The sequence below is a fragment of the Pleurodeles waltl genome, chromosome 7, assembly GCF_031143425.1.
Source record: "Pleurodeles waltl isolate 20211129_DDA chromosome 7, aPleWal1.hap1.20221129, whole genome shotgun sequence".
Taxonomy (NCBI): domain Eukaryota; kingdom Metazoa; phylum Chordata; class Amphibia; order Caudata; family Salamandridae; genus Pleurodeles; species Pleurodeles waltl.
The window spans coordinates 68008466-68296823 of record NC_090446.1 but is presented as its reverse complement, the minus strand read 5'-3'; the positions used below and the strand labels follow the sequence as shown (position 1 = coordinate 68296823).

At 44.9% G+C, this 288358-nt stretch overlaps 1 protein-coding gene across 1 annotated transcript; it reads left to right on the top strand.

Annotated features, from left to right (window-relative positions):
• The first annotated feature begins 66927 nt into the window (after positions 1-66927).
• On the top strand, positions 66928-286051 carry LOC138303650 (alpha-2-macroglobulin-like). Its single transcript, XM_069242953.1, is given in 37 exon segments — positions 66928-67070; positions 88990-89173; positions 93584-93746; positions 94507-94559; positions 95085-95105; positions 105775-105931; positions 108809-108893; positions 125072-125198; positions 127053-127167; positions 127500-127609; positions 129274-129429; positions 132013-132243; positions 133005-133068; positions 133255-133403; positions 133406-133453; positions 137388-137537; positions 140057-140209; positions 149482-149641; positions 161149-161269; positions 187316-187541; positions 188169-188295; positions 212121-212242; positions 214213-214264; positions 216975-217061; positions 218043-218219; positions 232710-232791; positions 236158-236314; positions 261091-261165; positions 262179-262341; positions 269308-269525; positions 270508-270723; positions 272503-272627; positions 278872-278962; positions 282606-282674; positions 283028-283130; positions 284272-284313; positions 285847-286051. Coding segments are annotated over 37 exon segments (4482 nt in total). The 5' UTR covers positions 66928-66996; the 3' UTR covers positions 285876-286051.
• Positions 286052-288358: the final 2307 nt, after the last annotated feature.

Sequence of the window (288358 nt, the reverse complement as noted above, 5' to 3'; positions counted from 1 at the left end):
GAGAGGCAATTGGTTGAGAAGGTAGGCGAAGAGTGTTCTTAGAATTAAAGTTACTCCCTGATTCGATTCTAAACAAAATAAAAGACACAAAAATGACGTTTTTCAAGGCTTTAAAGAGTGCTTTGAGGGGAGATGTGTACATTACAGCGAGTGTGGGGGAGCCTACACCCCCAGAGGATACTCCGGCTTATGCCGTAATGGAGGAGAAGGGAGTCGCGCCATGTCTTTGGCTAAAGCAATGGTGTAAATTAACAGAGAAGGATGGGTGTTTGGCGTTTCCAGAGAATGGATCATTTATCATATGGGGTTCTGGAAAATTTGCGGAAAGCGTTAAATGAGAAAAAGCCGCCTCCGAGACCAGCTCAGTTTGAGGCGTTAGCAATTTGGGAATTAACAGCCATACGACAGAGGCAACGGAAATTCGAGAAGAAAATGAGGAAAGCAGAAAAGACTGTAGTGGAGGCTAGATGGGACAGTGAGACCAGTATGTGGAGAAGGGAAATAATAGACAGTTAGGATGTTTCCGGCAATAACTCAAGAGGCCGGAACACAGGGACGAAAAGCCACTTGTAAAACAGACAAGGGCTCTAGTAAGCAAAAGGAGACTCAGAAGTCTTGGGTAGATGCAGATGATTCAGATGATGATGAGTTTCTCAATCAGTTTTTACATGATCGACCACCACCATATGCTATAGATAACAATAGACCGAGTACTAGTGCAGGTCCTGTAAATTCGACACAGAATCAGGGGACCACGAATACAGCACAGGCAAATAATGCTACCACATCAGCTCTAATACAGAATGGTGCCAGTGTATCCACTGTGCCAGAGACTCAGATACAGTTGTAACCCCACAAGTTCAGAGGCTCTACCCTGATGTCCCAGTATTAGAGACGACTACGAATTTGATGGTGCTGCCTGATCCAGCATACACAAGATCAAAGTTAGTGCAGATTGAGCCAACTCCACATTTGCTGCCCCAGCCGCAGCAACAGGTGGTTCCGAATTACACTTCGGTCACAGGACCGCAATCAGTCACAGCACCTGTAATGAATCAAGCTATGGGAGTTAATGCTCCACAGGGATTGGGAAACGGATAGGCACCAGCTGCTATATCTTTGCCAATTACTGCTGGTCCACCAGTGCCACTGTATGCACAGACAACGCCCAATGTATGTGACCAAGGAGTTATGACTCAAGAGGTGATAAGAGGAGGGTTCGCAGGAAGCTCTCAAGGGATAACACCAGGAGAACAGACAGCAGATAGGTCTAGATCCTTGTTAGACTTCAGTCCGATTGGGGTTCCTTTAGAGACAATGAGACAAGCAGGTTTGGGTCTACTGACTCCACAGGTACTGAGTGCAAATACGTCACAAACACCGGTGGTGCAGGCTGGAAATATGTTGTTGCAAGGTTTGACTGTGCAACAATTGAATGAATGGTTAGACAAGCTTAACACTCCACAGACTACTCCTGCGACAGCAGAGCGGTCAGAGAGAGAGGAATACCTGAATTTTGTGAGGTTGGGTGTGGAAGCAGCCGAGTTAGTTGAAGGAAGCATGGGAGTGAACAGGTTAGAATGATACACTGAGGCAGAATTGAGGTATCTGTGTCCGAAAATAACCAAAGAAGTGAGTAAGGTGCACCAAAGGTTAGCGAACTTGGCAGACAAATATGGGATAGACTTAGACAATACTAAGCAACTGAAGAGGAGTTACAGGTTAGACTTCGAGCCTAAAGATTTTGATCACATGAGGTCTACTGGAATGAAGACACATCTTAAAGAAATACAGAGTGCTCAGGTTTGGGGAGCATTAGAACAGTGGGAAGGCAGATGGGCGAAGAAGAGAGATAAGAGGAAAAGTGACTGCTTGGAACAGCCTAGACAGCAAATTCAGTTGCTTCTAGCTCCAATGGGACAGGAACAGGTGATGCTTCCTCAACAGGTCACAGGCCAAACAATGAGTCAAAATAATGCAGTACAACAGTTCCCATTGCGTGGTGAGAATGTAATAAACGATGAATGGTCGGATGACTGCTCAGATAGTGAGGAGTGCAGGCTTGCAGCATCCCTAGAAGTAGATATGAGGGGACCTTATGTGCAGGGGAAGGTGATGGGTCACAAGGTTTCATTCCTGGTTGATACAGGAGCTACCCGCTCTACAGTCAGAAGTGCAGAGGTTCCGAAATTGACTCTTTCAGGGCGTACGATAAAGGTAGTAGGAGTAGCAAATCAGCTCCTGACTCATCCGATTACAGATCCGGTCCAAGTTGAGATGGTACCTTTCAGGGATTGCACAGGTTTGTAGTCTGTGATTTAAGTCCTGTGTCCCTACTGGGAAGAGACTTAGGGGGGTCATTTCAACATTGGCGGTAAAAGGCGCTTACCGCCGTGCAGAAGACCGCCAATACTACGCCGCAGAGGCGGAATTCCGCCACAGCTATTATGACACACATCTCGGAAACTGCCGAAATTTTGACACCCACACAAGTCCGCCACACCAAAGATCAGTGATAAACTGGCAAAAACAAAACCTCCACCTCCACGTCAACAGAAACACGGGCATGCTATTACGACCCACGAATCCACGCGGCGGTCTTTCAACCGCGGTATTCCATTGGCGGTACACACCGCCGCACTCAAAATACACACACATCTCCAAAACACCGCCACATTGGACAATTCAAAATACACACACCTGACACACATACAAACAACACTCCCACACACCCAACGCAATATAAAACACACACCCACATCACCCACAAACCCCTACGACCAAAAATTTATCACGAAGGCCAGAGACACAGCACAGATCAGACAATCCCACCACGCAGAGGCACACAACACCATCACCAACACAACATCCACGCACAAAACACCACACACCACGACACATCACCACACACATCAACAATCACACCGCCCCACACATCACACACACACCACCCCATGGCACGCCAAAGACACCTCCGCTTTTCCGAGGAGGAGCTCAGGGTCATGGTGGAGGAAATTGTCCAGGTAGAGCCACAGCTATTTGGCTCACAGGTACAGCACACATCAATAGCCAGGAAGATGGAGCTATGGCAAAGAATAGTGGACAGGGTCAACGCTGTGGGACAGCACCCAAGAAATAGGGAGGACATCAGGAAGAGGTGGAACAACCTACGAGGGAAGGTGCATTCAACGGTCTCCAGGCACAACATCACGGTTCAGCGGACTGGCGGCGGACCCCACCTCCTCCCCCACAATTAACAACATGGGAGGAGCAAGTCTTGACCATCATGCATCCAGAGGGCCTCTGAGGAGTCGGTGGAGGATGGGACACTGGTAAGTCAAATCTTAACTAACATATCCCCCACCCTACCTGCATGCTATCACACACCCCCCCTCACACCATCCCCTATCACCCCAAATCCTCACTAATGTACTAATAACACAAACTACACATCCCAACACCAAGCCCTGCATGACACAACAAAGCATGGACACCTATCACCTAAGCATGCCCACTGCACATACCCAGAACAACCCCCTAACCATCATCACATAAGCCCCCACACAGGAATGCTAGCACTCGGGTACACGGTCACCCACCCATTGCTCACCATGACACACACACATGCAATAATCATGCTCCTATGCCCCTGCAGGAACACGAAGGACCGTCACCACACCAGAGCGTCCAGACAACACCACTCCACCCCCACAAGAGGCCCACAGTGACGATAGCAGCTCTGCCCTACTGGAGCCTGATGACCAGCCCGGACCATCGTGGGCCTCAGTACAGTCGGTTCCCCTCGCACAGGCACAGCCCAACACTGACCTTCCACCCTCTGGTAACACCAGCACAGCACCCACCCAGCGGGCCCAAACCTCCCTACCCAGGACAGGTCAATAAGTGGTGTGTCCACCACTCAGGGAACCCAGGCTAACACACCACCCCAACAACAACAGGGACCTGGGGGCAGTGGTAGTGGGCACACGGTCCAGGGGACGAGGCACAGAAACACAGGGGAACTGGGAGGGCTGCTGTGCGACAGGGGGCGGACAGGCCAAGGGAACCCACTCTCCACGAGGCCCTCACCTCCATCATGGGAGCATACCACCACTCCCAGGAGACGATGGCCACAGTCCTGGTCAAGTTTCAGGAGACCCAGCGCCTGCAGGAGGACCAGTATTTGGGGTTCAGGGAGGAGCTCAGGACCATCAGCTCCGCCCTGGGCACCATCGTAGGGGTGATGAAGGACATACAGCAGACCCTGAGGGACACATGGCACTCCAAGGGGCCCCTGACACTAGCCAGGACGATGAACTGCCCACCACCTCCGCCGGCGCTAGTGGACAGGACGCCCCGCCACAGGACCATCACACCAGCACCCCACCCCCTGCAGAGGGAGAACAACCCCGCAAGCGGTCCCTGAGATCCAGGAACAGGACAGAGCAAGATGGCAAGACCCCCACCAAGAAATTAGACCACCCTGATTGTCCCCCCACTGCCCCACTTTGTTACCCTGTCCATACTTGAACTGCCCCAGCTCCTCTTCCTATGCCCAGATGAGCAGTGCACCTGTGAGACTAATAGACTGGACTCTGCCATGGACATTCCTCCGCCATCACCCATCACCATGTAACAAACCCCTCCCAATTCTGAGCACTGCAATAAACACCCTTGAAACACAAAACAATCTGGAGTCAGTCTATGATTTGTTAAAATGTAATATCAATGACAGTGTGAAAATGCGTTGTGAGATGTAAAAGCAACATACCAATGTCACACATCAAAAGTCCTTGAAGGATGCAAGTAGATGACACACGTTGGTAACCACACCTGTGAAACCGTAATGGAAAGAAACAACTCAATTACCAAATAATCCCAAGTAATTACACACAGGATAGAGGAAGACGTGTGACAGTGAATGTAATGTAAAATCTGAAAATGTTCTCACCTGTGTGTCACTGGAAATATTGCTGTATGACTGACTCCCTGTTGTCGTTGTCTTCTTCCTCAGCTTCCTCCTCAACTCTGTCCCCAGGCTCCACAGCTGCCGCAACAACATCATCTGGACCATCCTCCTGCAGAAAAGGCACCTGGCGTCGTAAAGCCAAATTATGAAGCATTGAGCAGGCGATGATGATCTGGCACAACTTCTTTGGTGAGTAGAATAGGGATCCACCTGTCATATGGAGGCACCTGAACCTGGCCTTAAGGAGGCCGAAGGTGCGTTCGATCACCCTCCTAGTCCGCCCATGGGCCTCACTGAAGCGTTCCTCTGCCCCGGTCCTGGGATTCCTCACTGGGGTCAGAAGCCAGGAAAGGTTGGGGTAACCAGAGTCCCCTAATAGCCATACATGGTGCCTCTGGAGTTGACCCATCATATCAGGGATGCTGCTATTCCGCAGGATGTAGGCGTCATGCACAGAGCCAGGGAACATAGCATTAACCTGCCAAACATTGGTCTGCCAAACATACCATCTGTACATTCATAGAATGATAACTCTTTCTGTTTCTGTACACCAATTCACTCCTGTGGGAGGGGACCAGAGCTAGATGGGTCCCATCAATAGCACCTATGACGTTGGGGATATGTCCAAGGGCATAGAAGTCACCTGTAACTGTAGGCAAATCCTCCACCTCAGGGAAAATGATGTATCTCCTTACGTGTTTCAGCAGGGCAGAAAACACTCTGGACAAGACGTTGGAAAACATAGGCTGGGACATCCCTGATGCCATGGCCACAGTTGTCTGAAAAGAACCACTTGCAAGAAAATGGAGCACTGACAGCACCTGCACGTCAGGGTTAATTCCAGTGGGATGGCGGATTGGTGACATCAGGTCTGACTCCAACTGGGTACATAGTTCCTGGATTGTGGCACGGTCAAACCTGTAGGTGACGATGACATGTCGCTCTTCCATTGTCAACAGGTCCACCAGCGGTCGGTACACCAGAGGATTCCGCCATCTTCTCACATGTCCCAGTTGATGGCGCCTACGAAGGACAAGAGCAAAGATAAAGCCAATTTTCATCCAGGTATGTACCCACAGTTACACAGAACACGACACCACACACAAAACCCTTCCTGTATGTGTGTTGAGTGTAGGCCTAGCTATGTGTGAGGCAGAATCATATGAAGCCATGTGGGCCCCTGAAATGGCGGCTGCCTGACCTCTACACTGGGACAATGGGATTGTGGGGTAACTGCGCTGGCATTGCACATCGTCGCGGTAGGCGGTCGTAGACCGCGGCGCAATGCTGCATTGGTTCACATAGGACCCTATGGGTCCCAGGAGCCAATGAACAGGTGCGCCGGCGGTGATGACACGCACTGCTGCGGACGTCACCGCCGCGGACGTCACCGCCATTTTCTATCTGTTCAATCACTAGATACCTGACCTTCGACAGGAGAGGACCTACACTGCAAGTGCTGCTGTGACCTCGGTTTGGAAGCGACGATGGCTGCTGCGTCTGGGGAAAGGGCCCGTGCCTTCACTGCTCAGGAGTTGGAGAAACTGGTAGACGGGGTCCTCCCCAGTACACGCTACTCTACGGTCCTCCAGACCAACAGGTTAGTACTCAGGGAGCACGTTGTATGGGCTAGGCCTGGGTGGAGAGGGCTGGGTGGAAGAGGGAAGGGGGCAGAGTTCAGGGAACATTAATGCATGTCAATGAATGGGCCACATGGCTAGAGTAGGGGTGGGGGCCACTCACATCGACGGTGCAGTTGGTAATGACTTCTCTTCTTCCCTTGTGCATGTCATGTAGGTCAGGGCCCACCAAAAGAGGGACATTTGGCGTGCCATCGGCAAGGACGTCCGGACCCTGGGGGCCCACCAGAGATGGGGCACCCACTGCCGTAAAAGATGGGAAGACATTCGACGCTGCAGCAAGAAAACGGCGGAGGCTCAGCTGGGGATGGCCTCCCAACGTGGGAGGGGTGCCTGTCGCACTATGACCCCCCTGACACAAGGGGGTGAGTACAACCTCATTCTGCGGACTTTGCGCGCAGTAGAGGGGTCTGGGTGGGGGGAGGAAGGCTTGTGGGTGTACCTAGGCCAGCCAGAAATGGGTAGACTAGGCCCCTCTGTAATGCAGCCCATGTGGCACACTACCCCACCTCAGTACAGTGCCAAGTACAGGTATAGTTGCCCCTGAGGCATCCATGTGTGCAGATGTCCACCATAGCGATGTAGGCCATATCCCAGGAATTGCATATGCAGAGGCCAGGAGCGCGGCGTAATGCAGGGGGCTGCTGTGTCTGTCTTGTTCGCCAACAGTAGCAATATGCCATGCACTCAACCTGTTCTTCTTCTGTCTTTCCACCCCCTTTTTGTGCTCTCCCTGTTCTTTTGTGCATCAGCATCATCAGGCGGAGGTACAGTGGCACCGGAACACGAGGGAGCTGCATCCCACATGGCCATGGAGGGCCACAGCACAGACTCAGAATGCACCAGTGGGACGGAGGGCGAGGGGAGCTTCACTTCGGCCACCGGATCACCAAGCAGCGACACAGACTTGTCTGCCGATGGGGGCTCCCTTGTGGTAGTGCGCCCCACTTCTACAGGTACAGCCCCCACCTCCCCTACCAGCACCGCTCTCTCAGCAGCCCCTCAGCGTTCGCCCCGTGCCCGCTCACCCAGGAGGGTGGGCATCACCTTCGCCCCAGGCACCTCAGGCCCTGCCCCAGTCACCCCTGCTGCCCTCAGTGAGGAGGCCATTGACCTCCTCAGGTCACTCACTGTTGGGAAGTCTACCATTGTGAATGCCATCCAGGGTGTAGAACGAGAGTTGCAACACGGTAATGCATTCCTGGAGGGCATTCATTCTGGTCAGGCTGTCCTTCAGCGAACCCTGCCATCTCTGGCCTCAGCACTGATAACAGCCATTGTCCCTATGTCTAGCCTTCCCCCTCCAACCTCCTCCACCCAGACCCAATCCCCTGTACCCCAGCCCATTCCAAGCACACCTACAGACCAGAATGCACACAAGTCAGCACACACAAGTAGCTCAAGCAAACATAGGCACCACACAACCCACAGGCACTCACGCAAGCCTCACCCACATACAGACACAGCAACATCCACTGCCTCCACTGTGTCCCCCTCCTCCTCTTCTCCCTCCTCCCTCCCAGTCTCGTCTACACACACACCTGCATGCACCACATCTACAGGCACCAGGAATAGCACCAGGACACCCAGCACCACAAGCCGCTCAACTGCACTCACCACCTCCATTGCCATTTACACGTCCCCTGTGTTCTTTCCCAGTGTGTCTGTGGCGCCCCCTCCCAAAGTACACAAACGCCGGCAACCACACACCCAACATCCATCCACCTCACGACAGCCTCCAGTACCTGCACCTGCACCTGCACCCAAAACACCTAAAGTGACACCTCCTACAACCACCTCCTCTTCCTCCACTCCCAGACCCCCTCCAACTACCCATCCCAGTGTTCGTCAGAAACTGTCCCTGTGTAAAGTTGACCTTTTTGCCCCCACCCCCCACTCCAATTCATCAGTCCCGTCGTAGCGCCTCAGCCAAAAAGCCTCCAATACCAGTGGTGCCTGTTCAAGGTATGTGGATTGCACCGGCCACCAGGGCAGGCAGTATGACCCGAAGCCAATGCACTGGCAGCCCACCCCCTGTAAAGGCTCTGAAATTGGAAAGTGGACGACGGGACCGTGTGAAGACTTCTGGTGGGAAAACAACTCACAGGGGTCCCAAGGGGATTGGAGAGTCAGCTGTGACTCCACCAAAGGTGGGGAAGGGCCAGAGGAAGTCTGCCCACCCTCTTGTGAGTCTCACGGCGGAGAAGGGCGGCATCATTCCCGGCGGTCGAGACGCCACCGCCAGCACCGTCGTCACTGGTCAGGAGACCACTGCCGGAGTCAGTGCCCAGGAGGGCCCAAGTATTGTCACTGGTCAGGAGACCACCGCCCAAGTCATTGCCCAGGAGGGCCCAAGTATCGTCACTGGTTAGGATACCACCGCCACCGCCGAAGTCAGTGCCCAGGAGGGCCCAAGTATCGTCACTGGTCAGGAGACCACCGCCCAAGTCATTGCCCAGGAGGGCCCAAGTATCGTCACTGGTCAGGAGACCACCGCCGGAGTCAATGCCCAGGAGGGCCCAAGTATCGTCACTGGTCAGGAGACCACCGCCCAAGTCATTGCCCAGGAGGGCCCAAGTATCGTCACTGGTCAGGAGACCACCGCCGGAGTCAGTGCCCAGGAGGGCCCAAGTATCGTCACTGGTCAGGAGACCACCGCCGGAGTCAGTGCCCAGGAGGGCCCAAGTATCGTCACTGGTCAGGAGACCACCGCCGGAGTCAGTGCCCAGGAGGGCCCAAGTATCGTCACTGGTCAGGAGACCACCGCCGGAGTCAGTGCCCAGGAGGGCCCAAGTATCGTCACTGGTCAGGAGACCACCGCCGGAGTCAGTGCCCAGGAGGGCCCAAGTATCGTCACTGGTCAGGAGACCACCGCCGGAGTCAGTGCCCAGGAGGGCCCAAGTATCGTCACTTGTCAGGAGACCACCGCCGGAGTCAGTGCCCAGGAGGGCCCAAGTATTGTCACTAGTCAGGAGACCACCGCCGGAGTCAATGTCCAGGAGGGCCCAAGTATCGTCACTGGTCAGGAGACCACTGCCCAAGTCATTGCCCAGGAGGGCCCAAGTATCGTCACTGGTCAGGAGACCACCGCCGGAGTCAGTGCCCACGAGGGCTCAAGTATCGTCACTGGTCAGGAGACCACCGCCACCGCCGGAGTCAGTGCCCAGGAGGGTCCAAGTATCGTCACTGGTCAGGAGACCACCGCCCAAGTCATTGCCCAGGAGGGCCCAAGTATCGTCACTGGTCAGGAGACCACCGCCGGAGTCAGTGCCCAGGAGGGCCCAAGTATCGTCACTGGTCAGGAGACCACCGCCGGAGTCAGTGCCCAGGAGGGACCCGGCTGCCACAGCCCCGGTGCGCTATGAGGGAACGTCATGCCACACACCAATGCCCAGTCTGGGTATCGTCATGCCACACACCAATGCCCAGTCCATGGAACGTCATGCTACACACCAATGCCCAGTCTAGGGATCGTCATGCCACACACCAATGCCCGTTCCAGAGACCGCCATGGCAAAGCACCGATGAACAGTCCAGAGACCGCCATGGCACAGCACCGCTGAACAGTCCTGAACCGCCATGGCAAAGCACCGCTGAACAGTCCAGAACCGCCATGGCAAAGCACCGCTGAACAGTCCTGAACCGCAATGGCAAAGCACCGCTGAACAGTCCTGAACCGTCATGGCAAAGCACCGCTGAACAGTCCAGAACCGCCATGGCAAAGCACCGCTGAACAGTCCAGAACCGCCATGGCAAAGCACCGCTGAACAGTCCTGAACCGCCATGGCAAAGCACCGCTGAACAGTCCAGAACCACCATGGCAAAGCACCGCTGAACAGTCCAGAGACCGCCATGGGAAGGCACTGCTGAACAGTCCAGAGACCGCCATGGCAAAGCACCGCTGAACAGTCCAGAGACCCCCATGGCAAAGCACCGCTGAACAGTCCAGAGACCGCCATGGCAAAGCACCGCTGAACTGTCCAGAGACCGCCATGGCAAAGCACCGCTGAACAGGGCAAGCACCGCCATGGCACAGCACCGCTGAACAGGGCAAGCACTGCCATGGCAAAGCACCACTGAACAGGGCATGCACCGCCATGACAAAGCACCGCTGAACAGGGCATTCACCGGGTAAGAATGTAAAGACCGGCACATCACGCATCCTTATCCCATGTGCATCTGGGACAGTGACGGGACAGGAACTTTCACTGGGAGACTGATCCAGTCTGGCCACCAGTCCCCCTCCAGAGCCACTGGCGGATGTTATCTACTTGAGAGACTGTGGCTGTGCACTCCCCAGGATATGGCAGTGAGCAACCCACACACTGTAGAGACTTGAGAGACTGTGGCTTTGCACTCCCCAGGATATGGCAGTGGGCAACCCACCCACTGTAGAGACTTGAGAGACTGTGCCTTTGCACTCCCCAGGATGGTACAGTGGGAAACCCACCCAGTGTAGAGACTTGAGAGACTGTGGCTTTGCACTCCCCAGGATACATCAATGGGCATGGAGCCCCGTCGTGGATCTGGCTTTGCAGTCATCCGGCTGAGGTGCCCCCCCTTCCCTTCCCCCTGAGGTGCCTCTAGTATTTCTATCTGATGCCCCGGCAGTGTTCTCTCCGATTGAGGACAGGTATCTTTTGTGGGCCTTGCCCATGCTTTTTTGGACTAGTGATGCACGGACATTGCTATGTGCATATCTGCACTACTTCTCGTAATGTATATATTTCTGGCTGATTTTCTTATATATCTGTATATTTTTGACAGACATGTATATTGATACATTACAATGTTTCAACAGATTTTGCTTTGTCTTTGTATTCTTCCGGTGGGATTGTGGGTTGTTACTGTGATTTTTTTGGATGCATTGGTGTGTATGTTGTAATATGTGAGGGTGGGAGTGTTTTGTGTGTGTCCCCCTAACTTATGCCACCCTCCCCCATGTCGTAGGTGCTGTACTCACCGTTGTCTTCGGCCGCGCCGCTGTTGGTCTTCGTAGATGAGTAGGAATACAAGGGCCGGAAGAATGTGTAATTCGGGCTCCATGGAGTCCTCGTGGGATGTGTTGAGGTGAGCGTTTTCCCATTGCAGTGACTGTTTCTGCCGTGTTTTTATCCACGGTGAATCCTCCCCGGAAAAGGTGGCGGATTGGCGGGTTGTGATACTATGGGCGATACATTGTCTTCCGCCTGTCTGTTGGCGGTGACCGCCGCGCTGCTTGTCTGTACCGCCGTGGCGGGAGGTGTGTTAAAGTGGCTGTCTTTGTTGGCGGTTTCCGCCAGGGTCATAATTCCCTTTTTTGGTCCGCCGACCTGTTTGCGTTATTGCCGCACCTTTAACACCGTCCGCCAGGGTTGTAATGACCCCCTTAGACTCTCATTATGACTTTGGCGGTCAGTGGTAAAGCGGCGGTAAGACCGCAAACAGGGCGGCGAAAAAAAAAAATGTAATTATGACAGCGGCGGTAACCGCTACGGTTATCCGCCACTTCACCATTCCGACCGCCATGGCAAGAACCGCTGGGCTGAAGATTGCGGTCTCCAGCCCGGCGGTCGTCACTAGACCGCAGGCGGTATCAGGACCCTGCAAACCACCATGGATCTCGGGTGGTTGGGAACCGCCATGTGAATCATGGCGGTAGGCACTATCAGTGCCAGGGAACTCCTTTCCTGGTACTGATAGGGGTCTCACCCACCCGCTACCCCCCAGGAATCCTCCCCCAACACCCCCACCCCCCTGCCCCCCCACAAAGGTGGCACAACCCCCTTCCCCACCCCGACCCTGAACATGCACATAAACACACCCCTACACGCACACACCCCCAACATGCACATATTGAAGAACCAGAACCTTATGGGCCTGGCGGCGCAGGGTACGCCTGAAATCTCCTTGGATTCACCTGCCTCAACTAACAGAGACACGGGACACTCTGTCAGGCATAAAAGATCAGATTTTATTTGCTGCAGCTAGTACAGTTGTCCAAGAAGTACACAAGGTATGTTCTCAGGAGACTGCCACTTTACTTTGTGGCGCACAATCTTATATACCGTATAAAAACCATTTATTAACTACATACACTCCCAGAACACATAGAAAGGAGCCAGTAAGAATAATGTAAAGATAGAACAGAGCCAATAGAAATGTCGGAAAACAAGACAGCACCAATAGAAGGAATTGGAAAACAAAGTATCAAGTGACTTAAGGTTGCCTCCCCTCCAGCTGTGTTTGTCACCCCTCCCTTGAACTAATTCATTAACCGATCCACAACGAAGTTGCATGTGGTGCGATAAGTTTGTGTGCGTTTGGAGGACAGTTGTGAAATGAGAGATTACTAGCAAAGGACAGCGAAGGCCAGACGATAAGATAAGATCGGCGGAGAATAGTGTGAGCCTACAGATAGTTGAAACAAGGATTAGAAAACCAGACAGGGATTAGTGTACTCGGTCAGACCTTAATACCAGCCTTGTAAAGATAGAGGCAGAAGGCTGTTTTGAACACCATGTTGCAGAATAAGCAGAAAAGGCAGAATGGACTTCGTTCGCTGTGCTGCCTGAGTGAAGGCAACATAAAATGGCGGCGGGCCACAAAATGGCGGGTCGATACGATCGTATTAAAAATCGAATTTCCTCAGACCCTCCTTTTGCCAGAACTCAGGCAAGATACACAAACTCATGTTAATCTGAGTCGATGTTTATGGCCATGAGGTCATCAAGCTGTTGCTGTACCATCATTTTGATATTCTCTGCTCTTTGTGACTTGGGTTTGGGAATACATGCAGTAGCACATAGGTTGCAGATGGCAGGACCGCAGTGCATACAAAGACAACAAGAGAACATAAAAGCTAAAATTACTCCAAAGAATGTCAATACCTTCCAACCCCATTTGGACAGTAATCCCCAAAACCACTCTGAAAAGGACCAATCTCCTTCGTCCTGATGAATCGACTCGGAGATTATGTGTAACTTAGAGATAGCTTGGTATACTGTTGGAGCGTCATTAGGTATGAAAATACAGCAACTTGATCCGATCAATTTGCATACTCCACCACGGTCCGCAAGAACAAAGTCTAAGGCAACACGGTTCTGCAAGGTCATAAGACGATCAGCCTGTAGTTCAGCTGTAATGTTACTTAAAGCTCCTACAGTGATGTCTATGGTGGTTTCTACGACACGAACCAATTGCCTTATATTTCTGCTGTTGGCCATTGGACCCCAGAAGGGAAGAAATCCTTTGAGGAAATCTCCTCCCTCTTGTCCTGCTGTGTCTTTCGAATTCACAATCCCTCTGCCATATCTATTTTTATGATGGTTCGCAGGAGCGGTGTATGTAGGGGGAAGAAGAAAGGCTATATAACAAGTACCAGAGAAATCAGCTGGCAACCATGTATAAGCCCTATCGTGGCAAACGAAGTATGTACCTTGAGATGGTACTAACGGCAGTGAATTCAGGGCTGAATAAACATATGTATGGGAACATAAACTTTCTCTTTGTCCGGTGTTTGGAGTTCTACCATTTATTTGCAGACAGAAATTTCCTTGTTGGGGTATGACCCGTATCGGAGGAGATTTTCCTTGCTCAACCTTATCATTGAGGCTGGAAATGTAATTAGTTATGTTCCAATTGGTATATGCTTTTCTTTCATCTATGGAAGCTTCACTTTTTTCCATGATTTTAGCCATAGCTACCATTCCCTTTATCAATAAACTATGACTGAAATCTGAACCAACACTATGTGAACTGACAGGTTGTTTAATTTTACTTTGATATGCATTATTGAAAATGACAAAATAAGCCCAAGCGGAACCTTCATAGGAGAATGGAAGAACTAAATATGGCATTCCTTTTTCTACCGTATGTGGTATGAGTCCACACACCCAACAGTCAGTTGTATTGATCACTAACTGATGTTGATGTAACAACTGGACGAAGGAATTGTTAAAGTATTCAGTTCTTCTGATGAGTTCATGCTGGGGAAGAGTGTGAAATAGGTGCGGAGAGATAGTAGAAGAAGATGTAGAGGTAGGAGAAGAGACAACTTTTTGCTGCAGAGTAATAATGATCCAGTTTACAGATGCCAAAAGAATACACGACAATATAATGACGCATAGAGCAATACTACAACGACTACATATTTCTTTACAATTATTCTTTACATTTTTACTTTCTCTTTTATCTAATGTAGCCTCCATCTTTCTAAGTGGATGCTCACGGCAATCTTCCTCAATCACTGTAGTCACGATTATCTACCGTCCTATGACACTGTGAGGTCCTGCAGGCCTATTGCCACTTACTCAGGTCGTAACTAAGACTCCTACCGTGACCCTGCAACCGGGATAGAGTACTACATAGGAGAGAAATTTACAAGTTCTTTGGTCTTGGTCTCAAATTATAGCGTTCCTGTCCAGAGGCAGTCTGGTTTTGAAACAATGTTCCTGGATTTGTCGTGTTCAAGCGACGATGCGATGGTATTGCTTCTTGAAGGATGTCGTCGTCCTCTTTCTCAGAAAGTGTTCCAATTAGACGCGCATCACTGAATGGTACAAATTGCGGAACTTTCTCACTTTCAGAGTCACTGATGCCTCTACGGACCCACTGATCGAAAGGCAAGGGCAAAGGCACTTTCTTGCAGTGCACGGCATGCACCCAGTTTTTCTTTCCTTCGACTTTAACTGCTGTTCTTGTGGTCAAAAGAACCAGGTGTGGCTCTCTCCATCTGGGCTCCAAATTTCTCTGTCGTTGGAAATTTTTCGTGCAGACCCAGTCACCTGGTCGGATGGAATGACCTGGGTCTGTGGAAGCCTCTGGTAGAGCACTCTGAACCTGTTGATGAAGAACACGCAATTTAGTTGTAAGGTCATGCAAGTAGTCAATCAACATCGGGTATGGCAAGTCTGAGTATTTCTTAGGGCGAGGAACTCCCCATACATTAGCTGGGCGACCAAATATCACTTCGTAAGGGCTAAGCCCCAAACGAGAGTGTACTGCTGTTCTGGTGGACAGAAGAGCCAATGGTAAAGCATCAGGCCAATTAAGTCCTGTGCTAGCTTGCACCTTAGCAATTTTAAGCTTCAAGGTTCCATTGTAGCATTCTACTAAACCAGCCGACTGTGGGTGATTCGCCGCGTGGAACTTCTGTTTTATGCCAAGACCTGCACAAACTTTTTGCATGACTTGACCCACAAATTCGCTCCCATTGTCACTCCAGACAATGCGCGGCAAACCAAACCTAGGGAAGAATTCTTTCAAAAGTATTTTGGCAGTTGATAAAGCAGTATTGTCCTTCAGAGGGTAGGCTTCTACCCATCTAGAAAAAGCACATACTACCACCAGAACATATTTGAGGTTGTTGCATCGTTCCATGTGAATATAATCGATCTGCAACACCTCAAATGGATATGTTGGAGGAGCAAAATGACCTGCTGGAGTTGGGGTTCCCTTTCCCGGATTGTACATCAAGCAAACAATACAATGTTTTACTACATTATTTGCACACTTTGGGATCCCCTCATTTTGCCACACTGGAGCCAGAAGTTTACATATTCCTTTTGCACTTAGGTGAGCTGGACCATGTGCCATAGTAACTACAGGTAGTACATAAGCATCTGGTAACAGCCAACGTTGATGTTCTGATAATTCAACCCAACATCCCATCTCATCTAACATTCCTGTACTTTCCTTCCACTTTCTCAACTCATTCTCCGTAGCCTCTCCTTGAATTGATTTCACACTCTCTACTGTATCTTCACACATTCCCTTTTCTCTTACGCAGTTTGCGGGACCTGCAACATACATTCGACTTGTGTTGTCTCTGGCTGTCTTTTTCGCTACCTCATCTGCAAATGCATTTCCTCGACCAACATCGTCCACAATCTTTTTGTGTGCACTACACTTCACGATCGCTATCTGAGTAGGCATTGTAAGTGACTCAAGAAGTTCAGTCACTAATTGACCATGTTGTATCTTAGTACCATGGGAAGTAAAGAATCCTCTTTCCTTCCATAAGCGCCCAAAGTTAAACGCTACACCAAAAGCGTATTGGCTATCAGTGTACACGTTTACTCTTTTTCCTTTGGATAACACACACGCTCTAGTTAAGGCTATCAATTCAGCTGCCTGAGCTGAATTATGTCTAATGCGTGCTGTCTCCACAATCGTATGCAAAGTAGTAATAGCGTAGGCTGAAACTGTATCTCCATTCGGGAGCTTGAAACAAGAACCATCTACCCATAGTGTTCCATCTGGATTCACTAATGGCGTGTCTTTTAGGTCAATTCTACCCTTAGTCTCTTCTTCAGTACGGAGAAAACAATCATGCTGTTCAGAGACATCTCTCTCTTCTGGAAGAGGCAACAAAGTAGCTGGATTCAGGGTATTACATCGTTTGATGTGTATGTGACTAGCCAAAAGCGTCAGCTCATATCCGGACAACCGAGCACTCGTAAGATGCTGCGTTTTTGTCCTATTTAGTAAAGTATCCACTGCATGTGGCACCATAACAATGAGAGTATTATCTAGCACTACTCCAGCAGACTGTCGAATAGAAATTGCTGCTGCCGCTGTCGCCTTAAGACAACTAGGCAATGCTTTAGCTACTGGATCTAACGTAGCTGAGAAATATGCGCATGGTCGCTGTTGATCTCCAAAACGCTGCGTTAAGACTGACAATGCACAACCCTCTCTTTCGTGGACATAGAGCGTAAAGGGCTTACTGTAATCAGGAGTACCCAATACAGGAGCAGAACACAAAGCAATACGCAAATCAGTAAAACTCTTCTGACATTCGTCAGTCCACGGAAGAGGCTGAGGCGTATCTTTTAAAGTTAGCGCCAACAGCGGTTTAGCCAATAAAGAGAAACTCGGAATCCACTGTCTACAATAAGAAGTATTGCCCAAAAAGGCACGTACCTCTCTTTGTGTGGATGGCACTGACATTTGTGCAATTGCCTGAATTCGTTCGGGGGTCAATCGTCGTCCCTCCTTTGACAAGAGATGACCCAAATAAGTCACCTCGCGACAGACATATTGTAATTTAGAAGGAGAAACCTTGTGATTCAGATCAAACAAATGACGCAACAGTGCAACGGTCACGTTTTTGCAAATCTCCTCTGAATCAGCGGCAACTAATAAGTCATCCATGTACTGAATGAGAGCGGCACCGGACGGTAAGGAAAAGGCATCAAGATGACATTTTAGAGCTTGACTGTAAATAGAGGGACTTTCACAATAACCTTGAGGTGCGCGTTTAAACCGGAAGCTTCGGCCTCCGAGGGAAAAACCAAAAATATCTCTACTCTCTTCGGCGATGGGAATACTAAAGAAAGCATTCTTTAGATCAATAACTGAAAACCAAGTCGCTGTAGAAGGTATCATCGTCAACAGAGCAGTGATATCTGGGACTACAGGAAACTGCGGTACGACAATCTTGTTTACCTCCCGAAGATCAATTACAAAACGATAAACAGGAGGCTGAGAAGGATCAGTGCGTTTAAAAACCGGAAGAACAGGACTGTTACATGTATTTCCTCTCGTTTCCTCAACCACACCCTTCTGAATCAAATCATGGACAATTTCCAGAAGTGCTTTCTCACCTTCAGTAGAGATTCTGTATTGCGGAATACGTGGCATTTCAGCATTGGGCTTAAGAGTAACAACATAAGGTGGGATCTCAAGACAACCAACGTCATTCGGACCCGTAGCCCAAAGCGTTTCGGGAAGAGAAAGCAATTCAGGTGGGAATTGATCTTTTGATAAGTACATTGGACTAGTCATTTTCTGTCCTAGAGTGAGGTATACACCAGAAGGTGAACAATATATAGTAGCATGCATTCTTTTTAATAGATCTAAACCCAACAGATTTTCACCACAACCATTCGTCAGAAGAAGCGGAGCTTCTAAATCATAAGGGCCTATTGAAACAGGCAAAGGGCAAGAAACTGGATTGCGAACAGGGGCGCCAGAAAATCCTACAGATACATTCGTTAAGCCAGACAAAGGTGCGCCAGGGAGTTTAGAATGAATGATAGAGCTTCTCATAGCACCAGTATCTAAAAGAAATGGCTCTGAAACACCCATTGTAGTGACATTAACATAAGGTCCATTCTGATCCACTGGAATTGACGTAACCCCCTTACTTTGTCCATGGCTGTCCTATTCAAAATGAAGACTTTCATTCCCTCCTTCAATATACTGATCCTCACTGTAATACTGTGTAGACCTAACATTTTGCTGGTCAAAGTAATTTCCGGAATTTGGAGGAACAAAAGAACGCTGCTCTTGGGTTAACACACCTCGACCTCTACCTCTATTTGCTGACTGAGGACCACCACGACCTCGTGAAGCAGATGTTGCTCCATTACGCTGCAACAATGCCGGACAACTGTTCTTAAAATGACCTTCCTCCCTCCAATAAGCACATTGATTGGGACCTAGCAAAGGTCTTGGAATGAATGGTTCAGGCTTTTGATACAACCTCTGAAACTGCGGAGGCTGTTGAAACTGAGGCTGAACATAACGAGGAGGATAAGCCTGTTGCAAGAGAACTTTAGTTTTTAATTCTTTCGTCTTTTTCTCTTGTTTTTCCCTTTCTTCTTTGTCTCTATTTTCATAATATTGTGCAGTAGCCAATATCTGGGCGGAAGAAGAAACTGCCCATGAACTCTCGGAGTCTTTTAGCTTGTGTGATAGTTCAGGAAGCAAGTTATATACGAACTTATCCACAAATAATCGCTGTCCCCCTTCTGTAGCCATATCTTGACCGCTGTGATCAATGAATGTCTCCTCGAATCGGGTAAAGAAATCGGAAACACTTTCATCTTTCTTTTGTTTACATGCTGCTAGCTTATCCCAATTAACTCTCAAAGCAGGCATCATTGTTTTCATTAATGTAATAATCCTACCAGGGAGTTCTGAGATCAAAGCGTCGGGCTTTGCACCACCTACTTGACCTCTATCTGCGGCAATAATAGCGTTCCAATCGCCGCCTAATTCTTGAGCGTGATCCTCTCTACGAATTTTAGCCCATATTGTCTGTGGAACTACATTTCCCATCAACATGTCAATATCTGCTAGATTCATAGTACATGCATCAACTGTTTGCGACAACTCTTTATAGTAACCAGCAGGATTTTTGCGTGGATCTGGTAGTGACTGTTTAAGTGCTAAAACTTCAGACCTTTTCCAGGGGACATGTACCCATATGCGCTGAAAATGCGCAGGAATAGCTGGATTAGCACCTGCTGCTGCAACTTCTTCCTTCCATATTGGAGAAACCTCTCTCATGGGATAGTTTTTCAGTGCTGTCCTAACTGAAGGATCAGAATCAGGAAAAGTCTGTGAGAACAATAGGGATCTGAAAGAAATAAGTGTTCTGACAGCGTTTTCAACCTTAGGACCCACAATAAGTCCTTTGTCAAAGTCAGCCTGAACATCTAACAGATCCTGTGGGACCGAACCCAAATTCATATCCTCCCATTCTTTAGCGAGAGTATCGCACATAACTTTAAAAACATATCTCTGCGTAGGTGCATTCCATTGCAGAAAGGTGGACATAATATCAGACGTACTATATTGAGGACCCTTCTTGATCCATCTACAAGCAAGTGAGTCCAATTTTTCTCGCTCTTCGGAGTCTGGGAATTGACTACGAGACTGTCTTCGAGAAAAAGCTGGAGACACATTTAAAGCTTCAAAGAAAGGTGATAAGAGACCAGAGACAGTATCTGCAAATTGCTTACGCATAGATGGAGAATTTGACATAAGGATAGGGGACAAGGTATTAGGTGAATTAACTAAAGGAGCATTAGGAATTGCCAAAGGAGCAGAAGGCAAAGGAGTTAAAGGCAAAGCTGGCATAGGCAATACTTGAGGAGGCAAATGTGGAAAAGCTGGAGCAGGCGGAAGCACAACTGGCGGCTGAACAGGCTGTAACATCGGGGGTGCATTAGCACCTTGTACATAGGGCGGAGGCAATTTCAATAAGTGGGACATTAAGGGATCTTCCTCAAAATCTTTTCTCTTATCAAGGGAAGAGATAGGCAACGTCGGATAGCATTTATCTATTGCCATTCGATGCTGTCTGTCTGAAATTTCCATTGCATTATCTATTTCATCATCTTTGAATTGCTGAGCAGCCTGTATAATCGTCATTCCCTGTGTTTTCCTATCTCGTTTCGCTTGTTTAATTTCTCTCTGTTTGGCTTCCTTACGCCAAAGGCGAAAAGAGTCAAACATTGCCGGCCGGGCTTTTCTTTTAAATAACGTTGTTTCTAAATTATCTAGCACATCAGTTTCGAAACTACCATTTTCTGGCCATTTTAAAACACCATCTTTCTTTGTATATCGGGTCCATGTCTTATTAAAGGCAATAGGACCAACACCATGTTTAGAATAGAGCTCATATGTGGGAGTTCCAACCGAAGGAATCGGACAGGAGTCCTCAAGCTGGGAGTCCCTATTACAACCAAAGCAACAAAGTTTTCCAAACTTAGTCAGACCAGACATCTCACGATTTTTACTGGCTGTTCACAAACATCAAGGGGGTAAAACTTTCAGTTTACACAGCACAAATGCACTTACCCCTCGGCTTTGGCCACTGCAATGGCCAAATCTAAGGACCTAAGGACAAAACAAAGACCAAAATTTGTGGGCGCGACCCACCAAATACTTAACTAAGGATGTCTTCTTACACCAACAGAGGCCCGTCTATCGTCTCGCTTTACCATACATCATCAAAGAAAGGGCCAAGGCAGGGCGGCAGTCAGGGCAGCAGTCGTCAGTAGCCGTCAGGAAGGAGTAACCGCGCTGAAAAAGACCTTCGGACCACTTCGACATACAGGGGTCGCTTGACGTGGCTCGCGATTCCTCCAGAATTTTCTTGCGGGGTTCCTCACGACCTTCAGGCAGAACCGGTACCGCTGAAGCCGCCCCACGTTGGGCGCCAGTTGAAGAACCAGAACCTTATGGGCCTGGCGGCGCAGGGTACGCCTGAAATCTCCTTGGATTCACCTGCCTCAACTAACAGAGACACGGGACACTCTGTCAGGCGTAAAAGATCAGATTTTATTTGCTGCAGCTAGTACAGTTGTCCAAGAAGTACACAAGGTATGTTCTCAGGAGACTGCCACTTTACTTTGTGGCGCACAATCTTATATACCGTATAAAAACCATTTATTAACTACATACACTCCCAGAACACATAGAAAGGAGCCAGTAAGAATAATGTAAAGATAGAACAGAGCCAATAGAAATGTCGGAAAACAAGACAGCACCAATAGAAGGAATTGGAAAACAAAGTATCAAGTGACTTAAGGTTGCCTCCCCTCCAGCTGTGTTTGTCACCCCTCCCTTGAACTAATTCATTAACCGATCCACAACGAAGTTGCATGTGGTGCGATAAGTTTGTGTGCGTTTGGAGGACAGTTGTGAAATGAGAGATTACTAGCAAAGGACAGCGAAGGCCAGACGATAAGATAAGATCGGCGGAGAATAGTGTGAGCCTACAGATAGTTGAAACAAGGATTAGAAAACCAGACAGGGATTAGTGTACTCGGTCAGACCTTAATACCAGCCTTGTAAAGATAGAGGCAGAAGGCTGTTTTGAACACCATGTTGCAGAATAAGCAGAAAAGGCAGAATGGACTTCGTTCGCTGTGCTGCCTGAGTGAAGGCAACATAAAATGGCGGCGGGCCACAAAATGGCGGGTCAATACGATCGTATTAAAAATCGAATTTCCTCAATATACACACCCCTACACGCACACACCCCCAACATGCACATATACACACCCCTACATGCACACATACACCCCGACAACACATACCCGCACACATACAGACATGCACACCATCCGACCCGCATACATTTCCCATACACACAGCACCCCCCTGCACGCATACACTCACTCACTCACCCCCTCTACACTCTCACACGCACACCCCCATGCACGCACACAACACACAACACCCCCCTACCCCCTTCCCTAACGGACGATCAACTTACCTTGCCCGTTGATCCTCCGGGAGGGGACGGGATCCATGGGGGCAGCTCCGCCACCAGAACACTGTCATCAGAACACCGCCACACCGAATCATAGGACGTGATTCAGTGGGCGGTGTTCTGTTGACGTGGCGGTGGAGGTTGAGCGACCTCCACTTTCCCGCCGTCCGCCAGTATGGCTGCTGGACGGCGGCCTGCCAGCGGTCATAATACGCGGCTCGGAAGACCGCCACCACTGGCGGTCTTCAGCACGGAGGTACCTCGGCGGTCTTGCAAAAAGACCGCTGAGGTCGTAATGACCCCCTTACTGTGCAAGACGAGGTGTTTGATCATCTGTTCCAATGAAGGAATTGAGGTGCAGACAAACAGTGATGATGAAGGAGATGATGGTCAGATCTCAGAGCCAGAGACGGAGACCACAGATGAGAAGTACCCTTTGATAACCTTCTTTCCGATGTTCACAGTGACCGATTTGCCAGAAGAATTACAGGGAACAGTCAAAGAGAAGGTGTGGGACTTGACAGGAAAGGAAGTAGGACTGATAAAAGGGGTAGAACCAGTCAAAGTAGAGGTAAAACCAAATGCCGTGTTTCCCCAGGTACCGCAGTACCACATGGCACAAGAGGTCCTTATACAGGTGACATAGATAATTGCAGACTTTGTGAAGCACGCGGTCCTGAAGGAAGTGATGAGCAGTCCATGTAATTCACCCATAATGGGACTGAGAAAGCCCTGTGGGAAAGTTCGAATTGTCCAAGATCTGAGGAAAATTAATGAGATAGTGGTAAAATGTTGCCCCATAGTGCCAAAACCAGCCATGATCATGTTCCAGGTTCCATGTGATGCAGAGTGGTTCACAGTCGTGGATTTGTCTCAAGCGTTCTTTTCTGTGCCTCTTCATGAGGACAGCCAATTTCTCTTCAGTTTCAAATTCTTGGACAAAGTTTACAGTTGGTGTCGAATTCCGCAAGGGTTTTCGGAATCGCCTTCCATCTTCAATCAGATTTTGAAGAAGGATTTGGAATCATTGGAACTGCCTTTTAATTCGACTCTAGTGCAGTACATTGATGATTTGTTGATTGCATCCAAAACAAAAGATGAATTCAGGTATGATACTATTGCCTTACTGAATCACTTGGGAAAGAATGGACATAAAGGGGGTCATTCTGACCCTGTCGGGTGGCGGTCGCCACCCGCCTGGAGGGAACCACCATTTGGCCGCCCCGCGGTCAAAAGACCGCTGGGGCCATTTCAACTTTCCCGCTGGGCCGGCGGGCGCTACCTAAGGTAGCGCCCGCCGGCCCAGCGGGAAAGGGGCCTGCAACACAGAAGCCGGCTCCGAATGGAGCCGGCGGTGTTGCAGGTGTGCGACGGGTGCAGTTGCACCCGTCACGCTTTTCACTGTCTGCTAGGCAGACAGTGAAAAGCAGGCTGGGGCCCTGTTAGGGGGCCCCTGCACTGCTTATGCCAGTGGCATGGGCAGTGCAGGGGCCCCCAGGGGCCCCAGGACACCCGTTCCCGCCAGCCTGTTCCTGGCGGTGAAAACCGCCAGAAACAGGCTGGCGGGAAGGGGGTCAGAATCCCAAGCAGCGCCGCCATGGAGGATTCGCCAAGCCGGGGGAAATCCAGCGGGAAGGGGTGCTTCAGTCATTCGGTCAGAATGACCCCCAAAGTGTCCCCAAAGAAGCTGCAGTACTGTCAGAAAGAAGTAAAGTACTTAGGCCATCTGATTGAGAAACGGTCGAGGAGAATCTCTAAAGAAAGAGTGACAGCCATATTGCAGATGAATCCCCCAACATCCAAGAGAGACGTTAGGATGTTTTTGGGAATGGTGGGCTACTGTCGCCAGTGGATTCAAAACTTCTCAATTATCTCTAAGCCATTGGTGAGGTTGACCGTTAAGGAGGTTAAGGATGGCCCGGATACCCTAACTATGTCCGAGAAAGAGATGAGGGCATTCATTGAACTGAGAGAGTGTATGTGCAGGGCTCCAGCTTTAGGTATGCCTGATTACACGAAGCCTTTTGTCCTGCTTTGTCATGAACGTGATGCATGTTCTTTGTCTGTCCTGACACAGGTCCATGGAGGTGCAAACCGCCCAGTCACATATTTTTCAGCTACTTTGGACCCTGTTGCAGCAGCCTTACCGAGTTGTCTGCGTGCAGTTGCAGCAGTTGGTCAAAGCTTCACTCAATGTGAAGGCATAGTGATGGGACATCCCTTAACAGTAATGGTCCCACACTCAGTCGAGATACTACTCATCCGAAAAAAGACACAGCATGTGACAAATGCCCGTCTGACCAAATATGAGACGATTATATTGGGGTCACCTAATGTGTCATTAAAACGCTGTACTGTGTTAAACCCAGCAACTTTGCTTCCTAATGAGAATACAGATGTTGATGATGTTGAGGAAGTAGAACATGATTGTCTAGAGGTAACAGAACTGTGCCCCAAACCGAGACCTGACATTAAAGATACCCAAATGGAAGAAAATGATTACATTATCTTTGTTGATGGTTCATTCCTGAGAGACTCAGTAGGGGTGCTAAGAGCCGGATATGCTGTGGGTACAATCACTGGAATCCTGGAAGCATCTTGGCTCGAGAGAGTGTACTCTGCTCAAGTGGCTGAATTGGTTGCTCGTACTAGGGCATGCCATGCCGCTGACAAGTTGAAAGTCACTAGCTATATTGACAGCAGATACAGGTTTGAAATTGTCCATGATTTTGGCCAGCTATGGTCACAGAGGGGTTTCATGACCTCTTCTGGTTCTCAAGTGAAAAACGGTGAAAGAATTAAGGAATTGTTGCACGCGATTCAGTTACCTCTTGAAATTGCCGTGGTGAAATGCAGTGCTCATGTGAAATCACAAGATTATGTGTCAATGGGAAACGGGTATGCAGATCAAGTCGCAAGGTTTTGTGCATTGAACTGTATATCATTCAAGGATCAGAGGGAATTGTTACCTGAAACAGAAAATGAGACATGCACAGGTTACGCATTGAGGGTGGTTGACACAATGGAAGAATTACAATTGTTACAGGGACGTGCCAGCAGAGAAGAGAAACGCTCTTGGCTTAAAATGCAGTGTGTGCAAAGACCTGATGATTTGTGGTTTTCAGATGAGGGGAAAATGGTTTTGCCAAACAGTCTTTTGTCACAGTTTGCAAGGTTTTACCATGGTTAAGCACATATTGAGAGAGACGCCATGATCAGGTTGTTCAAAATTGATTGGTTTAACCCGAAATTCAGACAAGCTGCAGAAGTGATTTGTCACAGGTGCATCATCTGTCAGCAGATGAATGCGGGGAAAGGGACCGTGGTGAATTTGAGCCACATTGGGAGAGCAGGAGGTCCATTTAGCAGAATGCAATAGGATTTTATTGAGATGTCTGTGTGTGGAGGTCTGAGATACATGTTGGTGATTGTGTGTATCTTTAGTCACTGGACTGAAGCTTACCCTACATGTAGGAATGACAGTCTCACAGTAGCGAAGTTGCTGCTTAGGGAATTGATACCACGTTTCGGGTTCCTGATCTCTTTAGAATCAGATAGAGGAGGTCACTTCAACAATGAGGTGGTTAAGCTCTTGTGTGCAGCATTGAACATTGAACAGAAGTTGCATTGTAGCTACCATCCTGAAGCATCAGGACTAGTGGAGTAGATGAATGGTACCCTGAAGTCAAGAATGGCGAAAATGTGCACAGCTACAAATTTGAAATGGCCAGATGCATTGCCCTTAGTGCTAATGTCACCCAACAAGAAAACAGGACTGTCTCCTCATGAAATTCTCATAGGCCGAGCTATGAGATTGCCCGCAGTGCCTGCAAATGCTCTTGTGAATATCACGGATGATATGGTGTTGGACTACTGCAAGGGTCTGGCTGATGTGGTCCACTCTTTCTCTCACCAAGTGGAAGCAACCACACTGCTACCGATTATTGATCCAGGTCACAATCTGAAAGCGGGTGACTGGGTTGTTATCAAGAAACACATGAGGAATTCGTGTTTGGAGCCACGTTGGAAGGGGCCCTATCAAGGAATACTGACAACTACTACTGCCGTGAAATGTGCGGGAATTCCAAACTCGATCCATGTCAGTCACACAAAGAAGGTGACGTGTCAAACTGATGAGGAAATTGAGTTGTCGAAAATAACAGCTACAGAAAAGGAAGTCTCAGGGCCGGAGAGTAATCAAAGGGGAACTGAGACTGGAGGAGAGCTCGTAGAGGACGGCTTGGTCACTCAAACAGCAAACGAGATCCAGAAGAGTGACGGTGAGCCTATCTCAACTGAGGCACCAGGAGGGCCGACTCAAGGAGCTGTTCTCCCAGAAGCAGACGGATACGGGTTTGAGGTTGAGCCCCTGACGGACCCAGAAGGCGAAGGAGTTGAGGCAGAAGAAAGTCAAAGTGTTCAGACTCCTCCTGAGCCGCTACAGGTCCAGCAAGAGAAAACTCCATAGCACAAGAGGAGGGCATTGAACAGCAACCTGAAAAGCGGAACGGTAAAAGGACACTGAGGGGAGATAAGTGGCCAGAGTCACAAGCTGCAAAAGGGAAGGTGGTCATTAATGAAACAATAGAGGAAGAGGTCGATACCACAAGGAAAGAAGATCTGAGTGGAGGAGAGCTGCAGGGTGACCGCAAGTTGAAAATAAAGAGAATAGCAAACAGAAGATAAGCTGGTCCTGAATGGGCTTATACAAAGTCAGCTGAGCGGCAACAAGAATTCTTGGCATTTTGTTTTGATCGTGAGGTTCCAGGCCAATATTATGGTACTTGAAATTGGCTACAGATAAAAGAGACTGTGTTAAGCTGAAATTGAATAAAGGGAAATCTGAGAAAAGAGACTGATAAATTACCCGATGTGACGCTGTTAACCTGAAATTGACTTTTGAAAATCGATTGTGACAAGCTGCTAACTGGACTGACAAAGGACCCTGGGAGTGAATGAGATTGCTGTAAATACTTGCTGAAGAAAGACTTTGCTTAGCTTTGCTGAGAAAAAAGTAGAGTTTCTAACCATTCTCATATTAGTGTTTACACTTATAGTAATTTACTTTCTGATTCTTTACAGATCATGCCTAGGTCAGGAGATGACATTGAGGGGAATAAGCGCTGTAAATATTTGGGTGTTGCTTTGGGTGTTGTGTGTGTGATATTCATTATAGCCTTGTTTGTGGAGATGTGTTTGGTGGATGAGAGTGAAGCTACCAATGGTGCAGTTTCTGAGACTGCTACAATAACACCATGGGAAAGGTTTGAGCAGGATACAAAGTATTTGCATGACGAAACTAATAAGAAAGGGGAGCTGTCTACTAATGTTTTCTATCGCTTGCTGAGTGAGTATGTAGACACTATGGATGCGAAGGCTTGTTATGTGTGTACACAAATTCTTCTTTCAGTCCAAGAGGGAGTTACATATCACAGTTTGCCACTAACCTACAGGATAAGTTCTAGCTTGCTACTAACACGTTTCTATAATTAAGAAGTGCAATATTTTTACTCAAATTACGATCTTGTGTTCTCTTATGTGCCTATCATAGAAGATTTGAATAGTGTAGCTAAGTATTATGCTATAAAGCTGATTAAGGGATTCTTTGATCCTAGAATGACAATTAGTACTTCATATGCACAACGCAATAATTTGACATGCTTGCTTACACCCGTAGAAAAGAGCTTTCTAGATCACACTGAAGATAGAAGGAGGGTTTTAAAAGGGAAATTAGAAAAGGCCTTGCAGCAACGATCATTTCTTAGTAATAGCAATAATGGAATTAGGGAACAAGGGAAGCTAGCTTTAGATGTGAAACATGTAGGTAGGCTTTGCATAACACGGCCAAAGTCATATTATGACAATGTTTTTGTGGGAAGGAGTGAGTGTAAGCATGTGTTTTTGTTTCAGAATAAATGGACTTTCATGCTAAATGGAATGGACAAGCGATCCCAGGGGTCTATTATGTTTGTGGACTTAGTGCTTATTACCGTCTTCCAAAGAGATGGTATGGGACATGTTATTTGGGAATAGTTTTCCCAAAGATCTATCAGCTAGATGATTTAAAGAAGTTTCTGAAAGTGACAGAATTACTTTGTGCTAGACAAAAGAGAGAAACTGCTGCTGGTGTAGTAGGAAACATATTTGGAGCTATAATTCCTTCAGTGGGAGTTGTCTTAAACTCCATAAAGATTCGAAAATTGTCTACTATTGTGGATAACATTCTGACAAACTTCACAGGGGCTATACTCCTGATGGATACTGAACTTGCTGCGGAGAGGGCTATGACTGTTCAAAGCAGGCTTGCTTTAGACATTCTTTTAGCGAAAAATGGAGGAGTCTGTAAGATGAGCGACACTGTTGTGCCTATATACCTGACAATAGTAATGAGATTAGAAGTATGCTTACTAACCTAACAAGAGATAGTGCAAATTTAAAGGAACTGAAAGAACCAGGAGTCTAGGAAAAGGTTGGACTGGGATTTGCACGTGTGGGAAGTTGGTTTAGTGGTCTTTGGCATAGGTTTTTGGGAAAATTAATACTGGGAATAGTGATTGTTTTGGCTTGCTTATTTGGACTGTGGTTATTGAGCAAAATTAGCAAAAGGGTTAAGGCAAAATTGGCAAAACATAAAGCGAAGAGGGAAGAAAAGAAAAGGGAGAGAATGTTCAGAGCAAAATATGAAAAGGCGAAACAAAAAGAAGAAATTGAGATGAGGTAGATGAAAAAGTGAAAGGGTTGTTAAAGAATGGATTTGTGTGATGACAAGTGTCATCAGAGGAGGGATTGTTGGAGTGTACTTTTATGGTAAAAAATTAACATGAAATGTTTGCGAATTAATGTATAATGATGCTGCATAGAAATGTATTAATGTGCTTTTAACATACGCGTGTGAAATGTGCCCACGGGGAGTAGCCACCAATGTATACGATGACAAATGAAATTGACTAATAATGGATTATTGATGTACTAATGTGTGCTTCTGTACTAGTATTAAGAGTTATGTGTTAAGATTTTGCTAAAATTAATTACTAGGCCTTAGTTAGCATGAATTGGGCCCCAGCTGCCGGTCTCATATATTAAATGTGTTTTTCTAACGTGCAATGTGCTGACTTGCTGAAGGACATGAAGCTGTACTTTTCCAGAAGCTAGAAGATGTGTGTGTAACTGTAATAAATTATTTCTCAAGGGACTCAACTTGCTCAAGGAGACAGTCTTGCTGAATGCAACAGTGTAAACTTGCAACAGGTACAAGGTCGCCTGAACTGGTAAAGACAATGGGACTAATGACTGAGCCCGCAAGAATAAAGTTTGTACCTGACACTCTACCCGTCGGAGACGTCAATTACAGGAGCCAATAAACTACGTGAGAACTGTTCTAAAGCGAAAATCCTAGTGAGGTGACAAGTCAATTATTGGTTGGAGATAATGATGACCCCAAATTTACCCAATTGGAAATTAAGAGACTGTACAGCAAGAGTAATATAACCCCGTGTCACAAGGAGAAATCAGCCATTCTCTGCCATTTTCTAGCCATTACGTGCCATTCTTTGCTGTTACCTAGCCACTTTGTCACTCTGGGGGTTATTCCAACTTTGGAGGAGGTGTTAATCCGTTCCAAAAGTGACGGTAAAGTGACGGATATACCACCAGCGGTATTACGAGTCCATTATATCCTATGGAACTCGTAATACGGCTGGTGGTATATCCGTCACTTTACCGTCACTTTTGGGACGGATTAACACCTCCTCCAAAGTTGTAATAACCCCCTCTGTCTTAAAGACTTTGCTGTTTGACTCTTCAAACCATCTTCATCCTTGTCTTGCCCGATTCATACTTTTCCTCCTTATGAGGGAAGTGTCTGTTATTACCTGTCTTGCTGAACTTTGCTGCGTTTCCTGGCTGATAGCAAATCAACTGATGTCCTGAGAACGAAGACTGACTCTGTATGCTAAACCATTACGGAGGGTAACTATATGATAATTAAATTGTAATAGTCTGTTTGCCTTTTCTTTCTAGGTACCAACTGCTCTCTTTTGATAGAGGCCGTAGGTAGATGTTTTTTAAATTTGTGTTGCTAAATTGTTTTGCATGAAGCCCGACATGCCAATGCTAATTCGAGGTTAGTCAAGGGGTTCAGTAAACGGACGCAAATAGACAAATGACTGAATCTATGCTTTGTTGAATAATGCGCTAATGATACTCTGCTAAAGTTAATCCATGTTGACATCGTGCTTTGTTCTAATGTTCATTATCTTTGCTTTGATGAAATCTTATTCGAGTTGCCATATTGTGACATTGTTGATGTGTTTCCTGGTATTGAGACTAATAAACATGCTGGTAGAGTGTAACAAATAGGGAATAAATATCACAAATCTTACTAAATTCCGTGTGGTTATTCATGGCTGAAAGGTCATGGTGTGTCCTGATTCTTATTAATGCCGTTAACTAATTTGATTGATTTGCTATTGTAATTATTGATGAGGTTATTGATCGCTTGATTGACATGTTGATTATCTATCTTGTCTTAAGGTATCTCCAATCAGGGTCAAAAGATTCATTGGCCTAAAACGAGTCCCAGACTAAGTAAATTACCTAAAGCGTACGCGTTAGCAAGGGCAGTGGAGCAAGTCACCTTGTTGCTCTGTGCAGCAGGAAAAGGGCAGGCATGTGCCACATTTATCCTCTATGTTGCATTCCTGTCCTTTCCCCTGCACTGGCACCATTTTGCTTGCCTAGCGCCAACACAGGCACCCTTGCACCATGGTTCAAGGATGCCTGCATCGTTAGCAAGATAGAAGGGACACCTTACTGCACAAAAACAATCTTAAAGGGTATTCTTCTTTCTGTGTGATGCAGAATGCAGCACACAAAGAAAGAGGGAAAAAATGGGGAGAAATAAAGATATTTCTCCTCATTACATCTCAAGTAAGAAGGAATATCTTTTTGGCACAATGCCAACTGTGCCAGCTGTACAAGGTTTGGTAAATCTGGAAATGTGTCAAAAACCATGGAAGTTGCGTGGGAACACCTGTGCAATGCCCATGGAATGCCTCCCTTGCTCAGAGTAATTGAACACAGGGGTTGCCCTGTCTTGCCTTTCTTCATATGCATAAGGCAATTCAAAACCACACAAAGTGGCTCTACGTGGCTTCTGAAACATGACATAGTGGTTTGCGCCATGAATGTATCACATAGCTTGGTGCAAACATTGCACAAACTGCTCAAAAAGTGTGGGATCCTGACATTGTGATTCAAGGAGCTGACAGGGTGTAACCCTCTGACATAGAGGAAATAAGAGGCTGCCACAGGGAGCGGAGCAGCCTGTCCCAGAGTGCAGGATGCTGACAAAGCAGGTGTGAGGTATTAGATGCACTTTCCCATTCAAGAAACCTTTGAAGAAAGTTGTGTCAAATAGGACATGTCGCAGTCGTTGGGACAAACTTCAAGTCATCCTGCAAAGAACAATTGAAATGTGTGCTCTGGTTTTCACTAAAGTCAAACAATGTAGGTAGAGGATAGCTGCATGCCACCATCTGAGGGGACGAGGGGGTCTCAGGATGGAAGTCTAGTTATAGCTAGTGTTATGCAAAACCTTGTGAATGTGCGTCTATATACATATAAGAAGGCTATGGAAAAAACAGGAAAGGAAGGACTAAGGTCTTTAGTATTACATCTATGTCTGGCCTGTCCTGGTTTTTGCTTCTCAAATCTGGTCACTCTACCATAATCTATCTCTAGCAGGCCTACCAACTTTCAGATAAATCTCACAGTGTGAATGGACGGGGCTTAAAAAGGGGGTGGTCTCAGGAGTGGGCTGGGCTTTGAGGCCATTTCTGTCACGAGGTTCGAGGTGCAGTGCTCTAGAGGAAGGGGTGAGGCATTGTGCTGAGCATCCCTTCCCCCAAAATACAAAACAAAAACAAAAGGTTCTGAAGCAGCAGCTGATGTCCTACAAAGGTTGTCAAAGCAAACACGGGCATCCATTGCGCCCAGCGCTTAGAAACACGCTTGAAACCCACTATGCGCAGGTGTTTCTAGCTTACGGTATTTCTTACCTTGTGATATCGGCTCCCCGCTGGGAGCAGGACTGATATCACATGACCGCATGGCAGTATATATGTTTGCAGATCTGTTCTAACTAAAGTATAAATCCAAAAGGCAAAAAATAGAACCCATTGAGTCCCATCAGAGAAAACAGTCAATATAAGTTAAAGTACAGTTTACTGTGAGTGGGAAAATCTCTAGACAGAGACAAAATATGATTGACACTCAGGCCCAAATTTCAGAAAAGTGGTGCTGCATTATATTCAGCGCCACTTTTCTTCCACCGATCAGCACCCCCCTAAAGCCACCCTGTGTGCGCCATTAAACATACGGCGCACCATGGCGTACGTTAGGGACAATAGCATCAAAATTTTTACGCTGTTGTAGTAGATTGCAGGATTAGCGCCAAACATTTTGGCACTAATCCTGCAATGCACATTGGGGCCCATTATAAATAATGGTGTGCCCCCTTTCAGCGTCTGCCCTGTACAGCCGTTACAATCAGCGGCTAAAAATGGGGCAGTGGAATCTTATAGTTTCCACTGCACCATTTTTGTGGTCCCCTTAACGGGGCAACGCCCCCCACTTGCATACATTATGCCTGGTGCAGGCAGAATGTGGCGCAATGGGTTACCAAGTGGCGCAATGCATGCATTGCACCACTTTGTAAGTCTGGCATGGTGAATTTGGCATTGTTGAGCCATATTAGCGACATATAAAAATGACGCTAATGTTGCGCAAGGAGGCGCTATGCCCTCTTAAAATTGGGCCTCAGTCTGGTAACTAACAGAGGATGGTGGCCTTCACAAGTAAATCAAGGCTCAGGAGGACTCACCCAAGCCCCTCTATGTGCACTAGTGTAGGTTGCATACATGAGGTACGGCTGGCAGCTAAAGGTGTGTATACTTAGACATAAAAAAGAAACATGCCAGTCCCTAAATGGAAGCTGTGAAACTGCAGTAGCTATTGCTTTCTCTCACAATTCTGCTAGATACTTTGAAGCTATTTGTTTCACTTTTGCTCTCTTTAAACCGGGAAGTACCTAAACTGCAATCTGCATCCCAGCTTCTTTATTTGCTCTACCCTATGATTTGTGGGGAAAATGTTTCAACCTAGTTTTACACTTCGAACTTTGAGTGCAAACAATGGCTACTTTACTTGTGGACAATGTGCAGTAGTAGCAGGGTAACTTTCAGTACAAACCACGGCGTACTAAGGCTTCTAGTGCAGCCTGGTGACCCCTTTATGTCTGTGCTCTCACAATTGCTCAGAGCAGGCTCTAAAAGGAGGCACACAATTGGTTACAATGGGCCCCTATGTACTGTTCAGGGTTAGTGCCAACATTTTGTGTATTGAATATTTTGTAAGTATTGACAGGGTTTTTAGTCTAGTAACTAGCATTTAAAAAGGTTTATTTTTGTTATTTACCTTGTAGGAGAGTCCATTAGATCTCTTGTGCCTCCGTTATTTGAAGTTGCACAAGCATTTTAACATTGTGTGAGAGCTGCGGGAGGTAGCTGCTTTTGGCTGCACACACGGAAGTCTGTTGGAGACATTGGATTAGCAGTGTTGTGATCTATTTGTTGTAGATTTTAAGTAATTATCAGGCTTTCCCCTGCTTAAAGGGCCATGCAGGCGTTTTGGTGCATGGGAATTCTTTGCACTAATGTTTACAATGTTGTGTTTTCAGAGGAATTGGCGTCACTGTCATTGAGAATGAGGACGGGCTAAGCAGTGTCGCCTGCCTACTGTGCACGTACTGCATTAGGAAGGCGGCCATTTTAGGAAATTGGGAACAGTACATTTGATTTGTATGGTTTGGAATTTTAACAGATTGGGGAAAAATAATGTTGTTATAACAGTTTAATCTGTTGTGGTGTTCTTTCTAGGCAGTTTAGGATAGCGGTACATCTGAAGTTAGGGTTTGACACACAGGTTTTACCTGTTTACTTGTATTTGGCTGTGTAAAAGTATAATTAGGTTAGTAGACTTTTTAGTGGTATTTAGAGTAAGTTGCTTTGTTTTACACAATCATAAGGATAAATTGTGAGGCACGTTTGGTCAATTGATCAGATTAGATTGTGGAGAGTAGGTATCTTTGGGCACTTTGAGTAACTGATCAGATTAGTTTCTTAATGGTAGGTCTCTTAATATGCCTGAGACTAATGCTGCAAGGAATATGGAGATTTCTCTGGAGGAGAAAATAACTATTATATTGAGTAGGTTTTCATCAGAATTAGATGATAAAATGGAAAGGAAGCTTGACGATTTGGTACAAGCAATAGGTTTAACAAATCAAGATGAGAAGTTTTGGTCAGCAGGAGGAGGGATGGTAAAAAAAAAAAATGTGGTAAAGCAAGTAAGAAGTAAAAACATCTGGAGACAGATAAGGTCAAAGCAAAGAAAAGTAAATTTGCAGTGTCAGATATTTTATTTTGTGGTTGCACAAAAAAAGGTAGTGTCGAGGACACACATGGGGACCAGAATAAGGGTACAGAGAAGGCATTTAAGAAACCAAAGAAAGTTTGCCAACATTCTACTGTCCTATGTGATGACTCTTCTAGAAGTGCTGAGATTGAGTTGAGTTGTTCTTCAGGTTTTGACTCTGATCAGGGAGACGTGGGGACTGTACAGTAGTCAGAACCCTTAGAGGGTCTTCAAAGTGGGGATGCTGAGTCTCTGATGGATCTAATAAGAGATTTTTTGATCAATCCAATGTTTTTGAAACACCCTCTTTCCCCGAAGTGGTATCCTATACCTCATGTCGCTGAGTACATTGAGATCTGACTGCATAAGCAGATACCTGAAGATGTCAGACTGAGGTCCAAATGCCCTAAACTGAATTTGGTGACTAAGGTCTCCATAACGCCAGAGACTGATGAGACAGAGATATTTTAGCTTTCCTTGGTAAAGGTGGTGTGGGGAACCACAAAAAAGGTTTAGACAAAGAAGTCTAAGAATGTGCCAGGGCAGGTTTTTGGACCTCACGGGTCCACTAACAAAATGTTTTTGATATGGCTGAAGATGCGTACATCGCTAGAAAGACTCTTGATATGGGGTACTTGAGAGAATGGATTCAGAGGGTAGTGTGTTTGGTCAGAAATGCTAGCACAGCAATATCTGTGGAGAGAAGAAAGAGCATCTTATTAAAGAGTGAGGCAAAACTAGTGTATTTGGCCAATAATGAGGCTGGTTTGGATGCTCATGAATTTTTTTGTGGTGATGCTTCCATTAAGGAAATGTCCAAATATGTGGAGGCATTTAGTTCATTGCAAAAGTCACAGCGTAAGCTTTGACTGTCGTGATTTTGGTGGGGCCAGGCAAACGAGGGGTTGGTTCCCTGGCTGTGGACAGGGTATTACTAGGGCTTCATTTTCAAGAGGCTTTAGACCCTTTAAGTACTAGACCCTTTATCAAGCAGGGAACTTTCATCCCCAAAGACAGAGATCAAGATCTACTGGAGGTCGCAGAGACACTTAATCTCAGGGACCAGGTAAGACTAGATCCTTCTGTTATCCCATTAAAATTGGGTAGCATTCTTGCTAAATTTTTTCACAATTGGGAACGTATAACAAGGTATCCTTGGGTTCTGGAGACAGTGTGAGGTTATCACATAGATTTCAGATAAAAGCCTGTGCAGGACCATCTTCCAGAGGTAATAAAGGCCAGTTCAGATTTTTCAGAATTGCTGTGCAAGGATGTTCAAGAGCTGAAAAGAAAAGGTGCGATTGTGGAAGTAAGGAATCATCTAGAGGGGTTTGTAAGCAATATTTTTCTGGTAGAGAAAATAGACAAAGGAATGAAACCTGTAATAGACCTATGACATCTCAATGACTGGGTAGAATTCCATCATTTTGAGATGGAAGGATTGCATATGCTAAGGGATGAGCTACAGAGAGGAGATTTAATGATACGGTTGGATTTAAAAGATGCTTACCTTGTTGTAGTTTAGCAGCGATTAGATTAAGCATTAGCAGAAGACATTTTGTATTCATGGCAGCCATTTTCTCTGCTACAGGCTGCCATGTGCTCAGCATGTGCTCTGTCCTACCTTTCTGTTAACTACTCTTGAAAATCTGCCTAGTGATAAGTTATATTTAGCAACTCCCACTTTCGCACATGCCCAGTAAGGTCTGCAGCTGTTAGTCCTTGAAAACTGTTAGCCCCTCCTACCTGTCGACTGTGCATTTCCACGTGACCTTATATGTATAGAAGTCTTGCTTCTATAATTGTACCAACTCCTTTTCGCACCTGCGTGGGTATAAAAGTACCATGCTCCCTCAGTTCAGTGTGCTACTTCAAACATTACCGAAGGGTGCTGTTTCAACTGTAGTACCACCTCATGAGGTTTAATAAACTTTGGTGGTCATTATGACCCTGGGGGTATTATAACCGCAGGGCCAAAACGACGGGAGCACCGCCAACAGGCTGGCGGCGCCTTCCGGCGTATTTTGACTGCGGCGGTAGCGCCGCGGTCGCACCGGCGGGGCCGGCGGTATACCGCCACAATGGCCCCGGCGAATGTAATCCCGGCGAATGCATAGCAGACAGTGAAAAGCGCGACGGGTGCAACTGCACCCGTCGCACGGCTGCAACACCGCCGGTTCCATTAGGAGCCGGCTCCTATGTTGCGGCCTCATTCCCGCTGGGCCGGCGGGAATGCCTTAATGGGGGCCGCGGGAGTGCGGCCGCATTGGCGGCCGCACAGTGGTTACCGCTTCGCCCGCCAATGTTGTAATGACCCCCTTAGTCTTTTATTTCAGTTTCTGTGCCAACTTCTTCCTATATGGTCTGAGGACTTTGTGCAGAGAAGGGTGAACCCCTTGCACTAGTAGGCCTTGCTGAGGCTTACTTCAACAAATTGGTGCCCGAACAGGGACTCATCGGCGACTCGGACGCCCAACGGATTGGTCGCGGCGAAGGATTGGGATCTCGCTGCGGACGATCAATGCCTGAGGAGACCCGAGTCTTGGCAACCACAGCGTTTTTCCCTTCCTTCTGACTTGACCATCCAGGTGGCGCCGGTCCTCGACTGAGATCCTTTTTGTTCATTCGTCATGCAGTGACCATTTGGTCGATTTTAGAACTTGGCAGTTGGAACCTGGACACCCTGTGATTGGTAAGAGCTGTTTTACGGCACTTGCTGTGGGTTTTGATGCCTTTGTTTGGTAATGAAGTTTAGCACTACTTACTGTGGCTCTCGTGTTTTGGGTGACTAGTCAATTTGTTTCCTTTGAATTGATATATAAATTGCAATTTATATAGGCAGGTAATGAGGAGAATTTTCTCCAATTTAATTTTGATTTGAACGGCACCTTAAGTGCTACTTTGATTATAATACTGCATATTCTGCAATATTTTTGGCATGTCTGTTTTAAGCGCACTCCGTAGAATGTGTTGCTTTTGTAATGGTACCAATTTGAGACTGGAAGAATCGCAACCGACACCCCCAGAGGGGACGCCCACTAGAGATATGTATGTTAAATATGGTCTTTCTTCTATAACGTACAGCACATTATGGAATAAATACACTTGTGCAGATCCTGAGTTACGTTGGCCTATGCATGGGTAATTTGATTAGCGAAAGATTGAGTATGTGGAACAATGTATGTGTAAGCGAAAGACGAGGCAAGATATGTTTGACTGTGTACGAATGTGGGAGAAAGAAGTGCATGGACGAGTGAAGCATGAGCAAGCCTTGCTTGAGAAAGAGCAGCGGAAGAATGTATATGTGAAAGCATTGAAAATGAGAAAGAAAGAAATAAATGACTTAAAGGAGCTAGAAGAGAAAGAACGTAAATTACAGGTAACTGGCCAATACACCATTAGGCAACCTCTCTATCCTATCCTTAATAAACCACACAATGATTTTTTGTTACTAGATCGCCCTCCACCTCCGTATGTCGTTCCTTCTGCCCCTCATGAGTTAGCTAAGGCCTCCGGTTCGGAGCAACAGAAGACGCGAGACAGTCGCTCTATGTTGCCTGCTGACCGTGCGTCTGAGCTTAGACCTATTGCTCATAAAACAATTTGTAGCGTTGTCTCTGCATCTGAACTTTTAGACAACATTAAAGGGTGGACGGAAAAGGAGCAGCTATATTTTACAGAGGCATTTGGCACAGAAGTTATTGAACTATATCGGAAATATTCTGATGAGTTAGAGCCCGATGATGTAGCAGCTGATCATAAGCAAATGCGTGATGGACTTTTTGTTTTCTCCCAGGTGGCTGATGCAATCAGGCGTTTGGTGAAATTATGTGTTGTGGCAGTCCGTTTGCAAGAGGAGAAAAGGGCTGTGGACGTAGTTGCACTGACATCTCAGACCAGCAGGGTACAAGCTTCCATCTTTGGAACAGATAAGACTATGATAGTTCACGCAAAACCAATGCGGGAGGCCACGCCTTTGTATGTTCCTCCTAAAGGATTGGGTACAAGTGATGATAAAACTTCTGTTAATGCTAAGGGTTAGTTTATTTATAATTGGGTGTATACTCCTTGGAATAGGGCAGATGTAATGGCACTTAAAATAGCATTACCTGACTCGCAGAAAAATACAGCCACCTTTTATCAGAAAGTTGAGGGAGCAATTAGTTCTTGTACTATGACTTTGGACAACTTGTTTCTTTTGTTTTGCCTGAAGGTGTGGCTCTCAATCAATCAATCAATCAATCACTGCATTTGTAAAGCGCACTACATACCCGCAAGGGTCTCAAGGCGCTGGGGAGAGGGGGTACTACTGGTCGAAGAACCAGGTCTTGAGGAGTCTTCTGAAGGCCAGCAGGTCCTGGGTCTGTCGTAGGATGGTGGGGAGAGTGTTCCAGGTCTTGGCGGCGAGGTAGGAGAAGGATCTGCCGCCGCCGGTGGTTTTTCGGATGCGGGGGACTGTGGCGAGGGCGAGGTTGGCTGAGCGGAGGCTTCGGGTGGGGGTGTGGAAGCTGAGTCGGTTGTTGAGGTAGGTGGGTCCGGTGTTGTGCAGTGCTTTGTGTGCGTGGATCAGTCGCTTGAAGGTGATCCTTTTGTTGACGGGGAGCCAGTGCAGGCCTCTCAGGTGGAGTGTGATGTGGCTGCGGCAGGGGACATCGAGGATGAGTCGGGCCGAGGCGTTCTGGATGTGTTGGAGTCGTCTCAGGAGCTTGTTTGTAGTTCCTGAGTAGAGGGCGTTCCCGTAGTCGAGTCTGTTGGTGATGAGGGCCTGGGTAACGTTTTTTCTCGTGTCGAGGGGGATCCATTTGAAGATCCTGTGGAGCATACGGAGGGTGTTGAAGCAGGACGCGGAGACGGCGTTGACTTGCCTGGTCATGGAGAGAGTGGAGTCGAGGATGACCCCCAGGTTGCGTGCGTGGTCCGTGGGTTCCGGGGCTGTGCCTAGTGACGTGGGCCACCAAGAGTCGTCCCAGGCTGATGGGGTGGGTCCGAGAATAAGGACCTCCGTCTTGTCTGAGTTCAGCTTCAGTCTGCTGTCCTTCATCCAGTCGGCTATGGCCTTCATTCCTCGGTGGAGGTTAGCTTTGGCGGTGTGGGGATCTTCGGTGAGGGATATAATCAGCTGGGTGTCGTCGGCGCAGGAGATGATGTTGAGGTTGTGTTGTCGTGCGACGTGGGCGAGGGGGGCCATGTAGATATTGAACAGTGTCGGGCTGAGGGAGGATCCCTGTGGGACGCCGCAGATGATCTCAGTGGTTTTGGAGCGGAAGGGTGGGAGGCGGACGCTCTGGGTTCTGCCGGAGACGAAGGATGTGGTCCAGGCCAGGGCCTTCTCTTGGATAACGGCGTCATGGAGGCGTGCTGATAGGGTGCGGTGGCAAACCGTGTCAAAGGCTGCTGATAGGTCCAGGAGGATGAGGACGGCTGTTTCTCCTTTGTCCATCAGGGTCCGGATGTCGTCAGTGGCGGCGATGAGGGCGGTCTCGGTGCTGTGGTTACTGCGAAAACCAGATTGGGACGGGTCCAGGATGTTGTTGACTTCGAGGTAGCGGGTCAGCTGTTTGTTGACAATCTTCTCGGTCACTTTTGCCAGGAAAGGGAGCAGGGAGATAGGACGGAAGTTCTTGAGGTCCTTGGGGTCCGCCTTGGGCTTCTTCAGAAGGGCGTTGATCTCGGCGTGCTTCCAGCTTACTGGGAAGGTTGCTGTCTCGAAGGAACAGTTGATTGTTTTCCGGAGGTGGGGCGCTATGGCTGTGCTGGCTTTGTTAAAGACGTGGTGAGGGCAGGCGTCCGATGGGGATCCGGAGTGGATGGAGTTCATGGTTTTGATGGTGTCTTCGTCGCTGACGCTGGACCAGACGGTCAGGCGACTGGTGCGAGTGGTAGTCGCAGGGGTGGTGGACTCGGTGGTGGGTGCGGGGGTCGGGGTTGAAGCTGTCGTGGATGTCGGTGATCTTGCGGTGGAAGAAGGTGGCCAGGGAGTCGCACAGGTCTTGAGATGGCGGGATGTCGTTGGTGATTGAGCTGGGGTTGGAGAGTTCTTTCACGATGCTGAAGAGCTCTTTGGTGTTGTGTGCGTTGTTGTCTAGGCGGTCCTTGAAGGCGGTCTTCTTGGCGGTCCTGATGAGTTGGTGATGTCTGCGGGTGGCGCTCTTGAGGGCTGTGTGGTTGTCTGGTGTTCGGTCGTGGAGCCATTTCTTCTCCAGCTTCCGACAGGTGTGCTTGGAGATCCGGAGGTCCTCGGTGAACCAGGCGGCTTTCTTGTTGGTGTGGTTGGTTGTAAAGGTCTTGAGAGGGGCGAGGGTGTTGGCGCAGTCGTTGATCCACTGTGTGAGGTTGGTCGCGGCAGTGTCTGGGTCGGTGGGGTCGGTGGGTGGTCTCAGGGCGAGGGCGGTAGTCAGTTGGTCCCCGGTGACCTTGCCCCAGCAGTGGCGTGGTAGCTGTTGGGTGTGTTGGTGTGTGGTGGGTTTTCTGAAGGTGAAGTGGACGCATCTGTGGTCGGTCCAGTGTGGTTCAGTGGTGTGGTTGAAGGAGACGTGGGGGCTTGCGGAGAAGATGGGGTCGAGCGTGTGTCCAGCGGCGTGAGTGGGTGTCGTTACTAGCTGTTTGAGTCCGAGGTTGGCGAGGTTGGCGATCAGGGCGGTGGAGTTGGCGTCATTGTTGTTCTCGAGGTGGAAGTTCAGGTCCCCCAGGAGGATCTAGTCCGTGAAAGCGAGGGCGTGGGTGCTGATGAGGTCAGCGATGGTGTCACTGAACTGTGGGCGGGGTCCGGGAGGTCTGTAGACGAGAGTTCCTCTGAGGGTGGTGTTGGGGTCGGTGTGGATCAGGAAGTGCATGTGCTCGGCGGTGGTGAGGGTGTCATCGGTGTTCGTTGAGATTTTGATGGAGTCTTTGTGGATGATGGTGATTCCTCCTCCCACTCCGTTGGTGCGGTCTCTGCAGGAGATCTTGTAGCCCTGTGGGATGGCTATGGCAATGTCTGGTGCTGAGGTGGCGTTCAGCCAGGCCTCCGTCAGGAAGGCGACGTCAGGGGCAGTGGAGTCTAGGAGGTCCCAAAGTTCGATGGCGTGCTTGCGAGCGGAGCGGGTGTTGAGGAGGATGCAGCGGAGGTGGTTGGGTTCTCTGGCTGGTGGTGTGGAGGGTTGGATGCTGGTGAATCTGCAGTTCCGGCAGGTGAAAGGCCCCTGGGTGCGTTTTGGGGTGGCCCGGTAGCAGGGGTGGTCTCGTCTGGTGTTGAGTGCGTGGAGGGTGCTTGCATCGTAGTGCAGTCTGATGTTGCAGGGGGTGCAGGGTCCAGGGGTTCTGGTGCTGGGTGCAGTCCAGGCGCGGACGGGCGCAGACGGGCTTGCCTTAGGCACGCCCACTTCGCAGCCTCCATATGAGGGCAGAGGGAGGGAGGAGCAGCTGGGAGGTAGGAGCGGGGCGGCCAATGGGAGTGAAGGGGGCGGGGCAGCAGGGGCTCAGCAGCAAGGGAAAAACCCGGGGAAAAACCCAGGGGAAAACCTGGGGAAAAAACAGCGGGAAAAGACGGCGGGAGAGGGACAACATAGCACAGGGATACAGAAAGCAAAACACAGGGGCACAGAATGGAAAAAACAAGTGGCACAGAAGCACAAGCTCAGGGGAATAGAAAAAAGGGAGCGAGTAGTCAGGCGGCAAAAGTGGCAACGGAGGTTCAACCCACAGGGGGCTGCGTGGCAGATGGGGGGAGCGACCTGCCTGGTGATACAATATGTCGATGATATTTTGTTGGCAGCTGATACCCCTGAGCAATGTGAAAAGTGCACTTTGTCCTTACTTTCTTTTCTTGCTTCACACCATCATAAAGTGTCATGAAAGAAATTGCAATATTGTAGACCAAAGGTAACCTATTTAGGTCACCTTTTGTCTAAGGAGGGTCGTGCACTTACATCAGATCATATTCAAGCAATTTTAGACACACCAGTACCCTCGACTCAGAAAGATGTTTGTGCATTCCTTGGTCTTACTTCTTTTTGTAGGCAATGGATATTGGGGTTTTCACACATTGTCAAACCTTTGCTAGCACTTTTGACTAAAGATACTCCAATGCCTCTCCCAAGGACAGATGAATGTGAGACTGCTTTCCGGCAGCTACGACAAGCCCTTTTTTTCAGCACCAGTGTTAGGTATTCCAGATTACATGAAGCCTTTTGCACTTTACGTACATGAGAAAGATGGATGTGCATTGTCAGTTTTAGTACAGACACATGGCGATAAGCAGCGTCCCTGTGCATATTTTTCAGCAGTACTTGACCATGTCGCTCGAGCGTTGCCTGGGTGTTTTCGTTCAGTTGTCCCAATAGCTGTGTCAATACGTCAGAGTGAAGGGAAGGTTTTGCCACATAAGCTGTTGGTGTTAGTACCCCATGAAGGTTGATGCTCTTTTAAATCAAACAAAGACACAACATTTAACTAGCACTCGCATGACAGGATATGAATTGACATTGCTGGCTCCTCACATTACACTGAAGAGATGTGCAACACTAAATCCAGCCACTTTGTTGCCATATCCGGTGACTCAGCCTCAGTCACAAGAAACACATGATTGTCTGTTCTTCGGTAAGGAATATACAAAGGGTCGTATTGATTTACAAGATACGCCCCTTCCAGATGTAGATGGGGAATTGTGGGTTGATGGGTCTTGTTTGAAGTTGCCAGACGGTACAACCTCAGCTGCATATGCAATCACACGGTAGTGGAGACAGCTTGTATACCACAGAAGTCAGCTCAAGCAGCTGAACTAAAAGCTTTGACATGAGCATGTGAGCTTAGTACTGACTTATGTGTGAACATTTATACAGACAGCCGCTATGCTTTTGGAGTGGCTCATGATTTTGGTTTGCTGTGGAAGGAGAGAGGCTTTCTCACATCCCACCGGATGCAGATAATGCACGGAGAATTAGTGCATAACCTCTTGACTGCATTGACATATCCAAAGAAACTAGCTATTGTGAAATGTAGTGCACATAAGAAAGTGACCGATAAAATAGGGCAAGGTAATGCTCTGGCGGACCTCGTAGCATGTGAGACTGCAATGCAGCGAAGTAGTACTTCTATGTATATAGTGAAGTCACAAGCTGAACGTTGGCATAATGCTAGACAAGACGTATTAGATATACAGAAATCTGCTTCTGTGAAAGAACGTGAGCAATGGTCTGAAGAAGGAGAATTGGATGATGAGGGCTGTTGGCGGAATAAGCAGATGGATAAATGGAAATTGCCTATAGCTTTTGTACAACCTATGGTTCAGATGGCACATGGGCTGGCACATGTTGGAGCTTCAACAATAACGAAGTTGCTTACGCAAGTTTGGGAGCATCCAGAAATTTCCAGTACAGCTAAGAGAGTAGTACAGTCTTGTTTGATCTGTTTACAATACAATCGTGGAAAAGGGACAAGTACTCCTGGGGGAGGGTGTGCCGCACCAACTGCACCTTTTGAAGTTCTACAAATGGATTATATTCAGCTTGAACGCTGCAACAATTTAAAGTATGTCTTGGTGGTGGTATGTGCCTTCAGTAAATGGATAGAGGCATACCCCACAAAGGATAATACTGCCATTACCACAGCGAAGATGCTTTTGAAATAATTTTTCCCTAGGTTTGGTGTTTGCAGACTTTTATGGAATGATAACGGACCCCATTTTGTTGGGGAAGTTATTAAGTATGTTCTGAAAGGATTAGGGATCAAACAGAAGTTCCATGCGGTTTTCCACCCACGATCAGCAGGGTTGGTGGAAAGGTATAATGCTACTTTGAAGCTGAAGTTAGCGAACATACAGGCTTCCACATCCTTAACTTGGCCGGATGCATTACCATTGGCATTATTGTCTATTAGGTCAGTGCCACACTCTCGAATTGGCCTTACTCCCTAAGAAGTGGTGTTTGGAAGACCAATGGACATTTGGGGAGTTCCTAAGCCAAATTCTGTATATGATGTACCTTGTGTCCTGATGAAAAATTATTTGGCACAGTTAACCGACAATTTGGTTTCTATTCATAAACAGGTTCGAGAAGCACTTCCTGACAGATCTACAGGTGAAGGCCATGAACTCCGACCTGGTGACCAGGTGATGATTAGGTCCTTTGAAAGATCAAGCAGCTTGGAACCAAGGTGGCGAGGCCCAGAACAGGTGCCTCTTGCGACAAGGACAGCAGTTCGAGTGACGAACCGAAAGAATTTGGTCCATAGTACTCACTGCAAGAGAGTGCTACCTACCTTGGTGGAACCTGCTGTGCTGACCGATCATCGAGAGATTTGACTACGGAGAAAGGCCGTGCTATATCACCTGACAAATCTGAGGAGTTCTTCCCGGGCCATACGACTTCTGGAGTGTTGCGATATAATTTGAGACCGAGGAAAGAATCTGATTTTTTTTTTTTTTTAAACTGGTTGAGCTACCGCCCTGGGTTAGTGAAACGGACAGCCAATGTGGCAATGGGGATGGATCAGCCATGCATTAGAGTAGTGACACTCGTCTTGGTCTGTGGTGAAGAAATCAGCGGCTGCCCAGGGATAAGAGCTCCAACTATTGTTTTTAATTAATTTCTGAAAGGGTCGATTATCGCTGTTGCTAAAATGAATAACAAACTGATCATTAGTACTATGGGGTTTGTTGTTGTTTTGGTGGTTATAGCAATAATCACCTGGTTTGTTGAAAAGAAGGCTCCTGCTCGTGAGTTTTTTGTTGCCACTACTCCAGTACCAGAGGATCACTATTACTTTACGCTTCCCTATCATGAGCAGAAGCACCGTCAAACGCACTTCAATAATACTTTTATTCAGATGTTGCATCATACTCATAATGCTACAAATACTACTAACTGTTGGGTATGTGGAATGATACCTGCGCATCAAAAGAAAGGAGGAACACCGTTCATTCCTCTTCCTTTTTCACACAATGGTTCTTGTCAAGCTTGGTACACACTTTTGTTTGCATCTGGAAAACGTACAGAGGGCGGACTTTTTTTTCTTTTCTTCGCCTTAATAAAGTATGCTACCAAGACAAAGATGGGTATCCCCAAGCCAAAGGAACTAAATGGGAATGGGAAGAGTATCAACCGGACAATGTTTCAATACCATATGTCTTCACAAATATAAGAGACTCTGACAAGAAAGAACAATTTGTGATTTGTTACAAAAACTAAAGCAGATTTATGTATACGTAGCATTGGGCGAATTCTAGTGGGATAAGCGATTGTACCTTGATTTTAACTATTGAGGATGTAAATAATAGAAGTTTTACAGCTTCACATAATACATATTTTGTTTGTGGTAACTATGGATATTACCAACTACCTGTTGGGTGGTCAGGTGTGTGTAAAGATTTCAATATTTTTCACATGCTATATCTGTATTCAGTGTGGTCCAATGTTCTGCTCCATGTGTATTACTGCTTGTATGCCTACTAAAAGAAAAATTACTGAAATGAAAGCACAAGACATGTTAGATAAGGAAATAGCTGAAATGATGAGCATAAATATACAAGATGAATATTTAGATTATCCCAGAAAGAAGAATGTCTTCAGCTAATGCTGAAAGGGTCGTCTGTTGTAGTATAGCAGCGATTAGATTAAGCATTAGCAGAAGACATCTTGTATTTAGCAACTATTGTGAACATTTCGCGGAATCCATTTTGTATTCATGGCAGCCATTTTCTCTGCCACATGCTGCCATGTGCTCACCATGTGCTGTGTCCTACCTTTCTGTTAACTACTCTTGAAAATCTGCCCAGTGACAAGTTATATTTAGCAACTCCCACTTTCCCACATGCCCAGTAAGGTCTGCAGCTGTTAGTCCTTGAAAACTGTTAGCCCCTCCTACCTGTCAACTGTGCATTTCCACGTGACCTTATATGTATAGAAGTCTTGCTTCTATAATTGTACCACCTCCTTTTAGCCCCTGCGTGGGTATAAAAGGACCATGTTCCCTCAGTTCAGTGTGCTACTTCAAACATTACCGAAGGGTGCTGTTTGAACTGTAGTACCACCTCATGAGGTTTAATAAACTTTGTCTTTTATTTCAGTTTCTGTGCCAACTTCTTCCTATATGGTCTGAGGACTTTGTGCAGAGAAGGGTGAACCCCTTGCACTAGTAGGCCTTGCTGAGGCTTACTTCAACAACCTGACAATTTCAATTTGGGAACAGCATCAGAGGTTGCTTCAGTTCAGATGGGCGGAAAAGATGTGGAAGTTTGTGTGTCTATCCTTCAGTCTTCCTGCTGCCCCTTGGTGTTTTACAAAGGTGCTTCATCCTATAGTGGTGTTAAGGGAACAGGGGGTGCATCTAATAATTTATTTGGATAACATTTTGATCTTGGATCAAGACAGGATGAAGGTAGAAGATCACGCAAGGATGGCTGTGTTATTGTTGGAGAACCTAGGTTTTGGGGTGAACAAATAAAAGTTCTGTTTAATACCCAATTAGGAAACTCAGTTTTGGGGATTCATGGTGAACACAGTGCAAAGTCAATTGAAGTTGCTGTAACAGAAGTTTAAGAGAATAACAAAAGAAGGTGTTGATTAAGAAAAAGATATAATTGAGAATGGTAGCGAGAGTGATAGGTATTCTACCTTCTACGATTCAGGCTATTTTTCCCAGACCCTGAAATTATGGGGAGCTTCAGAAGGTTGAAGGTCAGACATTTGAGAAATGATATGAAGTAATCAGAATAGATTGTGCTTACCTAGGAAGCAAAAGGAGAATTTGTGTGTGTCAAGGAATATTGAGGCTTGGAATGGGAAAGCTATCTTTGGAGAAAATTCCGAATTGATTATAGAGTCAGATGCTAGTTTGGTAGGCTGGGGAGCACATTGTGGTCCAATTTTGACAGGAGCTGTATGGTCAGAGGAGGAAAGCAGGCTTCATATAAATTGCCTAGAATGTTTGGCAGGGTTATTTTCAATAAGGAGTTTTTAAAAAGGACAACAACCAGTGTTCAGTGTTGCTGAGAATGGGCAATGTGTGAGATATGTGAACAAGCTGGGGTATCCAAAATCAAAGGAACTAGCAGATCCAGTGAAGGATTTCTGGGATTATTGTTTGAAGCACAATATTCTAGTGCAAGCTGAGCACATTCCAGGTTTGAGGAATGTGGAGGCTGGTTGGTAATCAAGGAATTACACGTACTCCAGTGATTGGACACTGAGCAGATCAGTCTTTCAGAGGTGTTGGAGATTTGCGGACCGTGTCAGTTGAATCTGTTTGCAAACAGGTTGACTGCCCAATTACACACTTTCTTTAGCTGGCATCAGGATCTAGAGTCAGCCGGAATAGATGCATTGTGACAGAATTGGAGGGGTCTCAAGCCTTATGCTTTTCCTTCATTTTCAATGATGACTCTGGTTACTTTTGTGGTGCCCAAATATAAGAAGACAATGGTGTTAGTAACACCTCTTTGGAAGTCTCAGATTTGGTATCCAATTCTCCTAGAGATTTCTGTAGACAGATTCTTTTGCCAGTATTTCAGGAAATCCTGTTAGGTCCATTAGGACAAATGCACAAGTTGGTTATGTCAGGTCAATTGAGACTGGTCGCTTGGAAAATTTCAGGCGTGTCTGGGAAATGCCAGGACTTCCAAGAGAGGCTTCACATCTTGTTGAATCCTGGGCACCAGGCAGCGGGAAAATGTATAGATTGCCATGGGAAAAATGAGTTTGTTGATGTATGGAGAGGGATTGGAATCCCGTTTTAGTTGATGTAGTGGAAGTGGTTAACTATTTGTCGCGTTTGTTTGAGTTAGGTCTGTCATAAAGGACAATCAATGTGCAAAGATCAGCTATTGCTGCAGGACACATATTACTGGATGGTGTTTCTGTAAGTCAGGATAGTGTGGTGAGATGTTTGATGAAGAGAATAAGAATTTGTAAACCTCCAATTTCACAATGTAATTTGTTTTGGGATGTTTCCAGAGCTCTTGATTATTTGGAAGGATTAGGAAACAATGGTGAACTGAACTTGAAGGTTCTGACTCAATAAAATTCTGATTTTCTGACCATCAAAGCTAGTGAAAGTCTATATTTTCCTTCACCCATAATACCAAGCTAGCTAATCATGTTCTCCCTGTCATCTTTACTGTAGAATCTAATAAGGGAATGGGATGGTAGTGATAGAGCGTTCCGTACTAATAATTTACCTGTATTTGGACGCTCTTTTAGGCCGATGAATCTTTTGGCTAAGTGGGACCCACGACACCCTTAATCAGTCAATTTCATTAAATCAATAATCAATAACGAACATAAGCAATACCTTGATCAACATAACACTTAACAATTAATCCAGAATACATTTCGACAAACCCTGACCTTTCAGTCAGGAATAACCACACCAGTTTATTCAAAGTTAGTGAATTTTATTTCCCTATATTAACAAAGCTAGCACAATATAAACGTGTCTCAACACCAAATGATAAACATAAATGAACATTAATAGCTGTCCATAGCGGCGAAACAAATGCAATCTATGCAGCAATTGAATAACAAGGCATTCGATAATAGCAATGCAAATCACTAATACTATAATCTGTAACGAACTAATTGCATACATTTAGTCAGCATAACAAGGTCTCAAATTGCATCGTGCAACAGAAGGAATCCTCATCTAACCTCAAATTAGCATCGGCATGTGGGACTTCATGCAAAAACAATTTAGCAACATTAATTTGGAAAAACTCCTAACTAGGGATCTTGTCAAAAATCAGCAGTTGGTTACCTAAAAGAAACACAATGCAATTGTACAATTTCCTTTCATATTTACCAATTACGATCAGCCTTCAAGGAAGTCTTCGTCTCACAGGTACCGTTTCTCGATCAGCATGGGACGGGGCAAAGGGGCAGGGGTGGATGGGGCAATTGCCTCACGGCGGCAAGGGAAAACTACTACTTCATGCAAAGGGATCAAAGTTAAATCTCTAGGGCAAGAATCATTTAAAGTCTCTTTCTCTCGATTAGAGAAAGCATCAAAGTCGCTTCCAAAATGGCGTCGCAGCATGATGGGCCATAACAGCTACGAAATGGCGCAATGTCGGGCAATAGCTGGTAATGGCTGGTAACGTCTGCAAAAAGGCTGCAATGGCTGGTAATGGCTACTTTCTTCTCGTGCACCTGGTTTTTATAGACAACAGTTCAAGTCCAGTAGGGTCTTCCATTGGAGGGTTCATAGGTTAGCTTCAAATTGTCCAATCAAAAACGACAGTTCTCAAGCTTTTACTTAAGCATACATTATCCTTGGAGATGGGTACGCGAGTTGCAACATTTTATACCAATTAACTCACTTTCAGAGCTTCCATTGTCCGCACCTGCAGATCGACCTTGGAGCAAAGAGAAAAATGCCAAGCTGGCAAGAAACTTTAAGATAAGCATGTGAACGATCTCAGTGGAAAAGTACAGCTTCAAGCAAAAATACACGTTTATTAGCACATTGGAAAAATACGAGCATCTAAACCGTGAGACCAGGCAACTAGGCCGAAGCCTCCACTAAAGTAATGCTAAGCTAAAGCATTTCAAGCAAGCAAATCATAGCACACGTTTACGATTATGTCGGATTAGTGCAATTCTAATACATCACGTTATATAAAGCACGCTTATAAATGTTGGCAAACTACTCTAAGGGCACATTTTGTCCCCGTACAATCTTTATTAGTTCGGTTAAAGTCACACATGATTATTTCAACACTACGTTTAAGCGCTAATAAATGTAAAACCTTCATTTCTGCTTCATCAATCCCTCCTCTGATGACTACTTGTCATCACACAAACTATTCCCACAAATTTTATTCCATTAAAATTCTGTCAGTTCTCTTTTCCTTTTAATTCCCCTAGTTTTCGCTTTGTATTCTTCTGCCATTCTTTTCATCACTTTCTCTTCCTTCCTTCTTTTAATTCTTTCCATAATCATTATTATTCCCCTTTTTATTCCCCAAATTCCAAATATGCAAATCAGTACAATTAATATTCCCTGTATTATTTTTAGTGATATTCCATTCCAAATGCCACCAAGCCAATTTCCCACTGAAGCAAGTCCTTTTCCAACCTTCTCCCACACTCCTGGTTCTTTCAATTCCTTCAAATCTGCAGTCTCTTTTGTTAGATTAGCAAGCATAGTTTTAATTTTCACACTATTGTCTGGAATATACGTACAACAGTGTCGTGCACCAAGCATTTTGCAAACGCCGCCATCCTTTGCTAAAAGAATGTCTAAAGCAAGCCTATTTTGAAGAGTCATAGCTCTTTCCGCTGCAAGTTCAGCATCTATCAGGATTATAGCACCTGAAAACTTTGTCAACATGTTATCCACTATAGTAGACAACTTTCTTATTTTGATGGAATTCAACACAACTCCCAATGAAGGAATCATGGCTCCAAATATATCTCCTACCACAGCAGCTGCGGTCTCTCTTTTCTGGATACGATGGGATCCAGATGTCTTTTGAATCATCGATAGGTCATCCAGTTGATAAACCTTTGGGAACACTATACCCAAATAACATCTCCCCCACCATCCCTTTGGAAGACGATAATAGGCATTATATCCACAAATGTAATATACACCTGGAATGACAGGGTCAAGTCCGTTCATCATGAATGTCCATTTGGCCTTAAAGATAAACGTATGTTTACACTCACTCGCTCCTACGAAAATGTTGTCATAATAAGATTCACCTCGATATATACAAAATTTCCCTACATGCCAAGCATCTAAAGCTATTCTCCCTTGTGTTTTTATTGCAGCAAAATCATAATTATCTACTGAAGCCCTCTTATGTAGCTCTTTTTCTAATTTCGCATTCATTTGTGCCCTTCTATCATCTGTGCGATCTAAAAAGCTTATTTCTACTGCAGAGAGCGAGCAGGTAAGATTTTCCCTATGAGCGTGAGCCGTTTCAAAAGGTAGCATTGGCTCAAAAAATTCCCTCATTATTTTAGCATCCCAATCTTTAGCAATCTGGCTTAGCTGCGCTATTATAGGAACATATGCAAAGGTAACATCATAATTCGAGTAAAAATACTGTATGTTAGTTTGACCATAAAATCTAGACATTACTATACTACATGTAATCCCGTAGGTAAGAGGCATGTGGTGATATGTCACCCCTTCCTTTACTGATGTCGGTATCTGTGTACACACATAACAATCTTTCGCATCCATAGTCTCAACATATTCTGTTAGCAAGCGATAGAAAACATTATATGAAAGCTCCTTCTTATCATGCAAGTGTCTCTCATCTAATTCTAATCTTTTCAATGCGGTTAGTTCAGTGACAGTAACAGGAGCAAAAGTAGAAGCATCAATTTTCTCATTCTCACCCTTTCCATGCATTGCAAGCACTATTGCCATTATTATTAGTACACATGCAATTATCAAGCCTATACACACATATTTACAATATTTCTTTCTACTGTTTTGCGTCATGATCTGTATAGAATCAGAGAGCTAGAAGCACCTATAAATGAAACTATTTAGCAATTCAGTTACAAAGCTGAACGAGCGCAATGTTCACACAGTTTTCTTCAAGAGGCCAGTCACTTATCGGTTAGCAGCATTTGTCTCAATTCGGCAATAACTCAGTCTTTATCAGTTCAGCAAGTCTCTCATCCGGTTTAGCAATGTCTCAGCTGGTTGTTTGTTTCACGTTATATTGTAGCAAGCAATATCATTTGTCACCCTTTCAATCAACAGAGTCCATAAAACTTTTATTTTCTATTGGTATCTCTTCTTCTTCGTTCTCGAGGCTTAGAGATACAAATTCATCAGTCCAATCGTCATTGACTACATATGCCCATTCTGGACCGGAGTATCTCCTGTTTGGTATCCTTTTCCTTTTCAATTTTGCTTCTCTTTTCGATTCTGCCTCACTGGTACTTTCCTCTTTGGCCAAGTCTTTCCCTTCACTTGAGGATGGTACCACGACAGACACTTCCTTTCTTTTCTCTTTCACTTTTGGCCTTCCTCCGTCGTTCAAACTTTCTTCAGTCCTTTGTTTTACTGGTGATATACTTAATCTCCTCTTTGCACCGTGTCCATTTGATGGACCTGCGATCTTTTCTGTGGAAGCTTGAACTTTTTCGTTCTGTTCTGCCTTGTCCCCTCCTTCTGGGGAATCAATCACGTTCTCTTTTTCTTTTTCTGTAACGTCTGCTTCTGGGAAAGCCCTCCTCTGATCAGGCTCTCCTGCTTTTTCACCCCTTTCGAGCCCTTCGCCACCGTTACTTTCGTCAGGCTCTTTATCACTTTCAGCTGCTTCAGGTTCTTTGTCACCTTCAGCTGCTTCAGGCTCTTTGCTACCCTCAGCTGCTTCAGGCTCTTTGTCACCTTCAGCTGCTTCGTCGCTGTCTGAACTTTCTCCTTGGTCTTCCCCAAGTGAGTTAGTCTCTTCGTTCTCAGAGAATATCTCTCTCTCTCCTGTTTCTGCCTGTTCGCTTTCAGTTCGGTTTTGTTCTGTCTCAGCACTCAGCACTGTTTTATCAGGCACTGGCAGTTTCAGCGCTTCAACTTCCTCATCTGTGGGACACAACACCTTCTTTGTGTGACTGGCGTGAATCCAGTTGGGAACTCCCGCACACTTCACAGCGGTAGTTGTCGTCAGGATCACTTGGAAAGGGCCTTTCCAACGGGGTTCCAGACACGACTTCCTCACGTGCTTCTTTACCACGACCCAGTCACCTGCTTTCAGTGCGTGTCCTGGACCTTGTATCGGTGGCAAGGTGGTTGCTTCCACCTGGTGAGAGAAAGAGCGAACCACATCAGCCAGACCTTTGCAGTAGTCTAACACCATATCATCTGTAATATTCAAAAGCGCGTTTGCGGGAACTGCAGGAAGTCTCATGGCCCTGCCCATGAGGATTTCGTGCGGGGACAATCCAGTTTTTCTATCAGGGGTGTTTCTCATTGACATTAGCGCCAAGGGCAATGCGTCAGGCCATTTCAAATTTGTCGATGCACATATTTTCGCCATTCTTGATTTCAGTGTACCATTCATCTGCTCCACCAGTCCTGATGCTTCAGGGCGATAGCTACAATGCAGTTTTTGCTCAATGTTCAGCGCTTCGCAAAGTAACTTTATCACCTCGTTATTGAAGTGACTTCCCCTATCTGATTCTAAAGAGATCGGGAATCCGAAACGTGGTATCAACTCTCTCAACAATAGCTTTGCAACTGTAAGGCTGTCATTTCTACGTGTGGGGTATGCCTCAATCCAGTGACTAAAAATGCACACAATCACCAACACATACTTCAAACCTCCATGCACAGGCATCTCAATGAAGTCCATCTGCATTCGACTAAATGGGCCACTTGCTCTACCAATGTGGCTCGCGTTCACAACCGTTCCCTTTCCTGGGTTCATCTGCTGGCAAGTGACACATCGATGGCAAACTGCTTCTGCAGCTTGACGAAATCTGGGGTTAAACCAATCAGTTTTGAACAATCTTATCATGGCATCTCTCCCTAGGTGAGCTTGCCCATGATAGAACCGCGCAAGCTGTGATAAGAGACTGTTTGGCAAAACAAATTTTCCCTCATTTGAAACCCATAACTCGTCTGGTCTCTTTATACACTGTGATTTAATCCAGGAATCTCTTTCGTCCTCCCTGACGTTATTCTGTAATGCTTTTAATTCATCTATTGTATCTACGACCTTTAAGGCAAATGCTTCAGCTGGTTCGAGTTCTGGTTCATTTATTGAATTCCATTCATCTTTGAGTAATATACAATTCAAGGCACAAAATCTTGCGACTTGATCCGCATATGCATTTCCCAGAGAAACATAGTCCTGTCCTTTTGTATGAGCACTACACTTTACCACTGCAACTTCGGCTGGCATTTGAATGGTGTGTAACAATTCCCTTATTCTCTCCCCGTTTTTCACTGGGGATCCTGAAGAAGTCAGGAAACCTCTCTGTGACCATAGTTGTCCAAAGTCGTGCACAATCCCAAACCCGTACTGACTATCAGTGTAAATGGTGACTTTCATCAATGCAGACAGTTGACATGCTCTTGTAAGGGCTACAAGTTCTGCTACTTGTGCAGAATAGACTCCTTGAAGCCAGCCCGCTTCCAAAACACCTGTTACAGTACATACAGCATATCCTGCTTTCAAAATTCCCATCCCATCTCTTAGACATGAACCATCAACAAAAACAATTTGGTCATTTTCATCGAGCTTAGTATCCTTAATGTCAGGTCGAGGTTTTGTGCAAAATTCAGTCGCCTGAAGGCAGTCATGCTCGACGTCTTCAGCGTTCTCAATTTCAGCATTTTCACCAGGAAGCAAGGTTGCTGGATTCAATGTAGTGCACCTTTTCAGCTGCACGTTCGGTGAGCCCAGAATTACCGTTTCATACCTTGTGAGTCTTGCTCCGGTCATGTGTTGCGTTCGGGAGCGGGTCAAAAGTATCTCAACTGAGTGAGGGACCATGACTGTTACTGGGTGTCCCATCACTCTGAGTGAGGCTGATACCAACTCCTGCTACGGCGCGCAAACACCCTGGGAGTGCTGCTGCGACCGGATCCAAAGTAGCTGAAAAATACGCTACTGGTCTGTTTATGCCACCATGGGCTTGAGTCAAGACAGACAAAGAACATGCATCACGTTCATGACAAAACAATGTGAAAGGCTTTGTGTAATCAGGCATACCTAAAGCTGGAGCCCTGCACATGCATTCTTTCAATTCAATAAAAGCATCCATCTCATCTCCTTTCAGCTCAATTTGATCCAATGCATCCTTCTGGGTCAGTTTCAGTAAAGGCTTCGCTAGAGTCGAGAAGTTGGGAATCCACTGGCGACAGTAGCCCACCATTCCCAAAAACTTCCTCACCTCCCTCCTTGTCTTGGGTGGACTCATTTGAAGTACACTTGTTATTCTTTCCTTCATTATTCTCCGTGACCCTTTCTCTATTTGGTGACCCAAGTATTTCACTTTCTTCTGACAGAACTGCAATTTGGAAGGAGACACCTTGTGTCCATTCCTTCCTAAATGGTTCAACAGAGCAATGGTATCGGCTGTGCAGCCACTTTCTGTCTTTGATGCAACCAGTAAGTCATCAATGTACTATACTAGGGTTGACTCGAACGGAAATTCTAATGCTTCCAAATCTTTCTTTAAAATCTGATTGAAGATGGACGGTGACTCAGAGAACCCTTGAGGAATTCGACACCAACTGTACACTCTGTCTAAGAATTTGAAACAAAAGAGAAATTGGCTGTCCTCATGAAGAGGCACAGAAAAAAATGCTTGTGACAAGTCGATGACTGAGAACCATTCGGCATCGCAAGGGACTTGAAACATTATCACAGCTGGATTTGGTACGACAGGGCAACACTTGACTATGATGTCATTTATTTTCCTCAAGTCCTGCACAATTCGGACCTTTCCACTTGGCTTTATTAGTCCCATGATTGGTGAATTACATGGACTGCTTAACACTTCTTTCAGTACTCCCTGTTTTACAAATTCGTCAATGAGTTGGGCAACTTTCATGAGGGTGTCTTGTGCCATGTGGTATTGTGGGGTCTGGGGAAAGGTTGCATTGGGCTTTACAGTCACTTTCACTGGTTCCACTCCTTTCATCAATCCCACCTCTTTCCCTGTCATATCCCACACTTCCTTTCCGACTGTTTCCCGTAATTCAGCTGGAATATCTTCTTCAGTTATCATCGGGAAAAGACAAATCAGAGGATACTCTTCATCGACAGTTTCCATCTCCTCCCTCTCTACACTGTCCTCTTCTTCCCCATCACTGCTCGTCTGAATTTTTATTCCCTCGTTCGAACACATAATCGAACAACCCAATTTGCACAATAGGTCTCTCCCTAACAGTGCTATCGGGCTTGAGTCACATACCACAAACTGATGTACCCCTTGATAGTTACCGATGCTGACTGGTACCGGATCTGTTATTGGGTTCGTCAGGTGCCTGTTTGCTACTCCCACCACTTGAACTGTCCTCCCTGAGAGTGGCAAATTTGGTACTTCACTGCTCTTAACAGTTGAACGTGTGTCTCCTGTGTCAACCAAGAATGAAACTCGATGACCCATTACTCTTCCCTCTACGTACGGACCCTTTTGATCAACTTCCAAGGATGCTGCAAGCACACAATCTCCTTCTTCTTCTGAACTTTCACTCTCCCATACATTGTTTATTCCACTCTCACTGTGTAGTGGGAACTGTTGTACTGTGCCATTTGTACTCATTACCTGACCCGAGACCTGTGGAGGAACCATCACTTGCGGCTGACTCATTGGTGCCAAAGGTATTTGCATTTGCTGATTAGGTACCATGGGTAACTGCTGTTGCATTGGCTGCATCTGCGTCACCTGCATACGGGGCATCTGCATCTGCTGCGGCTGCATAGGTTGTAATCCCTGCAACTGATTTACAGTTTGAAAATTTGGGTTTGGACCTCTCATTTTCGGTCCCCTCATTGTCTGGAATGCATTGACATCATTGTTTTGCTGACCAACACCTGTACCTTCGTGCACCACCATCGGGCACTCGCGTTTCCAATGACCGACAATTCCGCACACGTGACACGGCATCACCTTCTTCATTGCCTGCACACCATTCACAACAGTGTTCAAATCCAGACCATTATTCACAAAACCTCCTCTGCCTCTGCCTCTCGCCTGTGGCTGAAACATCATATTTCCCTGCAACTGCGGCTGCGGTTGCGGTACCTGCTGTTGGAACCCTTGCATCCCTTGCAACCCTTGCAGACCTGTCTGGGCTGCTTTAAGTTGCATCATCATCACCTTCTCTTTCAACCTTTTCTGTTTCACTTCAATTTCGTTGCTACAGTATTTCGCATAATTCAACACCTCATCAATAGGTTTCGACTGCCAACAAATCAAATGCGACTTTATCATCTGACTTATCTCTGGTCTCAGCCCTTCCACAAATCTAAACACGAAATGAAGCATGTCCTTCGCCTCTATTGTCTCTGTGCCACTGTAGTTCTTAAACGCCTTCAACAACCTCTCATAGTAACTGTGAATCGACTCTTTAGCCTCTTGGGCAGTTCGATCTATCTTCTGCCAATCCACAGTTTTCGCGGCAACCTTCGTCTTCAAATGCTCAATCACCTTGTAGTACAAGCTCATCACCATAGGTTATGGTGCACCCGTATCCCTGTCTCTCTCTGGTTCACTTGTCGGCCAACCTACAGCTCTTTTGCAATCCTCCCACAAATCTGCTGGAACCACAATCTCAAAGAGGGTGTTCAGGTCTTCCCAGAGACATTTTGCAAGCTTCACAAACCTATCAGTCTGTTGATACCATTCAATCGGCTTCTCTCTCAGTTTGGGAAAATCATCCGTAAATGACTGAATGTCGCTTCTGTGCCATGGTACATGTATTAATTTTCCCCCTGCTGTCTCCCTCATTGGTAACATGGTTACTGCCTCGCTACTCTGTGGTCTTTTCTCGTTGAGCTCTGTAGCACTGTCCCTCCTCTTTTCCTTTCTCTTTACCCATCTGCTTTCCCATTTGTCTAAGCACCTCCACACTTGTGCACTCTGCAGCAATTCTCTAAGGTGCGCCTTCATACCTGCTGACCTCATGTGTTCAAAATCTGTGGTCCCGAAATCCAACCTATAGCTCCTGCTCAAGTGTTTTGTCTTGTCTATATCAACCCCGTTTTTGTCAGCTATTTCCTGCAAGCTTTTATGTACCTTATTCACTTCCTTCGTAATCCTGGGACATAGATACCTCAGCTCTTCTTCCGAGTAGGACTCTAACCTATTCACACCCACAGTCCCTTCCACCAATTCTTGTGCTTCCATGTTCAACCTGACCCTATTCAGATAGTCTTCTCCCTTCCCACTGGCTGAGCTTTGTGTGGAATTCAGACTGTTGAACCACTGTGTCAGCTGTTGCGCATTCAACCCCATAAGTGTAGCATTCACATCGACTGCCATTGATGGTTGCGGCAACTTTTCAGTATTCGATGACAGCGGTATCATCAGTGGGGGACTCGACCTCACCAGTGTTGACTGAGCACATATGGGACTAAACTCCATCAAAGACCCAGACCCAGTTGGCTGAGCCGCTATCGGAGTTATCCCTGGAGTGTTTTCTATGCACCTCCTTTCTGTCCCATTCTGCAGCATTGATCCCTGACCGCTCATACCTAAGTTGGGCTGACTGTACAGAGGTACTGGTGGACCTACAGTAATGGGTAGCGATATCGCATCTGGGTTTTGTCCATTTCCCATGTTCTGAGGCATGTTCATTCCCACACTATGGGTCATCATTGCCGGCATGCCCATTTGACTCCCCGTCATCTGAGCATGTGCGTTTCCCCCCTGCATCTGCTTTTGAGGCATCAGAAACTGAGTTGATTCGGCTTGTACCAATGTCGGGTTGTGACCATTCTGTACTCCCCTTACGGTTGGATCTAGAATCATTCCTGCACTGTTGTCATTGCTATAGTATCCTGGGATCTGCGGCTGATAATTTTCTGCTGGTTTCAACATAGGCACATCTGGATATATTCTCCTAACCTGCGGTATCTGCGGGGTGAACAGTAGACTCGGGTCCTTAGATCCCGATGATGCTCCTGAACTCTGACTTTCACCGTTCTGTACCGATGCCGGAGGGGCAGAACTGGTACTTGGACCTTGTCCACTCTCTGCATAAGGTGGTGGACGGTCGTTCAGCAATTGCATGATTAACTCCTCATCCTCTAACTCCTCTTCCCTTCTCAACTTTTCCTCGTCCTCTCTATCCTTGGAACACCTCCTGTTTGTCTTACAGGTAGCTTTCTTACCTGTCTCCTCTTCTTCCTTAGTAATTGCGGAAAACAATTTTATCCCCTGCAGTACATCTGACCTCCACACCTTCTGTGCATTATCCCACCTAGCGTCCGTTAGTGTCTTTTCTACCTTTCTTATCCTGCTCTCGAACTTATTTTGCTGCTGCTGTCTAGCCATCAGTTCCCAAATTGCTAGAGCCTCAAACTGTGCTGGCCTTGGAGGTACTTTCATGTCGTACATCGTAAATCTCAAATTCTCTAGTATCCTTATATTGAATGTCCCATGGATCGGGAACGCTACGCTCCCATGCTTCTCTGTCAGCTTGTGCCATTGCTTTAGCCAAAGGCACGGAGCTACCCCTTTTTCCTCCATTACAATGTAAGCTGGTGTACCTTCGGGTGGCGTCTCTTCTCCTACGCTCGCTTTAATGTAAGACTCCCCCTTCATCGCACTCCTTAATGCTTTAAAAAATTTCATTTTTCTCGTCTTTTATTTCACAAAATTTGTAATCAATAGGTGACTTTAATTCCCGGAATACTCTTCGCTTGCCTTTCCCCTTCCAATCGAGCCCCACGGACTGCGTCCAATCCGTGCGCGACCCTTCTTTGCAACCAACCTATCCCAGCGCGGCTCCTAGTGACGTCACACTCACACACACTGCGGCTGACAAAGCCTCGCGGCTAGTCCTCCTTCACTCAGCTCCTCTCGAAACAACTTCTTGCATGTATCGCGAGCTACCAAAAAATAAAACAGATCTGTCGGTTTACTACAGGAAGGGTAACACAATCGCTTCAGGACCTTAGGGATTTTTCACTAGCCTCGGCAGTTATTCCATCTTTCTCGGTCCCCACGTTCGCAAGCAAATCTGACCCGCAGACCTACTCTCAACTTGTCAATGATCTATTCTAGTGCACTTAGAATTTTGTCAAAGCCCGAAGTCGAAGTTCCTTTCACTCCCTTAACACACGTACCGACTCGTTGACCACGCCCGATCAACCTACTAAACCGCCCAGACCACAACATAAATCAACATACTCCGGAGTCTCTTGACCTCGCAGGGCCTGTCTCAACAACAACAAACACGTGGACCTTTTTATGCACAAAGCGCCACACGCACATGAAGTTCGACGACTTCCCTACTCTCACACTCGGAGTCGCACTTCCGCTATTTCTATGAAGTTCGACGACTTCCCTACTTCTACACTGGGAGTCGCACCTCCGCTATCCTCTAAAAAAAAAAAAAAAAAAAAAATCCTTGCAACCTTTTCACCCAATCTGCGGCAATAAGCTGTGCAAGCGCAAAACCCTAATTTCACTCATACCATCACTAGTACCGCCAACGCTGATTCCACACCTCCATTCTCTTCATTCGCAAGCTCCGAGATCCCGGGAAAGTCGCGGTGGACCTAGCCCATCATCATTCTGTCAATCAGTTTTATCCAAGAAAAATCTAATTCAACTTCTCGAGTGGTATCTCAAAAGTCGAAACCGTTAATTCAACACCATGTACTTTAAGAATACGGGGTCCCAAAAGGCGTAACCGTCCTCTGCTACCATCTACTGATAGAGCGTTCCGTACTAATAATTTACCTGTATTTGGACGCTCTTTTAGGCCGATGAATCTTTTGGCTAAGTGGGACCCACGACACCCTTAATCAGTCAATTTCATTAAATCAATAATCAATAACGAACATAAGCAATACCTTGATCAACATAACACTTAACAATTAATCCAGAATACATTTCGACGAACCCTGACCTTTCAGTCAGGAATAACCACACCAGTTTATTCAAAGTTAGTGAATTTTATTTCCCTATATTAACAAAGCTAGCACAATATAAACGTGTCTCAACACCAAATGATAAACATAAATGAACATTAATAGCTGTCCATAGCGGCGAAACAAATGCAATCTATGCAGCATTTGAATAACAAGGCATTCGATAATAGCAATGCAAATCACTAGTACTATAATCTGTAACGAACTAATTGCATACATTTAGTCAGCATAACAAGGTCTCAAATTGCATCGTGCAACAGAAGGAATCCTCATCTAACCTCAAATTAGCATCGGCATGTGGGACTTCATGCAAAAACAATTTAGCAACATTAATTTGGAAAAACTCCTAACTAGGGATCTTGTCAAAAATCAGCAGTTGGTTACCTAAAAGAAACACAATGCAATTGTACAATTTCCTTTCATATTTACCAATTACGATCAGCATTCAAGGAAGTCTTCGTCTCACAGGTACCGTTTCTCGATCAGCATGGGACGGGGCAAAGGGGCAGGGGTGGACGGGGCAATTGCCTCACGGCGGCAAGGAAAAACTACTACTTCATGCAAAGGGATCAAAGTTAAAGTCTCTAGGGCAAGAATCATTTAAAGTCTCTTTCTCTCGATTAGAGAAAGCATCAAAGTCGCTTCCAAAATGGCGTCGCAGCATGATGGGCCATAACAGCTACGAAATGGCGCAATGTCGGGCAATAGCTGGTAATGGCTGGTAATGTCTGCAAAAAGGCTGCAATGGCTGGTAATGGCTACTTTCTTCTCGTGCACCTGGTTTTTATAGACAACAGTTCAAGTCCAGTAGGGTCTTCCATTGGAGGGTTCATAGGTTAGCTTCAAATTGTCCAATCAAAAACGACAGTTCTCAAGCTTTTACTTACGCATACATTATCCTTGGAGATGGGTACGCGAGTTGCAACATTTTATACCAATTAACTCACTTTCAGAGCTTCCATTGTCCGCACCTGCAGATCGACCTTGGAGCAAAGAGAAAAATGCCAAGCTGGCACGAAACTTTAAGATAAGCATGTGAACGATCTCAGTGGAAAAGTACAGCTTCAAGCAAAAATACACGTTTATTAGCACATTGGAAAAATACGAGCATCTAAACCGTGAGACCAGGCAACTAGGCCGAAGCCTCCACTAAAGTAATGCTAAGCTAAAGCATTTCAAGCAAGCAAATCATAGCACACGTTTACGATTATGTCGGATTAGTGCAATTCTAATACATCACGTTATATAAAGCACGCTTATAAATGTTGGCAAACTACTCTAAGGGCACATTTTGTCCCCGTACAATCTTTATTAGTTCGGTTAAAGTCACACATGATTATTTCAACACTACGTTTAAGCGCTAATAAATGTAAAACCTTCATTTCTGCTTCATCAGTAGCTGTTTGTATAAGTTCTATTCACTTTTAAAAAAAATATGACTACTATAGGTTGCATCTAGGAGGATGGAAAAACATCACCCACTATCACCTTTAAAACATTGGTTAGGACGGAGCTGAAGGTCAATATTCACCTTATAAATATCCTACGGGAGTTGTCTGGGCCCTGGGGCTTTACCAGAATGGCTCCTATTTCTAGCAGTGCACACATTAGCCTGCTCAAAAGAGATAGAATGAGCATTAATATCTAGAATGGGACCAACATCTGGTGTTACAAAGCTAGGCCCCTGGGACTAAACATAGATGCTACTCAAGTTATTCACATAAAACCAAGGCAGAGAACAAGGCATCAACAGTTGGCGCTATAGATTCCCTTAAAGATGCAGAATTAAGAGTTTCCAAAATGTAGTCTTATCTTTAATCTCACTGGTTGGTCTTACACTCCCCCAGACTTCTTCCCTAAAATTGGCTTCCTAGCTTGGAGTCCTATTTTATACTTGAATCTACATTTTTGTACTGCTTGAGTGTAACGGAGCCTTTACATTTTCATCTTCTTATGCATAGGCCCAATAAAGTCAACCATGATGTTTACTCTTATTTTCAGTCATAGTACTCACCAGCAAAGCCTTAGTTGCACCGAGAATGCCATCCAAGGAGAACCTAACACCGGTATATCTTGCATTCTCCTATAAACACGTGATAAAAGCTTTATAATTTCCTCCTAATAAAAGCAGACAAGAACTCTGAAAGTATTAATCCCACTCCATTTGATCCTCACTTCATTATTTCGAACAGCCTCCGTGTCATCTACTGTATCAAATACTTTTGGTGTACGTGAACCAACAAACATCCCCATTACAATAGGATTAAGGTCACTTGCACAATTAGAAATAAGTCTTGAAAGGATCAATCTGAATAGAATGTCCTTGCTTCTAAAATGCTGCTAGGGCTGCAACAGAGCCAATGCAAACTCAGGAGCGCAGGCAGATAAATTTGAAAGGCCAATAGAGCTGGTCCGGAGTCAGCCTAAAGTCAGGAGAACAGGTTGGCTCTATTTTAAGGCTTGTAGGTTTCGGGAGAAGCGTGAAATGGGCAAGCAGGGCTTTATTGTCTGATACATTGATAAAGTGGTAGTTAGTCTGTCAAACGTCTGTGCTTCAGTGTGTAGAACTAAGTGATACCAGCCTCTGCTTGCAGAGTCAATTCTCATGTTGAATTAAATGCGCACTAGGGTTATTCGATAACTTTTTTATATGAACAGTAGGTAGGAACAAATTGCTTATCCTTTTTCAGAAGCATCCCAGACCTACCACTGATTGTTTTAATTTCCTCTATCTTGAGCATATAGGACCTGATTACAACTTTGGAGGAAGGTGTTAATCGGTCCCAAATGTGACGGATATACCACCAGCCGTATTACGAGTCCATTATATCCTATGGAACTCGTAATACGGCTGGTGGTATATCCGTCACATTTGGGACAGATTAATACCTCCTCCAAAGTTGTAATCAGGCCCATAATCTAGTCACACAGAATGGTGAGTGGACTTTCACAGAATTCTGAGCAAGAGGTCGCAAATGGCAGGGGGCATCAAGTGAAGGGGATGCTGACATGCAGTGTTTAATTTGTAAATAAAAAAGTGCCGGTGCTCAAAGCCATCCTCAAACACGTGGCTGCTGCAATTAAATGTGTGAACAAGGAATACTCAGGAAAAGTAATGCTGAGGCCATCTCGGGCCTCTTCAATCCATAAAAACCCACTCCCTGCCCCTTCAGCTCACTCTTGCAGCTTTCTGCTTTCTCCCTTTGTGACGCTTTTTCATTTTTCCCTTCATCCGTCTTTCCCATGTGTGTCTTTTGCTTGCAGCAAATGCTTGAGGCACAAGAATAAGCCTCGGTCCTCAAAAATAAGTGCTGGTGCTCAGCACTGGAAACAACAAGCACAAATTAAGCACTGCTGACATGGCTTGGGTTTGCACCTTCAAGCAATTTTAGTACCCCACTACAAAATATGATGGGCTTTTATGACATCTTAGCAAGCAAGGTGAACAGAATCCCAGTTATCCTTTGACAATACAGCTCAAAAGCACTTGGTGCAACCCAGGAGCTGAAAGTATTGTTTGTAAACACAAAGCATATGCCCAGGCGAGGTCCAAGGCTTACTGACCAATAGAATTTAAGCTACACCTTACTAATACAGCGCCCAACAAGGCTGAAACCCATCTGGAGTTGCTTTTCCTTCCATTTATAACTGAGGTGACAAAGCTGTTTGGATTGACCAAGACGGGTCTGTCATGTGATGCTGATTCAGTATGATTGGTCTCTATCTGCATTGGCCCACAAAACAAAAAGGGACAGACCAGTGACTTGTTGTTGCTTTTGTCATTGAGATACCTGGAGTGCAACAAAAGGCCCCCGACTTGATTTTGCTTTCCATGTGCCATGGGACTCAAGCTGCACCTCTCTGAAGAGGACCTACAAGGCTGAACCGAGGCTGCTTGTGTTTTAATTCAGAAGGGACCTTGCCTGGCAGCTGCACTGCTCTTCCTTCATTGGAGCAGGACTGATGCTCACTAGCATATGGTTGCTCCCTGTCTAGAGAGGCACGGCGGGCAAAAACATAATGAATGAATGCATTCTACAGTAATTACTGACATCTAAGATTAATTCATGCATTCCACCAATCTCCTTTTTACATTTCTCTGGGCCAACCAAATGGCAGAACTTTAATGAAGAGAGAGCTTACATCGGTTATGTGGCCACTGATGCAATGTCGTATGATGGTGAATATGAACCTAGATACTCTCCTCAAAAGGAAACCAACGGGTTGAGAAACATGAAGTTCCTTTTCTTTACCTTAAGGCAGAATCTTGTGCAGATTTTTAATTCTTTGCTGCAGTCAGACTCAGTTTGAACGCTGGTGAGAATTCCCCATGGCATCATTCATTGGAAACTGGTGGTTGACGATTTACAGGTCCATGCAGAATGTTCCACTGTGGCTCCTCCCATGCCCTCTCCCATCCACTCTACCCTCTGTTAGTTGGTGAAAATGTAGTACTACAGAGGTAAGTGCTTTACTTCACGCAGAAGAAAAGACTAGCTTTGGGTAATTGAGCACGGTGTATTCACAAACTTGAGTATGGGTGAAAACCAGCTTGTAGGTCACAGTGCAATCTACACAGTCATGGTGGATTACCACAACTCCCTCTGTTTCCTCCTTTCATCTTATGTGAAGGATGCTAAGGCTTTGTGATAGAATATTGTTAAAAAAATATGGCTGACGTCCACAGTGAGAATGCATGAAACCCTGTAATCCTGCCCTAGGCCAGGGCAGGGTCCATCACAAAGGCAACGAGAACTCACTACCGGGAAACATCTTCATTGGAAAACTCTGCCTTACGTGAAGTAAGTGGCATTAAAAGGCCTCGTGTTTTGCACTGCATTAATGTGTTATGATGTTCTAATAAAATATTCAGAATAAACATGTATGACTACGGATTAGATGGGGCCTGTACACTTGGGTGAAGGCCTCTGGTGGCTGTAGGTTTGTATTCTCACGTTTTGACAGACAATGCGTAGTTTACGAACAGCTACAACACACCCTAAGGTACACCTTTACCATGCTGTTGATAACATTATTACTGCACGCCTGCACAGCATCTATTTCAACAGAGTTGCAAAGCTAGCCAAAGGCATCTACCAGGGACCCGCTTTCTGGCCCTCACCTGGTGACCCTTCCCATGAAAGGGTCATCAGACGACAGACTCTTGTTGACTCTGTTGAAATCGCCCTGCAAAGTCCTTGGGAATGGCCAATCAGGGGCTTGGTCAATATTTACCAGCTCTTCCCCTCTTCCTGCCGCCTTCACCTCCTGCCTGGCCTGGTGTTTGCCCCTGTGGGCGAGTGTGGGAGTCTGGGCAGTATATCAGGGCCGGCTCCGGCCAGGGCTCAGTCTGGCTGCCTCTTCTGCCACCATGAAGGCCTGGGTACCGGGCATCCTTCCCTGCCTGCTGCTGCTAAACCTGCTCACCGGATCCGGAGCAACACCGTGAGTTTCCACTTTATAGCTCATCCTCTCATAAGCTTCCTCTTACATCTTCGTTTTTTTGGGCTCTGGTGTTTTATCCTCCAGTTTTCGGTTTGAAAACTTTGAACTTTCTCCTTTGGCACTGCTGAGTTTTCTCTACTGCCATTTTTCACATTTCTTACTTTGTCGTTTTGGGACTCTCCTGTGTCTCTGTCTCTTAGGATCTCTTGTCTGGATTCTTCTTTGCCTTTAGCCTGTGAATTCTGTTTTCTGTGGCACTTCCTTCTGGAAGCCTGGCTGACGTCCAGGAGACAAGGGAATGACTGAACAATGACAGTGATGACTCCAAAGGTGTGGCTTGGGCTGGGTGCTCTGGTGATGGAGTGGATAGAAAGTGTGTAGTGTACCGGCAGCTGTAGATTGTACGCAGGGGTGGATTTCGGTGATTTTGTGTTGAGTGTGGCAATTCATAGCCCTCTGGTTGTCCTTGTTCTTCACTGGGTATCGCTGTCCACAAATCAGAATAAGACACTGATTTCTGGTGAGCTAACAACGTGCTGGCCACAGTGGCGTTCGGGGACTGAGCAGAAACCTAACAGCAGCAGCAAAGGTACAATGGAAGAATGAGCCGTGATGGGGTTAGGGAGACAGAGAGGTTTACACAGCTATTGTGGATTTAGGTGTAGGACAATGTTGTCCATGTGGTCCCTGGTGGTGGATGCACCTGGTGCTATTGTATGACTGGTATTGTGATGCAGGGATTTTACTGAGGGTGACTGTGTGATGCTGGTGTTTATCTACCTTTTGGCTGGAGTATGTTGGTATATTGCAGAGCCTCTAAGCTGGTGGCTTCATGTGGTAGAATGAACACCCAGATTGTGGTATACTAGCGTGTTAAGAGCAGTATGTTGGCAGTGGCTGTGAAGCATGTGTGTTGGACCATGGGCGAGCACTGATATGTGCACCTGCAAGGATGACACATTGGGGAAGAGGTGCTGCAGGAGGCAGATGACGCGCAGGCACTGGATGGGGAGTAGGTTAATGTGCCGAGTGTGAAAGTATTGAAAGAAACACAAAGGAGAGATGGGTTGTTGGATGGAGATGATCTGTTGCTCATGGGAAGAAGGTGCCAATATTGTTAGGGGTGTGTCTTGTTGTGTTGATGTAGTAAGATGGCGTATTTTACATGCATTTGATATGGTGCACATATGGGAGTTCTCTTATTGTTTCTTGGTGTTTGGCTGTGGTGGTGAGACGAGTGCCTGCTTGCCATGCTTTGTAACTACAAACACAAGATTGAAGACCTATTTTCTTGTGTTTTGGGGTGTGGGGTGGGGTGTCAGCAGGTGGTGGTGTGGGTTAAAACAAGGTCTAACTGGGGAAGAAAATAGGCCCGAAACCAAAACAAAGGTGCCCCCCCATTAGTGAATTGGATAGCTTAAAAGTGGCCCATGTTTGCAAACTGTGGCAGTTTTGAACTTAAAAGCCATGCTGTATAAGTGTTATGCAAGGTATGAAAGACTGCATGGGGTTGAACTTGCTGCAGGCAATGTCACTTTTAATAGCAAAGGAAAATAACAGTCAACGCTTACCCAGCAGGCCATTAAACAGGGCCAAACATGGCTCACACACGGACCTATAACACCAGCCCATTGGATGCTGCCTGATTGCCCTATGGCCAGCTCGGACCTGGGTTATATTGTTTTTTGATGGTTGTGCAGATGGGGCTGCTGATGTGGTTCCTTTGGGGAGTGATAGATGTCAGGTCCCATTGTTGTGACTGTAGGGGGTTGATATAGTGCCTGGGTTCATGGTCATGGCATCTGAGCCTTTGTCTGTTTCATAGACAACTGGACATGTGTATGAGGGTTAGTAGCTTGGTAGGTAGGGAGCAGCTGTTGCAACACTTTATAGAAAGGTAGAACACATCTGATGAGTTGACGTGTGATGAGCAGTGTGAGTGTATGGCTAGGACCCGAAGAGATGAAGGAATGTGGCAAGCATAGGATGTGTAGAGCTTGTGAGGTGTGATAGATGGCTTCCCGTGTAGCTGGGACACGTGTGTTAGCACGTATGAGCATTTGCTAGACTGATTGTGATAAGGCAGTGGTTGAGGGTGTGCTGCGCTGACTTATGTATGAAGGCAGTTTTGAGCATGTACTCTGTTGATAATGTGTGGTAGGTTGTGTGATCATATTCTGGTCTAAATAGGGTATCACCAGGTACTTGTGTGTATGGCCGGCTGAATTAGGTATGATAGGGTGGAAAGGGTGTTTTTGGCATAATGGGGCATTATTAGGTGGATGAGTGTCTGCTGAGAAGAAAATGGTGTGATTGGTTGTATCAGAGTATGGTGGGCATATTGTGGTTTTCTACAAGCATGCAACACAACATTTTCTGGGGTTTGGTGGACAGTTGTGCAGTCACTATAGTCTCTATAGTCCTTGCCATACATTGCAGTCTTCAAGCGCTGTAGGAAAGTACCATCTTGCCTGGCATGTTACCCCCATATTTCACTGTATACATGTTGTTTTAGTCTATGTGTCACTGGGACCCTGCCAGGCAGGGCCCCAGTGCTCATAAGTATGTGCCCTGTATGTGTTCCCTGTGTGATGACTAATTGTCTCACTGAGGCTCTGCTAACCAGAACGTCAGTGGTTATGCTCACTCTGCTTTCCAAATTTGTCACTAACAGGCTAGTGACTAAATTTACCAATTCACATTGGCATACTGGTACACCCATATAATTCCCTTGTATATGTTAATGAGGTACCAGGGTATTTCTTTTGCCACCCATAGGGAGCTCTGACAATTCTTAAACAGGCCTGCAACTGCAGCCTGCGTGAAATAATGTTCACGTTATTTCACAGTCATTTACCACTGCACATAAGTAACTTATAAGTCACCTATATGTCTAAGGTTCACCTGGTGAAGGTTGGGTGCAAAGTTACTTAGGGCCAGATGTAGCAAACACTTTGCGACTCGCAAACGGCGAAAATCGCCGTTTGCGAGTCGCAAATGCGTGTTTGCTATGTAGAAATGCATTTTGCGAGTCGGAACCGACTCGCAAAATGCATTTCCGAGTCGCAAATAGGAAGGGGTGTTCCCTTCCTATTTGCGAGTCGCAGTGGTATGCAATTCCAGTTGCGACCGCGTACGTGGTCGCAAATGGAGTCCCAGTTACCATCCACTTGAAGTGGATGGTAACCCACTCGCAAACGGGAAGGGGTCCCCATGGGACCCCTTCCCCTTTGTGACTGGACCCAAAATAATTTTTTTACAGCAGGCAGTGGTCCAAGGGACCACTACCTGCCCTGAAAAAATCCGAAACAAAAGGTTTCATTTTTTTTTTCTAAGTGCAGCTCGTTTTCCTTTAAGGAAAACGGGCTACACTTGGAAAAAAAAAACTGCTTTATTGAAAAGCAGTCCCCGACATGGAGGTCTGCTGTTCCCAGCAGGCCTCCATCCCCGGGAGTGCCCTGAGTCGCTATGGGGTCGCAAATTGCGACCCACTTCATTAATATTAATGAGGTGGGTCTTTGCGACCCCATAGCGACTCGCAGAAGGTGTCTGAGACACCTTTCTGCATAGCAAATTGCGACTTGCAATTTGCGAGTCGCACGGACTCGCAAATTGCAAGTCTCAATTTGCTTCTTTCCTACATCTGGCCCTTAGTGTGTGGGCACCCTGGCACTAGCCCAGGTGCCCCCACATCGTTCAGGGCAAATTCCCCGGACTTTGTGAGTGCGGGGACACCATTACACGCGTGCACTATACATAGGTCACTACCTATGCATAGCGTCACAATGGTAACTCCGAACATGGCCATGTAACATGTCTAAGATCATGGAATTGTCACCCCAATACCATTCTGGTATTGGGGTGACAATTCCATGATCCCCCGGGTCTCTAGCACAGAACCCGGGTACTGCCAAACTGCCTTTCCGGGGTCTCCACTGCAGCTGCTGCCAACCCCTCAGACAGGTTTCTGCCCTCCTGGGGTCCAGGCAGCCCTGGCCCAGGAAGGCAGAACAAAGGATTTCCTCTGAGAGAGGTTGTTACACCCTCTCCCTTTGGAAATAGTTGTGAAGGGCTGGAGCCGTAGCCTCCCCCAGCCTCTGGAAATGCTTTGATGGCCACAGATGGTGCCCATTTTTGCATAAGCCAGTCTACACCGGTTCAGGGATCCCCCAGCCCTGCTCTGGCACGAAACTGGACAAAGGAAAGGGGAGTGACCACTCCCCTGACCAGCACCTCCCAGGGGAGATGCCCAGAGCTCCTCCAGTATGTCCCGGACCTCTGCCATCTTGGAAACAGAGGTGTTGGGGGCACACTGGACTGCTCTGAGTGGCAAGTGCCAGCAGGTGACGTCAGAGGCTCCTTCTGATAGGCTCATACCTCTCTTGGTAGCCAATCCTCCTTCCTAGGTAGCCAAACTTCCTTTTCTGGCTATTTAGGGTCTCTGCTTTGAGGAATTCTTCAGATAACAAATGCAAGAGCTCACCAGAGTTCCTCTGCATCTCCCTCTTCACCTTCTACCAAAGGATCGACCGCTGACCGCTCAGGACGCCTGCAAAACCGCAACAAAGTAGCCAGACGACTACCAGCAACATTGTAGCGCCTCATCCTGCCGTCTTTCTCGACTGTTTCCAGGTGGTGCATGCTCTGGGGGTAGCCTGCCTTCACCCTGCACCAGAAGCTCTGAAGAAATCTCCTGTGGGTCAACGGAATCTTCCCCCTGCTAACGCAGGCACCAAAAGACTGCATCACTGATCCTCTGGGTCCCCTCTCATCCTTACGAGCGTGGTCCCTGGAACTCAGCAACTCTGTCCAAGTGACTCCCACAGTCCAGTGACTCTTCAGTCCAAGTTTTGTGAAGGTAAGTCCTTGCCTCCCCCGCTAGACTGCATTGCTGGGTACCGCGTGATTTGCAGCTGCTCCGGCTCCTGTGCACTCTTCCAGGATTTCCTTCATGCACAGCCAAGCCTGTGTCCCCGACACTCTATCCTGCAGTGCACAAACTTCTGAGTTGTCCTCCGGCGTCGTGGGACTCCCTTTTGTGACTTCGCATGGACTCCAGTTCACTTTTCTTCTAAGTGCCTGTTCAGGTACTTTTGCGTGTGCTGCCTGCTTCTGTGAGGGCTCCCTGAGTTGCTTGACAACCCCTCTGTCTCCTCCTCTAAGTGGTGATATCTTGGTCCCTCCTGGGCCACAGCAGCACCCAAAAACCTCTAACACAACCCTTGCAGCTAGCAAGGCTTGTTGGCAGTCTTTATGCGTGGGAATACCTCTGCAAGCTTCATTGTGACGTGAGATTTCCATATTCCAAAGGAGAAGTCCCTAGCTCTCTTCTTTCTTGCAGAACTCTAAGCTTCTTCCATCCAGTGGCAGCTTCCTTGCACTCTCAGCTGGTATTTCCTGGGCTCCTGCCCACTCTCGACACTGTTGCGACTATTGGACTTGGTCCCCTTGACTTACAGGTACTCAGGTCCGGAAATCCACTGTTGTTGCATTGCTGGTGTTTGTTCTTCCTGCAGAAACCCGCTATCACGACTTCTGTGCTCTCTGGGGGTAGTAGGTGCATTTTACACCTACCTTTCAGGGTCTTGGGGTGGGACATTTTTCTAACCCTCACTGTTTTCTTACAGTCCCAGCGACCCTCTACAAGTTCACATAGGTTTGGGGTCCATTCGTGGTTCGCATTCCACTTTTGGAGTATGTGGTTTGTGTTGCCCCTATACCTATGTGCTCCTACAGTATTGCAATCTTTTGTAATTCTACACTGTTTGCATTACTTTTCTTGCTATTACTTACCTAATTTTGGTTTGTGTACATATATCTTGTGTATATAACTTATCCTCATACTGAGGGTACTCACTGAGATACTTTTGGCATATTGTCATAAAAATAAAGTACCTTTATTTTTAGTAACTCTGTTTATTGTGTTTTATGATATTGTGCCTATGACACCAGTGGTAAAGTAGGAGCTTTACATGTCTCCTAGTTCAGCCCAAGCTACTTTGCCATAGCTACCTTCTATCAGCCTAAGCTGCTAGAAACACCTCTTCTACACTAATAAGGGATAACTGGACCTGGCACAAGGTGTATGTACCTCTGGTACCCACTACAAGCCAGGCCAGCCTCCTACGCAGTGCAGTATATTTAAAAAGTTGGACATGTGCTTTTAACTTTTATATGTCCCGGTAGGGAAAAACACTTAAATTAATTCTTCACAACTGCAAGGCTTGCCTCTCCCATGGGAAAATATTGGTTTAACATATTACATTTAATAAGTGATAACTTCAGTTGGGAGCAGGTAGGAGTTTCAAGTGTGGTGTCTAAATAATTGTAGTTTAAATCCCTTTTTAATGGTAAAGTTGGATTTTAAATCATAATTCTGAAAATGCTACTTTTAGAAAGTTGGCATTTTCTTTTCCGAAACATTTGAGCAGTAGCAGCACCCGACCCCTCAGCGCCTTGAGACCCTCACGGGTGGGTAGTGCGCTCCACAAATGTATTGATTGATTGATTGGTTGCATGTGTCGAGGTAGAAATAAAATACTTAGGGCTTAATTTCGACTGTAGCGTCCGAGGATCGCCGCACTCGGGTTGCCGGTCTGACCGCTGCATTCTGGGCAGTCTGACCGCTCAATTGTAACTCTGACGGGTGAATCTGCCTGAGGACCACAGCCCCGCAGAGAACATTGTTCCCAATGGACTGACAGTGGTCTTGGTTGTAGTCAGCCACTGCGGCGCTAAACTTAGTGCCACTGTGCTGATTACAGCCTTGTTCTCTGCCAGGCTTATCATGGCGGTTTCCCCACCATGAAAAGGCTGGTGGAGAACACGTCCAGGGGCCACATGGGGGCCTCCTACCCAGCACCCTTGAAAAGAGCACTGCTTTCCGCATTTCAAGGGTGCTGGTGCACCCTGCATGCGGCAGCATTGCCGCCAGCCCTATTGTTACCCGGGAACAATGCCCCTGCACCTTTCCCACTGGGCTGACTGATGGGAACCTTGGTTCTAACCCATCAGTCCAGTGGGAAAGACGTATTTGGCTCAGAGAGAAAACCTCCGGGTCTGCGGTGGTCTTCTCTCCCGAAGGCTGGTAGACCACCGAGTGGCCCGCCAGCCTCGTAATGGGGCCCTTTTTCTTTCTTTTACTTGTACGAAAGCAAGTATTTGACTGGACATTGATTTGTTGTTCATTTTGTGTGATCTTTGATTTATCAGTCATGTTCACTGACCTCTGTCTGTACTTCCCCGAGGGAGCCTTGACTGCTCATCCACAGCTACCACTGAAAGCCAAGTGCAGAAGGGGTACTCGGCCCAGTTGCTCATGATCTATAGTAAGTCAAGCCGCAAGATATCAGAAGTCAAAGCCCTCAACCATCACGGTTGGGCCCTCTGAAAGGAATTTGGACAATGAGCTTTAGCTTAGGTCGTTGTTGTGCATTTGTTTGTGTCCTTTACCGTGTAATGTTTGAAAATTTACTGTTGTCTTACTTGAAAAAGTTTTAGTTTTGTTTTTTTGCAGTTTGCCAAATTCTTTATTAGAGGTTTTTCCCTTGATTCTGTGGAATGTTCTCTTGTGTATTCTTTGAGTTCCTGCAATTTCTTCTTTGAGTGTTAATTTGTGCCTTCATTCAAGTTTCCTCCTGTGCCTTCTTGTCCCAGTTTCTTTTGTCTTCTTTAGCTTTCTCTTATTTTTCCTTTTAGATAGTAGGTCTGTCTTTTTGAACCTTCCCCATCTCATTGACTTTTTTTCATGTGCTTTCTTTGATCATTTTCTTACGGCTTTTTTTTTTTACTTTCTCTTTTGTATTCGCTAAGATGTTGCATGTGTCTTATTTTAGTTTTCTCCTATGTCTTTTGCTTTTGCATATTGTTTTCTTTTAACTTCTGCTTTATGATTATTTTGCTGGGAGAAAACATTGATAGACTCAAAGTCACTGGAAAAGAGGAATGTTTTGATGTGTTTGTTTTGCATGTGTATGTGAATTATATTTATGTGCACTGATGTCGGGTGTCAGGTTTTATGTATTGTATATAATGTTTTTGAGTTGCCTTTATGTTTGTGTTCTGAAGTTTGCAAAATAATGTTTTGCCTCATATTTAAAGATATCACCATTTGTGAACATTCATTTTTATTTGTTACAAAGGGTCATTTTCAGAAAGATAATTTACAAATGTAGATTTACTCTCATGTAAATTTACTCTTGCGCCTAGGTTTAAATCTGCACTTTTTTGCTATTCTCCACTTCTAAGTGCATAAAAATATGTCTCTAGTATTTGAAAGTAAGGCTGAATAGATGTAAAATTACCACTAGTCATTTTTTACGCATATGGAGAGATCTCCACAACCATTGAAGATATGTCTCTATAGCAAAATATAGGAAACATGAATACAATGTATTGTTTTATTTAATACAAACACATATTTTAATGAAAAATAAAATTGTAAACTAATTAAATTAAATATTAATAAACTAGAACTAATAAAATAAAATATTATAGCACCATAACTCATCAACTGAATGATTCATAATTAATTAGACTATATTAATTTATTTTAAATATGATATTTCTAAACAAAATGTAAAAAAAAGTTAAAGCCAAATCACGGTGTTCAATTTAACATTATTCTTATGATGTTTTATTTTAAATCTCCACAGCCATTATTTACTAAGTGAGGGTGTTGCAGTACCTGTGCGTGACCATGTCCACTACTAGACTTACTCCAAGGCTAGGATAGAGTACATATGTGAATATTTTGTGGTCTTGTGGGATGAAGTAATTTTAGAATTGTAGTTGGTGAAAAGCAATGATTGTACTCTTTATGTACATGTCCCTCCCTTATCTCCCTCTTCTCTAAACCATTTATTACTCCTCTCTAAACCTTCCTTGGGTGTTGTAAGTACTCCCCATTTCCAGCCACTCCCCCTGGTCACTGCCACATCTACTACTGAAACACATACTTATTTGTGCAGAGATCTCCACTTGAGAACACTGGCTCCAATTACAAGTTAAACAGATTTAGGTGTGAAGATGCCAAGTAGCTGAAATTGAGGATTGTCTGAGCTATGTGCCCTTGCCTTGTTTTTAATGATGACACTTCTCCTCAGATGTAACTGGTACTACTACAGGAGACACGCCCAGCAGGTTATAATTACCAGTTTGCAGGTTCATAGGAAGCACTAGGGGACAGAGATGTATTCACGTAGATCTCTCCTGTTCCAGGTTTCAAAGAAATGACTATTCCTCAAAGGCAGTTATGTTATGGCTACGGGTCAGTGGTGTGTTGACCAGCTGACAGAACTGTGGTGGATGTGCCACACCCACCTCGCAGGTGGAATTTGTATACGTGATTGGTTGCATCGTGATTGAGGTGGCAGACTCAATCCTGATTAATCGAGGTGACTTTAACAGTGCCATAATTGAGGCTGAATTGACTGCTGTGGCTTCAACTACTTTTGGGTGGCTTTTGATCTAATTGGCAGAGAGTAACTCTGGAAAAAGTTGACTGCCTGAAATATGTCTACAGAATATATTTCAGTTCCTTGTGTTGATGTGGACCTACTTACTGACTCATTAAATGGATTTGAGTACACATTGGCTTAAAGCGGGCGTGTGCTAGCCCCTGCCCTATCTCCAGACAGACTTACCCATTCAATTCAAAGAAACTGCTTCCTTTTCTCCTAGAATAGGCAGAGCCCAAGTCTCATGTTTTCTTGATCAGTCTGCCAAGAAAGTAGGTGGACGTTCGTGAATAATGCATTAATAATCACCTCACATTACATATTGAGAAAACAAAGGGCCTGATGTAGATGTCAGCGTAGGTATTACTTCATCATAACTGTGACAGATATCCTGCTCACTGAAATCTAAATTCTATTATATCCTAAGGGATTTAGATTTCGGCGGACGGGATGTTTTGACAGAGTAACCCCTCTGCTGACATCTAAATCAGACCCAAAGAGTCTAGATTTTGGGAAAAATATAGTATATATTCATGGCAGTCTGAAGAGAGAGTACATTCATATAAATATCTTGGTTTAAAATGTTCTGCTTTCTTAATTTAGGCACCAAATTTAGGTCAGGTATTTGTCCACTCTGTGATAACCTTGGGCAGTTTAGAAAAGTCTAGTTGTGAATATCGGAACTATTTACTATGTCCCTTTTATTAGCTTTCAAAGGGAAAGTACCACTGGCCATTCAGTAAGGTCCAGAACTACTGGCCTTTGACCATAGAACCTCCGACAAGTCATCGGGAAAAGAAGTTTGAAACAGAAATTAAATCTTACACCCAACTCCGTGATTGAAGGGTCAAGCATGAGCCTGGGCTGATATCATGACATGATTTAGGAGGGGCATGCAAAGTTAAATTTACACTCTTTGGATTCTAGCCATCAAAATAAAATCTTCATCCTATGTTTGAGTGACATAATAAGGAGTGAGAGATCATGGGTCAAGTCAGTTTGAAGGCAGGTGAACTTGCACAAATACCTGCATAATGATTTTGGTTGTATACAGAAGTGGGGCGTTTTTCCTCCTATGCAAGCAATGAAATGTTCAGCCATGAAAATTTGTGGAAAAAGAGATTAGGATTACCTAGAAGAGAAACCCTCCCTCACCCTAACTTTAAATTCTTTGGGAGATGATGAGATTTTTCCTTACATGGATCAGAATCCAGCCTGACCGCTAAGGGTAGCAATCCTCAAGTTCAGGCTGGCTGTAATACCTTGTTTCCCATGCTCAGAGTAGCATCATTTATTGGGGCTAATGAATGGTAATGAGTGGTAAATATACATATATTTTGATAGACTGCATTATGTTTTTAGCTTAACATCTATAGTTTTCAAACCTTTGATTGATCAAATATGATGAAATGTCATATTCTTCAGCAGCTAATCTTTTAGCTGATGTGCTCTTCTTAGATGTGAAGTTAGGTCTTGGTCGTTTTAGAATTTCTTAGAAAATGTGTTTCTCTTATTCATGAATTGTATAGTTTATGTCTGCTTTCTATGCATGATGCCTGTAATTGTTTGAAAAAATTGTAGTGTGTTAATAATCTGATTGTTTGACTGATTAAATTATGTATTAAATAAATGTGGCAGGGTCAGATCAGGCCCCCTTGAAATAATCGGGCCCTGAAACCACTACCCAGGTGAAATTCACAAAAACTCTGGGATTAGGAGATGCTTGAAGACATATCCACATTTCATAAAAGGAATCTCAATTTTTATGTCTGGTTTGACAGTGCAGTCTGTTGTGATTAACAATAAAAGAGCTTTGAGAGTACTACTTGGAGGGAGGACTACACTACAACCACATTTTGGTTACCCTGAATATGGATATAATTGGGATAAAGGTGTATGCTTCCTCCAAAGAGTACTTGTATTGAACCTTTTGGCTGGGTGAAAGCCTACACACTGCAAAGCACTTTATTATAAAATGTTGTGGTAAAGACAATAGAACAGGTGGATTTATTGTGAAAATCATATGTGAACAGCAAACCATTTAAGTGTGGATTGTTATTACTTGATATGAAAGCCTGCAGAGAAGCATTTTGTTACATGGAATCTCACAGATTACCTAGTGGGCAAGCATTTTGTTATTGGTTAACTCCTCTGAAACAAAAACCCTCATGAAAGAAGATTTGCACTGTGAGAATCTATGTTAGGCCCTCTTGGAAGAGATAGTATTAGGCTTTGCCAACTGTAATTTTGTTTACATTTGCTATTTTATGACTGTACACCTGATGCATGTTTTGTGGGAAATCTTAAGCTCAGTACAGCAGGTCTGGTTTTGTTAAGGTGACAGCTAAATGCCTGACTGGCTCACAATAACAGGGCATTTCCAGTGCCATAGGGTTAATGTTGATTATGGAAATTTTAAATAAAGGCTGGAGGCCTGATTTATTTACCACTTTACACTTATGTTACAGCCAAAAGGCCTTTATGGGTGCAATTTATTTTGCACTATGCTAAAGCTTGCAATCAGATATTTTGCTTCATGAAATCTCACTGATAACCTTTGTTGGTAGGGATTTTGTTGTCGGTCACCCCCTTTGAGACATCCTAGGGATAGAATATTTGAACTGTAATAATTCTTGCTAGAATTGTTTTGAAGGCCTGGCAGGCAGGATCTTGAATTTCAAAATCATCAGATAATACTTATGTCCATTCATATAACTACATATCCATACAGATACGGAGAGGGCCTTTGGGTCATCTGTCTTCTGCCACTTGTTTGTCTGCTCAGTGCCCCAATGAATATTTTTGTGGTTTCTTTTGCATAGTGTTTGCCTTTCCCCAATTCCCCTTTCCCATCCATTCATCGAGCCCCTAACCCTCTTCCCCAGGGCTGTGGGATTTATTGAGGTGTGACATAATTTTACACCATAAGTGGATCACACACTTGCTGGGGAGAATGTAGTGATAGCGACACCAACTCACTGTATGACCTTCTTTTACCTGAGCAATATTCCACACCGGCCCCATCAAGTACCATTTATACTCTGTTTCCATCCATGACAGTGAACTGCTAGGGGTAATGGTTCAGTACACGTCAGTCATTGGCTCTTTTGCCCTCTGAATGATGGCATTTTCTGATCACACTTTCAAATCTGCCTGGAAATTAGTGTTCTTAATTAAGGGCCCGGTCTGGTTGGCCAGTCCTTTAGCTTTCAATTTTATCCTTTAATAGTTCCTTTTCCACCTATTTGCTTTTCCACTTCTCATTTAATTTTTCTTAAGAGGGTACCACAGCTCCGCAGACAGAGATAACAGTGCGCTTGATTGCTGCTCAGTTCATCTGCAGCGCACCCCATCCCACATGGCGACTTCCTCTAATGCAGTCACCATTTTGGAATGCTGTTGTCCATATTGTATCATCGTTTTAACATTCGAAGATGGCCACCATACTGACTGTAAATATGACAGCCATACTGGAAATGTAAAACAATGATATACTATGTACATTATCACTACAAGAGGAACACTAGATGCTATGTTTAGTTTCATTATTTTTAGCATATACCTGTCATGTTTAGATGGCAGCATTGTTTCTTCTTTCTACTTGTATTATTTTCACTTATCTTGCATATGCTGTTGGGTTTTTTTTGTTTTATTTTAGTTGTGTCAGAGGGTGATTGAAAGAATGAGTCAGTGGGTGAGTGAATAACTGCATGAGTGAAAATGTGAGTATCAGAGTGCACCTTTATTGACTTATTGGCAGGGTCATTGGAAATATGCGATAATGCGGCAGGTGTGAGTTTCGCATAATTGTAGATTTGGCACATAATCCCTCATCTGTTGCATAATCTGCATTTTTTAACAAAAAAATTGTTCCCACTCAAACAGTTTAAAAGGTAGTAAAAATGCAGCAATACGTGTTGCTACGCAGTAGAAAGCCTTTGGAAAGGTTGACTGGTCACTTTTCTGTACTTCATTGCTATATTTGGGTGTTAAATTGGTACTAATGAGGTGCAACTAATGTCCAGACAGTGTTACAAGTGTACAAATGACAAAATAATGAAGTATTACTATTACAAAATATGCTGCATAATTTGTCTTTTCTTGCCACATAATTTACTAAACCTTGCTGCATAATTTGACCCTCCCCTGCCACATAATTCCAGTGGTCCTGCTTACTGGATTCCTAAACCCGTCAAAGATACAAAAGACACTTTCATTTGCAAGCCAGATCTATTGGCATTGCCAATACTTGTTATCTATAGGAATCCCCAATCATTATCCCTGTGTTGATGACTATGGGGGACTCAGGATACACAGAAGGAGTTATGAGCAAGGGCTCAAGGGTGGTAAAGTGGTTACATGGTTGAAAACGCAAGACAAACGAGTAGATGGGTAGAAACTACTGAAAATTTAGAAGAGGTGTTTTGGAAGAAAGACACAGGAAAGCCTACAGCACTGTGAGACGATTATTGGGATTTTTACTCTTGCCGGGTATGGTGCAGCAATACATACGTAGTTTGTTTTGTAGCTGGTTTGCGCCTTCCACGCTTTTCAGAATGTTGTCTACCGACACAGCTGGAGAGCGTGAGAAGGGACGAGTTAGCCTCCTCAACTAGTCTCCTACAGGGGGTAAGGTCCTTAGTCCCAAATTAATACCAGTAGAATAAAAAAAAACATGCTGCACACTTACTATGCCCAGGGCTGCTGGGATTTTATAGGCTGCAAGGTCATAGTGAAACTTTCTGAAGAAATGAGGCAAGCGAGCTTAATGACTGAGTCATTAACCGGGTAAACCAGTGGTTCTTAACCTTTTGAATCCTGTGGACCCCTACTTAATAACTACTGGAACTCGGGACCCCCACTGAATCATTTTTGGAATCTGGTGACCTCCACGCAGTCATTGCTGGAAGCAGAGGAAACCAGTCTACGCATTTTCAATGATTTAAACTAGAAAACAATACACAAAAGTAAAGAAACAAGCATTCATCAAACATACACAAATATTTAATCTTTATTTAATTCACAAGAAATATAAAATAAATCAAAATGTTAATTTTTAGTGGGAAAGTTGGAGCTGAGGCCACTCTACCTTTTGTTTGATGTATTTGCACAGCTCCCACAAATCAATCTGAGGATAACAACTTAATGTATAGCCTTCAACTTCAAATTCCTTCACAAGGTCAGAACGTTTTAAAATGTTCTTCTTTACATTTTGCTTTTTCATTTATATGCACTTTATTATTCTGTTAATATTATTTCATTTTCTAAGCAGACCCATTGAGTAGGCTTTGCGGACCCCCAGGGGTCTCTGAACCATAGGTTAAGAACCACTAGGGTATACCATTTACAATTTATTGAGTGTCTGTGTAATGTTTTTTGTCAATGTTTAATGTTTCCTGTGTGTCTCTAGCGTGTTTTGCCCTTAAGCTGCTGTAATTTTGCTTGACTTGTGTATTGTGAATTTACATTGACACTTGTGAATCTGACTGTATGATGATGTTGCATCAGTACAGGTGGATGTGTGCATGAAAAGTTTTGAGGATTAGTGACAGGCCAGGCATCCAAACTTCTAGAAAGGAATTACCTATGTCAAAGAGGATGACTTGAAAAGCCATCCCAGGGTCCTGGAAGATCCTTCGACTACCTTAGAAGCCATTCTCACATCATCAGACATCACCAAACTCTGAAAGTCGTCAGCAGAGTTTAGAAAAGAGTGCCTGATGATTTGAGAATGAAATGAAATGATTACCTGATCACTTCTCAAGATGACATTGTTCCTGATTATTTGAGGATGAACTGAAAATGTTTATCCGATTACTCCATACTAACTATATGGAGAGTCTCCTCTTTTGCCTCGGAGTACATACAAACACAAAGGGCAGCTGAGAAGACAGCCTCAAGAAAATGCAATCAGGCCAAGGAACGGATAGCACAAACAGGGAGACATTGAAGGAGGAGGTCTACCATTTTTAAAAATGTTAGCTAGGATGTCATAACTGGCTGAATGTACAAGACAAATGGGGATCCCTGATCTGATGCAGCAGCTCACCAAGGAAATGCAAACTGAAATGACTATAGAAATTTAGAGCTACTCTCAAATATTAACAATAGGATATAGATAGAACCACATATATGAAATTTACAACTAATTCTGTATGTCTACTAGTATATATATATAGATATACATGTTTAATGACTATGGTGGTCATTCCGAGTTTGGCGGGCGGCGGTTGCTGCCCGCCAAGCGGGAACCGCTACTTGGCCGCTCCCCGGTCACAAGACCGCTGAGTCCATTCTGACTTTCCCGCTGGGCTGGCGGGCGCCCGCCAAGGGAGCGCCCGCCGGCCCAGCGGGAAAGAGGCCTGCAACACTGAAGCCGGCTCCGAATGGAGCCGGCGGTGTTGCAGGTGTGCGACGGGTGCAGTTGCACCCGTCGCGCTTTTCACTGTCTGCTAGGCAGACAGTGAAAAGCATACTGGGGCCCTGTTAGGGGGCCCCTGCACTGCCCATGGCAGTGGCATGGGCAGTGCAGGGGCCCCCAGGGGCCCCAGGACAACCGTTCCCGCTTCCTGTTTCTGGCGGTGAAAACCGCCAGAAACAGGCTGGCGGGAAGGGGGTCGGAATCCCCATGGCGGCACTGCTTGCAGCACCGCCATGGAGGATTCGCCCAGCCGGGGCTAATCCGGTGGGAAACCGCCGGACCCGGTTTTCCGACCGTGGCTTTACAGCCGCGGTCGAAATGGGCAATGAAGCACCGCCAGCCTGTTGGCGGTGCTTCAGTCATCCGTGGCCATGGCGGTCGAAGACCGCCAGGGTCAGAATGACCCCCTATATGTCCAGTCTGGGGCTACATTCAATTCCTAATTTTGGTTAATAAAAAAATATAACATTATCACTTTACAAAGTATTTTATTTCTCAAATATATGATTTATACAAAAACACTAAGCTGATGAATGGAAATCACAACACTAACTCAATCACACCACATTCATCCTAAAATAAGATATACTTATACGTAGAAAAAGAATAAATACTCTTAATTACAAAAGATTCCTAAAAGGCTCAAATACAATAGAAATTCCAATCCATATACATGTACATATTAATAAAATACAATATCTAACATTACAACAATCTAGAATAGTGATGTAGTATGAACCCGAAGCCTACGCGCGTTTCGGTGATCTTCTCTTAATGAGGCCACCTTCATCAGGGCAGTTCCCAACCATCTAATCAAATATTGCAGTAGGCCCAAGGACAGGACAATCTAACAACACTGTAGATTATGTTCTGGATTCACGTCACATTGATAGATGACATCTGCAAGGTAAAGGGTGTATAATCTCTCCCAGTTGGAAAACCATCTCTTATGGAAGGATGGAAAGCCTGACCTTCGTACGGTAAGAGATAAACGCCAATGGAAGTATGGTTATACTGTCTTAAATATGTAGAGGGACTTCTCTGCATGAACCACTCTTCAGAAAGATACCGATTGCCACATGCTGTAATAAGAGTATCAGCTGTAAAAGCTTAACACTGGATAATATGAATTTGCTTCATTCCTAGTTTGAGAGTAGCTCTAAATTTCTATAGTCATAACTGGCTGAATGTGTCACATGTGACAGGGGTGTGCCTCTCAACTATGCATTGAATGTTTAGATACCACTGCAAGGCATGCATTTCTTGGTTACTGTGATGCCCCAGGTACTGCAGCAGGGGCCCAGCTGGACAAGTCAGAGCACATCTGGGCCCCACAGTCTGCTCACAGGTCATCAACCACAGTGAAAGGCCAACGTGTCTGTGCATGCATGTCATTCGTGTCAGGGGCATAATGCAGACCCCTGCAGCACTGGGAGGAAGGGCCTCAGCCTTTAAAAGGGCCCCATTCAGCCCAAGATCAATAGTTATCTGTGAGATATGGGAGACTCAGGCCTCCCTCATTACATTCTTCAGAAGGGTCCCCGTCATTTTGCTTCATACCACTGTCACGTCGGAGAGGCAACTGTAATCTCAAACAGTACTTGTGTCTAGAATTACTATTTTTATTATTTTTTTCAGTTTTATATATCCCGAACTCGACCCAAAGGTATTGGGCCACTTTACATGAGCACCAGTTATGTTGCACAAGGACACATTCATTTTTGGTCGCCACAGGGAGATTAAGTGATTTGCCCAGAATCACAGGATGTTGAACCAACACTGAGACTCAAATCTGGTTCCCCAGCTCCAATGTCAGCAGCTCTGGCAGTTACACCGCATCCTCATCCTTTGTCTAACATTCAAAGGCCATTCAGGCATATTACAACTCTGTGGCTCTTTCAGTCGCTTAACAAAACTTGAGGGGGCCACCCTGCGAAGTCCCTGTGGGGGCCCTCTCCCCCCCGGACCCAGTCAATGTACTGGGCTGAGGGGGCCCCCTGAAGCTCGCCCCCCCCCCACAGTGCTGGGACTGCAGGGGCCTGTGTTACGCCACTGGGCTCTTTGCACCTCCGCAAATGTGTGTGAGTGAGTTGGGGGGAGTACTATTGTATGTGGTTAGATGTCATGTGCTGTCATCTCGCTCAGGATCCTCATCTGCAGCTGTTCACTTTGTCAATAAACAACCACAATTGGACCCCATCACCACTCTTAGGTGCAGTCTGAGCAGAGAGGCCAATAGTTAAATGGACAAGAACACTCCTTCACTCCATTTTCCTTTCAGAGATGCAGACATATATCCATGCACTGGACCTCCACCCTCTCAAGGACTGAGACCCACACACAGGGCTTTAAGTGTGCCAGGTCCCTACGGGTCTCAGACTTGATAGTAATTTAAAATGGACATTGAAACGGGTCCCTTTCGGGCTCTGTATTCGTGTCCTTAACATCTCATGCAAAAACACTGATCAAACGACGCGTGTAAAAAACATGAATGTAATCCATGCTTTTCCTACCTATATTTCATATCGTTTCCTTAACCTTTCATTTCTTTCGAGTATTTCATTTTTCCAGGATGTTGTGTTAAGCTTTTGTTTTCTTTTCAGCCAGCATGTTCCTCTTGCCTAGGGCATAATTTGAAGTGAGTCGCATCCAGGAGTTCTTAATGGAACACAGCTAAAGGCAGTGTGAGATTCTCTCAGTGCCTGTCATGGGCAAAATGTGTTCTGAATACCTGGTCATCCAATCCTTGGCCTCTGTGCAATACTCACAGAACAATCGTCAAGTATGTCACTTACTGTTGTGATTCTATGCAAACGTGTGGGTGAGTGGCACTCTAAGCATATGTTAGTGTATTATATTTAAGCCACACCCACTAACTATATAGGCCCTGCCCCTTTCAGGGACCCTACCCCCACTTTTAACAATCCACTTAAAACCCTTCATACACACAGCCAGTGTACCTCATTTCTCCTGATCTGCAGCACTCTGTGATTTTGGGATCTAATCCAGTGCTTAATTTGTAAATAAAAATGTGCTGCTGCCCAAAGCTCTCCTCTGAAACATGCGGCTGCTGCAATTAAATGTGTGAGCATGGAATACTGAGGCAGCCTAATCCTGCAGCCATTTTGGCCCTTTTTAATCCATTTACAGCCACTCCCTGCCCCTTCAGGTCACTCTTGTAGCTTTCTCCTTTTTCCCTTTGTGAGGCTTTTCTATCTTTCTTTGCTCCGTCTTTCCCATATGTCTTTTGCTCACAGTAAATGCTTGAGGCAGAAAAATAAGTGCTGGTGCCCCGCACCAGAAACCACCGGCTCAAATTAAGCACTTATCCAATCACAACTCTATTGCTCCACATTCGAGCCTTTATTGAGGCTGAACAGAGATATTTTAAGGCATGCTCAAAGTGGGCTCTGGCCCAGGGCCCCAACTTATCATGGGCCCCCTGATAGATCTGGCTCTATTCTCCATACAATTCTACCCTGATGAACTTGAATGTCTAGATTACTTACTGGTAATTTTCATTACTCTGATTCTTCCTCCCTCGTCCCAGTACTTATGACCCTCCTCCCTTCCACCCTTCCTGAGAGCCTTTATCAAGAATCTGATAGAGGGCTTTGTAAAACAGGAGTTTATAGGAGGACGACTGTCGTCATCCATTAAAATGGAAAAAAGCCTGGGAAGTGGTGACCGTTTGGGGATTGGAGGCTAAATCCTCAATGGGTATGGAATGGGACGAGGAAGGAAAAGAGGAGGTAATGATTTTTGAAACAGAGATTGTTTTAAATGCTATTTTCCTCTATTTTTATTAGAGGTAACGTGTAGGAGTCTAGTACTGACATTTTGCAGAGAAATGTTGTGTTTATGTTATAAAACACCATGCAACATTGATACAAAAGTTCCTTTTAAATTAATACAGGACCTCACATATGAGAAATATTGCAGTAGGTCTGTTGCTATATTGAAAAAAACAAATGATTACCCCTAAATATTAAATGGAAACACATTTAGATTTTAGACTAGTCTGCAGTGCCAGTGACCTGACCAAAAAGTGCATGAAAAAGCTGAAATTGGGTCATAAATCCAAAGTTGCTCCAAACAGGGTCCCCCCCAAAGTATGTCTGGCTCAGGGTCCCCAGAATCCTTAAGATGTCCCTGAGGCTGAAAAGTCCCTCTGCAGAACAGATGGTAAAGAGGATTTCAGGTAAAAACACCTCATCCTACCCACTGCCGCTTTGAATCTAAATCTGCCGCCCTGTGCGCCCGCCCCATACTGCACTCCCTGAAGCTCACTCTTTCATAGAACTGGGTGCTGGCAGGGAGCCCAAGCAACTGAGCACGGACAAAGGACAGTCAGTTCCTTCCCCGTTGGGCAAATCCCTGCTTCTGTCGGGCATCAGGGGCATCGGGGGCAGAAACCCAGACTGGGCAGGAGTTGCCAAGTTCGGAGGCAAGGACGGCCAACCATCCGGCCCTCCCACATGTTGGTGATTGCTCTCGGGTGTACTGAGGGGGTGGGATGCTTAATTCCCGGACACACATGACGGGCCTCCACTGCCACCCCCAAAAAGTCCCCCTTCTTGGCAACGCTTCCTTTAGCAGACCCACTCCGAGGACCTGGAAGAAGGAGTAAAACGGTGTTGTGTCACTGCCACCAAGCGTTCATTTGGAGAACTGCAGATACAAAATAAAAGTTCCCACCTGGTCAGTTTTTACGGCCTGGCCTTTGTCCAGGCTGATTAAAATGCTAGCCAAAAAGGTGAAATTTGACAGTTCTTCCCCTTTCAAATGCAAACCTAAAAACAGCAGTGACATAAAAACTCAGTAAAACATTGTGAAGCAGTCTAAATAGTTTCAGAATGATTATCAAAGTAATCAGAGGGCTGATTGCCTTGCGCCAAGAGCACCATGACAATTTTATGTGACTTTGTTCTACCTGGCTGTTCCAGGAAAGTAAAACATAAACAAATGGCCTTTTTTTTCGAATAATGGTGGCAGCCTTAATCAGAGCTTAGCTGCCTTGCATCACAAACACTACACCCTGTAAATATTGCGCAAACCTTTTGAGGTGGGACAGCACCTCGTCTTCTAGTCATACGATCTTGGGATGAGGGAAATTGTACAGCATCAACAAACACAGCCCAACAGCGCCCTTGCCCATTTTCAGTTAGTGTTTGCCCCACCTTCTCTCTCCCCAGGCCCTTTGCCCCTCCCCCTCAGATACAGACCTTTTAAACGCTGGAGGCAGATGCGGAGGCATACCCTCATTTCATTCCCTCTTTGGAAGTGACGAGTTCAGCTGGGGGAGCTCGCCGTCAACCCCGTTCCTCTGGGGCTTCAGCTGACCACCACCCCCTTCTTAAGACCCCTGACCCTGCGGGTCTCCCCGTCACCCCTCCTCTTCCTCACTGCTTCACCAGAATGTGGGTCCTGGGTCTCCTCACCTGCTCCCTACTGCGCACGGCTTCCACAGTGCCATCCGAACCGTAAGTGAACTAGCCTGTGAGGTAATGGGAGGGAGATCAATACGGGGGAACTTTTCCTCTGACGTCAGAGGCTCCACCTGTGGTAGAGCCTGGATCCTGTACAGAGTAGAACCAACATTCGACAAATGTATATGGTGTGAAAGATAGCTACTGTGGCCGAGCCTGTAAGGTTTAAAGCAAGGGATAGATATGCTGTTTGAACTTTGATCAGACCTTATATAGAACCTGTGGGATATGTCTTCTTTCCAAAGCCTGAGCCTGTAGACTTGTGTCACCCCCAAAAATTAACCTGCTTTCTAAAACTTGAGCTTCGAAGATCTATGACACCCAATTTTGAGGTTATCGCTGGCATACTTGTCTGAGTATCTCAGATTAAACCTTTGAAGAACTAAATCAATGCCATGTCTATGAGTGAGTGGAGTCCTGATGTTTGGGTGTTGGTGAAGAACAGACGAAGTTAGAGGGAGGGAGGCCCCTAAAGAGCAGATGTGAGGGTGATGGTACTAGTGGGAACAGGACCTGATGTAACCCTTGACCTCTAAATTCTTCCCTTACAGTTACTATGCAGTACTGATCCCAGCAGAGATCCACTTCTCGCACACAGAACGGGCCTGCGTCCATCTCACCAGCCTCAATGAGACTGCACACCTAATAGTCACTCTTCACCTGCAACAGGTCAACCTAACCCTGCTGGAAGAAAAAGTTCAACCCACCACATACTTCAAATGTGTCTCTTTTCAGGTACAGTATTCAGGATTTATGAGTGTTAGGGGACTGGAAGCACTGAAAATTGATGGTTGTCAGTGGCCAGGTCTGAGTGGTTAAAGGCCAACACAGAGATAGTACAGAATCCCACGCTAGCTGACTAGAATTGTACGTTCCAAGGTAAAGTTTAACGACTGAATGTAAATGAAAGTGAAACCTCACCTCAACCGCAATCAGTAGATCCTTCATTGTAGCCACCTAAATGCATCCCCATACAATGCTCTAGTAATGCATTTAAATACCTTTGTTTCTTTATCTCCAAATTAAGCATCTCACACCTCTTTTCCATCTTCAAATTACTTTTTTGATTGTGTTATTTTTCTGTTCTACTTCACCCCGAGTAAGTTTAAACATTACCTGCTCAGGGCTATGACTACATCTCCAGAATGATGCTGGCCGCCATGAGCTTGAGTGTTAGTTTGTTAGAGGCCTTACAAACCTTTAGTGGTCACAGAGCTTGCAGAAGCTAATGGGGCACCAGTCTGATCCAGTGGGATCCAGGAGATCCTCACATTATGCCACAAGTTCCGGAATCTCTTAGAAGATGACATATTTGGGCAATAATATGTTAAACTATACGTGTACTAACCTGTCTCACAACATTACATATACAATGCACAAGACAATGAAAATGAACAGCTGTATCAGTGCCTAATATGCTTCACTGGTAGCCAGAAGTCACTTATCCCCCTGAGCTGAGCTTATATACCCAAAGGTGCTTTCATTCCTTTGGAAAAGTATTTTATCCACCTAAAAAGCTCACTACTGGCAGACGTTTATATTGCAAGGCATATGGCTCTGTCAGCCTTTACTTTTTCTAGGCCCTACAGAGAAAAGACTTCCTCTGATGCTTGCCCTCTGTTTGTCCATAAATGGTACATTGTCCAAGTTTTTTAAAGTACGCACTGAGCAGTAGATACTCCTTTACTCACACTCACTCATTCCACAAAGAAATCAGTAGCATCTTCTCTCTCTGAATCTGCATGTGGGTCTAACTCATGAGGTCTTCACAGTTCATGAGCAGCATCCTACTTCTTGGGCCCAATTCAAAAGGAGACTCACATGTGGTAACGATATAAGTGCAGAATCTGTGTACCTGTGGTGGAATCTCCATACTCTTGGTGGAATCTCCGTACTCGTGGCGGAATCTCCGTACTCTTGGTGGAATCTCCATGCTGTTGGTGGAATCTCCGTACTCTTGGTGGAATCTCCATACTCTTGGTGGAATCTCTGTACTCTTGGTGGAATCTCCGTACTTGTGGCAGAATCTCCGTGCTCACTGTGGAATCTCCATACTTGTTGCAGAACCTCAGTACTCATGAAGGAATCTCTGTACTCGCGGCGGAATCTCCTCACGGCGCACTCTCTGCAGAGTGCCATGCGGAGATTTGATCACAAATGTGGAGACTCTGCACTTGTAACTTTACTACACACATCAGGCCTCTTGTGTGGATCGTGTCCTGAGTTGGCACCGGCGCACAGGTTCACTCTGTGGCTGCAACACAAAAGGATGATGGACAGAGTGCTGAACAATGCAAACACTCACCCTCAGTCACAGATCTGGGTTTAATCCATCGTTCTTTTTCTAACCATGCCACCCCAGTTTGGACCCAGCCATATGCAAATCAGTCTTGACCCTGTTCCTCATGGGAACAGTCCAGCCCGAACTGCCAAGCCAGGTCCTCACTGGACCGGAAACAAGCATCCTGGGACCGGTTTCAAGGTTTCACCCTTCATCAGCCAGGCTAGCTTGAATCCAGTGGCACAGTGAGCAAGGGACCCACGTCTGGGCATACCCTTCCCACTTAGGGCAACTTTAGCAACACAAAAGGATGATGGATGGAGTGCTGAACAATGTAAACACTCACCCTCAATCACAGATCTGTGTTTAATCCATCGTTCTTTTGCTCACCATGCCATGCCAGTTTGGACCCAGCCATATGCAAATCAGTCTTGACCCTGTTCTTCATGGGAACAGTCCAGCCCGAACTGCCAAGCCTGGTCCTCACTGGACTGGAAACAAGCATCGTGGGACCAGTTTCAGGGTTTCACCCTTCATCAGCCAGGCTAGCTTGAATCCAGTGGCACAGTGAGCAAGGGACCCACGTCTGATACATTTTATTCAGCCTCGCACTGTTATTTAACAATAACCAGTTTTACAGTCTTGTTTTAATTTTCCTCTATCACACTGTTTAGCTTAGTTCAGCACTGTGTTCTGAAATAATGCATTCTTGATCGCCCTGTGCTTCAGTGAAGGCTACAGTCTGGTACATTGCCGGTAAATATGAAGTTTACTCTCCAGTATTTGTAGAAGATACACATCCTTATGTAGGGACATTTTCTTAGAACATCTGTGTGTTAGTTATAAAAACACTTCCTAGTCTTAGTACAGGTCAGAGGGAGATTCCGGCCAGGATCCTAAACTAGATGCTGACTGCCCCGTTGCAGATGCTGATGCAGATTACAGGCCTTTGCTCAGGTATGAGGGTTGATGTCCTCCCGGGGGAACCTGAAAGGCAGGCTTAGAGCTTCACATGCTGTGCTCAGAATACACCTTTGAGAGAACATAATCTAGTGGCACTATGATAGGCTTATTCTTGTGCTTCACTCTCATCGTTACTATTTTAATCCTACTGTGTTGTGTAGTTCTGGTTATTGCAGATCAAGCTTTGCTATCTAAAATGCAGTTGTTTTATTAAACCAATCTTTAAAACTTAAACTGCCTTTGTCATTTCTATATGAGACCGTACTGTGTATGAGAGAACCGGTTGTGACCTGAGTGACCACGACTTCCCTGGGAAGTGCTAAGATATCATGCGTTCGGCTGCCTAATTGTCTCTTCCCTTTGGGAGAGTTGAGGCACTGCTAGTTAGCCGGAGCAAAACTCGGATTTAGAGTGACAAGGGTCCTCCATCATGGGTCAGACTTAGTCCCCCACACTGTGAACGATCTTGCCGCTCAAAATCCAGTAGTCTCATTAGGATAATGAGAGCCTACGCGACACTGCCTAGCAAGATTCCAGTGACACATAGGCAAAAACAAGCAGACACACTGTGAAAATGGGGGTAACATGCCAGGCAAGATGGTACTTTCCTACACTGAGCAATTGTGGCAACTTTTATTCAAAGCACTTTAAAGGGTAAAAAGGGCAGTTTGATTCACTACATAAAACCAAATCAGAACTTATTATTATATTGCTATGCAGTCTGTGGTATCAGTTTGTATTTGATGTGGTATTATCTCTTGGAATACCACATGACATTGGTTTGTTTCCAAATCTGGATTCTAAACTTTTGCTGTGACTACCACACTTTTAGGTTTTTCTGCAAATAACTTTCGTCACGTAGAATTCCTATAAAGGAAAACTCATAGGGCCTGATCCACAAACTGTACTTTTGAGTAAGTTTACATTGTTGTAGAAGTTTAGTACTTTTAGATGCATAATGTTCAACAAGTATACAGAACAATTTTAAAATGATACAGCTACTAATAGGAAGAACTAAGGGGGTCATTCCGACCCTGGCGGTCATGGACCGCCAGGGCCGGGGACCGCGGATGCACCGCCAACAGGCTGGCGGTGCATCCAGGCCAATTCTGACCGCGGCGGTAAAGCCGCGGTCAGAAAAGGGAAACCAGCGGTTTCCCGCCGGTTTTCCCCTGGCCTGAAGAATCCTCCATGGCGGCGCTGCAGGCAGCGCCGCCATGGGGATTCCGACCCCCTTCCCGCCAGCCTGGTTCTGGCGGTTTTGACCGCCAGAACCAGGCTGGCGGGAACAGGTGTCGTGGGGCCCCTGGGGCATGGGCACTGCAGGGGCCCCCTAACAGGGCCCCATTAGGATTTTCAGTGTCTGCTTGGCATACTGCACCCGTCGCACACCAGCAACTCCGCCGGCTCCATTCGGAGCCGGCTTCCTCATTGCTGGTGCTTTCCCGCTGGGCGGGTGGGCGGCCTTTTGGCGGTCGCCTGCCAGCCCAGCGGGAAAGTCAGAATGACCGCCGCGGTCTTTTGACCGCAGTACGGTCTTCTGGCGGTTCCCGCCAGGTCGGCGGCTTTCGCCGCCGGCGGGGGTCAGAATGACCCCCTTATTGTTTTAAGTGTGTTCATAATAAACTTCTTAAACTACAGATATATGAACTTCTTTAAAACATGTAATGAAAAATGTTTTTTTAAATAAAACAGCGATAGTATGAATAATTCTAGAAATGTTTCCAGTATTATTTTGGTTTAGCAGCAATTTTCTGCTGGACTAAAAGAAATATACTACATAAGAAAGTTGTTAATGATTTTGCCTGTCTCGTATTTGAGTTCTAGCCCCCAGCAATGATAACCTAATATGATGTACAGTGAAATCTTTCATGTGTGATATGGTTCTGTTTCTCGTACAGGTACCGCTCCCTGCAGGTGGCTCTGAGGAGGTTGGGCACGTGGGAATTTCTGTTGAGCGTGAGGGCCACAGACTGAAAAACAAGAAGAAGGTGCTTTTGAGAACTGTCAAAAGTGGGACATTTTTGCAGACCGACAAGGCTGTGTACAAGCCGGGACAGACAGGTACCCCTCAGATATATTCTCCCTTCTGTCTTCATGTCAGAAACTTGATTAGGAGTTTTGAGGAGTTCAAGCTCTCTAACCATTCGAAACTCACACCTTATAGCATTTAACTGAAGGAAAGACTGAATGAAATGATGCAATAGTGAGAAAAAGTGCAACAGAAAGAATAACTAAAAATTGAAAGCATTACTGAAACATTAGTAAAAAACAAGTGATAGAAATTGTGAATGAATAAACAAGCAAAAGAAATGGAAATTGAAGGGATTGTGATGTTCAAAGAGGAAATAGAGGTCCAGACAGTAATTGAAGGAATCATTGGAGGAAAAATGAAAGAAAAGATGAGGAAGATGGGATGTAACTTGTGAAGAAAAACATGTTGGAAACCGTGATGAAAGAAGGGGAAAGTTGAGATTGATACATTTGCATGATTATGGACTATCAGTGCAACTTAACACGATGTGACAGTGAAAAAGAGAAAGTGGATATTTTACTTGGGGTCCAGTTCACAGTATTTTTTTCAGTGATTAGGACAAATTTACTAATGGCCAAAAGCTAACTGACTTGGGCCTTAAGTACAGTGATATGGGGATACTCCAACTTCTGCTAAACCAGGTCCTGTTCCCCAACCACTTTAATAGCTGTAAGGTGAAACACACTTCTGTGATATGGAAGAGGGTGCACTTGAGCTGAACTGACCTCAAGGTGTGGGTGTTCGCATACCTAGAAGCAACTTACTAACAGTCACTTCTTGCCTTTGCAGTGAAATTTCGCATTGTGACTCTGAATGAGGACTTTATTGTAGAGAACAAGCCGGTAAGCAATCCTGAGCAGAGCAGTGGGGTGCTCCTCATGGGCAAAGAAAATCTATTACATTTGTGAGATGGTTGCCTACCTAGAAAAACCTTTCCAATAGCCAATGAGATGACTTTTGAATTAGAAGAAAAACCCAAGGGATCAGTGCAACTAATGTTATTGCCTTGGTTCATACTTCTGTGGAGTGTGAACAAACTGAAACATCTGTACAAAGCCTACTGTTAATGTCTAGTTGTATAGGTAGAGCAAATATACAGCCTAGGACACTGATCCTTAGAGGGCAATCCATTTCACTGATCTTCTGTAGTTAGCAAATTTCCTTAGTATACTGGCTTAGGAAGCATGTAATTCTGTCTCACTTTTTTCAGCTATCAAATCTATCACAGCTTATAGTTCAGATAAGCACCCTGTTGAGTGTTCAGTAGGTTGTGCACCAATTTTTCTTCATACGAGCATATCTTCTGAATTAGGAAAGTAACATGGATATTTGTCTTCTTTCTAACAATGTCCACTGTTCTCTTTTAGTACTCTCTGGTGCAAATCCAGGTAAGCACCTTTAAGATGTCTTCTTTGTCCATCATGCCTTTTTTGTTGTTCACCTCCTGTTGGATTTGATATGCGTAGTATGTCTTGATTTTTTCCCTACAATTTCCAGAGCATTTTTATTTTATTCGTTATGTTGCATTTGAAAAGCTATGCAGTGCCTAACAGCTAACTGTTTTGGCATAAAGCACTATTTACGACAGAGATTCAGCTGTGATGCTAGTTGAACTAATGAGTCCAGTGACTTTTTCTGACAAGTAGACGGTAAGGTATGGCCAGTGGCTGCAGAGCTGGATTATGGCTCGAAGGGTATGGGTCTTAGACCATGATGTTGCTCTCTTCTTTGAGAAGTCATTGTGCTTTAGGGTTGCTACGGAGGTTGGAGGTGGATAAAAGGTACCATTAAATAACCCAGATTTATAATACTTTTTTGGTGGCATTGCAAATATCATTCATCTCTATCCACCCTTTACAGTAAGCCCCTTATTATGAGCGGCGAAAGTTCACCCGATTGGAATTCCCAACATCCACTCCCAGTTGTCTGTGGACCCAAAATCATCACGTCTGCAAAATACAGGTCTGGCGTTTCCATTCCCAGAAAGACTGTAGAAGAAGCAACTGGGCACGGGGCGAAATGGGGATCATCAGTTAGTAACAGATGACTGGGGACAGGAGAAGGATAGTAAAAGGATCTTGGTGACTTGGGTGCTAGATAAACAAAAGGTGAACGTGGGAACAATGTGGATTGAGGAGAAAGGAGAAAGCAAAAAGTGAGAACTGGGAGGCAAGGATGTCAGAGTACAAGCGGAAGGAATGGAAGGAAAAGAGACCAAGGAAAGAGATGGACTCTCATGGAGTGCTGAAAAGAAAAGAAAAAATAATCCCTCCAGGCGAAAAGTTAAAGGAAAAAAACTCATGCAGTCGAAATACCATGGGCCCAACATACTTCTGAATGGGACAAATATAAAATAGGGAGGAAAGCTATCAAATCAAGTTCAGAGACCAGAAAAAGACAGCAAAGGCATCCAAGGCCGATTCTGAGTGTATGTAATGTATTGGAAACAATAGATCTGCGATGTAAAGCCAAATTTCTATAGCAAGACCGAAAAAAGTTGTTGAAAATAAAGATTAACCCAAAACCCATGCTCCCTGAAGATAAGGCTCTGTGAAGAAGGTTTGACATGTAAGGCTTTGTATTTTGTGTGAAAGTTTGAGAACTTAAGACCAATTATTTCAATTCCTATGCCTATTCCACAAAACGCATGCGCTATTTATGTTTGTACAATGAACATTACATTGATACAAGAAATACTTTTATTGTTGCCTTACTGAATACCATGGAGCTGATTTGCAAAGATATATAATGTGTAATTTGTGCCTAAAGTTTACATATGTATGCAGGAGATATTCTTGCACAATCTGCATTCTTGCCAATTTACATAACCGCTGGGTATTTTTAATAAATTATTTTTGCTAAAAGCTTTATGAATCGGGTCTTATGGATTCAGCCAACTATGAAGAACTGTCCTTTAGTCATAATTCATTGTTTTTCAGAGTAGCATGCCCCTTTTTGGGCCCATTTTATCAACAACCTGTTTAAAAAAAAAACATAAATGCCAGAGCATTTAAATCAAGTATGGGGCATACCTCTCACTAGAAGACCCACTTTTTTACTTTCTGTTGTATTTCATGAGAAAAAAGTTTTTCCACAGTAGCCCTCTATTTATGTATTCTATGTTTATTTAGTGATAGGATAGTGTGGACCTCACCGCATTGGTAGAGAAGTGATTTACTTCAGAGCGATGGTGGAGTGGTATATGAGGAAACCTCAATGACAGCAACAAGCAGGGTGTAGGAGGCTGGCCTGCCTTATAGTGGGTACTTTGTGGTACTTACAGCTTGTGCCAGGTCCAGTTATCCCTTATTAGTAGATTAGTAGTGTTCTAGCAGCTTAGGCTGATAGAGGTAGTTATAGCAGAGCAGCTTAGGCTGAACTAGGAGACATGCAAAGCTCCTACTATACCACTTATATCATATAGCACTATATCATAAGAATCACAATACTGAGAGTTACTAAAAATAAAGGAACTTTATTAGTGACAATGTGCCAAAAATATCACAAAGGATATACTCCCTCAGGAGGTAAGTAAAATACACAAAATATACACACAAACCAAAATCAGGTAAGTAAACAGTTAGAAAAATAGTGCAAACACTGTAGAATACCATAGCATGCAATAGCCCTAGGGGCAACACAAACCATATACTCTGAAAGTGGAATGCGAACAACAAAGGGACCCCAGGCCTAGTGTAGTGTGTAGCGGGTCGCTGGGAGTGTAAGAAAACACTAAGGGTGTCCAATATACCCCACCCCAAGACCCTGAAAAGTAGGAGTAAAGTTACCCTAATACCACAGAAAGACAGTAAAGTTGAGATAGGGGATTCTGCAAAGGCAACAACTGACTGCAAAACACTGAAGACAGATTCCTGGACCTGAAGACCTGCAAAGGAAGGGGACCAAGTCCAAGAGTCATGCAAGTGTTTAGGGGGGACAGGAGCCCACTAACCCCCGGATGAAGGTGCAAAAGGGCTGCCTCCGGGTGGAAGAAGCCAAAGATTCTGCAACAACAGAAGGTGCCAATCAATCAATCAATCAATCAAGAAATTTGTATAGCGCGCTACTCACCCGGAGGGTCTCAAGGCACTGGGGGAGGGGGGACCGCTACTGCTCGAACAGCCAGGTCTTGAGTTGCTTCCTGAAGGAGAGGTGGTCTTGGGTCAGACGGAGGTGGATGGGGAGGGAGTTCCAAGTCTTGGCTGCCAGGTAGGAGAAGGAACTTCCTCCCATGGTGGCTTTTCTAATGCGGGGCACGGCGGCGAGGGCGTGGCTGGTCGATCGTAGCTGGCGGGTGGGAGTGTAGAAGGTCAGGCGGTTGTTGAGGTACCCGGGGCCCAGGTCGTGGAGGGCCTTGTGTGCGTGGGATGTCAAGTATGAGGCGTGCGGAGGCGTTCTGGATGCGTTGGAGTCTTTTCTGTAGTTTGGCCGTGGTTCCGGTGTAGAGGGTGTTACCGTAGTCCAGTCGGCTGGTGACGAGTGCCTGGGTGACCGTCTTCCTGGTTTCGGTGGGGATCCATCGGAAGATCTTTCGGAGCATGCGTAGGATGTTGAAGCATGATGATGAGACGGCGTTGACTTGTCTGGTCATCGAGAGGGAGGAGTCCAGGATGAAGCCCAGGTTGCGTGCGTGGTCTGTTGGTTTGGGTGCGCTGCCCAGGGCAGGGGGCCACCAGGAGTCGTCCCAGGCAGAGGGTGATGATCCAAGGATGAGGACTTCCGTCTTGTCTGAGTTCAGTTTCAGGCGGCTGTTCATCATCCACTCGGCTACGTCTTTCATCCCTTCGTGCAGGTTGGTTCTGGCGGTGGCTGGGTCGTTGGTGAGGGAGAGGATCAGCTGGGTGTCGTCGGTGTAGGAGATGATGTTGAGGTTGTGTTGGCGTGCGATGGCTGCGAGGGGGCTCATGTAGACGTTGAAGAGGGTGGGGCTGAGTGATGATCCTTGTGGTACGCCGCAGATGACTTCGGTGGCCTTGGATCTGAACGGGGGGAGGCGGACTCTCTGGGTTCTTCCGGCGAGGAACGAGATGATCCACTCTAGTGCCTTCTCTTGGATTCCGATGTTGCTGAGGCGCTGCACTAGGGTGCGGTGGCAGACAGTGTTGAACGCTGCGGAGAGGTCCAGGAGGATGAGGGCCGCTGTTTCCCCGTTGTCGAGCAGGGCTAGGACGTTGTCAGTGGCTGCGATGAGGGTGGTCTCGATGCTGTGGTTGGCTCGGAAGCCGGACTGCGAGTGGTCGAGGGATCCATTAGTCTCGAGGAAGGCGGCTAGCTGTCTGTTGACGGTCTTCTCGATGACTTTGGCAGGAAACGGGAGGAGCGAGATGTGGCGGTAGTTCTTGAGGTCGGTGGGGTCGGCTGATGGTTTCTTCAGGAGGGCGCTGAGTTCGGCATGCTTCCAGCTCTCCGGGAAGGTGGCGGTGTTGAAGGAGCAGTTGATGATGTCCTGGAGATGGGGTGCGATGACGGAGTCGGCCTTGTTGAAGACGTGGTGGGGGCATGGGTCGGTTGGTGATCCGGAATGGATTGTGTTCATCGTATGGATGGTGTCTTCGGTGCTGACCGGGGTCCAGGCGTGGAGGGTGGTGTTGGGGGGCGTCGGTTTGGTGGTTGGGTGCGTGGTCTGTGCGCCGAAGCTGTTGTGTATGTCGGTATCTTGCGGTGAAAGAACGAGGCGAGTGAGTCGCAGAGGTCTTGTGAGGGAGTGATGTCGTTGTTTCCGGCGCTGGGGTTGGAGAGCTCTTTGATGATGCTGAAGAGTTCCTTGCTGTTGTGTGCGTTGTTGTCTAGTCGTTCTTTGAATGCTGTCTTCTTGGTGGTGTGGATCAGCTGGTGGTGTATGCGGGTGGCGTGCTTGAGGGCGGTCATGTTGTCTGTAGTCGTTTTTTTCGCCAGGCTTTCTCAAGGGTGCAGCAGTTCTTCTTGGAGTTCTTGAGGTCGTTGTTGAACCAGGAGGCTTTCTTGCTGTTGGGCCTGGTGGAATGGGTTTTCAGAGGTGCGAGGTTGTCAGCGCAGTTGGTGATCCACTGTGTGAGGTTGTTGGCTGCTTGGTTGGGGTCTGCTGAGCCAGGAATGTCTCCTTTGGTCAGAAGATGTCCCATGGTGAGCTGGAGGATGCAGAGTTGTTTCCACGCAGAAAGACCACAAACAAGCCTTGCTAGCTGCAAGAGTCATGGTTGAAGAGAAAGGGTGCTGCCCGGGCCCAGGAAGGATCAGGATAACGCCACTTGGATGAGGAGACAGAGAGGGCGCTCAGCAACACAGAGAGCCCATGCGGAAGCAGGCAGCACCCGCAGAAGCACTTGAGCAGGCGTTCAAGAAATCTGAGCATGGCAGTCATCTCAGCACTACAAAGGAGGGTCCCACGAAGCCAGAGGTCAACTCAGCAAGTTGAGCAATGCAGGACGGAGTGCTGGGGACCTGGGCTGTGCTGTGCACAAAGGAATCCTTGCAAGAGTGCACAGAAGCCCTAGCAGCTGCAGTTCACGCAGTACACAGGATTACTGTCTGGCGTGGGGAGGCAAGGACTTACCTCCACCAAATTTGAACAGAGGGACCACTGGACTGCCGGGGTCACTTGGATCCAGCTCCTGTGTTCCAGGGACCACGCTCGTCACAATGAGAGGGAACCGAGAGGACTGGTGAAGCAGAAGTTTGGTGCCTGCGGTAACAGGGGGAAGACTCCGTCAACCCACCGGAGATTTCTTCTTGGCTTCCAGTGCAGGGTGAAGGCAGATGGCCCTCAGAGCATGCACCACCAGGAAACAGTCGAGAAAGCCAGCAGGATTAGGCGCTACAATGTCGCTGGTAGTCTTCTTGCTACTTTGTTGCAGTTTTGCAGGCGTCCTGGAGCAGTCAGTGGTCGATCCTTGGCAGAAGTCAAAGAGGGAGATGCAGAGGAACTCTGGTGAGCTCTTGCATTCGTTATCTGAAGAGAGACCCTAAATAGCCCTCAGAGGAGGATTGGCTACCTAGAGAGGTAGGCACCTATCAGGAGGGGTCTCTGACGTCACCTGCTGGCACTGGCCACTCAGAGGTCTGGGCCACAATGGAGGAGCTGGGGTGGTGATGGACAGGCGAGTGGTCACTCCCCTTTCCTTTGTCCAGTTGCGCGCCAGAGCAGGGGCTGGGGGATCCCTGAACTGGTATAGACTGGCTTATGCAGGGAAGGCACCATCTGCGCCCTTCAAAGCATTTCCAGAGGCTGGTGGAGGCTACTCCTCCCCAACCCTTCACACCTATTTCCAAAGGGAGAGGGTGTAAAACCCTCTCTCAGAGGAAATTCTCTGTTCTGCCTTCCTGGGACTGGGCTGCCCAGACCCCAGGAGGGCAGAAGCCTGTCTGTGGGTTGGCAGCAGCGGTAGTTGCTGTGAAAACCCCAGAGAGCCGGTTTGGCAGTACCCAGGGTCCATACTGGAGCCCCGGGGATGCATGACATTGGCACCCCAATACCAGATTTGACATGGCGGGACAATTCCATGATCTTAGACATGTTACATGGCCATATTCGGAGTTACCATTGTGAAGCTACATATAGGTATTGACCTATATGTAGTGGACATGTGTAATGGTGTCCCCACACTCACAAAGTCCGGGAACATTGCCCTGAACTATGAGGGGGCACCTTGGCTAGTGCCAGGGTGCCCTCACACTTATTAACTTTGCACCTAACCTTCACTAAGTGAGGGTTAGACATATAGGTGACTTATAAGTTACTTAAGTGCAGTGTAAAATGGCTGTGAAATAACGTGGACGTTATTTCACTCGGGCTGCAGTGGCAGTCCTGTGTAAGAATTGTCTGAGCTCCCAATGGGTGGCAAAAGAAATACTGCAGACCATAGGAATCTCCAAGAACCCCAATACCCTGGGTACCTAGGTAGCATATACTAGGGAATTATAAGGGCGTTCCAGTGTGCCAATTAGAATTAGTAAAAATGGTCACTAGCCTGCAGTGGCAATTTTAAAAGCAGAGAGAGCATAAGCACTGAGATTCTGGTTAGCAGAGTCTCAGTGACACAGTTAGGCACCACACAGGGAACACATTTAGGCCACAAACTATGAGCACTGGGGTCCTGGCTAGCAGGATCCCAGTGAGACAGGCAAAAACAAACTGACACACAAGTAAAAATGGGGGCAACATGCCAGGCAAGATGGTACTTTCCTATACAGGGAAATCTACTAGACCTGAATTCCAGAGGGATAATTTTTTCAAAATGAAGATTTTTGACAAGGCTTTGTCAATGGCCTTTAGTTTGTGATAAATATTGTTTTTTTTTTTCTGTCAAACGGTTCCAAGACATGATTACATATCGTGGAATCAGTGTTTCAGAAGGAGAAATGTTTCCTTTAGGAATTGTGAAAATGGGATATGGTTTACGTTTTCGCCAAATGTTTCATTCTTCTGGTAGTGACCTATTCTGTATGGGGTATGTAGATTTTTTTATACTCAAGACTTTATTACAAAGCCCTGTACTTTGAGTGAAAGATAATTATGTTTTATTAAAGATATTATATAGTCAGACTGTTTTCATCACAGTGTTATAAACTGCTGAGAGTAAAATGAAATTGAAAGGGAAAGAATAGAGTTTGGTAGACCACCAGTGTGTCTCCTCCTGAATCAGTGTGGTGTTGATTAAAGCTTGTGCTCCATCATCCTACGCTCGGCTCCTTCATCTAAGAAGGAACATTTAATATTGCACTTATTGAAGAAAGTGAATCTGAATGTTCACATTGTAAGCAATTACCAACCTAATATTAACTCAACAGTGCTCATCAAACTGGTAGAGTACGTTCAGAGGGCCAACACCAAAACCTTCTTGACCCATACCACTGCTGTTCCCACTTCAATCAAGCCTCTGGAATTCTACCTTGGGATACGCTGTTGAAGGTCATGCTGCCATAGTTGTCAGGTGCGACCTCTCTCTGGCCTTTGACAATGTAGAACAAAACATCATCCTTTCTAGATTGTCCACTGTGGCTTTTGGCCTCTTTTCTTTCCAGGAGATTGCAAGTTAGGTCCTTTCTCTTTTAACATTACCTCTATTACCTGTGGGACACCGGAAGGGTCTCCTTTGCCTTCTGTACTGTTCACTATGTATGCAGCTCCTTTTTACAAAATTAGTAACCCCTTCTCTTTCTGTATGAAGATGACTCCCATCTTACAAAAGGGTATGTGGGCCAGAAGAAACTTGCTTTAAACTTGTAAATTCAAATACTGATCAAAATGAATGAATTTATTGTTTTTATCTGCTTGTACTTGGGCATGTGTGTTCAGATCTTTAGAAAGGTGGGACATAGGCTTTCGATAGGACCTAAGCTAAAATTGCCCCATTTCTGCACCCACCCTGGGGATTATGTGTATGCAAGTACTGGAAGATAACTAATGTAGAGATTGAATATGAAATTCCAACAAGTTTGAAGTGGCAAGTTTAGGAGCAAGCAGGCTGCCATTTCTAAAAAAAAAAAGGAGCGTGGCCTCAGGGGGTTGTTTAGGGTGTTACACCCCCCAATAAATGTAGTTTTTGATAAATTGTTGGTACAGATGCTTTCAGATGGGTACGGTGAAGTGTCTGTTGGCTTTCAACAGGATTTTATACATACAAACAGACAAAAACTCACACACACTCTCACTCTCTGCATTGAAAGTCCTCCAAAATTGTTATTATTTTACAGAATATTGTCTTTTCTCTCTTAGTACTCCTACCAAATCGCATTCTTCTCCCTTTCCACTACCCCTTGGCCTCCTCTTGTGCGTCAGCTTGACGTATAATGTATTTGAACATTATATGCCAGCCTGATAGTCGGAGAATCTGAAGCTCATACCCCCAATCTTCCTGACCAAGCTACTTCCCTGATACATGTAGTCTAGATCAGATAGTTTGCAAGCAGAAAAAGGTAAAATGACTGTAGCCAAGGCAAGAGTTAATCACATTTAATGAATTATCCTTGCTCCATCCTTCGCATGAGAGGGGAGATTTGTCTTTTAACTCCTAAGAGCAAAGTGGATGTTTGCATATCCATAGTTTCTTCTGAAACCTCCAGTGAACAGACTGGGGCCAAGAACAGACAGCCCCAGTTAGAGGAACAGAATTAGGGATTATTACCTTAAGATAGAATCTTGGTTTCGTCTAAGAGCCTTATTTACAGTGTGACAGGATACTCCATCAAAATGTGGAGGACATGCCTCTGCGGTATTACAAGTGCCATAGGCTATAGAACACTTGTAATACACAAGGCAGGACATCTGCCATATTTGTGATGGAGTATTTCTTCCACCGAACTCGAAGGTTCTATGGTCAATTGTAGCTTGTCCATGGGTTCAGTGTGGTGAGGCAGTTGCACAAGTCAGGAGATGCAGAGTTAGGAGCTGTGAACTGGCTAAGCAGCTGCGGGTTGTGAATGAAAAAAAGAGAAGTCAAAGTGTCTTACCCAGATGACATCATTGGTGAGGGGCAGTATTCACACTGGACAGCACGGGACATAGAGTTGGTTCTCAAGGGACATCACAGTTCAATAGACAGCAAGGTGACTGAAACAGGGGAGGGAGACATTTTAAGCGATCTATCTGAAAAGAAGCCAGCATAAGGTATAGAACCTGATGCCCACTTCTTAACACTTCTCTTTTTGAAAGGGAAACAAAACAGCAGTTGTGTTTTTATTTTATTTTATTTTTTAGTCTGTGGAATACAGCTCACCCTAACCAAGGCCAGAACTTGCTGTCACCTCTCAAAGTCAAAAATCAAGGCTACGTCTACAATACTGCCATGACCACTGAACTTCAAATCAGTGTTTTTAATAACAAAGTCCAGTAACAAACACCTAATGCCCTGATTTTTTTAAATCCTCTGTTATCTCACTTGCGCTGTTCACAAGCACCGCACTATTACTTTCATGTGATCCCCAAACCATCATTGTTGGGTGCAACTGATATTGTATTACCTATGCGGAAGAAACAGAAACAATACTTTATTGTTGCCAAACATACTTAGGAATGTAACTTTAGAATACCATCTCTTTAGGGTGCTCCCTTCAAGTATCAAACATTTTATAGTGTTCTTTACTTGGGATACCATTAAATGCTGGGGCAGGAGAAATATTTTTTTATTGTTTCATGGTTTTATCTTGGTGTTTTATTTTTGGTATTGTTTGAGTCTCGACTACTCATGCCATTCCTGTCTTAATATTCTGTGTTTTGTGCAATCTTCTGTATTGTTGTACATCCCCAGGCTTGTTATATTCAATTCACTCAAGTTCTTCTCTTCTTCTTGCTATACTGTTCTTCACTGATGGCTTTCCCTTCTATACACTCCACTGCATTTTTCATAACACCGTATTCCTTTTGACCCTGTAGTTTTCTTGAAGTTCCAGAATAATATTTATCTCCTATGAATGTTTGTAATCAGATTGTGTACTCCAGTTACCAGCCATGTATTTTTATTTCCTCTTGTTAATGTGTGTATTACCCACATTGTTACAGTTCTTTATCTATTAAATATCATTTTCTACTCAATGTTTTCAAGCATCTGTTTGTTGATCAGTGTTGTCTTTCATAATCGTTGATTTTAATCTTCTTTTTTGTTGTTTTCTTCTATTCTTTTGCACAGCTTCCTATCTATGCTGCTATCCCATTTGCTGTTTCCTTCTATCAATATTACAGATACAAATATAGCTTTTTCTGTCAGCTCTCTGTGTGGTTCCTCTTATCCTCATAACATACCCACTTACTGTTATCCTTCCTTCTCGTTTCATTTTTAATGTTTATTGACCTTTCTTTCCACTCTGCATCCTCAATAATATTTTCTTATTTTTTCAGTTGTCAGTTTCCTGACTTCCTGGCATTCTTCAATTAGACAACTGTTTCCTTCCTGGTTATCCCTGAGTTTCTTCTTTGTCGGTTGACCAGTTCATTACAGACTTACTTATGCATTTAATTTTTTTTATACATATGAGTGTTCAGTGTTTAGATTAAAAATGGTTGTCTTGTGGACAGCTCTATAAGCATCACATGTTGTATGAGATTTCTCCCGTTCTAAACGCGTTATGTGTATGTTTTTTCAGGACCCAAACAGTAACCGTATTGTCCAGTGGTTGGAAGTGGTTCCGAAGCAGGGCATCGTTGATTTGTCCTTCCTGCTATCAAGCGAGCCTCCTCAGGGGACCTACGTTATTAAAGTGGGAAATGACTTTCAGCATACTTTCACAGTGGAGGAATATGGTAATGTATCATAGAGCACTCAGACAGAAAGTGTTGGTTTGGAAATTTGGGCAGTAAAATCAGTTCAATGGGAGGTATAGAATCCTACAACTAAAGCGATTTTCTTGGTAAAGTTACATTAAAGTACTATTAGACAACATCAAATGCCAGGCAGGGTAACATAGGGACAGAAAATAGACCCAGGCACCAAAATAAGAGTGGCCTCATTAGTGAATTAAAAAGCTAAAAAAGTAGCCAATGTTTGCAAATTGGGGAAGCTTTGTGAAGGCATGCTGTACAAGTGTTTTGCAAGGGATGGAAAATTACATGGAAATGGGCTTGCTGCAAGCAATGTTTGTTTCGATATCAGGCAAATTAACACTAATTACTGTCCCAGCAGACCATAAAACAGGCAGTAGACAGCCAAAAAAAGCCCCACACACTGGCTTGTCAGACCAGCCTATTGGGCACAGCTTGATTGCCCTATAGGCCAGTCCAACCCAAACACCATGATGTTGCTTTTTGCCTTTCTGTGGGCTTAAAAAGGATGATGAGGAATTACTCCAACAGAGGATAAGGTTTCAAAGCTTGAACAAAACTAAAATGATTGTCATTTTTGGCAGTTAAGCTATAGAAAACTGTGCTGTTTGGCAAATGGCACAGAGAATGGCCAAGCACATCTGTGGTTTAATTTGGATTTTTAGTAACAATAAGGCCAAAGCAGGTTGTTCAAAGTCAAACTCTTCATTGATCCTATTAGCATACAACAGACTGCATGCTGGTAGATAACCTGATGCACTGTGCTGAAAATGTGAGAGATCACCCATTTCTATGTCGCTGTCCGGTGAAATAATCCTGTCGCCAGTGGTTCATTGTACCAGCATGGGATTGCAGTCAGTCTATTAGAGTTTCTTCACTTGCATATCTAATACTGGGCAGGTCTATAGAACAGGAGGCTAGATGCCCCCGAACATGATCTCCTTTGCCGTAACCAATCTAGCCATAGTTCGCCATAGGTTGAAAGCATATGGTGCTCTTCTGCCAAAACGTGAGTCTCAGCCACACCTGAGCATTAGCTGCATAGTTAACTCAAATAATACTAAAAGTATTAATCAATTTAATTGGGGTGTTCCATACATCCTTTGCAAAAGCTGTGTTGGGATGGTTGAGATTAGGGTTCATCACAAGTGATCAGCAGATGTGGAGACTACATTGGAACCATGACAATTACCTGGGATCTTTCTTACAAAATGTGTTCTAGACTAGTTGAGCTGCTGGATTTTTGCAGTCTGACCATAAGGACTGTCTGGTCAATCATTCATTGATCATTTCTTTGCTATCCAGTGTCCTTTTTGTGCCACGACGGCTCAACTTCCTGATGAGGCTCAACAAGACTGAAATATGTCTGCAGTTGCTTGTGTTCCTCTGCAGGGCAGAAGTAGCCTAGAAAGTTGTGCCAAGCTGTCCTTTGAGGCAGAGCCACCACTGATTCTTTCCTTTTCTGTAATGATATATGCACACGAAAAACAAGAAAATGGAATGCTATCTAGAGTAATGACTAGTGAATAAGATTGAGTCACAGTCCAGAACTGTTTTCCTTTTTAAGTTTATTTCATTCATAACAGCTGCTGCCTGGAGTGTTCCTGTATACACCAGCTTTAATATTGGCCAGTAGTTGAACAGATCTGTTGGATTCACCTGGGATTTCTTCAGACATTTAAAAACAGATTCAATGAAACATGGCATATACACGGCTTGATGCAAGGGCCAAGATAAAATGCATAAAGACTGCAAACCATTGGACCTTTTGACTTTGGGCCTGATTTAGATTTCTACAGATGGGTTTCTCTGTCACAACGCTGACAGATATCCCATCTGCTGACATTTAAAATCCCATAGGATACAATTAAATTTATATTTCGACTGAATGGATATCTGACAACTTTGATATGGAGTAACCCGTCCGCTGAAATCTAAATCAAGACACTGATCATAATTTAAACCAATTCTTCATTAATGCTATGTTAGTTCTCCTTTTCTGCATCTTTACACATGTCATAGAATCTCGTCATTCTTCACATTTGGTTTGCAATGTTGCCCTTTGGTCAGAAAGAGAAGGTTTGATTTGTCCTGTTGTCATTTTCTCTCTTTGTTAATTGTTTGACATATTTTTTACATTGTTCTAGTGAAAGGGCCTTGTAGGGCATTTTTGCTTGTAAACATGAACAACACAATTTCAGAGTTTGGTGGAAAAGGAAGATTCTCCTATCTATGAAAGAAGTGCCTAATCAAGAGGAGAATGTATTGACAGAATTTCCTCTTCTATATGAAGGTTACAGTGCAGGAAATTCCACTGATAAAGTATGCTCCAGATACATAACCTCTTACAGAAATGTAAGTGCTTTCTGTTACTATCCTACTCTAGATCAATCACTAAGTTATTTTGGTGCTTTGCTTCATTACACATTGCCAGGTTAGGAACATGCACCGGGATGCATAGTGCCTTGCCACTGTTCACGTGGAAGCATGAGAATGAGATGTTTCTGCCTATCCAAGTCTTAGAAAGAGCCAGCATCGGGCAGATGGATCGAAGGGTAGGTCAGGGTCCCGCACTAGTGTGTATGTTTGAAAGCATCATGAATTTGGAAACCCACCAGCGGTTTCATGAAATTTAAGAAATATTCTAGAATTTACATCATGCAGAGTGAAAACAGAATCCAAATCTTAGGATGTTTTAGCAGTATGGAAGCTTATCTATTTATGCTTTAATGAAGTCACACCATGTATTCATAATTTCGAAAAAGCTGCTAAACATGTGCTTTATGTTTTATGTGCTGTGATATTTATGTACACAAATCCACGCAAAATAGTCAAACTCCTCTTTCTCACCCTTTTCAGTGTTGCCCAGGTTTGAGGTCCAAATAGAGCTCCCCAAAGTAGTCACCATTTTAGACAAGCACTTGAAGATGACGTTGTGTGCCAGGTGAGATGAAGAAAAGTTTTGTTTCCTTCCAGCGGGCCTGTGTGTGATCTTTTGTGCAAGGGAAACATGTTTCTCTGTGTAAATCTGTGTATTAACCAGTGTATTGAACATCGTTGCCACATGTGTTGGAATGTACCAATTTTCTCCTTTTTTCTTCAGGAAATATTGCAGTAGGAATTGAGGTAGTCATATTGAAACTAAATATTGTTTGTGAATGAACTCTTAAATCAAAAAGTTGCTAATCTGGCAGCTGCCCCATGCCCCCATGTCATGAGTCTTCATTACAGAAAGAGAGCACCAGGGTAAGAAAACAGTGACTGGCAGTGTTTTTATCCTGTTGAAATGCATCACTTGGGGTGGGGGTGGAGGTCAAAAGTTTTTGACATTTTAGATTACTGTCTTTCACACAATTCTTGGAATTTACTGTTTTCCTTTCTTCTCATCAGTTCCCCAGTGTGGATGCTCCATGAACCTGTTGTCCTTGCCTTTGCTCAGCATACGTTTTCACAATGAACCCAAATGTTTCTAATATTTTGCGGTAGTGTTATTTGATTCTTGTCACAACTGGTTTGGGAGCCCTAGGATCCACAAGGGTTGCTAGACCAAGTCAAGGTCACGGAGTCCGATGCCTCTGGCTTCTTTGGAGGACTTTCTAGGGCCATGAAATGTGAGCACCAAGTGCTCCACTTTAGCACTTGCCTCTCAGGGTAGAAATTTGAGTTGTCCAAGGCTTATTCAGGGAGGTAGTGGGAGGCTAGAGACTCAGCAACTCATAAAAAAACTCCCAATAATATGATGGTCCACCCAGTACTTTACATCAATGGAGCATAATAGTGTGGGGAAACACTGACATTCTGTGAAATATACAAATGTGGCCTTATAGTGTAATAAGAGATTCAGTATCTGCCCTTTCCTTGACCCTGAAGGTCAGTCCATAAGCAATCTGTCACTGTGTTCTGTCATAATTGGCTGCTGTCCACATATTAGCAAATATAACTGGAAGCCGTTACGCAGGCCTGGTCCCAAGCAGACTGTTGACATTGTGATGCAGGACAACCAATCCAAGGGGAGCACTGTTTACCTGCAGCCACAGTATTACAGCTTTGTCTGTGTGGCCCTGCCTCTTCTTTTTTTTTTTTGCATTATCACTGGGTGGTTGTAGTAGCAGATCTTTTTGCTAAGGTTATAGGGCTATACAAATCCACATGTAAGTGAGAGGATTCCACATGAATATCCACTGAGTAAAGCAGGGGGTCTGCCAGCTGATGAATCTGGAGAGCTAATGTGCCCTAAAATTGACTCTAGGAACTTGTGCTTCGGCATCCCCGGGCTTCCATAGTGAATTGGGATAAAAGTCATATGAGCACAAAGTGCAGCACTACATTTAGTTCTTTCGGTCACATAACTGCTAGTCATGGTTGTACTAAGTCAAGCGCTTTGGTGAGCAAGGGAAGGGAACCCCCATGGTGACAGGAGGCTCCTGCACGTGCAAGATTCTTTAAATTGATAATGATCAGTGTCTCTTCTATCGGACAATCCCACCAAACTTTCAGGCAATGGAGTAGAGCAGAGATCCAGTTGGGCGCAGCAAGGTCATGGTCATCCATTGACAGAGATTCAAAAGCTCACTACGGATACTTCCACGAATGTTTATCCATCAGTGCTTCAAAAGGTAATGGTTGTCTGTAGTTTCTTGTGCAACTTTCCTCTCCCTGAGCAGGTTCTCACCAGGCAGACACAGTTTGATTATCTGGGCAGACTTCTCCTACATGGGCACTTCCACCATCACTCTCTCAGCAGCATAGCAAGCTCCTCCTCCAACGTAGATCCTCACCACCTCCAGCAAAAAGTTGCGTGCGTCACAGGTGAGGTCTCCTCACCTGTTTGAAAGGTGACTGTCAAGTACATCAGTTCTGATCTCAGAAGATTCTCCATCAATGAACAGGGTGTTGCCTATATAGACAAGCAAGAAGCCATGGAATATTGGCCCGGATTTTCAGTCTGTTTTTTACATCACAGTAACAAGAGTTTGTGTATTCCCCTAGCTCAGTTCTGGGGCTGGTTCAAAACAGAGCTAAGATTTGTGTATACATCCCCAGACAGGTCATCCACAGACTTTGTTCTGAAAAGACAGCCTGAAAAATGGGTGGGCCTTTCAATCTCTTTATTCTGAAAGAACCCAAAAGAGAGACTCCTTCACACTTTACACTTGTAGGAAGCTGGCCAGGTGTGTGGTGGGTACTTACACCTTATACCAGATCCAAGTATCCCTTAATAGTGTAGTGTAGGCAGTGTCTAGAAGCCAGGCTCTCTAGAGGTAGCTGTAGATGAGCAGCCAAGGCTTATCTAGAAGACATGCAAAGCTCATGCAATACCACTGTAGTCACACACCACTTACACACATGAATGAAAACACTCAGTGTTACACAAATAAAGTTACTATATTTCAGTGACACAAATACCAAAATGTACTAGAGAGGCAACCCTTCAATACAAGGTAAGTAACACACTAGATATATACACTAGTAATCAGAATTAGGCATAAATAGCAATAGAAAACAGTGCAGTAGCAAATAGGCAATAATGACCCTAGGGGGAGCCCAAACCATATACTAAAAAAATTGAATGTAAATGTAGGACCCCAACCTAGGTAAGTGGACTGTGTAGAGGTGAGCTGGGGGTACTAGGAACCCCCAAAGGTAAGTACCACAGTACCCCTAGCGACCTGGAGGAAAGGAGTAAGTTACTAGATTTTCCCTGCCAACCTTGGATGCAAGATGGCAGAACCCAGGGACTCTCTGCAGGAGGTCTGAGCACCACACCTGGGGTGGTGATGGACAGGTAAGTGGTCACTCCCCTTACCATTGTCCAGTTTCACGCCAGAGCAGGGACTGGGGGTCCCTGAACCAGTGTAGACTCATTTATGCATGGAGGGCACCAGTGGCTTGAGACGGTTACCCCTCTCAAGCCATGTAACACCTATTTCCAAAAGGAGATGTTGTTACCCCCATCCCCAAAGGAAATCCTTTGTTCTGCCTTCCTGGGCTTGAGCTGTTCAAGCAGCAGAAGGGCAGAAACCTGTCTGAGGGGTGGCAGCTGCTTGGGCTGCCAGGAAAACCCCAGAAGGCTGGTAGGAGCAATGCTGTGAGTCTTCTAAGGGGTAAACATCCTCAACCCTGATGCCGGAACCAAGACATTGTTGTTAACGCAAGCAGAACCACGCTTGTATTAACAACTCCCTTTTTCTCTGCCTTAACCACACATATGCTGAACAACACACAAGCGTGGTTAAGGCAGAGAAAAAGGGAGTCAGTATCCGGAGAGGATGAGGTCAGGTAATTGGGGCAGGGGTAGTTTTGTATTTAGGGCGGGGTGGGGGGGTTCGGGGTAATTTTGTTTTTAGGAGCATGGGTGCAGGGGTAGGGGTAATTTTGTATTTGGGGTGGGTTTTTTGGGGGGGTGGGGTCGGGGTAATTTTGATTTTAGGGGCGGGGTGGGAGAGTGGGTATTTAGGGGCAGGGATGGGAGGGCGGGTTTTTAGGGGCAGGGCTGGGAGGTCGGGGTAGTTTTGTATTGTGGGTGGGCAAGTTTTAGGGCGGGGTGGGGGTCATGGTAATTTTATATTTAGGGTGGGGTCGGGGGTCAGGGTAGGACGTGGTCAGGTAAGAGGGGCTGGGAGAGGGTTGGTGGTAGTTTTTAGGGGTGGTGGTCTTTTTTTTTTTAAGGAGTGGTGGTGGGGGGCGGGGTACTATGGTTTTTAGGGTGGGGGGTCGGGGTAATTCTGTTTTTGGGGCGGGGTGGGGGGTCTCGGTAATTTTGTATTTAGGGTGGGATTTTAGGAACGGGGGTCAGGGTAACTTTGTTTTTAGGGGAAGGGTAATTTTATTTTTGGGGTGGGGGTCAGTTGTTTCTAAGGTGGGGAGTTGGGGTAGGTTTTAGGGCTCAGGGTAGGTGGGAGGCATTGGGATAGTTTTTAGGGTCAGGTGGGGGGTCAGGGTAGTTCTTTTTGTTTTTGTTTTTTAGGGAGGGTGGGGTGTTGGGGTAGTTGTATTTTTAGGGCAGGTGGGGGGATGGCATGCAAAAACCATGCATGATGTTCCACACATGCCTTTACTAGGCATGCCTTTAGAACGAAAAATCGTTGTAAAAGCATGCGTCGTAAAGGCATTCGTGGAAACAACGCGGTCGTTGTTCCGAACGCGTTGTTCATGCATGCGTGGCTGGCGCATGCGTTGTTCCATCATACATCCCTTCTAAGGAGCCCCCAGTGTGCCTGGAATCCTACTTCCAATACTGGCAACAGTATTTGGGTGTAATTCTGACATGTTTGATACCAAACATGCCTAGGTTCGGAGTTACCATTATGTAGCTGAACATAGGTGGTGACCTATGTCCAGTACGCGTATAAAATGGCATCCCTGCACTCACAAAGTCCAGGAAAATGGAACTGGAGTTTGTGGGGGCACCTCTACTAGTGCATAGGTGCTCTCACACGCAGGTACTTGCACCCTGCCCCCTGGGCTTGGAACGCCTGCCATAGGGGTGACTTACAGTGAACTGATGCAGTGACCTGTAGTGAAAAGGGTGTATGCACCCTTTCATGCAGGGTGCAATGGCAGACCTGAAGATACACTTTGCATAGGCTCATTAGGGGTGGCATAGTACATGCTGCAGCCCATGGGGATCCCCTGGTACCCCCAATGCTGTGGGTACCATATACTAGGGACTTACATGGGAGCACCAGTATGCCAAATGAGGGGTATAAGTAACCAAGTTTAAAGGGAGAGAGCATAATCACTGGGGTCCTGGTTAGGAGGATCCCAGTGAACAAAGTCAAACACACTGACAACCGGCAGAAAATGGGGATAACCATGCCAAGAAAGAGGGTACTTTCCTACAACACTCATCAGCCTGTAGAGTCTGGCACCTCCAGGAGAACAAAAGGGCAGGTCAAGGAAACAGACTAAGGGGGTCATTCTAACCCTGGCGGTCCGCGACCGCCAGGGCTAAAATGACGGAAGCACCGCCAACAGGCTGGCGGTGCTTCCCTGCCCATTCTGACCGCGGCGGTAAAGCTGCAGTCAGAAAAGGGGATCCGGCGGTTTCCCGCTGGATTTCCCCTGGCTGGGCTGAATCTCCATGGCGGCGCGATTCCGACCCCCTTCCCGCCATCCTGTTCCTGGCGGTAAAAACCGCCAGGAACAGGATGGCGGCAACGGGTGTTGTGGGGCCCCTGGGGCCCCTGCACTGCTCATGCAACTGGCATGGGCAGTGCAGGGGCCCCCTAACAGGGCCCCAGCATGATTTTCACTGTCTGCTTAGCAGACAGTGAAAATCGCGACGGGTGCAACTGCACCCGTCGCACCCCTGCAACACCGGGCGCCCGCCGGCCCAGCGGGAAAGTCAGAATGGCCTCCACGGTCTTCTGACCGCGGAGCAGCCATTTGGCAGTTCCCGCCAGGCGGGCGGCGACCGCCACCCGCCAGGGTCAGAATGACCCTCAAACTGCACTTCTAAAGAGACAGAGACATCTGTCTCTGGTACGTCCACATCACCTATCAACCTGATGAGGGTGATACCGCAAGGGAAAGGAAAGACAGGACCTGACCAAAGGCCATCCCTATCTCAGGTTTCAGGAATGCCCGCAGGAAACATCACTAGTTTGGCAGACTTCCTCCAGCCTCTATTTTGCACACCTTGCTTACAGTGGTGATCCAAAATCAATTCTGTTGTGCTTACAGTCATCCATGACACTGTCAAACTCCTAACTCACTCTACAACACACTTACAATATGCATATGTGCCTAACCATGCCCACTGAATACAGTGAAGGACCGGAAATTAGATTGGACAAACCTTTTGAACAGGCGAGGCCAACCGGCCAACCAGAACCGGCCAACCACTCTGTGCATGGAAAATATAAAAAAGTCTTGTACTGCCAGTATCAGTTAACACACTTACCCAACTGTCTATTCAGTCAATCCAATTGCCCTGACAGTAGCTACCATCATTACTGAGCATCCAAAACATAGTGATGGAGGGAATACTTAAATTAATCTCAGCCATAGGAGAAAACTTGAGGCTGCATCCCAATCCATTGTTTTTCGTCCACTATGCCACCTCAGTTTTCACCAAGCCAAATGCAAATCAGTCTTGACCCTACTCCAATAGAACAGTCCAGCCTGAACTGCCAAACTACTTCCTCCCTGAACCGAAACACAAGCTAGCAGGACCGGTTTTGCCCTTTCTATGGGCTCATCAGCCAGGTATAGCTTAATTCCAGTGGCACATGCCACTGAGCATTGGACACACGTCTTGGCATACCCATCACACCTAGGGCATCAAAAAGCACAGTGATGGAAAGAATGCTTGAATTAATCTCAGCCACTGGAACTCAGTCAGGCAGAATCCGAATCCATCACTACAGAGGACACTTGTGGTGTGCCTGTCCTGAAAGTAGAATCTTGCTATAGGCCTCAGTCCATAGCTAAATGGTCCTCAGTGTGCACACATGATCCTTGTGCGCTGAGGCCAAAAGGGAAAAGGATTCAATCACCAGTAACTTACTTCACAGGCCATGCAGGGATGGGCGGCAGGTTTAAAATGTCACACAGGAGGCTTTGCTGTTCCAGCTACATTGAAGCTGGCTACTTGTAAAAGTCATTTAAAAGAGTACATAATTTCAATATACGTTCTTTGCAGGTTACTCAACACTTACACTTGCATACAAAATTGCGAAAATGGGGCATATGAGCTATTGAAATCCTTACAATGGTCTTTCTTTTCCTGCAAGCCCAAACACATTGATCTTCGTATTTGTTTGATAATATACTTTAATACACATACAGCAGAAGAACTGATAGTGTAATTATGAGACATATATGGATGTATGAGAGAAAACACTTCTTAAAGTCCTCTGAAAATGGAACTTAATTCGCCCAACAGGTAATAAATATTTGTGTAAGTATGAGGGAATCTATGTATCTTAGCAGTAGTTTGTGATGCTTTATTAGCGCACTTGACATAAATATAGCATTCCTTCAGTACTTAATTTTATTTAAAAAAATAAATAAGTACCAGGGCTCTTCTCAGGAGGCCACTGTTGCTTGTACCACCAATTGCCCCCACTAGCGCTTCCAGTGACAGTACCATCCCAACTAACCATCACACTCATACAAGTGTGACAGTTCAGACTTTAAATATACATTAACAATGACTAATATATGCCTCCCAAGCTATTCTTATTGCTTTGGGCGGCAGATATTAGTAGATTTAATGTATGTTTATTAAGCAACTGTTGTTGTGCGCCTCACATAATTAGATGAACAGTGCCATCAGGTGGAACATTGTTATAAGAGCCAATGTTGACAATAAATTGCTGGTGTTGAGCACCAGAAACCACCAGCTCAAATTAAGCACTGCATTCATTGCTAAATAAAACAAACATAATTCAACTAAATCATGGAGCTCCATCATACCCACAACATTAGTTTCACCCTACATTTAGGCTATGTAATGAAAAAGGGACAAAGATGTCTACCCAATTCAATAAATACCTTTCAGAATGTTATGGGTACAAAGAATGTTATGGGGACACTGTACTTTTGCTGATAAAGTTTGAATGTTCGTAAAAACTGATGGACGTTTGTTTGAATGTCAGCAGAGGAGCATTTTGTGTTTGTGAGGTGGATCAACTGAGACCAGTGAGTTAGGTGTTGCATATTTACCGTACTAGTCTGGTGTTACAAATGCTACATGTAAAGAGTACTTATTTTTTAAGTGTTCCCATTAACATTATATTCTATATACATAGTCATTAAAATCTTTACCACATAACTATGTCCAGCTATGGCTGTACTTCAGACATTTATGGACAGCTGGTAACTTTGCATGTGGCCAGTTCTTACACCAAATTACAGATGTCAACTTTTGAACAAAATCAACCCATATTGTTAAGCTCTGAAATGTGACACCACATTCTTCAGGTTACACTATTTATAACAACTGTATAATAAAATAGGAGTTTCTCTCTACTTGGAAGTTATATATAAAATGCATCCTGTTCTGAAATCTCTTACAGAAACTGCCACTATTTAAAAAAAATCTAGAAATGCTACTTGTTTATGTGAGGATTGGAAGGCTGAGGAGCTAAGTGCAGGGGCTGGGAATACATGCCCTAAGCCTATATACTTGTTTGTTACATTTTCTAAAAGAAATATTATGTAATTCTTCTGTGCTGAGACAATAAACCATGATTTGAGTTCACGAGAAACTCATTATTTCAGCATGTTAATTTATATTAATGTAAATCATTCTTTTTGTTTCTGGAAGTTTTCACTGCCTTGCATGTGTGTATGACAAAAGTTAGACTTTCTATATAATTTTTTTAATATAGTATGTCATCTCTGAATCTCACCTAAAATGTCATTAAATACTTGTGCTTGGCAGATTATTAATGTCCACTAGACTTACAATGCTTGTAGTTGTCCCAGTGGATGGTGCACCATAGCTTATGGTGCCTGATGTCTCACGGCTGTTTTATACTCACTGATAACATTAGGCCCTTCTCCTTTCGTGTCCCTCTCCAAATTGGACCAAGCACCCAGTTTTATACCTTCTGATTTCGCTTGGTTGACACATACTATGCAAGGTCAGTACAGTATGTACCCCCACAGATAAAGAACATTGTTCAAGGGGGTACAACAGATTACAATAATCCCACGAAGGCAGAGACCCCCTACGTTTAGAAGGAGGACGTTCCACAGAAGACAGAGGACATTCCGCAAAAGAAAAAGGTCATTCCACAGGACCATACTCAGTGGATTCCAATTGCTTTTTAAACATTGATCCGGTGTAATCATATTCTTTTTAGTACCAGTTATCATCCCATCCCTTATCTCTTCCTCTTCTGGTGGTTACTGGAGTGGCACTTCCACAAGGCAAAGCAAAAGTCCTAGAGTAACACCTAATGGTGATGGTGACTCATTACAAAAGAAAACAAGTTACTTACCTGTAACTACAGTTATCCAGTATTGGTATCTTTCATAAATTCACATGCTTGAATCATCCCCGTAGTCGAAGTGGGAGTCCCACGGTACATAAAATAGCAATAAATAATAAGTAAAAAGTTTTTGCCATAGGCTATAATGGAGCCAGCATTGCTCACATAGCCTATCCATGTCCTTTTGTGAAAGGACCCAAACCTGCCTGCTGTCCAATCAGGCACCAGCACCCTCTAGAACCTTCTCCAGAGAAGCTCCCTTCCTCAGATTTTCCAGCACGAGAGTGAAAAATTTGAACCTGAGAGGAAATGCGAGCATCAAAGGGGAGGAGGGTGGGTCGCATGTGAATTTATGAAAGATACCAATACTGGATAACTGTAGTTACAGGTAAGTAACTTGTTCTCTTATCCAGTATTGGATCTTTCATAAATTCACATGCTTGAATCTGAATAGACAGCAGTATGGTTGATAAACATTGTATCCAGCGTGGGTGGAGGGTGCGAGCATGAAGACCCTCTATCTCCAATATAAATAATAATAATAATCATAGTAAACTCATACATTTCTGATCGTGAGTTACGAAGGAATACAGATACTTTAAGTACGTGTACATAAATACTAAAATTCATGCTGTAAATACCGATATAAACATATATATATATTATATATATATATATATATATATATATATATATATATACATGTATATATATATATATATGCACATCTATAAATACATACATGCACCTTACATATTCACATGGAAGCATAATAGAAACATGGTTATTTGCATTTCAAACCATATGTATATAACTAAGGAAAGGTCTCACCTTAATGAAAAGATGGCGTAGCACAGCTTGTCCTACTAGAGAGTCTGTTCTTTGTGATGACTCCAAACAATAGTGCTGCGTAAAGGAGTGCGTAGTTTTCCATGTCGCAGCCTGGCAAATTTTATCAAGGGCAATACCTTGAAACAAAGCAGCCGATGTGGAGACTGCTCTTGTGGAGTGGGCTCTCGGGCGCCTAGTCAAGAGTTTTCCTGCCTTGGTGTGACAAAATTGGATTGTCGAAGAAATCCATCGGGCTATAGTGGCCTTGGTTACTCCTGTTCCCTGTCGTCCCAGAGAATAAGATACTAGGAGTTGGTCTGATTTTCTGATGTGTTTGGTACTTTGCAGATAAAATTTTAGGCATCGTTTGATGTCCAAAAAGTGGAGAGTTTTCTCTGCGATCGTAGTAGGGTTTGGAAAAAAGGTTCGTAGAATAACGGGTTAATTGAGGTGGAACGAAGATGGAACCTTGGGAATATATTTGGGATTGGCTCGGAGCATAACGAAGTCTTCAGAGAAAACTAAAAAGGGTTCTTTAGTAGTGAACGCCTGTATATCACTGACTCTCCTGGTAGAAGTGAGAGCGAGCAAGGTTGACACTTTCCAGGTGATGTACTTGAGCTAAACCCTATGAATGGGTTCAAAAGAGCTTTCATGAGTTAGGAGAGGACAATATTAAGATGCCACTCTGGCGGAGGTAAGCATACCAGAGGAAAGGTGCGGAACAGCCCTTTCATAAACTGTTTGATGACTCTGGATGAGCCGATAGATGGCATGTCAGCTGATCGTCTGTAAGAGGCTATAGCTGCTAGGTGAATCTTGACTGATGCATGGGAAAGACCGGCTTTGGAGATAGAGAGCAGGTAGGAAAGAATTTGCTCAGGATTAATCTGAAATGGGTGAAAATTATTCTGAGAGCACCAAACACAGAATCTCTTCCATTTGAGTTTGTATGTCTTGTTCGTGCTCTCTGCTCGTGCCTTAGATAATATAAGTCTACATTCTTGATCAATGTTCATATCTTGCATGCAAGTGTAGTGAAGTTGGGTCAGGATGTAAGATGAGACCCTGATTCTTCGTTAGAAGATTATGGTTGCAAGGGAAGCGGACTGGATTGGCTACTGACCGGAGTAGGAGCTCCGTGTACCAGTACTGCCTGGGCCACTTGGGGGCTATGAGAATGATCCTGCAGCATTCGGTCTTCATTTTCCTGAGGAGCCTGGGAATCAGTGGAATGGGGGGAAAAGCGTATGCAAAGATCCCGGACCATCTTATCAAAAGAGCATTTCCCCACGACCCCGGGAGTGGGTATCGACTGGCGTAAAACTGGCATTTGGTGTTCAGATTGGTGGCGAACAAGTCTAGGATCGGCTGACCCCATCATTGGAAGATGTCCTCGAGTATGGTCTGGTTGAGTTCCCACTCGTGACAGTTGTCGTCCGTCCTGCTGAGAGAGTCCGCTAGAGCATTCTTGACCCCAGCCAGGTGCTCCGCCCTGAGGCGGACGTTGTTCAGTGTGAGCCAGTTCCAGAGAGACTGAGCTTCTCTTGAGAGGGAGAGGGATCTTGTTCCTCCCTGCTTGTTGATGTAGAACATGCTTGTTGTGTTGTCTGTTCTGACTAACACTGATGATCCTGAGATGCGTGGCAGAAAAGCTTTGAGCGTGAGATGAATCGCCTTCAGCTCTAACAGGTTTATGTGCATCTCTTTTTGGAGCTTGGACCATCTGCCTTGAATGCGCATGTCCTGTAAATGGCCTCCCCATCCTTCCAAGGAGGCGTCCGTGGTGATGACGAAATCTGTTATTGGTGCCAGAAAAGTTAGACCGTGGGAGAGGTGGTTGATGTGAGACCACCATTTTAACGCCTGCCGAATCTTTGGTGTGATAGTTATTAAGTCGTCGAAGGATCCTTGAGACTGGGTCCATTGAAGTTGCAGTTCTTCTTGCAGCGGCCTCATTTTGAGTCTTGCTAGCCGTACTAGGACTATGGCTGAGGAAATCATGCCCATAAGCGATTTGAATAGTCGTACTGAAACAAACTTTCTTGCGGAGATTGTGACAGCCAATTGGGTCAGCTTCTGCTGCCTTGCTAGGGTAAGATATGCCTTGTTTTGGATAGTGTCTAATTCTGCTCCCAGGAAAACTCTCCTGAATGCGGGAAGCACGACTGACTTCTGTAGGTTCACTGTTAGACCCAAACCGTTGAATGGTTTTAGGCAGGCGTTTGTCGCTTTGGAAGCTAGTAGAGATGACGGAGCTTTTATGAGCCAGTCGTCCAGGTATGGGAACACCTGGAAACCCTTGCTCCTGAGGGTGGCTGTGACCAGGGCAAGGCATTTCGTGAAGATTCTCAGAGCTGATCTGAGGCCAAATGGTAGGACTCTGAACTGATAATGGGCACCGGCTACTGTAAAACGGAGATATTTGCGATGCTTTTGGTGTATTGGAATGTGGAAGTAGGCGTCCTGGAGATCTAGAGTTGTCATAAAATCTCCAGGATTCAGGAGGAGCAAGATATCTGACAGTGTGATCATCCGGAAGGATTGTTTCCAAAGGAACTTGTTGAGTTTCCTGAGGTCTAGTATAGGACGCCACTCTCCTGACTTCTTCCTTATGAGGAAAAACCGGGAGTAGAATCCGAGACCCCGTTGTTGCAGAGGAACTGCCTCTATAGCCCCTATGGCCAGAAGGCTGAATACTTCCGCTTGAAGCAGACGAAGATGGAGAGACCTGCCTGATGTTGGTGGGTGAAGCGGTGGCTTTTGTGTGAATTGCAGGGTATGACCTCTTGTCACTATATCCAGCACCCATCTGTCTGATGTTATTTTCCTCCACTCTTGGATGAAGTTGGAAATGTTTGCTCCTATTTGCTGATGTCGTGGGCATTGGGGGAGCATAGCCGGTGCCTGTAGAAGATCATTGTTTTCTGGGTTGATCTCTGGATTGAGAACCCTGCCTTCGTTTACCTCCTTGTCTGGTATAGGAGGCAGTCGATGATTGCCTGTACTGCTGGTGGTATGAAGGCCTGTACTGGGATTGCTGGTATTGTCTATGGAAGGAACCTCGAAATTAGGTGAAACCTCTTCCTCTAGCCCCTCGAAAGGGCTGTTTCCGGTACTGCAGGGTAGCCAGGGACTTGGCGGTGTCCGTGTCCGTCTTGATGGCTTGAAGTGCGTCATCTACATGTTTGCCAAATAGAGATTCGCCATCGTAAGGCATGTCTAGGATTCGGGACTGCACTTCTGGTCTAAAAACTGTGGCCTTGTGCCAACCTTGCCGCCGTAAGACCGCAGCACCCGCTAGTTGGCGGAAACCAGTAGAGGCTATGTCAAGAGCGCAGTCGATAATTTCTTCCGACGTACGCTCACCTTCCTGTAGGATCTTTCGTGCCTCTGCTTGTTTATTTTCAGGGATGAGGTCCAGGAAAGGTTGCATGTCGGACCACATTTGGCGGTCATATCTGCCTAGAATCGCTAAAGAATTTGCTGCGCTGACAGTGATTGCAGACATGGAGGAGAATCTCTTGCCTATATTGTCCAGTCTGCGACCTTCCTTGTCTGGAGGAGTAGAGATAGGCGTCAATGGATTTTTGGAGCGCCTTTGAGCAGCCTGTGAGATCACTGAGTCAGGCTTTGGATGGCCAGTAAGGCATGCCGGAGCATCTTGGGTTGCCTTGTCCAGTTTTTGTGGAACTGGAGGAACTGTAGCCGGGTTTCGCATAATCTTTGTGCCCTCGCTCCATATGAAATCAATAATTGGAATGGACCGTACCGACTTCCTCGATTGCTCCTTGAAATCATGTAGCAAACATTCCGACTGGGAGACAGATGTTGGAAGGTGAAAACATACCGCGGCTCTGTCCATAAGATTATGGAAACCACCTATGTCCTTGGGAGGAGAATCAGAGGGGCGAGGAGGTGGTGGAGAAGGAGTGGGGGCCAAGTAATCATACCATTCCTCGGTAGGATGTTGTGGAGTGGAAATTTCTCCTTCTTCTTGTTCCTCTTCCCGTGAAGTGGAACCTTCATCTCTGGGGGGTGCAGCTAACACCGAGTGGGATGTCAATCTTGGAGTAGCTGGATGAGGAGGAGCATTAACTGGTGTCACCGGAGAGACTGGCGCTGGTGGTTGATCTTCCGCTGCCAGTGGGAACCTTCTCCTATAATCCTGAAGCATGGATTGTAAATCCTGGATTAAGGAGGAAGGAATTTGGACAGTATCTCTGTGTTGAGGCTCTCGTGTTTCGTAATATTGTTCCTGATGAGAGTAGTATGGTTGGTATTGTTCATACTCATCCTCTTCATCCTCATCTTGGTACTTGACATGGAGCTGCGAGGGGCTATGTGCATCTCCGCAAGGACCTTCGTCAGATTCCTCCCAGTCAAGAAGATGACTGGGTACTAAAGCCGAAACCTTGTTTGGAGATGTGTCAGTTGGATAAATGTCCGGTGCAGGTAGAGATCTGATCCTGACCATGGCTCGGAGATCTGGAGACCTGGAAGAGGCAGGAGTGGCCTCAATCTGTCTACTAGGCGCCAGTGCTGTCGATGGTGTGAACGTTGATGCAGCCGTGGATGGTACAGATTTTTCCGTCGACGGTGGTCTCGTCGACGGTGGTCTCGTCGACGGTAGTTTCGCCAGCGATGGTTTCGCCGACGATGGTTTCGCCGACGGTGGTGTCGTCGACGGTAGTGTCATCAATGGTAGTGTCGTCGACGGTAGTGTCGTCGACGGTAGTGTCTTCGTCGAGGATGTCTTCTTTGACGGTGTCTCCGTCGATGGCGAAAGCGCCGATGACAATGGCGTCACTGACGTTATAGTCAACGGGGCAGTCGTTGACGGTGTTGCAACCGACGATGTTTTTACTATACTCGTTGACGGAGTTTAGAGAGAGGGGATAGGATCCCTTACCGTCGATGTTAAGGTAGTCGACGCTGACAACGGTCTCGTCGACGATGTAGTTGAGACGGTAGTTGTTGGTACCGTCGTCGTCACAGTCGTCGACGGTGTTGTCGTCGTCGATCTCATTTTTAGAGTCATTTTTCCAGAAGTGCAAGGCTCTGAGGAAGGAGATAGACGGTAGGACTCCTTCTTTTGAAGAGGAGAGGAAGGCTCAGAGGAGACTGAAGTCTTTAAGCCCTTCCCATGATGTGATTTCTGCCTCTTCCTGGATTTTTCTGTGTGGCCCAGGTCCTCAGATCTGGACCTTTTGTGTGGCCTCTCTGACCCACTCTCCTCACCTGAAGTACAGGATTTGGCCTGTAACCATGTCAGGAGCCTGCCCTCATGGTCTCTGAGGGTCTTTGTGGAGAAGGTGCAACATATTTTGCAGTCCTTAACCTGGTGTTGTGGGTAGAGACAATACAAACAGTCTTTATGTTGGTCATCCACATGGAGCCTTTTCTTACCACAGGTCTTGCAAGGGCGGAAAAGGACTTTTTTAGAAGAATCCGACATATTTTCAACTCTTTTGAGAGAAAAATTTCTGAAGTAGAAGAAAAACTGAGCAGAGCTCAGGGAGACTCCCTTCACACGACGTGCGGTAGAAAATCTGAGGAAGGGAGCTTCTCTGGAGAAGGTTCTAGAGGGTGCTGGTGCCTGATTGGACAGCAGGCAGGTTTGGGTCCTTTCACAAAAGGACATGGATAGGCTATGTGAGCAATTGCTAGCTCCATTATAGCCTATGGCAAAAAAAAAATATTTATTATTTATTGCTATTTTATGTACCGTGGGACTCCCACTTCGACGAGGGGGGTGATTGAAGCATGTGAATTTATGAAAGATCCAATACTGGATAACACAAGAAGTGCCATTTTTAATTGTACGTAGAGAGCTCCAGCTGAGAAATATTGTTGTTGCCTTGAGCCTTAGAAATCCTTCCAGCATTCCTGTGGGGTACATTTTGGTGAAATTGGGAGCTCCATCTACATCCATTAGCAGGGTTAGTGGCTCAGGGGAGTAATTTATCCACTCCAGGAATCTGTTTATGAGCTCATAGCAAAGGTTAAAATTCTGGTGGATCAACTCCGCCTATTAGCCTTTTGAGGGTGATAAAATGTTGGGTTGCTATTAATGAACGAGTACCAAGAAGTTTCAAAAGGGTGAACATGTACTTTACATATACATATGTGATGTGTGAGGCTGTGTCATCCTTACCCTCCCTTACAATCTGAAAACTATGTTAATAAAATTTGCAGTGATGAGCTTACCCCTTGATTATTGAAAAGGCACTGCTAGTGACTGGCACTGGACCTATACCAGGTCCTTTGCCATTACTGCCATCTGGTCATGCTGTTTCTTTCCCCAGAATCCTCCTACTGATGCTTGTTCTTCCTTTGCTGACAGGTACACCTACGGAAAGCCGGTCCAAGGACAGTACAGTGCTACTGTGTGCCGCAAGCGGTTTTATTACCACTGGAGCAGTAGCAACTCCGAGCGCCCCCCAGATCTGTGCATGACAATGACAGGCAAGGTAAGGCGGGCAGGGGCAAGGGGGCCAGTGTGCCGAGGAGGTACAGAAGAATAGATTATAAATCAATGGCATTTAGGCACAGCAGTGTCTTCAGAACCCATAGCCCCACTGTTGTCAATGTTTTTAATAGTTTAATCAATTTGAGGACCTATTCCTTGTTGTCTTCCATTTGATCTGAATATCATCTATATGGCCAGAGTTTGAGCTATGTTCAGAAAGTCCCTCAGAATTGTATAGTAATGATAATTTTACTGTGGCTTTTCCACCTGAAATGGCCCTGCTGTCTGCGCATGGTGGATTCCATTTTGATATATTTTAATATTTTTTTAAATCTGAATTCTCATCACTGCACAGCCCATTGTGTAATCTATTTGGTACAGGCAAGGTGCCGAAATGTTTGTTAAAAAAAAAAGTTTGCTTAATTAAGAGGTTTGCTTGATTTCTGTGATGCGTTATCAATTACCCCATTTTTTTAAAGTTCCTTATTTTCAAAGTTGTGTTTCACCTTTACCGTCTGTTTCCACATCATATTGGTGCCACAGCTCTTGGAATGGTTAAAGGTAGCAACTCACTTAGCTGGTTTATAGTTGGGTGCTGTTGGAAATGTTTTCAATTTTTGATGGCACATGCTAAATTTGGAGGAAATTGCACTGGCGAGGCTTACTTCACCCTAAAATGAAAATTATGAAGAAATTCAGTTGATGGATTGCCCTCCATATTAAGGATTTTCACCAGAAATTGTAAAATGGTCCATCAATACACTAATCCCAGAGGCCATGGTCAGTCAATGGAAAGAGAAGCTTAACTTGTCCCTGGTGTTTTGTGAGTTAAATTTGCAGGCCAGCCCTGATAATTAAATAAAAACACGTTTTTTTGCCCTACAGTGGATCCAAACACCTATAAAAAGTATCCAATAAATAGCACTGTTGAGCTTCCTTTAAGTTGGTGTGTGAAACACACACCTGAAAATAACCAATTGTTTACTGTCTTTGGCCAAAGCAGCAGTGAAGGAACAATCTATCTAAGAACTGAATGCTTCTACAACAGTTAACGATAGAGATGTTTTAATATCACAGAATCAGTTGTTGCACCCCTATATTATATGCGTATTGTTCCTTCAGTTTATGTAATTGGACACTCTGTATCCGAATTTTAAATCTATTTGAGCCTGCAAGTTTGATTTACATGTACAAGTAGATTTTATTTTTACCAGAGTTTACCGACTTAAAAGATAGTTTTGTGTTTGTGGGGGTTTGCAAAGGAAAGGATGTAAACCTGTGTGTTTATGAACATACACAAACTTACACATTTATGAGTTTCACAAACTTGTCTTCGACTTGTTCCATCCCCAGGTACGGTCAGGCATTTACTCCTGTCAACGGTAGAAGTAAATCATTTTGCAGATTTTGTGGAAGTTGCAGAAGGGGATTTCTTCATGAGGCAAAATGTTCTTCCTGTGGAAATAAAAAAACAAAGTTAGTAAATTTTCTCAGGTGAAAAGTAGGGATATATATTTTTCTTCATGAAAAAGGAACAAAAAAATATCAGAAATCTACACCCACCTGAGACTGGCAACCTACGGTGCAGATTTTCCGTTTTTTTTTTCTTAGAATAGGGTACAGTCTCTTTTTCTTACATACCTTTAGCAGTCAATTACATTTTCCTTAAGCACTTAATGCTCATGAATTCCATACTTTAGATTGATGCATGCCTGATTCCCACACTAAGTCAATGTTCAAAAACTTTATAAATTGTTCCCCAACCCTCTTGATCCATGGTATGAATGAAATCAACACGTTTAGGCTTGTTCTATTTTGAAGCTGAATAGTTTCTCATATGTTGCCTTTTGTTCAGCTTGAAAGGACTGGATGCTTCTCCAAGAAAGTGGAGCTGGACTTCTTCAATATGACGGCACATTCATATATGATGACCTTCGATGTAAGCGGCTCAGTGACTGAAGATGACACTGGTAGGTTGCAGTCTGAGAAAGGAACCTGCTCCTGAAGCCCAGGTGAAGAACATTGCATCTGTAGACCAAGGTTGTGAGACAGGTTTCAGTAAGGAGCTAGGCACCTTCAGTATGATGGTAGATATGTTTGCTAGGGTGTCTAGGCAGGAGTTTATTACTTCGGCTGTGATAAAAGTATCTTCTTCAGCTTATGGGCAGACTCACGGGCCACAGGTTTGGGATTAATGTCATGTTAGATTTAATAAACACCCATGGGATATAGGATTAATCTGAGTGTATTTTTGAGAGGTTTTCTAGATGACTCCACTGGACTAACTTGATATCTTCTACAGATGTGACTCTCTCTGGATCCAAGTCATGCCAAATATCTTCTGATATTGCAACTGTGACGTTTGAGGAGACAGATGAGTACTACAAGAAAGGCATACCCTACACTGGCTGGGTATGTCGAACAATGACTGGAGGAATGGGAGGAAGCAGTCTTTGTGAAGGAGCAGTCTAACCTGTTTCATTCTTTCCTGCACTGTCTTCCTTCTTCCTCAGACATTTCTCTTTCTTCTATTTTATTTCAGATCTATCCCTTCTTCCACTCTAACACTTCTTTTCATCTTTTCTACTTTTAAAGTATTTTCCTCCACTTTTACCTTATCTGTTGCTTTTCTACTGTATCACTGATCTCTCCATATATCTTCTTTCTCCACCTTTGTCTTATCATACACTTTATTCACAGTGCTTCTCTCTTTTCATTGTCCACATATACAGCTATATACCTCCTCATTAACATCTGTCAACCTCTGTCTTCCCTCACATGTCTATGTTCTTCCCTGCCTCTCAGATATCTCTCTTACCTCTTTTTTCACATATTTCACTTCCTTCTCATCTCCCTTTCACATGCTCTCACTTATCCTTGTCCATTTTCTCTCTCCTATGTATCTTTTTACCCCATCACACCGATCCGCTTGCACACTGTAGCCACCAATCTCTCATCCTTGTCTTCTCCCACCTATCCATGTTCATCCTAGTGTCAATAATGTCTTTATCTCTGTTTCCTTCTTATATCTGCATCCCACCTTCTTCTCTCTCAAATTCGTCTTAAGTAATACATTTGTTCTTACAAACAAGGTTTATAAAAATGTATAAACTATAAAAGGCACATTGGAAGGCAAACAATATATTTTTCTACGTGTTAAAAAGTATTTTTCAGAATCAGTAATAGCAACATTAATAAATGAAATACTCAAAACATAATATGGCGAGTACTTTCTGGTTTGAGGCATGTCATCTTCTAACCCTCCTGTCATGAGATGAGACCTATTTTCGATGAGCCGAGAATTGGTGCTGCTGTTCTTAATTCTAACATTGCCTTATAGAAAGCATCCTTCCCATCACTAAATGAACGTACTCGTTTCTTGTACAGAACAGTCATGTGCTACAATGGCATCTTATGGGAGCACACTCATACAGTCATAATTAACACTGTGTAAACTACAACCTTTACTGCGGAAGGGCCTTTGCAGGAATGGAAGTCAGGTGCATATGGGATTTATAAAAGAATAATTATCAAGTGCAAGGTCCCGATTGTGACACCTTTAATAGATTTTTCTTTTTCGTTGCCCACGTCTGTTCACATCTTTACCCTACCTGACTCCTTTCCCTCTTCCTCACTCATCTAATAGCTTCTCTCCTCCTCTTCCAAACTTTCCATGGGTCCTCCATCAATACCTCTCTCTTCTCCTCTCCAAAACCTTTTTCTTTGTCTCCCATGTTTCTTGTCTCATCTCTTGCTCTTCTGTTCTCTTCATCTGTGCTGTCCTTTCTTGAATATCCCTCCTTTCTTTATCCTAACACGGTACAATCCCTTCTGTTATCCTCTAACCTGTGTTTCAATCCTGTCACACACTTTCACGCTTTCTTAAGCTCCTTACCTATATTGTATTTCCGTCTCTGACACTGTCTTTCCTCCTCTCTTGGACCCCAAACATTTCTTTTTTTCTTGTCTGACGGTTCTACCCTCTAACAGTTCTATAACTCTCAGTCCTACCTTTCTGCCTCCGACCCTTCTCTTCAAGCTACTTTTCATTTTTTCATCTCCCTCTCTTGTCACAGATGAAGCTTGCCAGTGCTGATGGCACGCCGATAAAAGATCAGACTGTCAACCTATTTACTGATTGGCAACTGAACCAATCATATGAGACTGATGATTTCGGAAGGGCTTTCTTTTCCCTGGATACCTCTGATTGGTCCTCCTCAGTCAACCTAAGGGTAAGTTCTTCTCCTTGAATACCTCAAACAGGGAGTGAATATTGTCCCTGAATACCTCCAATTGGTCCTTCTCAGTCAACCTTAGGGTGAGTTCTTTTCTCTGAATACCTTCGATTGGTCCTCCTCAGTCACCCTAGGATGAGTTCCCAGAACTCAAGGTGGTCAGAACCCCAACAAGCGTGTTCATTTAAGATAACTGCAAAAGAGCCCATACGTTAGTGAACTGGAGTCTTTGATAAGTTTTTTAAAAAAGGTTTCAGTCCTCTCAAAAGTAGAGAAAAGAACTTCATGATGTTAGTAAAATGATGTCCCTTACATTTTGGTGGCAAATATTTAGACAAACGAGAGTCTATAGTATTTCTTTCAAAGTGAAAGTTTATATTTTTTGAAATAACAATTCCAACTTTTAAACTTTTTTCTCAAATCTCTTACAGGGCTTTTAGAATTTAGAAAATATGGATATATTTGATAACTTATTTGGGAGTTAGAAAAAGTGTGCCTTTTCTTAATTTTTTTTGTGGCTTCTAAACAGCTTCTTTTCTCCACCATGACAGGGGGTATACATTTTGAAAGCCCAATTGAGAAAACCAAAGCCTTTTCAATTTTTCCAGCGAGAGATGCTTATACACACAATTAATCGAAACGTGGCGCTACTCAAAAGCAAGGGGAAGGGACAGCCCAGTGTTATTCTTGTTTTTTTGTCTCCAAAAAGCTACTTATTTTTTGGAGCACACTTGTCCCACCGTACCTTCTTTTTCTTTCAACATTAGAGGTCACTGTGTTGATTTTCTCTGCATATGACCAAGCTGAAGTGCTATCATTCATTCTGATCATTTGTTTGTAGTCTCTGTACAAATAAAAGTAAGCTATATATAATTAACTGTCATACATTTGCAGAAATGTTCTTGGAATTCCACACAAAATATAATTTTGTCATAGATGCTTTTAAGTCTGATTTCATGCCTGTAAGTGACACTGATACATTCATAATTTAGAAAAGTGAAGAGTGGTGCTCTGAATGTTACTGCACACTGTTTTGTTGTGATTCACCTAATGAGCAAACAAAAAGCTGCAGAAATGTAGGCCTGCCTTCTACCTTTGGCAGCAGGTGCCTAACTTTTATTGACATTTGATTTAAACTTTGTATGGCATTGCTTTCCAAAACTGTAGATTTGTTTTTGTACAGTAAACAGTTAAAATGCCCTTAATGCACAGTTTTCTCCCCCATATAAGACTGTAATTGATGATGGCTTATTTTCAATATTCTGAGCATCCCATACGTGACTCCAAAATCTCCAATGAATTCCTCCTTTTCAGTTAAAGTACAGGCAAAAGGGTATCGGAGGCAATTTGGACCAGTAGAGAGCAGTGTCTATCTACGGCTGACTTGATTAGCCGGGTTGAGAAAGTTTCATTAATGTTATGTTATGCCATGATATTTAGCATGTGTATAGCATGCAACATGTGTTTGGCATCATTGTGCTCAAATCATGTGGTGTGATTGTACCTGGACCTGTATTATTCAGTGCATGAGAGTTGATTGTGATGCCTTTGTTCCTGATACATAGCCTGGTCGTGTCTTGCAGTCACTCCTGTTATGAACATACTTTTTATTTGTTACAATTTGTAGTAATTTGTTTCAACAGTAACACAAATCTCCAGTCTGAGTTCAGTCTTTGTCTGTGACACTATGGGCCTCATTACGAACTTGGCAGTCACAAGATGGCTCGGTTTGAGGATGGCGGTGGTACCAGCGCCAATGTGGTTGTCCAAGCACCATTTTACAACCCTTGCGGTCGGGCCGCCAGGGGACCACCAGCTCGTCTGGAGCTGGTGGTGGTCCTAATCCGCCAGGGCAGCACTGCAAGCAGTGCTGCTTTGGGGATTATAACCTGTTTCTCTGCCAGCGGTTGAAAATGCACTGTACTGCATTGCTGTCTGGCTCGATTACGAGCCGCAGAATATGCTGTAGGCTGTTTCCCGCTAGGCCAGTGGTTGGAAACACAGATTTCTGCCCAGTGATCTAGTGGGAAACTCTTAATGGGTCCAGCAGGGACGTAGCCAGTGTGGCGGCAACCTCTGCATCGGAAGTTCAGCGGATGGTGAAAACTGTCCGCTGAACTCCTAATCAGGCCCTATATGTTTAAGGTTTTCCCCCACAATATGTTGATCACTATTTCTTTCTCAAACAATACAACATTTACACCTTGTATATATAACCCACATATTTAGTCTACTAGTTCTGGTGATTTCTTACAGGACATTTTCTTCTGATCTTTAAGTCCTAAGAGTCCTTATTACTTCAACAGTTTATCAAGCCATTAAGTGCAAAAGATGCAGGATTACTCTTGAAGAAGCAATCTCTGACACAAATTGGGGATGTTGCAGATCTGACCATGCAGGGGAGCCAATCCATTCTTTATGGATGTAGGAAACCCCATCTTCCTGTTGCATGGCATTGTAAGTCCCAGCACTGCAGAAGATTGTGCCGTCCACTGAATTGCATCTACTGTAGTTTCAACATAATTTCAAAGTGAAAAGATGTTAAGTATCTAAATATTGCTATACTTATGTTCTATGTAGGGAAGTTTGAAGGCGCAGCTGCAACAGTGGGATTATGGAAAAGTAGTGCCTCGCTATCAGGATGCCTACTTGTGGCTGAAACCCTTCTACTCTAAGAGTAAGAGTTTCCTGAAGATACAGTCTGTGTGAGGAGAGCTGCCCTGTGATCACACACAGGATGTGCAAGTGGAGTACATCATCCAGCGAAATCAGCTGCATGCGGATGCGAAACACATCGACCTGCACTACGTGGTAATGTCCTGGAAAATATATATGAGGAACTGGGGTTGAACAAGGGGATGACATGGGGAGATTGTGGTTTCATAAAGGAATTAGGTCTACAAAGCTGACGATATAGGGTGTAGCACTCACAGCCCACATAATTCCCTGTCTTTCTGTGAGGTGTAGGAGCTAAAGTCTGATTCCACCTCTAGTAAGAGAGCCACTCACACACAGATCGCTAGGTCTCACTGTTGTATCAGTGCTTGTCTTTTCCCAGAGGTCCTTAATCAATGTCATACCCTGACTAGCCACTGGGTGACACAGCGATCTGAAAGGGTTTGTGGTTGCTTCAAGATCTCAACTAACAGCACAGACTGATCACTAGGCATCATTGCTGCTTCATTGTCTCCTCCCTCCAGCCTATTCTACACTCCTTATATCTACTAGATGTCACAGCGGCACATGAATGCAAGGTGCACTGTCAGAGTGCATGCAGAGTAGGAGTGTCTGATAATGTTGCAGGTCTGGTAAGGATCACCTGTTTATCCTTTAAAGCTCACACATGACAGCTTGAATAGTCAAAGCTATGTGTTCTTTTGGAGGCTCAGGACCTTGTGGGGGTTATTTAATGGACATAAGTGTGTGTGCGTATGATCATTGGGTGATAATAGGTCATCCCAGTTAAGTGTCATCGGTGTTCATCTGGCCTTAGAAGCATAGACCTGAGTCATAGGTAACCTGCATTATGGCCTTTGATAATAGGACCCTGACTGGTTCAATCTCTCCCCCAGGTTTCATCGAAAGCAGGAATCATTCACGAAGGAACTAAGAAGATAGCAGTTGACAAAGAGCAAGGTAGGTGTTGTGGCCTTTTACTCTGTTTCTTTACGGTAGCAAGTTTTAAACGTCTTCCTTCCTGCCCTGACCCCATTGCTGCCTGACTCACAAGCGATCGAAAATTCCTTATTGAACAGATCTTTGTGCCGCTCCCCTCTATACTTTGTGCATAGCTGATTGTCTCTCATTTTTATCTCTTGACAGAAACAGTACTGTGGTATCGCAACATTCCCATTCGGTTCAAACCCTTCATCTCATTTGTGAAAGGCACCTGCTCCATTGAACTTCCTGTAAGCACAGATTGGGCACCATTGACCAAGGTGTTTGTCTACACCATCTTTGAGGATGGCGAGTTGCTGCTGCCACAACTAATCTCAACGTAGTGAAGTGCTTCAAGAACGAGGTGAGCACTCAGCACCTTTTCTACACAAGTCAATACATATTACTCATCTTTAGAATGCCGTTAACTCAGTACATATGTTACCAACACTTTACAAAACGTGGCAAAAGATTTTATCTTCAAAACTGAAACTTTATAAAAAATGGAGTTGGTGACTGATGAGAGGAGGTGACCTAAGCAGTTGGGTTAAACCTTCATCCCCTCCTGAGTGGGAGGTGTGTGTGGTCAAAGCACTTCTAGATGCCAGTCTCACCCGAGGTCTGTTATTCCTAAATCTATCCTCAGTCACATCAGTGTCTGGGACAATTGAGGTCTGTCCTGTACGGCACAGCTCTCAAAGAGACTTACTGTTTTTTCATTATGGACACCGTGGGCTTTGGGTACATCCCCTTCACCAAATTGTTTCTTTTGACCAACCTCTTTTAGCCGTGATTGCCAAAATTTGACTTGGCTCGGCCAATTGGATTATTTCTTTCTCAATAATAATTTGGCTACTTGAAGGAATCCTTCCACTTCCGGAAGAATGCTTGCATTACAAAGCATTAGGGACTACTTTAACCACAGGTGATGATAAAAGTAGTAGTAATTTAGTTAGGTTTAGTTATGATGCGCCTGACCTAACAGATATAATTATTTCTCAATTTTTGTATACTCAGTTAATCCAGACGAGAAGTATGATGCTCGGAGTCAGTCCTTCCACTAATTAAACATGTGACCTTCTGATCATGCATACATGACCTCCACAAGCAATTATTGCAATTAAGGACTCACTCTGTTGCCTTCATAAAATATTCTGCTGCTATTATTTCTGTAAGTGCTAGTGCAGGTTCTGTTACAGTCATAATTTTTGGGGCAATGCTGACGGAGCAGTGGGATAGCTATTTTCTACACATGAATAGCACAGCCATTTGTGCCTAGTGGACCGAGGGAGTAATTCAGGCTGCAGCGCAGCTCTACGAATGGCCACCTAGTTTTTGCACATGTTTTTAATGCTTCATCATTTATGTGAATCGGATGTTGGTATTATTTATTATTAAAATGGTGTATCAAAATAAAAATAAATGGGAGCAAAACAAGTTTGTGCCCATCGGGGTCAGCATTTGACTTCACAGCTTAGAGGTGGTACAAAAATGTTTGCACTCCCTTCCCAAGACGTCCACTCCCAAAACACCTTCTTTTGTTCACTTGGGGCTTGATTTAGACTTTGGTGGATATCACTTAGATCTTATTACAAGTGCATTTGGATGTAATGCCCTTGCAATGAGGCAGAAATGATAGCAATGGTGTTTATGATGGAGTCCTGTCCACCAAACAGTAAATTAGATCCTCAGTTCCTCTTCCATTTCAGAAAGGCAAACCCCCACCCACACACAAGTAAAACCAGCGCTGCAACAGCCTGAATCAACCGGTTGACAGCACAGTCATCCCCCCTTTCATTTACACTTAAAGATGCAACTAAACAAAGAAGTCTCTGAAGATGCCTGACCAGGATGTACCCCTGTCAAATAGCAAGCTATTCCAGCAGATCCCTTCCTTTGCCTCGCATTCCATGAAGCTGGAACAGGGGTGGAGTTTGGGTATCGTGGAGAAATCTGTTCATGTGTGAATCACCCTGGTGAGATCAGAAGATCCCATGCCCCCACTTGGGGTCCCCTGTGCATGACTATGCCAGAGGACAGATACTTTCATCTTCTCTTGCAGTGTGGTCAGAAAGTAATCTCCGTTTTACAGGCAAACTAGATACAAGTTGGGACAATTCAAGGTGATACTTTGCATAGTCTCTTGAAATGGTTCCACATGCATGAGAGATATTCTGATCAACTAACAAATCCCTTTGCATAGAGGGCAGTTGGGTAGGGGGGTGGTATGGAGGTGGGGGGGTAACTATCAATGGTGCACAAGGTGCAGAGGCCCATGGACTCAGATGCCTGAGAAGCCCACTTTATCCTAATTGTTGTATTTTACTGCCCATACATCAGTGATTGGATGCACTCATTTGCTTGAAATGGGGCCTGCTCTACACAACTGGAGGGTACACAACATTAGTCAAATCATTAAGAGGTTTAGTGAAGGGAGCCTACATTATTCTACTAAAAGTGTTTTTAATAACATTCCTAGTGAAGCAAGTCTCCATTAACAATTTCCACATGCGGGAAGTTCAGTGTGCCCGGTATCAGAATATTGCACTTGCCCAGTCCTCTGGATGATCAGATTTAAAAAGCCTTGTGATAATTACTTATAATTTCTCCAGTAACAGTTATGGTCAATACCAGGACTCCCATTAACAAGAATGCCCATTTCCATGTCCCTTCTAACAAGTATTACCAGTTTCTGCATGCACCAAAAAGAAGGTTGCCAGTTTCACATGGTCAGGAAGAGATATTGCCAGTTTCCACAGCACCAGGGACCCATATATTGCTACTTGAGAATTCTAGTATAAAACATTGGCAGCTTCCAGAGGTATCACAAGCTCCCATGTCCATGAATCTGGTCTAGTGCCCTTTAGGACTAGCAACATCAGTTCTTTCCTGACACTTCCAGTGATGCAGTGAAGGTTCATTCCCTGCCTCATTTGGAGAAGACATTATCGCAACAGTAGTTATCCCGGCTCCATGTTATGGTGGAGCAGCTCAGACTGATGCAAGCAAATGGAAGGCAGTTTCTTGCCACCAAAGGGGCTTGTGACTATTCACAAACTCAGTGTTCATGACAATAAGGGGTTAGGGGACCCTCCAGGCAGCTTTTCAAATCCTGGAAGGCACTCATTTGAAAGACTGGCTCAGATCAAACATCTGCATAGGTATGGGCAGGTTTATTTATGTGAAGTATTTTGAAACCCTTTCCTTTTTTTGCAGTTTTGATAAATTGTGCTAGGCGAAAGGTTATTTGATGAATCTGTTAAAGGACACTTCTCTTACAGATGCCTGAGATATGGGAGCTCGATCTGTTGCCTGTCTGGCAGACTAGTGAACATTTGCCTTTTTGTGAGTCCTGGTAAACATTCCTCCACTGTTGGCCACATCCTACAGAGCTTTCCTCTCTCAGTGACTGCACTCCACCTGAGCATCAAATTACCCAATAGAAATTGGTAAATCTTTTAAAAAAAAGTGTTTCAAGGGTAACTTGTTGACTAGGCTTTAAACAACAATGAATGATGCGGATAGCTGATGGTGGCATATTGTTGCTAAAGGTTCACCCTCAGTTCAGGCAGCCATTGGCTCAGCTGTGAGACTGATTCACTTGTCCTTATTTGGGCAGTAGGTGTGGCCAAGTCTAATGGCACATCTTTTTTGGATGTGTAGGCTGGGAGATGCATAACAGGGTTTTGGGCCGGTGGTCTGGTGCTGGAGAGGCCCACAGACTTTCCCTGGCCAACAATACCTTATATGGTCAACCAGGCAGTCAACCTTAGTTTATTTTGCTTGGGCACTTGCGTAAAGACATCCTTAGAGGTACCAAGGAAAAGGTCTTGCCGGGAGCACGGGACCATTTTCAGGCCAATCCTTGACATTTAGAAGCCCCAAAGGACTGCTAAGACCAGCTTAGAAAGCGTGGGAGGGAGAGGAAAGGGAAATGTGCTCTAAAGGTAGTGGTCAAGGAAGAAACAGTAGGATAGAAGTGAGTCCTGATGGTCAATAAAAAGAATGCCTTCACATGAGCCCCCACCTATCAACCCCAGTGAACGATCAAGTTATCTCAGCAGTACTATGAATCTGGTTGATAGTACTGCCTTTTTAATTATTTTAGGAAGCCCTAAACAGCAGCACTGGGGCATACATATTGACAAAGTTATTATAATTATTGTGGATAAATAACAGTTTGAAAATACACAGGTTGCACGTCCATGCACCAGGGTATTTGGAATCTAATTTGTCATGTTTCAATTTTATGCAGAGGCAAAGAGACGCCTCTTGACTCCTGTTTTGGGTTTTCGCAGGTGACCTTGGGATTTTCTCAAGAAGAGGCGTTACCTGGGGCTGATATCGCCCTTCACCTGCACTCAGCTGCCAGTTCTCTATGCGCTGTTCGTGCTGTGGATAAGAGCACAGTACTAATGAAACCCGAGGAGGAGCTCACAAGGGACAAGGTGAGTAATGCTGCTGCATCCCAACATATGGGCACTGTTGGCAGAAGATACTGAAAACAGAAAATAGGCCATGTGGAGAATATAGACATGTGATTGAGGTCAGCAACAAACACTGTCCAATTCAATTCTTCCCATCTTCCATCCCTCAGAAGGTTTGAGACACTTACACTTAGAATGGCTCACTCCAGAGGTCATAATTGCTCTACTGGAGAAAGCTCATGAGAAGGATCTCAGAGGAACAAAAGGATGCATTGTCACTACTTTTTAGGCTAGAAGAACACTCCGGGTCTGCATTTTATATTGTAATACAGCAACAAATGGTTTAAGAGGGAGAAATTATGCTAAATGGATCTTCATTAGATTTACCCTAATTTCCTTGGAGGGTTGGATAGCACCAAAAAACAGGATGGCGTACTCTCCCCCTTCACATCACAGCAGAATTTTCTCTGTTCTCAAGTAAGAGTCACTCATTTGGTCTGCAGTCTGTACATAGAGTGATTTCCAAGCACTTGACAGCAGTGTGCGTCACAGACAATAAAAGACTCACATTTGTTGTCTTTTTGATCTCACTCAAAATGCCTCAGTGAAAAGCGTTCATGTTACTTATTCTCAGTTACCCATCTATAGTTTTATACGTTCCCTTAATCTGATATCCTTTTCATCTTCCATCACTCACACCCCTTCTAGCCTCTTAGCACAGCAGGTCTTCAGTTAAAATACGCCACCATTCAGTTTAGTCAGGTCCAGGAGTTCCTTAGCACTCAATGCAAAAGTGTAAAAAACACAAAAACTGGTTATGTTTTTATATTGATTTATATTTTTTACTAAGCACAAACCATGACCCAGAGAGGTATGGTGAAGCTAGTGAGTAGCAACTATGCCAAACTAACACTACAGAATGCTGGTCAAGATTAATTTGCGTGGGCTGGACATTATACCATCCCCTAAATTTTGCATGATTGTAGTCACTCTTTATCTGATAAGGAAGTTGCAAGCACAAATCCAGCCATCTGCTCAGCCATGATCAAGCATACTAGGTAAATAAGCAGCTGCAGATTTTGTATTACCTGAAAGTGTACACGTCAGATGTTAAAATTGCAGAAAGGGGGGGTCTTGATTATATGATGCTTTGTGTGCAATGCACAAGCATTTAAATAAAGATTGGCTAAATGATAGGCAACTGTGTCCACTCTCCCAATGCCCAGAACTAACCTGACTGCAACACTGTATTGTCTGCAGCATCCTGGTCAGGGCAGGCGAACCTAGAGAGAATCGCCCTAGTCCATTAAATCCATAAGTTGCATAGGCAGCAGTTCTCTGGGAGTCCTCAATGCAGGAAGCTGTTAATTGGTTAGCTTGTGGCTCTTAAACCAATCTGCAATCAACAGTCTCAACCTTTCCCGCCCTCTCTGCAGCTGGCAGGGGAAACCTTTTTATAGGATTCCATCAATGGTTTTACTCCTCACTATTAGAACCCGTGCATTGTACCATAACTCATTCTCACACATTCATTTGGCTATGTCAATTAGAGAACACTGAAAGCTCTCCTGAAGTGTTTCAACAGTAATCCTGCCCTAGGTTCAAAAGATCAATCTGTTACCGTCTGCCTATGGATAAAACTCAAACTCAAAGGAATCAATTATCACGGATGAAGGTCCAACATTACTGCTCATCAGCAGGGGGCTGATTGAAGGAACTTGTGCTTGTCTTGTCTCTTTTGAGTGGGATCTGTGGTTCTCCAACATGACAGCTTGAGTCCTATCTTGCTAGAAAACAATGGAGCCATTGGGGGGCAGTTCCTCCGACTTCCCTGAACTGATGAAAGTGAATGACTGGGAGATGGTATGTAATTTCAGAAAATATGGCATTATATGCAAAGCTGGCCTACTGGTGTTTAAAGCTAAATGAAGAAAATCTAAGCTGTAAATTTGTGTTTTAGTCAGAATCCAGCCTGCACCTGGTCGAGTAAATTATTGTTTCCCAAACAGCCTGACAACAGACAACCTTACTCTTTGCAACTTGTTGATTACAAATAGAAACGTCCACAAAACACATGGTTCGGTCAATATATACTTTTAAAATAGAAGCTCAACATGGAAAACACTATATTTAAATGGAGAAATAAACTGACAAAAATGTGTAGTGATTGAATTCAATATAAAACAGCAATAGTTTTCTGTTCTTTGAAGTAGACACTAATGTTGACCAGACAATATATACTGCAGTATTCTCAGCTTTTAATAATAACTTGGCAGCCTGTAAATTAAACACATCTTTTAAAGACATGTGTTGCTAGGAGTCTAGGAAATTACAAACCTATGATAAAATGTGCCTGCACTTAGGACCTCAATAAACCACTCATCTTTCTATCGGGCTGTTTGCAATGTCACTCCAAGTCCTTTACTGACTCATAGCCTTGTAATTCACTGCCACTAACCTTTCACTGTCCATATCTTCGTCCCAGAAAAACATCTGCTTTATTTTTGTTACAGCGAATTCAACGATCTCTTCTCCTTTAGGTGTTCAACATGATCCGACCTGGTTATTTTGGGGGCTACCCTTACCAAACGGAAGACCAGGTGGAAATGCACTGCCCATCGTTATCCCGGAGACGCAGTTCCATCACGCCATGGTGGCCTCAGAGAGACCCTGACGTTTATAGCTTGGTGCAGGTAGAGTGTACATTGTAATACAACTTCACACTTTCACTCATGTCAAAGCCCTCACTGGGTGCAAGGAGCAAATTGTACACTAACAATCATTCACCCACAGATGGAGACTTGGACCCCTCATTGACCCCTGGGAGCAGTCTATACAAATTATCATATTATCACCCGGGGTGAGTCTTAGAGTCCCACTGTGTATCAAATCACAATCTTATCTAAAGAGAGAGAGGTAGAGCCCCCACTGAGTGCAGAGGGCAGCCTGTGCATCAAATCACAATCTTATCTAAAGAGAGTGAATTAGAGCCCCTGCTGAGTGCAGAGAGCAGCCTGTGCATCAAATCACAATCTTATCTAAAGTGGGTGAGTTAGAGCCCCACTGAGTGCGGAGAGCAGCCTGTGCATCAAATCACAATCCTATCTAAAGAGATTGAGTTGGAGTCCCACTGAGTGCAGAGAGCAGCCTGTGCATCGAACCACAATGTTATCTAAAGAGAGCGAGTTAGAGCCCTCACTGAGTGTTGAGAGTAGTTGGTGCTTCACCTCACATTCACATCCACGGTTAGTGTGTCGTGGTGCTCACAGAATGAAAGGAACAGGCCAGTGCTTAATTTGCAACTAAATAAGTGCCAGGGTCCTAGGCATTGCTGCCCCCCTTGCCACATGCCACTATAAAGCTCCCTACTAAACCTCACACTCCTATATATGTGACAATTTGGACACTTCCAGGCCACCAGAAGTGGTAAGAATGGCCTAGATGCTCTAGAATTATTTTTAAAATATGTATTTATTTGATAAACGGATGTAATGCATACAAAAACAGATAGACTGTCATAAGTAAGCAAACACCGGCACAAATTAATCACTGGAGAGGACTATACACTTCTTCACACTGATACCCAAGGAGGAGTCCAGAATGAGTGCAGTGAGCAGTCTGTACCTCACATCTCATTTTGATCTACAGAAGGAGTACTATAGACCTCAGAAGGAGTGTTATCGCCCTCATAGAGTGCTGGAAGGAGTCTGTATATCACCTCACATCCTTACCAACAGAGGGCCTGTAAGAGCCCTCAACTAGTTCAGAAAGAAGTCTGCATGTTCCATCTTCTTGTCCTCTACAGAGGGAGTGTTTGAGCCCTCAGTGAGTTCAGGGAATAGATTGTGCTTCTCCTCACATTCTTATCCATATAACAAGAATAAAAGTCCTCACTGAATGCAGGGAGCAGTCTGTACATTCCCTCACGCAGTTAACTTCTGAAAGAAGGTTGGAGCCCTCATTGTGTTCAGAGAGCAGTCTGTACTTCTTATTGTGCTGTCACCCCAGAGAGAATTTTTAGGGCCCTTATTGTGCGCTGGGGGCAGTCTCTACATCACTGATCTCTAGAAAGACTTCTAGAGCACTCACTTATGGACAGATATACGGAGCATTTTTCCGGGCCGTTTGTGACTGGAATAATGCTTTTTTTCTATGTACCAAAGCAAAATGCGACTCGGTAACTTGTTTATCAAATTACATTTTGCTTTTGCGATTCGGTACGAGGAAGGAGCGTGTTCAGGGCGTCCCGTCCTAATTCCAAATCTCACTGGCATGTGAGAATGTTTTGGGACCATGAATATGAATGCAAAACATTCGCAGTTACCACCAACTTTAAGTGGTAACTATTCGTAAACAGGGAAGGGGTTCTCAACGGACCCCTTTTCCTTTGTGAAAGGGGCGCAAAACTTTTTTCAGAGCAGGCAGTGCTCCCATAGACTACTGCCTACTCTGAAAAAATGAAATGAAAACTTCTCATATTTTGTTGTAATGCATCCCATTTTCCTTTGAGGAAAATGCCCTGTTTTGAAAAAAAGACCCTGCTTTATTTAAAAAGCAGACACAGACATGGTGGTCTGCTGTCCCCGGCAGGCCTCCATCCCTGTGAGTGCGGCCATTCCCAATGGGGTCACGAATTGCGACCTACCTTATGAATATTGATGAGGTAGGTCATTTGCGACCCCATTGGGAATCGCAAACAGTGTGCTTTACACTGTTGTACATTTTGTTTCGCGACTCGCAATTTGCAATTCCTAAACGGATTGCAAATTGTGAGTCTGAGAACAAAATGTCATACATCTGGCCCTTAATTCAGTGTTTGAAGTGTACGTTACCGAACTCTGCCACCCACAGGAGGGTTAGAGCCCTCATTGAGTTCAAGATGAAGTGTATGAGTCGCTCACAGTGTGACCTACAGTTGATTCCAGAGCTCTCAGAGAGTATGGGGAGCAATTTATACATCACCTCCCACCCAGTAATGAGTGAAAGCCATCTCAGACTTTCACCACCTCATGTAGTAAAACAAGTGTTCTCAGCATCACCTCATACTCATTCACAGAGTAAGTGTTTGAGGCTCAACTGAATCAATTATGTAGTGAGCACATCTCATCACACTGTCACCCCAGAGAAAGTGCTAAAACAGACACTGAGTTCAAGGGGTAGTCTATACAACTTCTCACACTGTCACCTCTAGCAGGAGTGTTAAATGCCTTTGGCGAGTACAGGTGAAGATCTGCACATTCTCTCACACTTTCGATTCTAGGGGGAGTTTTAGACCACTGATGAGTTCATGAAGCATCCTGCACATCTCCACACACGGTCAACTCTCACTGAATGCAGGGACCAATTTGTACATCTTCTCACATAGTCAACTCTCATGAAAAGCAGGGATCAATCTCTGTATCTCCTCGTCTAGTCAACTCTCATTAAATGCAGAGAACAGTCTGTGCACCTGCGTGCCCAATTAACACTCATTGAATACGAGGAGATGTGTGTGCATCTCCTCGTACAGTCAACTGTCACTGAATGAAGGGTCTGTAATCTCCTTGCTGAATCACCTCTCTTTGAATGCAGGGAGAAGTCTGCATCTTCTTGCACAGTCAACTTTCATTGAATGCAGGGAGTTGTTGAATTTCCTTACACAGTATACGATGATTGAATGCAGAAAGCAATCTCTTCATCTCCTTGCATATCCACCTCTAAATTAATGCATGAAACAGTCAGCACATCTCTTCATCCTCTCAGTGTGAGCTTTAGTGCTCACACATTCATTAACAGATATAGAGCTGTCACTACGTTTCGGTGCTGCCTATGTGCCACCTTGCACTGACACCCCCTCAGTGAGTGCTGGTTGCACTATGTGCATCACTTCACAGGCACTCGGTGAGTGTCAGAGTTCTCACTCTGACACACTGTAAGTAAACGTGTGAAGTGATGTACAAAGGTCCTCCTGCACATTATCAAGGCTCTAAAAGTGCACTTACTTTTAGAGAGGGCTATAGCAGTGAGTCAGAGTCCTCATCCAGTGTAGGGAGCCATCTATCCATCACTTCACACTCACTAACTCTGTTCTCACACTGAGCGAGAACTTGGCTTCATTTAATGTAGGAACAGTGTAGATCACATCACTCTGCCACTGACAGAGCTACGTGCAGAGAGTCAGTCAATAAGTTCAGTACTGACCCATGCCCAATTAAAAAGTCTCTTGCTAGAGACAATACCTCAGTCTGACCAAGAAGAAAGGGATGATACAGTCCAAGGAATAACATGTTTGTTTCATGCTTTGCAGCACTTTCTTTGGCCAAAATGATTGTTCTAGTACCGAGTGTTAACAAAACTTGGCTCAGTTGTTGATGCTCCGCTCTGCTTGGCTGTCAATACATTGTTCAACTACCAGCCTCCCAAGGATGCCTCACCGGCAACACCTCAGGCTCATCGCGGGGCTCCGCACCATTCACCAGGAAGACTTTGTCTTAAAAAATGCACACACAGTAATGAAAAGGACCCTCTTCCAGTACTGTCTCCAGTGCCACTCAAAATTCCTGTGGACGGCCAGGAACTGTGTAATCTCTGACACTTCCCTGCCCACGATGACACCATGTGCGATACCCGCCCACCTTCTAGTCAAAGAAGACTCTACAGTAACGACGCAAGCGTAGGTATGCGCATAAACAGGCTCAGAGACAGGTTTCAGATGACATGCCCAATACTTAGGGGGACAGAGTGTTGGGGCACTAGAAGCTGACCTTTCAGATGCACAGCCCCTCCAGTGCAGAGATGGTCTTCTCCTCTGGCTCCTCAAAGCCACAGACGTGAACATGCACCATAAGTATGGTCCTCGCCGATATATAAATCAGTCCAGGACATTGGTCCCTGAGCTGAGGCACAGCACTGCTCCCAAGTGTGTCAGGTGTTGAGGTTCTTCCCTGAAAAAAGCCAGCAGACCACCACAAAGCTTATTGGCCATGTTTGTCACTGACCAAGGTCTTTGGAGCTGACTGTGCCCCCTCCTCCGGGGATCAAGCCAGCTTCCTGTCGAGCCCAAAGATACTTCACAAGTCCAGGGATCTTTGACACCAAAAGGCCTCTCTGCCCAAATAGAGACCCACGGTAGTGCCAAATTCTAAAGTCTAACTTCCTTTGGCCCCGAAAGCACACTTGGTGCTAAAAACACCTTTGACGAATGGCTTTGAAGCATTATAACAACCTACCTTCAGCGACTGCAGAAGGAGCTAAATGAATGGCAAAAGTGTATGTTCATTTATTAGCAGACCAGCAAAATCCCCACTAAGCTTCTTAAAAACGCCAACAGGGACTTTGCCACTAAAGAGGAGGCTAACCTTTGAGAGGGAAATTGCAGTGGAGCCTCCTCCATCTCCCAAGCACAAAAGATGCAGAGACAGGGCCTCTATCCTTATCCATATTACACCTCATGCTCCACCTCCTCTTTTTCTACTGCTCTTCTTCTACCGCCTCTTCCTCCACACCTCCACCACCAACACATACGTCCCCTCGATAATACTCTCCCGAGGAATCACCCCACTCCTCTTACACATAGATAATTTGACACCTACAGTGCACTTTATGACCTGATGCCTACTGATGACCCATGTGCTGGATGACTATAATTTCAATACATGAGGGGGCAATACAAATTTCAGTACCGTACCCAGATAGGCCTCCCCGTCCTCCAAAGATGGTACCAAAGACTATCATGAAGAGATACAGAGGGTGGATACGTATCACAAGATGGATGATGACCTCCTGGTGGAGATGCTGTCTAAGACCTGGTGCACAGTACAGTTCCTGCTTATGCTCCAAACCATCACAGACATCTTCAAAAAGCTGTGAAAGTGAGGATAGTAACACCCTGGGTGGTCAAAAACAAAAGCCCTCTCCCAGCAACCACCTTATATACATGGTCAAGTACCCCCTGACTCCCCTCGTAGTCCACACAATACTTAAGCACACAAATGCCCAGACCACAGGAAATGCTCCTCCTCCTCTACCCACTAGACAAGGAAAGCAAGTAAACATATGCATCAGGGAAGTGGGTAGCATTGCAGACAGCCCTACACTGGAGAATCACCAACTTCCATTTGCCTTTTCTCCCGATACAACAGGGCACATGTTGATGACATTCAGGATCTCCTTAACCATCACCCCGAGAAGCTTAGGCAAAAAGAAGAGGAATTGGTGTTGGAAGAGAAGACAATCTCTAATGCTAACATCCTCACTGCCCTAGATGCAGCTGACACTACAGCACTGAGGTGGAGGTACGCTGCCACACCTGGTTCCATGTCTCTGTTTTTAAACCTGAAGTGCAACAGCATCTGCGCAACCTACCATTCGACGGCAAAAACCTTTTTTCCCCTGAAGGTTGACCAAATGCTGGAAAAAATGTAAACGGACACAGTCACTGCCAAGGCCATGGGTGCCCTTCAAACATCTCCCTTCAGGGCATCTATTCAGAGGCAGCAAAACAGGACATGTAGTTAAGACTACCTCTACAAATACTCCCCCCATCCACCAGCAGTCACTATAGAACTACTCCAGGGGAGTCTCCAGGGGCAACAATAACAGGGACAGGGGTAAAGAAAACTGTGGATAAGGGATCTCCATCTCCAAACAGGGACTCCCCTACCTTCCTCCTATCACATCTGTCAGTGAAAATCTCCAAGATGTTCTCCCCCTCTGGCAGGAAATCACATCAGACAAATGGTTATTAGCCGTTGTTCAGTATAGCTACTCCTTAGAACTTTTTGTACCGCCAACCAACATTCAGCCCTGCAGCATGTTCTTAGCAGAGATCATCTCAATCTTTTAGAGGAAGAGGTCCAAGCACCCTTTTAAAAGGGTTCCATAGAAGCAGAACCCATGCACCAACTGGGCAAAGGGGTGTACTTTTCTCATTCCAAACATAGACATCTCACTCTCACCCATTCTGCCTCCAGCAGGTGTGTTCTTTTAGAACAGTTCTGCATGACGATGCTGGAGGATGTGATCCCTCTGCTCCATAGCAAGATAATTACATGGCAGCATTATACCTCATGTATGCTTATTTCCACATCCCCACACATCCTGCCCAACAAAGCTACCTGTGTTTCAGGGTACATGGTTGGCATTACCAATTCCAAGCACTTCCCTTAGCATCACCATTGCCCCAAGGGTCTTTACAAAGTCCCTGGTGGTGGTAGCAGCCCACTCAGGAGAGGGGTGGGCATTCATATTTCCCATGTCTCAATGACTGGCTGATCAAGAGTTCAAGCAGCCAATAGTGTCTCTATTATACACAAGCGACCATCTTCATTTTTCACAACCTTGGGTTTACCATAAATGTGGCCAAGTTCCATTTACAACCCCTTCAAATCCAATCTTTTCTAGGGGAGGTATCGAACTTGGTTGCTGGCAAAGCCCACCCAAGCTCTCAAAGGGTCACATCCTTCGGTCATCGAGGACCTCTTTTTCAGCCACAATGTTGCCTTAGTCAGAACTGTAATGCGCCTGATGGGCATGATGGCCTCATATATTGATATCATCATAAATCGCTATCATACCCAAGCCCGGTACACATGCACCCGGTGCAAAAGTGTCTTTTAGAACAGTGGTCACAGGCTGATTGTCAAATGGTGAATGTAGTGTGGTAAAGGCCAACCTGTATCGTTGTAGAAAACAACTACAACTTGTTGCGAGGATGGCGTTTCCAAGAATTCACAAGTCACCATTACTGCAGATGCCTCGCAAGCCCGGAGACGACTGACCTGAATAAGGTCACAGTGTAGGGTGCTTGGACCCCAAGGAACAGATTCATCACATGAACTACCACAAGCTTCTGGTGATACACCTTGCACTGAAAACTTTACTACAACGCATCAAAGGCAAGGTATTTCTGGTCACGACAGACAACATAAATGTCATGTACTACCTACAGTAGCAGGTTGACAGCAGCTCATTCTCACGTTCTTTGCTAGATCAGGAACCCTTGCATTTTGTGCTCCACCACCTCATTCACTTGATGGAACAATACTTTCCAGGAGTGGACTTCTCTCCAGCAGATCTGTTAAGCAGAACTCATCAACAAGGCTGTGAGTGAACTCCACTTGCAGGTCCTGCATCAGCATTTCCAAAGTTTGGGCACCCCGAGAATGAAAAATAGTTAGAGTCTGCCCCCAAGTACCCGAACTGACAGTATGTATGCAATACAGGATCAACTGGTCAGGGATATTTGCTTACACATTCTGCCTCACCTGTTCCTTCCATGTGTGCTGTGGAAGATGCAGCAAACATCAGACTCTCACCTCAGTAGCCCCCACCTGGGCTCGACAGGCCTAGTACTCAGCCCAGTTCTAAATGTCGGTGATCCCATACAAAAGGCTTCCCAACAGGCCAGACCCTCAAAGCAGGAACTATAGTCGTATAAGGTATCCAGATCCCAAGAAAGCCAATCTAGTGATCTGGCACCTGAAGTCTTCCATTCTGCAGCCTGGGTTACCATCAGGAATGCATGGGCATCCTGTGGGAGTCTCGCAGGCCCACCACACGTGCATGCCATGCAGCAAAGTGGAAATTATGTGTCCACTACTGCATTGACAACAAGCCAGGCCACGTATAGCCTGCTACCTAATATTTTAGCTACTTGCTCAAACTTCAAAAGTCACTGCTATCCTACCCCTCGATACAGCTCCATCTGGCACCCAAAGTTGCATATATGAGAAACAGGGAACCTACTTCCCTCCTCTGTATATAGCTGTAACCAAGGCACTAAAAGGGTAATTCCTCCCAGAGTTCCCCCAGCACAATATTTTCCTTACCAGGCTCATGTGTCCATCTTTTAAGCCTTTACAATATCGGCCTCTCCAGTATTTTTCATGGAAGGTAGCATCCTAGTTGCGATTACTGCTTAGCAATGCAATGCCTCGTGCTGCAAAAGCCCTTCACCCAAATTCACAAGGACAGAGTAGTGATCAGGACAAACCCTAAATTCCTTCCTAATTTAGTGTCTCCTTTCCACCGTAGCCAGACCATAGACCTCCCAGTGTTCTTTCTCCAACCAGATTGGGTAGCGAAGAGGGCGCTTTATACTCTAGATGCCAAGTGCACCTCATGTACTACACAGAAAGAACAAAACCTTCTCGCAAAGCATACCAGCTGTTTGCAGCCTTTGAAAAACCCAACAAGAGTCAACTAATATTTAAAGCAGGAATTGTAGATAAATAGTCAAGTGCATTCAAACTTCCTATCAAAAATCCAAGTGAACACTCCTTATCACTCCCAGTGCACAGTCTACGCTTCAGAAGGCCGAAAACATGGCCTTCTTAGGGAACATTCCCCTAGATGTCATATGTAAGATGCTCCCTGTTCACCCCCACACACTATTTTGTGGATGTGCTAGCCAAACAGCAGGCTATGGTTAGCCAGACTGTCTTAAGGACCTTATTTCAGACACCTGCATTATCCACACACTATCCACCGCTTATGGAAGGGTGCTGCTTTACAGTCTATGTAGAGCATGTGTATCTACAACAATGCTGGCTATTGAGTGAACATTTTAAGTATCTATTTATAGCATGCAGTGCTATAGATTCATGTGCTCCCACCCTCCTCCCCATATGTGTGATTCTGATCACAGATCTCTTCTCTCTTTCAGTTAGTATCTCTGCATACAATACTCATGTACATCATATAGTGTTCACTCAGCGCTCCCAGCAACTCTGACCAGTTGTGCAAAAAACAATCTAACATGGACTTTGTGCCCGTGCATATTGCAAACTAACAGAGGAGTTCATATACCTCATTAGTCAAAAGACTACTTTGGAGAGAACAACATGCAAAAGACTGAGTCTAACACTAGATTGCAAGAGTATGCAGAGCATGTGAATATACAGCACTGCATGCTACAAACAGGTGCTTATGGGGGTAAGTAACAATTTCCTTCTACCTCTGAAGCCACTTTCATCTTTCCCTACAGGCCATGGGCATAAAGATGATAACCAACGCTAACATACGGCAGCCAGCAAAATGTCCTAAACCCACTATATACATGAATCAAAACGCCAGACTTCCAGGAGCTCCTGCAGGTGGTGGTGTTGGAGGAATTGATCTGGCTGACCGTAGGACTGTCTCTTACGGTAAGTAGCCCCTGTCCCTTTTCTCCTTCCATTACTTTATTCACTCCTCATTGCTCCATCACTTTCCGCTTCATATGACAAACATCCTTTTAGGTTTCACCTACTGACAGCTTTACCTGTCTGCCAGGGGGTATTGTCACCACACACATATACATAAGGCATGAATATATAACAATAGAATATATAGAGAAGGATATTTGGACATCCAGTGGCTACTTTGGTTTAGCTGGCTTTTGCAAATAGATCACAAGGTGGTCCATTAGCATTGGCATCGGGCCAGGACATTTAGCAGATGGTAACCTCTGAAAAGTACTGCCTTTTGCCATTTGTACACAGATACACACAAAAAAATCAAAATGCCCTGCCACCACCCCAGCACACACACACACATTCATGAACTCCCTTATACTGAACCTAAGCCTGACCCCACTGCTGTGGCCTGTTGCTCAATTGATTGTTCCAGTGTTGCTTTGTTGTCCCTGAGAAACTTCTTTAAATAATTGACTGAGGGAACTATCACAGTGACACACTTAGAAAATGTCATGTAGAAAATATAAGCCAGTCCATATATGGTGACTAGATGTTTCCAAGTCACTGAGACTATAATTCCCAGAATGCACTGATATGTTAAAGCAAAGTCCAGGAAAGGAAGAGTGGTGTCCAGCCAAAATGGGGCCATCTGGTCACCTTAGGCAACTCAGCAAAAATTCCAGCCTACACTTTGCTATGCACTGCATGTTCAAAAAAACTGCTTGCAAAACCCATTCCTAGCTGTTAAGGGTTATTACGAGGCTTTCCAAAGATAAACTGCCACTAAGGGAAACAAGACGAACAGTAGAGTTATTGTGTTAGTGCCACAGGACTTTCTGAACGAAAAGGCACTGCACTCTCAAGCCCAAGGTAACTTTGCATTTGTCTATAATAAACCATTTTAAGTGCTACTTTCTTCAGTGACTGGTTTCTATCTATGCTGAGTGCATTATTGCTTTATCTGAGCTTTTTTTTTTTATTTCACTATCCACATACCTAAAAGAAGGGCGCAACAAGTTCTGCTCTGAACTAGACACCACCTGGATTTGCTATGTTTGTTCACCCATCATCAGTGGGAGGCATCTTTGCTGCCTCAAACAGTGCACGCACCTATAGTTCACCCTTAGCTTCTTTACCAACTGCTGTGCCAATCTCCCCCTCCCAGCAGTGCAATTGTCAATGCTCTTTCACTGTCCTGCAGTTTAGGACTGGCGTTAGGCAAGACCTTCTGGTTTTATTGATATATATACATATTGTACTGACTTGTATGCCAGCCCTCTTAATCCATTGTTCTTTTGTTGTGTTATTCCCATTTTGATTTTGCCCACTACAGCTTACAGCATGGGGCAATGAGTAGGCCCACCAGGGGTGGTGCCAATAAATGCATTAAGTAAAACAAGTTTTTATATATTTTAAGTGTAGTAGCTAACTGAGTGTTTCTGTGATTGAGCGAGGACTGCTCCTGAGGCAGCCAGGTGGGCCTGCAGGGCTTACAGTAGCAAAATTGTCACCAGGCAGAGTCAGATTCCCAGCGATGCATGCACTTAAGTGTGCATGTCAGGTTGGGCAGTGGCCTTCTTTCGGCCAATCAGATGTGCACTAAGTCTGCAACACAGCCCACTTTAGTCAGCTGGGGATGCCTCAAAGGCGCAGCCACCGGCCTCAGTATGAGCAGTGACGTCCCCTGCCCCAGCCAATCCTAGCGCTGCAGCAACAGCAGGAGCAGTGCCAGGATTGGCTTAGACTGAGAGGCAGCATGTTACAAGGTGCCTGCATTCAGAATTCTACTGGTGCCGTGTTTGAATGTGCATGGTGGTGCACGTGACAAGAGGGTGTGTGGGGTTGTGGGAGGAGGCTGTCCCTCTCCCTAGTGTCCAGTCCTTTTTTGTCATTTACGTGATGCAGCACGAGGAGATAAGCCACAACGAGCGTTGGTTGATCCAGAAAACAGAACGGAGTTGTCTTAGTTTGTCATTGAGTTTCCTTCCACAATCCACACAGGTAAGTAAGTATTTTAAAAAATTAGTTAGCGTGATGAAATAATGATGTATTCCGATTTGTATTCCAGGGATCATGTTGTTTATGATGTAGTTCAACTATGGTAGTTGGCTCTTTTTCAGCATCGGAGCCCGTGGACTCCCTCCCCCACAGGACCACGAGGTGCTCACTTCCCTCGGTCCAATCAGCCTCCCAGCAGGGAATTCAAAATATCCTGACGCATCAGGTGCCATACAGTCCTAGCCTAGAGGCCAAGACCCATTCAGGTGTGCTGCTCCCGGGAGGGCCACTCATTTAGGTGCAGATCCTCCATAAAGTCCTTGTCATCAGGGTCGAGAGTAAGGAGGATCATTCTGGGAAGTAATGAACTCTGAGCCCCCTCTCCAAAGGGACCCAGGTGCCGACCTTCACCTCTGTGCCGACAGTGAGTGACTGACAAGGTGCACATTTAGGCCTCTTAAGTCCTAAGCATGTGCCGGTAGCAATTTTTTACGAGGGCCCACTGCATCTGATAGATAATATGTCCGTCTGGTGCTACCTAAATGAATGACTACTGTCTTAAATATGTGCATCCTCATTTATAGGTTATAAAGTTAGATTTAATTTTTGTTCAGCATTACTAACCCTAGTTTGGCCCTCTCCCACATGAATGGTGAATAAACAGCAGTAATCATACATAAAGTGTATTTCTTGGGCACTACATTGGTCCCAGTGCAGCCTCCTACCAGTGTTGCTTGCCACATATTGGATGTTTAGCATTACCTGGCGTAAGGGTTAGCATTTTATCTACCTGATAAAGATGAAAAGCTGACATTGCTTTTACATTTCTGGATGATTTTAAATATTCAACATCACAAAATAAAATGATGGACGGAGTGCTGAAACTTTTCAACCACACACCCCCAGTCACAGATCTGGGTTTAATCCATCAATTCTTTTCCTCACCATGCCACCCCAGTTTGGACCCAGCCATATGCAAATTAGTCTTGACCCTGCTCCCCAGGGAAACAGTTCAGCCGAACTGCCAGGCGAGGTCCTCCCTTGACCTGGAAACAAGCATCCTGGGACCGGTTTCAGGGTATTACCCTTCATCAGCCAGGCTAGCTTGAATCCAGTTGCACAGTGAGCAAGGGACCCACGTTTGGGCATACCCTTGCCACTTAGAGCGCACAAGGCAACATCACAAAATAAAATGATGGACGGAGTGCTGAAACTTTTCAACCACTCACAGATCTGGGTTTAATCCATCAATTCGTTTGCTCACCATGCAACCCCAGTTTGGACCAAGCCATATGCAAATCAGTCTTGACCCTGCTCCGCATTGGAACAGTCTAGCCCAAACTGCCAGGCAGAGTTCCTCCCTGGACCGGAAACAAGCATCCAGGGACTGGTTTCAGGGTATTACCCTTCATCAGCCAGGCTAGCTTGAATCCAATGGCACAGTGAGCAAGGGACCCACGCCTGGGCATACCCTTGCCACTTAGGGCACACAAGGCAACATCACAAAATAAAATGATGGACGGAGTGCTGAAACCTTTCAACCACTCACCCCCAGTCACAGATCTGGATTTAATCCATCAATTCTTTTGCTCACCATGCCACCCCAGTTTGGACCCAGCCATATGCAAATCAGTCTTGACCCTGCTTCCCATGATTTTGAATATTCAACTGATGGCAGCCATCTAGGGCTCTAACAGTATTGTCCAGGGTTGTTGTCACGAGGCGACTGTTTCACACCAAGGCCAACGCCTATGTTACAAGTAACGTTGGAACACTATCGCCGGTCATGTGTGTTTGGACAGGGAAGTTTCTGCCTCAAGAACACAGTTGTGCATGGCTCAGAGTGGCATGCTGAGTTGAAAAACAGTTGCACCTAAGGGGGAAGATACGGTATGAGACAAGATAGCAGATGTATGAGACCAGTTCAGAGCATCCCTTGCGCACTATTATCCTGTCCACTCCCTGCACTCACTTTATGATGGCATTGCATCCCTTTGTGAGGGACGCTGCTTCAGAGTGTTCTGAGCCTCCCAGACCAGCTGAAATAAAAAGCCAGGATTTTTGGAAGCAGCATCATAATATTGACTTCTGCTATCATTCTGACTCATAATGATAGCAGAACTCAATAATACGATGCTGCTTTAAAAAATTCTGGATTTATTGCAAGTGCGTTCGCTGACACTTACAAGGGACGGACTCTCATTTCCAACCCAGGAGAAAGTGTTGGTAACCATGATATCATTTTTGATGTGTATAATTTAGGCGTGTTTTAAAACTGCTCCTTGTGCAGAAGTTGATAAGTGCGAGTCTTAGTGCCGGCTCAACATCCTGTGTGATTCTGGGCAAAACACTTTCGGCCTCTGAAGAGTTTGGCGGATGGAAAACTTTGTCTGCCAAACTTGCGACAGGACCTAAGTTTACGCCTGCTGCCCTGCCGGGTAACAGGCTACAGCAGAGTCTCCGGCTCAAATCGAGCCGGCGGCAATGCTGTAGCTAGAAGGGTGCACCAGTAGCCTTGCAATGTTCACTGTCTGCAAAGTTGACAGTGAACATTACGATGGTGCTGGGCAGGTGGGGGCCCTGTACTGCCCATGCAAGTGCAAGCCCATGGGCAATGCAGGGGCCCCTCTGTGGTCCCCTGCACCTGTTCTCCGCCGGTGGTGTTACCACCATGAAAATGCTGGTGGAGAACGAGGTCGTAATCCCCAGGGCAGATTAGGATCTCTACCACCTCTAGACCACCGGGATCCAAGATCATGTTGGAGCTGGCGGTTCCCTGGCTGCTGGACCGCCAGGGTTGTTATGTGGTGGTCGAACGCCACACCCACAGCAGTCCAGACCACCACTGCGAAGGTGGCAGTTGTAAGACAGCCACACTCATCAGTCCCTTAATCTCCCTGTGTGGTTCCTACCAAAAATGAATGTGTTGTTGTGTAATGTAGCTGGGGATCACGTACAGTGCTCCAAAACCTATGGGGCGAGTTTGTGCTTTATAATACTGCAAAGAAAAAAATGAAGTGGATCCATTTAAATGGGGGTAAAGGATTGCAGTTGGCAAACAGCTTGTGTGTGGTATCTTCATAATTCCCCTAAACCACGTGAATTTCACAAAATTATGCTTCTTACCTACAGACAGCAAAATAACCGCTGGTGAAACTCTGCGCAGTAAATGCACACTACAATCAAAGCTTCACTGCAGGAGTGCTGAGTAGTTATCTAATTATCAGTCAATGCATTTTCAAAAAACTGCAGAACAGCGTGACTTAGATGTGGATAATTATTTAAAACAACTCTTTCCTCAATGTGTTAAGCACAACTTCATTTATTTTTCCAGGCAGACAGAGAGAATGCACATTTTTTATTTTCTCACCTAGTTTACAAATGCTTTAAAGATTCACCAAATGCTGCTAGCTCCGTGCCTCACCTGGACATTCATTAAAATCCAGGCTGCACAAGGCACATCAAAACTTTTACAAAGGAAAGCACGTTTTCAAGGAGCCTTTCTGGTCTGACACCTACTGTCTTCTACAAGTGTAAATTGCACATTGGACTTGGCTGTGACTGTCGTGCCCGCACATCTGGACAAGAATTTCCTCCTACAGCATAGTTTACAGCCCACCCCGAGCCCTGTGTGCTGTGTTGGTTTATGTCCTGACAAATGAAATGCGGTTGCAAAACATTTGCATTTTACCACCTACTTCAAGTAGGTAACCCATTCGCAAACGGGACTCCTTCCCCTTTGTGAATGCATGCAAAACCATTTTTTCAGAGCAGGCAGTGGTCTCACGGACCACTGCCTGCTCTTAAAAAATGAAAATAAATCTTTTCATTTTTCTTTTTTAAACACCTTCCGTTTACCTTTAAAGAAATTGGGCTGCATTTAAAGAAAAAAAAATGCTTTATTTAAAAGAGATCACAGACATGGTGGTCTGCTGAGCCCAGCAGGCCACCATCTCTGTGATTGTAGCCATTCACAATGGGTCGCAAATTGCATCCTACCTCATGAATATTAATGAGGTAGGTTGATTTGCAAGCCATTGGGAATCGCTAAATGAAACTCCTGGAGTTTCATACATTGAAATAGCGATTCACTAATTACGATTCGCAAAAAATCGCAATTAGGTAATTGCTATTGGAAAAATTGATACAATTGTCCCTAAATGCGAACAATAAAATTCAAGCTATTAGTCAAACCTTAAACATACAGGACCTTTTCATAACAGATTACCTAGGATGGCACCAATGCCTCGGGCTATAAGGACATCCGAGGAGGCCCCACTTACCTCTGATGGGCTGTGCTCTTGTGAATAGACCAGAGAGTTATCATAGGACACTGTGACAGATTACATTGTGTGATATTGATTGTAAGATTGTTATATCGATATAACTTACAAGTTATGTAAAAAACAGAAGACAAAAAGTGGCTTGCAAGCGATTCAGAACAAAAAATAGAAAATATTTTTGTAGTACAAGAATGCAGTGCATGCGCTTTGTGTGTTCACGTGTTAAATAATCGCCATAGGCTTTAAATATTTCAGTAAGGCATGCTTATTGCAATGTATGCAGAACTGCATGTTCATGTGCTAAATAATAGCCATAGGCTTTAAATATTACAGTAAGGCATGCTTACTGCAATGCATGCAGAACTGCTGTTAATTCCTGCGCTGCTTACAACAATGAACATTCTGTGACCAGCTTCCATTCTGTGCCCTGCGGTGAGGTTGCTTAAAGTGCCACTTACCATCAGCACCCTCAGGCCCGCTTCCAGAATGTGGAAGCGCATGTGCAGCCATTGAGTGAAGATCTGTGATGTGGGCTGCCATGATTGAAGGCTGCAGTGGTGCTGGAATGATTTTCAGAGTGAGATACAGGTGTCAATGTTGCGTGACTGACTGCAATCATAGGGATTGTGAAAAATACAAAGTTATCTCAAAGTCTGGAATGATGTAAGCAACAGGTTATTCAGTGTAACCACAGAACTTCATGTGGTTCTGTGGTTCAGTGGTTACACTGAATAACCTGCTACTTACATCATTGTCATATCTCTTAATTGATGTCACACACACACTTTCACAATTGCCTTATTAATCTTCTTGTTTTCTAGAATTTGCTTGAAAATGCACCATTTGACCACTCCTTTTTACAAAATGTTCTCGGGGGAGAACCCCCCATTGAACCCACATTAAGACCGTTTGGCTCGCTGGCTATGCTTGCTCACCAAAGGTCACCAGCCACCACTTCAGCCATTGGCTAACTACAATCTGAGTGATGACATTCAGCCATTATACAAGGAGAACATTCACACACAAAGTAATTCCCTTAAGTGCCAGGGTCTATTCTGGCAATGTTTGTGTTGTAAGAACAAAAGGATATTTTTGCGTTTCAACAATTTATTTTTTAGATTGAGACCCCAGCAGCTCTCCCAACTGGCAGGGTCAGTACAGGTCCCCCTGCCCAGCACCCTCGTAATGCGCACTGTCTGCTACCCCCTACGGGCAGCAGCATTGCCACCAGCTCGATTACAAGCCGGCGACAATGCTGCTGCCACTTTCCTGCTGGGCTGACTGGCAGTAACCTTGGTTTCCACCTGTCAGTCAAGCGGGAAAGTCATAATAGGTTCGGCAGGGAGGTCGCCACAACAGTGGCAGCAACCCTGTTGGGAGTCTGGCAGACGGGTGTTCCCATCAGCCAAAATATTAATTAGGGCCATAGTTTTGCAAACTCCATGACGAAGCAAATCAAGCATTGACCAAGCCAAAAAGTTGTCAGTCCACACCAGAGCTATCAGCTTTGCTAATGCGTGTTATTTATTAATTTCTTCAACATTTTATTTTTTTATTCTGTGGACACTCTGGATGTGTAGTATTTCTTTGTCTGCTTCTGTTGAAGAAACACATAAGAAGTCATTTAAGATTTACACCTGCGTTCTAGAACAGTGGTTTCCAACCTGTGGTCCGGGGACCCCTGGGGGTCCACAATGGCTCCTCGGGGTCCGCGACTGCTCAGAAAATTAAATAATATTAACAGATTAGTTCCCCAGATTTCAGCAATGACACAGTAGGGGGTCCCTAGATTCCAATAAAGATTCAGTGGGGATCCGCGGGCGCCAGTAATGATAAAGTGGGTGTCCACAGAAATTTAAAGGTTGGGAACCACTGCTCTAGAACATTAATACTTTTTTCTTAAGGTACTTGTGCTACTTTAATCCTGAAGGCCCTTATGTCTGTTTGGTTTGTTTTGCCACTTGCATGTTTCACTGGGACGCATGAAGTCACCAGCCTTGGACCCTTTTTTAGATTAACAAAAAAAACCTGTTATTATCTCACTTACCATCAAACAATAATTTAGCCAAGCCACCCAATATATAATTTAAAACATCCCATTGTAGAGTGTGTGGAATCCACCAGCCAATGACAAATGACATTATGGTGTCCGTCATAAAGTTCAGTATGCTGAACCATCACTTCCCAATATAGACTCAATTCTGTCAAAAACACATGGTGCTCATGGCAAGTACTTTACTTTATCTAGCTAAGTTTGAGACCCTTTGAAATACGTCTTAGCAGCGGAAGTTTCCATGGCAAACCAGATGTTGTTTAAAACGCTTCCTTACTTTTGAATCGAACAGGAAGAGATATGCTTTAAATAAATATCCTACCAATTTTAGGAAATACGTATTTTGCAGAGATTAGCATTTTAAGAGTCTCCATTTTAGTACGGCCATACACCTGCTGCGTGCACTAAAGACAACTTAACAGACTTAAATCTATTACTTGAACTGTACAAGGTCTCCATCTCAAAACTGGGCTTATGTCTGCATTACACAGCACGGTCTGACATGACGGCTGTATACGGAGTGCTGAACAATGCAAACACTCACCCCCAGTCACAGATCTGGGTTTAATCCATTGTTCTTTTGCTCACCATGCCACCCCAGTTTGGACCCAGCCATATGCAAATCAGTCTTGACCCTGTGCCACATGGGAACAGTCCAGCCCGAACTGCCAAGCCAGGTCCTCACTGGACCGGATACAAGCATCCTGGGACAGGTTTCAGGGTTTCACCCTTCATCAGCCAGGCTAGCTTGAATCCAGTGGCACAGTGAGCAAGGGACCCACGTCTGGGCATATCCTTCCCACTCGGGGCAACTTTAGCAACAGAAAAGGATGATGGACGGAGTGCTGAGCAATGCAAACACTCACCCCCAGTCACAGATCTGGGTTTAATCCATCGTTCTTTTGCTCACCATGCCACCCCAGTTTGGATCCAGCCATATGCAAATCAGTCTTGACCCTGTGCCACATGGGAACAGTCCAGCCCAAACTGCCAAGCCAGGTCCTCACTGGACCGTAAACAAGCATCCTGGAACCGGTTTCAGGGTTTCACCCTTCATCAGCCAGGCTGGATTGAATCCAGTGGCACAGTGAGCAAGGGACCCACGTCTGGGCATACCCTTCCCACTCGGGGCAACTTTAGCAACACAAAAGGATGATGGACGGAGTGCTGAACAATGCAAACACTCACCCCCAGTCACAGATCTGGGTTTAATCCATCGTTCTTTTGCTCACCATGCCACCCCAGTTTGGACTCAGCCATATGCAAATCAGTCTTGACCCTGTGCCACATGGGAACAGTCCAGCCCGAACTGCCAAGCCAGGTCCGAACTGGACCGGAAACAAGCATCCTGGGACCGGTTTCAGAGTTTCACTCTTCATCAGCCAGGCTAGCTTGAATCCAGTGGCACAGTGGGCATGGGACCTACGTCTGGGCATACCCTTCCCACTCGGGCAACTTTAGCAACACAAAAGGATGATGTACTGGGGGTGAATGTTTGACATTGTTCAGCATTCCGTCCATCATTTGTTCTTTTTGCAATTGTCGCCCTAAGTGGGAAGGGTATGCCCAGACGTGGGTCCCGTGCTTCCCATGCCACTGGATTCAAGCTAGCCTGGCTGATGAGGGGTGAAACCCCGAAACCGGTCCCAGGATGCTTGTTTTCAGTCCAGGGAAGACCTGGCCTGGCAGTTCGGGCTGGACATGGGAACAGGGTCAAGACTGATTTGCATATGGCTGGGTCCAAACTGGAATAGCATGGGCAGCAAAAAAACGGTAGATTTAGGCCCAGATCTCTGTACTGGGGGTGAATGTTTGACATTGTTCAGCATTCCGACCATCACTTGCTCTTTTTACACTTTATTCTTACAAACTTTAGACTCATTTTCTGTAATAAAAACACCTATACACCACTAACGGTGCACAAGAATCATTTTAGTACATTTACAATAAAAGGAGTAGACAATAATTTTAACTGGACAGTGCTCTAGACAGAAAGAAAGCGCCACAGCCGCCATGAGCACGAGTGCGATGGAGAGACACAAAAGGAAAAAGTAGTTCCCTCACAGTCAAACGTATCAGCAAAAGTGCAATTATCCACATAACAGGGTCAGTGTCCAAGGCGGTAACAAAACCCCCCCAAGGCGGGACAAACGTAAAGTATTTACTAATGATAGAGGATTTTTGAAAGGCAAGCCCATGAATGAGTGAAAGTGATGGGCATGCAGTGGGCTTGGTTAAAAGCCCAAAAGACTTATAACAGGTCAAAGCGCTTGCGTGCTCGACCTAAAAATGCCAAAATGAAAGTTTCATAATGGTGGCCCAATTGAATGTTGTTCTGACATTCCAAAATGGTTGCTGTGTCCAGCACGGGGCATTTTGTTATGTTGAAATGGTGCTTCGAATGCATGCATGAGTTGTGATGGGGGCTTACCAGTGCAAACAAGCACTGGCAAATCCAATAAGTCGACATTTGCCTTTTAAAGGTGAGTCCTATTAGCTTTGGCACTGTTTGCTGCTCTCTGCAGCTATACCTCAGCCCACTACACTGCTGGTGGGTGGCAGCATGGACAGCCCTGGGCCCACCCTCTACTGATATTTCTGACATTTTACCACATTCCTTCATAGTTAACTTTGCACAGTATGTGTCATTGCACTTCCAATACTGTCTGTTCAATGTATTCCTTTTTACTATACATTTCACTTGAGTTAGGTTTTATGCACCATACTTGCCTCCGTCACTATATGATATCTGTTTTGGGGAGGAAGAAAAAGAGACAGGGGAATAAATGATATATGTTAGGATAGAAAATAGAACAAAAGTGGAGAGAGGGGGCAAGAGAAAGGAGAGAGAGAGAGAGACAATAAGTATGAGACAGCAAGAGTGACACATAGAGAGAGGCAGAGTACGGCAGGGAGAGAGATAATGAGAGAATGAGAGGCACTTTCCATTCCAATTAACAATTTTTTTTCACCAAATTTCATACCAAACATGATGTTAAAACTTCACTGGGAAGTTCAGCAAGAGAGAATTATTGCACGCTCTAGATCCCCTTCCTAAATCTCATGCTGCAGGTCTATCAGGTGATTCATTGAGGGAAGCATCACTGTCTTCTGTTCAGTCATAGTTGTCTTTGTTTTCTTAGATTCTGTGCCAGAATCTTTACCTGGGCAGGCCGAATTTCTACCAGACTCTCAACCAGAGGTGGAAGAGCAGGTCCGGAAGCATTTCCAAGAGACCTGGATCTGGGACCTGACCGCAGTTGGGTATGTTGTCTTTACTTTAGTAGAATCTCTTGATGGTATTTTATGTTCTTGATTCCCAGTGACTGGCCTGTTGCTTAAGTTGGAATCAATTATTGTTCATTGTCCACTGTCCAGTCTTTGTGTTACATTGAGTTTAAAATATTGTGGCACATAAATATTAGTAAACATATTGTGATGCAAAAATATCTGGGTATAGAATATTGTTATGAATATTTCTTCTGGTAAATAATATTGTTTTTAAGAATATTGTTATATGTAATATCGTTTTCAGTAATATAGTTGTACAAAATATGTTTTTTAAATGATTTGGATGTGTTTGTTATTACATTCAATTTAGGTGCTAGTATTATTGGCATAATTGTTATTAAATTTATCAACCGTAGTTTGTAATTTTAAGTGATTTAAAGCCAGACGTATGAAGCCAATTCGCATTCCTTAATGGTCCGAATTGCTAATTTGGGCTGTTGAAAAATACAAACTGGGCTTTTCGTATGTACAAATCCCCTTTAAGGAATCACAAATTGTGATTTCTGCCCTGAAGGAATCTCAATCTGTGATTTCCAGCAAGGAAATCGCAACTAAGGATTTCCTATTTGCGATTTCTATTCTGATGCACCATGCATTTCCTAAATGCAACAGGGGCATTTAGGAGATGCAATTACAATCTACTTGAAGTCTATGGTAACCAGGTGCAATTTCAAAAAAGCACTCCAAAGTGTTTTTTTTCTTCTTTTTAAGTTGCAATAGAGCACACACATGGCCCTTAGGCATATGTGGGTTCTACAGGTTTTCAGGTGCACCAAGGAGGGCCTTTTGCCCATTGCCATCCTTGCTTTTGCATTTTCTTAATAGGGATTTCCTAATAAGAAATCACTATTTAGGAAATGCAAAACTGGCCCATTGACTCAAATGCAATGGGATTACTAAATAGCGATTTATTAATAGCGATTTCTACTTTGTAGGACTAGCTATTAGGAAATCAGTAACTTAGTACATTGCATTTTTCATTTCTTAAATAGCGGTTTCTATGAAGTTGCTATTTAAGTTATGCAAAATTGCATTTTCGTAATCTGGCCCTTAATATTTTTTTTTATATTATTACTCATTTATAAAGTTGTACTGAGCATTTTTTGTAAAGGCATAGGGTGGAAAGGTATTTAAATTAGAACAATTTTAATTGTTGCTAATTCGTTTTTTTATTGTTGAGGACTTTTTTTAATTGAATATTTATACAAATTGTTTCTTTTATATTATTTTGAATTTAACATGTAATTTTAATTTTTGTTTGAGTTTTATTATTAGCAATAGTAAATTAGGCTTTAGTCACTTTTTGGGGATTGTAGGGATATATGGTAGAAAGTTAATCAAATGTTAAATAATTGAAATTAATGTTACATAGTTTTGGTTTATTTAAGTTATATTTTAGTACTGGGTTGTTGAGTTGGTAGAGGAAAGTGTTAAATTATTTGTTAAATATTATTTATTAATTATAATCCTGAAAATACATAATTAATTAATTATTGATATTTTTTCATGCTGTATTTCTTTTAATATGTATTTTAGTTCTTACATGTTTATGACACTTCTGTTTTTTTATTCTGTTTTATTTTGTGGCAGGGAGTATGTTTGGGACTATAATAAATACATAATAATTGTTATGTTTATTGGTTTGTATATTTATCTTATTCATTGGTAATATTGTATTTTTTTATATTAGTTTGTAATTTTTAATTTAATGTTAAGTGATTGTGAAATTTTATTTGCAGAATGATTTAGTTTTTTAAAATTTGTATTTGCTTTTTTATGTATTAATTTAATATAAATAAGTAATGGTTTCCTAAATTTGTTATTATGTTTTTAGTAGTCAGGGAAGTTGATAATAATATATGTATTTTATTTTACTGTCTTTTTTAATTTATTTTTTATTTTTGTTAAAAAAACATATATATATGTATTTTTCTGAATACTGTAATTTAATAATGTTTTATATGAAGTGTTTACATTTTGTTAGTAAATTAATAGGACTTGTATTCCTATATGTAATGCTTTTGAAGCTGGAAACTTTCTCTACTGCTGCTTGGATTGGAGTGGGGAATAGTAAACGTAATCCCTCTGAAATCTAACATTTACCTAACTGTTCCTCGGACTGCAGTGAAAATAGTAAATCTAACCCCTCCAACATTCAACACTTTTTCTACTGTTGCTTCAATTGGAGAGGGAATAGTACATCTAGCCCCCACAAAATCTAACATTTTCCCTATTGTTGTTTAGACTGGGGCTGGAATAGTACAGCTAATCACTTTTCCTACTTTTGGTGACATAGGATATATATTATGTTATAATTTGTTTATATTTAATGATTTTGATTTGTACTTTTTTATTTTTTAAAGTTTAATTTGATATTTAATTATTTTTAGTAAATGTGTTTTTCTTTGTTTTCATATTTTACTATTTGTTATGTTGGTCAAATTAATATATTTTGTTATCAAAGTGTTTATATTTTTGATGTTTTTTATTTGTGTGTGCATTTTTATTTGTGTGTTTATTAATATATATACCACATTTGAAATATTAAATTTCACATTAATGTAACGTAAAATTAATATTTTCAATAATTATGTCATACTATATATATGTGTGTGTATAATATATATATATATATATATATATATATACATATGTATAAAATAGCAAATACTGGAATTTATTTACTTATATTGATTTTATATATTATAATTAACATTTACACCTTTAAACTGTATATATACTTGATAAACCTTTTTTTTGCCTTTTTGTGGATGATATTACAGTCAGCTATGTTTTATTACAAAATTGTTATTTCCTTAATCAGTTTAGGAACATGATATTGTTGTAGTCGATTCAGAACTCTTTACAAAGCAAGGAGGAGTAGGTTTGGAAGTGGGTAAGTGAGAGGATCAGGGCAGCCCATCAGAACCAGCATAATAGCTAACAGTTTCAGCAAGAGTAGGGCTGGGCAGTTATTTTTCTAGTTCCAGGGCAGTCTTTCCAGCACCTCCTTCAGTTTAGCTTACACCTGACAAAAAGCATGCGTAGCCTGGCCGTACATCTATCGATCCACAAACTGATGCAAGATTACTTGTCTGCTTATCTTGCCATGGACAGAACATGTTGGTATGGACATGCAGACACAAGGGGTTCCTGAAGCGAAGGTTTACACCACAGAGACCATTTTTGATTGGTTTAGGGGCAGTGGGAACAGTACATATAATTCAGTAGATCGGGTGTCAAAAAGGTTGCATCCACTACATCAGCCTTCCACTGCTTTATTGAGTAAGTATATAATTTCAGTTTGTAAGTCTATTTATACTCACCTCCTAAGGTATGTATGGGTGGGGTTAAGAATAGTTATTAACCTGTGGCCGACGCCCACACACCCTCCCTGGTGCGGGTCACGACCAGTGGCCGACACCAGGAAGGGTATTAATAAATCCTCGGGTGCGTCGCACCCGAGGATTTATTTATTTTTTAAATCTTCCCCCGGGAGACACGGAAGCTTCCGTGTCTCCCCCCGCCCCCCACCCCCCACCCGCCCCTTAAGTGTTTCCTGGCCCCTGGTCGCAGCTGTGCTGCGATCGGGGGCCAGGAAACACTTTCAGGTTTCCTGGCCCCCCGATAGCAGCACAGCTGCGATCGGGGGGCCAGGAAACACTTTGAAAAGGCCTCGTAAGAAAGGGGAGTGTCTCCCCTTTCTTAAGAAGCCTTCTGAAAGTGTTTCCTGGCCCCCGATCGCAGCACAGCTGCGATCGGGGGCCAGGAAACACCACTAGACACCAGGGATTTCACTTTGAGGGGGCGGCCCCCCCGGAAAACGGGCCGCCCCCCCCGGCATAATTTTTATTAAAAAGAAAAGGTACGATCGCGCCCCCCAGGGGATTAAAAAAAAAAAAAAAAAAATGACAGGGGGTCGCCCGTGGGCAGGGTGACCCCCTGTGGGGGCAATATTTTTTTTTAGATGTTGTAGGGTTTCCCTGGGGGCCATTTTGGCCCCCAAGGAAACCATACAACAACTAAAAAAAAATAGATGTATATCTAGGTACATGGATATATCTATGTAGATATATATATATATATATATATATATAGAGGTAGATCTATATCAATCAAAGAGATTTATAAAGCGCGCTACTCACCCGTGAAGGTCTCAAGGCGCTGGGGGGCGACGGGGGGAGGGAAAGGGGCTGGGAGGTTCACTGTTCGAAAAGCCAGGTTTTGAGGCCCTTCCTGAAAAGAAGTAGGTTTTGGGTCTTGCGAAGGTGGGTTGTGAGGGCGTTCCAGGTTTTGGGTGCAAGGTAGGAGAAGGATCTGCCCCCGGTGGTGGTGTGTTTGATGCGGGGGACAGAGGCGAGAGAGAGGTCAGCTGAGCGGACGTTTCGTGTGGGGGTGTGGAAGGTGACTCTGGTTGAGGGAGGCAGGGCCTGTGTTGTGGAGTGATTTGTGTGCGAGGATGAGGATCTTGAAGGTGATCCTTTTGTCAATGGGGAGCCAGTGGAGGGATTTGAGGTGTGGAGAGATGTGTTCGTGTCGGCGGAGGTCGAGGATGATTCGTGCTGCTGAGTTCTGGATGCGTGTAGTTTGCGCTTGAGTTTTAGAGTGGTGCCGGCGTAGAGGGCATTTCCGTAATCAAGCCTGCTGCTGATGAGTGCGTGAGTGACAGTTTTTCTGGTCTCTGTGGGGATCCATTTGAATGTTTTTCAGTATACGGAGTGTGTTGAAGCATGAGGAGGTAAGAGCGTTGATTTGTTGGGTCATCGAGAGGGAGGAGTCTAGGATGATGCTGAGGTTGCGTGCGTGGTTGGCGGGGGTGGGTGCAGGGCCTAGTGTGGTGGGCCACCATGAGGGGTCCCAGGTGTTTTTGTGTGGGCCAAAGAGGATTATTTTGGTTTTGCTTGAGTTGAGTTTCAGGTGGTTGGCTGTCATATATATATCACTTTTGTCAATATGTGTGTGGTTTCCCTGGGGGGAAAAGGGTCCGACTTGTCTAGTGGCAGTTTTAGTGCCATAAAGAAGCGCAGAAGGTTTATATGCCTACTGCAAAGAGCAAATCTGTATTTTATGTAAATAGCTGAGTACATTAGAAAAGTCTATGGAGAGATGAAGGGCACTTTTGCTGGGTGGTAATGAGGGAATCCGAGGAGGAGGGAGTGGGAGCACCAATAATGATTGTTGGACTGGGCGCAGGAGGTGCTAAAGACTGTGACGAATGGTATGTGACAAGGTGTTTTTGGAGTGTCTTGAAAGTACGTGCTGATTGAGGGAAGAAGCGCAGGTAAGGTGGCCTCTACTGTTGCACGTATCTCACACACACCATCGATTTTGTGACTGTCTACGTAGGCTAGTGTTTTAGAGCAACAGTTTAGCCAATAGCAGAGATGGCATCTTGATGGATGACTGCTGCCTGCACTCGGGTTATAGAGGACCGCTCTGACATAGGATCAGAGACTGAGACATCAGATACTGAGACAGCATCTGGGGGATAGGACAATGGCGCAGACTCTGGGAGTGATTTTTCAGTCAGAGGAGTCCCATTCGATAACTCCTCTTCCGGTACATTATGAGGGAGGTGATGAGGACAGTCCTGCTGTCCCTTCGCAAGCTGTTCGTGCAACTGGGTAATAGTGTGTTAGGCCAACCCAGAGAGCAGGTGAATGTGGCGGCAAGCAGAGAGAGAGTGCTCTCTTGGGAGCTCCCCAATTTAGTTCAGCCCCAAATTCCACCACCCAAATCATATTGTGGAGACATCAAAATTGTCTATGGCAAAACAAACTGTTTTTGTAAGGCAGGCACCTGTGTTTTTGGTCCTGGATTCGGCGGCCATATAGAGAAACACAATAAACCCAAACATTTCTGGAAACTAGACATTCGGGGGAGTCCACAGAGGTGTGACTTGTGTGGATTCCCCAAAGTTTTCTTACCCAGAATACCCTGCAAAGCTGGAATGTTGAAAAAAAACTCAATTTTTCTCGCATTTCTGTCACACAAACTACAGGAATATGCTGGGATCCACAACATTCCTACCACCCAGTGACTCCTCACCTGTCCTGATAAAAACACTACCCCACTTGAGTGCCTACACCTAGTGCCTGTGTCAGGAATGGATCACCCCAGGGTCAACAGCTGCCTCACGTAAGGACCAACATTGACCGTTGTGTGATCTATTCCTGTCGCAGGCACCAGGCCTAACCACACAAGTGAGGTATCATATTTATCAGGAGACTTGGGGGAACACTGGGTGGAAGGAAATTTGTGGCTCCTCTCAGATTCCAGAACTTTCTGTCACCGAAATGTGATGAAAACGTGTTATTTTAGCCACATTTTGAGGTTTGCAAAGGATTCTGGGTAACAGAACCTGATCCGAGCCCCACAAGTCACCTCATCTTGGATTCCCCTGGGTTTCTAGTTTTCAAAAATGTGCTGGTTTGCTAGGTTTCCCCAGGTGCCGGCTGAGCTAGAGGCCAAAATCCACAGGTAGGCACTGTTTCCTATGAAAAAATGTGATGTGTCCACGTTGTGTTTTGGGGCATTTCCTGTTGCGGGCGCTAGGCCTACCCACACAAGTGAGGTATCATTTTTATCGGGAGACTTGGGGGAACGCTGGGTGGAAGGAAATTTGTGGCTCCTCTCAGATTCCAGAACTTTCTGTCACCGAAATGTGAGGAAAACTTGTTTTTTTAGCCACTTTTTGAGGTTTGCAAAGGATTCTGGGTAACAGAACCTGCTCCGAGCCCCGCAAGTCACCCCTCCTTGGATTCCCCTAGGTCTCTAGTTTTCAGAAATGCACAGGTTTGGTAGGTTACCCTAGGTGCCGGCTGAGCTAGAGGCCAAAATCTACAGGTAGGCACTTCGCAAAAAACACCTCTGTTTTCTTCCAAAAATTTGGATGTGTCCACATTGCGCTTTGGGGCGTTTCCTGTCGCAGGCGCTAGGCCTACCCACACAAGTGAGGTATCATTTTTATCGGGAGACTTGGGGGAACGCCGGGTGGAAGGAAATTTGTGGCTCCTCTCAGATTCCAGAACTTTCTGTCACCGAAATGTGAGGAAAACTTGTTTTTTTAGCCACTTTTTGAGGTTTGCAAAGGATTCTGGGTAACAGAACCTGGTCCGAGCCCCGCAAGTCACCCCTCCTTGGATTCCCCTAGGTCTCTAGTTTTCAGAAATGCACAGGTTTGGTAGGATTCCCTAGGTGCCGGCTGAGCTAGAGGCCAAAACCTACAGGTAGGCACTTTGCAAAAAACACCTCTGTTTTCTTCCAAAAATTTGGATGTGTCCACGTTGCGCTTTGGGGCGTTTCCTGTCGCAGGCGCTAGGCCTACCCACACAAGTGAGGTATCATTTTTATCGGGAGACTTGGGGGAACGCTGGGTGGAAGGAAATTTGTGGCTCCTCCCAGATTCCAGAACTTTCTGCCACAGAAATGTGAGGAACATGTGTTTTTTTAGCCAAATTTTGAGGTTTGCAAAGGATTCTGGGTAACAGAACCTGGTCCGAGCCCCGCAAGTCACCCCTCCTTGGATTCCCCTAGGTCTCTAGTGTTTAGAAATGCACAGGTTTGGTAGGTTTCCCTAGGTGCCGGCTGAGCTAGAGGCCAAAATCTACAGGTAGGCACTTCGCAAAAAACACCTCTGTTTTCTTCCAAAAATTTGGATGTGTCCACGTTGCGCTTTGGGGCGTTTCCTGTCGCAGGCGCTAGGCCTACCCACACAAGTGAGGTATCATTTTTATCGGGAGACTTGGGGGAACGCCGGGTGGAAGGAAATTTGTGGCTCCTCTCAGATTCCAGAACTTTCTGTCACCGAAATGTGAGGAAAACTTGTTTTTTTAGCCACTTTTTGAGGTTTGCAAAGGATTCTGGGTAACAGAACCTGGTCCGAGCCCCACAAGTCACCCCTCCTTGGATTCCCCTAGGTCTCTAGTTTTCAGAAATGCACAGATGTGGTAGGTTTCCCTAGGTGCCGGCTGAGTTAGAGGCCAAAATCAACAGGTTGGCACTTTGGAAAAAACAGCCGTGTTTTCTATAAAAAAAATAGGATGTGTCCATGTTTTGTTTTGGGGCATTTCCTGTCGCGGGCACTAGGCCTACCCACACAAGTGAGGTATCATTTTTATCGGGAGACTTGGGGGAACATAGAATAGCAAAACAAGTGTTATTGCCCCTTATCTTTCTCTACATTTTTTCCTTCCAAAGATAAGAGAGTGTGTAAAAAAGACGTCTATTTGAGAAATGCCCTGCAATTCACATGCTAGTATGGGCACCTCGGAATTCAGCGATGTGCAAATAACCACTGCCCCTCAAAACCTTATCTTGATCCCATTTTGGAAATGCAAAGGTTTTCTTGATACCTCTTTTTCACTCTTCATATTTTAGCAAATGAATTGCTGTATACCCAGTATAGAATGAAAACCAACTGCAGGGTGCAGCTCATTTATTGGCTCTGGGTACCTAGAGTTCTTGATGAACCTACAAGCCCTTTATATCCCCGCAACCAGAAGAGTCCAGCAGATAAAACGGTATACTGCTTTCAGAAATCTGACATCGCAGGAAAAAGTTACAGAGTAAAACATAAAGAAAAATGGCTGTTGTTTACAGCTCAATTTCAATATTTTTTTATTTCAGCTGTTATTTTCTGTAGGAAAACCTTGTAGGATCTACACAAATGACCCCTTGCTGAATTCAGAATTTTGTCTTGTTTTCAGAAATGTTTAGCATTCCTGGATCCAGCATTGGTTTCACACCCATTCCTGTCACTAACTGGAAGGAGGCTGAAAGCACCAAATATAGTAAAAATGGGGTATGTCCCAGTAAAATGCCAAATTTGTGTTGAAAAATTTGGTTTTCTGATTCAAGTCTGCCCGTTCCTGAAAGGTGGGAAGATAGTGATTTCAGCACCAGAAATCAGGGAAAAAACCACAAGCCTTCTTCGGCAGCCCTTTTTTCAGTTTTTTTGGAAAAAACAAAATTTCACTGTATTTTGGCTATTTCCTTGGTCTCCTCCAGGGGAAACCACAAACTCTGGGTACCATTAGAATCCCTAGGATGTTGGAAAAAAAGGACGCAAATTTGGCATGGTTAGCTTATGTGGACAAAAAGTTATGAAGCCCTAAGCGCGAACTACCCCAAATAGTCAAAAAAGGGCTCAGCACTGGGCGGGAAGAGGCCCAGCAGCTAAGGGGTTAAATACTTACCTTTGGATGTAGTGGTAGGAGATATCCTGGAAGTGATGTTATTTGTTGGTCAATACTATTAATATCTAAATAGTAACATATAGCTGTTTAGCCTGAACATGAGCATTTTTCAAGTGTTCCTGTGAAAATAATCTGTCCTTTTTCTAGTTCTCCTGAGAAGTGCATGGTGGCATGGTTTTTTAGCCACAATCCACTGAGTGGTCATAATAGAAACATTTATTGAAAAAGCTAATGGATCTTGTAGACCATTTTGCCATACCACCGTTTTTTTCTGATGCTGCGCATTCTCAGCAAAACCAAAAAAGAGAAGCAAAGGTGCCACTGCTGATTGCATCACTCCGTAGGTGCCTGCATGCGTTAAGACATATGCTTGTGCAAGCATTATGAAGTACGTGCACACATCTGTCACTGTGGATGCTCCCACCTACAGACTGCCACAGGCACTATTTTCTTTATTTTTGGTGACCAATGTAAAGTTGCGGACACCGTTTAGATCAGTAAATAAGAAAAACTTAAGTGCATAAAAGTGTTTATCTTGTAGTAGAGTTTACATCAGCAAAGGGCAGCTGCCCCTTGCTTCAATAACATGCTAATTAGATGAGAGGAAGTAAAGTAACAAGAAGTGGTAGTGTGAAAGTAAAAATATGGCCTGGTGGGTGAAGGAATGGAAAAGCAGGACATGAGACAAAGAGCAACGTAGAGAGTGGGCGACAGGGAGAGAAAGCAGCACAGGAAGGAGAGAGCAATATGGAACAAAGCGGTCTGGTATTTGGTGATGAAGCAGAAATGAAGGTTTTACATTTATTAACGCATAAACGTAGTGTGAAATAATCATGTGTGACTTTAAACGAACTAATAAAGATTGTACGGGGACAAAATGTGCCCTCAGAGTAGTTTGCCAACATTTATAAGCGTGCTTTACATAACGTGATGTATTAGAATTGCACTAATCCGACATAATCGTAAACGTGTGCTATGATTTGCTTGTTTGAAATGTTTTAGCTTAGCATTACTTTAGTGCAGGCTTCGGCCTAGTTGCCTTGTCTCACGGTTTAGATGCTCGTATTTTTCCAATGTGCTATTAAACGTGTATTCTTGCTTGAAGCTGTACTTTTCCACTGAGATCGTTCACATGCTTATCTTAAGGTTTCGTGCCAGCCCGGCATTTTTCTCTTTACTCCAAGGTCAATCTGCAGGTGCGGACAATGGAAGCTCTGAAAATGAGTTAATTGGTATAAAATGTTGCAACTTGCGTACCCGTCTCCAAGGATAATGTATGCTTAAGTAAAAGCTTGAGAACTGTTGTTTTTGATTGGATTATTTGAAGCTAACCTATGAACCCTCCAATGGAAGACCCTACTGAATTTGAACTGTTGTCTATTTAAACCAGGTGCACGAGAGGAAAGCAGCCATTATTGGACATCGCCCATACCCGCCATTTTGCAGGACATTGCAGCTATTATGGCCCACCTTGCTGCGACGCCATTTTGAAAGAGACTTTGATGCTTTCTCTAAGCGAGAGAAAGAGACTTAAATGATTCTTACCCTAGAGACTTTGACTTTGATTTGTCCCTTTGCATGAAGTAGTAGTTTATCTTGCCGCCGTGAGGCAATTGCCCCGTCCACCCCTGCCCCTTTGCCCCGTCCTATGCTGATCGAGAAACGGTACCTGCGAGACGAAGACTTCCTTGAATGCTGATTGAAATTGGTAAATATGAAAGGAAATTGTACAATTGCATTGTGTTTCTTTTAGGTAACCAACTGCTGATTTTGATAAGAGCCCTAGTTAGGAGTTTTCTAAATTAATGTTGCTAAATTGTTTTTGCATGAAGTCCCACATGCCGATGCTGATTTGAGGTTAGATGAGGATTCCTTTTGTCGCACGATGCAATTTGAGACCTTGTTATGCTGACTAAATGTATGCAATTAGCTCATTACAGATTATAGTTCTAGTGATTTGCATTGCTATTATCGAATGTCTTGTTATTCAAATGTTGCATAGATTGCACCTGTTTCGCCGTTATGGACAGCTATTAATGTTCATTTATGTTTATCATTTGGTGTTGAGACACATCTATATTGTGCTAGCTTTGTTAATATAGGGAAATAAATTCACTAACTTCGAATAAACTGGTGTGGTTATTCCTGACTGAAAGGTCAGGGTTCGCCGAAAATGTATTCTGGATTAATTGTTAAGTGTTATGTTGATCAGGGCATTGCTTATGTTCGTTATTGATTATTGATTTGATTAAATTGACCGACTAAGGGTGGAGAGGGTCCCACTTAGCCAAAAGATTCATCGGCCTAAAGAGCGTCCAAAATACAGGAAAATTACTAGTACGGAACGCTCTATCAGTAGATGGTAGCAGAGGACGGTTCCGCCTTTTGGGACCCCGTACTCTTAAAGTACATGGTGTTGAATTAAAGGTTACGCCCTTTGAGACCCCACTCGAGAAGTTGAAGTATATTTTTTTTGGGTAAAACAGATTGACAGAATGATGATGGGCTAAGTCCACCGCGACTTTCCCGGGATCTCGGAGCTTGCGAATGAAGAGAATGGAGGTGTGAGATCAGCGTTGGCGGTACTAGTGATGGTATGAGAGAAGTTAGGATTTTGCGCTTGCACAGCTTATTGCCGCAGATTGTGTGAAAAAAAAAAAAAAGGGTTGCGAGGATTTTAGTGAATAGCGGAGGTGCGACTCCGAGTGTAGAAGTAGGGAAGTCGTCGAACTTCATAGAAGATAGCGGAGGTGCGACTCCGAGTGTGAGAGTAGGGAAGTCGTCGAACTTCATGTGCATGTGGCGCTTCGTGCATAAAAAGGTCCACGTGGTTGTTGTTGTTGAGACGGGCCCTGCGAGGTCAAGAGACTCCGGAGTATGTTGTTTTATGTTGTGGTCTGGTCGGTTTAGTAGGTTGATCGGGCGTGGTCAACAAGTCGGTACGTGTGTTAAGGGAGTGAAAGAAACTTCGACTTCGGGCTTTGACAAAATTCTAAGTGCACTAGAATAGATCATTGACAAGTTGAGAGCAGAGTCTGCGGGTCAGATTTGCTTGCGAACGTGGGGACCGAGAAAGATGGAATAACTGCCGAGGCTAGTGAAAAATCCCTAAGGTCCTGAAGCGATTGTGTTACCCTTCCTGTAGTAAACCGACAGATCTGTTTTATATTTTTGGTAGCTCGCGATACATGCCAGAAGTTGTTACGAGAGGAGCTGAGTGAAGGAGGACGAGCCGCGAGGCTTTGTCAGCCGCAGTGTGTGTGAGTGTGACGTCACTAGGAGCCGCGCTGGGATAGGTTGGTTGTAGAGAAGGGTCGCGCACGGATTGGACGCAGTCCGTGGGGCTCGATTGGAAGGGGAAAGGCAAGCGAAGAGTATTCCGGGAATTAAAGTCACCTATTGATTACATAATTTTGTGAAATAAAAGACGAGAAAATGAAATTTTTTAAAGCATTTAGGAGTGCGATGAAGGGGGAGTCTTACATTAAAGCGAGCGTAGGAGAGGAAACGCCGCCCGAAGGTACACCAGCTTACATTGTAATGGAGGAAAAGGGGGTAGCTCCGTGCCTTTGGCTAAAGCAATGGCACAAATTGACAGAGAAACATGGGAGCGTAGCGTTCCCGATCCATGGGACATTCAATATAAGGATCCTAGAGAATTTGAGATTCGCGATGTACGACATGAAGGTACCTCCAAGGCCAGCACAGTTTGAGGCTCTAGCAATTTGGGAACTAATGGCTAGACAGCAGCAGCAAAATAAGTTCGAGACTAGGATAAGGAAGGTAGAAAAGACACTAGCGGACGCTAGGTGGGATAATGCACAGAAGGTGTGGAGGTCAGATGTATTGCAGGGGATAAAATTGTTTCCCGCGATTACTAAGGAAGAAGAGGAGACAGGTAAGAAAGCTACCTGTAAGACAAACAGGAGGTGTTCCAAGGATAGAGAGGACGAGGAAAAGTTGAGAAGAGAAGAGGAGTTAGAGGATGAGGAGTTAATAATGCAATTGCTGAACGACCGTCCACCACCTTATGCAGAGAGTGGACAAGGTCCAAGTACCAGTTCTGCCCCTCCGGCACCGGTACAGAACAGTGAAAATCAGAGTTCAGGAGCATCATCGGGATCTAAGGACCCGAGTTTACTGTTCACCCCGCAGATACCGCAGGTTAGGAGAATATATCCAGATGTGCCCATGTTGAAACATGCAGAAAATCATCAGCCGCAGATCCCAAGGTACTACAGCAGTGACAACAGTACGGGAATGATTCTAGATCCAACCGCAATGGGAGGACAGAATGGTCACAACCCAACACTGGCACAAGCTGAATCAACCCAGTTTTTGATGCCTCAAAAGCAGATGCAGGGGGGAACAGCACATGCTCAGATGACGGGGAGTCAGATGGGCATGCCGGCAATGATGACCCATAGTGTGGGAATGAACATGTCTCAGAACATGGGAAATGGACAGAACCCAGATGCGATATCGCTACCCATTACTGTAGGTCCGCCGGTACCTTTGTACAGTCAGCCTAACTTAGGAATGAGCGGTCAGGGATCAATGCTGCAGAGTGGGACAGAAAGGAGGTGCATAGAAAACACTCCAGGGATAACTCCGATAGTGGCTCAGCCAACCGGATCTGGGTCCTTGATGGAGTTTAGTCCCATATGTGCTCAGTCGACAGTGGGAAGGTCGAGCCCCCCACTGATAATACCTCTAACATCGAACACTGAAAAGTTGCCGCAACCATCAATGGCAGTCGATGTGAATGCTGCACTGATGGGGTTGAATGCGCAACAGCTGACACAGTGGTTCAACAGTCTGAATTCCACACAAAGCTCAGCCAGTGGGAAGGGAGAAGATTATCTGAATAGGGTCAGGTTAAACATGGAAGCACAAGAATTGGTGGAAGGGACTATGGGTGTGAATAGGTTAGAGTCCTACTCGGAAGAAGAGCTGAGATATCTATGTCCCAGGATTACGAGAGAAGTGAACAAGGTACATAAAAGCTTGCAGGAAATAGCTGACAAAAACGGGGTTGACATAGACAAGACAAAACATTTGAGCAGGAGCTACAGGTTGGATTTCGGGACCACAGATTTTGAACACATGAGGTCAGCAGGCATGAAGGCGCACCTTAGAGAATTGTTGCAGAGTGCACAAGTGAGAAGGTGCTTAGACAAATGGGAAAGCAGATGGGTAAAGAGAAAGGAAAAGAGGAAAGACAGTGTCCCAGAGCTCAACGAGAAAAGACCACAGAGTAGTGATGCAGTAACCATGTTACCAATGAGGGAGACAGCAGGGGGAAAATTAATACATGTACCATGGCACAGAAGCGACATCCAGTCTTTTACGGATGATTTTCCTAAACTGAGAGAGAAACCGATTGAATGGTATCAACAGACTGACAGGTTTGTGAAGCTTGCAAAATGTCTCTGGGAAGACCTGAACACTCTCTTTGAGATTGTGGTTCCGGCAGATTTGTGGGAGGATTGCAAAAGAGCTGAAGGTTGGCCGACAAGTGAACCAGAGAGAGACAGGGATACGGGTGCACCATCACCTATGGTGATGAGCCTGTACTATAAGGTAATTGAGCATTTGAAGACGAAGGTTGCCGCGAAAAATGTGGATTGGCAGAAGATCGATCGAACTGCCCAAGAAGTTAAAGAGTCGATTCATAGTTACTATGAGAGGTTGTTGAAGGCGTTTAAGAACTACAGTGGCACGGAGACAATAGAGGTGAAGGACATGCTTCATTTTGTGTTCAGATTTGTGGAAGGGCTGAGACCAGAGATAAGTCAGATGATAAAGTCGCATTTGATTTGTTGGCAGTCGAAACCTATTGATGAAGTATTGAATTATGCGAAATACTGTAGCGACGAAATTGAAGTGAAACAGAAAAGGTTGAAAGAGAAAGTGATGATGATGCAGCTTAAGGCAGCTCAGACAGGTTTGCAAGGTCTGCAAGGGTTGCAAGGGTTCCAACAACAGGTACTGCAACCGCAGCCGCAGTTGCAGGGAAACATGGCGTTTCAGCCACAGGCGAGAGGCAGAGGCAGAGGAGGTTTTGTGAATAATGGTCCGGATTTGAACACTGTTGTGACTGGTGTGCAGGCAATGAAGAAGGTGATGCCGTGTCACGTGTGCGGAATTGTCGGTCATTGGAAACGCGAGTGCCCGATGGTGGTGCAGGAAGGTGTAGGTGTCAGTCAGCAAAACAATGATGTCAATGCATCTCAGACAGTGAGGGGACCGAAAATGAGAGGTCCAAACCCAAATTTTCAGACCATAAATCAGCTACAGGGATTACAGCCCATGCAGCCGCAGCAGATGCAGATGCCCCGTATGCAGATGACGCAAATGCAGCCAATGCAACAGCAGTTTCCCATGGTACCTAATCAGCAAATGCAAATACCTTTGGCACCAATGAGTCAGCAGCAAGTGATGGTTCCTCCACAGGTCTCGGGTCAGGTAATGAATACAAATGGCACCGTACAACAGTTCCCATTACACAGTGAGAGTGGAATAAACAATGTATGGGAGAGTGAAAGTTCAGGGGAGGAAGGAGATTGTGTGCTTGCAGCATCCTTGGAAGTTGATCAAAAGGGTCCGTACGTGGAGGGAAGAGTAATGGGTCATCGTGTCTCATTCTTGGTTGACACTGGAGCCACACGTTCAACTGTTAAGAGCATTGAAGTACCAAATTTGCCACTCTCAGGAAGGACAGTTCAAGTGGTGGGAGTAGCAAACAGGCACCTGACAAACCCAATTACAGATCCGGTACCAGTCAGCATTGGTAACTATCAAGGGTTACACAAATTTGTGGTATGTGACTCAAGCCCGATAGCACTGTTAGGGAGAGACCTATTGTGCAAATTGGGTTGTTCGATTATGTGTTCGAACGAGGGAATTAAAATACAGACGAGCAGTGATGGGGAAGAAGAGGACAGTGCAGAGGGGGATGAGATGGAAACCGTCGATGAAGAGGATCCTCTGATTTGTCTCTTCCCGATGATAACTGAAGAAGATATTCCAGCTGAATTACGGGAAATAGTTGGAAAGGAAGTGTGGGATATGACAGGGAAAGAGGTGGGATTGATGAAAGGAGTGGAACCAGTGAAAGTGACTGTAAAGCCCAATGCAACCTTTCCCCAGACCCCACAATACCACATGGCACAAGACACCCTCATGAAAGTTGCCCAACTCATTGACGAATTTGTAAAACAGGGAGTACTGAAAGAAGTGTTAAGCAGTCCATGTAATTCACCAATCATGGGACTAATAAAGCCGAGTGGAAAGGTCCGACTCGTGCAGGACTTGAGGAAAATAAATGACATCATAGTCAAATGCTGCCCTGTAGTACCGAATCCAGCTGTGATAATGTTCCAGGTCCCTTGCGATGCCGAGTGGTTCTCAGTCATCGACTTGTCACAAGCATTCTTTTCGGTGCCTCTTCATGAGGACAGCCAATTTCTCTTTTGTTTCAAATTCTTAGACAGAGTGTACAGTTGGTCTTGAATTCCTCAAGGGTTTTCTGAGTCACCGTCGATATTCAATCAGATTCTAAAGAAAGACTTGGAAGCATTAGAATTGCCATTCGAGTCAACCCTAGTACAGTACATCGATGACTTATTGATTGCATCAAAGACCGAAAGTGGCTGCACAGCCGATACCATTGCCCTGTTGAACCATTTGGGAAGGAATGGACACAAGGTGTCTCCTTCCAAATTGCAGTTCTGTCAGAAGAAAGTGAAATATTTGGGTCACCAGATAGAGAAAGGGTCAAGGAGAATAATGAAGGAAAGAATAACGAGTGTACTTCAAATGAGTCCACCAAAGACAAGGAGGGAGGTGAGGAAGTTTTTGGGAATGGTGGGCTACTGTCGTCAGTGGATCCCCAACTTCTCAACTCTAGCAAAGCCTTTACTGAAGCTGACCCAGAAGGATGCCTTGGATCAAATTGAGCTGAAAGGAGATGAGATGGATGCTTTTGTTGAATTGAAAGAATGCATGTGCAGGGCTCCAGCTTTAGGCATGCCTGATTACACAAAGCCTTTCACATTGTTTTGTCATGAACGTGATGCATGTTCTTTGTCTGTCTTGACTCAAGCCCATGGTGGCATAAACAGACCAGTAGCGTATTTTTCAGCTACCTTGGATCCGGTCGCAGCAGCACTTCCAGGGTGTTTGCGCGCCGTAGCAGCAGTTGGTATCAGCCTCACTCAGAGTGAAGGAATAGTGATGGGACACCCAGTAACAGTCATGGTCCCTCACTCAGTTGACATACTTTTGACCCGCTCCCGAACGCAACACATGACTGGAGCAAGACTCACAAGGTATGAAACGGTAATTCTGGGCTCACCGAATGTGCAGCTGAAAAGGTGCACTACGCTGAATCCAGCAACCTTGCTTCCCGGTGAAAATGCTGAAATTGAGGACGCTGAAGACGTCGAGCATGACTGCCTTCAGGTGACTGAATTTTGCACAAAACCTCGACCTGACATTAAGGATACTAAGCTTGATGAAAATGACCAAATTGTTTTCGTTGATGGTTCATGTCTAAGAGATGGGATGGGAATTTTGAAAGCAGGATATGCTGTATGTACTGTAACAGGTGTCTTGGAAGCGGCCTGGCTTCAAGGAGTCTATTCTGCACAAGTAGCAGAACTTGTAGCCCTTACAAGAGCATGTCAACTGTCTGCATTGATGAAAGTCACCATTTACACCGATAGTCAGTACGGGTTTGGGATTGTGCATGATTTTGGACAACTATGGTCACAGAGAGGTTTCCTGACTTCTTCAGGATCCCCAGTGAAAAACGGGGAGAGAATAAGGGAACTGTTGCACGCCATTCAAATGCCAGCCGAAGTTGCAGTGGTAAAGTGTAGTGCTCATACAAAAGGACAGGACTATGTTTCTCTGGGAAATGCATATGCAGATCAAGTCGCAAGATTTTGTGCCTTGAACTGTATATTACTCAGGGATGAATGGAATTCAATAAGTGAACCAGAACTCGAACCAGCTGAAGCATTTGCCTTGAAGGTCGTAGATACAATAGATGAACTAAAAACATTACAGAATAACGTCAGGGAGGACGAAAGAGATTCCTGGATTAAATCACAATGTATAAAAAGACCAGATGAGTTATGGGTTTCAAATGAGGGGAAATTTGTTTTGCCAAATAGTCTCTTATCGCAGCTAGCGCGGTTCTATCATGGACAGGCTCACCTAGGGAGAGATGCCATGATAAGATTGTTCAAAACTGATTGGTTTAACCCCAGATTCCGTCAAGCTGCAGAAGCAGTTTGCCATCGATGTGTTATTTGCCAGCAGATGAACCCAGGAAAGGGAACAGTTGTGAACGCGAGCCACATTGGCAGAGCCAGTGGTCCATTTAGTAGAATGCAGATGGACTTCATTGAGATGCCTGTACATGGAGGTTTGAAGTATGTGTTGGTGATTGTGTGCATTTTTAGTCACTGGATTGAAGCATACCCCACACGTAGAAATGACAGCCTTACAGTTGCAAAACTATTGTTGAGGGAGTTAATACCACGTTTCGGATTCCCGATCTCTTTAGAATCAGATAGGGGAAGTCACTTCAATAACGAGGTGATAAAGTTACTTTGCGCAGCGCTGAACATTGAGCAAAAACTGCATTGTAGCTATCGCCCTGAAGCCTCAGGACTGGTGGAGCAAATGAATGGTACACTGAAATCAAGAATGGCGAAAATATGTGCATCGACAAATTCGAAATGGCCTGACGCATTGCCATTGGTGCTAATGTCAATGAGAAACACCCCTGATAGAAAGACTGGATTGTCTCCGCACGAAATTCTCATGGGCAGGGCTATGAGACTTCCTGCAGTTCCCGCAAACGCGCTTTTGAATATTACAGATGATATGGTGTTAGACTACTGCAAGGGTCTAGCTGACGTGGTTCGCTCTTTCTCTCACCAGGTGGAAGCAACCACCTTGCCACCGATCCAAGGTCCAGGACACACACTGAAAGCAGGTGACTGGGTCGTGGTAAAGGAGCACGTGAGAAAGTCCTGTCTGGAACCCCGTTGGAAAGGACCTTTCCAAGTGATCCTGACGACAACTACCGCTGTGAAGTGTGCGGGGGTTCCCAACTGGATTCACGCCAGTCACACAAAGAAAGTGTTGTGTCCCACAGATGAGGAAGTTGAAGCGCTGAAACTGCCAGTGCCTGATAAAACAGTGCTGAGCGCTGAGACAGAGCAAAATCAAACTGAAAGCGAACAGGCAGAAACGGAAGAGAGAGAGATATTCTCTGAGGACGAAGAGACCAACTCGCTTGGGGGAGACCAAGGAGAAAGTTCAGACAGCGACGAAGCAGCTGAAGGTGACAAAGAACTTGAAGCAGCTGAGGGTAGCAAAGAGCCTGAAGCAGCTGAAGGTGACAAAGAGCCTGAAGCAGCTGAAAGTGATAAAGAATGTGAAGAAAGTAACGGTGACGAAGGGCTCGAAAGAGGTGAAAAAGCAGGAGAGCCTGATCAGAGGAGGGCTTTCCCAGAAGCAGACGATAGAGAAAAAGAAAAGGAGAATGTGATTGATTACCCAGAAGGAGGGGACAAGGCAGAACAGAACGAAACAGTTCAAGCTTCCACAGAAAAGGTCGCAGGTCCATCAAATGGACACGGTGCAAAGAGAAGACTAAGTATATCACCAATAAAACAAAGGACTAAAGAAAGTTTGAACGACGGAGAAAGGCCAAAAGTGAAAGAGAAAAGAAAGGAGGTGACTGTCGTGGTACCATCCTCAAGTGAAGGAAAAGACTTGGCCAAAGAGGAAAGTACCAGTGAGGCAGAATCGAAAAGAGAGGCAAAATTGAAAAGGAAAAGGATACCAAACAGGAGATATTCCGGTCCAGAATGGGCATATGCAGTCAATGACGATTGGACTGATGAATTTGTATCTCTTAGCCTCGAGAACGAAGAAGAAGAGATACCAATAGAAAAGAAAAGTTTTATGGACTCTGTCGATTGAAAGGGTAATAAATGACATTGCTTGCTATAATCTAACGTGAATACCACCAGCTGAGACATTGCTAAACCGGATGAGACATTTGCTAACTTGATAAGACCTTGAAAACCTGATTGACTCTTAAACCCGATTTGAGACAACTTTGAAAAAAAAAAAAAAAAAAAAAAAAGGGAGACCGAGTTCTGAGTCATTCTGAACTGAGTTATTGCCAAATTGAGACAAATGCTGCTAACCGAAGAGTGACTGGCCTCTTGAAGAAAACTGTGTGAACATTGCGCTCGTTCAGCTTTGTAACTGAATTGCTAAATAGTTTCTTTTACAGGTGCTTCCAGCTCTCTGATTCTATACAGATCATGACGCAAAATAGTAGGAAGAATTATTGTAAATATGCGTGTATAGGCTTGGTAATTGCATGTGTACTAATAATAATGGCAATAGTGCTTGGAATGCATGGTAAGGGTGAGAATGAGAAAATTGATGCTTCCACTTTTGCTCCTGTTACTGTCACTGAACTAACCGCATTGAAAAGACTAGAATTAGATGAGAGACACTTGCATGATAAGAAAGAACTTTCGTATAATGTTTTCTATCGCTTGCTAACAGAATATGTTGAGACTATGGATGCGAAAGATTGTTATGTGTGTACACAGATACCGACATCAGTAAAGGAAGGGGTGACTTATCACCACATGCCTCTTACATACGGGATTACATGTAGTATAGTAATGTCTAGGTTTTATGGTCAAACTAACATACAGTATTTTTACTCAAATTATGATGTTACCTTTGCATATGTTCCTATAATAGCGCAGCTAAGCCAGATTGCTAAAGACTGGGATGCTAAAATAATGAGGGAATTTTTTGAGCCAATGCAACCCTTTGAAACGGCTCACGCTCATAGGGAAAACCTTACCTGCTCGCTCTCTGCAGTAGAAATAAGCTTTTTAGATCGCACAGATGATAGAAGGGCACAAATGAATGCGAAATTAGAAAAGGAGCTACATAAGAGGACTTCAGTAGATAATTATGATTTTGCCGCAATAAAGACACAAGGGAGAATAGCTTTAGATACTTGGCATGTAGGGAAATTTTGTATATATCGAGGTGAATCTTATTATGATAACATTTTCGTAGGAGCGAGTGAGTGTAAACATACGTTTATCTTTAAGGCCAAATGGACATTCATGATGAACGGACTTGACCCTGTCATTCCAGGTGTATATTACATTTGTGGGTATAATGCCTATTATCGTCTTCCAAAGGGATGGTGGGGGAGATGTTATTTGGGTATAGTGTTCCCAAAGGTTTATCAACTGGATGACCTATCGATGATTCCAAAGACATCTGGATCCCATCGTATCCAGAAAAGAGAGACCGCAGCTGCTGTGGTAGGAGATATATTTGGAGCCATGATTCCTTCATTGGGAGTTGTGCTGAATTCCATCAAAATAAGAAAGTTGTCTACTATAGTGGATAACATGTTGACAAAGTTTTCAGGTGCTATAATCCTGATAGATGCTGAACTTGCAGCGGAAAGAGCTATGACTCTTCAAAACAGGCTTGCCTTAGACATTCTTTTAGCAAAGGATGGCGGCGTTTGCAAAATGCTTGCTGCGCGCCACTGTTGCACGTATATTCGAGACAACAGTGTGAAAATTAAAACTATGCTTGCTAATCTAACAAAAGAGAGTGCAGATTTGAAGGAACTGAAAGAACCAGGAGTGTGGGAGAAGGTTGGAAAGGGACTTGCTTCAGTGGGAAATTGGTTTGGGGGAATTTGGAATGGAATATTACTAAAAATAATACAGGGAATACTAATAGTACTAATTTGCATATTTGGAATTTGGGGAATAAAAAGGGGAATAATAATGATCATGGAAAGAATTAGAAGAAGGAAAGAAGAGAAAATGATGAAAAGAATGGCAGAAGAATACAAAGCGAAGACTAGGGGAATTAAAAGGAAAAGAGAACTGACAGAATTTTAATGGAATAAAATTTGTGGGCATGGTTTGGTGTGATGACAAGTAGTCATCAGAGGAGGGATTGATGAAGCAGAAATGAAGGTTTTACATTTATTAACGCATAAACGTAGTGTGAAATAATCATGTGTGACTTTAAACGAACTAATAAATATTGTACGGGGACAAAATGTGCCCTCAGAGTAGTTTGCCAACATTTATAAGCGTGCTTTACATAACGTGATGTATTAGAATTGCACTAATCCGACATAATCGTAAACGTGTGCTATGATTTGCTTGTTTGAAATGTTTTAGCTTAGCATTACTTTAGTGCAGGCTTCGGCCTAGTTGCCTTGTCTCACGGTTTAGATGCTCGTATTTTTCCAATGTGCTATTAAACGTGTATTCTTGCTTGAAGCTGTACTTTTCCACTGAGATCGTTCACATGCTTATCTTAAGGTTTCGTGCCAGCCCGGCATTTTTCTCTTTACTCCAAGGTCAATCTGCAGGTGCGGACAATGGAAGCTCTGAAAATGAGTTAATTGGTATAAAATGTTGCAACTTGCGTACCCGTCTCCAAGGATAATGTATGCTTAAGTAAAAGCTTGAGAACTGTTGTTTTTGATTGGATAATTTGAAGCTAACCTATGAACCCTCCAATGGAAGACCCTACTGGATTTGAACTGTTGTCTATTTAAACCAGGTGCACGAGAGGAAAGCAGCCATTATTGGACATCGCCCATACCCGCCATTTTGCAGGACATTGCAGCTATTATGGCCCACCTTGCTGCGACGCCATTTTGAAAGAGACTTTGATGCTTTCTCTAAGCGAGAGAAAGAGACTTAAATGATTCTTACCCTAGAGACTTTGACTTTGATTTGTCCCTTTGCATGAAGTAGTAGTTTATCTTGCCGCCGTGAGGCAATTGCCCCGTCCACCCCTCCCCCTTTGCCCCGTCCTATGCTGATCGAGAAACGGTACCTGCGAGACGAAGACTTCCTTGAATGCTGATTGAAATTGGTAAATATGAAAGGAAATTGTACAATTGCATTGTGTTTCTTTTAGGTAACCAACTGCTGATTTTGATAAGAGCCCTAGTTAGGAGTTTTCTAAATTAATGTTGCTAAATTGTTTTTGCATGAAGTCCCACATGCCGATGCTGATTTGAGGTTAGATGAGGATTCCTTTTGTCGCACGATGCAATTTGAGACCTTGTTATGCTGACTAAATGTATGCAATTAGCTCATTACAGATTATAGTTCTAGTGATTTGCATTGCTATTATCGAATGTCTTGTTATTCAAATGTTGCATAGATTGCACCTGTTTCGCCGTTATGGACAGCTATTAATGTTCATTTATGTTTATCATTTGGTGTTGAGACACATCTATATTGTGCTAGCTTTGTTAATATAGGGAAATAAATTCACTAACTTCGAATAAACTGGTGTGGTTATTCCTGACTGAAAGGTCAGGGTTCGCCGAAAATGTATTCTGGATTAATTGTTAAGTGTTATGTTGATCAGGGCATTGCTTATGTTCGTTATTGATTATTGATTTGATTAAATTGACCGACTAAGAGTGGAGAGGGTCCCACTTAGCCAAAAGATTCATCGGCCTAAAGAGCGTCCAAAATACAGGAAAATTACTAGTACGGAACGCTCTATCATTGGCACAGCGAGAAGCATGCAAGGGAAAGCCCTAAAAAACATATGCACTCTTATGGATTCATTTAAGAAAAATAAAAAAGAAGTTCCCTGAAAGTGAGCAGTGACAGGATGCATATCTGCCACTCAAAAGTATGATGAAGAGGCTATCCTCCAGAAGAGGGACGAATGAGAGAGACAAAGCCAGTCAATGAAAGTAGTGGGCAGTCAATGAAAGTAGTGGGCAGGCAGTAGATGAGAGAGACAAAGCCAGCCAATGAAAGTAGTGGGCAGGCAGTAAGCCCATCGTAAGATCTTGGTTTATCCCACAAACAGTCTTTCATAACCAGACAGCTAACAGCTGTCTGAGAGGTGAGAGCTAAAACGGTGGATTCGGGCATTTTCACTTTTTGGCAAACATGTTCACCCAGCACCAGAGCTTTGGTTCTGCCAGAGCCTGTAGACCTTCCTCAACAGTGTGTTTTCAGGACTTATCAGAATCTTCAGAAGTCAGCTTCGAACTCCATAGTTAGAGGGCAAGAGTTTCGGAGTAAGGTTCCAGGGGAATGCTGAAGAGAAAAATGCCTAAACTATAAGTGGCACTCACAACATATTTATTATTTAAACCCATTCTAAAGATGACTTTCAGTGGTTCCTGAAGCCGTAAGAGGAAGTAGGGTAATGTCATCTAGTGATAATGACATGTCCAATATCTAGGCTGTAAACCACCACACTGTGCATGCCCCTGCAATACTTCGCTGAAATAATTTGCATTTCAAATCTGGCTGTGCTTGAGAAGTGGTGCCTGAACTGGATGAAAATTCATGAAGGATATTGTAACATTGATCCAGATCCATCAGGACATAACAGAATGCTGTGTCCAGCCGTGTTAGTTTTGAGGGCCAGTAAGCATGTGCACATACAGTGTTGCTGGCAATAACATGGCACCCACCTTCCATGGTTCTCCGCAGTGATATCTAAAGTACCCATTGATGCTCATACTTCCCTAATAATGCAAATCCTGCTTACTGTGCCTCTTGAATCAGTACAAAGAAATGCAAAGGTATCATCTTGTGGTATTCTGTTTGGCAGGAGAGGGTAAAGTATATGGTGCTTGACATAGGAGAAGAGAGTTTTCGTCAAGTGCTGCTCTTTGACATCCTGCACCGTAGTCAGGTAGCTCGGGTAAAGCTGAACACGCACCAGTTTCGACATTAAATGAACATGCAATATTGTTTGTCATCCAAGACTCCATTTGCACTAAAATACATTCAAATGGGACCTGTGGCAAGTGAAAATATGTCCATGAAAGGGGCTTCAGCATGGTTATTTGCACAGAGAGATCAGATAGAGATGGTTCAGTGAGAAACTGCTTGCTCCTGACACGTGTTTGGCAAGAACTACAACCCTGTGCGCGTTCCAAGGTGGATGAATTAGAAAATAGTCATACCTGGTATTTACTGTACTCTGAAATAGTATGAGTTATATCTGACACATACATTACTATTATTATTAGTAGTAGCAGTAGTAGTATTTTAGGACTTTCAGACTTTACACTCCTTTCCCTTTCTCTCAGCTGTCATCAGAAAACCTTGGCCTAAGATTGATCAAACAATGGGTGAAACGCTCAACTGTATGATGTTATCAATGTCTAAGGGATTATAATGTCTCTTCTACTACCAGTGGCATTTACGAGAGCTGGTGTCAGTGGCCCCTTCCTAGGCTTTCCAGTGTGAAGCACTTGGGGTCTGACAGCAGGGATTAATCATCTTCTCACCTTTGCACTGGTGGGGTCTTTGACTCTTGTGCGCATGTCTTGACCACAAGAGTAACTCAAGTAAAGAACCTACCTTGAGGCTGAATTTCCTGCCACTATCACTTGCATGCCCACATCGATGTCACACTTAAGTAGAAGGAAGATGATAAGTATTTGTTAAGATCATTCTCTGACATTGTTCTCACCTCAGGAACTCTGTCCTTCCTGATATCCAAGGTGAAAGTGTATCCTTAGTTCTATGGACCCTGGTACTTCAAGACCTGAAATGATGTGTTGTACAGGCTCCTATCACTATGGGATATTGAGCTCCTACTACGATTGATGTAGAATTACTTAATGTTGAACCATTTGAAATATTGATTGATAATAATCTATCTCAGCTCCTGACATCATTCCACAGATATCCCTCTGATTGCACCTTCCCCTGTCTCATTCTAGAGAGTCTGGGACAGCTACAGTCCCTGTCACCGTCCCCGACACCATCACAGATTGGGTTACTGGTACCTTCTGTCTGGCAGATATCGGTTTTGGGATGTCTTCTCCAGTGACGCTGAGGGCTTTCAAGCCTTTCTTCGTGGATCTCTCATTGCCATACTCTGTGGTGCGGGGGGAAACCTTTGTCCTCAAGGCCACCATCTTCAACTACTTGAAGGAGCCCATCCAGGCGAGTACCTAGAGAGTAGGTCAGAGCAATGTGGTCAAGCCTTGAGACATTCATGTGAATTTCACTGAGAGATATTTTCTTGTGCAAAACATGGCCCCTAATATTTCATTGCGGATGAGGCAGACTGATGTGCATTCTCCATAAAGATTACTGTGAGTCGCAGCAAACATTTCTGACAGAACTATTAACCAACATCTGTTGGTTTGTGTTAATGTATGCTATGTATAATATTTCAAGGTCAGCCGTGTCAAATCTCATTTTCTTTGGTTCCTTTCTTCCCAGTTGTTTTTTATGAATACATTTCAGTGTTGTTCTAGGAAATTCACTTTAGTTTTTAAAACTTTTTGAATAACAGTAGATTTCTCTTTGGCAATGTTGTCCCATATCCTGAGACGTCTCAGGCTACTTTCTGCACATTGAATGGGAATTAATCAACTCTTGTAATTAAAAGCAAAGCAAAGCTAGATGCCAGTTTCAGATAGTGAACAAACAGAAAATATTGTGGAAAAATCATTGAAACAGAAAGAAGAAAAAATTAGTCATGTATCTGATTTTTAGTAAGAGATTTAGAAATTGGGAGCAACTAGAGAATGTGAAGTCTTATGCGATATGTTGGTCCCCTTGAAGATCCAAATACAGCTTTTGAAATCAGAGGAGTTCAAGGTGGAAGCCCATCCTAAAAGCGAGTACACCGGCTGCCTTGGTGCCAGTGAAGGAAAGACATTCACTTGGTCGGTCACACCGTTGAAACTGGGTAATGTTGCTTCTTACTTCACTGTTCTTTCCTTTCTTTTGCTGTTTACTCCTTTTCCCAATTCTCCCACCTCTTAGGTTCCTCCATTTTTCTCTTCTTTGTTCCTTCACTTTCCACCTTCCATCATTCCTTACTGCTTCCTACTTTATCATTGTTCTTTGTTTCTGTCATTCAAATTCATCCTTCATCTCTTCGCTATATTTTTCGTCCCTTCATTCCCTCTCTAATTCACACCCTCTCCATGTTATTTCCCTAATCCATACTTATCACCTTCGACTTCCTCCGTCCTGACCCCCTTTATCCTCCATAGTCATTCCATTGCCTCTACTAATTTGACACACTTTAAATCTCCTTTGCTCAGCCCTGGCCCAAATCATCAACACTGTCTTTCATTCCCCTATTTCATCATTTTCATTTTCTCCACATAATAATTAACCTCTTCTCCTTTCGCCAACTCCCTTCTTCCCTTGTTGCTCCAGCATCGTTGTGAGGTTTATCAGGCAGCATTAACACCACCAAAAATTGGTGACTGAACATACCACTGATTTATGTTGCCAGACCACAGCAGTGTCAAAATGGAGACAAAACGCCATGCAAAGCACAATGGTGATTGTCGGAACTGGCTGCAGGTGTCCTTAGTGTGCAGTGTCATGGGCACATGGAATGATGGTACTGATAATCTATGTCTGGTAGATGATTGTCTGTTCTTTACCAAATGTAATTTAATTCAGTTCAAAATGTAACACAGACAGAAAAATATTTGAAGAAAAACATCTGAACAGGCACCTTAGATTAGCACGTAGATTAGAATCATTTAGAGGAAAAATCTGATTAACAGCATTAAATGGGGAGCAAGACTATCTGATTCTTCAAAGTCAACGTTGTTTAGCTTTGTCACCTGAATTTCATCACATCCAGAGTCTTTAAGTACTGTAATCTTCAAAAAGTATGAATGTCTGTAGAAGTATTGTGTTAAAATAGTTGTAACTGCAATTCTGTTAGCTCATTCTCACTTGCAGTGTGTCATTTTTAACACGCTATCCATGGGCTGCCCAGGATGAGTACAACTTGACTCCCCTATGCCACAAGGTCCAGTTTTAGAACTTTGCTTGGCCAAGCCATCCCTGCCAGATGATATCACCTCATATCATGCCGTCATCCAGAGTCCGGTCCACCATCATAAAGTTGACATGCATTTCTTGCAGGAGGACGGTGACTTTTCATGCAGACCCTCTCCAAGACCAAATGCATCATCCACTTTGTGCCCATGGTCTAGGGTATGCTCCAGGGTATGCTCAAGTCAGCCCCTGAAAATGTTAAAGACCACATCAGGGCTGTGTGGTCACCCTGCGAGTCAAGAAGTTGTTTAAGGTTTTTCCCAGTCACCCTTTCTACATCGGGCTCAAGGTCCCACCAGACTCGTGGTAGTATGTACTGAAAAGAAGTGGGCCTCAACTAAGGCAAGAGGAGACTTTGCCCCACTGCCCCGGAAAAAAAGAGCAAGCATCTCAATGTTGCTACTAAGCACGTAGGAGTTGGAGCAACCACCCAGTGGTGTATTACTAATTCGGTTGGTTTTCTGTCAAGGTATAACAGGTTTCACTGGGAGGAGATGGAGGCACTGGTACAGCACCTACATGAGTCATAAGGAAAAGGGTTGAGAAACTAATCAATTAGGTAAAGATTGTTTCCAACGGAAATATCCACTGCACATTTGATGCTGCAGATACTGCATTTCGCACTGTAAACACCAACATCCATCACACAAGACCAAAGTCAGGTGGCTCTAACCTTGTTGCAGCCTAGGGTTCACCATAAATGCAAAGAAGTCTCACCTCCAGCCCTGCTCTTTCTGGGCTCGATATTGAACATTGGTAAAGGAAAAACATATCCCAACACACAGAGGGTGTTGGCATTCCAATAGCAGCTACTGATTTTTCAGTTCACTCATCTGGTAACCGTAAGAATTGTAATGATGTTCTTTGGTATGACTGCATCCTGAACAACAATTTTGCTGCAGACTAGAATGCAGATACACCTGTTTCAACAGTGATGTGTGAGGCATGGTCACAAGCCAATGGTTACTGGAAAGATCTAGTGGTGATTAAGGCCAGCACTCAGTTCTCTCTGCAGTGGTGGAACAACAGCAGGTCTTTCTTAGACCTTCTTCCTCAGGTGACCACTGCACAGCATCGGTAACAGCACCTCAGCATCCACTCAATCAGGAAACAAACCATGGAAATTGGGGAAATACTGGACAATAAATCCCTGGACCTCCTCTTCTTTATGGAAACGTGGCGGAATGCTGAGTCAACAGATGACATTGCGATATCCATCTTAGCTGAACACAAGATCGCACAACAGAACCACCAACACAAACCAGGAGGAGTATTGCAATAAACTTTTAAAAAAACATAAATTGCACTACAGCCACAGAGAAAGTGACCCCCTTCATACAATACCTACAGTTCAAAACCTCAGCAACTTTCACCCTGAACGGAGTCCTTGTATACCAACCACTCAGACCACGAGTCACTTTCACTGACAACATTGCAGGTTTTGTCCTCCCTCTCCCCCCTTACCATCAACTCTGGAGCCCACATGGTACTCAGAGATCTAAAATTCCACCTGAAATACAATAAAAAACCCAACTCTTTTACACTCTTTGAAAGCCTAAAAAACTGCAGAATGATACAAAACATCATCACACCCACACACTCAGGCACACCTTCAAACTGTATTTGTCACCTTTAATGGCATCAATATCACTACAAACACGCCTCTCATGGTGGGCTGATCACAACATTGTCCACTTTCAAATCAACATCCCTCACCAAACAAAACCTGTCACCTCCAGACTAGCCGGACACAACTAGAGCATTCCAGAATTTAACTGCTCCCACAACCTGAGGATAAACCAGCCCAACCTCACTGACAACGTAAACAGTGACAACAGCTCCAATAACTGTAAAGAAATCTTCACAATCATCAAAGATTTCACAACTCCAGCTTATACCATGAACAGCATCAACCCCTTGCAAGCACAGGCCCTCCTGTGACAATCTCTCAGATGTTTCCGCAACAAAATCATCTAGGACTTTGACCCTCAACTGGACCTCTGCATCCTTGCCTCCAGCTTTCCCATAAAAAATTACAGAAACACCCTAAACAGCTGGGAAACAATCACAATGGAAGAACCAGCCAACATCATGACAACCATCTAAGGGCACCTCCAAATCACATTGACAATATGGGCACCTCCACAATCAGCAGAGTTCTCACCCACATCTTGAGCACCTCCATCACCACTGCAACATTCCCAGAGGCCTGGAAACATACAGCGATCAATATACTTTTAAAGAAACCTTTGGCAGTCCCCACCCAGCTAGCAAACTGTCAACTGATCTCCCTACTACCTTACCAATCCAAATTATGGAGAAAGCCATCAACAAGCAACTCACCCACTACCTCAACACACACCAACACCCTCCCTCATATGGATCTGCTCCTTTCTCACAGGAAGAATGCAAAATGTCAGCATGCCACCTTATACGTCAGCAGCCAAGAACCTCTTCTGTAGAGTCTCACATGAATTATCTCTGTCTGAGCGTATTTAACAACTACATGGCCCCACTGGCTAACCTCATTCAATGGCATTGCATCAACGTACTCTCCTATATAGACAACTGATATTATCACTATCCGATACAACCCCTGCGACAAAATTATCTTCACCAGCTACATGACAAAGATAGGATGAGTTCCAGGATGAGAACCAACTCAGACAAAACGGAAGTGGAGATCTTCAGAAGGAAAACCGCTGCTTGAGTTTCCACCTGGTGGCCAGCAGACCTCGGCTTCACTCCTACCCCCACCACCCACACCAGGAACTTGGGTATCCTAGACAACAAACTTAACAGGACACCTTAAATGAATGCAATAACTTCCACCTGTTTCCATACCATGAAAATGCTGCAAAAATATTCAAGTGGCTACCAGCGAATACTAGGAAAATAGTCACAGAGATCCTGATAACCAGCAGACTCGACTATTGGAATACACTCTAAGCAGGAATCACCAACCTGCTCCTGAACAGTCTCCAAACCATATAAAGCACCACAGCAAGACTCATCCTCAACCCACCATGCTGCACCCATATCACCCTACACCTCAAGCAACTTTCCTCACTCCCTATACACCAAAACACTGAGTTCAAGCTCCTCACACACATATACAACACTTTACACAGCAAAGGCCCCTCCTACCTCAAGAGCTCTGTAAACTTCTACCAACCTCCTCATAAATACAGACAACGTGAAAGCAATATATTAAATGCCAAAATGGGGACAACCACTGCCATCAGCTGTCTGCAACAGTGCAGGAAATCTGGCACAGGGCAATCAGCAACAAGGATCATCTTCTAGAGGAGCACCTACCAGGGTGCACAACAACTTTGCGGACATGTTGTGCAGGATTCATCAACATGTCCAGGATTTGGAACTCCATCTGTACTTCCACAGGGGCTTCCAATGGTGGGGAATCCCAAACACCATTCTCATCACTATCCTAATCTCCACCCCCGAAAACTCAGCTTTACCAGGCTTTGCCTCCAGGTATCCAAACCCACAGTCCGTGGGCAATGCACTATAGATACACTAGTCAGGGATATTTGCCCACACTTTTCCACCTCTCGCACTCATCTCACACATAGTGAGGAATTTTAGGGAGGTGTCCTTGACCCTCACACTGGTGGTACCAACTTGGGCCAGACAACCCTCATACTGAATGCTCCTTGAGAGGTCTATCATTCCCCATAAGAAGCTATCATGGCCAGACCTTCTCACATAACATGCACAAATCAGGCAACCAGGTCTCAAGCAACTCAACTTAACCATATGCCACGTGAGGTCTTGGAGTTTGGCTACCTAACCTCTCTACGGAGTGTATGACCATATTACATGAGGCTTACTTCAAGCCATGCAGCCAAGATGAAGAGATTTGTCTATTACTGCATCTCCAATCAACTAGATCCCATCAAAGTCAAGGTTCAAGATATTATTTGTAATCTTTTATTCCCTCGGAAGGCAGTCTTTCATGTATCTCAATGGACCTCAATGAAGCTGCGGTAGCGGCATGCCTGCAGAACAGGGAACACTCAGCCCCCTTCAGGATTAGTGGTACATGGGCTCACGGAGGGACTAAGAAGGGTGATACCTCCAACAGCGCCTCCAGCCCAGTGTGGAACCCTAAGGTGTTTCAAATAAGACAAGACGTATGGCTGTGCCATTTCAATCCCTCCATTCTTGCAGCTTACAGCTTTGTTCCTAGAAAGTGGCCTTTCCTTTAGCCTATAACTTCACTCAGACGCATCAGCGAATTACACACACTTACCATTCAGGAACCAGTCATTGCGGTACACAAGGACCGGGTAGTCATTAGAACTAATCCTAAATTCGTACCCAAGTTAGTCTCATCTTTCCCTATTAACAAGACTATTAAGCTGCATGCAAGCTTTCCACAACCTGATTCTGTTACAGAAAGTGAGCTGTACTCATTAGAGGCCAACCAGGCCCTCCTGTATTACATTGAAAGGACTAAGTACTTCAGAAAAACTAACCAGCTCTTTGTAGCTTTGTCAAACCCCACAAAGGTCATCCCATTTCCAAGACGGGCATTGCAAGGTGGATGTTTAAGTGCATCTAAACTTGCTACAGCAAGGCTAAAAGTGTATTGCATTTGTAATATCCGATGCCAACACCAGATGGCAGTGATATACAGAGGATGCGAATCTACAGCACTACACTCCATCAACAGATGCTTACAGTGTAACTTTTTTCTTTCAGTACAGGATGATGACATTTGGAAATGTCTTTGTTTTTATTTGTATATTCTACTCAATATTCAGGATTTTTTTAGATAATTGGCATACATAAGAGATTGTTGCTTCGATCTTGAGGACCGATTGCATTAATACTTTTTGAGCAGCTTACGAAAGGACAAAGACTTCATCATGTGAAAGGCATTACAGCAGTTGATATGCCTCTCGTCTGTAAACCAATGAATGCATTGACAGGTATCAGAGACAGAAACAACTTTTCAGGGACTAAAGATAGCCATTACTGGAAAGTTCTGGATAACCTAAAGCTTGTGTAATGCTCTATCAGGTAGTCCTAAAGACCACACATTTGCAAAATTCAGATGTCAATTTATAGCAGCACTTCCAAGCAATTTTCTTAAGTTAGTCAAGTTAAAAGGGAAACATTTTGTGGCAGATACTGCTCCATTAATCTGAAGGGTAAGGCTCTGCTCCTTATTCAATATGAATTAAAAACTCGTAACCTTCTCTGTGACCCCAGTCAGCTTTCCAAGAAGTTCATACCACAAGCTGGGAGCCCAAGGATTATTTCTGGCAAATGCAACAACATTGAATTAAACCATTCAGTCTCAACAGTATACGGTTCACCCATTATCACACTGCCACTACTCAGTTTTTAAAATCATCCATAATTTCTTTAACAGGCTTGCCAAATCCCAATATCATAATATCATATATGGGTTGTCCAACCTCAGTATAAAAGACTGTCTTTAATTCCCTTATTACAGGTGATTTATGACGTCCCTAGTACTCGCAATAAAGAAATGATGTCACGGGTCAAATGTAATAACTTATTGCAGCTGAGCTTTGATGTCACAATTAGTTTTCCATGCTTTAGGCAACTATAGAAAAAATAGAATCTCTCTGCATGTTCCTACACATTCTGAGCATAATTGTAAAATATAGCTTGTATTAACCCCTTCGCTGCCAGGCCTTTTCCCCCTCCTGTGCCAGGCCTTTTTTTGCCTATTTGGGGCAGTTCGCGCTTAGGCCCTCATAACATTTTGTCCACATAAGCTAACCAAGCCAAATTTGCGTCCTTTTTTTCAAACATCCTAGGGATTCTAGAGGTACCCAGACTTTGTGGGTTCCCCTGAAGGAGGCGAAGAAATTAGCCAAAATACAGTGAACATTTTGTGTTTTTTTTTTAAATGGGAAAAAGTGGCTGCAGAAGAAGGCTTGTGGTTTTCCCCCTGACAATGGCATCAACAAAGGGTTTGTGGTGCTAAACTCAGCAGCTTCCCAGCTTTCAGGAACAGGCAGACTTGAATCAGAAAACCCAATTTTTCAAAACAATTTTGGCATTTTACTGGGACATACCCCATTTATGCAATTTTTTGTGCTTTCAGCCTCCTTCCAGTCAGTGACAGAAATGGGCATGATACCAATGCTGGATCCCAGAAACCTAAACATTTCTGAAAAGTAGACAAAGTTCTGAATTCAGCAAGGGGTCATTTGTGTAGATCCTACAAGGGCTTCCTACAGAAAATAACAACTGAAAAAGAAAAATATTGAGATTGAGGTGAAAAAAACATCAATTTTTCTATACGTTTTACTCTGTAACTGCAATGTCATCTTATCGAAGGCGATATACCGTTACGTCTGCTGGACTCCTCTGGTTGCGGGGATATATAGGGCTTGTAGGTTCATCAAGAACCCTAGGTACCCAGAGCCAAAAAATTAGCTGCACCCTGCAGTGCGTTTTCATTCTATACCGGGTATACAGCAATTCATTTGCTGAAATATAAAGAGTAAAAAATAGCTATCAAGAAAACCTTTGTATTTCCAAAAAGGGCACAAGATAAGGTGTTGAGGAGCAGTGGTTATTTGCACATCTCTGAATTCCGGGGTGACCATACCAGCATGTGAATTACAGGGCATTTCTCAAATGTTTTACACACTCTCCTATATTTGGAAGGAAAAAATGTAGAGAAAGACAAGGGGCAATAACACTTGTTTTGCTAATTTATGTTCCCCCAAGTCGCCCGATAAAAATGATACCTCACTTGTGTGGGTAGGCCTAGCGCCCGGGACAGGAAATGCCCCGAAGCGCAACATGGACACATCCAATTTTTTTGAAAGAAAACAGAGGTGTTTTTTGCAAAGTCCCTACCTGTAGATTTTGGACTCTAGCTCAGCCGGCACCTAGGGAAACCTACCAAACCTGTGCATTTCTGAAAACTAGAGACCTAGCGGAATTTAAGATGGGGTGACTTGTGGGGCTCTGACGAGGTTCTGTTACCCAGAATCCTTTGCAAACATCAAAATTTGGCTAAAAATACACATGTTACTCACATTTCTGTGGCAGAAAGTTCTGGAATCTGAGAGGAGCCACAAATTTCCTTCCACCCAGCGTTCCCCCAAGTCTCCTGATAAAAATTATACCTCACTTGTGTGGGTAGGCCTAGCGCCCGCGACAGGAAATGCCCCAAAGTGCAACGTGGACACATCCAATTTTTTTAAAGAAAACAGAGGTGTTTTTTGCAAAGTGCCTACCTGTAGATTTTGGCCTCTAGCTCAGCCGGCACCTAGGGAAACCTACCGAACCTGTGCATTTCTGAAAACTAGAGACCTAGGGGAATCCAAGATGGGGTGACTTGTGGGGCTCGGAACAAGTTCTATTACCCAGAATCCTTTGCAAACCTCAAAATTTGGCAAAAAAAACACATGTTCCTCACATTTCTGTGGTGGAAAGTTCTGGAATCTGAGAGGAGCCACAAATTTCCTTCCACCCAGTGTTACCCCAAGTCTCCTGATAAAAATGATACCTCACTTGTGTGGGTAGGACTAGCGCCCCGAAAGGAAATGGCCCAAAACACAACGTGGACACATCAAATTTTTTCATAGAAAACAGTGCCTACCTGTGGATTTTGGCCTGTAGCTCAGCCGGCACCTGGGGAAACCTAGCAAACCAGCACATTTTTGAAAGCTAGATACCCAGGGGAATCCAAGATGGGGTGACTTGCGAGGCTCTGACCAGGTTAAGTTACCCAGAATCCTTTGCAAACATCAAAATTTGGCCAAAAAAACATTTTTTCCTCTCATTTCGGTGACAGAAAGTTCTGGAATCTGAGAGGAGCCACAAATTTCCTTCCACCCAGGGTTCCCCTAAGTCTCTCGATAACAATGGTACCTCACTTCTGTGGGTAGGCCTAGTGCCCACAAAAGGAAATGGCCCAAAACACAACGTGGACACAACATATTTTTTCACAGAAAACAGAGGTGTTTTTTGCAAAGTGCCTACCTGTGGATTTTGGCCTCTAGCTCAGCCGGCCCCGGGGGGGGGCAGAAATGCCCTAAAATAAATTAGACCCCCCACCCCCCCCAAACCTCCCCTGCCAGGGAGCGACCCTTGTCTACGGGGTCGCTCCCCCTGCGTGACATTGGCACCAAAAAACAAATCCCCGGTGCCTAGTGGTTTCTGCCCCCAAGACCTAAAATCGAACAATCTGCCCCCAAGGGAGGCAGAAATGGTCTAAATACAATTTGCCCCCCCAGGGGAGCGACCCTTGCATGATGGGTCGCTCCCCATCTCTAAAAAAACAAACAAACCCCCCAAAAAAAAACACACACAAAAAAAATTGCCCTGGCGCCTAGAGGTTTCTGCCCCCATAGGGGGCAGATCAGCCTAATAATAGGCCGATCTGCCCACAGGGGGAGCAGAAATGACCTAAAATAAATTTCCCCCCTCAATTCCACCCCCCCCCGGAGCGACCCTTGCCTACGGGGTTGCTCCCCCTGCGTGACATTGGCGCCAAAAAACAAATCCCCGGTGCCTAGTGGTTTCTGCCCCCTTGGGGGCAGATTGACGTAAAAAATCGACCAATCTGCCCCCAAGGGGGCAGAAATGGTTTAAATACAATTTGCCCTCAGGAGAGCGACCCTTGCCTGATGGGTCGCTCCCCATCTCTAAAAAAACAAACAAACAAAAAAAAAACCACAAGAAAAAAATTTGCCTTGGCGCCTAGAGGTTTCTGCCCCCACGGGGGGCAGAAATGGCATAAAATAAATTTGCCCCCCCGGGAGCGACCCTTGCCTACGAGGTCGCTCCCCCTGCGTGACATTGGCACCAAAAAACAAATCCCCGGTGCCTAGTGGTTTCTGCCCCCTTGGGGGCAGATTGACCTAAAATCGACCAATCTGCCCCCAAGGGGGGCAGAAATGGTCTAAATACAGTTTACCATCCAGGGGAGCGACCCTTGCCTGATGGGTCCCCATCTCTAGAAAAACAAACAAACAAAAAAAAAACCACCCCCAAAAAATTTGCCCTGGCGCCTAAAGGGTTCTGCCCCCAGGGGGGGCAGAAATTGCCTAAAATAAATTTGCCCCCCCAACCTCCACACCTCCCCCACCCCCCGGGAGCGACCCTTACCTACGGGGTCGCTCCCCCTGCGTGACATTGGCACCAAAAAACAAATCCCCGGTGCCCTTGGGGGCAGGTTAACCTAAAATCGACCAATCTGCCCCCAAGGGGGGCAGAAATGGTCTAAATACAATTTGCCCCCCAGAGGAGCGACCCTTGCCTGATGGGTCGCTCCCCATCTCTAAAAAAACAAACAAACCAAAAAAAAAAATACACCAAAAAAAAAAATTGCCCTGGCGCCTAAACTTTTCTGCCGCCCGATCTGCCCACAGGGGGAGCAGAAATGACCTAAAATAAATTTGCCCCCCAATACCCGCCCCCGGGAGCGACCCTTGCCTACGGGGTCGCTCCCCCTGCGTGACATTGGCACGAAAAAACAAATCCCCGGTGCCTAGTGGTTTCTGCCCCCTTGGGGGCAGATTGACCTAAAATCGACCAATCTGCCCCCAAGGAGGCAGAAATGGTCTAAATACAATTTGCCCCTCAGGAAAGCGACCCTTGCCTGATGGGTCGCTCCCCATCTCTAAAAAAACAAACAAACAAAAAAAAAACACAAGAAAAAAATTTGCCTTGGCGCCTAGAGGTTTCTGCCCCCACAGGGGGCAGAAATGGCATAAAATAAATTTGCTCCCCCACCCCCCCCGGGAGCGACCCTTGCCTACGAGGTCGCTCCCCCCTGCGTGACATTGGCTCCAAAAAACAAATCCCCGGTGCCTAGTGGTTTCTGCCCCCTTGGGGGCAGATTGACCTAAAATCGACCAATCTGCCCCCAAGGGGGGCAGAAATGGTCTAAATACAGTTTGCCCCCCAGGGGAGCGACCCTTGCCTGATGGGTCGCTCCCCATTTCTAGAAAAACAAACAAACAAAAAAAAAACACCCCCAAAAAATTTGCCCTGGCGTCTAGAGGTTTCTGCCCCCAAGGGGGGCAGAAATTGCCTAAAATAAATTTGCCCCCCCAACCCCCACACCCCGGGAGCGACCCTTGCCTACGGGGTCGCTCCCCCTGCGTGACATTGGCACCAAAAAACAAATCCCCGGTGCCTAGTGGTTTCTGCCCCCTTGGGGGCAGATTGACCTAAAATCGATCAATGGTCTAAATACAATTTGCCCCCCAGGGGAGCGACCCTTGCCTGATGGGTTGCTTTCCATCTCTAAAAAAACAAACAAACAAAAAAAAAAACACCCAAAAAAAATTTGCCCTGGCGCCCAGGGGGGGGGGCAGAAATTGCCTAAAATAAATTTGCCCCCCACCCCCGGGAGCGACCCTTGCCTACGGGGTCGCTCCCACGCGTGACATTGGCACCAAAAAACAAATCCCCGGTGCCTAGTGGTTTCTGCCCTCTTGGGGGCAGAGTGACCTAAAATCGACCAATCTGCCCCCAAGGGGGGCAGAAATGGTCTAAATACAATTTGCCTCCCAGGGGAGCGACCCTTGCCTGATGGGTCGCTACCCATCTCTAAAAAAACAAACAAACAAAAAAAAGCCACAAAAAAATTTTGCCCTGGCGTCTAGAGGTTTCTGCCCCCGGGTGGGCAGAAATGGGCTAAAATAAATTTGCCTCCCAACCCCCCAACCCCCCCCCCCCCCCGGGAGCGACCCTTATCTACGGGGTCGCTCCCCCTGCGTGACATTGGCACCAAAAAACAAATCCCCTGTGCCTAGTGGTTTCTGCCCCCTTGGGGGCAGAGTGACCTAAAATCGACCAATCTTCCCCCAAGGGAGGCAGAAATGGTCTAAGTACAATTTGCCTCCCAGGGGAGCGACCCTTGCCTGATGGGTTGCTCTCTATGTCTAAAAAAACAAACAAAAAAAAAAAAATTGCCCTGGCGCCTATAGGTTTCTGCCCCCCCGGGGGCTGATCGGCTTAATAATAGGCCGATCTGCCCACAGGGGGGGCAGAAATGACCTAAAATAAATTTGCCCCCCCCAATCCCCCTCCACCTGGGAGCGACCCTTGCCTACGGGGTCGCTCCCCCTGCTTGACATTGGCACCAAAAAACAAATCCCCGGTGCCTAGTTGACCTAAAATTGACCAATCTGCCCCAAAGGGGGGCAGAAATGGTCTAAATACAATTTGCCCCCCAGGGCAGCGACCCTTGCCTGATGGGTCGCTACCCATCTCTAAAATAACAAACAAACAAAAAAAAGCCACAAAAAAAATTGCCCTGGCGTCTAGAGGTTTCTGCCCCCCTGGGGGCAGATCGGCCTAATAATAGGCCGATCTGCCCCCGGGGGGGCAGAAATGGCCTAAAATAAATTTGCCCCCCAAACCCCAACCCACCCCCTGAAGCGACCCATGCCTACGGGGTCGCTCCCCCTGCGTGACATTTGCGCCAAAAAACAAATCCCCGGTGCCTAGTGGTTTCTGCCCCCTTGGGGGCAGATTGACTTAAAATCGACCAATCTGCACCCAAGGGGGGGAAGAAATGGTCTAAATACAATTTGCCCACCAGGGGAGTGACTCTTGCCTGATGGGTCGCTCCCCATCTCTAAAAAAACAAACAAACAAACAAAAAAAACACACACAAAAAATTTGCCATGGCGTCTAGAGGTTTCTGCCCCCCCTGGGGGCAGATTGGCCTAATAATAAGCCGATCTGCCCCAAATGGCCTAAAATAAATTTGCCCTCCAACCCCCAACCCCCCCCCCCCGGGAGCGACCCTTGCCTACGAGGTCGCTCCCCCTGCGTGACATTGGCACCAAAATTAAATCCCCAGTGCCTAGTAGTTTCTGTCCCCTTGGGGGCAGATTGACCTAAAATCGACCAATCTGCCCCCAAGGGGGGCAGAAATGGTCTAAATACAATTTGCCCCCCAGGGGAGCGACCCTTGTCTGATGGGTCGCTCCCCATCTCTAAAAAAACAAACAAAAAAAAAAAAACACACAAAAAAATTTGCCCTGGCGCCTAGAGGTTTCTGCCCCCCCTTGGAGGCAAAAATGGCCTAAAATAAATTTGACCCCCCAACCTCCACCCCACCCCCGGGAGCGAACCTTGCCTACGGGGTCGCTCCCCCTGCGTGACATTGGCACCAAAAAACAAATCCCCAGTGCCTAGTGGTTTCTGCCCCCTTGGGGGCAGGTTGACCTAAAATCGACCAATCTGCCCCCAAGGGGGGCAGAAATGGTCTAAATACAATTTCCCCCAAGGGGAGCGACCCTTGCCTGATGGGTCGCTCCCCATCTCTAAAAAAACAAACACAAAAAAAAAAAAACACAAAAAAAAAATATTCCCTGGCGCCTAGAGGTTTCTGCCCCCGTAGGGGGCAGATAGGCCTAATAATAGGCCGATCTGCCCACAGGGGGAGCAGAAATGGTATAAAATAAATTTGCCCCCCCACCCCCCCTCCGGGAGCGACCCTTGCCTACGAGGTCGCTCCCCCTGCGTGACATTGGCACCAAAAAACAAATCCCCGGTGCCTAGTGGTTTCTGCCCCCTTGGGGGCAGATTGACCTAAAATCGACCAATCTGCCCCCCAGGGGAGCAGAAATGGTGTAAATAAAGTTTGCCCCCCATGGGAGCGACCCTTGCCTGATGGGTCGCTCCCCATCTCTAGAAAAAAAAAAAAAAAAAAAAAAAACACCCCAAAAAAATTTGCCCTGGCGCCTAGAGGTTTCTGCCCCCAGGGGGGGCAGAAATTGCCTAAAATAAATTTGCCCCCCCAACCCCCACACCCCCCCAACCCCCGGGAGCGACCCTTGCCTACGGGGTCGATCCCCCGCGTGACATTGGCATTAAAAAACAAATCCCCGGTGCCTAGTGGATTCTACCTCCTTGGGGGCAGATTGACCTAAAATCGACCAATCAGCCCCCAAGGGGGGCAGAAATGGTCTAAATACAATTTGCCCCCCAGGGGAGCAACCCTTGCCTAATGGGTCGCTTCCCATCTCTAGAAAAACAAACAAACAAAAAAAAAACACCCCAAAAACATTTGCCCTGGCGCCTAGAGGTTTCTGCCCCCAGGGGGGGTAGAAATTGCCTAAAATAAATTTGCCCCCCCAACCCGCCACGCCCCCACCCCCGGGAGCGACCCTTGCCTACGGGGGTCGCTCCCCCGCGTGACATTGGCACCAAAAAACAAATCCCCGGTGCCTAGTGGTTTCTGCCCTCTTGGGGGCAGAGTGACCTAAAATCGACCAATCTGCCCCCAAGGGGGGCAGGAATGGTCTAAATACAATTTGCCTCCCAGGGGAGCGACCCTTGCCTGATGGGTCGCTACCCATCTCTAAAAAAACAATCAAACAAAAAAAAGCCACAAAAAAATTTGCCCTGGCGTCTAGAGGTTTCTGCCCCCGGGTGGGCAGAAATGGCCTAAAATAAATTTGCCTCCCAACCCCCACCCCCCCTGAGAGCGACCCTTATCTACGGGGTCGCTCCCCCTGCGTGACATTGGCACCAAAAAACAAATCCCCGGTGCCTAGTGGTTTCTGCCCCCTTGGGGGCAGAGTGACCTAAAATCGAACAATCTGCCCCCAAGGGAGGCAGAAATGGTCTAAATACAATTTGCCTCCCAGGGGAGCGACCCTTGCCTGATGGGTCGCTCTCTATGTCTAAAAAAACAAACAAAGAAAAAAAAATTGCCCTGGCGCCTAGAGGTTTCTGCCCCCCCCGGGGGCAGATCGGCCTGATAATAGGCCGATCTGCCACAGGGGGGCAGAAATTACCTGAAATAAATTTGCCCCCCAATCCCCCCCCACCCGGGAGCGACCCTTGCCTACCGGGTCGCTCCCCCTGCGTGACATTGGCACCAAAAAACAAATCCCCGGTGCCTATTGGTTTCTGCCCCCTTGGGGGCAGATTGACCTAAAATCGACCAATCTGCCCCCAAGGGGGGCAGAAATGGTCTAAATACAATTTGCCCCCCAGGGCAGCGACCCTTGTCTGATGGGTCGCTACCCATCTCTAAAAAAACAAACAAACAAAAAAAAGCCACAAAAAAAAATTGCCCTGGCGTCTAGAGGTTTCTGCCCCCCTGGGGGCAGATCGGCCTAATAATAGGCCGATCTGCCCCCAGGGGGGGCAGAAATGGCCTAAAATAAATTTGCCCCCCAAACCCCAACCCACCCCCTGAAGCGACCCATGCCTACGGGGTCGCTCCCCCTGCGTGATATTGGCGCCAAAAAACAAATCCCCGGTGCCTAGTGGCTTCTGCCCTCTTGGGGGCAGATTGACCTAAAATCGACCAATCTGCCCCCAAGGGGGGCAGAAATGGTCCAAATACAATTTGCCCCCCAGGGGAGCGACCCTTGCCTGATGGGTCGCTCCCCATCTCTAAAAAAACAAACAAACAAACAAAAAAAACACACAAAAAAAATTTGCCCTGGCGTCTAGAGGTTTCTGCCCCCCCTGGGGGCAGATCGGCCTAATAATAAGCCGATCTGCCCCCAGGGGGGACAGAAATGGCCTAAAATTAATTTGCCCCCAACCCCCACGCCCCCCGGGAGCGACCCTTGCCTACAAGGTCGCTCCCCCTGCGTGACATTGGCACCAAAAAACAAATCCCCAGTACCTAGTGGTTTCTGCCCCCTTGGGGGCAGATTGACCTAAAATCGACCAATCTTCCCCCAAGGGGGGCAGAAATGGTCTAAATACAATTTGCCCCCCAGGGGAGCGACCCTTGCCTGATGGGTCGCTCCCCATCTCTAGAAAAAAAAAAAAAAAACACCCAAAATAAATGTGCCCTGGCGCCTAGAGGTTTCTGCCCCCAGGGGGGGCAGAAATTGCCTAAAATAAATTTGCCCCCCCAACCCACACACCCCCCCCACCCCCTAGGAGCGACCCTTGCCTACGGGGTCGCTCCCCCGCGTGACATTGGCATTAAAAAACAAATCCCCGGTGCCTAGTGGATTCTGCCTCCTTGGGGGCAGAGTGACCTAAAATCGACCAATCTGCCCCCAAGGGGGGCAGAAATGTTCTAAATACAATTTGCCCCCCAGGGGAGCGACCCGTGCCTAATGGGTCGCTCCCCATCTCTAGAAAAACAGACAAACAAACAAAAAAACACCCCAAAAACATTTGCCCTGGCGCCTAGAGGTTTCTGCCCCCAGGGGGGGGCAGAAATTGCCTAAAATAAATTTGCCCCCCCAACCCGCCACGCCTCCACCCCCGGGAGCGACCCTTGCCTACGGGGTCGCTCCCACGCGTGACATTGGCACCAAAAAACAAATCCCCGGTGCCTAGTGGTTTCTGCCCTCTTGGGGGCAGAGTGACCTAAAATCGACCAATCTGCCCCCAAGGGGGGCAGAAATGGTCTAAATACAATTTGCCTCCCAGGGGAGCGACCCTTGCCTGATGGGTCGCTACCCATCTCTAAAAAAACAAACAAACAAAAAAAAGCCACAAAAAAATTTTGCCCTGGCGTCTAGAGGTTTCTGCCCCCGGGTGGGCAGAAATGGGCTAAAATAAATTTGCCTCCCAACCCCCACCCCCCCCCCCCCCCGGGAGCGACCCTTATCTACGGGGTCGCTCCCCCTGCGTGACATTGGCACCAAAAAACAAATCCCCTGTGCCTAGTGGTTTCTGCCCCCTTGGGGGCAGAGTGACCTAAAATCGACCAATCTTCCCCCAAGGGAGGCAGAAATGGTCTAAGTACAATTTGCCTCCCAGGGGAGCGACCCTTGCCTGATGGGTTGCTCTCTATGTCTAAAAAAACAAAAAAAAAAAAAAAAATTGCCCTGGCGCCTATAGGTTTCTGCCCCCCCGGGGGCAGATCGGCTTAATAATAGGCCGATCTGCCCACAGGGGGGGCAGAAATGACCTAAAATAAATTTGCCACCCCAATCCCCCTCCACCTGGGAGCGACCCTTGCCTACGGGGTCGCTCCCCCTGCTTGACATTGGCACCAAAAAACAAATCCCCGGTGCCTAGTTGACCTAAAATCGACCAATCTGCCCCAAAGGGGGGCAGAAATGGTCTAAATACAATTTGCCCCCCAGGGCAGCGACCCTTGCCTGATGGGTCGCTACCCATCTCTAAAATAACAAACAAACAAAAAAAAGCCACAAAAAAAATTGCCCTGGCGTCTAGAGGTTTCTGCCCCCCTGGGGGCAGATCGGCCTAATAATAGGCCGATCTGCCCCCGGGGGGGCAGAAATGGCCTAAAATAAATTTGCCCCCCAAACCCCAACCCACCCCCTGAAGCGACCCATGCCTACGGGGTCGCTCCCCCTGCGTGACATTGGCACCAAAAAACAAATCCCCGGTGCCTAGTGGTTTCTGCCCCCTTGGGGGCAGATTGACCTAAAATCGACCAATCTGCCCCCAAGGGGGGCAGAAATGGTCTAAATACAATTTGCCCCCCAGGGCAGCGACCCTTGCCTGATGGGTCGCTACCCAGCTCTAAAATAACAAAGAAACAAAAAAAAGCCACAAAAAAAAAAATTGCCCTGGCGTCTAGAGGTTTCTGCCCGGGGGGGGCAGAAATGGCCTAAAATAAATTTGCCCCCCAAACCCCAACCTACCCCCTGAAGCGACCCATGCCTACGGGGTCGCTTCCCCTGCGTAACATTGGCGCCTAAAAACAAATCCCCAGTGCCTAGTGGTTTCTGCCCCCTTGGGGGCAGATTGACCTAAAATCGACCAATCTGCCCCCAATGGTCTAAATACAATTTGCCCCCCATTGGAGCGACCCTTGCCTGATGGGTCGCTCCCCATCTCTAAGAAAACAAACAAACAAAAAAAAGCCACAAAAAAATTTGCCCTGGCGCCTAGAGGTTTCTGCCCCCCTGGGGGCAGATCGGCCTAATAATAGGCCGATCTGCCCCCGGGGGGGCAGAAATGGCCTAAAATAAATTTGCCCCCCAAACCCCAACCCACCCCCTGAAGCGACCCATGCCTACGGGGTCGCTACCCCTGCGTGACATTGGCACCAAAAAACAAATCCCCGGTGCCTAGTGGTTTCTGCCCCCTTGGGGGCAGATTGACCTAAAATCGACCAATCTGCCCTGAAGGGGGGCAGAAATGGTCTAAATACAATTTGCCCCCCAGGGGAGCGACCCTTGCCTGATGGGTCGCTCCCCATCTCTAAAAAAACAAACAAACAAACAAAAAAAAACACAAAAAAAATTTGTCCTGGCGCCTAGAGGTTTCTGCCCCCCTGGGGGCAGATCGGCCTAATAATAATCCGATCTGCCCCCAGGGGGGGCAGAAATGGCCTAAAATTAATTTGCCCCCCAACCCCCCCTCCCCCCCCCCCGGAGCGACCCTTGCCTTCGAGGTCGCTCCCCCTGCGTGACATTGGCACCAAAAAACAAATCCCCAGTACCTAGTGGTTTCTGCCCCCTTGGGGGCAGATTGACCTAAAATCGACCAATCTGCCCCCAAGGGGGGCAGAAATGGTCTAAATACAATTTGCCCCCCAGGGGAGCGACCCTTGCCTGATGGGTTGCTCCCCATCTCTAAAAAAACAAACAAAAAAAATTTGCCCTGGCGCCTAGAGGTTTCTGCCCCCCTTGGGGGCAGAAATGGCCTAAAATAAATTTGACCCCCCAACCCCCACCCCACCCCCCGGGAGCAAACCTTGCCTACGGGGTCGCTCCCCCTGCTTGACATTGGCACCAAAAAACAAATTCCCGGTGCCTAGTGGTTTCTGCCCCCTTGGGGGCAGGTTGACCTAAAATCGACCAATCTGCCCCCAAGGGGGGCAGAAATGGTCTAAATACAATTTGCCCCCCAGGGGAGCGACCATTGCCTGATGGGTCGTTCCCCATCTCTAAAAAAACAAACAAACAAAAAAAAAAACACAAAAAAAAACAATTTGCCCTGGCGCCTAGAGGTTTCTGGCCCCCCTGGGGACACATCGGCCTAATAATAGGCCGATCTGCCCCGAGGGGGGGCAGAAATGGCCCAAGATAATTCTCCCCCCCCCAGGGAGCGACCCTTGCCTAAGGGGTCGCTCCCCTTGCGTGAAATTCACGCAAAGAAAAACCCCCTGGTGTCTAGTGGTTTCTGCCCCCCTTGGGGGCAGATTGGCCTCATCAAAATAGGCCAATCTGCCCCCAAGGGGGGCAGAAATGGCCTAATCATAATTTGCCCACTAGGGGAGCGACCCTTGCCTAAGGGGTCGCTCCTCACCTAAAAAAAAAAAAAAGATCCCTGGTGCCTAGAGGTTTCTGCCCCCCCCGGGGGCATATCGGCCTATTAGGCCGATCTGCCCCCGGGGGGAGCAGAAAAGGCCTTCCTGAAAAATGCCCCCACCCTGGGAGCGACCCTTGCCCAAGGGGTCGCTCCCTTATGTCACTTTCTAAAAGAAAAAAAAAAATCCCTGGTGTCTAGTGGGGTTTCAAAAGCCGGATTGCAAGCAATCCGGCTTTTGAAACCCTGGGAGAGACTTCAAAGGGAAGGAAATACATTTCCTTCCCTCTGAAGCCCCTCCGGGCCTCCCCCTGTGATTGAAAGAGAAATGCTTTGCATGTTTCTTTTAATCGCGGTGGAAGCAGAGCTTCCAGCGCGATGGGGAGGCCCCTGTGACAAATCAGCGTGCGCTCGCGCACTGACGTCACAGGGGGGGTGATGTCGGGGTGGAAGGGGAAGGTCTTCCCCTTCCATCCCCGCCTTGGGGGGGAGGGAGGTGCACATGGGGGGCGCGCTAGCGCTCCCCCAAGTTCCAGTGTGCCTTGGAAGAGGTGACCTCGTCCAAGGCACACGGGAACTGTAGCCTTGGACGAGGTCACCTCGTCCAAGGCACAGAAGGGGTTAAGCTGATTCTAACATCTTTTTGAAACAAATATCTAACTGCTTTTGGTGTGTTGAGTTATATACTAGAGAATCCATAATTACTCTTCATATTTTCATTCATGCTTTCTTTCTCATATGAAGGAGCAAAACTTGAAGGATTTAAGTGGTTTGTGGGAAGAAAACAGCAGATCTAATCCTAACACGTTCATGACTGAGACCCATGCAGCTACTGCAGGATTTTCTGGCCTAAATCACATTTGACTGTCATCTAAGAATTGATTATTTTCAAGATGTGAAAGCCATTCTGCTAGTATCTTTTCTCCCAGTTCTGCCAATGCAAGGAGCAAGTACTTGGGTGTATAGTTCTTCACTTCAATAGGGTCTAAAGATTTTTCAGAGTGGACTTTAGCCACCGCATCTTCCAGCTGTTCAGGACAACACCCCAAGAGAGCCATGAGTTCAAAAGAGAGGACATTGCTTTCAACTTGACCTGAGAGATTTTTTTTAAATGTTCGTAGGACAAATATCATCCGACCAGCACACTTTCTGCTCCAGTATAAACATTTCCATCTCAAACTAAGAGACCAATGGGAGAGAGTTCACCAAATAATGTGTCTCTTTCCCAAAGTCAGAAAGGCCAGGTCCTTCGCACATATCTTGTTAAAGTCTTTATCAGTGCCTTTGTGAATGTAATGCTAGTGACAGCTCTAATCCATATCTACATTTCTCTTATTGACGCAGCCCATCAAATACACTTAATTGGTCTATGAAGGACTAACTAGGAAATGCATTGTAAATCAGTTTAGGCAAGACTAAGCATTTATTTCTTCAAAACTATAATTGTAAATAATTTATAATGTAATGTTCTCAATGAGACAAAATTGAAATCGAGGGCCAACAAATATTTGTTCACTCTGTTACCATCAGTATGCCACCCACCTTGGTGTTTCAATTTTCTATGATTAGTCAGAGTTTTCCCTGGTTTCTTTGTCATGCTACACACTTTGTGGGTCTTCTGATGGGCACAAGACATCAGGAATATCTGTTTTTTTCCAAGAAATAATGAGGCCCTGTGGTTGCCTCTAAGAGCACCCCTTTGCCTGCCAGTGAGCTGCTGACTGTCGGTGATTAAGCACTACCATTATGCAAGTAGTGTGTACAGTTTAAAAACTGACAAACTCTGCAAACAATACTTGTAGCACAGGAGTTGTCTATGACAGTGAAGTGGGAAACCTGCCGGAATTAGCAACTTAAAAAGTGCAAATTTTCCCACCCTCAGTGGACCGCTAGCACCATTTACTCACTGCTGCCGTTTGGTAGCTGGTACGGTGTGTATATATAGAAAGAAGTCTACAGATACACTCAATTCTTTTGAGTGGATTGCAGAAAATGTCTCACTTCTCTTGCTTCTTGCTTCTCCTGCATCTTGTAGGACACCCTCCGTGACCAGTGTGGAAAGTGCTCTATGACCGTATCTTGGCTGAGAAGCTGCCATTTCCTCATGTATCCATATTCAGGTGCCAAGGTTTACAAGGCTTCTACTCTCTGTGGCAGTAGTTTGTAGGCTCTCTTGCACCTTGGGGTTGACTCAATGTTAGCATGTCTCACCTTAATAAGTAAACTTACCAGGGGACCCAAATAGGTTGATGAACCTTTTGACTTGCAATTAAGATGATCCTACCATAATTCCAGTACATGCAGATCAATAATTAATAACCAATACACAATATCAATAATCAACAATAATCAATAACAATAATAATCAATAGATTCAGTAACTGTCACGCACCATGGCCTTTCAGCTATGAATAACCACACTTTTAGTAAAAGTTGGGATATTTTTTTCACTATATGAACAATGCTAAAGTCATGTAAATTAATTTCAAAATCAAATAATACACATACAGAAACAACACTGACTGTCCAAAAACGTGGAAAAAAAGAAGTCTAACAAAGCTTGAACTATTGCACATTCTAAGGTTACAGTGCAAATTAATAACAATTTCGTTATGAGATCACATACCCGTAGATTCAGCAAAGAAATTCATCAAGCATCATTCCTTATTAGCACATTTTTGTTAGTGAGGATCCTTATGTAACACCAGATTAGCATCAGCATGTTGGGCTTCATGCAAAACAATTTAGTAACACGAATTTGGAAAAACATCTAACTATGGCTCTCGCAAAACAGTGTGGTTGGTACTTAGAAAGAAAAAGCAAATATGCATATCAGACACATGGGTACAATTAATACCTCTCCTCAATTGGTTCGGCAAGTCAAGACAGTCTTTGTCCTCAGGACTTCAGTCGATCAGCAAGACATCAGGATTCAGCATCAAAGTTCAGAAAATGCAAAGTCTTTAAGCAGCTTGGAAGAATAGAGGCAAACCCTCAAGAAGAATAGAAAGAATGGTGTCAGGCAAAAGCGCTATGGCTCGAATGCTGGTTTCTTCTCAGTGCAGTCTCGTTAAGTTAAATTCACTAAAACTACTTCCCAAATCCCAAATCCTTATTGGTCAAAGGATAGCATGTTCACACGTTGTCCAATAAAAACTAAAACTCCAAACCTATGAATTATACCATTACTCCATTCACATGTTGCAGATTGGTTTTTCCTGCAATGATCTCATCATCCGGCTCGTAACGATATTGTTGCAGCTTCTACTCCAGTCAGTGTCACCATTGTTCTCCTCCTGAGAAAGTCAGTCTTACACACATTACACACATAATGTTACATTTAGCAACAACAGCATCTTCTAGCAGTCGGTTCTCATGAGAAGAGTTTCTCAGCTACGAGCACATTCACACAATACAATGGAAAATCACAGTTTAACAGCCATTTATTAAGCATTGAGAAATACAGCTTGACATGAGGCCTGCAAGTAGGCCAAGTCCTTCGCTAAGTTAAGGCCTACAACTAATAAACCTAATACATGATGCATAACCTTTAATATGACATATTACTACATTAGTCAATCATATGCTCCACATTTCATAGCATTAGAATATTAATAAGTACACTTCGAGAACATTGGTAGCCACTCATCATAATCTCATTTTCAAATGTGTGCATTATTTTCTACGTTATTATATTTTCTACACAAAACCATTACTCAGAATACATCAACACTCATTAATAATTTTTATTAAAACACCTGTACTAGCAATCATCACTCTGTTCTCCTTCTGGTTGAGCAGAGGTTGCACTTGATGGAAATTTCTTCAGCGTTTCCTATTGCATTGCAGATGGGGATATGGATTTCTGCCCAGTATGTTTCAATCTTGTTGGGTCATTTACTGTGTGAGGCACAGGCAGTTAATTTTAGTAAAGAGAAAGGGAGTTTTTCTTACATCAGGCAATCTAAGAGATAAGGATTGAAGGGTTCTTTACTTTCTGTCCTTGATAGGCCTCTGCTCTACACCCCTGTTCATATTCAATACAGGAAATTCAACCCAGAAACTGAATCTAAACACAATTATTTGAAAATAATACAAGTTGATCTGCTAAGGTTCAAGCTGTTCTTGCAGGATTCCGAGTTCGGAGTTAAACCACCATGAAGTTAATTGGGCAATGAGATATTATTGTTAAATGTACATTTTTTTATAATGTGCCAGGCAGCCATAGAACACTGCTTTGTCGATGAGTTCACTCAAAAAATGTGACATCAGCAGTGACATCACTGTTTTTGCCCACTTTATTCATAGCCCTTTGTCTCCATCGTACTTTCCTTCTGATCTTCAACCCACCTTTGTCATGCTTTACTCATGCTGTACACCCTTCTGTTCTCATCTCATCCTGCTCCCTCCTTTCCCCCTGACTTCCTCTTTCTCTCTATTCACCTGATCCGTAGATCCTGCTGCTCCCACTCACCTCACCAGCCCATCTCACCCAGTGTCCTCCCCATTTTTTAGGGGAAGTGAACCTGACCGTCACCACAGAAGCTCTGGACTCCAAAGAAGCATGCGGCAATGAGATCACAGTGACACCCACTGAAGGGCGCATTGACACAGTCATCAAGCCCATTCTTGTCAAGGTACGTGTGAAAATGAGAAATTACTCCCTCCACCTATTTTCTTGCCATACATAGGACTCTGTTTCATTTCTTGTTCATTGCTTAAATTTTTGAGATTTTTTCTAGAGGCAGTTTTAGCTGTCTGTTGCTGGCAATGTTGTAACCAATACATTAATGTATATTTGGAAGTGCGAGTTGGGTCAGCCGTGTGCTCATGATTTGATGACTTTCCATTTCAATTCCCTCCTCTTGATTGGATAGCTTTCCTCCCTGCTTTTTGATTGGTTGACTCCCATAACATACACCTCTGGGAACTGATATTCTTACATGTTTTACTGTTCCATTTGAACTTTGGTACTCAATGGGAGTGCATGACCTGCTCCTTAGTCTTTCTTCTCTTTTTCTGGCAGATGCTTTCTCGCTGTCTATTGTAAGATGCTAGCTGCTGTCTTGAAATTATGTAAAATAATGTTCCAAGCAATAGGCTTGCAAATACTTGCATTGATTAATACAAGCAATCAGAAGGATTTTCAAAGCTGAAAGCAACAGTGTTGGCCATCTTTGAACATTGTTTTAGATACTTCCAATATAGCCTTAATCTAGACGCAATATGGAATGCAATGAGAAGTATAGTAAATGATGTTAGTGATATTGTAATGTGATTTGCCATCCGCCTACATTGGGTAATTTGACAGCTGTCTTGTAATTATGCACAATGACAATCCAAGATAGGTGCTTAACTCTGTTGACTTTCAGAAGGCATGTTGGTATTACAATGGAGTGATAAAACAAGAAGTAAAATTCTATATGATTTAAACGTCAAAAGTACACTTGGGTCTGGTTGTAAATGAAACCACTTTGTTTATTTGTCTTTATCTCCATTACTATTGTAATCAAAAAGTTTGACTTTCTATTTCTTTTATTTATCATTCCAGTAAAGTAGAGTTTAAGTTTAGAAATTAATGTGTCTCCAAACGGTGTTACTTCCTTTGTGCGATGTCGCTTTTAGGATTTTTTAGCTCAAGCAAGATAGAGATGAAAGAGAGAATAAAGAAGGGGTGTGTGAGAGAGAGAGTGATAAAGAGAAAGAAGAACGAAAAAAAATAGTGAGATGAAAATGCTAGGACTATCTGTGGTATTAATCAATATGTCATTATTATTTATTTATGTCTGTTAATATGTTGGATCCAGAATTGTTTCCACTCACTCAGTAATTCACACATTCACTTATTGACTCAGTTTGCCTTCTCTAAAGGAACATGACAATAGATTGAAATGTTTCTCCTAGAACAGTGGTTCCCAACCTTTTGATTTATGTGGACCCCCATCTTAACATTAATAGAACCCAGGGACCCCCACTGAATCATCATTGGAATCCGGGGACCCCCGCCTGAGTCATTACTGGAAGCTGGGGACCTAATTTGTCAATATTTGTTAATATTTTTTAATTTTCTAAGCAGTCGCGGTCCCCTTAAGGAGGGTTCGCGGACCCCCAGGGGTCCCCGGACCACAGGTTGGGAACCACTGTCCTAGAACATAATGTCAGAATGTGGCATTGCTCTAGGAATATGATGGCAGCCCCCGCACCAATTCCAGGAGCCTTAAGCCTGACTTGAATTTCACATTAGAAAACTGTTAAACTCGGATCATTCTTAATAAACTGACATCACACTGTTGCAGAATTTGAGGCACCAGACGACAGACAGACTCTAATAACCTCCCAACTGACGGTGACATCACTCCAGTATCCTGCCTTCTTACTGAGGCATTACTCCAATAACCTGATATCTACTAGGACTTTTCACAGAAACATTGCTTCTGTCTGGGCCATCACACCCATGTTGGAGTGTAACATAGACCTCCCCGTGTAGATGGGGCCTGCTAGTCAGTACAACCTTATTTGTTCCAACAGCTTTGTATGTCTCTGATGTTCATGCTGCGTACTGACTTACTTGGGAGTCCCCTGATTGTTTCCTGTTATTTCTTTTCAGCCAGGTGGAGTCCTGGAGGAGAAGGCTCACAGTTCCCTCCTCTGTGCACAAGGTAAAGCTCTGACTGCCATTTTGTGGGAGGAAATTGGAACCAACTAAAATATAAAAAGTCCAGCTTGCTTTTGATGCAGCAGTGGGTCAGTCTCCTTTACTGGGGAGACTGACAGATTGTATTAGTGAGAGGGAATGTCAAACACCCAAAAGATGATGAGCAGAATTTTTGCAAATAGTCTAACCACTAGTACTTGCTTAGGATACCATTCCAACAATAAAGTTTTGCCCACTAAGCTACCTTAGGTTAGACCCAGTAGTATACAAATCAATCCTGGTCCTCCTTTGTAGGAAAGTGCCTCTTTTTGACATGGTCATCCCCACTTTTTGCCTGATATTTGATGAAAGTTCGAAAGAAGGTGGAATGGGTTCCTGCTATCCAGGTCCCCAGTATCAGATCTCTTTCCCTTAAACTGTACAATTGCTCCCCAATTGGCAAGACCTTTGGCACCCCTGTAAGTCCCTAGTGAATGACACCCCAATTACATAGGGTATAGGTAACAAAGAGAGTCCCCAAGGGCTGCAGAATGTATTGTGCTACCCTTAGGGTCCCCTCATCTAGCTCATGTAGACTGTCATAGCAGGCTGCGTGTCTTGGTGCAGCTAAAAGTGAAAACCCGAAATGGCACAGATTGTCTGCCATGCCCACTAACATTGCATGCAATATATATAAGCCACCCTTACAGCAGGCCTTTCAGTCGTAAGGCATGATGCATTATATGTGAGGCATATCTGCATGAGCAGATATGCCCCTACTATGTCTTTGTTGGTTCTTAGATATAGTAAGTGAACAGGGAAGTCATTCTAAATGCAAGTGCTGAACACTGGTCAATACGAGTTCCCCAGCAACATGATGGCTTCACTGAAAATAGGGATGTTTGGTATCAAACATCTAGTATTAATAGAGCCTCACAGATTCCAGTGATGGATTTATTAATACATGCACCGCAGGGCACCTTAGAAGTGCCCTCTGAAAAAACCTACCAACGACCTGTGTGCTGGCTGACTGGTCTTAACCAGCTGCCACCAACAGACAAGTTTCTGATCCCCAGACATGAGAACCTCTGCTCTCTGGCAGTTAGGAAGAAAGCCTGTTCTGGCAGGGATGTTATCCACCCCTTCCAGCAGGATAACCTGCAAATTAGCATTCCAAGGCAGGGGACTTCGAAGACCCCAAAGCCTTTGGTATATGAATCTGGTTTCCCTCAGAGGGGAGGTGATGGTGCCCCCCCAAATCCAGGGCCCATTTGGATTCCTGGATAGACAGCAAAATTAGTAGTCAGAGAGCCATGTCAACCGTCAGGCCAGTTCCACCCCTAAGGTGGTCTACCTTATGTTGTCATAAAATCTTGGTGATGGCAGAACTAGTAACTCTAGCACAGGATTTGTTGATCTTTGAGTGCCCACTGAAGCTCATGTTTATATTTAGACAGTGAGGCCCAGATGTATGGGCTTTTGGCACAGCACAGCAAGTCACTTTGCTACACTGCCCTGAGTCAAAAGGAAAGGGCAGGAATGCGCCATATCTATGCAATAGGCACAATCCTGTCCTTTCCCACTGCACTGGTGCCATTTATGGCTGCCTAGTGCCAAAGCAGGCACCTTTGCACCATGGTGCTTGGGTGTCTGCATTGTGGGCAGAATTGTTTTTGTGCAAGAAAGGACACCTTCCTGCACAAAAACAATCCTGGGTGGGATTTTCTCCTTGTATGCTGCTGAATGTAGCGAACATAGAAAGAGGAAACAAGCATTTGCAATGCATTGGGTCTCGCATTTCTCCGAGTTAGAGCTCTTAGCAGTTGTAATCTCCCAACCGGACTTTTCTTGCCACATTAAATGAAAAAATAAGAGCACGATTGCGCTGCTACAGTTCACTCATAGTGAAACCTATCGGCAAAAGTGCAAGTATCTACGTAACCGTAAAAAGTGCAATTAACTATGTACCAGGGTCAATGTCATGCAAAGCGCTCGACTTCTGCCAAGCGAGATCGCGCTGTGGAAAAAGATAAAAAGTTGTCCACAAACCAGACGGAAAACAGCGAGCCTCGTATGTTTTCAGTACTTGGTCGCTGCACTCGAGGAGGGCTAACCACTGGAAAAGGCATGACGTATCCACGAACCAATAAAAGACACTGATGTGACATGGACGGGGCTCCGAGCCTTTTTCTAACTACTAAAGCGTCTCGTAAGCAATGCACATGCTAGCGCAAGCTCAACTCTAAAAACAAGGTAAAATAAAGCTATTACTCCTTGCTGCACCTCCCCTGGAGATCTGTAATGTTTTGGCCCATCCCAAGGTTTACAAGCTCTTGTAAATCTGGAGCTGCATCGAAACCATGGGTATTGGCTGGAAACACCCACTGCAATGCCCATGGAATGCCTCCCTGACGGAGAGTAATGCCCTACTCCATGCCTATGAGGCCACTCAAAGCCACACAAAGGGGCTTTTGCATGGCCTCATAGACATGGTTGAAAGGTTTGGGCCTCTGTTGCATCACTAAAAGTGATGCAACAGTGGCACAAGCCTCTCATAAATGTGCCACAAAGTCTGCCTGCCTTCATGGTACAATGATGTGCACTTTGTGAATGAACAGCTATTTGATTAATTAAAACAAAGGGAAGAAAATACATGGAGTTAGGTTTTTACATTGAAGAGTTTCTAGCCACTACCTGTGATATGACATTGCTGTTTCTTGATGTTTTCCTCCTAGGAGATGGCGAGGCATCAGAAGTGATCTCTCTGAAACTCCCTGAGAACATTCTGAAAGATTCAGAGCGAGCGCATGTGTCAGCCCTGGGTAGGAAATGCTTTTGTTATCATTAATTGCTCTTTTGCAGAACTTTGTTTATTGAACCAATTCCTCTCTTCCTATTTCATATCTTAGTCCCTTGTTTCTCATCTTGGTAAAAAGGCCTGATTCAGTAGATCCTCCCACGATTAATTGCAGAAAGTATTAGTTTGTAGCGTATCTTCCAATTACAGAAGTTCTCTTGATATTTCACTACATCCACATTGATTTGCTGCGCTAGTTCCTGCCTCTTTGCATCTTTCGTGTCTCAATTCAAGATTTCTGATACGCTGATTTGTTGCATCATATCGTGTCCCATTCCATTGTTTTATGTCTCACTAATCTCTTCATGGCAACTTGCATTGGATATTGGTTCAGGACCAACTTCCTTTCTTTCCATTACTCCACTTCTCCTTTCTTTTGCCTATCTCAGTCCCTCCTCCACATTTGCCAGCTTTTCCTCTTTTGCTTCACTCCTTTCCCCTTCCTTTCTCCCTTTGATTCACCTTGTTTGATTCCATCTGTTTTTACTATTCCCACCCACCACTCTTCTCCTAACTTCCACATTTTCTCTTTTATATCCTTCTTACTTCTTGATTGTCTTCACTCCTGTTTCCTTTTCTTTTTTACACCCTTTTCAGTTCTTTGCACCGTCTTCTACACTTTTCTCCATTCCCTCGCTCCTTTCTTCTGTTCATTTCTCTCAAACCCTTTTTTTACTATCCATGTGTTCTTTCCTTTTTTCACTGTTATTTCCCCCCAGCATCCACCCTTTCTTCTCTTTCATCTGTACCCCCCTCATAGTGCCATCCATGGTTTCCATACACATTCCAAATCTTATAAACATTTAAGTACATTACATCATTAGTGCCACACTTTTGTTAATATCCACTAAACCTTTACATTGACATTAGTAACAGTGAGATTGTGATCAGTGCTGTTGTATCCATGGGTCGATTCTCATCACTGCACTGCCCTCATTCTGTATAGGTGACATCATGGGCACTGCCCTGCAGAACATCGACCGTCTCCTGACCATGCCGTATGGCTGTGGCGAGCAGAACATGGTCAAGTTTGCCCCCAATATCTACATCATGCAGTACCTAAGAAAGACCAACCAAATGACACCGGAGATCAAAGAAAAGGCAGTGGAGTACCTCAAGAGCGGTGAGAGCAGAATGGCTGCTATTTGTGTAGCATTGTTTATTCTGGTGGGCATCCTGGCTGAAAGTGACCATTCATGACCCCAGGCATTTCATGGTGATGCAGCTGCATGTGCTGCACAATCTTTACAGTTCTGGCAATGGTGCATGTTGGTACCTGATGAAAGTGACAGACTGTTATTTATGTACCAAATCCATGGATTCAGTACATGTAGTTGGTGTTGGGTGCCAAATGTACATTTTCAAAACTGTACACACTTTGTTGTGGGGAATTTGAATTTTGCATCACAATTCTTTTCTGTATTCATATGCTGTCCATTTTTCTTCTATCTAGTGGTTGGGTCGGGAATTCTCCACAGTTTTGTAGACTTAGGCATATTTTTCTTTTTTTGTTGTTGTTGTGCATCAACTGACCCCTCCCATTTGGTGTATTCTGTGACGTCATACTCCTGACTCCGGAAGCTCTCACCTTTGGTCATCTTCTTCAGATTCTTTTTTTCCGCCATTGGGTCTGGATGCACAGCTGAAGGCTCTCCAACACGAGGAAGAAAATTTGAGAAAAATGTATGAGAAGTTTGCCGAAAATTCAACAAAAATCAGAGAAGAACACCGACAATAAGATACTGGAGGAAAAGTCAAAATGGGAAAGTGATGAATTATCTCAATGTTTTTTTGAGAATGCCTGTACAGGGGGCACCCTGTATAGTGTAATGGAGAAGACTCCATTCAAGTTCTGCCTGAATTGTCCCCACAAGTTTCCACAGAGGGACTAACACCCAGTCTGCAACCTCTGTCTACTCGTAGACCATTGAATCAACAGCTGCAGTGCCTGCTCCGTGTTCATATTGAAGGCACTGAGGTTGAACGAGAGGCAGGGGCAAGCATATCATACCATACAGGAACAGTAGAAGACTCCATTCCTTAGACTTGGGTCTGTCGAGTGATGAGGAGGAACACCTTGCAGGAGTTGCTGAGGGGAAAACATCAGACGGCACCACAAGAATTGTCGAAGTCCAGGCAGTCAAGCAAGAAGATCAAAAATCTGTAAGAGAGGCAAGGACCCCCAAATAAATTGCCAAAAGCCCCTATAAATAGGATCCAAGAGCATCAAAGGGAGCATCTGCGTGGAAACACTCCATGCCGCAGCCATGCCTTTAGACAGGGAATCGCTCGATCCTTTGAAAGGTACACTGCAGGAGGAAGATCCCCTGAAAAAACCCAGTTGTCAAAGGACAGACGAGGGAAAGAAGCTTCAACATCAAAAGAGAGAGGTACTAAGAAGAAATACAAAGCTTGGCAACCGGAGCATCCTCAAAGGAATCTTTGGAGTCAGAAAAAAAGGCAATGCCAAGGAGATATGCCGAATGATGTGCAGCAGAAATCGAGAAGAGGCACCTTGAAGTTGAAATAGACCCTCCTGTCCAAAAGATAAAAGACTTCAATAACTCCCCTAAGGGATTTCAAATACCACCAAAGCCTTCACCGCAAAAGGACCAGGGAGAGAAAGAGGTTGAAGACATCACCCACCTTTAACTCCCATGCCACAGAAAGAGGAAAAAGAAGACACACTCTTCTACGAAGAGGAGGAGGAACAAATGGGAGGAATGTTCCAGGATTCTGTGATCACAGATCCTCAGTGTCAGGACCTTGATACATATTGTCCAAAGGAGAGGGTCGATAACTATCCCTCAAAGTCCTGCTCCAGAGGAACTTGCCATGTATAATCGGTTGATTAAGAAGGCTGTGGACAAGTTTAAGGTGCAGTTGGAAGAGGAAAGACCTTGGTCTTGTTTCCGGCTAGAAACACTTTTTACCAACACAAGCAAGGAACCATTTACTGCAATTGCTTTCAAGTGTCCTGGACTAGGGAAGGGAATCACACAAAGAATGCATCACTTGTAGAGATGTGACTCTAAGGGCAGAGAAAAAGTACAAGTATTTGTCCAAGGACCCAGCATAAATCGAGAGAAGTGTACTGGCTGATTCAATCATCACCTCGACAGCATGGAAAATGGTCAACATATCACCTACATCAGACCTTCCTCCAGACAAGGAGAGCAAGAGGATGAAACTCATGTCTCAAGTCGGTATTGGATGTGGCGACACCTCCAGCCAACAGATGATGATAGACATCACCCTACGCCATCACTCACCATTGCACATTTCAGGTTTCAAGCCATAGGTGCAGGCAAACATACTAAATACCCATTTTAACAGTGATCAGTTGTTCAGGAGCACAGTTGAGGGCACCTTGAACCAGCTCAAAAAGGACAACAAAACCACAAAATTGATGGGAGCATTACAGTTTCGACAAGGTTTGCGAAGGGGGATCAGTACCATCTCAAAGGCCTATGGGAAGAGGCAGTTTCCAATTGGGTTTGAAAGAGTTAACAAAACACCTACAAACCTGCAGACCTGGCAATACCAGGAGAAAAGATGACAGTCCTCTTGTGGAAGATCATGGGTCAGAGGACAACCCAATGGGGGCACAATCCTTTCCAACAAGTGACTTCTTAAGAGTCCACAACCTCTCTCAAATAATACCAGTGAGAGACATAAAAGCAGATCACAGCCTCTTACACACAACACGAGTGGGAGGCAGAATAAAAGGTGTCCTTCAGGAGTGGAAAAAGATAACATCAGACAAATGGATCCTGAATGTAATTCAATATGGATACTGCATAAAATTAGATGAAATGCCTTCTAAAGGAGGAAGAGGAATTGCTGGACAAAAAAGCAATTCAAGCAGGGCCAAAGGCAGAAGTAAACCAGGGAAATTACTCAACATATTTCCTAATACCAAAGGAAGATAGGTCTCTACGCCCAGTCCTAGATCTCAGATTTATAAACAAGGGCACAATAATTCAAGATGAAAACTTTGAAGGAGGTCATTCCCCAATTACAAAGATGGGACTACATAGCAACTATAGACTTAAAGAACGCATACTTGCAAATCCCAATGAATGCAAAACGCGGAAAATACCTTAGGTTTGTGGTAAACAAAATGCACTACCTATTCACGGTGCTGGCATTCAGGATAAAATCTGCCACAAGAGTATTTACAAGGTGCCTAGCAGCTGAAGTAGCACACCTAAGAAGATAGGGCATACATGCCTATTGTTACCTAGATGCCTGGCTAGTAGGAGCCAATTCACACAAGCGCAAGGAATATTCAGCCAATCATGACAACATTATTCACATTGGGATCCCCAATAAACACAGAGTAGTCATCACCGACTCCAGAGCAGGAAAAAATGTCTCTTTGAGCAAGGATCAACTCAATCCAAGGGAAAGTGTACCCCAGCAAAAAGAGAATACCATCATTACTGCTTGAAACAGTCCAGTACCAAAAGGGAGCAAAATATTGGTAAACACATATAACAGCTAATTAAACCATATCTTGAGATCATAATTCTCTTTTGAGTTATCATCTCCAGCCAAATCAGTTGATCCAATGAAGTTTATTGTAAAGTGCATCAATGAAACACACAACACCACCCTTTAAGGGATTTATCCCGTGATTTTGCTGAACATGGTGCCGATTGAGTGATTTGTTCCCTAATCATTCCAACATGCTAATGGAGTCACATAACAACTTACCTTAGAATACTGGAATGTATTCAATACCAGAAGGGGCAAGCTCTGACAGTGAGGACAGTGGGGAAAATGCTTCGGAAAATGGCATCATGTAGCCCACTGATCCCATATGCAAGACTACAAATGCATGTGATTCAGGAATGGGTACAAAACCAGTGGTCTCAACCAACATGGAGTTTTGAAGATCTAGTGTTTGTCACGCAAAAGGTACAAGAGGGGATGGCGTGGTGGAACACATCACATGTTTAATTCAATTCATTGTATTTGTATAGCGCATGGCTGCCCAACAGGCCTCAAAGTGCTAGATACAACACAACACCTCCACTAATCCAAGATGAACATTTCCTGAACCACATTTGGAAAAGGTGGGTTTGCTGCATTTTCCTAAAACGGACTTCTGATGGCTGACTTCTAAGGGAGGCCATAGGAGCATTCCAGAGCCTGGAGGTGAGCAATTCAAAATAGTGGCCTTCACTCTTTGCTATTTTGATCTTTGGCACCACTGGAAGTCCCTGGTTACTAAAGCAAAGGGCCCTTTTGGGGGATTAAGGGGTAAGCAGAGATTAAATCATAGGTGTACCTTTACCATAAATGGACCTGTGCATGATGCAAAGAGCCTTGAAATGAATTCTTTTTTTGAACTGGAAGCCAAAAAGATATACTCAAGGAAGTAACTTTGCACCACCAACTCAGCAGTGGCAAACACAACAGATGCTTACATATGGGAGAGGAGTCTGGAAGGAACAAGAGGCAGTACAACACAGCAATACCCTGGATCTGAAAACTGGGTTCTTAGCCTTAAAAGCCTCTCAGTAATTGCTCTTAGACAAATTTATATTGACCCAAACAGACAACACAACTACAGTGTTTTACATGAACAAGCAAGGAAGAACATAATTCCTGGCATTATCAAGACTATTCCAGGAACTATGGAAATGAGCCATACAGCAGAGTATGTAAATAACAACAGTCCATCTCCCAGGGCAGGAAAATACATGAGCAGACAGGCTATTCAGACATGCCTCATGCTCACACGAATGGGAAATAAATCAGAACGTCCTCAAAATGATCTTTTGGAAGTGAAGAACTCCAATAATAGCCATATCACCAACCCCTGGGGAATGCACTCTTGATAGACTGGTCAGGGACATTTGCTTACGATTTTCCCCCCGATACCATTGTTACAGAGCAAATTCAAGAGAAGCAAGATGACACTCATACTAATTGCCCCACAGTGGGTGACACAAACATGCTTCTCAGAACTAATAGCAATAGCACAAAGAAACATTCAAGGATTACCAAGACAACACGATCTACAGTCAGTGAAAGAGGGAAGGGTACTACTCCCTCAGAACCAGAGTCTTTGAGCTGGTAGCCTGGCTTCTGAGGACTTAGAGTATGCTCATCTAAAGCTACTGGAAAGCACATGGCTGTTCTAAAGGAAACAAGAGAGCCAACAACCAGAAAATGCTACATGGCAAGGTGGAAAAGAAACTCTCTACAGTGTCTTAAAATGGACTATTAAGAATTCGGAAAGAATACAAAGGATTCAACAGTATTAATATATCTAACATACTCCATTGACTTTAAGTTAACATATGCTTCACTAAAGGTACACTTGGCAGCAATAGTGGCATACACAAGGGGTCACATGGGAAGAAGTTACTTCATAGCGCCAGTTGTAAAAAGATTTTAGGAAGGAGCATAAAGTATTGCACCACAAAGAAGGGTACCAGCACCACCAAGGAATTTAAATGCGTTACTCACACAATTAATGAAGGCACCCTTTGATTCATTACACAACACCACATTACAAATGTTCATACTTAAGACACCATTTTTGGTGGCCATAACATCTCTGCACAAGGTGAGAGAATTAAAAGCACTCACCCTTCAAGAACCATACTTTAAAGTCCACAAAGACAGTATTGCCATGAAGACAGACACACAGTTCCTACCCAAGTCGGTTTCACACTTCCACATCAACTACGTGATACAAATACCAAGTTTTTTTTCCAAAAAACAAAGACACACGCAGAGAGAACTTTACACACGCTGGCCGAAAGTCGTGCCATAATATATTACATTAAAAAGACAAAAACAAACAGGAAAACAAAGCAGACATTTGTTTAATTTGCTAATAATTATCTGATAAAACCTGTAACTAAGGGCACAATCGCAAAATGGATCCCACAAACCATTCAATTGTGCCAACAAATGCAGGAGAGACATTTATCTCAAAGCCAAAGGCACATTCAACAAGAAAGAAAAAAGCAACATCCTTAAAGGACATATGCACAGCAGCAACATGGTCATCTGTACACACGTTCACAAAACACTACTGTATAGATATATTCAAATGAATAAGGAAGCTCAAGTGAGACAAAAAGGTCTTACAACACCTGTTTACAAATCAAAGCTCATCTTCAACCCAACCACCACAAAAGTATCAAACTGCTACAAAATCTATGCACAGCATGTGAATCCAGAAAAGATTAATGCTGCAAATCGTAGTTTCTTACTTGTAGATGTACCCACCCTCCTTCACCAAGAAGAATGGAAGAAGAGAACAAGTTACCAGAAGAATAAAACTATATGAAGATGGCAACCAAAGGTGGGAGCTTCCTGAAGAAGGAGTACAACGTAACAGGATACACCAAATAGGGGCCCATCGACGAACAACAACAAAATAAAATTAGGACTACAAAATAGTGGAGAATTCCAGACCCAAACACTAGATGTCGGAATGATGCACAGTACATAAATCCAGAAAATTGTTGAAGCTGCAAAACTACACCAACAGATAAGAAACTATACGTTTGCACAAAATGAAAACCTGTTTTTTGGCAACAACGTTTGAAGTTTGTCTGCAAATTTGAAGCTGATTTTGGGAATAAAATGTTTGCTTATCCGAGGCTTGATGATGTACATAAAGCTGATATTTGTGTTTTAATTTCTGATAACTTGTGGACATTCATTGCTGATACTTCTTCCTTGGTGTCAGAGGGAAATGAATGCGTCTGCTGATATATATATTTTTTTTTGTGGAGGCATTTCTCCATCTATATTGATAAATATTGTGCATATTTATAGCATGATAATCAGTGCTGCCGTCTGAAGCAACAAGCTGTAAAATTGGTGTAGCCTTAAGGATATGTCTGCCAGCTGACCTGTCGTGTCACAGTAACCTGAGTTTAACTCCTAGTGTCTGAGCTTGGAGGATCTGTCTATCCTGAGGGAGAGCCCTGCAATCTGCACAGTGCATGAGATTTTGTAACCATTCTGCTTCCTTCTAGTACATTCTCAGTCATATTATATGCCGTCTTCCATAAAGAGTTTGAAGATTGAATTGAATAAAAATGCTATGGAGATCTTGAAATGATTGGTGGTATGTAAGACTGCATACCAAAATTATATAAGCTACTTGTAAAACATTTGACTTTGTAGCCAATTTCTAGGAAACTTACATTGAGGAATACTCCATTTTGCAATCATTTTACCAAGATTCGTTGGAAAGACGAGCCCTTCAATGCCTCCTCGGTGGATCTGACATTTCTGGCATTGCATACTAGCACTGTAATATTTCATGAGTTTCGTTTAAAAAAATTGCCTATTAAAACTATGATTTTAGCCAAGTTACATACCAATTGGACTGTGGATTGCAATAGTTGGCCTCATTGTTTTAAACATTATCTCGAGGACCGAACCCACTTTTTCTGTCTACTTCATAGCATTCACCCCCTACTCATCACTTCATTGCTGCAGTCCATGTGTATGTTCTGTACCAGCTCCATAGTGTAATTCCAAGGGCAAAATTTACAAGGCCCTAGCACCTCTTAGTGCCACATTAGTATAATTTTTTTGTTCGCTAATGTGGTGTTAAGGAGACCATTCTCCTTTGCCATATTTACAAAGTGGCGCAATGCATGCATTGCACCACTTTGTAACCCCTTGCGCCATATCATGCTTGCGCCAGGCATAATGTATGCAATGGGGCCGTTTCCAAACAGGGAGGCCTGTATAAATGGCGCACTGAAATTTACAACCGATCACTGCACCACTTTTGGCGTCATTCTTAAAGTCTGCCCTAGGCAGGTTTTAAAATGACACCCCTTTTCTTTCAAAGGGCCTCCATTTACTTTGCAAGGTTAGCCCCACAATTTATGCCGCTAATCCTGCAAAGTACCACATTAGCATCATGGATTAGGATGCTATTGTCCTAATGTGTGCCATGGTGTGCCGTATTGTAAAAACGGCTCACACATGGTGTCGTTAGACGGCACAGGGAGGTGCAAGAAAAGTGGTGCATTAAAGCTGATGCAACTCTTTCTTGTAAATGTGGCCCCTAGTATGAAACAAAAGTCCTGCTATCACCTGATTGTTGCATCATAGGTGTGTATTCTTTATTGATGACAGTTTTGGGGGTTGTGTAGTTTTGGTCCAGAAAGACTGGAGCAATATCTCATTATCAGAATATTCCCCTGTTAAATCTTGTAGGATGGTGGCTATCTATGTAGTGTACCAATGTAGGGTATACTATGCAGATAGTACAGGTGACCCTTTTTGGTTGATAGAGGCTTAACTTAAATTCCCTAAATGCTCTCTTTTGTGGTAATATGGGTAAGCTGTTTAGGCTTATCAGAGAGTAGTGCTAACCATTTGTGGAACATACAGAGTCAATAAATGAGACACACTCAAGAAGAAACTCAAGACCAATTGTAGAAAAATACAACACTTAATATTATGGTTTGACACCAGAAATCTTCAAAGTAAGGTAAGTACTGTTGTGGAGTTTTTATTCAAAGTGGGATAAGTAAAATACATCAATGCACTTTTACCCGGTAATTACTTTCAGTGAGTAAAGTACATGTACTGCACATGGGTATTTACAGAAGTATCTTGGGAGTCCCCTTTAGGTCATAGGATGCTAGGGGGCAAGGACACGAGAAATACCAGCAGTTCAGTTTTACCTGCCCTGGGGAGTCTGGGCGCAGAGGTGCTGGATGGGTCGGGTGCCTCGCACACTGCATGATTGGCAAAAGTATGGGGCTTCTGGAAACAGGCTGAAGAGGAGGACAAGTCCGGGAGCTCCCAACCTGGGGCTCAGTTCCTGAGGTTCCTGGAAGCAAGCGGGCACAGTCGATACTGCTGGACCGGGGCCAGGGCGCTTGGGTGCAGAGGGTTTTGGTTGGTGGTCCCCTGCATCAAGAGCGCTCACAGTGCTTGGTTAGGCCTGCAGAGGGGGAGGAAAGACAGACAGTCTGGCCCCTCTTGTGGGCAGCCTCATAGATTCTTTCATCCCTTGGGTGCAGTTTGTTGTTTTGTGGCTGTGGTATCTGGTTCAGGCACAAACAAGCCTTGGTTTTTCCAACTGCTCTGATACCCTGGGCATTGGTGGAGGGTGTCTCCTGGTGGACTTGGTGTCTCCAAACTTTGTGGGGAGATGGGTCTGTCGTCCGGGACGATGATGACCTCCTTCTGGGTTACTGGTGCATCAGTGGGCACAGTGGTCAGCAGATTGGTGGACTGGACATCGTGGTTGGTACCTGCAGATTTCAGGGATGTGTCTCCTCCACTCCAAGGAGATGCTAGCTGTTTTACGAAGTACTGGCAACCCTGTGAGGCTTTTGGGAGATTCACGGTGGCAGGATGAGTCGGGTCCTGGTTATTGTCAGGACAGCAGCTGGTAGGCAGGGTTTGGTGCCAAAAGTCCAGGCAGGACCTCAGTTCTTGCTGTGCTAGGCTCTTCTTTGTCCTCCTTCTTCTTCAGTCAAACTAATCAAACGTCCTGGCATCAGGGGGGCACCTAAATACTCAATTTAAGGGCATTTAGGTGAGCATAAGCCAATGGGCTTCTCACCCCTGGGGTGATCACACACCGTATATGACCACTTCCTTTGTGGAGTGGGCATAACCCTGTCCCAGAATTCCTAATTCCACCAAAAAGAGGATGGTGGACACCTTCCTTTATGGGGCAGATCATGCAACCTACTGTAAGGGTATGACTAGCCTGGTAGTGCAACACACCTACTTTCATTGTTAATTTCCCAACTGTCCTGCTGCCAAACAAGCTTCTGGGCAGGGAGCGACATTTCCCAGGTCTGGGGGAAGCCAGAGTTGCATGTCAAAGGGTAGCAGAGGCTTTGAAGCCTCCAGCTCAGATATGCTGATTTACAGGCCATCCTGCTGGAGGAGGTGATAACACCTTCCTCCAGAGCAGGCATTGTTTCTGACCTCTGAGAATGCAGGCTCTCGCCTCCAGGGTGCCAGAAACTCATCTGTAGTGGCTGGCTGGTCGATACCTGTCAGCCAGCACACTAGAGGGCTAGTAGTGTTTCAAGGGAAACCTCTAAGATACCCTGTGGGTGCATGCCATATTGCATCCAAGACTGGCATCAGTGTGGATTTTTTTTATTTGATACCAAACAACATAGGTTTCAGAGAAGCCATTATGTAGATGGGTAACTCGTAATGACCAGTTCCCAGTACATACCATAAGATGGCTTCCCTGTTCATTTGCAATATCTAGTAATAGAACTAGACATCACAGAGGTATATCTGCTCATGCAGATATGTCCTTACATTGAATATATTGCACTCTGCCATTTGTGCTTTAAGGCCTATTGTAGAGGTCATGTACATATATTATATGTAGTGACTTTGGCATTGCACACAATAAGTTTGCCATGTCGTGTTTTCACTCATGGCTTGTACTATGACACTCAGTCTGCTATGGCACTCTGCATGGAATTTGTATGGAGGTCCCTCGGGTGGCATAAACATGCTGCATCCCTTAGAGACTCTCTTTAGTACCCATGCCCTAGTACCAGGAGTACCATTTGCAGGAAGCTGACCCCAATTGTTTTACAGAGGCACAATTGACAACACTAAATGCTCTCTTTTGTGCTAGTACGGATGAGCAGTTAAGGCTTGTCAGAGGATAGTGCTGAGCATCTGTTGTACACGCAAAGGCAATACATGAGATAAACACTCAAAGAATAAATCTGAGACCAATTTAGAGAAATGGAACATGTTTTATGTAAATTTTGATACCAAGAACTTCGTACTTGTTTAAATATCGATTTTTCCAAGTAAGTAAATGTTCGCTTAAATGTGTCTTTATGCAGCAATGCTTTCCTATAGGGAAAAGGCATATTTTGCATACAGTTATTTACAGTTAGTTTCTGATGGTCTCCTTCAGGACCTGGGGTCGGAGGGAGCCAAGGTACAAAGTACCACAAACAGTTACTCGTTACCTGCCCTGAGGCGGCTGGGTGCTGAGGTGCATGCTATGCCGGTGGAAGGGGGACCACCTAGAAACGGGCTGCAGAGGGGGACTTGTGGACAAGTCTGGGAGCTCAGAATGTGAGGCATGGGTCGTAGGGTCCTTTAGACACAAAGGCACAGTTGGTTCTCTGATACCCGGGCTGGGGAGCTCGGGTGCAGCATAGATAGAGAGGTTGGCTGGGCTGGGTGCATCAAATACCTCCAGATTGTCGGTCTCGTTGGTTTGAGGGTGCAAAAGCAGGATGGCAGGGCCACTCAGGAAGTGGATATCTGTGGTGCTGACATCCCTCGATGGCTGCTCGGTGCAGTGGGAGTCCCAATTGGACTCTCACGGTCTTGGCTTTGTGCAGGGAGTCCAGTACCCAGAGTACTGGTGGTGTGCTACTATGGTTGATCCTGGTGTCTTCACACTTGGTTAGTCGACAGGTCTGACCTTCTGAGGCACAGGTGCCTCTTCCTGGGTGCCTGCAGCGTCAGGCTGGCTGGTGAGCTGCAAGTCATTGTACCTAACTCTGCTGTTTTGTTGCCTGCAAACTGCAGGGGAGTAGCTCCTCTGCACCAAGGGAGTTTGCTGGCAATTTGTAAAGGACTGGCAGTCTACTGGGATTCATGGCAGGTGCTCAACTGCAGGACAAGTCACATTGTCACGATCATTGAGACTGGTGCAGGCAAGCAGAGTTTGGTGCTAAAGGTCCACAGCAAGTCTTCTTTGCTCACTTTTTCACAGCTCTTCTTTTTCCTTGTCTTCTGGATTCATCGAATCTGATTTCCTGGCATCAGGGGTGCCATCTAAATACTGAATCTAGGGATGTTACAGGTACTAGCCAATGTGATGCTTACCTTTAGAGTGTCTACACCCTTGATATGACCACTTCCTTTGGAGAGTGGGCATATCCCTGATCCAATGAGCCTACTTCCACTAAGAACCAATTGTGGAATTCTAAGTCTTGTGTTCACATCAGGTGGTCCATCTATGTGGTGGAACTAGACAGATGGGGAACACACCTACTGATCAGAAAGTTTCCTGCTTGGCCTGGTGGCAAATGTGCACGAAGGGAGAGTGGCATCTCCATTGACTGAGGGATCTGGAGGTCGCATAACAAAGGCAGCAGAGGCCTTTGAAGCCTCCTGCCTTGATATGCTGATAACTAGTCTTCCTGCTTGGAGGAGGTTGCAACACCTCCGTCCAGAGCAGGCTTTATTTCTGGCCTCAGAGGCATGGGCTATCACCTCCAGGGGGTCAGAAACTTGTCTGTGGCGGCAGGCTGGTCAAGACCAGTCAGCCAGTAGGCTAGTAATTGGTAGGTTTTCAGGAGGCACCCCTAAGGTGCCCTTTGATTCATGTATTAATTAATCCATCACTGGAATCAGTGTGGGCTTCTTAATACAAGATATCAAACACCTTCAGTGTCAGTGAAGTTATCATGTAGCTGGGGAACTCGTCTTAGACATCACAGGGGCATATCTGCTCATGCAGATATGTCCACACATGTAGTTTAGTGTACTCTGCTTTAGGGCTTTAAGGCCTGCTCTATGGGTGACTTACCAATGCTGCATGCAGTGTTTGTAGGCATGGCACTCAGGAGGTGGCCCATGTTGTCTTCTCAACTTGTCATGTACCATGTGACGCGGCCTGCAATAGCAGTTGTCATGTGTGTGCTGAGGGGTGCCTGAGTGTGGCACAATACATGCTGCAGCCTTTAGGGATCCTCTTTAGTACCCATGGCCAGGTACCAGGGGTACCTTTTACTAGGGACTTACTGAGGTATTGCCAATTGGGGAACAATTGTAAAGTTTTAGGGAAAGAAATCTGGCACTGGGGACCTGGTCAGCAGGAACCCAGTGCCCTTTCTGTCTAAATTGCATAAGTTCCCAGGCAAAAAGTGGGGGTGACCATGTCAAACAGTGGCACTTTCCAACACCATTTCTTAGGACCTACAGGGTTGCTTTGCCAATTGGGTATTTTGTTTTTAGGGGAAAGAACACTGGCACTGGAGCCTAGTTAGTAGGTTTCAGTACACTGTCAAAGTAAAAAACCACCATCTATCAGTTCGAATGGGGGCAAAAAGTGGGGGGACAACCATCAAAAAGCCTGGCTTTCTATGAATCTGCATACAAATGTGCTTATTTCACAAAAATGCATATCTGCACATGCAGGTTTACTTCCTTGCATGGGTGAAGACTTTTGAATTACAGAAATGTGCATACTTTTTCCAGACTACCCATGGGACCTTGCAACAGACATAGGTTTCTTGGAGTGCTCTTGGAAGAGATTTCTAAAATCCTAATTACTTCCAAGTGGAGGTGATTGCTCTCTCTTGCACAGTCTATATGCTGTACAATTGTGCTTACAAAACTGATTCTGCATTGAAGAAACTCTTTGCCTTACATCCTTATCAATTTTGGGTGTGTTCTTTTCTGTTACACACAATGGGAATTAATGTACTCTTCCCCTAGATAGGAGTACATTTCTGACTGTTTTCCTGGCAGTGATGGGTCACAGAGTTTATGACTACCCAAAAACTCTTACATTTGTGGGTGCTCCCACATTTTTCAAGACACCCTCCTTGTTGAAGTATCCACTCATCCATCATGCGTGGGAGGTGAATTACCTGCGCATATGTTTTTGCATGACTCATTACGTGTTAAATGACATCATTGATGGCATTACTCAGATTTAAAGAACAGTATTGCTCAAATTACTAATGAGTATCGCTGTCCCCAAGGTAATATGTGAAGTCATAATCAGTGCTTGATGGGGGTGCACTTATAGTTAATTAAATAAACTAACGGGCACATGTCAGTGTTTTTTTGTATTTTTTAATGGTAGTTCTTGACTCACTAAAACATCTAACTTTAAAGTTCCAGGTAAGGGAGCATGGAGGTGGGAGGGAAGCAACTGATATCAGATGAGGGGTGCACCAGATGGGGCATAATAATTAAAAACACAATATTAAAAAGCAAAAGACGAGGAAGCAATTGACAGTACCGGCAAAGGAGGGAGCAATACAATGGGATTCAGAGAGCAGGTCAAAGAAAAAGCAGGAAATAAAGGCGAGAGCAAAAAAGAAGAGGGTGCAATATGAAGCACTCTGGGACTGAGCTTGTGGGATTTGACAAGGAGGAAGCAGCACGTGATGGAGAGATCCCAAAAAGACATGAACTCTCATGGAGCGCCTAAAGAAAATGAAAAAACAGTTCCCTAAATATGAGCAGTGAAAGGATACAAGTCAGACAGTCAGAAAGATTATAAAGAGGCTATGCTTTGGGGGACTGCACATTGCATTATGCTTTTCAATCAGGCAATTTCGACCTGTTGTTTGGACCCATAGATGCAAACAAATTGAGCCCACTAAATCCTATGGGGCATCATGTAAACATTAGTTATCATGAAAATCGTGCTTGAAGTCTATTTTGTTGATAAATGTTGAATGCCCCTGCTTCACAGCGTTTTGCCTTTTTAATTTATTTGCATATTCCCTCAAATAACTTTGAGGCCCTTCCTTTCGATCGATTAGGGATGTGATGCTACTTTCAGGCAACAGAAGAAATGTTCGTCTGGAACTGAAAATGAGAAATATGGCCTCTCACTTCATTTCTTTTTCCGCAGGGTACCAGCGGCAGCTGAACTACAAGCATGATGATGGGTCTTACAGCGCTTTTGGCAAAAGCGATCAGGAAGGGAACACCTGGTAAGTGTGTCTGTGCCCCTGTATCGCTGCCTGTAAAAGTGAGCCAGGAAAGTTTATGAGGTGTGCCACATTTCAGCTGTGTGTGCAATTTGTTAAAAGAATGGTCAGGATATGTTGTGCCAAGTGTGTTTCAATCACATTTTGTATTGGATGAATGGATGGATGGATGGATGGATGGAAGGAAGAATGGAAGAATGGATGGATGGGTACTGAATAAATCAATGGAACTGCTGATGAATGCATTGATAAAACAGTGAGATGAGTGAGAATATGAATCTGGATTACTGGAACAATGAATTAAATTAGGAAAATGGATGACTGAATAGGTGAGTGATTGTTTTAGGATAGCTGAATACATGTATGGTTGAATAAGCACAAAGACCAGGAAAGAAAAGTGGAAGAATATGTGTGTAGTGACATAAATAAAAGAAGAAAATGTGGCTAGGTGTGTTAGTATTAAATAGATGGTTGGATGATGAGACATTCAAGTGGACAAGGAATGCATGAAAGAGTGAAAATGGATGAATGTATAAATAACATGGATAGATGAAAGAATAAGAGTGGAAGGATTCACACATTAAAGGATGGTTGAATAAATGGAGACTTCAAAAACCCTACTAACAGAAGCTAAAAAGTAGAGAAGATCAAACAGGTGGCATTCAGTCGGTTGGTTCTATAACATTAAGAAGAGAAGAACAAATCAGTAATTTGCAAGTACAGAGTATTTTGCATATGGACACAGAAGCTAAGATGGTGGCACATACCTCTGAAACAGCTTCTAAGATTGGGAGGTGGACTGGGGAAGAAGGAAAGGTAAGAGGCGTGAACCTAAATGTGATATTACAATTAGTGACTTGAGGAAGGATTATTACACCTAAGTCATGTATTATTTACATTTGTTCCTTCTCTTGTCGTCATTGATCAAATTTTGATAGAAAAGTACATTTTCAATAGGCTCGAAAAAAATGGACCTGACAATGGGGAAGCTGGGTAACAGGGAAGAGAGGCACATTTTTGGTACAATTACAGAAACCACCTCCTTCATCGGGTGATTGAAACTTGCCCAGTTTTCTTACATGTCTGTCCCCGATCCATGGGAAACTGTGATGTGTAATAATTACATTGTAAAAACCTTATAAGTATTTAAATTACTCCAGTACCTGATTATTGTGTCCTTACTTCCTCCTCCCCATTACAATGCCCTCTGCTTCCATCTCCCCCTCAACTTGTGACGGCCTTTCCTCAAAGATGCCAGTAACCTGCTTATACGACAGCAATGAGTAGGGTATCCCAGAACACTAACACCTTATTGCCCCTTTTTATGCGTAACCAGGGGTTACAACTGCTATCTCTGCCTTTCACAAGAAGCCCCTGGCACTTCCATTGCAACCCTGGTTATGAGAAAGTATAAAAACAGCATTAACAAAACTTAGAAAGCTGTAAAAGTATTGTTTACTTCTGTACTTGGCTCCTTGCAGGTCCACCAGCACTCCGAAAGCAAACAGGAGGCTGTTGAGAGGTTAACAGTAGGACAAGGTGTCAACACAGTTTTTTCTTTGGCGGACAAAGACTATGGACCCTGGCGGTCCTACCACCAACAGGCTAGCGGTGCAAACCACCACATTATGAGTGTGGCGGGTTAGCCACTGCCAACCTGCCACATCTCCACTCATACCGCCAGGCGGCCCACAGAAGACTGACGGCTGTATCAGGAGCAGGCTTTCCGCGGCAGTAGCACCGCCACGAAACCATGGCAGATAGGCTACCGTGTCACCAATACATGGCCCCCTCACACTACCCACCTGCAAGCTGTAGACCCCCCGTCACCCTTCAGCCACAGCACCCAACACCCTCCTTCAGCTACGTGCCCCCACCTCACATACATGCACACAGACACCCACACGCACCACGCATACACCTATTCACCTACACTTACATATATGCATTCACAACAACCTTCATGCACGCATTCAAGCACCCATCCACACATGCATTCACAAGCTTCATACACACATTCAAGCACACATCCATACATGCATTCACAACAACTTTCATACATGCATCCAAACACCCATACTCACACGCATTCACAACATACGCGCATCCAAACACGCATACTCACACGCATACACACTTACATGCAAAGACACACTCAGACACCACACACTCATACACACACAACACTCCCCACGCTCCCACCCTGCTCCCCTGTTGGACGATCAGGAAACAGGAAGGGGTGCTTCCACCACCAGCAGCGCCACGCCCGCAGGACACCACCAGACCGTATTATGGCCCATAATACAGCGGGCGGTTTCCTACTGCTGGGGTGGGGGCCAGAGGTAGAACTGCCAGAACGCCTCCACCCGCCAGCACGATTACTGCTGGATTTCTGCCCAAAGTGTGGTGGAAATCCAGAAGTACCCATCATATGGTGGGCGGTCTTCTGGCGCTCGGGCCTCATAATGAGGACCTATGTAACTTAATTTCTGTTACGCCTGGAATGTTGCTTAGTTTACATTTGTGAGCATACCTGTTGAGTAGGTTGGTTTAATTAGTGTTTGCCCGTTCAGAATGCTAGGAATACTGGACTCTACTTCACTTACCATGACAGCAACCAGTACTTGGATACAAGATGGCGGGCTTGTGGGATGGGAGACCTACTAGTTTTCACTGTCCATCACCCTTGTGTATTTGAATAAACAATGAGCTATTTTACAATACAGTGCCCCGTGTGATCTGAATGTCATCTCAACACACTCTAGTACCACTACCTAAAACCTTGGGTGTGAGTTTAGTACTTGTCAAAGGTGTCAATCTGACAAAATATGTCCCCTAGTACACTGCAAGCTTCCCCAGGCAGTTGGTTTGTGTACACCAATCCTTCTGAAAATGGAAACAAGCTAACTCAGACATTACACTCATTACAGCATGGTATCTCTGCTAAAATCAATGTTAAGGAACCACTGTGGTATAACATGTCATTTTAGTTCAGTTGTTTGCCTCCTTCTTTTTTCTCGGATTATCACCTAGCTTCTCATTTCCTGTATTCACAATTCCCTTGCCTCCACATCCACTTATAGTCCCTTCTGTCATCTTTTTCTCCTCTTCTCTACACCTCTGTTCCTCTCACACTTGCCTGTCCATTTGCAACCCTGTCCCCAGTATCTACAAGCCTCCCTTTCTCACCTGGTATCACCCTGTGCCTTTTGTATCATTTACTCATCTTCTTCCAATCTTCGGGATTTCTTCCTTGTCATCTCTCACTCTTTCCTTTCCAACTTTCAATTCCTTCCCCTTTCTGTCACTCCAATTCTCTACAACTACTATGCTCCATCATTCCCACCCCCTTATTTTCTGTCTCCTCAGGCTCACTGCTTTTGTCATGAAGTCCTTTGGTCAGGCCAAGGACGACATATATGTTGACAAGGTGTACATCGACCAAGCCCTCACGTATCTCAAGGAGCATCAGCTGGAAAGTGGCTGCTTCAACAGTTCCGGAAAACTCTTGAACAATGCACTGAAGGTATGGGAGACTTCACAAAGCAATGTCTTAATCCCTTGCAGGAACGTTGCCTTTCCTTGGGCCTTGACATTGTAGCACGCCAAGTGGAAGTGAATAACTCTAACTTTGCTGTCAGTACAAGACAGGACGTCCCCTCATGCACAGCTGAGGGTTTTGCAAGTCATTGAGGAGTGTGGCTTAAGTCCAAGTTCCTTTACAAAGCCAAGGAGATCTTAGGTGATTAGCATTATTGTTATTGATGAAAGATATTTATTAAGCACAGCTGTCAGCAGCATGGTATCTTACATGAAGGAAGGGAGCTGTAGAATCACAATGCGGGTCAATTAAAGAGAGGAGCAGGCAAGTAGAGTTTTCAGAGATTTAAGGAAATAGATCCATCAGACAGATGGTGATGGGTAGAAAAAGAGGAGCGGGTGAAGTGGTGAGTGATTGGCGCTCCTACTTCTAACAATTATAACTTAACATAACTCAATTGACACGGTGCACATAGACTCAGGTAACCACCCTCCAAATGTTACCTTCACGATATCCCGAAGGGATATCTTAACAATGTAATAAAGAGTAATGGCACACATGCGATAACACAAATCTAAGTAGATCAAAAAAAGACTAACATCAGTCAGAATATTATACACACTGCATGTCTTTCCAGATAGATGCAGTGTGTAATGGTAGAGTGTTTACGTTTTCACGTAAATATGACCACTTGGTAAAGAGTGCAGCTTCCACAGCGGAACCTAATAATTTGATAGACTCAGCATCCACCTCTAGAAGTAGTTTAGTGACAGATAGTAGTGATATTGAGACTAGAGATGTGCATTTGGGACCTGACTCGCAAGCAGTAGGTTTTTTACAAGAATTGAAAAGAATAAAGCAAGGCAATTGGGAGATAAATCAGAAAAGGAATTGGGTAGGAGGACACGGAGAGGAAAAAGAGGTAACCAAGGGCGACACCTATGTGGGTATGAAAACAAGGTCACGGGACAAAAAGACATAGACATAAATGTTGAATCAGAGAATAATGTGGTCAATTTGTCAGATAAGCAACTTTCCTTGGAGATGTTATCACTTTTGAATAAAGGACTTGGTTTTTGTCCAGCGGTTAAGGGCAATGTATGTCAATCTAAAATTGATTTATTCAAATTTATAAGGAAATTGAAACTTAAGAGATATTTTGAATCACGTGCAATTGATATAGAAACGTCTCCAATTGGAATAGGAGCATTGAGCAAATTGTCGATTCAGGATGTTTATGACACTGTAACATTAATGACAATCACAGACTATGAGGGAGATCCAATAACCACGTCTTCAATCTTACAAGATCTAAGTATCTCTCACGACAAACATATTGCGAGTGGTTTAAAACGAAGATCAACTTGGGTACCCAAATCAACTATGGACAGTAATATAGAAACATTTTTTAGATTAGTTTGGAATGATTTGGATAAAGAAGAAACGAAGAAGGTACAATGGAGAAGATCAAATTTGAGACAAGAGGAATACGAGGCACTAAAGACTTTGAAATCAGATGTGGACTTAACTATCAAAAAAGCGGACAAGGGAGGAAACATAGTGGTAATGAATCGCACAGATTATGAGTTGGAAATGAGCACACAATTAAATGATATTGCATGTTATGAGAAACTTTCGTATAATCCAATGTCAGCTCTGACAGGGAAAATCAATAGAATGTTAAGGAACTGGAGAGATAAAGATTTACTGAATGAAGAAGAATTTCTGTATCTACAAGTATTTCGTCCCAAATACCCGTGTCTGTACACATTACCGAAAATTCATAAACAATCCAAATTTCCACCGGGGAGACCGATAGTTTCGGGCATAGGAGGGCCTACTGAGAGGCTGTCAGAATTTGTCGATGTTTTTTTACAACCGTTTGTTAATAATTTACCTTCACACATAAATGACACGAAACATGTACTTAGTCTATTGTCAGATATCCAATGGGAACCAGGGATGTTTTTGGTAACGTTAGATGTGACAGCTCTCTACACTAGTATTCAACATAATTGGGGCTTGAAAGCATTAGAATACATTCTAAACAAGAGATCGGCGAGCCTATTAGAACATACACACATGTTGCTGGATATGATTGATCTTATACTCAATAACAACTATTTTTTGGTCAAACAAAGTTGGTTTAGACAAAAACAGGGTGTAGCGATGGGCTCGAAATTCTCACCATCGTATGCTAATCTGTTTATGGGATGGTTCGAGGAAAATTGGGTTTGGGGCTCTAGAGCGGCGAATTGGCACTCATATATCCTCTATTGGGGGCGATATATTGATGACTGTCTTATGATATGGACAGGGGATGCAGTAGCGTTGGAAACCTTTTGTGATTACCTTAATGAAAATGATGTGAATATTAAATTTACATATAAGTATAGTGAGTTCAAAATAGAATTTTTAGATGTAGAATTGTTTGTGGAGAACAATAGGATAGAAAGTAGACTTTTTCGGAAAAGCACTTCCTGCAACACTATATTGCATGCGTCAAGCTCACACCCACCACACCAAATAGAGGCTATACCGCTGGGTGAGATGATCAGAGCGAGAAGGATTTGCAGTAGGGATTGTGATTTTTATGATACCATTGTTGATATGGAGCATAGATTTAAAGTGAGAGGTTACTCGGATAACAATATAATTAAATCTCGAAATAAGGCTCTTAAAACCTCCCGTTCACAGACACTGTCACCAACAACTCAAAAGAATGAGGAGGTCAAGAGGAATAGTGCTCGGAGATTGAGGATTGTTTTAGATTACACGGAGGTTTCTCAGAAACTTTTGAAAATAATGAAAAAAACATTGGCCAATACTGACTCAAGATGAGGTGCTCAAGAAATATATAGGCATGAGACCGGAGGTGTCGTTTAGAAGGGGAAACACCCTCCACAGTATTTTAAGTCCAAGTTACATACCAGAGGAAACTAAGGCAAATTGGCTTAGTGCACATAATCGTGGTTTTTTTAAATGCGGTTCATGTGCAATGTGTAAATGGGCATGGCATTCTAAGAAAGAGTTTCTTGATAGAAGAGGAAGTAAAATATATATAAAATCACATATAGATTGCAACACAAAATTCGTAGTTTATATGCTTGTTTGCAAATGTGAGAAGATATATGTGGGTAGCACGATACGCCCACTTAAGACGAGAATTTCGGAACACTGGAGGGCAATAAAACAACTAGATGAACGTTACCCGATAGCCTTGCATATGATGATATGCAAAGCACAAGGGGCACACAAAGACTTTAAGTATTTTGGTTTTGAACATTGTGAAAAGAACCCACGGGGAGGTAATAGAGAATTAGCCTTGAGAAGAAGGGAATCGCTGTGGATCATGAAATTAGGAGCGGTTGAACTAGGATTAAATACAGATCATGAGATTGAATATTTTCTTGGGGAGAAATAACAAATAAAGTCCCGGTGAACAAATCTATACTGAACTAATCAGGATTAAGGATATATAAAATATTATGTTTTGAAATAATTGTGGTATACTCAACATATTTAGTGTTAATTGGAGAATTAATTTAAGAGAAGATTGACACAAAACAGTTTATGTGGTTTCATATCTCCTCACAAGTTGAAATTTTATTTTTATTTTATTTTCATTTATGTTTATTTATTTTTATTTTTATTTTTATTTTTATTATTATTATATTTTATAAGGCAACCATTTGTAAAAGTAAGTAAATAATTTCAATTATATACAGTAGAATGAGTGTCAGGCAACTGTAAGTATATAGATATAGAGCTTATATAGAATGGAATTGGCTTCTAGTATGATATAATGACTGGATTAATGTGGTTGCTTTTCTTCTTGGACTCACTTGTAGTTAATGTAGTCCGTTCTTGATATCTAGTATCCTTTTATTGCCAATTAGAAAAGAGAGATCGCAAGATGTAAGTGCATTATTTATGTTCACAGCAAAGCCGGTTAGGTTTGCGATAGTCCGTTTTCTATTTTATTTTGCTGTAGCGTCCGAGGTATTTAAAATGGACGCACGATAGTAACTCGTTTTCACTAATCGGAAGATCGCAAGATGTAAGTGCATCATTTATGTTTATAGCAAAGCCGGTTAGGTTCGCGATAGTCCGTTTTCTATTTTGCTGTAGCGTCCGAGGCATTTAAAATGGACGCACGATAGCAACTCGGTTTAACTAATCGGAAGCGTACTCGCCGATATTTAGACACTGCAACAGGTAAATAGAGACTCTGAATTTCTAGGATAGTATCCAATTGGTGTTAATTTTCAAAATAGGTGAATTCGCTAGTAATAAGTGGAGAGAGGTTCTAGAATTAACTTAAGTTCACAAGTGAACTGGTAAGCTTACTTGGGGATTATATGAATATCATAAACACGTTATAAATTGTTGAACAATTGAAATATTTTACTTTTATCGTATTTATACAGTACTAGACTCTACTTCGAGAATCAAGAGGTACTCTGGATCATTAATAGAAACTTGAGCATAATCAAGCTAATAAGGTAAAATCTAAATAAACTGGGGGGCACACCTCTTTTTAGTGGGGGTTATAATGTAGCATAATCGGGTCCTTTTGAGTAAATGAAGAGCACGACACTTATTTATATTCATAACTATTTTTGATTCTATCTCAAATTAATTTCATTTATTTGTAACTTATACTATTTTTTGGCACTAAATAGGATCTTAATTTGTTTTATAGTGAGGCTTCACTTGTTTTATGTATCACTACACGGTTCATAGCATGATAGGGCGAAACATTTATGAAAAGATGTGTTCACTTTAGATAGAAATTGAAACATCACCTATTTTTGGTGGATATTTGCATGGTTCTCACCAACTCACATGATTGTTTTTTAAAAATTTTTTTAATTTTTAATTTTTTGAAGTCCATAATTAGGGTATGTATGAATAGGAGAATTAGTAATTGACCTGTGTGGTATGGTAATATTGTTTTAGGAAACATTGGATGGATCTGTATCTCACAAGGAAGTCCTGAGGAAATCCTAGGGGTACTCCCCCGGATGAAACACGTGTTGACGACGGACCAACAAATAGGGAGCTTTCTTTGGTTTAGGCAGTTATGTTAATTAGATTAATTATGTGATTGTGAATATGAACAATGAAGTTGACATTGAAATGGATATATACATTTCTTTTTTCTTGTATCAATCTGTGTACTAATGAATACATATAGGCTTTGTAATTGATTGCCATTCATGGCTGTATACAGTGTATATGATTTTGGGTATTTCAGAATCTTATATGTGAGTAATAAATTTATATAATGATAAACTTCTGGTGTCTTTCCAGATAGATGCAGTGTGTATAATATTCTGACTGATGTTAGTGTTTTTTTGATCTACTTAGATTTGTGTTATCGCATGTGTGCCATTACTCTTTATTACATAGAAAAAGAGGAGCGTTCCAGTGTTGGGCCGTTATAAAAGTGAACAATGACCCCTCAATTTGAGAGTAACATACTATAGGTAAGGTCAAAAGAAAGAGAGAGGCAGAAGGAGAGAGCGAGAAGGAGAATCTTGCCTAAATTTGAGCTGAAGGTTCCTGTGACCTTGTTTATGAAATGCATGGTGGCAAAACAGGAGAATTAAGCGTATATATGTGTGTTTTTGTATTTCTAAAGCATGAACCCCGTGGTTAGTAATGGTGAACTCTACAGGGGGCCAGGTCAAGGAGGAAAAGTGGAAGCAGTGACAAGTGAACCTATCTGAAGTTTTTTTTTTTTAAGTATTGAGATTTCAGTTTCCTCTTCAATTGTAGTAGGATTGGTACAGTTCTAATGTTGGAGGGGATGTTGTTTGAGATTGTGGGGGCATAGGCTCAGAAGTTGTGTTTTCTTGTTTTTCATTATAGCTTACAATAATGTACCTAGGATAAGTAAGCCAGTGAAGAGAGGAAATTGGTGATGAGACGGGTCAACGCTTTGGAAGATTAAGAATGATATGGCTTGCAGTGTGTTGAATGAGAAGAAGGAGATGGAAGTTCTAAGAAGCTGAAATTGCAGTAATAGAAGCAAGAAGTATTGTGGCCTGGACCTGTGTATGAGGGAGGGAGGGAGAAAAGATACACTTTTTTTTCCTGTAGACATAATTGGCAGAAGCATGTGGAGGAAAATGTTATAATTTGGGAGTAGAGAGGAACTGATCAACAACAAAATTCAACAGTTGAAATTTGGACTCTGCAGTTGGAAAAGGAAGGCAGTTCGCAAGGCCACCAACCAAGAGAAGTATGAGGAAGATGCTGTCCAAAGATTAGTGTCTGGAATCTGTCGGTTTTAGTATCTAGTGATTTGTTGTTCATTCAAGAAACCACCGCAATGAAACAATTCTGAAGATGGAAAAAAAATCTTTTTTATGTAGAACAGAATTTGTGTATTGTCTGCTTAGGTCATGAAGGAAAGACAAAAAGTGAAAATGAAGAGAGCCCAGGAAGCAATACAGAAGTTGAAGAAGGTAGGGCTAAGGAAAGAAGCTTGAGGCGCCCCATTGGGCACATCTAGGAAAGCTGAATGAAAAGGAGGTAAGTGAAAGGCTCATGGACAGTCAGAGAAATTATGAGTGATTCAATAGAGAGCACTGCCTCCTTTTCTAATCTGATGAAGATATGATAGCATGGTGATGTGTGTAAACAGGTTGAATACTACAAGAAGGTAGAATAAGACGAAGGCCAACAAGCCACCTTTGTCCACCACCAAGCCAAGGTTATCCAAGGTGGATGCCAAGGCAGGCCCAGTTCTATGGAGAGGGTAGAAGCCTGACTGGAAGGAGCCAAGGATGTGATTGGACTCAAGAAAGAAAACGGTGAGTGTTGATTTCTTTTTTTTTTTTACCATATTAGCTGGAAGACAGACGTGGGACGAGACAAAACTTTCTGATGATCGAAGGGTCAGTGGAGGATTTCTTTAGAATTGGGACTATCAAGGCTTATTACCAGCTCTTTGGGGCTAAGTACTCAGGGATAGAAAAGCAAGGAGACCAGCCAAAACATGGCCAAGGACAGGGGCATGCTGAATGTAGAATGTGAGAGAGAATTTTAGGGGAACCCACACTTTATAGAGGGGAGAATAAGAATCCCTGTCTCCCCAGGGAGGACAGCAAATTGGGAAAGGGTAGGTTTATTGGTATCAGTCCTAGAAGTAGTAAAGTCGAAGGCTAAGAAGAACGGTCTAAAGGGCAAGATTTACAGATTTTTACTAAAAAATGAAGAAACTTGGTGATATATTCTTCCTTATACTGCATGGTCACAGCTTCACCCCTTTGTAACTTTCTTTTATATCCTAGGTCTCTTTCTTATAAATGAGAGATTTGCAGATGCATAAATAAAGATGTTGTCTGAAATGTGCAGAAAACATGCTCATATGCAGTTGTAATTTGCTGCAAAATACATGCTCATATGCAGGTATAATTGGTTGCAAAATATATTTTAAGCAGTTTAATATGTCACAATCTAAAGCGGCTGTGGTTCGGAATGTGTGGTAACAGGCAAATAGAATTCTGCTATAACAGGAATGCTGGCAACACAGAGCAATAAAAGTGTGCTTTGCAGCTATTGATTAAATCTTCAGGAAGCTTGATTAGAAAGTTATTTGCTCTCACTATTGAAACAAAAGCAGCAATTCTGCTCAGTGACCGGTCTTTCATAATGTTTGGCACCGGCAAAGAGGGTGACATCGCAACTCAACTGTACATAGTTACAGGAGAATTGCATTGACATTCTAGTATGTAAGTAGAGGGTAATGAGTGCAATGTGATATACATCACTACACCGTTATTCCAGGCTTCCAAGAATTTGTCTAAAGCTCAGCCACAGAACACACTTCTGAAAAGGCTCTTTTTAGCGCTGCATTTTTTTTTACCTTTGTACTTCTGTGGACCCCCATTAAATTCCATTAAATTGGTACCAGAAGACTGGGATGCCTGCCAAAGCAAATTCAACAATCGGAACCTCAAAACAATGTACAAAAATACAGAGACAAGTCAAGATCCAACAAATACACAACTTACGAATATTGTATTTATCAAAATTCTAATTTTAATGAAAACTTTAGAGCTTTTCAATTTGTCATCGTTTTTCTAAATGATAAAGTAATACGTTGGACTATATGTAAGCGATTACATTCCCACCCCGAGCATACTACAACATTGTAAAATGTGTTCCCGCCGGGCTGACCAGTGGGAACTGTGTTAGGATATTGGCTTCGGCTCCCTTAAGGGAGCTGTCACCAATATCCTAACACTCCAGCACTCTCGGAAGGCTCACTGTCTACATTCCGATGGTGCTAGAAAGGGGGGTTGCTGCACTGCTCATGCCATGGGCATGAGTGCAGGGACCCCCCCTTAAAAAGGATGGTGGAAAGATAGGCTGTAATCAGCCAGGCGGCACTGAGTTTAGTGCTCCCATAACTGGTTGCAAGCCCGACCACTATCATGCCGTCAGGAACAATTTTCCCGGCGGGGATGGTGATCCTTTGGCAGTCTGACTGCCAAAGGTGAAATTTGGCAGTTGGATGGCCAAACCCACAGCGGTCCGACCGTCAACGCGAGTTTGGCGGTCTCATGACTGCCAAACTTGTAATGAGGCTCCTAGTGGTCCAACAGAAGGCACCAATTGGCCATGCTGGATTCAGTTTGCTGTTCTTGCTTTGCACTGCTCCCACAAGTAAAGCTAAGGAAACCACCTTGATTTTTATATTCCTATTCCCTTCAATTTCACAGAGTGTTTTAAAATTTCAAAATTTTGCTTTTGCATTCATGGTTGCTTTACAAATCCAATTACTTAATATTCTAAACAGTCACTGCCCCCGTGAGTAGCTGTTGTGACTCCCCAGGGGGTGCCTGGTTTTCAGGTTAAGAACCACCATTTTAGAGTGTTTTAGGGTGTTGCAAGCGTATTAGTTGCTATATTCAGACAGGGTACTGTGATTTTTCTCCTACTAATCGCTAAAGAGTACAGGTATCCAGCATTTCTTTGCTTTTAATGTTATTGCAGTGGAAACACATGTTCACGCACAATCTTCAAGGATGAGCCTTGCCATTGTTGGATTGCATGATTTTGCAATGTTGACACACACCAATGCAGGTGTTGTATCATATTGTACTACTCAATTTAGAATTTATCTATCATTTCACATCCTTGATGAGGACACAGAGATGTCATTGGGTTCCTTGGAGGAGTGCGTGGCTGGGGGATGGCGGGGAAGATTATAGTTTGGCCTATAAGGAAGTGTCGGGAGTGATGGCATGAGGACCGAAGAGGTGCACAACCTATGATGTGGTAGCTCCACCTATGACGTGGTAGCTCCACGTAAGCATGAAGTCTTGTAGAAAAATGTGAACACAGATACAGGCCACACATGCAAGCTTTTATAATCTTCTTTAGGAAGTGTATGTATGAGTGGTAGCGACCCCTGACCCAAGGGTAGGTCGCTCCCCCTGCCGCTGCAGCTCCTCCAGCTCCTCCAGGTTCCTGAGTTCCTGAGACCCACCTCACAGTAAGTACCCCCCACCTCCCAGCCCCTCGCTCTGCCCCGCGCTACTCACCCTCTCTCCTGCTTCTTTTCTTCTTTTCTTCTTCTCTGTTCTTCCTCCTCACTCCTGGTCAGTAATCTTCTTCTGTACTCTTCTTTTCCCCGTCTTCTCTCTTCTTCTGTGTGCTTCTCAGCCTCTCCTGTCGCCTCTCTTCTTCCTCATCTTCTTCTGTGGTCTTCTGCCTTCTGTTCTTCGTTTTCTGTATCTTCCTCTGTGTTCTTCTGTGTTCTTCTGTGTTCTTCTGTGTTCTTCTGTTCTTCCGGTCTTCTGTTCTTCTGCTCTTCCGGTCTTCTGTTCTTCTGTTCTTCCAGTCTTCTGCTCTTCTGTTCCTCCGGTCTTCTGCTCTTCTGTCTTCTATCTTCTGCCTTCGGCTCTTCTGCCTCCTCCGTCTTCTTCTCCCCGCGCCTGCCCTCCTGCTCCTGCCGCATCCCCCTCCCTCACTCGCCTCCCCCTCTCTATCACCCCTATCTAACCCGTTCGCTATCTACCTCCCTCACTACTCCTTTCTACCTATCTCTCTATCTCTCTATCCCACTATCTAACTCCCTCACTCTCCACCTCCTCCTATCTACCTATCTCTCTATCTATTTCTCTATCTATCGATTTCTCTATCTATCTATTTTCTCTATCTATTTCTCTATCTATCCCCCCCTTCCCGCTACCCCCTCTATTACCTATCTACCTATCCTCTCACTCTACCTCTCACCCTCACCCACCTCTACAACCCCCCCTCCCCTATCTTCACAACCCTACTCCTATCTTTCTCCTTAATCTCCTAAACCTCCTAACACTCACCCCCCTCCACCCTTAAACCCCCCTCCCCCAACTCTTCTCTCTCTACCTGTCCCCCCCCTCGCGCTTTCCCGCCGCGACCTCCTGCACGCCCCCGCCCCCCAGCTCCCATTCGCCCCCAGCTGACCCCTCCCCCCCTCCTACCTCATATGGCGGCCGCTGCGCGACAGTGGTAGCGACCCTTGACCCAAGGGTAGGTCGCTCCCCCTGCCGCTGCAGCTCCTCCAGGTTCCTGAGTTCCTGAGACCCACCTCACAGTAAGTACCCCCCACCTCCCAGCCCCTCGCACTGCCCCGCGCTACTCACCCTCTCTCCTGCTTCTTTTCGTCTTTTCTTCTTCTCTGTTCTTCATCCTCGCTCCTCGTCTGTAATCTTCTTCTGTACTCTTCTTTTCCCCGTCTTCTCTCTTCTTCTGTGTGCTTCTCAGCCTCTCCTGTCGCCTCTCTTCTTCCTCATCTTCTTCTGTGGTCTTCTGCCTTCTGTTCTTCGTTTTCTGTATCTTCCTCTGTGTTCTTCTGTGTTCTTCTGTTCTCCGGTCTTCTGTTCTTCTGCTCTTCCGGTCTTCTGTTCTTCTGTTCTTCCAGTCTTCTGCTCTTCTGTCTTCTGTCTTCTATCTTCTGCCTTCGGCTCTTCTGCCTCCTCCGTCTTCTTCTCCCCGCGCCTGCCCTCCTCCTCCTGCCTCATCCCCCTCCCTCACTCACCTCCCCCTCTCTATCACCCCTATCTAACCCGTTCGCTATCTACCTCCCTCACTCCTCCTTTCTACCTATCTCTCTGTCTCTCTATCCCACTATCTAACTCCCTCACTCTCCACCTCCTCCTATCTACGTATCTCTCTATCTATTTCTCTATCTATCGATTTCTCTGTCTATCTATTTTCTCTATCTATTTCTCTATCTCTCCCCCCCCTTCCCGCCACCCCCTCTATTACCTATCTACCTATCCTCTCACTCTACCTCTCACCCTCACCCACCTCTACAACCCACCCTCCCCTATCTTCACAACCCTACTCCTATCTTTCTCCCTAATCTCCTAAACCTCCTAACACTCACCCCCCTCCACCCTTAAATCCCCCTCCCCAAGCTCTTCTCACTCTACCTGTCCCCCCCCCTCCCTCGCGCTTTCCCGCCGCGACCTCCTGCACGCCCCCGCCCCCCAGCCCCCATTCGCCCCCAGCTGACCCCTCCCCCCGTTCCTACCTAATATGGCGGCCGCTGCGCGACAGTGGTAGAGACCCTTGACCCAAGGGTAGGTCGCTCCCCCTGCCGCTGCAGCTCCTCCAGCTCCTCCAGGTTCCTGAGTTCCTGAGACCCACCTCACAGTAAGTACCCCCCACCTCCCAGCCCCTCGCTCTGCCCCGCGCTACTCACCCTCTCTCCTGCTCCTGCTTCTTTTCTTCTTTTCTTCTTCTCTGTTCTTCCTCCTCGCTCCTCGTCTGTAATCTTCTTCTGTACTCTTCTTTTCCCCGTCTTCTCTCTTCTTCTGTGTGCTTCTCAGCCTCTCCTGTCGCCTCTCTTCTTCCTCATCTTCTTCTGTGGTCTTCTGCCTTCTGTTCTTCGTTTTCTGTATCTTCCTCTGTGTTCTTCTGTGTTCTTCTGTTCTTCCGGTCTTCTGTTCTTCTGCTCTTCCGGTCTTCTGTTCTTCTGTTCTTCCGGTCTTCTGCTCTTCTGTTCCTCCGGTCTTCTGCTCTTCTGTCTTCTGTCTTCTATCTTCTGCCTTCGGCTCTTCTGCCTCCTCCGTCTTCTTCTCCCCGCGCCTGCCCTCCTGCTCCTGCCTCATCCCCCTCCCTCACTCGCCTCCCCCTCTCTATCATCCCTATCTAACCCGTTCGATATCTACCTCCCTCACTCCTCCTTTCTACCTATCTCTCTATCCCACTATCTAACTCCCTCACTCTCCACCTCCTCCTATCTACCTATCTCTCTATCTATCTATTTCTCTATCGATTTCTCTATCTATCCATTTTCTCTATCTATTTCTCTATCTCTCCCCCCTTCCCGCCACCCCCTCTATTACCTATCTACCTATCCTCTCACTCTACCTCTCACCCTCACCCACCTCTACAACCCCCCTCCCCTATCTTCACAACCCTACTCCTATCTTTCTCCCTAATCTCCTAAACCTCCTAACACTCACCCCCTCCACCCTTAAACCCCCCTCCCCTAGCTCTTCTCACTCTACCTGTCCCCCCCCTCCCTCGCGCTTTCCCGCTGCAACCTCCTGCACGGCCCCGCCCCCCAGCTCCCATTCGCCCCCAGCTGACCCCTCCCCCCCCTACCTCATATGGCGGCCGCTGCGCGACAGTGGTAGCGACCCTTGACCTAAGAGTAGGTCGCTCCCCCTGCCGCTGCAGCTCCTCCAGCTCCTCCAGGTTCCTGAGTTACTGAGACCCACCTCACAGTGAGTACCCCCCACCTCCCAGCCCCTCGCTCTGCCCCGCGCTACTCACCCTCTCTCCTGCTCCTGCTTCTTTTCGTCTTTTCTTCTTCTCTGTTCTTCATCCTCGCTCCTCGTCTGTAATCTTGTTGTGTACTCTTCTTTTCCCCGTCTTCTCTCTTCTTCTGTGTGCTTCTCAGCCTCTCCTGTCGCCTCTCTTCTTCCTCATCTTCTTCTGTGGTCTTCTGCTACTGTTCTTTGTTTTCTGTATCTTCCTCTGTGTTCTTCTGTGTTCTTCTGTGTTCTTCTTTTCTTCCGGTCTTCTGTTCTTCTGCTCTTCCGGTCTTCTGTTCTTCTGTTCTTCCGGTCTTCTGCTCTTCTGTTCCTCTGCTCTTCTGCTCTTCTGTCTTCTGTCTTCTATCTTCTGCCTTCGGCTCTTCTGCCTCCTCCGTCTTCTTCTCCCCGCGCCTGCCTTCCTGCTCCTGCCTCATCCCCCTCCCTCACTCGCCTCCCCCTCTCTATCACCCCTATCTAACCTGTTCGCTATCTACCTCCCTCACTCCTCCTTTCTACCTATCTCTCTATCTCTCTATCCCACTATCTAACTCCCTCACTCTCCACCTCCTCCTAGCTACCTATCTCTCTATCTATCTATTTCTCTATCTATCGATTTCTCTATCTATCCATTTTCTCTATCTATTTCTCTATCTCTCCCCCCCTTCCTGCCACCCCCTCTATTACCTATCTACCTATCCTCTCACTCTACCTCTCACCCTCACACACCTCTACAACCCCCCCTCCCCTATCTTCACAACCCTACTCCTATCTTTCTGCCTAATCTCCTAAACCTCCTAACACTCACCCCCCTCCACCCTTAACCCCCCTCTCCCAGCTCTTCTCACTCTACCTGTCCCCCCTCCCTCGCGCTTTCCCGCTGCGACCTCCTGCACGCCCCCGCCTCCCAGCTCCCATTCGCCCCCAGCTGACCCCTCCCCCCCCTCCTACCTCATATGGCGTCCGCTGCGCGACAATGGTAGCGACCCTTGACCCAAGGGTAGGTCGCTCCCCTTGCTGCTGCAGCTCCTCCAGGTTCCTGAGTTCCTGAGACCCACCTCATAGTAAGTACCCCCCACCTCCCAGCTCCTCGCTCTGCCCCGCGCTACTCACCGTTTCTCCTGCTCCTGCTTCTTTTCGTCTTTTCTTCTTCTCTGTTCTTCATCCTCGCTCCTCGTCTGTAATCTTCTTCTGTACTCTTCTTTTCCCCGTCTTCTCTCTTCTTCTGTGTGCTTCTCAGCCTCTCCTGTCGCCTCTCTTCTTCCTCATCTTCTTCTGAGGTCTTCTGCCTTCTGTTCTTCGTTTTCTGTATCTTCCTCTGTGTTCTTCTGTGTTCTTCTGTGTTCTTCTGTGTTCTTCTGTTCTTCCGGTCTTCTGTTCTTCTGCTCTTCCGGTCTTCTGTTCTTCTGTTCTTCCAGTCTTCTGCTCTTCTGTTCCTCCGGTCTTCTGCTCTTCTGTCTTCTATCTTCTGCCTTCGGCTCTTCTGCCTCCTCCGTCTTCTTCTCCCCGCACCTGCCCTCCTGCTCCTGCCGCATCCCCCTCCCTCACTCGCCTCCCCCTCTCTATCACCCCTATCTAACCCGTTCGCTATCTACCTCCCTCACTACTCCTTTCTACCTATCTCTCTATCTCTCTATCCCACTATCTAACTCCCTCACTCTCCACCTCCTCCTATCTACCTATCTCTCTATCTATATCTCTATCGATTTCTCTATCTATCTATTTTCTCTATCTATTTCTCTATCTATCCCCCCTTCCCGCTACCCCCTCTATTACCTATCTACCTATCCTCTCACTCTACCTCTCACCCTCACCCACCTCTACAACCCCCCCTCCCCTATCTTCACAACCCTACTCCTATCTTTCTCCCTAATCTCCTAAACCTCCTAACACTCACCCTCCTCCACCCTTAAACCCCCCTCCCCCAGCTCTTCTCTCTCTACCTGTCCCCCCCTCGCGCTTTCCCGCCGCGACCTCCTGCATGCCCCCGCCCCCCAGCTCCCATGCGCCCCCAGCTGACCCCTCCCCCCCTCCTACCTCATATGGCGGCCGCTGCGCGACAGTGGTAGCGACCCTTAACCCAAGGGTAGGTCGCTCCCCCTGCCGCTGCAGCTCCTCCAGGTTCCTGAGTTCCTGAGACCCACCTCACAGTAAGTACCCCCCACCTCCCAGCCCCTCGCTCTGCCCCGCGCTACTCACCCTCTCTCCTGCTCCTGCTTCTTTTCGTCTTTTCTTCTTCTCTGTTCTTCATCCTCGCTCCTCGTCTGTAATCTTCTTCTGTACTCTTCTTTTCCCCGTCTTCTCTCTTCTTCTGTGTGCTTCTCAGCCTCTCCTGTCGCCTCTCTTCTTCCTCATCTTCTTCTGTGGTCTTCTGCCTTCTGTTCTTCGTTTTCTGTATCTTCCTCTGTGTTCTTCTGTGTTCTTCTGTTCTTCCGGTCTTCTGTTCTTCTGCTCTTCCGGTCTTCTGTTCTTCTGTTCTTCCAGTCTTCTGCTCTTCTGTCTTCTGTCTTCTATCTTCTGCCTTCGGCTCTTCTGCCTCCTCCGTCTTCTTCTCCCCGCGCCTGCCCTCCTGCTCCTGCCTCATCCCCCTCCCTCACTCGCCTCCCCCTCTCTATCACCCCTATCTAACCCGTTCGCTATCTACCTCCCTCACTCCTCCTTTCTACCTATCTCTCTGTCTCTCTATCCCACTATCTAACTCCCTCACTCTCCACCTCCTCCTATCTACGTATCTCTCTATCTATTTCTCTATCTATCGATTTCTCTGTCTATCTATTTTCTCTATCTATTTCTCTATCTCTCCCCCCCTTCCCGCCACCCCCTCTATTACCTATCTACCTATCCTCTCACTCTACCTCTCACCCTCACCCACCTCTACAACCCACCCTCCCCTATCTTCACAACCCTACTCCTATCTTTCTCCCTAATCTCCTAAACCTCCTAACACTCACCCCCCTCCACCCTTAAATCCCCCTCCCCAAGCTCTCCTCACTCTACCTGTCCCCCCCCTCCCTCGCGCTTTCCCGCCGCGACCTCCTGCACGCCCCCGCCCCCCAGCCCCCATTCGCCCCCAGCTGACCCCTCCCCCCCATCCTACCTCATATGGTGGCCGCTGTGCGACAGTGGTAGAGACCCTTGACCCAAGGGTAGGTCGCTCCCCCTGCCGCTGCAGCTCCTCCAGCTCCTCCAGGTTCCTGAGTTCCTGAGACCCACCTCACAGTAAGTACCCCCCACCTCCCAGCCCCTCGCTCTGCCCCGCGCTACTCACCCTCTCTCCTGCTCCTGCTTCTTTTCTTCTTTTCTTCTTCTCTGTTCTTCCTCCTCGCTCCTCGTCTGTAATCTTCTTCTGTACTCTTCTTTTCCCCGTCTTCTCTCTTCTTCTGTGTGCTTCTCAGCCTCTCCTGTCGCCTCTCTTCTTCCTCATCTTCTTCTGTGGTCTTCTGCCTTCTGTTCTTTGTTTTCTGTATCTTCCTCTGTGTTCTTCTGTGTTCTTCTGTGTTCTTCTGTTCTTCCGGTCTTCTGTTCTTCTGCTCTTCCGGTCTTCTGTTCTTCTGTTCTTCCGGTCTTCTGCTCTTCTGTTCCTCCAGTCTTCTGCTCTTCTGTCTTCTGTCTTCTATCTTCTGCCTTCGGCTCTTCTGCCTCCTCCGTCTTCTTCTCCCCGGCCCTGCCCTCCTGCTCCTGCCTCATCCCCCTCCCTCACTCGCCTCCCTCTCTCTATCACCCCTATCTAACCCGTTCGCTATCTACCTCCCTCACTCCTCCTTTCTACCTATCTCTCTATCCCACTATCTAACTCCCTCACTCTCCACCTCCTCCTATTTACCTATCTCTCTATCTATCTATTTCTCTATCTATCGATTTCTCTATCTATCTATTTTCTCTATCTATTTCTCTATCTCTCCCCCCTTCCCGCCACCCCTCTATTACCTATCTACCTATCCTCTCACTCTACCTCTCACCCTCACCCACCTCTACAACCCCCCCTCCCCTATCTTCACAACCCTACTCCTATCTTTCTCCCTAATCTCCTAAACCTCCTAACACTCACCCCCCTCCATCCTTAAACCCCCCTCCCCCAGCTCTTCTCATTCTACCTGTCCCCCCTCCCTCGCGCTTTCCTGCCGCGACCTCCTGCACGCCCCCGCCCCCAGCTCCCATTCGCCCCCAGCTGATCCCTCCCCCCCCTCCTACCTCATATGGCGCTGGAGGCGTACCAGAGGCAAGCCCGTCTGCGCCCGTCCGCGCCTGGCCCGCGCCCAGCGCCACGACCCCTGGTCCCCAGCTCTCCCAAGCCCTGCTGACCCGCTACAACTCCACCACCCTCCTCGCCCTCAACCCAGGACGCTCCAACACCTGCTTCCAAGCTCACCCCAAATGCACCCATGGACCCTTCGCCTGCAACTCCTGCAAACGCATCTTCCACCACGCAACTACCACGACCACAAGCCCACGCGCCATCAACCACCTCAAGTGCATCCTGGTCAACGCTCTTTCCGTACACAAGCACGCCGTTGAACTCTGGGACCTCCTGGACTCCACAGCCCCGGATGTCGCCTTCATCACGGAGACCTGGATGAACGCCTCCTCTGCTCCAGACATCGCCACCCGCCATCCCCGAAGGCTACAAGATCTCCAGAAAAGACCGCACCAACCAAGTTGGAGGAGGTATCGCCATCGTCTTCAAAGACTCCATCAGCGTCACCACCTCCACCGAAGACACCCCTCTCGCCACTGAACACCTGCATTTTCAGATTCGCACCGTCCCGAGGACCACCCTCAGAGGATCCCTCGTCTACCGTCCTCCCGGACCGCGCGCCCCTTTCAGCGACGCCATCACCGACTTCATCTCCCCGCACGCCCTCGCCTCACCAGACTACATCCTCCTAGGCGACCTCAACTTTCATCTGGAACAAAACAACGACCCCAACACCACCACCCTGCTCGACAACCTCGCCAACCTCTGCCTCAAACAACTGGTGAACACCGCCACCCACATCGCCGGACACACGCTTGACCCTATCTTCTCCGCCAGCAAACACGTCGTCTTCAGCCACACCTCCGCTTTACACTGGACCGACCACAGCTGTGTACATTTCACATTCAGACGCGAGACCCGCCACCTCCGCACTCAACCCATCCCGCGTCGACAGTGGAACAAGATCCCCGAAGAGCAACTCTTCTCAACACTCGCCGCCAACCAACCCACCCTCACCACCGACCCCAACGACGCAGCCCTCAACCTCACAAATTGGATCTCCAACTGCGCAGACAACCTTGCGTCCATCAAACGCACGCATCGACAGACCAACACCAAAAGACCTCTCTGGTTCTCTGACACCCTCAAAGAATCAAAGAAAACTTGTCGCGCCCTCGAGAAGGCCTGGCGCAAGGACCACACCACGGACAACATGACCGCCCTCAAGAACGCTACCCGCAAACACCACCGCCTGATCCTCGCTGCTAAAAAGAACTTTTTCACCGACAGACTTGACAAAAACAGCCACAACAGCAGAGAACTCTTCAGCATCGTCAAGGAGTTCTCCAACCCCAACGCCAACGCCGTCACGCCCTCACAGGATCTGTGAGAATCCCTCGCCACTTTCTTCCATCGCAAGATCAGCGACCTCCACGACAGCTTCGGACAACAGACCCAACATAACACCACCGAACCCGCATCCCCGGCCATTACCCTCAACAACTGGACCCACATCAACACTGAAGAAACCAAATCCATCATGAACTCTATTCACTCTGGCGCCCCTTCGGACCCCTGTCCTCACTTCATCTTTAACAAAGCTGACGACATCATCGCCCTGCACCTCCAGACCGTCATCAACTCTTCTTTTTCTTCTGCTACCTTCCCCGAATGCTGGAAACACGCCGAAGTCAACGCCCTACTAAAGAAACCTACGGCTGACCCGAGCGACCTGAAAAACTTCCGCCCCATCTCTCTTCTGCCTTTCCCAGCCAAGGTTATAGAGAAGACCGTCAACAAACAGCTGACCACCTTCCTGGAAAACAACAACCTGCTCGACCCTTCACAAACCGGATTCTGAACCAACCACAGCACGGAAACCGCCCTCATCTCAGTCACTGACGACATCAGAACCCTGATGGACAACGGTGAAACAGTCGCCCTCATTCTCCTCGACCTCTCGGCTGCCTTCGACACCGTCTGTCACCGCACCCTAATCACCCGCCTCCGCTCCACCGGGATCCAAGGCCAGGCCCTGGACTGGATCGCCTTCTTCCTCTCAAACCGTTCCCAAAGAGTTTACCTCCCTCCGTTTCGCTCAGAACCCACCGAGATCATTTGCGGTGTCCCACAAGGCTCATCGCTCAGCCCGACACTCTTCAATGTCTACATGAGCCCCCTCGCCAACATCGTTCGCAAGCACGACATCATCAACACCTCCTACGCCGACGACACCCAACTTATACTCTCCCTCACCAAGGACCCCACCAGCGCCAAGACCAACCTACAAGAGGGTATGAAGGACGTCGCAGATTGGATGAGGCTCAGCCGCCTAAAGCTGAACTCTGAAAAAACGGAAGTCCTCATCCTCGGCAACACCCCGTCCGCCTGGGACGACTCCTAGTGGCCCACGGCCCTCGGCACCGCACCGACCCCCACAGACCACGCCCGTAACCTCGGCTTCATCTTGGACCCTCTTCTCACCATGACCAAGCAAGTCAACGCCGTGTCCTCCGCCTGCTTCCTCACCCTCCGCATGCTCCGCAAGATCTTCCGCTGGATCCCCGCCGACACTAGAAAAACCGTGACCCACACCCTCGTCACGAGCCGCCTGGACTACGGCAACACCCTCTACACCGGGACCACAGCCAAACTCCAAAATCGCCTGCAACGCATTCAAAACGCATCGGCACGCTTCATCCTTGACGTACCCCGCAACAGCCACATCTCCGCTCACCTGAGACACCTGCATTGGCTCCCAGTCAGCAAAAGGATCACCTTTCGACTTCTCACCCACGCACACAAAGCCCTCCACAACAAGGGACCGGAATACCTCAACCGATGCCTCAGCTTCTACGTCCCCACCCGCCTCCTCCGTTCCTCTGGTCTCGCACTCGCTGCCGTCCCTCGCATCCGCCGCTCCACGGCGGGTGGGAGATCTTTTTCCTTCCTGGCGGCCAAGACCTGGAACTCCCTCCCCACCAGCCTCAGGACCACCCAGGACCACTCCACTTTCCGGAGACTACTGAAGACCTGGCTATTCGAGCAGCAGTAACCCCCCCACCCTTTTTCCCCTAGCGCGTTGAGACTCGCACGGGTGAGTAGCGCGCTTTATAAATGTTAATGATTTGATTTGATATCATACAAGTATTTCAAAGGGAAAAACACAATTTTTTACAAGGGTATGCAAAAATGTGAATTATTTTTCATTTGTACTGCGTGCAGTTTTTAAGAAAATCGTAGGAAAAATACACCTTTTACATGGAATGAAATTGTCCCATGTTGGATGGTAAAATTGTACAAGAGGACATACCTCATGTTAAAAACACAAGCCAAAAAAAGCATTACTGTGGAAACATAACTGTAGAAAAAAAGGATGTGCAAGTCTGTAATCAAGAATTATGTGAGATTACCTGTGAATAAAAATGTAATACAAAAATAAATATAAAAAACGGAAATAGCTGTTTGTCAGCAATGGATTTCCAGATTGAAATTTCGCTGGACAACAGAAGAATAAAGGTATTTTTCAGGAGGGAAGAAGGCAACTGAGGGCGGAGGTCAGTGGCGTCATACAGTGCCTACTTGCATCGGTAGTGAGTGTCAATAAAGAATGATGAAACCAAAAACCAATGGCCATTTTATAACTTTCCCAGTGGTGGCTCCCCTGTCAGCAGCGACAGCTGCAAAACCTTTACAAGAAAACAATAATAAACTGTGTTTATTATCATTTTCTTTTAAAGGGGTAGGGCCACAGGCTCTGCCGAGCACTGAGGGGGCGTGCACAGCACTCCCCCCTCAGTGTGCAGGTATGTTTGACTGACCGTCTCAGGCCGGCCAAACACACATGCACACAGCGAAAGAAAAGCATGCACAGGCTCCCAGTCTGCCTGGGAGTGCCCTGGCTCAGCGCTCTCCCAGCCAATCCTGACACTGCTCTAAGCAGCGTCAGGATTGGTCTAGGGGCAGGCTGGGAGCCTGTGCCTGCACCAGAGGAGTGGTGCGGTGGCGGCCACGATCCAGGTAAGTGTTTTATTTTTTCAAACAAATGTATTTAATGTTTTTTCCCCCCTCCCCCCTCCCTGCACGCCATTTGCCTCTTCAGCGCGCCAGTAGCCGCTACTGAACTTTCCACCCGTTTGACAAGCCAGCAGGGTGGTGTATCTTCCACTCATGTAACCCCCAAGATTCTGGCCCAAAATGCCTCCTGGACTTCTGATTCCAAACACAATGTAAAACCTTGCTTTTCGCTCTTCTGAGAGGTAGATAAGGTTCTTCTTATGCACCATGAAGACAAATAACTACCACTGATTAAGACAAAACAACGCATAATGACCAGATTCCTCTTCTTTCTGCCACCAATGCTTGTTGCATGGGATTTTTTTTTTTTTAAACATCATCATAGTGACCTATGCCGCCAAATGAGTGGTCTTCATGTGGTCTGGAATATTTCTTGCTAGGGCAGTTAGACCAAACTTCTGAGGGGCTGCGAAGAAGAATACTGGACCGGATCCACTATCACTTAAGCCAACTTTCCTTATACATCTGCAGCACTTATAAGTAATGGAAAGATGGCATGCAGTGCTACATAAAATCTCTTAATAAATGATATCCTGCGATTGGTTAGATATGGGGAGCAGGCATCACTCATACACAACTAACTCAATTCCTTCCATGGAGGGCGGGTAAATCACCTGCTTGCTCGAGGGCTGTGTGACTTGGTTGGAAAACCTGCCATGGGTCTGTCAGCAAGCACAAGGTGGGACAGAGTTATGAGAGGCAAAGACCCTCAATTTCTGAAATGTGCAATAACGCCTTTTAACAGGATAACACGCTGGGAAGCCCGAATGGGTAGCTATGCACTATATCAAAACTCCTAAATAGAATACCACAGGTATCAGAATTATGACTATTGTGAAAAATAAATTACACCCCACCCCCAGATAACTTTCAAGATGTCTTACCGGCTAATATTATCAGGCAGAGGAAAATGCCTGGTAAATACAGTAACCTGTGGTTTTTGGTGCAGTAAAATAACAAATTTGGTGGTATTTATCATACACAAACAATTGTGTCGCAGAGCACTATTTACCGGCTCGCTCTCAATGAGGGCCGAAGTCAAGGGGAACCACACAGTCATTTTTGTGCCAACTGGTCCCCTCTCATGTGGTAGGCAATGCCTCTGGGGTCAACTATACTTCCTCCATTGTTCCACCCAAGAGCATGTATGCATCTTCTTGCGTGAACAACAATGTAAGAATAAATGTCCCTGTTTAAATACATAGCTTGAAAACACAATGACTTCAGGGCTGCAAGATGAATCATGTGGAAAGTATAGCATTGTCCCCAAGACAAGTCACTGCAGGTTACTTTCAAAGTGACTACTTATTCTTTATCTTCTGTGGTCCATGGTCCAGATGCTTGTGACTTTCAAGTGCATCTCAGCAGAGGACAGCAGACACCCCACACCTGCAACGGAGCAGAGGAATGGCCAGTCAACTTTGGCCAAGGCGCTCTCCATTAAACGAGAAGGCTGTGACTTTACCAGCTTTGGCATAGTGTGTGGCATGCACCACTTGGCGAATGTTGCTGGGAAGATGCCATAGTACACTGGACCTCAGCCTTTCATGCCACAGGAGGTTCTAAACAGCGTGGGCTGCAAACAGCAGAGAAATCTGTCAGCCACCATTTGAGAGTCCCTGCTGATTCACAGCTCAGGTGTAGACCTTCCAAGGAAAGAAATTGAAGGAATGGAAGCGGAAGTGAAGCCAGTATTTAAACCATCCCCACCATCTTCCAATAATAAACAGGAACCAGTGTGACACTGACATGACTGTTACATGCCATTACAATGCTTACTTATTCTGATACACAGCAACCTGCTGCTAACAACTGTAATACAATAATTGCAATATTGACATGTGTTGACAGATGTCATTTGAGTGCTTGCATGAAACTGTAGATGTCAATATATGTTGTTTGCATGCCTACATGCCTGTCATTACTATGCAGAAGTACATAAGTGCGCGTCTTGTGTACTAATGTCCACCCATTTGACAGTTAATTGGCTTTCTACAAACTTCCAGCACAACTCACCACACAACATATTTTTTCATTTTTTTGGGGGGGTTTTGGATATTTTGACTTAATCCAACAGCACACTCTAAAGACATCCCATGGCACAGACATGCCCATGGCACAGCACATTACACCCCTTCACCATCGTGCTTATCCAACCGTTCAGAACATGTTAAATATAACACGCGCATGCGTACAGCATTGCCTCAAACATATTTAACCGGTTAATCATACGTCCAAAGCGAATAGCCACCCTAGCCCGAGTAGTGAAGCACTGTGCACCACTGTTGGCCATCAACACACTATCCATCCACACACTACACCGATCAATAACCGGGTCTAGTAAACACTACCAAATCACACAGTTCTACCGCAGACAGTCCCTTCCTTTGAGAACCATTACAGTAGCCAGTTCTGCCCCAGCTGTCCTGTGTGAGCCATCACAGAACCGGTCCTTGCACATGGGCCTACCTTTCCATTAAATGCCCCTTGTTGACGTGTGCCACCAGAGCAGACAAAAAGGAGGGCGAGTGTCTTGTAGGGAACATACCACAGGCCTTGCGATCTCCATGTCCAGAAGTAAATCCGTAATACGTGTACAGATTTTTAAGTGGAAGCAAACCTGCTGATTCATTAATAAAGAGTCACTTTACATGCCATAATGTAAGATGGCAAGTTTTCTCTTTATTGATACACAGAAGCAGGTTCGTATGGCACCTTCCAGTAACCACTGACAATGGCATGCCTGTGTCTGATATGCCAAAGCCCTGTAAATACAAGTCAGGGCAAAACATTGTAACCTGGCACTGATTAATACATGCATTTGTTGTGATGGCAGATAGAAATATTGTGATGTTATTGCAGCTACATGTCACTGTAAATCCTTCGGTGTCGATATGAGCCACTCTAGTTTTGACAAAGTGGCAGTAAACTTTGCATGGTATTACATTAAATAAATACAACAAAAAGTAGATACTTTCACTCACATCTGCAAGAAAAGTCTGCTTGCCAGCTATGGACGTCATTTGGGGGATCGCTGGGGTCGCAGCTGCGACCCCTGGCTTACCACTTTGTGACCCCCTGGCACTACCTTTGCAACCCCTGGTCTTAAGGGGGCAAGATCAGTGCCTGGAATAGAGCAGCAGCTCCTCCATGGAGTGTCCTTTGGGATATCCGTTGGGACGCCATTCTCCTTGTTTTCTATGAAGTTTTTATTACACTAATAATGAAGAAAATTCCATTTTTCACTGTTACCTTAATAAAATGGAGCTGAAATATGGTTTTCCCTGGCAACTGAGGTAGGTAAAAAAATGCTTTCAAATGTATGTGGTGTACGTGTTTAGAGGTGAGAGTGTGTTTACGTGAGAGAGTGTGTGTGTGTGAATGTGGGTGTATGTGAAAGTGAGGATCAAATGGTGTGTGATGTCACTTCCGAAACCCATGGCATTTTGGAGAACTTACCTCAATATTGCCAGAATGAACTTAAATTTCCAAATTCTCAACAGATTGTAGAATACATTTGTTGCACCAGGACGTTTTGAAAAGTGGAGTTGATTATAAAAAGAAGCTTTTTGCAAAAGTCACTGAAAAAGAGATATTGAATCTGCCATCATGAGCTGCACATTATGTTGAGTGTTACTGCTGAGAGAAGGGCGGGGTGGGAGAGAACTCTGAAAGAGGTGTTTATGCGTGTGACAACTTAGCTCTGTCTCCCACAGGGTGGCGTTGAAGATAACCTCTCGCTTTCGGCCTACATCACAGCAGCGATGCTCGAACTGGGGCGGAATGATACGGTGAGTCCCGTTCGAGCCTTCACTGGGTATGAAGAGGAGGAGGATGGAAGAGAGCCTTTGAAACATTGATCAGTGGGTTGGAAGCCTCTGGGTTCATACAAACTTTGACTGGCCTTTAGTAATGTTTTGGCCAATATTCAACTTTCCATCAGGATGAGAAAGGTTTAAGGATCTAAAAGAGGACACTGACGGATAGCTCAGGAGATACTAGTCGTTGGCCAGGACCCTAGAAATAGCTCACTGAAGTGCAGCTCAGCACAGTGCTTAATTCATTTTTCTACTACCGCCATACTGGAGAAGGTCGCTTTGCAAGTAATGGACTGGATTTTCTTATAGTATTGCAAATATTCGATAAACAAAACGTATTTTGAGAAAGTAACATGCTGAAAATCAAAATGATTGAAAATCCAAAATATTTTTACGCTGCTATTTGAATGATAGGTCATAATGAGTTGTGTAGGTTTGTAGCTGTTATTATTTCCTTTGTGCCAACAGGCACTTGGGACCAGATGTAGCAGCGGGGTTTACCCATTCTGTCTCTATGGGAAAATGTGTTCGTACATATGGCCCTTGCTGTCATTATTCTGATATGGCATTCCGCTCTAAACCTATCCCCACCTTGTCACAAGTTGAAAAGGGATGAAAGGTCAGAGATAAAGGGGATTTGCTCAGTAACTGAACATCCATCTAACTTCTAGAGGTTGTCATGGTGAAGAACGGCCAGGAGTGGTAGGGACATGGAGACGGAACTCCCACCCTTTTAATCTTTTTGAATCCACCAAGAGGTCACAATTTGATTGTAGCTTGAAACATAAAACCCCATCCAGCTCCCTCAGAGATAATCACCTCATAGTGGGACCCTAGACTCCGTGGTAAGAAGCTATACTCTCATCATCTGGAATCTTCTATTCATAATCTGGCTGGTCATGTATTTTGGGGTAAAATATTTGAAAGCATATGATGGCATCCATAGGTCCAAGTGACAAACCTCCAATTCAACTTCTTTTCTGCAGGACAGCACAGTGAAGCGTGCTCTGGCCTGCCTGAAAGATTCTCTGCCCACTGTTACCAACATCTACACACTAGCTCTTATGGCCTACACCTTCACCCTTGCTGACTACAAGGAGGCGCGTGATAAAGTTATAGCAGAGCTGAATGAGCAGGCCATCAAATCAGGTAAGAAGGGCAGGTATATTCCCACAAAAATTATTGAGACCCTAACCATTCTAACGTAAGAGAACAGGAGGACTGATGAGTGATGCATCCTAAATATATATTTGACTTGTGCAATAGTTTCTTTTTATTTGACTTTTGATTTTGTTTGAAATGATGAATTAAAAATTGGACATCCCATTCTGAAAAGAGAAGGAAACACCTCCCTGTCTTAGAGATGTGTAACACCTGGCAGATAGATATTTACTTTCACAATATTTTCACCAAGACACAGGTTTTTGCCTAAATGGGCAAAAAGTTATTTTGTTCTTTACTGAAGTCCCTTTCATAAGTTTTCCCAAAAATACAAACTTGATTCATTTGTTTTATATTTGCCTTTGTAGCATATTTTTACTATAAAAAACTGATTGTTTATTATAATTGAACTTAAAATTAACACTTCTGCCTTTCCATTGCTGATACTGGATCTAGCCAGCGAGTTGTAAAGGCTTGCTATGTCAAACATGGTTTCATTCAGGGACTCAGTCCAAGTGGCTAGGGCTTGATGGTTATTGCGCATACTAAATCTATTAGAGTGCAGAGTTTACTGAGAGTGGTATTACCTCTACACTCTGCGTTGTGTACCTCAGAATGCTGGAATTAAGCAGGAAAAACTCACGTTCTCCCCTCCCCAAACCCATTCCCTGCTTCAGAACGTCATTGCTGCAGGATATCCTTGCACAAATTCCAGGCTGTTGTTGCTAGCAAAATGTGTACTAGGGATTACTCTGAAATGTATGCCTCGTTATAATTCTTATTATAGAGGAAACTCTTACTTACGCCTGCATTGGAATTACTGTGTTCAATGGAGTGATGACCGTAAGAGGGACACGTAATGATCACAATGTTTCAGTCCTTATTAAATATTAACTTAACTTTCAAACAACTGCAAAAGCAACAGGGGTTTTGATAAGCCCTGAGAAATGTGTCTTATTGTTATTTTGTGACAAATCTTTATTAAGAACCTTATAACAATAGCAGAAAAATAAATAAGGACTTTACAATCTACTTAACAATCTGAGGAACCTAACAGGCTATGAATAACACTAAGGGGGTCATTCTGACCCTAGCGGTAGACTACCGCCAGGGCCAACGACCGCGGATGCACCGCCAACAGGCTGGCGGTGCATCCCGCCGCAGTCAGAAACGGAAAACCGGTGGTGTCCCGCCGGTTTCCCGCTGCCCTGAGGAATCCTCCATGGCGGCGCTGCAGGCAGCGCCGCCATGGGGATTCCGACCCCCTTACCGCCAGCCAGGTTCTGGCGGTTTTGACCGCCAGAACCTGGCTGGCGGTAACGGGTGTCGTGGGGCCCCTGGGGGCCCCTGCAGTGCCCATGCCAATGGCATGGCCACTGCAGGGGCCCCCTAACAGGGCCCCACTAAGATTTTCACTGAAAATCGCGACGGGTGCAACTGCACCCGTCGCACCCTTCCCACTCCACGGCTCCATTCGGAGCCGGCATCCTCGTGGGAAGGGGTTTCCCGCTGGGCGGGCGGACGGCCTTCTGGCGGTCGCCCGCCCGCCCAGCGGGAAACTCAGAATAACCGCGGCGGTCTTTTGACCGCGCAGCGGTATTCTGGCGCTTCCCGTTTGGCTGGCGGCGCCCGCCGCCAGCCAAAGTTGGAATCACCCCCATAGTGCACTAAGACATGTAATAAAAGACAAGCTACAGAAAGAAGAGTGTTGGTCTGGTATCTAAGAACATAAAAGGTAGATTATTGAAATAGGGGCCAGATTTGCAAGGCCCTAGTGCCACCAGAGCGTAATATTTAGTGACGCTCTGGTGGCGCTATTCACTGCAGCATATTTACAAGGAGGCGTTAAGCCACTTTTTGTGGCAGAGGGGCGTGCAACAGGTGTTGCTGTGGGTGTTACACCACAACACCCATTGCTTTTGACGCTGCCCCAGATTTATGAGAAATCGTAAATCTGTGTCCGCGCTAAAAACTAACGCCTCCCCAGGGATGGTGTTAGCATGGCACAACAAGAAGAAATATTTGTATTCCTCCTCGTTTTTTATTTTTCTATGTGTGCTGCATTCTGCAGCACACATAGAAAGAGCCAAAGGCCATGAATTATTGTTTATGTGCAGGAAGATATCCCTTCCTGCACATAAACAATCATTAATAAAATATGATTTGATACTTCTATGTGTGCTGCATAGAAGTGCCAAATCGCCATTGTAGATTGTTTATGTGCAGGAAAGGGCATCTTCCTACACATAAACCATGTATCCCCTCAACACAGACACCCTTCCACTATGGTGGAAGGATGCCTGCATCTGCACTAGCAGCTAAATTTTGCACCGGAGCGGAGGGAAACACATGAGAGTGCTGTATTTTTCTAAATATTGTGCATTCCTGCATTTCAGCATTGGTCCGGTGCTGCATTTTTTGTAAATCTAATCTGGGTCTAGATTAAAATAATGGGATAATGGAGTCTAGCAAATAAGAAAATGACATAAGTGAAACACTGCAATTGCACAAGATGTTTTTGAATATCAGAGTGAAATGCAAAAATATGTTCTTTCAAAAAGAGTCAAGAAGGACATTTGCATTAACCAAATGTGAGAGGTTTTGAAAGTTAACTTCCAAGTTTTAAGCAATATGTGTTTTGGAAAGTGAGTTCCCTGCAACCAAGACTTGTGAATCCGTATACCATGACTCTAAACCACAGATACATTGGCCAACTTGACCACATGCTTCTAGACCTAACCAGAGATAGTTCTACTGTATCTAATGCAGTGCATTTTCAGTATCAGATGTAAAAATTGAAAGCTGTTCATGCAAATATGCTGCATACTTCAACCTGCAGGTTCCTCATCTCCCGCATCTCCCCCAGGAACCAGACTGCATCTGAGAACGTTGAAATAGTTCTCCCATGCAGGCAGCTAGCAGCACAGCTCCGACATTACTCAGGGATCCTCTCAGGATACGATGTCACAGAGCCACATATTGCACAACCCCAGTGTGTTGATGTAATTTCCTTTTTTTCCACCAGCTTCAATGTTGATCTGGAGTGGCTCTCCTTGAATGTTTATAATGCAAAAAATATTTCAGGGTTTATATGGTGTAATCTTTCTTCCATAAGCAGATGTTGATGTCTGACCCTCGGGACATCTCTCGCCGATGTTTGCATCCTAAAACACAACTCTGGTTCATGTGAAAAGTAGGCCACATGACCGGCAGCTTGCTTATGACAGCTAAGTTTTCAAAAAGGCCTGCTTCTATGGACAAAGACAAGTCATCTCACAAGAAGCAGCACAACAGGAATTGTTCCAATTGTAGACATTGTTATAGTTTGAGGGGGAGGTTTTTCTTTCAGCAGCAGGGTTCCCAGACTTCAGCCTTAGCTTCACCCTCAAAGGCTGTATTGGTGGATATGTAGCAATTGAAGCCCTTTTTATGGCGGTTTTAGTGCTGTCCCAGTGTAGGTCACATCTGTCACCCATGCTGTGGTTGCAATATTCTGCTGTTCTGACCCCTTATGGTGTACCTTCCATACCTAGTTAGCCTTCAGGACATCCCACAAAGCTTCTGCCAGCAGCTCCATCCCCGGCAACAGTCAACTCCTCTCTGTCTCCTTCTCACGCCATTCCGGTGCTAGCAGTGCCTCTTCAGCTACGAAATGTTTTGTCGATTGCCCTGTCACAGGCATCAGTGCTCGACCTAACCTTGCTATGTCCTGCGCCGAGCTTGGATCCTTTACTGACATTGATGGACTTTCCAAAGACTAATGCCTTTTGATCAGATTTAGACATACTGGACATTAACTGCTTGAGGAGGAAAACCCTACATGCCCTTGACCCATGATAAGTACTAAGATCATCTTAGATCATCTTCAGGAGCTCTTTGGCTGTGATTCTAATTATGGCTCTTGTAACAGCATTGTACAGGTGATTCTTTGACTCTGTAGAGTGCCAGAAGCTTAGATAATTCCCTTAATATTGACCTGAAGTGTCCCTCAGGGCCTCTCACTGACTAGGTGGCCTCAGTTATGCCCATTTTGCACAAAACTGTGGAAATACTGTAATTGCCTGTATCAGTGGAAGGGAATAAAGATTTATCCTCCACAAATTTCCCATGGAAATCCTGTTGAGCACTTGCTTCACTTTAACAAAGCTGTGATGGACCACATCTTGGTCAAATGGAGGAAACTTGCTTCTGCTCCTGCACTGAATCGACAAACTGCCCTCTGGCACTGTCCAATTCTAGGAGACTCAAAATTGCTGATGGCTCATCCATCTCAGGAAGGGCTTATTATTCAAGCTTGTTAGAACTGCAAAACCAACAAGGTGATGGGTGGAATGCTTGAATGAATCTCAACCACTGGCAATCACTGGTGCCACTTCCAAATACATTGTTTTGGTACAGTAAAATTGTGTTACACTCAATTGGCACATGCATACGTTCATACGTGATACTACATGTACCCATGGCCTGTAAATTGAATGCTATACTGATTGTGCCACCTGCCTAAGCACCCCTTTAAACATGTCTCAGGCCTGTCATTGCATCCTGTGTGTGCAAAAAGTGCCAAATCTGCATGGCAAGATGACACAGCCAAAACAGCCCAGAGAGCAGGGTGCAGTATATTTAAGCATTTTCATTTTCATGTATCCTGGTAGTGAAAAACTCCTAAAATCGTTCTTTACTACTGTGAGGCCTACCTCTCCCATAGGATAACATTTGGGTACCTTATTACATTTAATAAGTGCCAACTTTCATTGGGAACAGGTAGAAATGTCATATTTGGTCTAAAAACAAGTGTACTTTAAATGTGCTTCAATGATAAAGATGGATTTTAAGTCACAACTCTGAAAATGCCACTTTTAGAAAGTTGGCATTTTCTTGTCCTAACCATTTGGTACCTGCAGCCTGTGGCACCTGACTGTAAATAGTAGGCGGTTGACCTTTGGTTATGCCTCCCAAACACCAAGACAAAAGGGACTTGGTGTTTGCAGGATGGGCCATACTGCAGGATGGGTGGGGTGTAGGTGTTCTCAGCCCCAATTACATTTTAAAGAGGCTGCCTCCAACACACTCACAAAGATCTAGACACCAGTCTTTTGTCACACTGGCCTCTTGCAGCTTGGGCAGAGGAAGGGGAGACGTTTCCTGTACCTGATCTAGAAATGTCTAGAAGTTTCTCGTTCTTCAATGGCTGGTACCAGGTATAAGTATTGGACCCTGAGACCAACTCTTCAGTTCAATCCCCGACCTTTGGAGGACCCCCAGAAGGACTGCCTTGTAATTCAGAAGACTGCCCTTCTTCTTGAGACCTGATTTGTGTTACAGAGGACTGCCTTGCTGCTGGCGGGCTTCCTGTTCTGAGCTACAGTGACACAAAAAGCTTCAACAACCTTGAACCCACAACTGGACCTTGCCTGGAGGGAGTCCTGCCCTCCAAGTGGTGCCACTCCAGTCCTGACCCCATGGAAGTGGTGCTAAAGATGCCAAAACAGACAAAAACCGAAACTTGTGATCTTGACATTTTTCCACAACAAAATGGCCTGATAACCAACAAGTGACGAGGCACTGCCACTTTATACATCCTCAGGTCCCTTTTTTTTTTATAACAGAACCTTTTCCTTGAACGGACATTGTTTCTTAAAAAAAAAAAAAAAAACACAAAAAAACAGAAAGTATCCTATTTGGGAAAGCAACTGCAAGGATGAAGGTTTGTTGTCCTAGCATCCTCCATCTCTGCATTTGCAACCAATTGCAGGAGTTTTTATTACAGATACTAACCTGTATCACTATGATAATTTTGCAAGCCACTGTGAGTGGACATTTTGTGAAGCGATCAATTAATGCAAAGGTTGCATCGCAAATTGCATTGCAATTTGCACGCCAATTGGTGCACGTAGGTTTGCAAATGTGAATAGTACTTTGGGACCATAATCACTGCATCCGTTTAGATCACTAGTGAGAGGCCCTCTTATATGATGAAATCTTGAGTGTAGACTGAGAAAGCTGAAACTGGAATGAATTATTCAGCCTAGGGTCAATAATCTTCTGTTTAAACTTCCATGTGTAGCCTACAGAACAGTTCTTCCAGTCTAGTTCCATTTACCATAAAATGGTCAAGTAGTTGTAGCTAATGATCATGCACAGTCATGTAGAACACTGGTGAAGATAGATCAGTACAGGTGCTTGTTCAGCATGAGTATCATATATGAAGGCAAACTATTCAGTCAATCAGGCACAGGGTTGATTATTTGTACAAATTAGAAGTATTGGCAAGGGGTATAACTTCATGTATAACTTCTACTGATGTTATAAAGCACAAGTCCAAGGGAGCTCTATCACAGACATGATGGGTATCCCATCCACCATATTACAAATGCTATTGGATATAATGCACTTGTAACACAGCGAACAGGACAGAACTGCTGTCAGAAATAGACAGGGACTGGCGATGCCTGATGACCAAATGATTTGTATTTAAAATTATGATTCAAGTCTGATATTTTAGCGCCTTTTGGATTCTGCCTGTGGCATTGTGGTACATGTAACCCAAATGTACAAAGGATGAAAGGCTGGACCATATGAAGAATGATGCCACCTAGGACCAGCCTTCACCCTTCCCCCTCGTCTTTTTGAGCTGATTGGGAAAAATGCAAGTTTAGTGTTCAATTTAAGAAGGCACAGTAGTGCATAAGAAGTGATTTCAGAAGTTCTAGATTGGAAAATTCAAGGTATCACACCTTTCCCAACAGATGTTCTGGGTATGACTGTATCCCATAAAATGGCACTTCTTCTGTTCATTAAAAATGTAAGCTAGTAAAACCTACATATTTGATGACAACGTTGAACATTAATGAAACCTCATCTTCTCTCTTTGATAGTTCTCTTCCTCACTGCTGTGCTGTACTGTTCACCCTTTGAGCTCCCTAAACCCCCTAAATCTTAGTTTTATTTTTACAGAGGAACAGATCCACTGGGAGCGTAAAGACAAACCCAAGCAAGAAGATGTGCCCTATTGGTATCAAGCACCCTCTGCAGAGGTGGAGATGACATCCTATGTGCTCTTGGCGTACATGTCTCAGCACCATGTGTCCAAAGAAGACATTGGAACAGTGTCACGGATCGTGAGCTGGCTCTCCAAGCAGCAGAACCCATACGGGGGCTTCTCTTCAACTCAGGTAAGAGGCAGAAAGAGCGAGAATGAAAGTGCCCCATTAAAAAACAAAGTCCAGACATCACATCCATAAAATGTCCATTCTTTGGTATTGAACACCATTTCATGGAGGACAAGTCTGTTAATGGGGCAAGGGCACCTACCTCTAAATGTCTTACTTTGCTCTCACTTTGCCTGTTTACTTCCCTGGTTCTCAAAAAAGCTCTTCCAATCACAGGGGTGAAGATTTAATCTCCCTTTCATCCCAACATTAAGGTCTAGGTTAGTGCAGAATTTTATCAATGGAAAAGTGATCACCCAGCATTATTTAAACACTTCATATTCACAGACAGGGAGTGGTTTATCTTGGCCATGTGACATTGAAGGCTGTGATGGCAATACTTTTCCTGGCTCAGGTTACAAGGTAGGCAGTTTTGGCCTGGCAGAAGAGAGATCTACCTGTTCATGAACTGCTTAAGATTCATTGTGGCCTTAGAATCAGACTGCATCTTGTTCTTTAGCAAGTATTTTTTCTGAGATATGGGTGGCTGATGCAGAGGCCTGTGTCTTCATGAATGCTGTCATGGAATAAATAGAAGCTGCCCCAAAAATAAATGTGATATCTCTTGTAGCAGTGCATTGCACGTACTATTGAGTTTCCACTATCCTGACAATCTGTAGGCTGTTTCATTTTCCTGCCAGTTTGTAGGTCATGGTTTGTTGCCACTTTCAGGTTCTTATAGGTGTGTAGGAGAAATGTAAAATTCCCACTCACTCAATGTGTGCACAGTGGCTTGTTAGCAATGACTGGCTTCTGTTAGTGTTTGCACAAGTGAATGGACCTGATCTGTGTGAGTGCCCCTGATGATCCACCATTCAGTAGGGACTGGTGTGGTAGCAATGTGGCACCCCAGCCAGTAAGAGGGCAGTGGTGCATGGTCACTGTTATAAACATTCTGCTTGTGTAGGGTCACTTTCCAGTTACCATGTTGCCTCCATTTTTCTAGGACACAGTGGTCGCTCTCAATGGTATAGCCATTTATGCTGGGGCTACCTTCAGCGAAAAGGGAGATGTCACTGTGACTGTCAAAAGCAGAGATGAGATCCAACAACAGTTCCATGTGCACAACAAAAATCGGCTTCTGCTGCAGTAAGCACCACTTACGAAAGTTCCAGGAGAATACACAATATCGGCAGCAGGGAAGGGCTGCGTGTATGTGCAGGTAAGTGAGGATTCAAATATTGGGATCTTTTTGTTATAAACAGTATCCTGCCAAAAACCTTATGAATTTCCCACGTATGAGCTTTGTATGAGGGATATTCAGGATCTCTGGGGTAACTTCTTTTTCTGAGTTAAAGGTGCTTGGAATTCCTAGGAAGAAAGGCTCAATATTTCTGGGTAGTTTGACTGGGATTCCTGTTCTGACCGTAGAAGAGCCCAGCAGATGAGAATTTTTTGACATGAGACATACCAAGTTATGCAGACAGTCACACGCCCAGATCTAGCAGTTTATTAATGAATGAGGCTATGTGCTAAAATACCTCTCTTGTAGATCATTATTCTGGTAACAATTCCCAACATATCATGTTAGGGGCATTATGGTTTATGCAGTTCCTAATTTGAGCTGCTCGTTGCTGGTGGAGCCCACCAGTAGTCATTTTTGGAGACCAGCTCATTTTCCTCATTAGACTTTGACGCAGTGCAAGAGAGAGAAAGACACAAAAGGATGTTCTGAAGAAGAGAATGACAGTAAAACAGTGCAAAGAAAGAAATAGGGATTACAAAGAACCTGAAGTAGTGATATAAAGGAGCAGGGGATCTCTGATGAAGGGTGAAAGAGGAATGGGACGGAATCAAGACTAACCAGATTTAGGATTCTGAACCCACATTTTATGGCATTGGCCATGGGCTTCTGAAAGGTTTAGGCCCCAATACATAATGTGATACACATTAAGCACTGGGTTTATGTAAATATATGTATTTGGACTAGAACTGAAGCCTGGGGTGTCCAGAGATTGGAGTCCCCATCACTATAGGCCATTTTTTGTGGAAAAGTATTACGTCCCATTTATCAAAAATGCAGCTTGTGAATCCTTATCAAATTATTTCCCTGTAATTCATTGACATTTATATTCCTGAGACTCTCCCAGAGTCATGTGTTTCCCTTGTTGCAACCATTAAATTAAGTAATGTTGGCACCCAGTTCAAAATAATTTTCCTGGGAGACACAATTGGAATGTCATGTACACAGTGGGATAATAATCTAGACCATTGCTTCATGGCGTCCTAGAATCCCTTTACCAGAAACTCTCATTGTCCCATTTTTGTCTAGGATTTCTCCATGATTTTCCTTGATGAGATCCATTAGATTTTCCTAGTATGGATTGCAATACCTTCAGCTTGAAACTCTCAGTTTTAATTCCATGAATATTATTTGTCTATTGGTCTAGGTTTTCCCTCTGGCATTGTTCTGTATTTTCAAAGATGAAAGCTGACAATTTTAGAATATAAAGCCCAGACTGCTCAATGCTTTTCCTGGGTTAGATCTCCTGTTTTAGCTTAGTCTGCTTCTTGATAGTTTAATTTCAGTTTTTTATGGGAGGGATTCTTGGAATGCCCTAGGCATTTCTAAATGAGATTGTTCAAATTCCATGAGCAGAAAAAACACTAAACTGAATGCTTCTCCTCGACCGGACAGCTGGTGTTCCTTGGACAGTAGGCCTTAATTATTCAAGTTTTTCTGTATCAGTTTCCTCTAAGTCTATGGGGATGGGACCACAATACTCAAGGATTCATTTAAATGATGTTAATTAAATATTTTGAAAAGGATCCTCAATAGCAGCAAATACATCCTGCCTACATATACGTGCTCTTTATTCCCCTGTTCTCTACCCCATTTGAAAACTTCCTGTATTTTTTATTTGGACCCTGGGGCTTGGGCCAACACTCTTTGCTACTCTTGGAGTTTCTCCATTCTCTTACTAATATTTGTTTCTATCAGACAACATTGAGGTATAACATCCCGCCTACGAAGAGTGATGCCACTTTCAAACTGGCTGTAACTACAGATCCGGAGAGTTGCACAGAAGCAGCAAAGTCAACATTCATGGTCACAGTCACTGCCAGGTGAGATTCTCTTACTTCATAATGATACCTGTTCGATTTTTCATCCTTGGTGTGGTCTCCCTTAACTTTTTACCTCTGTTCCCCAGGTTGTTGATGTGTGCTGGACTCTGGTTTTGCTGTTTTTGTTGCTCTGGGCACTTTACCACTGCTAATCAGTACTAAAGTGCAAGTGCTCCTTTACAAAATGTGTATGTAATTGGCTTATCCATGAGTGGCATATTTGATTTACTAGTAAGTCCATAGTAAAGTGCACTAGAGGTGCCAGGGCCTGTAAACCAAATTCTACTAGTGGGCCCGCAGCACTGGTTGTGCCACCCACATAAGTAGCTATGTAACCATGTCTCAGACCTGCCACTGCAGTGTCTGTGTGCGCAGTTTTAACTATAACTTCGTCTTGGCAAGTGTACCTACTTGCCAGGCCTACACCTTCCCTTTTCCTACATGTCAGACACCCCTAGGGTAGGCCCTGTGTAGCCCCAAGGGCAGGGTGCAGTGTATGGTTAAGGTAGGACATATATTAATGTGTTGTATATGTCCTGACAGTGAAATATTGCTAAATTCGTTTTTCACTGTTTCAAGGCCTGTCCCTCTCATAGGTTAATATGGGGGTTACCTTTAAATCTGATTAAAGTGTAGATTCCCTTTGGGAGCGCATGGACATGTGGAGTTTGGGGTCTCTGAGCTCACAATTTAAAAATACATCTTTTAGTAAAGTTGATTTTATGATTGTGTGTTTGCAAATGCCACTTTTAGAAAGTGAGCATTTTCTTGCTTGTACCATTTCTGTGACTCTGCCTGTTTGTGGATTCCCTGTCTGGGTCATTTTGACAGTTGGGCTGGTTGCACCTCACACTAGACAGTGACACAAAGGGAGCTTGGGTGTTGCCTGTATATCCTGAGGAGCCATCTGTGCTAGGAGGGAGGGAGGTCACTCACACCTGAAAGGGCTGTGCCTGCCCTCACACAATGCAGTCTCCAACCCCCTGGTGAGTGTCTGGGGCCTGGCCTGGGCAAAGCAGGATTTCACATTAAACAAAGACTTTACTTTGAAGTAGCCCTACTTCAAAGGAGAAATTGGGTATAAGAAGAGCACTCAAAATCACACAGATAGAAAACACTTCTGGAAACAAGAGGAACCTCTGCCTGGAGAAGAGCTAAGGAAGAAGAGCTGCCCTGCCTGTGACTGTGCTTTGTGGAGCTATCCTGCAGTTGCCACTTCTGCCAGAGTAAGAGGGCAAAGACTGGACTTTGTGTGCCTTCCATCTTGTGAAGAAATCTCCAAGGGCTTGATTTAGAGCTTGCCTCCTGTTGTTTGAAGTCTCAGGGACAGCGAAGACTTCTCTCTGCCAGCACCTGGAGTCTCTGGAGAGACTTCTTCTCTGTCCTGTGGTGCCCATCCAGTTCCTAGGACCCTGAAAGGAGAAGCTGGCAGCCTAAAGACAAGGAAATCCACGCACTGAGCGCCGTTGGGGGAAAAGATCTACGCGACCCCGATCTGCGGCTGAAGAAACGACGAGCTGCCGGCTCCGCAGCTGAAAATCGACGCTCGCCAGAAACGCGACTGAAGAATCGACGCACGGAGCAGGAGAAATTACGCGCAGCATCGCTGACGGAGGCTGGGAGATCTCAACCTGCGCTGCGTGGTGTTCAGATCATCGTGCGGCTGGATTTCTGACTCAAGTAACACTGGGCGTTTAAAAACAATGCAAGGCCTGCCCGGACCTGAGAGTGCTGACAGGATCGACGCATTGCTCTCCTGCGGAGAGAAGAAATGACGTGCCTGACCCTGCGAAAGGAGAAACGACGCAAGGTCTAGCTCGTGAGTGGATTCAAGGCATTGAAAGCCCTTTTTAACGCGCACTCGACCGTGCTGGGTTATTTGTGACGCACCCAAGGTACATTTTCACGCTAACAGCGTTAGTGTGTGTTTAAAACTACTTAAAGACTCTTATTGGATTTTTGTCATTTTGGTCTCGTTTGGTCTAGGTAAATATTTCCTATTTTTCTAAATTGGTGTTGTGTCATTTTGTAGTGTTTTCATTAAGTTACTGTTTGTGTTGGTACAAATACTTTACACCTAGCACTCTGAAGTTAAGCCTACTGGTCTGCCAAGTTACCAAGTGGGTAAAGAGGGGTTAGCTGAGGGTGATTCGCTTTTACCCTGACTAGAGTGAGGTTCCTTGCTTGAACAGGGGGTAACCTGACTGTCAACCAAAGACCCCATTTCTAAAAATACCACATACTCAACAGAATTCTAACCAACATGAAAATGTCACACAATAGAGTAAGCCTATAAATGGGGGAATTAAGTGAAGCTTCAAATAGAAATTTACTTGTGTAAACTGTATACTTTTCATGGTTTTCTTTTGGGTGTCTCCACCCTACCAACCCTTAAACTATCTCCAAAATATAGTTGGATTTGTCTTTAGTCTCAGGGAAATAAGTGAACAGTGCTTAATAAATTATATAGATCTGCATTTTGTCTTGGAGAAGAAAACATTAAAACATTATAAAATATATACATCATTAATTTTTATTTCTATTAAAACTAAAGTGGTAAATTTAGAAAACAGCACAATTCCTAAACCCCACTCACCTTAATGAAGTGTTGCTGGAGCACAAGTAATACTACACCGGGCTACTGCTAAAGTTTCATTGGGATGGATGCCAATTTGGGTCGGTTAGCAACATTAGTAACCGCCGTAGACTCCCTGGAGACATTACCTTCACTGAAAGCACATTTATATTTTTAAAACTAAATTGAGGATACTGGAGAGGGCAAGTCTGGTGGCTTAGTAATTCTCCATCTGGGAAATACCCATTCAACGTTCCCCTCCCACGCTTCTTCCCCCAGTTTTGACTTGTCCCACATGAGGAAAAGGTAGGAGGGTGCTCCAAGGTTACCGTCTGTTTTCTATCCTAAAATTTCAGACTAAGACAATATTGGGCAAGGACCTCTACTGCTGAAAGAAGTATTCCTGCTTCCTCACATATTTAACTTTAGTTAGTAAGGTTGGGCTTTCGTTTACTAGAGACCCTTAAAGGCTATCTCCAGCAAGGTGATATGGCTGTGCTTCATGGCTCTTGCATATGTATTTGACAATAACATCACTATTGGATCAGAAACACTTTTGTGCGTTGCCCTATCTGAATGGTCATCGCCACACCTTTTGCTTTTTACCCTTCACTTTTGGCTGAATTCGTTTTCATTGGACCTGGGGCTCTGTGAACTATACCACTGCTTACCAATGCTGAAGTGCTTGTGCTCACTCCCTAAAACATGGTTGAATTGGCATTTACTTAATTGGCATATTTAATTTAATTACACATCTAGTAGAGAGGTATACCATATACCCAGGACCTGTAAATTAAATCCTACCAGTGGGCCTGCAGTACCTATTGTGCCACCCACTTACGTACCACTTTAAAACATGTCCTGGGTCTGCCACTGAAGCCTGAATGCAGTTTTAAACTGCCACATTGAACCAGCATCAGGAGCATAGCTTGGTTAGTAAGATTGGATGGGGGAGCTTCGAATTTCCCAACAATCACACTATTATACCATCATAAAACAAATATTTTGAGAAACAACGCATGATTGGGCTTAAGGGGCAGTGGGAAGGGATAGCAGTGTGTGTATTGTTAGGGTTACCTAGAAGACAAGAGGTTGTAAAATAACCAACAGTTTTAAGAACTTCAAAACAGAGAGTGAGAGAGAGTGTGTGTGTGTGTGTGTGTGTGTGTGAATGTGTCTGCATATGTTTTTGTCTGTGGGTGCAAGTAGAAATACTAAGTGAAATCAGACAGCCACCTCATCATACACACTGAAAGTACCTGTACCCACCTACTTAGTGGTGAATACATTTATTTGAGAGTGCTAACACCCCAAACCTCCCCACCCTCCCTGACGCTACGCCTCTGATTGGCATTTAAATCCCCTTGCCAAACTCCCCTTTTTTTACATACAAGTCATCCCTAAGGTAGGCCCTAGATAGCCCATAGGGCAGGGTGCTGTGTGATTAAAAGGTTTGACATGTACTTTTAGGTTTTACATGTCTAGGTAGTGACCAAGTCCCAAATTAGTTTTTCTGTTCTGTTATGCCTCCCCCTCCCATAGGCTAACATTGGGGGATGCCTTATTTCATTTAGTAAGCTGTAATTTTCCAAATGGAAGCTGATAGCTATGTTATGTTTGGTTTTCTTTGGAATTGTGGTGGAAAGCCCTAATTAATAGTAAAGATGGGTTTTTGATTGCAGTTTTAAAAATGCTGCTTTTAGAAAGTTACCATGTTTCTGCCCTTAGCCCTTTTGTGCCTTTACCCTGCATGACTAGGTATAACTGACTGTGTTAATTCCTTCCAGACAGTCACACAATAGAGGGACTAAGTATGCCTCAGTGGGACATCTACTGGCAGGATGAGGGGGTGGAGCTGAGCACAGCCTCACTTGCACCTGAATAGCCTGTGGTCTGCCTTCACACAAAGGGCCTAGCAACACCCCAATATTCTGTAGCCAGCTTGGTTCCATGGCAGGGGAGGCAGAACATTCTATGCATTTTAAAACTACTGTCTAGGAGCTTCTCTCCCTTTCCAGAACCTGGGCAGAATACAAAGGGGACCTCAGACACCAACTCTTCAGTACACGTCTGGACCTGTGAATATTATGCCAGGAAGAAGGACTGCTGTGCTACTGAAAGGACTGCCACACTGCTGGACTGCTATTCTGAAGGTGCTAGTGCCCTGCTGTGTTGCCCTCTTTCCTAGGGAAGAAGAACTGGACCTGCAACTTCATCTTGAACCCAGATCATCAGAGTAACTCCAAGGGCTGGTCTGCTGGTCTACTGATCTGAGTCTCAGAGACATAAAAGGCCCCCAATATCATGCATTAGCTCCTGACCCAGCTGAAGAGAGTTCCTGATCCTCAGCTGGTGCCCCTCAGGTCCTGGACCCTTAGTGCGGCTTAGAGCTGAAATCCAGTGGGCCGTTTGCACCAAGATCTTGCAGCTTACAATGCAACGTGAAGCGCCGCCATCCCAACACTTGATGCTATAACATCGACCTCTTGTGGGGACCGCCAGTGTGCAGCTCCAGCAACCCCGGTCTGCAACACCTGGTCTGCTCTTCATGCCCACTGACAGCCTCCCGGGATGCACTCCCTGCTCCTTGTGTTCCTCTCCAACTTGAACTGGTCTTTTGGTGCTCAATTGGGAGGTAGACTCAATGGGTCTAATCTGGTGACTGTATCCGACATTGAGGTCAGCCTGAAAGCGTGACTTTGACCCGGTCCACAGCAACCAGACATCTATAGTTGAAGGTTTGTGCTTTTTGGAACTATTTTTACCAAATAAATTTAAATTCATAACTTTGCTTCTACTGATTGGACTGTTGTTGTTTTGGTGTCCAAAAATGTATTAAATGTACCCTTTTTTCCTTATTGATTTGGGATTTCTCTTGTGTTGTGTTTTCACTATATATTTCTGTTTGTGTGCTGCATAAATACTTTACAAATTGGCTCTAAATTTAAGCCTGACTGCTTACTTTGTGCCAAGATACCAAGAATAAGTTAACTTAGTGACTTTTTGTGGTTCATCTTGCAAGGGATTGTGGCTGTCGCTTGACCACGGGCCACACCCCAGTCAACCAACAACCCAATTTTTAACAAAATCTTCACAAGAGCATCTGTGACGATACATGGATTAAAAAAACAGGAAGGTTATAATAATGCGGATAAAATGAGTCATTAGTCAACAGTAATACATTAGCCACCACATACGGGAGCAGACTGGTTTTGGTAATACTATTTTTAGCCTTGAAAAAGTCACAAATGTGAAAAAACATGTGTCGACTGTAGAAGATTAACATTGTGTGCCTAAAAAGGATTTCAACTTCATCTGTACTACGTATCCTTACTGTGAATGGGCTCAGGACTGAAATAGGACTCTAATACGGAGTGTATCGGGTATCTTTTGAAAAATAAGTCTCAGTAGATCCCTAGAGGACCACTGAGTTATAAGCCCTGGGTAGTAGGGCTCAAATACATGACCAGCACCGCATGGACTGTATTCATTGTAATTTACTATACACTCTACTATTATCACTCATCCTAGTGGAGGTGCAGTAATTATACCACTACTTACATATCCATTTTGTCAAAAGTTTAGTCTTGTCTGCTTTTGGTGGAGTCCAAGCAGGGTGACTCGAGATACTGCATCACAAATGTCTCACTCCTCTGCCTTCTTCCACAGCTACATCGGTAACCGGGAGACCTCGAACATGGCTCTCATCATTGTGGACATGGTGTCAGGGTTTATTCCTGTGAAGAGCTCTGTGCGAGAGGTGAGATGGGACAATTACATCACAAAGTGAAAGGTGGAGGTGGGATGTTGTTCCATCCAGAGTTTTGCTTGAACAATTTGCTATTTCGCCTACTAGATGCCCTTTCCTAATTGGAGCAAATTTCTTACTGTCACAGCATTCTCAAGGAAACCCAGGAGTAATCCTGAAAATATGAAATGGTTTATATCCAAGGGTATTCCAAGGAGCAGAATGTAATCATGCAGGCTTTTCACCTGGTGGAAAAGTATGATGCTGAAGTGTGCTTTGTAACATTTGTCATTTTATTTTATAGGTTTTCTCTTGTCTTTGTCATGTGCATACATCTTTTACCCCATACACTATCAAATATGAGAGAACTGTCTCTTTTTCCAACCTGTTCCATGCAAAGCCACCCCACATATACTGTCCACTTTCATGTCACTTACTTTAACAAATGAATGCAAGATATTCTGCCATAATAGTGAATTTTTTTGAAAGATCAACATTACTAGACAAATCATTCCAATAATCTCCCAATTCATGTCCCCAACATTCATGCAGATTGGTTGGGGAGAGGTGGAGGGAGAGGAAAAAAGTATTCCCAAATGTTACACTTTCGATTAAAATCCAGGATTACTTTTTTCTCAATTCTGCTACGAGGAACACTGGACGTTAACACCAATTGGGTACTACAGTTTAATGCTCGGTCCATCCTGATTTATTTGGTGCAAACCTGTTCAGTTTTTTTCTGCAAAAATTCAAAAATATCTTCATATTTCGCACTGAAAAAAATGCAGTCTCAGTATAGAATCTGATTCACATGTCAGGATCATTCCTCTGGTCAGTGATGTTTTGGTAATGTATTCCTCAAACGTATATCTGCTGGATCCCCATACCTGTCCACTCTGGTGGTGATATCTATAACTGGGCTCTCTTCTCCACCTATATCTATCACAAGTGGCATTAGAAATGGCTGCCCCTTGATCCCTCTTCCAAACCCTTTGTATAAGGAATATTTCATCATTTCACTTCTTAAAGCGTCACCACTGGTATATGCTAAGGTTAGAGGCCAAAGAGCTGACATTTGCCAATTACATTTTTAGTGTAGAGTCAACCGCATCCTTACCATTCACTGAGCATGTGGTCTCCCAATTTGGGATTAGACCGGCTACAAGTTTAATAGTCCGAAAACTCAAGGTACGGTGATTGGCCCCCAGATCAGAGAATCATACATATCTTGTATTTTGCTATTCTTTCTCACCAATCCTTATTGTAGAATATTTCCTAAAAAATCCCATAACTATAGTCATATTTTGAAATTATTGTAAAATGTACCCCTGTATCATGATGCACTTTTCTGTGCTGCACCAATGCTGAAGGTGTCTCTTCTCTGCTGTTGGGGATCTTCTTTGCATATATTAACTCAAATTATCTCTGAGTTAATCCATGTTTTTCTCACAGCAGAGCTGCCAACAAAAGGGGCAATCACTGCCCTATGTTTCAGAGCTCGTGTGTGAGCAAAATATGCATTAACCGTGAGATGTTTCAAGTTAATGTATGCACTTGACATGCCAATGAGAAGTACACAAGCCAGTTGCGGCTTCCTTCGGTCACAAGGGTGTGTGTGTGTGTGGCACGTGGGTGTTGGGGGGGGGGTAATGGGGTAGGGCTAAAATGTATTTAATTTTTTTTTTTTTTTTTAAATGAAAACTCACCTGCTCCGCTCCCGCACCGCTCCTCTTGCTCCCTTCGCTGCAGGCTGCAGGCACAGGCTCTCAGCCTGCCCTGCAGCCAATCTTGGTGCTGTTCAGAGCAGCATCAGGATTGGCTGGGCGCTCCCAGGCAGATTGGGAGCCTGTACATAGTCTCTCCAGCCTCGCCAACTGTGTTACTGGGCTGTAGAGAGCTTACTGAACATGTGTGTTTGGCCGGCAAGAGACATCTGGCCAAGCATACATGCGCACGGAGGGGAGTGCACAGTGCACTCCCCTCACTGCTCATCATCCCCGTGGCCCCGCCCCTTTAACAATCAAAACGATAATAAGCATGGTTTATTATCATTTTGTTTGTTAAAGGTTTTGCAGCTTCTGCTGCTGGTGTGGGGGACCGGGGGGTTGATGCTCCTCCGCCCTAATGGAGGAACCGCCCCTGACACAGATGCCTTCTGCACTGGTGCGGTGCAGAAACCGCACCATGAACCGCTGTTCTTATTTGTGGGCTGGATCACCTTACATAAAATCACAGCGTGCCCCAAAGTCCTCTATCTTGCTCTTCCTATCTATGTTCTGTATACTTTTATACCTGCATACTCATTCATACAGAGGCATAGTAAACTTCAGCAGGCAATGCTTTTTCATGTTTGGCGCACAGTGGACAAATCTTGGTGTTTGTGTAAGCTCCCTCTGCTATTGGTTGCTTTAGGTCAGCCCCCTCCACCCACTGCCCAATGGCAGTGTCACTCACATTTTGGATCAGGCCAGAGTAGTATTTCTCCTTTACAGTCAATCTATTCACTGTTCATTATAGTATTTGACCTCCTAGGGAGAGATCCTATTGCTGTACATCAGGTGGACTGTTTTCAGTAGAAGCAGCAGTTAGCAGGTTCCATTTGGTTAATGCAAAAGACATCTTTGGGCGTGATAATCAAATGCCTCTTTTGAGTATGATGTAAATAAATATATAAGTACATTACATTATTTATCATGTGTTATTTCTGAAATAAAACATTTTTTGGTAGAAAATATGCTACATGAAACAAAGAAAACAAATGATGGTTAATAGCTCTTCCTTTGGACAATGGGACTCAGGAACAGGGTTTAGGTCTTGTTCAATCCAACCCTCTTAAGGTCTGCCACAATCCTACCTGTTTGTTTCGGTGGGATGCAGTAAAAATGACAAGGTCAAAGGTGATGCTGTAACCAGTGCCTGCAGGTATGGTCTCAGGTGGTACCCACCTGGTGCTGGGAAGAGTGGTTCAGCATATGGCTAGTGGCCATTGACCGCACACCTGAAGACCCTGCCCTGTGCTTAACTGCTATTGGTGGCCTGCCCTGGGCATTGTCTCAAGCCATTCTTTAACAGAAGAAAGGTAAGGTTTATGAGCATTGGGCATGGTTGATTGACACTCCCTGTGCCCAGTGTTCAATCCAAAGGGCCAAAAGCTGGCATCACATGTATTAGGGCCACTATTCATATTTGGCCACTTTACATGACTTAAATAAAACAATATTTAATGCATGATGTCACATTAGTAACTAAAGCAGGAAAAGGCAGGTATGGTTAAGGTTGCATGAAAGCAAACGAGAGGGGTAGAACAAAAGTCTCAGATTGATATAAGATATATCTAGTAAGTGAAAGCAAGATGGTGCATTAAGTGGATTGTGGGAAGACTGGCTGGTCAGGTAGACAAAGTGAGAGAGGAAGCAACAGAGAAAGATGACAACAATACAGAGAGAGTAAGTAACATAGAGAGAGAGGGAGAAAAATATCATAGCCACAAAAGGAAACAGGTGCATCGAAGTATTGAGTGTGACAGAATGACATCACCCTGGAGCAGTGAGGTGCATACATACAGTCTGTCAGAGGGATGAAGAAGCTGCATAGCTATAGGAAGGGCTCAAGGACCCTGGGATGCAGACACTAAACTGTGCTCTTGTGTTCACAGCTGGAGGGAAAGAAGGATGTTAAGAAAGTGGAAATCAAACCAGATCAAGTCACCATCTACTTGGATCAGGTGAGAGCTAAGACTGCACTTTTCATCAGTTTATTATGTTTTGTTAGATAGTAACTCAAAAAGGCCTTGAAATTACAGGAACAGGTGGCTTCATATGCACATTTCGTAAATATTTTGCGACAGGATAGCAGATGGACCATGTTATTAAAAGGTATTCCATTTAAACCATGCTAAGAGAGGACCATCACAATAACAGCATAATTTACGTCTCCCAGGATCAATTTCTTATTCTCACTATCTAATATAGTTGCATTTAGATTGGTGTTGTATTTCTTTAGACATTAAATACAGTGCAGGTTTTCTGTGGTTAACGTGATCCTTACATTTCTCTGGTTAATTATTTTCTATCATAGCTTGACAAGTCACCACATCGGTTTAGCTTCTCATTGGAGCAGGACAATGAGGTGAAGGACATGAAGCCAGCCACCGTGACGGTCTACGACTACTATGAGAAAGGTGAGAAGTCATGTTGAGTTAGGAGCAGCCAATGGTTGGAACTGATCCCCTTGTCATCATAGCCCTTGATACCTTCATCTCAGGATTCATGAAGGCAGGCATAAGGATAGAAACTAAGTGACACATTGGCCAATGTTTGCTCTTTGTACTTTCAAATCCATTCACATCCCATAGCCTATTAGCAGCAATCAGAAGACAGTTTCATGACTGAGGTTTGGAGAATGGGTCAACCGTGTGAGTCAAAGAGTGGGTGATGCCACTTTTGCTATCCCTGAATCAGCATTGTTGGGGACAGCGACAGAGCATGTGAGCTTCTCTCCTTCCTGAGAAGATGCAGAGTATCAGGTCAAAGCCTGCCAGCCGTATTTTTTTGTTTTTAATGATTAAACCCACAAAGCAGGAGCTGATTCTTGAGAAAAAAAATAATTATTCTGAAGGACAGCAAATTTTCTCCCTTCATGTGGGGCCTTAGAACTATTTCTTTGCCTGGGAAGGCCATGTTTTACATGGTGACCCTGCCTTTCATGGCTGTCCCAAGCAGACAGATCTGGTGATCCTTAAACTGCCCCAGTGAAGGCATGGCAACTGTTACCATGACCTGAGGCCTTGTGGGAGAGGGCTGTTTTTTTGATGGAGGAGCAAAACAAACTCAAGGTCTGATGGTAAATAGTGGGGAAACCACGGTTTAGGCCTGTCGGGAGCACCCCTGATTACGTTGGTGCTTGAGCTTTACCAACCACTCAGTGGCCCTGTATTTCATTATAAATCATTAGCCTTAGACAATAGATATTTCCTCAAATACACTGTGAAATAATCATTTCTAGCAGACAATGAGAACTTCTAGCAAATAATGACTCCCATGCAGCAGATGTTCCCACGTACCATGGAGCAGCAGCTCCCCTCAACCCGGTACTACTTACTAGGCACTAGCCTCCCTCAGGCACAGTTTGTGTATTCAGGGAAGCAGGCTCATATTGCTGTGTAATCCCTGATTTGTGTTATCCACCCTAGTTTTCTAATGGAGTAGATTGCATTTTGGTTTGTTTGCAGGACAGTGTTGACCAATGTACTTGTCCAGGACCAATGAGAGACCATCCTTTGAATAAGCCTGTTTTTATCCTTGTTTCTCCTTCGCTTCCAGGTGACAATGCAGTAACAGAGTACAACGCTCCCTGCAGTGCAGGTAGGTATACCAGTGAAGGGCAGGCTTCTTCCTGCCCTGCTTTCCTCTCCTCCTTTTCCCTGTTCTCCTCAGTGGTTCCTGCTCTTGTCGTCTCCTGTTTTACTCCCTTCCTCTGTAGGTTCTTCTTTCCCTTTCCTGCCCCCATCTTACCTTAGCACCTAGGGCTGTCTCTGCTCCTATCCTACCTGCTTCAGCTTCCCCATCTAGCAGTTCACTGTGTACACCCCCAACAGTGTTTATTTACATCTCTACTATATTAACTCTGCACATTTACACCAGGTTTCCTGACAATGAACATTAACATGAGGTCTCCTGGAAGTGCAGCCTTGCAGCATATCTGATGACAGTGTATGTTTCAATCCAGTTTCCAACAATGCATCTATCTACCTGGTCTCCTGGCACTGTCACTTACACCAGCACCCTTGGTAGAGTACCTTTACAGCAGGTCTCTCGTCAGTGTAACTTTACACCAGATATCCGGCCAGTGTACCTTTAAGGTCAGCCTCTTGCCAGTGCATATTTACAGCAGGTCTCAAAGCAGTGTAAACACACGCTAGGAATCATGGTAGTGTATATTCCCATCACAACTTCTGGCAAGGTAACTTTACACTCTATCTTTGGGCAGTGTAATTTAAAAGCAGGTCTCCTGCCAGTGCATATGTTGATCAGGTCTCCTGGCAGTGTAAAGTTACTCTAGTTCTGGCACTGTAAAGTTACACCAGTTCTCCTGGCAGTGTAAAGTTACACCAGTTCTCCTGGCAGTGTACAGTTACATGAGGTTTGGCAGGCAAAAGTTACACCAGTTCTCCTGGCAATGTAAAGTTACACCATTTCTCCTGGCATTGTAAATTTACACCAGTTATCCTGGCAGTTTAAAGTTACACATTTTCTCTTGGCAGTGTAAAGTTACTCCAGTTCTCCTGGCAGTGTACATCTAAACCAGTTCTCCTGACATTCTAAATTTACACCAGCCCTCCTGGAAGTGTAAATTTACACCAGTTCTCCTGGCAGTATAAAGTTACACAAGTTCTCCTGGCTGCGTATGGTTACCCCAGTTCTGGCCGTGTAAATTTACACCAGTTCTCCTGGCAGTATAAAGTTACACAATTTCTCCTGCTGCGTATGGTTACCCCAGTTCTGGCAATGTAAATTTACACCATTTCTTCTGGCAGTGTAAAGTTACACAAGTTCTCCTTGCTGCGTATGGTTACCCCAGTTCTGGCAGTGTAAATTTACATCCAGTGTCCTGCAATGGAACATGCCCTGCAGGCCTCATGTTTGGTCTCTGTCAGGTGCTGCAGGTTTGAAACATGGGTCTTCTTGTTGTACATTTTAACGACAGTGCTTCTGGCAGTAATATTCACATCATTTCATTTAACACTGTAAGCTCACAGGGGTTGTTATGACGAAGCACGCATATGCCTAGTTTTCAGTCACTGTACAGTTACACCAACTCCCCAGCAGTGCCTAGCAACACACATCTCCATCCTAGGTGCTATGTTTCTGATCTGTATTTTTTTCTCTTCACTACAGGTGACTCCACAAGCAAAAACAGCGAATAGTGGACCAGGGCCTCTTCTCTCTCAATGGTTCCCATTGTTCCTGTTGCTTCACCTCACCCACCTCTCTCTATGTACAGTCCTTTCCTCTGGTCTATTGTACACTCACTGTTCCTCTCCAGGAGGGGGTTCTTCTGTGAATTTGGAGATGATCCAAATGGAAATAATGCAATTGGAAATAAACCAGTTTCACTCTAAAAGCGGGTGTGTGGTGCCTTCTGATTTTATTCGGCGCACGTTGAGTGGGGAAAGGTGTTCTTGACTGTAGTTAAGTCTCTTGCACTTTTGGACAAGAATCCAGTTCATGAACTTTAGTGAAAACATTATGTGACTCTTGGTGAAATAGAGCTGTGGTCGTTAGTGGATCTATTTACCCAGGAGATACTTTTCTCCAAGAGCGATCCAGAAATGTTACAAAAATCAGAAGTCTGCTGTAAATTTACACCGTGGACATCTCCATCACATTTGCTGGCTCTTTACATGTTCCAGCTTGTCTATAGACCAAGTAAATTCTGGGGTCCTTTTAGGTTCAACCAGGGTGCAGGAATTCAAGGCAGAGCAGAGCCACACAATAAGGGAGGATAGAAAACAATTTTCAACAAACGTTGCCCAAGTCAATAGTTCTAACCCGTAGCTTTGTCAAGGCCAATAGATCTAGCCCGTTATATTGGGGTGCAGACTTACAGACTTTACTAGCGCTTTTTTGTTTTTTAGAGATGGCCACTTTGCATACCCACAAATGTGTGGTGGTCATATTGGAATGTTTTTTGTTTTGCTGTAAGGCCATCGAGCCCAGATGGCATTTGACAAGTGGAGATAATAATGAAGTCAGTTACATGTTAGAATTTTAATAATTAAATGATTGTCTGACAAAAACATTGTGGCAAAAATGTCAATTACGGAAAGTGTTAACAAAGCCAATAGATCTTCCCCTGACACCCTGGTGCAGTGGTAGATTTGTTTTAAAGTTTTCTAATAAAAGAAATTAAAACAGATAGTCACCTAACTGTGGCACCACTGCTTGTAATAAAAATAAAAAAAACATTAAAACGTTACTGATGTAAATGTTTTAATTTCAGTTTTGCCATGAATTTCACAGTCTGAAGGTGACAATGAGAAAGTATCCTCCAGCAAATTACCATCTAACTGCACACCTGAAGAGCTAGAAAAATAAATATACATTTTTAAAAGATAATAATATACAACGCTTTGAAAGAGCTTGGTCATTGAATAGAAAGGAACTATTTTAAGCAGATGTGAACAATGTACACAAGCTTTGTGCTGTCACTTAGAGTAAAATGCATGAATAAGTAAAGTGGGCTGGGCCGCTGTGCCAAGCTTTATGCTGTGGTTGGTGGAAGCAAGATGTGAATCACAATTCACCAGACCAATGGATGAAACCTGCTGACAAAAAGCAGCTATAGGTATGTGTATTATGTGTGTTTTTTGGAAAACTATAGCCTGGCAAGACAAAGTGGTCTCAAAGGCTAGACCTAAAATATTGCCCCATTTATGGAGATTTTCTATTATTACATCCAGCGAGGGGATTTTTTTGAAAACAATACTTAAGACACCTTTTTGTGAGATCATAATTAGGCCTTTATATTCTAGTGTCATTCCATGGTGTCTTCTTGTGGTGTCTTCACCGTTTGGGCAGAGAGGTTAGTGCATCATCCTGTGGTGTCTTCCTTATTTAAGCCTGGAAAGGGCTTTATCCAAGACATTCTTCCCCAAGCTCCCTCCATAACCTACCTAAAACCACCCCCTACTTCACATTCTTCTGTTCTGCACCTTAAATGTGTTCCACCCACAAAATCAATGAGTGATATCCTCTCTCTTCAGTTCATCCGTGTTATCCATACGGATGGGTGTGCAATGTCTGCTCCTTGGATGGACCCCATAGATTCTTCCTCCCAAGTTGATTTTTATTATTATTAATGATTTTATTGTTTATTATTAATAGCTCAAAAGAAGAACCTGGCTTCTTCCTTATCAGGGTCTTGTCTAAAAAGGAAACATTGCATGCTCAGTGCAGACCTGCCAACCCTAACAAAATATTCACCATGTGAGGATGGGTGGGGCCTAGCACCCAGAAGTACCTACAGGGTGCTTTTGCCCCAGCCCCTCCATAAACCCCACCCTCCAAAGAAATAGAAAAAAACCCTTGCTGAGGCTGGTGTCTCTGTCCTGTGGTACTTTCACACCCCTTAATGTACATCAGCAGTTCAAAGACTATGAAAACGAGCTGAAAATCCACTGTTTGCATTGGTTTCCAGCTCGTTTTCCTTCCCATCGTGTGATATCTGGTCCTTATCGGGTGACGGTGTGAAGGGAGCCGATATCGCGTCTCACACTGTGGCACTGGTGAGGAGGGAGGTCTGTCATTGCTGTATATCTACTCTACATCTACTATACATATTATGGCTATATATTGGAATTTACATTATTAATATAATATAACCCCAAAATCGCCTGTTACCACACAT